The sequence below is a fragment of the Trichosurus vulpecula genome, chromosome 5 (genome assembly GCF_011100635.1).
Source record: "Trichosurus vulpecula isolate mTriVul1 chromosome 5, mTriVul1.pri, whole genome shotgun sequence".
NCBI classification, from domain to species: Eukaryota; Metazoa; Chordata; class Mammalia; order Diprotodontia; family Phalangeridae; genus Trichosurus; species Trichosurus vulpecula.
The window spans coordinates 41,161,027-41,404,819 of record NC_050577.1 but is presented as its reverse complement, the minus strand read 5'-3'; the positions used below and the strand labels follow the sequence as shown (position 1 = coordinate 41,404,819).

General features: G+C 39.4%; 2 protein-coding genes across 4 annotated transcripts; both read right to left on the bottom strand.

The window, feature by feature from the left end:
- Positions 1–9,456: 9,456 nt before the first annotated feature.
- On the bottom strand, positions 9,457–132,498 carry DNAJC13 (DnaJ heat shock protein family (Hsp40) member C13). Of its 2 annotated transcripts, XM_036758915.1 has the most exons (58): positions 132,307–132,498; positions 129,527–129,570; positions 119,470–119,550; positions 107,405–107,480; positions 105,214–105,363; positions 104,803–104,844; positions 103,089–103,289; positions 101,471–101,677; positions 101,283–101,378; positions 99,705–99,796; positions 96,124–96,290; positions 95,846–95,925; positions 95,595–95,764; positions 95,159–95,258; positions 94,213–94,320; positions 92,975–93,130; positions 91,730–91,786; positions 88,452–88,573; positions 86,778–86,853; positions 86,456–86,551; positions 84,895–85,038; positions 82,953–82,967; positions 82,247–82,329; positions 80,648–80,801; positions 79,449–79,552; positions 79,202–79,361; positions 77,654–77,716; positions 76,006–76,107; positions 74,073–74,177; positions 70,065–70,267; positions 69,069–69,153; positions 67,223–67,377; positions 66,963–67,008; positions 62,737–62,891; positions 60,305–60,506; positions 59,054–59,169; positions 54,751–54,829; positions 52,754–52,889; positions 49,688–49,872; positions 48,832–48,906; positions 47,993–48,112; positions 42,731–42,910; positions 40,932–41,099; positions 38,626–38,739; positions 37,895–38,011; positions 36,770–36,947; positions 34,605–34,696; positions 31,943–32,042; positions 31,628–31,702; positions 31,337–31,449; positions 29,981–30,150; positions 29,758–29,800; positions 28,938–29,111; positions 23,850–24,029; positions 23,445–23,585; positions 18,030–18,173; positions 17,066–17,165; positions 9,457–10,339 (listed from the first exon to the last, which is right to left on the bottom strand). In XM_036758915.1, exons 3-58 carry the CDS (start codon positions 119,535–119,537, stop codon positions 10,242–10,244), a joined length of 6,738 nt encoding a protein of 2,245 aa, XP_036614810.1. In that variant the 5' UTR covers positions 119,538–119,550; positions 129,527–129,570; positions 132,307–132,498; the 3' UTR covers positions 9,457–10,241. The 2 variants fall into 2 exon arrangements, with proteins under 2 accessions (XP_036614810.1, XP_036614811.1); XM_036758916.1 differs by lacking the exon at positions 82,953–82,967.
- A 49,605-nt stretch (positions 132,499–182,103) lies between these two features.
- ACP3 (acid phosphatase 3) lies at positions 182,104–235,540 on the bottom strand. Of its 2 annotated transcripts, XM_036761081.1 has the most exons (11): positions 235,369–235,540; positions 217,912–218,007; positions 215,407–215,493; positions 210,452–210,604; positions 204,381–204,482; positions 202,303–202,395; positions 199,687–199,819; positions 196,707–196,789; positions 195,272–195,375; positions 188,516–188,685; positions 182,104–183,941 (listed from the first exon to the last, which is right to left on the bottom strand). In XM_036761081.1, exons 1-11 carry the CDS (start codon positions 235,477–235,479, stop codon positions 183,826–183,828), a joined length of 1,248 nt encoding a protein of 415 aa, XP_036616976.1. In that variant the 5' UTR covers positions 235,480–235,540; the 3' UTR covers positions 182,104–183,825. The 2 variants fall into 2 exon arrangements, with proteins under 2 accessions (XP_036616976.1, XP_036616977.1); XM_036761082.1 differs by lacking the exon at positions 188,516–188,685.
- Positions 235,541–243,793: the final 8,253 nt, after the last annotated feature.

The following is a 243,793-nucleotide window of genomic DNA, read 5'->3' as shown; positions in this document are numbered from 1 at the left end:
CTACATATTAGACTTTTAAATGAGATGTTCTGTAGGTGTTATTTTGATTTTTAAAATAAGTTATTTTAATTTTTAAAATTAAATTGCATTTTTCCAATGAACAAATATTTATTTTCTCTCTCTTCCCTTGCATTGAAAGGAAGAAAAAAAACACTCCTAATAAATATGCATAGTCTTATCAAACAAAATCCCATATTGGCCATGTTAAAAAAAATGTATCAGCTCTGTCAAGTGGTGGATATCATTCTTCATCATCAGTCCTTTGGAATCAAGGTGGATCACTGCGCTAATCAGAGTTCAAGTCTTTCAATATTTTTTTTACAATGTTGTTATTGTATAAACTGCTCTCCTGGTTCTGCTCACTTCACTTTGCATCAATTCATACAAGTCTTTCCAAGTTTTACTGAGGCCATTCCCTTCACCATTTCTTACAGGACAACAGAATTCCATCACAATATGCCATAACTTGTTCAACCACTCCTGACTGACACCCTCTTACTTTCCAGTTCTTTAATACTACAAAAGAGATAGTATAAATATTTTTGTACATGTAAGATCTTTTTTTCCCTTTATATCTTTGGGGGGTCTAGGCTCAGTAATGGTATTGCTGGGGGTACAAATTTAGTAACTTTTGGGGTATAATTCCAAATTACTTTCCAGAATGGCTCGATCAATTCACAGTTCCAGTAATAGTGCATTAACTAACGTCCATTTTCCCCAGCTTTACAACATTCGTTATTTTCCTGTTTTGTTAACTTTTCCAATCTGGTATGTGTGAGGTGTAACCACTTTAATTTTCATTTGTCTAGTAAGTAGTGATCTGGAGCATTTTTTTCATATGGCTATTGATTGCTTAGATTTCTTCCTTAAAAAACTGCCTGTTCATATTCTTTGATCCTTTATCAATTGGGGGAATGGTTATTATTCCTAAAGATTTGAATCAGTTCCCTATATATCTTGGAAATGAGACACTTATCAAGGATAATTGCTGTAAAGAGGTTTTTGCCCCCAGGCTACCAGCATCTCTCCGGTGTTTGGCTGAATTGGATTTGTGAAAAAATAAACAAGCCAAAAAAAAAAAAAAACAACCCAACTTCATATAATAAAAATTGTAGGGGGCAGCTAGGTGGGGCAGTGAGTAGAGCACCTGCCCTGGAGTCAGGAAGACCTGATCAAACCCGGCCTCAGACAGACACTTGACACAATTATTAGCTGTGTGACCTTGGGCAAGTCACTTAACCCCAATTGTCCTGCCCCCCCCAAAAAACAAACAAAAAAAACAACTAAAAATTGTGCAGTTTTTCTTCAGCAATCCTCTATCCTTTGTTTGGTTATGAATGCCTGCCTCCCTTATCCATAATTATGAAAGGTAATCTCTATCTTGCTCCTCTAATTTGTTTCTGACCTGACCTTTTTATTTTATATCTAGACCACATGTCCACTTGAAGTTTATCTTGATATACGGTGTGAAGTGTTGGTCTAAACCTAATTTCTACTGGATGGGTGTCTAGTTTTCCTAACAGTTTTTATCAAAGAGTGAGTCCTTACCCTAGTACCTGGGATCTTTGGGTTTATCAACACTAGGCTAAGTTTGTTTGCTTCGGTATATTATGTACCTAATCTGTTCCATTGATTGACCTATTTTTCCAAACCAGTATGAAATAGTTTTGAAAATCATTGGTTTGTAGTAGAGGTTGTCTGCAAGATCTTTCTTACCACTTTTTTTTTTTAATTACTTGAGATTCTTGTTCTTATATTCCTCTAAATGAATTTTTTTTTTCTAACTCTGTGCTTTTTGGTAGTTTGGCATGCCACCAAATAATTAAGTAGTGTCTTTTATATTGAGTCAGTTTGACCATGAGCAATGAATATTTTTCCAGGTATGTGTCTCTTCACCATAGTCTCCCACGCATGGAATGCTTTCCCTCTCTCAATGTTCTTCCCCACCATAGTACACCATAGTACATCTACCAGTCATCTCTCCACTCAAGTACTAGTAACTTAGTATTAAAAAACAACAAACCTCCTTTGACATTTAAAGCCCTTTACATCTTGGCCTTTTCCCACCTTTCCAATCTTCTTACTCATAACTTCCCTCCGTGAACTCTGTGGTTGAGTTATTGTGTTTATGGGGAGCAGCACATAATTCTAGCATCTGGCTCCTGCCTGGACAGCACTGGCTGACCTCCATTACCCATGATGCCTTCCCTCCTCTCTTGCTATCCGTGGTTTCCTTCAAGACCCAGTTCAAGCTCCACTTCCTACAGTAGGCCTTTCCTGGCCCAGTCTGCTATTCCCCTAGGGTACCAGGTCACCTTGCGTCTGCTTTGTGTCTTGAACGTATTTATACAAGGACATGTTGTTCCCATTAGTCTTTAAGATCCCTGAGGATCCTAAAAAGCTTTTGCCCTGGAATCCCTGAATCTCCCCAGTGATTAGCACAGTGTGTAGAAGCATTTTAAAAATGCTGACTGACTCATGCTACTAGTTATTCTGCCATACCAAGATTTATTCCCCCAGTTTAAGGTCTTTGTTACTCTTGGTTTTCCAGCTGATACAGCCCTGATCTTTTTGCTTTCTCCTCCCCTTGGTGACACTGATATGTCCAGGGAAGCTATGAACAAAACTCCTGCATCATTTAGCAACCCCTCTCCACATATTCCCCCTATCCCTTCCCCCCAAAAAAACCCAAACTCATGGTCGCAAACCACGTTCTTTTCCCAGTCGCCGATAATTTACAGAATTTGAGAGTTGTTAAGGGAATTCAGCTGCCATCTAGTCCAAATCATACAAAATAGGGAATCTCTGTTGTCACATCTGTTAAATGGTTGTCTAGCCTCTGCATGAGACCTCCAAGGACACCTCAAATGAGGAATTTTTTTATTTTTTATTTGCATTAAGCTTAGATTAGCCATTTGGCAAATTTCCATCTTGCTTCCAGTTCTGCCCTTTGACAAGAGAAACCCTTCTCCATATGTTGGTTCTTCAAATATCTGGAGACAGCGACCATCTTCTGTTCTCCAGGATGACCATTCCCAGGCCCTTCTACAGATCTCCATATCACATGGACTCAAAGCCCTTCGCTATCTCAGCTATCCTCCTCTGGACAGTCCATCTTATCAATGTCCTTCATTAAATGTGCTGCCCGAAACTCAATTTTGCTTTGTATTCACAAAGTGACATAAAAACATCTTGGATGTTGTCTCACTTTTGCTAGACAGTCCTATTATATCTCCTTATCAACTCATGCTCCCATTCTCCCCAGGAGCTCTGAGGAGGGCAGAGTGCATGGGGCTAGCAACTCCTTATTTCTAGTTTAACACAGCCCAAGAGCACATTCCTTTTTTTTGGCTGTTCCATGAACACTGCTGACTCCTGTTTAATCCTGCCGCCTCTATTTTATAATGGTAAAGCTGATTTTTTTTTTTGTATCCAAGAGGAAGAATTTACATTCACTCTTATAGAATTTCATCTTAAGTCAGTTCAGCCCAAGGCTCAAGAGCCTTTTAGATGCTGACCATGATCCAGTGTATTAGTTATCCTTCCCAGTTTTGGGTCATTTGAAAATTTGCCTGCTTCCTCCTCCATAACTTGGGCTTTGGTTCTCCATAATCTTAAGAACATTTTAAAATTCTGAACCTGAATACCATAAAAGAGCATTTCCAAATACAAAACAGAACATATGCTCACAGACACATTCTACACAAAAATGTGCACCTTCATTTCATGCTGCTTGCTTTTAAATACATACGTGTGCACATGTATATATACATGTATGTGCTTATATGTACACATACACATATATACAAAAATGTATATTTCTATGAGGTATTCTTAAAACTGTCCTGTCTGTACTTTATATTTTCTTCTGGATAGTTAAAAAAAATGTAACAATGGTCCTATTATTTTCATCACTACTGCTAATGCACACTTCCCCTATGACTACTCCCCCACCCCCCACACACACCCCAACTAAAAAATGAAAAGAAAAAAATTCACTCATCTCCCTTGAAGATGGATTGAAGTGGGGAAGAGACTTGAGGCAGGTAAACCCCTCTTAGCAACAATTGCAAAAGTCCAGGCATGAGGTGATGAGGGTGGGGGAGTGTCAGAGAACAGGAGGGAGCATATTAGAGAGATGCTGGGGGGGGGGGTGAAATTGGCAAGGAATGCTGCCGAGGTGAAATCCACAGGCCTTGGCTACAGCCTGGATACTGGGGGGGTGGGAGGGGAGGCCAGGGAGAGATAAAGAGGAGTCCGGGATGATTACTAGGTCTAAAGTCTTTTGCTTTTGGGCTACCCATGTCTCATCACTAGTAGTGTGGGGAAGTTACCTTGGGCTAAAGTTTGGCTTCACTGTCATGTGGCTCCCTTTCCTATTGCCTGTAGGCATGTTAGATTTCTTGATCTTTATTTAGTCTGGTGCAAACTTCAGGATTTTGCAGCAGCAGTTATGTGGGAACCTGATTTTCTGCTTCCCATCCAGGCATTAATTTTCTAAAGAAAAGCCCGAATTTAATAGCAAGGAAATTTGGAATTAAGTTTTTGAGACTTACTCCTTGAATCTCTCATGTGGTTCAGGCAGGAAACAATTCTAGATAATTATTCTGAAAAATAAATGCTTGGGGCTATGGAAAAGTTGATCTCCTTGCCAAAATATTACTATTTGCAAATCTTATGCCAGCTTTATAAAATTTACACTGGTGGTCAGTTGTAAACTTGCCTGGTATCTTTGCTTTGGATTCACAAGATGACAAAAAACTTCTTGGATATTTCCTCATTGCTCCTAGGCAATCCTCTTATCCCTCCCTTATCAATTCACTATCCCACCCTCCACAATGGCTCTTCCAAACCTTTTCATTCCTCCTCAAAGCTCCCATGGCTACCCCTCCTCTGACTCTCTCAGCTGAGAACCTGGCCTCCATTTTACAGAAAAAATTGAGGCCATTGGCTACGAATTCCCTCTTCTCTCCTATTCCTTATCACCTATCACTCAAGTGCCTTCTGTCGCTCCCTCCTCTTTCACTCCTCTCTCACATGGTAAAGTGGCCTTACTCTTTACCACAGATAATCCTTCTACTTGTTCAAAGAGCCTGTTCTCTCATCTCCTCCAACAGATTGCCCACTTTGGCATCCGTACTCTTTCACTTCTCTTTAATTTCTCCCTCTCTACTGGCTCCTTCCCTACTGCCTACAAACATGCCTATGGCTCCCTCATGCTAAAAAAAACCAAAAAACAAAAACCACCCCATACTTGATTTTCCACCCTGCTAATTATCATCCTATTTCTCTTCTCCCTTTGAAGCTACACTCCTAGAAAAAGCTGTTTACAATAGGTGTCTCCACTTTTTCTTACTTTTTAACCTCTTGCAATTTGGCTCCTGACCCTATCATCCCAGTGAAATGGATCTCTCCAAAGTTACCAATGATCTTAGTTGCCAAATCCAGTGAACTTTTCTCAACCCTCATTCTCCTTGACCTCTGCAGATTTTGACATTATCACCTTCTCCTCCTTGATACTCTTTTCTCTCTAAGTTTTCGGGACACCGCTCTCTTCCAGTTTTCCTACCTATCTGAGCATTTCTCCGACTCCCATGCTGGATCTTCATCCAGATCACGTTCTGTAACCACCAGTGTCCCTCAAGGTTCTGTCCTGGGCTGCCTTCTCCCTCTATGCTACTTCACTTAGTGAGCCATGGACTTAGTTACCTTCTCGATGATTTTCTTGGAGTGGGGAAGGTGGGGCAATTGGGGTTAAGTGACTTGCCCAAAGTCACACAGCTAGTTAAGTGTGTCGTGTCTGAGGCCAAATTTGAACTCAGGTCCTCCCTGCTACAGGGCTGGTGCTCTACTCACTGCACATCCGTGCTGATTTTCAAATCTACTTATCCTGCCCCAAAGTGTCTGCTAACTTCCCATCTCACACCTCTAACTGCCTTTCAGACCAGCAGACATAATATACTCAACATGTCCAAAACAGAAATCTTTTTCCCTGACCCCCTCTTTCCTTACCTTTCCTCTTACTGTAGAAGGCAACACCCTCCTCCCTGTCCCTCTAGCTCACAACCTAGGAGTCACCCTGAACTCCTCACTCTCTCTCAGCCCCCATACCCAGGCTGTTGATCTCACCTTTGCAACATCTCTTTAACATGCCCCCTTCTGTCCTTGGCTGATGCCATACACCCCTGGTGCAGGCCCTTATCACCTCATACTTATGACTGCTGCAACAGCTGCTGATGAGTCAGCCTGCCTAAAGTCTCTCCCGACTCCAATCCATTCAGCCTCCAAAGTGATTTTCCTAAAGTTCAGGTTGAATCATCTCACTCCCCTACTCAAAAGTCCAGTGGCTCCCTGTCATCTCTATGATTAAATACAAAATGTTCTGCTTGGCATTCAAAGCCATTCATAACCCAGTCCCTTCTACCTTTCTAGTCTTCTTACACCCTAACCATGTAATAACATGTTACTAACACATACTAACACTCTTCGATCTGGTGACACTGACCCCCTGATAGCTCCAGGAATAAGACACCTCATCTCTTGACTGGGCATTCTTTCTGGCTGCCCCCATCCCTGGAACACTTTTCCTGCTCCACTCCAACTACTGACCTCCTAGGCTTCCTTTAAGTCCTAATTAAAATCTCACCTTCTACAGGAACCCTTTTGCAAGCCCTCTTAATTCCCATGCTTCCCCTCTGCTAATTACTTCCTATTTATCCTGTATATAACTTGCTTTGTGTATACTTGTCTTCCCTGTTAAGACTGGGAACTCATTGAGGGCATGGACTGTCTTTTTCATCTCCAGCTCTCAGCACAGTGTTTGGAACATAGGAGGTGCTAGTTTATTGACTGATTGAAATGACTAACTTCAAGGTCAAAATGTAAATGAGAAAAATAGTCTTAATTTCATTATCTTCATGTGCTCTGCAGCCTAGAAACAAAGTTTGGAGTTTACTTCTGGCAGGCTCAATCCAGTGGCTTTTCAACAATAATACTTTTTGGTTCATACATCCAACCCAAGGTTTCTGACATCAGAATTTGTATTTCCTTGCTCTCATCTAGATTTCTTCAGATTCTTTGCCAGCTCCAAACTAAGAAGACATGCCAACATGCTACAATTTCAACACAGAAAGCCACTTAAGAAGCTGTCAAGGCTTTGGGATTGGCTCTTTAAGGGAAGATGCTCCTCACACCTTGGCTGAATGAGGGTGGCTCAATTCCATTCACTTCCTCCTTTCCTCAGGGTAGTTCCACCCAACCCTAATGAGCATCTCCAGCTAAACTTCTTGGAAACTGGGAGTAGATATACCCTTTTCTATCTTTTACCAGGCTCCCTGCTGACTAACTAGTGAGAGGTGATGCCAACAGTGTTAAGATTCCAATATGCCTCAGGACACCAGGAACAGTTGAGGGATGGGGAAGGAATAAAGCTAGCAGTCTCTACTGGCATTTATACCATGGCAAAGGCCCATGTTCTCACCATATAAAGATTATTTAGGTCTAACATACCCTAAAGTTTTATGTTTAATTGTCGCGGGCATCATGGTGTTCCCAGGGAGTTATGTAGTTCTGGGCTCAGAACTGTAGCTAATACCTCATGTAACTGGAAAAACTTGGCATCTTATCTGCCTTCAAAATTTAAAAGCATTATTCAAATATTAATTGCCTCTTAATCACAATGTACTAGGTACTGAGGATATAAAAATGGGGGCAAAAACCCCTCCCAACTATTGTCTCTGCCCTTAATAAGTTAGCAGTGGGGGAAAAGGCAAGTGGATTATGCTTTCATGCTTATACACTGAAGTATAAGGACATAGGAGATGTCCAGACCGGAAGTATATCACTTTAGAGATCATACAGTTCAAATCCCTCTTTTATAGATGAGGAAAGTGAAGCCCAGACTGGGCCAAGGTCATGCAGGTGGTTAGCAGCAGGACCTACGCTGTGATTCATGTCCCCTTGTTTTCTCAATTCAGTGCTTTTCCCAGCATTCCCCAAGTTTTCCCTAGAAACATGCCTGAGTTTCTCAGACATGGGCTTGTGTTAACAACCATAATTACAGAAAAATCTGCCTCTAAACAAGATTAAACATCTTTATAGTCTCATGGTTGCCAGACATTACATTTGGTGATTTAAAAAAAATGTTACGCTTGACAAGCACCATCCTTTCAATTTCCAATGCTACAACAGTCTTGGTTAAATGTTTTTATTTTTTTTTAAATCAGTCTCGTGATTTCATTGGTCTCAGGAGCTCCTGGAGAGGACTTTCTCTGCCCCTGTAGTTAGTGGAGGCTGCTCAGAGTTGTATGGGGACCTGAGAAGTTAAATAACTTTACCTGGCATAACATGGTTTGCCCTAGAGATAAAACTTGAGTCCAGGAACCTGCCTCAAAGGCCAGCTCTTTGCTACCGTCTTCTTTGGTGATTTCTTTCCACATAGAGCAGTTATTTACATCGTCAGATATCACATGTGACAATATCTTGCCAACTACGGAAAACGTTATGAAAATGGCTGAATGAAATTTAGGTCTCTTGTAGGCAATCCTTTATTCTAAGTTACAATATTTTGTCTTAGTGCATCCACAACTGGCTTTTAATTTAAAAGTAAGGTCTGGTGGAAAACAGGAGAGGGCTGGAGGGAGGAAGGTGGTTTCCTGACTTCAGGAGCCAGCCTTTGGATTAAGTGCCTTCTGACATTAAATCACATTGTCCCTGAAGTGCATCAATGCCCTGTGAACTCTCTGCTAGTTATTCAACTTTCACTAAACAGTTTTCAAAGGGTACTTGGAGACGAGAGCTCCCTGTTCTACGGTAGGTTGTGTCTGGTCTAAAAAACTGGTTTCCATCTGGTACTTGATTACACTGTAGATGTTCCATGTGGACAGAGTTGTTCTTCCAAAATACTGGCAAGACAAAGCATATCTGAATATTGCAGGATAACCACTCGTCAAACTTCAGAAGTCCTTGAATATTGTAATAAAAGACATCAGTTCATATCCTTCAGTGCTTGCAGGTGTTAGATATGGTTGATAAACACAACCTGATGATGGCTCTGAAGTCTGAGTTCAAAAGTTAGGCTGGTAGGTGGCACAGTGGATAGAGTGCTGGGCCTGGAGTCAGGAGGACCTGCGTTCAAATTCAGCTTCATACATTTACTAGCTGTGTGACCCTGGGCAAGTCACTTAACCTTCAGTTTCCTCAACTGTAAAATGGGGATCCTGGAGGAGGAAATGGCCAACCACTCCAGGATCTTTGCCAAAAAAACCTCACTGGGGTCACTAAGAGTCAGACACAACTAACACAAAACAACAACATTAAGTATACCTTTTTACATAGGAAGTGCTAGGTCTGAGGCAAATGTCATATGTTGCCACTATTCCATTTAGGATAGTGCCACTAAAAACCGGTTTGTAAGTACTGGCACTTAAAGGAAAAGATTAAACAAGAACGCATCTGTCTCATCAACAAGGCAGTCAATTCCCTTTATTTTTAAAATTTTATGTACACATCTGAATGATCTGTATAATGTACATTCAATATAGAAAGCTTTCTATGCAGGGTAACATAGGGAACATTTCACAATCCCACCAGGCTCTTACATCACGTGTTGATGGCAGGGCTGGTTTTTGTTTTGCATCTTTTTTCGCATAAGCTCATTCTCGTTCAACAATTTGGTAAAGCCAGGTACACACGAACACGTCTACTGTGAGCTCTCAGGAACATAATGTTAATGATCAAGGACATGAGTGAACTGGTACAGGGACAGAACCTAATGATGCTAGATGAAGAGAAGGACGATCACGTCAGACTCGGTGCAGGAGGAAAGACCCATTTCTGGGGACAAGTGAGTCAGCCCAATTCCTGTAGCCTGCAGCTCAACACCGCAGCTACGAATTAAAAAAAAATATAAAAACTTGGGAAAAAGTTTTGTCTTTTTGATTCACAGTCTTGTAAACAGATACAAAGGAACGAAATGTGCTTTTGTACAACAAGAGAAAAAATATTCTTGTGTACCCATTTAGGTTGATCCACAGAGTGCTTTCTTTATGTTACAACGTGATACAATTAGAATCACTGACTTTTCTCCTAAATAAAAATATATTTATAGAAAAAGGAATAACACTGTCATGAAACAAGCAGAAAGGCAGTTAGGAGTTTGCTTCAATGTATCAGATGGAGGAATGTGGTTCTCATCACCAGCCTTTCTGCATTTATTGTAATTCATGAATAGTTCAAGTCTCTTAGCCAAGATCGCCCGCTTCATGGTCTACTGGAGGTGGCATGCTAGATAATACTGTTGCTGATGCCCCTGCAGTAAGGTAGCCAGCAACTCCAGGTCCTGGTTAAAAGAAGAAGACGACATCAATTTTCTAAACATTTTTTACAAGACAGTTTTTAAGTGTAATGAACTTCTTGGTTAAGTGTTCTATTATGAAAAATCGAAGGTTTATTAGAAGTCTGAATAATTTGTCTGATTATTTAGCTTTAAAAAAAGACAACTCCTGAACTTTTTATAATGCCTACCTAAACAATTATGCAGTCAGTAACTTCTGTGTGTTACTGCTATTAGAACAGCAAACACAGTAAAACTAAAAATTCATTATCCCAAATGTGTGATAGTTAAGGAATGGAAATAAGATAGAAATAACCCCAACCCTACCCCCTTTACTGGAAGCCAGGTTTCTGAAAACACTGGGCAAGGAGAGAGGAACAAATGTCAAATGGAAACAATGAGAAGTGAAAATATTAACCAGATTTCTAATGAAAATATTTTCATAACCAATCCTTCAACATTATCAAAATCAGTGGGAAAAGGTATTGCATGAATAACTGAAAATGAACAATGCCCCAAATAGGGCTTATAATCACTAAGAAAATGGGGATGGAAGCCACTTTGACTTTGAAAATTATGATTCTATGGTGACATTCCTGAGTGAAGGGGAAAAAATTTTAAGAATAACCAGGCATTTATGCAATAGTGCCATGAGTCAAGCACAAATTCCCATTGGGATGTAGGGGTGGAGCAATGGAGAATTGGGAAAATTCCTTCAGGGTCTGAAAAGCACCATCAGAAATGTCAGGGCTTCTTTGACTCTAAACTATTAGGTGTAACACAGAAGGATGGTGAAACAAACACTTAGCAAAGTTTCTCTTTTTATAAAATATAAAATGGTCCCATTCTTCCTTAACTGTAGATGTGTATTCCATTCCAGAAGCACAGTAAAACACACCAGTAAATGCTGTACATGAGATCCTATGGTGACCATTCAGCAGTACTTTTGAGCTAAAACTGTAGGACACAACAGCAAAGAGCTGAGGAGCATTCAGAGGGTGAGGACCAGAAATGCAGTGGAAGCAACATGCACTTAGCAAAATGGTATCTACCTGCTTGAGAGAGCTACACAGAGGTTAGCAAGCTGCTGGCAGAGCAGATCTAAAGCCCACTTCTGAGGTGAAGGGGACTGCTGCCAGTGAGAAGGGAAGGAGAGACACCTGAAGGGAAAAAAGAGAGATAAGAAGCAAGGGCAGTGCAGACGCGGAGCAGTCTGATGAAGGCTTAGGATCAAGGCAGGTCAAGGAAAGGCTGGAAGGATGACCTCAGAGAGTAAGTGATGTGTCCTGGGTGGACACTGCCCCCACAGCTGGGACTGTTCAAGTCCGTGTGAGGCCAGAGGGAACCCAGGGCCCAGAACACTTAGGGAAAGGAAGTGAGCAGGGGCCAATACACTCACCACTATTACAGGCTTGTAAAGAAGCTTAAAAGGCTACTAAGGAGGCACAATAGCTATAAAAAACGGAATGTACACTGACTTTCCTGGCCTTGTCCTCTGCCTTCCACAGACTGCTCACAGAAACTAACAAGTCAATGAACCATATCTGACAATGGGAGTCTCAAGGCAAAGACACTACATTTTAAAGCAATTTACTGCATCCAGACCAGTAATCACTGAAGCTCAGATGGCAGGTAGACTACTTCAGAATTTAGGATTTCAGCATGTAAAATGTTAGCGCTATCTCGGAGGCTGTCACCCGAAGAGATATCACAAACCCCAAATCCACTGTAGTGCCATTATGTATTTACATGAGACTGTACACTGCTAAGTTTCCTACCATTGGACCAATGTGTTGGGGCTACATCAGGTGATAATTTGGGGACTTTAATGAACTAGGCATTAAAGCATAACAGCTTAAGCCCAGAAGAGCTCTCTAAGGTTTATTCAATGACTAGGTTCTAGTCTTCCATTCTCTCTTCATACTTAAGCTGTCTCAAAATAAAACTAGTGACATGTGTTTATTTGTAAGTGCCTTTGTGCTAGGACCTCAGAGAGGCTGGAGATACAGGTACAAAGGTAAGCCAGTCTCTCCTGTGAGGATTTTAGAGATTCACAAGGGGACAGTCAAGATGTCAAGGTTCCAATCTTCCCTGGAAGACAGAAGCTGTAACATGAACAGATCACTTACCCTCTGTAAAAGCTCGACTCTAAAATGCCTGTCTCACAAGGTTTTTGGAATAAAGAGATTTGTCAACATTCTATAAATGGAACAGGCAGCGTCAACTAAGGAGGCACAGAACATACAGGTTGTGCTGAGGAGACCTGGCATCCCCTAATGCCTTCAAAAAAATTGTATCTCGTGTGTAATTTTAAAAATTGTTAATTTAAAGTAAAATTGAGTTAATATAAAATATTACATTTTAGTTTCCTTGATGACTAAAAATACTATCTTTATAATTGAAGTTTTAATATATGTTCCTCTTAAGAAAATGAAATTCTCTGGATGCATGCCCAAATGAAATGTGCTGTGCATGGCTATGGAAGGAGCACAGGCTGTCAGAACCAAGGACTGCATATTTAGAGTTAAGAATTATTTTGGGTTAAGAATCCAAACTGGGGTTTAGGTCAATTGTCACAGGAAATCTTCGTAGGAAAAAAGTAAAAGTGCTGGCTTGGAGCTCATCTTAAAAAATACTGTTCAAAGAAGAGCAGAGAAAGTACTCTGTGAATCCAATATATGAAGGCCATTTAGTTATCACAAAGTGGCCAAAGAGAAGGGGCTGGTCTGAAGAAAGGTTGCTCCTCTCACTGCTCAAGGAAGATGCTTCCTCACTTGCCCTGGTGCCTCTCATTCAAAACAATGATCCATAACCTTGGTGCTGGATTGCCTGTGAGCCTTTTTGTTGTTACATGGCCTCAATTTGTTGGCTTGTTCAGCGTGTTTTCTACTTGGATGGTTCAGCTTCCCCACTGCTCTTACCCCACTGAACATGTATACACTGCACACTGCACACATGACACTCTGGAGATCTGTCAGATCAGTCATCTTCCAGGTGAGGACCAAAATTCTTACTCTCTCCTTCCTCAACTTTCCTACAGCTCTTTTCCCCTCTTAATTTTCAATGCTCAGGTGCTTAGAGACATTCATTTATACAACTTTTAACCAAGTTCTTCTTATTAAGCACCCACTTTGTGCACAGCACTGTGATTCACATCCCAGGACAAAAAAAAAAAAAAAAAAGGGCTGCTGAATCATGGAGCAGAATTAAAGCTTTTAGGCTAATTTCCAACAAGAATTTTGGGCACAGCAAAGCTGATTTGTTGGGGGTGGGGAAGGGCACGGCCATTGGAAGCAGTTACTTCTTGTCAGTCTGGTTCCAGTTCTCTACAATGAGTGACTTTGTACAGGTGCTTTTTCCAGCCTTATCCATACAAAAATCACTCTTTTCAAGGAATTAGGAAGTGGAAGAGAGCCAAACCTTTACTGTTATCCTGACACCAAGTAGCACCCTTTCAAATGTTTCTCCCACCACCAAAACAAAACCCAATAAAGTTCTTAAAATACCCAAAGAAGACAACTTCGAAATCTCTGGGAGACAAGAGGAAAGGGCAGGGAAGAGCCTTCCTGCCTTTCAGGGCCAAGCTTCTCTAGGTCCTAAGCTAACTAACTGCCCCCACTCACTTCCTGATGTCTCACTCCACTGAAAAGGCTCTCCCAGTTTACCAAGGATTCCTCAGCAGGTTAGCGTGATGACCTTTTCTCAGTCATCATCCTCCTTGAGGGCAAAGATTTGTGGTTTGTCCTCAGAGCCTAGCACAGAGATGTTTACTTGATGCTTAAAATTAGTTTAATCGTGAATATTACACTTTCCCATTTGGCTTACTCCCTTGTAACACTTCAGATACAGAGTGCTTAGGTATAGAAACTCAATTTCATCTCTAGGTTCAAAATAATTTCAAATAATTGTTTCAAGTTAACAAAATCTTATGTCAACAAGTATACATGTTCAGTGGGGTAACAGCAATGGGGAAGCTGAACCATCCAAGTAGAAAACACACTGAACAAGCCAACAAATTGAGGCCATGTAACAACAAAAAGGCTCACGGTAATTCTCGGCTACTTTGGATAGGAGCAGACCTGCTACCCAGTTTATGTTTCACACTTGAAGTTTCCATCCCATTGAAAGGACACCCCTGACAGGATCTCATTCCTGAGTGATGGAGCTGAGTGCAAAGAACAGCCCACAGCCTCAGTTAATCCACCATTCTAGCAAGCTACCTACCTACTGACAGACCTACAGGCCGTATGGGATGGAGTTACCTTTGACTTGACAAGGATTTGACTTGACAGACACAAGGGCACCCGTACCTGTTTTGATTACTACCAATAAAAATATTCAGCTGCATACTGATCTCAGTATGAGGAGCTATGGAGAAGAGAGAAACCCCTGATCAGCAGCAACCAAAAGGGCCATGAAAGCAACATGTAAGTGAGACTGAGGGGCTGGGAAATTGCCTGAGAAACAACTCTCTTTTGGCTTCTACCAGTGGCATGTCTCAGATCCCCACCTCAGCTCTTCACCACCCCAACACTCTGTCCCTTAGGATTTCTCTCTGTATTTCTGCCTGACATGCTAACCATACCGGACCTACTATGAAAAGACATAGAAACTACCATCAGTGGCTTGGAATGTGTGTGTGTGGTCTTTATTCCTAGTATCTGGCAAGTGTGGGAAGAGTGAAAAGTCCTTGAACCCTGTATAGGGAGGAGAAAAATACCCTCAGTATCCTAAAGCAGAATTCTGTATTCTCCCAAAGAAATGTTATTGTCACATGTGGACATTAGGTTCTGTTGTATAAGTTTAAACTGGTTTTTCAATGCAGTCCTGGGAAATCTTACAGAAAAATGCTTTCCAGGTTCCAAATAACTGACACACACTTCAAGGAACAGAACTAATTCACTATTTGTTGAGCTTAGTGGTTGGGAGATCCTCTGTGGATAATCTTTGAAAGAACATGAAGAGTCCATGTAAAAGATAAAGAGGCATGGGTGGATTGCAATCTGAGAAGAATGCTGAAATATATGAACTCATTGTGCTCGAGACTGTACTGGGGACCTGGTGATGTGTGAGTGTGTGTGTGTATTAACAAAAGTGATAGTTTCTACTCCCGAGGAACACAGCAAAAACTTATAGTTAGCAAATATTACTCTTTTAACTTCTAGACAACAAAACAGTGTTTCCTGTGCTTTTCCACACAGAATGAAGTAGATCTCCCTACCTCTGCTGTCACACTGGAATATTTGTTTATAAAATGTGATTACTACTAAGCTGCCACGTGGAGCCCAAAGACTCAAACATGTTAAAAATAACTGTTCTTGGATGGTTTATACTTTATAAAAGTTTAAAATAGACACAAACTGATTTGGTGGCTTTAAATCTATATGTTATAGGTACTTCTGCTTTGAGGGGAAAAGAAAGGAAACTCAAACTATGAGTGAAGAGGCATGTCTTCTATCTACCAGATAAGCTTCATTAGGGCAAAAGAAACACATTTAATTTTTCCATTTCAGCACCTCCCAGTTCTCTATAAATAACAGATACTTAGCACATTTGTTAAAAAGAATAATAGGCTGATACTCAAAGCACCCTGTACAAGCATCCCGGATATATTTCCACTCATACTTTGCACTAAACAGAAATGTATTAGAGTGTTAATGGTGAAGGAAAAAAGCAGCAAATTCAACAAAATGAAAAATTAGAATCATGCAACATTTTTCTGAAAGCAGTTATGCTTATTTGCTGAATCACTCTCTTTGCTATGGTTTCTAAATCCGTAGTACTGTAAGTCAGACAACAGCTAAAGCTTACTTGGAAAATACCATGGTAACAAACCAATAGTGCATGCAACACTCAGTTTTCAGTCTTTTCTTGAGGACTGGCTAATTCAGCTATACCAGCTTTTGCATTTGAATGCCATGTGTAAAAGGACCCATTTTCATATGATGCCAAACAATTCCATGTAAATTGTCAAAAAATAAGCTGCAGTTTCAATTTTCATTTCCATATAAGGAGAACCTTTGTCTCAATAATTACACTCTGCACACATGGTGTTCATGCAATGGAAAGAAGAGCCTATTTTTCCATAAACATCTCCCTAAAGCCCAGCGAATTCCTAATTCCACCTTCTACTCCTCAAATACTACAAACAGGATGTCACCAGTGACTACAGTAACATCTTCAATGAACCTTTAACTTGTACTCATATTAATATGATTCTCCTTTTGGGTAGCCAGGCACTTCTCAGGAGGGGTCTAATCCCCAACTGGCCCCTGGGAATTTAAAGCTGCTATTTTTTCATTTGTTTTTTAAATATCAACAGGTCTGGATCTTGAGCCCACATTCTCAATAACAAAGATCTTCACATATATTACTTCTTTGTGCCACTTTCTAAGAAGTTCAGGAAAAACAGATATTATCACTTTGAAAGTGGTGTGTATAAAAAGGCCACTTTGTAAATGGATCCAAATTGACCAGAGTATATATTCTACTAAATAAAGCACATGTTATTTTTCCCCATGTACTTTAATATTGTCATGTTCTGACAAAAACAAAGGAAAAGAAACCCTAAGCTTTAGCAGCTACGTGACAGCATCCTAGCCTACGATGAAAGGGTGCTACTAGGCAGACCAGAACTGTCCTAAAACACCATTTTATAAATATTTTCAAGACCTGATTCAGTTGAAGCAGCATGGCTTTTTTACTGTAGAAATAAAGCCCAAAATTGCTGACCTGTGAGGTATCCAGCTGTTTGTGTCTCAGAAATGAACAAGTCATGTTTCTGATCTTTGAAGGCACTCCAGACGGAGGAGCGAGACAGGATTTCATTTACCTACAGAAATGCAATGGGTATTTGTCACTTTATTTTCATTAAAATTGCCTCAAAGAAAACTCTAATTAGTCCATTTAAATCCATATAATTTTGATGGAGAAAAGCTATGAGACCATGGTGTACAAAGGACTCTGAAGAATCTGTAAGTTCAACACATCTCTTGCAGGAAGAGTTCAATTACTGAAGCTACTTGAAATCAGTTAGATCGTTAGAACTTACGGCACAAGAAAAAAGTAAACAAAAATTGAAATGTGTCCTTGATTATTACCAACAGAAATACCAGAAGATGAGTCCTCTTGTCTTTAAAGAAACTATGTGATTGTCGAACCACACAATATATTATGATTAAGTAGCAACAAGTCATAATTTTTCTATTGCAATCTTATAATAAAAGGCAGTGTGGCATCCTGGCCAGAGAATAGGCCTATTAAGTCAGGAAGCCCTGGACCCAGCTCCCACTTCAGACATAAACGAGCTGTGTGCCTCTGGACAAGTAACTTTAACCCCTCGGCGCCCCAGGCACTTTTCTAAAATGTCCCCGAAGGTTCTGATGCTCATTAGGAGAGGAACTTCCTCACCTGGAGCTCTCCACACAGAACAAATCACAAGTCCAAACAAAAAATAAATGACATAAATTCATAGTGGGCTGCTATGGTCAAAGACTCACTGTATTTACCTAGAGATAACAAACCCCACCAATCCTCCACAGATATCCTTTAATTTGGCCCGAGTTTCCAGGTAGTTAGGAAGTTCATGCACTAATCCATTCATATCCTCTTCTCTGGCCTCACTTGTAATGGCTCACTAAAGAGTCTCTGGTCTGTCTGGAGCATTGGACCAGGCCACAGTCACTCACACACTCACTTGTTCTCCGTACTGCAGGCTTCGGGTCATCGACTTCAGGGCTTTAACAATCTGAGCCTTTGTGGCTGCTGGACTTTCCAAATTTTCAAGGCCAATACCTTCTAGCAACTTCAACAGATATGGAACCAAGTCTGCTTTCAGGGCCTGTGAGTATCAGATACATTTACTTTTAAAAAAGGATCTAACGAAAGTTAAACCATGAAATCAAGAGGATTTTCACTTGGTGCTAAGGCCTGAGCTGGAACCACCTGCTGGGCTGTTATAGCACTGCTACCCATTGTTGTGATAGTGTTATCAAGATAAGAGAATTACAAAGTAGCTGTATGATTCTATTGTAATGAGAAATGTTTAGGAATGCATTTTACTTTCCAAAGTTATCCAAACAACCACCTGTTTGTTTACGCTTTCTATCATTAAAGTGTGGTATCACAGCTGGTTTTCATTGCCTCTTCCTAATCACAAAGCAAAGATTAAACTCCAGATTACTCAATAAGACATTAAAATTCTCCTTGGTGATCATAATGCAGTGAATATGTGTGGAGGGTTAGGGGAAAGGGGGGCAAGAAAAAAAATCTTGGTTTTAAAAGAAGAGTGACCTTAAAAATTAACACCTCATGTAGTTGTAGATTAACAAGACTTTTTTTGGGTCCTCCAAAATCCTGTTCAGGAGATGGGGTGAGTGATAAAAAACATACCATATAACTTGGTTTCTCTTTGAAAAATAATATCAACGAAAAGATAGGAACAGAATAACCAGAATCACTTCTCGAGAACATAACCATTCAATTTTCTAAGGGTAAACTTTGGATGGAATTAGTGAGATCTATACTTTAAATGCTCTAAGGTTACAACAGAATTTCGGTAGACTTAAGATATTAATTCATTTTGTAAAATAACATCAAAAAGAAAAAAGGCAGCATGATATAATGGTAAAGTCATGAAAATCTGCATTCCAGTCCTGCCTTGGACACATAAACAACTGCATGACCATGGACAAGTTTAGAGTTGCCAGGGGTAACAAGAGATTAAGTTACATAGAGAAGAAACGCAAATCTATTTAGGTGGGAAGAGTTCTACCTGAGAACAAAAGCAAAACATTAAGTAGAGTGTTTGATAAAATCTGAAACTTATGTTACTTCTAGAAGGACTGATGTTTTGACAGCATCTTCTGGGGAACCTAGAAAGCAGTCTGGCAGAAATTAGATGCAACCCAACGTTTATACCATAAACTATGTTCAAACTGATTATGCAACCTGAATATAAAAGGTCACATCATTAAAAAAAAAATTAAACGAGAATTCAATCAAGATAAAGATTGAACAATTTTGGTTATACAAAATTAAAAAGCTTTTGCATAACGGAGACAGCTTGGTTCAAGTTCTATCTCTGACACATACTACCTCTCTGTACTCTACACATTTAAGTCTTCAGAGTGTAGAGAAGATGCCAATTTCCGTGGGTGGAGGGAGTTTCCTCATCTGAAAATTTCCTATATTAGCAAGATCACAGGTCCAGTTTTTATATCTACCCTCATTAAACTTTAAACTTAAATGTGTCCTTCAGCTCACTAATAAAAGTTCTCAATTTTATATCTTGCATGAATAAAATCAATAAAGACACAATCAGAAAAGGATCTGTTCAGTGGGGGAAAAATATCTGCATCAAATATCACCAAGTGAAGTCTGATATCTAAAGTACCCAAGATACTGACACCAAAAGATAACACCAAGTGTTCTCCAGTAGATAAGTGGTAAAGGGATATGAAGACATCATTTGCAAAAGAGCTACAAATTGTAAATGATGAAGTGAACAGGTTCCAGATGACGAAAAGCAAAAGAAATGCGTATTAAAACAACTTTTGGGCCGTTTTAACCTTCATCTCAGGCAGACTGAGAGATGACACAAAGTCTTCAAAGCTGGAGGGGTTCTAGAAAAACAGGAACACTAAGGCATTATTGGTAGAGCTGTGACCTTGTCCAATTGTTCTGGATACCAAGAAGATCAGCTGTTGGTGGCCTCTGCTTCTGTGCTAAGGTTCAAACCCTAAGGAAGTCAAAGACAGACCAATACACTGGGGAACTACTGAAAGCTGCTCTTTGGAGTAGCTAAGAACCGGAAACAAAGGGGGTGACCCTTAACAGGGAACGAAAAAAAAACAAAAACTGTGATATGAATAATGGAATACTACTGTGCAGTAAGAAATATGAAAACAGAGAAACTTGGAATCAAGGGTAACGATCCAAGAGAACAGATATGACAACATAAATGAGAAAAAAAATTTGAAAAAAATTATTAGGAAACTGAAATGTAAGTAATTAAAAAACCAATGAGGTTCCCCAAGAAAAAATAATGAAAAGAAAAATAATGAAACCCCTCCCTGTTCATAGCCGAGACCTGGGGGACTAAACAGGGAGAAGTATTATCTCTGTGGTTCCTATGCTAACGGGATAGTTTTGCTTTCTTTTATGCAATGATGGATGTGGACAAAAAACACTAACTCCAAAGGAGGATCTGAGGCTAGAGGCACCATCCCCCATACCCCAGGACTAGAGGTGATTACAAAAACTAAGCTTCTACAAATTAAAAAAAAAATGCACAGGCAAAGGAGAAAGAATTCAACCATTGAGAGTTACTATGAGAATAGAGACAACCAGGGTTCGTTTTCAGAGAAGCAAAGAAACCCTCTTTTACCTCAAAGAGTAATGTCAAATGGTCACACACCCCCTCCAAAATTCATAGAACTTAAAGACTTTAAAGATCAAATGAGAGGAAAAATTAAGAGAACGATCCAAGAAAAACAAAACTATGAAAAGAAAGTCAACCAATTAGAAAAGGAGATCCAGAATCTTAACTCCTTGGAAATCAGAATTGGGCAAAGGGAAGCCAGCGAAGTCATAAAAGATCTAGAAATAATAAAATATAACTAGTGAAAAAATAGAAGAGAATGTGAAACATCTCATAAGAAAAACAATTATCTGGAGAACAGATCAAGAAGAGAAAGCATAAGAATAATCGGATTACCTGAAAGCTATGATTAAAAAATGAATCTTGATATAATAATTCAAGAAATAATTAAAGAAAATTGTCCTGAAGTATTAGATCAAGAGGGGAAAGTAGAAATAGAAAAAAATCCACTGATCATTACCTGAAAGAGACCTTATAAGGAAAGCCCACATGAATATTGTTGTCAAATCCTGAAACCCTCAGCTCAAGGATAAAATATGAGAAACAAGAAAAAGAATTTAAATATGATGGTGCCACAATTAGAATCACGCAAGACCTAGCAGCAGCAACACTAAAACACTCAGGTCCTTGAAAACTAAATAACAAAGAACGAAAGAACTAGGGTTCTGGCCAAAAATATCATACCCAGCAAAGCTAAGCATAATCCTCAATGGAAAAAAAAAAAAAGGACATTTAATGGTCAGACTTTCAGGATTTTATTGAAAAAAAAAAACCACTAAACTTAATAGAAGATTTGACATAGAAGAGTCAAAAGAAATATAAGGTACATACCAAAGACTAATTACAAAGGATTCAATAAGGACAGACTGTTTTACCTTTTATGTATGTAAAATGGAAAACATATCTAAGATTAGTATTAATAACTGGGTAGTTCATAAGAAAGATCGGGGTAGACCTGAATATATGACTTTAAAAAGTAAAACCTTTTAGGAACACTTAAAAGAGTAATTATCATATACAAATGAGGTGTGAGAGGAAGAACTGACACAGAGGAATTAGATGTGAGAGGAGGGCTATTAGTTCTGGAAACTTCCTTTCATTGGGAATGGGTTCAAGAGGGAACAATACATGTATATCTAGTAGAGCATAAAAGTCTTCTAAATTCAGAAAGAAATAAAACTCTAAGGGGATAGGAAGGGGGAGAGGATAAGGAAGGGATCTCTGGAGGGGAGGATAAGGTTAAAGTGGGGTATAGAAGGATGTTTAGATTCATGGGAATGGGAGGATAAGGGAAGGATCCTGGGGTGGGGGGGTGGGGTTAAGTAATGGGAGGGCAAGGTAGCAGGTAGAAGTAAAGTTGAGGAGTCAGGAGAGAGAGGAAATATAGAGATATGCACAAACATAAAAACAAAGATCAGGAGTAGAATTTGTTGGGTTAAGTATATGTCTATATATGTATGAATGGCGGGGGGTTGGACAAAGTAAAAAGTGCACAGCAGAGAACAAAAAAAAACTTACAAGGAAGCAAAGATGGACAGCTCTCAACACAATACATATTTATTGTTCTATATTTTGAATCCTCTCTTACATTCTGCTGTGCACATGACATGTTTTTCCCCCCTTTTCTTACTTTGTATTTAAGTTTCAATATTTTAAGTTTATAATGTTTTTTTCTTTTCTTAGTATGTATTTAAGTTTTAGTATTTAAGTCTCAAATTAAAAAAAAAGGAAGTAGGGGATTAGAGAGTGGAGAGAGGAAGACCATTTCCTCTTCCATCCCAGAGGCAAAATTCAAAATGACAAAGTTATGTCTCTTGCCTCTTCCACCTGGTCTGGTTGCATTTTTTTCCCTTGGTGTTCATGCCCCAGGGGCTGGATTCATCCCAGGCTTGCCTGGCCACGTGTTCCCTTCAGAAGAACTTCCTATCACCTAATAGACAATCTCATTCCCTAGTAGAGATTATTTCTGCAAGGCATAAAAAGTATTTTGAGAACTAATCAAGAGTGTGCAGGCTTCTGAGAACCAACTGCTATATTTCCAGTGTAAGTATTTACACCTCAGAAATTGGTAAATGCTACAAAACAGATCTTAATTTACTGTTTTATGCATTGTCTAGGCTTAAGAAAATGATTAAGCATTAATTGTATTTGCAAATTAAAAATCAATCAATCAATAAACATTAAGTGCCTACTCTATGCCAGGCACTGTGCTAAACACATAAACATACATTTTTTTTTTAAACTGGTTGTTAAACATTTATTAGCATACCTTTGGGACCAATTTACATTAATGTGTAAAAGACCAAGATGGTAATTCTAAATGTTTACTAAGAAGCATTTTTATAATAATTACTTCACTAAAAATTCTGGTGGAATTTAAGACAACATGACCAATAAAATAAAAAATTGCAGGAGGCTACTACTACCTAGTCAAGCTAACCATGGCTGGGGTTCTGCCCCTAGGATTAATCTCTTCCTTATGTTCATACTACTTTTCTTTACTTCTCATTTTCTTAATTTGTGAACTTCTTAAAACCTCCAATTTTTTCCCCCATAGTGGCTACCCTACAGTGATGAATTTCCAGTGATTAAGAATGGGACAAGAGCAACCTTTTATCAAGTGTTTTTAAGATGGAGATTGACTACACCTATAAGCAGATTAGAGGAATTACTCTACCAAGTGAGAACTGGTAGTAACTCTAATTTTGCAATACAAATAGAACTGTTTACCTGGGCTACTAAATCGCTTTGCTCCCTTTGAAACATCCGATTAATTGCTTCACAGGCTAGACCAACTGTGTCTGATCGCCTTTTCATTCCATTCATCAGTGGACCAATGGTGTCTAGAGATGCCATTGCACGAACACACAACTATATACGCAAGAAGAAAAGTTGCACCGTTATTAAGCCCTGCTTCTGAATAAAGTAATACACTATCAAAGTAAACTTGACCATCTACATTTTACAATTTATTTATATGGAGGAAAATTTAAATCAACTGTATTAAATGTGAGCTTTCTATAATTGGTTAAAATATGTTAATGTTATCAGAATAGATCAAATTTGAGAAGAGATTTGAAATGACTGAATTCTATTGTTTTTTATTACAACTGACTCTTCCATAAAGAAAAATACCTCATTATCAGAGAGTGAATGTATGACTCGAATAGCGCTCTTTGGAATCGCATTGTTCTTGTGGTTCATGGCTTGGATGACTTTAGGCAGATGACCCAGTGGTGGAACTTGATCTGCTAGCTGGGGTTGTGCACTGAAAAGACATACTGCTGCTGTTGTTAAAGTTTCCAGGGTTTCTCCCTTTGGGGGGGAAAAAAAAGCAAAATCTCAAACATACAAAAATAGGGTAGTTAATTATTTTGCATTTACAACTAAGGATCCTTGAGTGTTAAGCACTAAAATTAGAAAGTCATTTCATAAAACGAAGACATGTTTTTTCCATTTCTTTGACTTTCAATATTTAAAAGAAAATAAATCCCACTTTTATTTAAATAGCCATTTGCTTGAGTAGAACACCATCAGTAATGTTTACTTTTTAAAAATATAAATTTTCAAAAGTTTTAGAAGGAATCGCCAAGTATTTTAGTGATTCTCATGTCAGGAGACACTGACAGCCTAGAAAAAGCTAACATACCAGTGTGCTATTTTCATTTTAAAAATTATGTGTGTATGTGTATATATGTTACACACATATAAATTTCAATCAGCAAAAATCTATCTTCTCCCTCCCCAACTCTTGTTCCCCTAATTACAAACAAAAGAAAAAACAAAACCTCTGTTAAAAACATGTACAATTAAATAATAAGACAGTTTCTGCACTGGCTATATCCAAAGAAAGTCTCACTGTTGACCCTGAGTCCATCATCTCTATCAGGAGGTATCCATCATTAGTTCTCTGGAATCCTGGTTGGAATTATAATGCTGTTATTCAGCTGTTTTGGTTGTCTCTGACTCTTTGTGACCCCATTTAGGGTTTTCTTGGTAAAGGTTTTTGAGTACTTTGCTATTATTTCCTTTTCTAGCTCATTTTAGAGATGAGGAAACTGAGGTCAACAGGGTGAAGTGACTTGCCCAGGGTCACACAGCTAATAAGTATCTGAGGTCAGATTTGAATTCATCATTGAGTCTTTCTGATTCCAAGCCCAGTGCTCTATCCATTGTCTTTATCATATTATTGTCATCGTATAAACTAGGTTCTGCTTCTTTCACTTTGCATCACTTTGTATAAGTCTTCCCATGGTTGTATGAAATAACCCCTTCATCAATTGTCATAGCACAATGCTATTCCATCACATTTTTATATCATAGCTTGTTCAACCATTCACCAACTTATAAGCATCCTCTTAAATTTCTATTCTTTGCCACATCAAAGAAAGGCTACAAATATTTTTGTACATCCTTGGTAAGTTTTCCTAAGGATTAATCTCTCCCATAATCTACATTCTCTCTAATTTCCCTTTGTCCCTTCTCTTTCCCTGTTGAAATACATTTCCTTACACAACTATGCATGTTCTTCCCTCTTCTGACAAAGTAGATGAATGAGTTTTATGTCAGCTATTACCCCTATACTTTCTTCCTTGTGTGTATAAACATCTCCTTGTATGCTTTGACTGTGAGATAATTTTCCCTAACCTTCTTTCACCTGTGTTCCTCCATCCCCCAATCTCCCCATTATATATTCCTTTTCCTCTTGCTTTCCATTCTTTCCTTAGGATCATCAAGTCACAACCAGAACATTTCCTGGCCTTGTCTCATTAGAGTCCCTCTATGATCCCTACTGATAGGGTTCAGAGGGGCTATATGTATCATCTCCCCATATCTGAATGTAAGTAGCTTTTCTTCTTTAGTGCTTTAGCATTGTTCATTCATGTTACATTTTTATATTTCTCTTCACTTGTGCTTAAATGTCAATGTTGTCAGCTCTAGTCTTTTCATACTAGAATGCTTAGAAATCCTCTATTTCATTAAATGTGTATTTTTTTCCTCCTGCATAATTTACTCAGTTTTGCTGGGTAAATTGTTTCTGGCTGAAGGTGTCTTTTGTCTTACGTAATACGTTATTCCAAGCTCTCTGCTCCTTCAAAGTGGTGGCTGATCAATCATGAGTAATCCTGACTGTGGTTCCTTGTTACTTGAATTCTTTTGTGGCTTCTTGATGTATTTTTTTCTTTTACCTTGATGCACTCTCTAGCTTTTGGCTAAAATCCTCCTGGGAGTTTTCTTTTTAACAGTTCTTTTAGGAGGTGACCCATGGATCCTTTCTACTTCCACTTTCTCCTCGGGTTCTAAGAGATGTGGACAGTTTAAAAAAAAACTTGAAATATGAAATTTGGGAAATATGCAATCTACCTTCAGAGAGGTGATGGCTTTTTTTTGTGCTGTATTTTCAGAACTGGTTTTGGAGGGGTCTGTAAGTTTTTGGTGCTTTCAAGATGCTGTTATCCTGGTAGAGGTATGATTACTGCTCTCCTGGTCTTTACTTAGAAAGGGTCTCTGATCCCCTGCAGCAGTAAGTACTAGTACTCTTCTTGGCTCTGGCACTATGACCAGGTCCCCTGCTCTCCTGAGGCCACGAGTACTACTGTTCCTTTTTGCTTTGGAACTGGGAGTACGGCTCCTGGTCCCTTGTGACTGGCCACAAGTGCTCATCTCTGCCCAGGAACTATGACCCAGAAATGAGTATGGGTAGTAGAGTTGCTAACTAGCACCAGTACTGGGTCCCCCATAATCTCTTTCTGACCAGCTGTCTGACACCCCCCTTTACCACCTCTGGGCTGAGAGCTCTCAAAGCTGCTGCTGCTACCTCGAGGACCCACCATCTACGCCAGCGTCAAACACCTCTCCTGCTGACCTCCTAAGTTGTCTTGGGCTGGAAATATGTCTCACCTTGACCTTTCGTTGGCTCTGCTATACCAAAGTTTTGTTTGAGGCTTTATTTTAAAGTTGTTTGGAAGGGAATGTTGCGAGAGTTCAGCTGGGTGGCTGTGTCTCCTTGGCCATCTCAGCTCGTCTTCTATTTTTTTCTTTAGTCTTTTGACCATTTTAATATTTCTTGTTGTTCCTGGAGTCACTGGTTTCTATTCAGTCAGTTCTAATTTTCAGAGAATGTATTACTTGGATCAGGTGCTATAACTCTTCAATTTCTTTAACAGATCTCATCTCCCCACCCCAAGCACTCTTATTTCATTTATAAAAGCATTCTTAACTCTTGCTTCATCTCTTCCAGGAACTGTAACCAAATCATGTTCTCGCTTCATTTTACTTTGAAGATTTTCTAGGTGAGGTTGTTCTCTTCTTCAGGGTTTGTATCTTGAACATTCCAGTCACCACCATAGCTTTTTAGGATGGGTTTTTCGTTTTTTTAATTTGTTCATTCTTCCAGTCTACTTCCTGACTTTGGCCTTGATGTGAGGGCTGGGCTCTGTGTACTTCTGGAGGAAAGGTCTGGACTGGTCTTGTCACTGCTTTCTTGGTTTACTGAGTTTTCTTCCAGGATCTCAGGGAGAACTCAAGCTGGGGACCTGCATGTTATCTGTGCTCCTTAAGTAGTCAGATTAGTACAAATTCTGAGCAGCAGTCAATGCTGCTGGGCTCAGTTACTGGCAGCCAGCTAGGAAGTTCTATTCAGAGTGACAAGACTGTAGGCTTCTCTTTGGTCTGGGATTCCTGCCCTGGTTATGCTTTTGCAGACTTCAGACTAGGCTAGAAGCTAGAACTGAGACCCTGCTATGCCTTTAGCATTAGAGTCCCATCACTGCTGTTTGTTTCTGTACTTGCTCCTTCTAGTCTAGGGACTGCTCCCTAACTAAGAATTTCACCCTGGGTGTAGATCCCTTCCACAATCATCCCTGAATCACAGACAACAGAGCTGCCCATTGGCACCTGTTCCTGCACCCTGCAGGGCCTCATTAAGATGCTGGCATCTCTTCTTTTCCTGAGAGCCAAGGGGCTGTGTGTTGAGCTCCTCCTGATCAGACCCATCCTCAATATCCAGACTCCTCTGATCCCCTATGCTGACCCCTAGCTCGAAAAGGGACTCCCTGTGACTTTGTCTCGGACTTCCTCATTTCTCAGGATTTGGTCTGGTACCTGTTCTAGATCTTCATTATGCACCATCCCACCACCCTTGGCCATGTGTTACTTTCAATTTTTATTGCAAGACTTATTTGTTGTAGGCAGTAAATTTGTAATGTCAAGAAAAAGAATTCTATTACACTTGGCTTATATTTTTTTGAAAAGAGCACTATGTACTTCTGATATGTATTAAAATAATGATGCGCATTAATACATAACCAGAAGGAAAAGTGGCAGACCAAAGAAAATGTAACCCTGCTCTCCTATATTATTTTAAGTGCTTAATGAATATTTGCTGTTTGAACAAATGCTAATATAAATTACAATGTGGGCAATAATAGCCCAACAAGGAATAAATGTAGGAATTCAAAAAGGAAAATCTTATAGGTAAATTTAGAAGAACACTTCATTGTAATGCTGATTTTTCAGAAAAAAATATTAACTAGCCCATGAATCTTAACTCACATGTACATCTGTCAGTGATAACTCTAAAAGTTCAAATAAACGAAGTTTTACATAGTACTTAAACCAGATGTATGTGAGCGTGCACACACTCGAGTGAGGGGATTGGGATGGGTGTTTAGAAGGGGGGTAGCTCAAGGGTCACTTTGGTATAACACTTCCACCAGTATAAGGGTCTTTTTTCAAAAGAGCAACTTCTAAGGGGTAGGATTTGCTATCCTTGTCAAATGCTCTTTATCCGTTTACCAACTCAACCTACTTCTTTCTTCCACATACAAAAATACCAGATACATGAAGTTTCTATTGTAAACCTGAATGATGTGCTTCTGCCTGATGCCAGCTCTTCTCCAGATTGCTGAATCATCATAGAGAAATCAAAACTTTCTTGGAGCTCTTACATTATGAATGAATGCTTTCAAAATGGACACACCCAGCTACTTCAGAAATGATGCCAATTATTGACATCTGCTTTTAAGTAAGCCGATAGTAGAAACATACTGAATGTTAATGCTGTTTTCTTGTCCTGAAACAAAGGTCATCCTAGAGTGTGTAAATTCTGAAGCACATGAGCATGAAGATTTCATTTTCACAAATAAAGTTAGATTTTTTTCACCCTTCTCCAGCTGGCATTCCTATTTAAATATTTTGCATATTTGAAAAATCATTGCTTACATGAGGACTGTTCTTCTCCAGTAATTCAGTTAATTTTTCTAATAGTGCAATAAGAAATTCCCTTGGTTTCCTAAGAACCCAAGCTGGTTGTGCAATAAAGATCCTCAAGAAGACTCCTCCAACAGCTAGTTCCCCGTTTGCTTCACCATACACAACAGCAAAGTCTTCAGGCAACTATAAAATGGGAAAGCAAATCAAGGTCAAAATCACAAATGACTGAGAAGCTAATTGTGAAGAGAGAATGAAATTGGAGTCTGCTAATAAAGAAATGCACATGATTGTGTAACTATATGCCTCTATATCTTTGGACCTGTCAGAACAGTGACATTTTAATTAATGTAATGCAATCTTAATGTTAAGAGAAAGTTAAAAACTGACAGTTTTGATGTATTAGTATTCTACCGTGGTATATACGTACATACACTATGTAGATATAAATATATATACACATATACATAGACAGAGATAGAGATATAGATATACTAATATAAACTACTGTCTCCTGACCTAGTGGGGCAAGAATACAGTTTTTCTACTCCTTTAATAATGAGCTAACCTGAAGAAACTTGAGTCACCAAACACTTAAAAAGACTAAATCAGCACACAGAGGCAGCACAGATTCAAACTCTCAGTATAAGGACTGTTTCATAAGTGTGTCACTTGTTTGAAGTTAGCCAACCCAGGTGACCTCTTGTAGCCTGTTTCTTCATCCACAAAACAGGGATAATAAAATATGTACTACAACTAGGCCATAACACTGGAATGTGAATCAAATGAGAACACACACTCTAACAATAAAGCTGTTAATATTTCTTGTTACCTTCCAGTTTATTTCAGGGTTGTCTTTCTGATTTTTAAAGTGCCTTGAGGGGAAAAAAAAAGGAATAAAAAATCAAACTTCATCTTGAAAATGATACACACATTAGCTTCTTCCAGCTCAAATGTAAAGAATCAATGAAGAGATAAGAGAGGTAAATGTTTGCCCCTTCCCTGCCACAAACATTTATTTAAGGGGATAGCTATTACCATAAATCTTTACATACTCTAACATCATTTCTCGAACTGTTGTGGACACTTTATCTCTGGAGTTGTCATTCCAAATTAACTCTGGATTTTCATGAGTTCCTTCAAAAATGTGAACAGCAGCTTCAGGACTATCTCTCATGGCATCCATGAATACGCCTGGTAGAAATTTCATTAATGTAATTCTAACCTGCAAAGAAAGTCAAGAAAAATGCACTAGAAACAAATGAATTGTAGAACAAAATAGTTTTCTAATAATAGAAAAATTCTGATACTTATACCATGATGATAACTAATTTAACATTAACATAAAGTAAGGGTCACAGAATGGGAGAAAAAACACCAATCAAATTGTATGAAGATATCACCTTGAACACGAAGGTCATAGAAAGGAATGAATGACTTTTTAATCTCCACTTAATTTTAAACAATACTTTATTTAAAAAAAAGTTTATGTGGGTTTTTTGGAGGGGTGGGGCTTCTGCAAATTTAACTAGCAGATCACATTGAAAAAGTATTACTTACTATCACAGCCAGTTTCATAAATGCATAACCATTCAAACTGAGCCATAATTTCAAAAACTGAGTCGTTTCATTACTCTTTTTAAGGTTCATGTTATTGCCAAACCAATGAGAACAAGTTACACCTTCTGAACCAGACCTTCTTCTCCCTGCTCCCCTACCCCAATCAGATATAGCTGCATAAAACTATGCTACTTTGGACAAATTATATAATGGGAGAACTAGGAAGCTAAGTCTATTCTAAGTTGTATTAAGTGGATCACATTATCAGGGAGGGTTGTATATAATTATGAGTTCAAGTTTATGGCCCCAATTTTGAACACTGCAATTAGGACCTACAATTTAACCCCTGATTATCAATAATGCTGTCAGTTTAGTGGCTGCAATGTCTATAGTTGTATAGAGGAGGAGTTCTAACAACTACTTTCCTTCATGGTTGTTGCCAGATGTTAGTGTTGAAATTTTTTCCATTTTTTTTCCTGAAGGGCTTCAAAGCAATATTAAATATTTGTTTTTGATTTTTACTTCAGTGGAAATGGGAGGACAGTGTGCAACCATATTTCAAAGACCACCCTTTCCTATATTTAGACATATATGAAACCATCTTTAGTTTGGGGAAGCATTTTGAGTGAAATGCAAGTTCCTCTAATTATAATTTGCTTAAAACCACTACTTAGAACAAATAGATCATTTCAGGTTTGATTTGTCATGGTTCTCTTATCAAGTTGTTTTCACATCCCTTCCCACTTTTATTGGCTTTAGGAAAAATTACATGATTATAAAATTAGTCTATCTTCCTTCCAGATTTAACTCTTCAGGCATTTAACAAGATTTGGGGCATTTACGGAGCTTACCTTTGGCCCTATCAATTTATCTGCTGTCATTTTAGCAAAGAGCTCGGCTGTCTGGGCTCGGACTTGTGGGTGGGTTGAATTGCAGAACATGTCCAGCAAATAAATTAGAGCTCCTGTTGAGGAAAAACAAGTCCAACTATCAGAATTAGCCACCTCTCTATGTCAACAAGGGGCAGCTTCTGCCCCTCACTTATGATAAGCCATAAGTGTGCATGCACATTATTCAAAGGGGCTGAAAACAAACTTTTCCATGAGAGCAAAGAATAATAAGGAACTGAATGATTTTACTACCTTTGGCCATTGCCTCTTTGATTATTTTTGTACTTGATGTCAACGCATAGAGAGTTTCAAGAACAAGCTGGCGGCCTGAAGAGAAGAAGCAAGAAAGCCTAATTAAATGAATGCAGAGTCAGTCATTATAATACCCTGGGAATGCCTAGAACTAAGTGACCAGCAGATCTCTGAGAGTTTATCTAAGGTTCACTGGAAGGCCAGGGATAAAGAACTTTTCAAATAACTTGCAACATGCTTTCCCCACTATTGGTACAAATAAATGAAAACTGGCTATACTTTGATTTTAAAAATCTACTAAATGGCTATACGCACTTGATGGCAGCGAATGCAGAAGGGCCAGTAAATTGGACAACACTACTGATTCTGCAATGTTGTTGACACATTCTTGATTAGATGTCACTATGTTCACAACCTGAAAATTAATGAAAGACTTAAGTAAGTTATGAAAAAATTATAAAGAACTACAGTTTTCAACAGAACACTTTAATATGCCAGACACTTTGGTCTGGGGAAGAAAATTTGGGGCTGAAATAAGGTCAAGTAAATGTAGTAATAAAACAGGGAAAGGGGAGCTTATGTAACAAGTATTTAACTTTTAGAGAAGATTTTCGTTTATTCATTAGAAGTAACAAAGTCACAATATTTAATATACCACCAAATACGTATTTGTAGTGTATACCAAAACAGAGTACATTTTGTTTCTAAATCATAATTAGGAGTTGGTAAAGATGAAAATGTCCTCCAAATACACTGATATATCTGAAATAACTTGTTGCTAGTATGCTAACAGTACTAAAACTGCTGCATTTTAAGGCACAAAACAAAGAATCAATATCACCTTGGTATGTGATGCTGAGCTATAATAAACTTTACCTAATGAAAAAGAAAATATTGCTAGGTGCTTGTCCTTTACAGCCTGAAACAAAAAACGATGTAGTTCAAACAATCAGACTCATAAGAGCATTGACTCAGGTTCAAATCCTGATGTGCTTGCTACAAAGGCAACCCAGGAAAGGTCACAAAGCCTCTGAGGGCCTGTTTCGTCTTCTGAAAATGATGGGTTGGGCCTACATGGCCTCTTCTGCAGCACCAGCTACAAAGTTGATGCTGTATCAAGGATCTTGTATTTAGGAGCTTAAGATCTAAGTAAGGGAAACATTACATCTTAGGACTAAGATTCTAGCAGAACTGGAAGAAGGGACCTCAGCAGCCAGAATCCAAACCCTTAATTTCCCTCTCTTCCCCTAGTTTTCCTCATCTTCATTTAAAAGAATATATATTTTGTACTTGAACATGAAATGGTGCATTTCTACACCCAGAGAACAAAGAAATCACTAATCTTCATTTCATACTGCTAGCTTTTAGGGAAGAAAAAAAGATGTAAATACTTTTAAAAGAAAGGAGAAAAATTTGCAAAACAAAGTCAAAACAAATCAACTCAGTGACCAAAGAAATCTAACAATGAGAGTCTCTTCCTGCCTTTGATGGCCATCACCTGTCTACTCTACCAGAAGGTGGGTAAGAGGCTTCACCTGAACTTCTTTGAATTGCCCAGAGAGCCCAAGTCTTCCCAAGCTATTTTCCTTTCTGACACTGCTGTCCTGGTAAAAACTGCTCTCCAGCTTGTCCACACTGCAAACATCGCAGGATTCTCTGAGGTCACCCCTTGGTAGTCTCTTATGGTACAGTAATAGCTTCTGACCTGCAAGTGCCCCTTTGATTCCCGACACTGTCCAACTACCCCCGAGGGCCCCAGGATCCTGTCCGTTCCCGCCCAGCCCTTCCTCCCTATCCATGATTTTGCCCTGCTGAGTTTGTGGTATTTCCACACTAAAGTGAGTGAGTGAGTGAGAGAGAGAGAGAGAGAGAGAGAGAGAGAGAGAGAGAGAGAGAGAGAGAGAGAGAGAGAGAGAGAGAGAGAGCGCGTGCGTGCGTGCGTGTGTGTGTGTGTGTACCTCTCCTTAATCCATCCATTTCAGGTAAAGGTGGGGCTTATGGGATACTCATTTCCCATACCTTCATCAATTGTGGTTTTCTCTTTCTCTCATCACAATTATGAGAAAGAGCTGCCAAGGCCCTCACACTCAGTCCTCCTCAGGGCACCCCCAGCTTTTGCTGCCTGGCTCAATGCAAAACTGTGCAGGCCACCACATCTCGAGAGGCAAATCTGTACTGGAGCCCCTTTTCTGAAGCCCTCTCCTGTTGTCCTAGGGCTTCTGGGTGGCCTCTGGGAAAAGTCATTTGTCATTTCTCATTGAATTTCTGGATCGTTATTCGGCCTGGTGAGAACTCTGGGTTTTCCTGGAATAGGTACCTAGGAACTAGGTTGTCTGCCTCCTGTCCAGGCAGCCATCTTGTTTGCTTTTCCCAAACCCCTCATTTTAAAGGTAAGGACACTAAGAGACTATAGACTTTAAGGGACAGCTAGGTCTGGAGGCAGGAAAAGTGGAGTTAAAATCTGGCCCCAGACATTTCTAGCTGTATGATCCTAGGCAAGTCATTTCACCCTGTTTGCCTCAATTCCTCATCTGTTAAATGAGCTGGAGAGGAAATGGCAAACCACTCCAGTATCTTTACAAGAAAACCTCAAATGTGGTCACGAAGACCCAGACATGACTGAAATGACTGAACGACAATACTAAGGCCCAGAGAAGTTAAATGATGTTCCCAAGATCACACAGATAGCCAAATGAAAGGGGCAAAATATGAATGCATGTCTTGACTTCAAAGGTAGTGATTTTGCCACTCAATCACGTAATATCTTCTGGAATAAAGCAGGAAAATACAGGGTATTTATTTTTTTAAAACAACCACAACCACCTTTTTATAGGACCCTACTGTTTTGGTATGAACTTAAGTTTTCAACTGAAATACTACTCTGTAAGTTAAAAGAAAAATGATGGCAGATGGATACTTGGGTAAAGAACTGTCTGTGAAGCAAACCCCATACAGCCTTAACTGGGAAAGATGTTACCTCTAAAGCCAACTGCTGCACTTGGCCAGCTCCATGAACACGGAGAAGAGAAAATATCAATTTAAAATGACCAACACATTCACACTCTGAACCTGTAAAAATAAGAATAACATTTTGATTCATACCTGAAAGCATTCCCTGAATTTAAAACTGCTTTTTAAAAAGCACACTACTGTTTCCTACAATTTTAAATTTCTTAAATACTATCTTAACTGTGATACAAACTAAGTAAAACATCCTTCTGGCCATTAAACTTAAGAGAAAAATTTAATCTATTGGTGGCCATTGGTTTTCTGAGCTTTTGTGTCTCTCTTCCATCTTATTTAGAAACAAAGTGGCTGTCTCTGCCAAATAAACCTTGATTCACATCGGCTCTGTCATAGGACATTCCTTCAAACACCACCTCTGGCACTTAGGCCACAGTGGCCATGAGCAACCCATTGAGGATCTCTGGGTCTGAATTTCTCGAGGCAAAATGAGGGAGCTGGATCACACTGGTCTTTTAAGTCCCTTTTAGCTCTTAATCTATGATTTCGCTCAAATTTAGTTCAAAATTTAAGGTGTGGGTTTTAGTTCTTCCACTATTATTAAATGACCTTTCTTCTTGGCAGTCCTAAGAGACTTCCATTTGAATTTGAATTAAACTCCAGTGTTTTGAGAGGTTCAGACATTACTTTGGATATCAGTAATCTTTAGAACGTATGTAGGAAAGCTATCATAATATCTAATGTGCAGCAACAAAAGCTATACAGAGTAAGCATTCAATAACCCTTTGAATAACTAAGTAGCAATATGTTTCATATCCTATGAAACCACTATCATAAGTTACATATAGCAGGCCATGAGTTTACTAAGTTTACAACCTAATGATTCCTTTCTGTTTTGCCACACAATTGCCAATTGTGGAACTTATACGTTCTGACGTTTAAGAACACTCATCTTATACCTCTGGTTTTCATTTTTCTTATCTGTAAAGGGCCCTCTTGAAAACTCTGTGCCAGGCTTTAAGACTATTTAATACAGCTATTTTTAAATGACAAGGCTATGATCTGGACCTGTGATTTCACTGGTGTGGTCTTCTTGTCTCATTCACCCCCTCTGCAGTTACTGGTTCTGATCAATGCCTATGGAATCTTCCAAACATATGCCCATGTCATTCTTTCATTCAAACCTTTAGTAGTTCTCCAAAAATGACTACTCTGGCCCTCATGGCCCTTGGATCTAGTTCCAGTTTACCTCATCAGAGTTATTACAAGCGATTTCTTTTTCTGACTCTCAAATTCTAGCCAAGCTGTCCCCTTCCTGCCCTCTAGTTCATGCTTATACCTGGAATGGACTACTTGTACTAACCCCTACCCTTCTATGTTTGTGGGTGTGCATAAACTTTGGTGATGTTGAACTGAATCTGTATAATTTAAGTCTTTAGATATGATACTGGGTACTAAATCAATCTCAGGGCAGGGAGAAAAAAATTTTAAAAGCCATTTACTTTACTGGTTGTACCACTGTAGGGCAGGTGTTAGCAAGCTATGGCCCACATGCCAAATCTAGCCCATCTATCCTTTTTTTAACGTTACAAAATGTAAAAAACATTCTTAGCTCATGAGCTGTACACAGACAGCGGGCCATGTTCAGCTCCCAGTTTGCCAACCCTGTTCTGCAGTAACGAATCTACTCTTAAAGCTCTATATGGAATGAAAATCTACTTCTTTTTAGGGCTTTCAACCCAAGATCACTTATTCAACAAATACCCCTAGTACCTATTCTGTGTACGACACTATCGGGGATATAAAAATGAATAAGGTAGCTTCTGTCCTTAACTCACAAACTGTAAGTAATTTAAAGTATTATTGCCTTTAGTAGCTATTTTATCTGATATAACATTTTATGTTCTCAATTTGATTTGTTGTAACCACTTTAGTTCATTTTATTGCTCCTTGCAATGCAGCAGAAATTTCAGAATGACTCAGATTTCCTCCCCCCACCCCAACTCTCAAGGAGATCTACACTAGCTCACAGCCCACAATACACATATAACTAAAACATGAGGTAAATGCCTCCATTTTCTTTTTATACTGTGGTAAACCTATAGTGGTCCATATAGTCAGAGACTGTCTTTTCAGAGTTATAGAAGCATTTATTAATTACTAAATACATCTACACACCTGGGTTATGTTTTATAACATTTCTCAAAGCCTCCAAAGCCATTTCAACTCTTGGCAGCCGATCTCCATGTTGCTCTGACTCCACTTTTGCAGTATGTGTGATAGCCATGAAAGTGTGGAGGTACTGGGCTTGGGAGCCTATATAATCCAAAAGACTTGCAGCAAATGCTTTTGGAAGCTAAATAAAAAAAAATGAAACATTAAAAAATTAGGAATACTTTACATTAAAATTCAAAAGTGTATAATATTTCAGAGCGGGGAAAATGGTTATTACCATTTAGATGTTTTCCATAATTTATATACATGGTATATAAATGGTATACTGGAAAATTGTTTTTTTTTTTCTAATGACATGTATAACAAAACCTCAATTCTTGACCACACTCCACCAAACAAGAGAGTATGTTTACAAGTATGGAGGAAAAAAAAAATTTTCTTAGGTGTCTTCAGAAATTAGGGACCTAAATGGTAACTCTATATTCATTCAGCCACTCCTACAACCTTGCCCATCACATTTGAGGAAACCTCTTCTTCAATTGGCCTTACAAACTGCTAATTTATGAAAAAAGAAAATCACTAGTGGGTAACTGGCCTGCTGGCTAGGAAGACACCAGATCAGACAAGCTGTGTAAGCCAAGGTATGATCTAAGGGCTGCACAAATACCAGGATCACTGTAAGCCATCAGCTCCACTTGCACTCCCAAATGGAGCCATTTGGTGAGGCTATATTTACATATGTGTATACACTACATCAAGCTACTATACACAAAACACAGGAAAGAATATTATCCTCTCTGTGGGCTTTACCTAGCTTTCTCACTATCATGCAGACTAGAGAATTCAGGAAACAAATAAATATGCACACACATATGTATATGTGTGTGTTCATATATACATGTGTATTTGTATGTATGTATGTCCAGTCTCTGTTATCCTATCTCCCTACCCCCTTCTCTCACAACATGTTAGTGCTATAGGAATAGGAATGAGAGCAAGATCTATGGCAACGTACTGTTATTTTACTGTTCAGATTATTTCTGCTTATTCAAACAAACTGATTCCATAATAATGAACATTATGGCATTGAACAGAATTCAAATGTAGTTCTTCTTACAGAAAACTTACCTCTAGTTGGAAAGTAGGGATTTCATTGTATACCCTGACAAAAATTTCTCCCACAATAAGTTCTTTGGCATGATCACTGTAGACAAATTCTGATCCATAAGTTTTATCACAATCACCCTTTGAAAAGTAAAATGCTTTTAGTTATGATCACACTTACACATTCCACATGTTCTATGTTTTCAGTCTGTTGAATGAAATCAGTTCAATCAGTTGAAATAAGAACCCTTAATAACTTCTTTAAAAGGTGCTTTGATCCTACAATAATAACTTGCAATACACTGGGACTGTCTGGAGGCTCAAAATGCTCATGCTAGCCATTAGTGGAGATGATACTGATGAAATGAGAAATCCTTGAAGTAATAGTTTTCCCAATGGAGGAGAGCATGGCATTTAGTTTTCAGCACCAAGAAATAACTTTGGTTTGCTGGGAAAGGGCATTGAAAATTGTACATATGAACTGACTGATCATGGAGTATAATAAATCTAAGTAGCATTAAAAAGTAAAATAAACTTTGGTTACTATTAAGAGGAAAATTCTCCTTATGCCAAATAGTAGCAAGATTCTATCTCTATGTTCCCTTCGGAAAGTCTAATTGGAGTTAAGGTAATCAATTGTACCAGAATTGAAGGAATCACTGAAGGAGCTGATTTATAACATTAACAATAGGTCATTATGGATTCTTCCTTCCAAAATGGACACTTTACCAATGATTTTTTAAAAGATAACATACTTTTTTAATCATGCTTTCCTGCTGAGATTCCAGAAATTCAAGTAGTTCTGCTCTTGTTGAATTATTCCAAATTAAATAGGGACTCTCTGTGTTGCTATTAAGCATCTTCAGAATCTATGAAACAAAAACAATTCACTTTTTAATATAGTTTTTAAAGAACCAGACATACCTCCCCATTTATTACAGAACTGAGGTCTCAAAATCCTCTAGGATAATAAAACCATAGATTCAGGCCAATCAAAGCCAAGGTTTGATTTAATGCTAAAAAATGTCTAATTTGAAGAAGTATGCAAGTAGAAAATTATAGATTCTGATGTTTGGCTCCTATTATGTACACTCATCTTATTTGGACATGCCATCTAATCCTACCATCTGACCCTAAGAGAAAATAAACAGTTCCACTTGTCCATCACTTTAGAAATATGGATTACTGCATATAACAACTATTTTAGAAATATACCTCATCTCTTGAATTAAACCCAGAGAAATGAAGGCAAGTATCGCCATTTACATAAAGGTGTTTAAAAAGTTGTTAAATAGGGGCAGCTAGGTGGCGCAGTGAGTAGAGCACTGGCCCTGAAGTCAGGAGGACCTGAGTTCAAATCCGACCTCAGACACTTGACACACTTACTGTGTGACCTTGGGCAAGTCACTTAACCCCAATTGCCCTGCCTTCCCCCCTCAAAAACAAACAAAAAAAGGTTTAAAAAGTTCTTAAATAGCAATCTGAATATGAATACTTTCTACTATAATATTACTGGTGACATACTAATTTGTAACCTCAAAACTGGTCTGGGAGTTAGGTGCTATTGTTAGTTTTATTTTAGAGGTGAGAAGACAGACCCAGAAAGGTGACATGACCCACCTAGGATCACAGAGCCAATGAGTATCTGAGCGAGATCCAAACAGTATTCTATCCAGGACAGCACACTGCCTCTCTTTAAGGAAGGCACAGGGGTATCACTGATGCCACAAAAATGGAGGAAAAGCAAATGGAAGCTACAAACTGCCTACTTTACATTTTGTCCAACCAGCATTAAAAAAGTCACTTTAGATAAGGAGAAACATCTGAAAGTAAACATCCTCATTGTTTAAGTTTTTTTTTTAAGTTAAATAACACAAAGTATTTTTTCAAGAACTAGATTCAGAGCCAGGAAGGCCTGGGTTCACATCTTGCCATAATGTCTGTATCTCTTAAGTTCCCAGTGCCCTCAGACAGTTCTTGAAGTTACAGAGAAGATGCTGCCCTGCGCTGGTAGGACTCCTCATCCCCAAGCTGCCTAGCTGGGTGAAATCAAACATCAGGTCCCTACCCCTAGCCTATGTACCCTTACAATCAAATTTGGTACACTTACTTTTTAAAGAAAGCTGATAGATTAATCAGAGTCTGAGAAATGGAAGAAACTTCAGAGGCCATTTATTTTAATCCAAAAGTGAAAAGCATCCCCAAAGAGATTAAGTGATTTGCCCAACATAATATGGTAATAATTCAAGTTTACCTTCATAAATTTGCATTCTAATGCAACTGGCAAAATAGTTTCCTTTTAAAGTACTAGGTGCCAATTGTTTACAATAGAAAAATAACTATTTTGCTCTAATAATATTTTATTACAATTATCTATAGCTGTAGTGGATCCAAATTTTTCTATGAAAAGTACTTTAAAGGTTTACAAATATTTCCTTACATTTAACTGTGAGATGGCTAGGACACATTTTATCCCTGTTTTATAGAAGAGCCAACTGAAGCAAAGTGAGATTAAGTGGTCTGCCAAAAATGATTTAGTAATTAACTGAGAGCTAGGAAAGAAATTCCTCAAGTCTCCTGAGTTTAAGAGTATCAGTACAAACAAAACATAACTCTTTCTACTATACTACTAGGACTAGGGTCCATCTTTTTTGATTCTTGTGCTTTTTCTACTATATTACAGTATAGGATTTTTGTGGGGGGAGGGGTAGATAAGGAACACCTTTCTCTTTCTCTTCCTTTCCCCCAACACACTTTTACCACACACATGCCTTATGACTTTTAACTGGGTAAGGCAAGGGAACAGCTTACAGCTATGAAATATTACAGTCCTAGCCCCAACAGGGAATGGATGCACTCCTGGCTTCTTCAGCACCATGGTATAGTCAATTGAGATCAACAGCCAACAAAAATATCTACCTTGTTACTCTTCCATGTTTCCTAAAGCCAATCAGTATAGTTCTGTATCTTAAATGATCTGGTTCATACCCAGACTAACTCTAAAATTATTTTAATAGCACTATAAGATACTGGATTCATGAATAATCCAAGACTTACATACCTCAGCAGGGCCAATCACAGCAAGTTTTCTAGCAACATATGGCGTCAGTAAACCAGTCAAACTTTTCCTTATCGTTGGATTTTCTGGAGTAGATTGTTCATCAGGCAAATACCCACCAAGGCGGCTGAGAGCAAGGAGGCTTAGCTTGGCAAGACTGTTGGCTACTTCCTGTTGTGAAAAGAGAGCTTACATATTTACACGCACACTCATACCGTACACCAATAGAGAATGGGTGCACACATGTGCATGGCACTTGCATGTACATGGGGACGTATGGCATAATGGAGGGAAAGACAGCCTGGAAACAGAAGACTTGGGCTCAAGTCCTCAGTTAGAAACAACTGAGCAATCAAAGACTATGAAGCTGTGTACACTAAAGCTTAAGCACTGCGCTTAAGTGAAACTTCTGCTTTCACGCGAGCTCTTTGCTTTTCCTTCCTCGGCTATTCAATTTTCCATGACCAAAGAAGATTAGAAGTAACAAACCAGATGCTGGGATATAGGGCTGCCTACAAATATCGTGAAAGCAATGGGAAGAAAGACAAAAGTGAAACCAACAAGGAAGACATCTAAAATACAAATACAAACTAAGAGCTCAGCATCCCAGGAAGGGAAATAGCTCCACATCTGTCAATAGGTCTTGAAAAGTATCACTGTGTTATTACATCACAGGTACAGTGGTTTATCTTTAAAACAATGATCCCAAATCAAGAAAATATACTTTTGATTCAAGATGAAGCAGACTGCCCACTTCTAGTTACAGAGGTGACAGGCTCAGAGTGGAAACTGAGACCTTTGTTTAGACGTGGCTAGTCTAGTGGGGATTTGTTTTGCTTTATTTGTGTTTGTAACAGCGGTTTTATTTTTCTTGCTTTCTCAATGCGGGAGGTGGGGTGGGAAGAACGAGGAGGATAGAAGGTGGACCTGAAAAGTAAAATTACTAAAACATCAAAAATCTCAAAAGATTCTACAATTATGAGGGATACAAATATAGTTTCTTATGCAAATTTAGCATCCTTTCACAAGGAGGGGATGGAGGAGGGATGGTCTAATAGTAGCTTGTCTGAAAAAAGTCTAGGGGTTTAAGAAGACTATGAGTTCAGTGCCAATACACAGGGATACAAGGCATCCAAAAATGTTAATTCAATCTAGGGATGCATTAAGGGAGGTACAGCTCACAAGCATAAGGAGATGATGGTACCTCTGTATTCTGCTCTCATCAGGACACATCAATTTAAAAGCATTTATTAGCTGAGAACACTTGTAGGAACTGAGGCACAGTGAAGTGAACAGAACCAGGAGGAGTCACATCATAAAAAAAAATACTACAAAGTCAGACAATTTTGAAAGACCTAAGATCATTGATTAGCCCACAGACCAACAATAAATCCAGATGACTAAAGGTGAAACATATCTACCTCCAGCTAAAGGGCTCAAGATGCAGAATGAGACAGACACTTTGGGACATGGTCAATGTGGGAATCTGTTTTCATTTACTATGCATATTTGTTATAAGGGTTTTGCTTTTCCTTTTTTTAAAATGGGGAAATGGGGAGAGAAAAACTGATTTTTATTCATTAAAGAAATTATAAGAAAATAAAGAACTATTGAATATAAAAAGTGCCTAAAGTCTTCCTAAAATGTATTCCATCAAAATTTTTTAAAAAGTTTTTGGTTCTCAAAAGAGGAACTGCTCAGAAAACATGGCTATCTAAAATGAATGCTCCTATAAGGTTTCCAGAGTTCTACTGTAGTGATTAGGGTACAAATTCAATATTCCAATTAGCATGATAAATTACCTGCTGATTTGTCTCTTCATTTTTCTGAATGCCGCTCTCTTCTAGAGTGTAATCATAATTAAACAGATATCCAAGTAAATGCCACAAAATTCCCGCCTGAAATAAGTGGGTCTGTAGCCAGAAATCCACTGCGAATGAACTGACACATTCTACTCCAAGAGATGCCACTCGTGGGATACACTGAAAGATCAAGAGCAAAGAAATTAATAATGAGAAAGTTGAAATTTCTAGGAACCAGCTGGTTTCTTAGAGTTGATTGTTTCCCACTTTAATTCTGATTTGAATTCTATTCCCATTGATGCCTGACACAGAGGTGACTAGAGGAACAAAGGCAAGTTCCCATGTTAGTATCATCAAAGACTCAGCAACTTCCATAGGGAGAGTGGCTTTAGCAAGATAGCTTTCCTCTTAATCACCTGTGCGCTTATGCTTTAAAGCCAAGAGTCACACTTAAACTGGTACAAAGGCTGCCTTAAGAGATATGAGGTTTTACTGGGTTAAAACCTACACACAAGTGCTCCACACAACATGAGAGAGCAACTGAATCCAACTCATGTTCAGCTTAAGTCTCTAAGTTCTGGGCATAAAAATTTTATCTTCTTTGTAGACTAGACACAGGTTACAAATTGGGATATACAAACACCACCAGTTACAGAGATTACAGACAAATATCCTGACTATAGTAGAAACCAAGTTCCACTACACCCAGATCCCAGCCTATGACCTAGCTTTAAACATCACGTTCACAGAAACAATTCCTTAAAAAAAAAATTGACTTTTGAGCATTGTTTTCTTTTTAAAATTTGAGTTACAAATTCTTTTCCTCCCTCCCACCCCCTCCTACTACTACTACTGAGAAGGCAAAGCAATATATCAATTATAAATGTGAAATCATGCAAAATATATTTCCATATTAGCCATTTTTAAAAGAAAATAGAGAAAATTATAATTGAATTCAGAATTTATCAGTTCTCTATTTTCATTATGAGCCCTTTGGAATTGTCTTGGATTATTGTATTGATCAGAGTAGCCAAATTTTTCACAGTTGGTCATCATTATAATATTACTGCTACTATGCACAACGATCTGGTTCTTCTTGCTTCACTTTGCATCAGTTCACATAGGTCTTGCCATATTTGTCTGAAACCACCCACCTCATCATTTCTCAGAGCACAATAGTATTCCAACATAATCATATGCCACAACTTGTTCAGCCGTTTCCCTACTGATGAGCTTCCCCTCTATTGCTAATTCTTTTTGCCACCACAAAAAAAGAGTTGTTATAAATATTTTTCTAATATAAATATATTTATAAATATAATATAAATAATATAATATAAATATATTTTTCCTAAATAGATTTTTCTCTTTGATCTCTTTAGGGTACAGAACTAATAGTGATATTCCTGGGTCCAAGGATATGCACAATTTTATAGCCCTTTGCGAACAGTTCCAAATTGTTCTCTAGAATGGTTTGGAAAGTTCACAACTCCACCACTACTTCATTAGCGTACCTATTTTCCCCCCACCCCCTCCAGCATTTGTCATTTTCAATAAGTGCGAAATGGTACCACAGAATCATTTTAATTTACACTTCTCTAATCAATAGTGATTTAAAGCATTTTTTAATGACTATAGATAGCTTTGATTTCTTCTTCTGAAAACTGGCTGTTCATATTCTTTGATTGTTTATCAACTGGGGAATGGCTCTTATTTTTAGGAATTTGACTCAGTTCTACACTCAGTATATATTTCAGAAATGAGGCCCTTATCACAGAAACTTGTAAACATTTTTAGTATTACTTCATTTGTCTATGGTACCTTTTAGCAAAATGTGGTTTTCCTAACCTTTTTTCCTAATCTTTTAATTAGGTCTATTTTTGCTTTTGCTCTATGTGGGATCAAGAGTGCTACCCCTGCTTTTCTTACACTAGTTTAAGCATAGTAGATTCTGCTTCAGCCTTTTATTTTAAATGTGTATGCCTTTCTGTTTCAAGTGTGTCTCTTGTAAAAAATACATTGTCAGATTCTGGTTTCTAATACATTACATGATCCAGGTCCATTTCATGGGTGAGCTCATCCCATTCACATTCATGATTACTGTGTATTTCCCTCGATCCCATTTTCTTGTTTCATCCTTCCTTTCTTTTTTATCCTATCCCTCCTCAAAAGTCTATTTTGCTTCTAACTACTGCCGTCTTAATCTGTCCTCTTTTATTATTACCTCCCCACCTTGTCTTATTCCTTTCCCCTTCTATTTCCCTATTGACTAAGCCATATTTCTATATATAGTTATCCCTTCCACATCGTGGGAGGTTAGAGGAATGGGGTCCCTGCAATCTGGAAAATCCACATAAAACTTTTTAGCCTTTCCTTCATACTGGAGAAAAAGTCTGACTTTTTTCTTTTATGGGGTGTTTACAGTACCTTATTATGAAATTTGCAGTAAGTATTTGGTAACAGGCTATATGTAGGTCGATGTAAAGATTGTGTGTGTGTGTGTGTGTGTGTGTGTGTGGCATTTCTGAGTTTCTAAACTGTGTTTTCTGCTGGCCTTTGTCTGTCATCCGTGGCTTTCTAAAAACTCCTAAAAATTCCCATTTAATTTCTTATGCCAATTCGCGATACATCAAAACCACGATGTGGAAGGGAAAACTGTACAAACAAGTGTGTATAGATAGTCTTCCCTTTTTCAGCCAATTCCATTAAGTGAGGTTCAAGCACTACCTACCCCACCCTGGCCCCCTGCCATTTCCCCCTCCATTGTAAAAGCTCTTCCCTGTATGTATCTTTTATGTGAGAAAATTTTCCTCATTCTACTTTTCCCTTCCCCTTTCTCCCAGTGTATCCCTCTTTCTGGAGCCTTCATTTTTCTGGAGATCACTCCAACATAAGAGACTCATACCCATGCCTTCTGTCTTTTAATTGCCCAAATAACGATAAAGTTCAGTACTTGCCCTGGAGTTAGGAGGACCTGAGTTCAAAAGCCTCAGCTCCTTACTTGCTATGTGACCCAGGACAAGAGACTTAACCCCAACTGCCTCACCCTCCTCTCCACAAATTGAATAGAGTCCTTAGGAGTTATATGTATTATCTTCCCATGTAGGAATGTAAACAACTTAATTTTATTGAATCCCCTATGATTACTCTTTCATGTTTACCTTTTTATGCTTCTCTTGAGTCTTCAGTTGGAATGTCAAATTTTCTCTTCAGCTCTGGTCTTTTCACCAGGAATTCTTTGAAGTCCTCTAATCCATTAAACATCCATTTCCCCCTCCCAAAAAAATTATACTCAGTTTTGCTGGATAGGTTATTCTTGGTGCTAATCTTAGGTCCTTTATCTCCCAGAACATCAGATTGCAAGCCCTCCACTTTAACATGGAAGCTACTAAATCTTGTGAGATCCTGACTGTGGCTACACAGCATTTGGATTGTTCCTTCCTGGCTGCCTGAAGTATTTTGTCTTTGACTCACAAACTCTGGAATTTATCTATAATATTTCTGCTGAACAGTCAATTCTTTCAATTTTTATTTTAACCTCTGAATCTAAGATACCAAGGCAATTTTCCCTACAATTTCCTAAAATGTGATGTCTCTTTGATCAATAATTCTTAAATTATCTCTCATTGATCTATTTTCCAGGTCATTTGTTTTTCTACTGAGATACTTCACATTTTCTTCCATCTTTTTTCATTCTTTTAACTTTGTTTTATTGTTTCTTGATGTCTCATGGAGTAATTAGCTTCCAGGTGTCCAGTTCTAATTTTTATGTAATTATTTTCATTAGTGAGATGTTGTATCTTTTTTTTTATTTGGACAATAATGATTTTTAAAGAATTCTTCTCTTCAGTAGATTTTTGTGCCTCTTTTACCAATCTGTTTAATTCTCTTTCATAATTTTCTTATAGCTCTCTCATTTCTTTTCCCAATTATCTCTTTCTTTAACTCTTCCAGGAATTCATGCTGGGCTTGGGTCCAATTAGCAAAAATGCTTCAAGGCTTTTTTGGTACCTATTTTCACACTGTTGTCTTCTTCTGAGTTTATGTCGTGGTCTTACCAGCCACTGTCGTAATTTTTTTTATGGTCAAATTCCTTCTTTGTTGTTGTTTGCTCATTTTTCCAGCCTATATCTTGACTTTGAATTTTATGTTAAAGTTCTGCTCACCTGGGGGTGGGGAGGACTTGTCCTATGCTTTAGGCTTTTTCATGCTGTTTTTAGAATTAGTACTAGGGTAAAGGGGTATCCTGCAAGCTTTTGGTACTTCCAAGGTGCTATGATCCTGGGAGAGATATGGCCTCTGCTCTCTTGCTCTATACTCTGGTCCTTACTCAGGAAGGGCCGTGGTCCCCTGCAGCCACAAGTACTAGTGGCTCTCTTTGCCCTGGAATGGCAACTAAAGCCCCTGCTCCCTTGTGACCGACCCCAGCACTCCTCTCTGCCTTAGAACTGTGACCCAAAACTGTAAATGGGCAACAGAGTTGCCAATCACCACTAGCGGCACCCAGTGCCAGCAAAGGGTCCCCTGTAATTTCTTTCTTACCAACTGTCCAACCTCCTTACTATTTCTGAGCCATGAGCTCCCAAAGCTGTTGCTGCTACCATGTGTGGGCTCCAGATAGGCCTTCCAGACTTCTCCTGACCCAACCTTTTGTTGGCTCTTCCACTCCAAAACTTAATTTGAGGCAAGCTGTTTGGAGGGGAATGTTGAACAAGTTCAGCTGGGTGGCTGCGTCAATCTGCCATTTTGGCTCTGACCACTGAGTTAATTTTTTAAATTATTTTATTTCCTTGTCAATTCTCACAAACAAACAATAGATCAAATATTCATCAGGCAATTCTATTTCTAAAAATCAAGAAAAAGTTTATTATTTTAGGCATAAGCAGAATCTGACAAAAACAGCCAACTGACAAACATCTTGTACTATCAGTGTAACCTATTGACCAATACTCCCTTGCTGCTTGGAACATTCCAATCTCAGACACAATCCTGATGAATCTTCCCGGTTTCTATTACAATCCCCCCTCTTAGGCTTTGGGAGGCTAAGAATTACTATTTGCATGAGCTGAGTAACTTTAGAGATTGTATATACCTTTGTGCGCTAGCATTGAAAGGGAACCTAGTGATCATTTCTAAGGTTCACTGGAGAAAATTTCCCACTTATTAAAGCAACAAAAAACAACCAAAAACTTGTGGAAGTACCTATTCAAACATCACTCCAAAGTAATTAAGTAATTAAGAAGTATATTAAGACAAGCTCACCTTGCCATAATACAGCACTCGACAGAGATCCTTGATGATGCCAGGCATCTCAGTGATCTTCTCTCGACACTCTTCAAACTGAGCTGCCACACTGTAACATTTACATATATGCCCACATACCTGAAAGCAGAAACACAAGAAAAGATCTGGTCCTGTATATAGTCATTTAAAGAAAAAAAAAAGATAATAAAATTAGTTCAGAATACTAGTTAATGCTTTGAAGTATGCATCAGTACCTAGTACGTAGAAAAACCTTGCTAGGTTGCCTGATTCAGATATTTGTTTTTTTTAAAATTAGAGTATTTAGTTCAGGCTATCAGTATAGCACAAATCTTAAAAGTCTCATGGCTGTATTTTGTTAGTGTTCATTTATAAATATTTTAATTTTATTTCTACAAAGTCATGTCAACTGATGTCATCTGTATACATCTGATAAACTTTCATCCTTCTGTTCTTTTTTATCCATGGGAGGAAAGGATGGGCTAAGGAACGAATTATGATTTGAATATTTAACTGCAATCCACCTATACAGAGCATTCAGCTACACAGATAGTACTAAAATACTTCATGCTTTAAGATGTTATAATAAATCATTTTAAGTGCTCTACAATGTTAATTACCTATTAATATCTTCCCTTACCATGACTTGAACTCATTTTTGTATTTATAACCTTAAGGTGCTTTCCTCACACTACCCTTTAACTATAAGCATTATCCACATTTTATAGATGAGGAAATGGGCTTAGAGCTCAGGTCTTCTAACTTCCAGTACTAGGCTCTTTCTCCTAACCCACATGAATGAATAATGAATAGACTGCAACAAATTTCTTCGAGCCTACCTGCACAGACATATCAGTTGGCTTACTAGAACGATTCAAGACTGCCACACAACGACTGAATGCTTCTTGTAACACCTATAAAGAAATGAATTAACAGTTAAAAATCTGATTCAGGTTGGGAGTCCAAAGTTTTCCAAACAAAACTGTATAAAAGAACTTGTCATGCTAAAATCCATTAGCTTATATTTTGGTTTCCTAAGTCAATACCAAACTAGTGTTTTCCCTCCTTAATGAACCATTTAGCATTTTCTATTCAAGGAAAGAGGCAAAAAAAAAAAAAAATTCACAAGATCACAATCCATGAAGACAAATTGACCAAAAAGGGAACTTAACACATGCTATCCTTTTCATAGCAATTATTTAAGCTGGATAATGATTTTGTTCTGGATATTAATTATTAGCTGAATTTCCCTCTCACCACAAATCCATATATATTTCTCAAAAGATCCAAAATAAGCCACATAGATGACTTATTAGACCCAATGCAAACTGGTTCTCTCATACTTGATTAGCTTTCAAAACTTCAGAAGATCAGTAAGTGCTGACTGACTTGCTGCTGCTAAAGAAATTTCACCAAGAGACTTTGAATAGTTTCTTTTGAGCAACTTTAACATTTTTTTAAATGGATTAAAAACAATAGAACAAGATTCACCAATTTTAGACCCCAGCTGCTCCAACACAGTATGCAAAAACATTATAGCTGAGTGGCATTATGTCCAGAACTCAGGGTCAAGTATAAAGAAAAATAAATTAAAAATTAAGAGGCCTACAGTATTTATATTTCATGGCTTTTTTGTAGAAAAACAAATGCAATCATAGTCAGGATCTGTTTTTCAGATAAGCACAAAGTCATTACCTCTATTCCATTCTCTCTTCTTAATTCTTCTGCATTGAGTGCAGAACAATTGACAGTATGGAAAGCCAGCTCGGTTGCAGCAGGTAGCAGCGGTGATTCTTTTGAGAAAAGGAGATCATCTGAAGTTTCCATTGTGATAGTCCTAATTAACATGGGATACCCTGCATATTTGTAAGGCTGTAAATCTGAAATAACCCAAAGTCAAAAAGAGATTTTTATTGGGGATTTAAAATGGTTTGGCATCCATGAATACTTATAGATGTCTAAAAGAACAGTTCTTTAAACATTTAACAATTTTAAACTAAAATAAAATTTGTTTAGTTTTCCTTTTCTCCCCTACACTGATTTTATAGCTATTTCATCTATCAGTCTACGCAAAGGTACTAATACTAGAAAAATGATCAGGTTTTCTAGCAGAATTTAGAATCTAGCAGCTTTGATCTTATGAGTTTATCAAATTGTTACTTCTTTAACCCATATGCATTTCTTCTTATGCACAGCTGAACGTTAAATTAATGAACAAGGTACCCATTCCCTTACAATAATACTAATTTCTTAAAAAAAAATTTGGGATGTACCTGAAAAAAATTACTTAGGACGACTGCAGAAAAAAATACTGCATTCTTTTTTTTTTTTTGGCAAGGTTCAAGCAAACCAGTGTATTGTTTTGTTTATCCTGAATTTTCATTTTAAAAATTAACAAAATATTCTTTTAAAGTTCTAGATGCAAAATTTCTCCAGTAAGAATACAAGCAGGATGCAAAAAAAACCAAACAAACCCAGAATACATTGTTAATTGTCTACAATGTATGCATATACAACTCTAGTGAAGTTCACTGTTTGCATGTGCTAAAATCTCACTAATTCTCTAAATGTGGTCAGTCAATTAAATAGAACATAACTGTTTATCCCAATCCCAGAATGTTCTACTATAAAACTTCAACTTAGATATACTATGAGAAAAGAGCCTTGTCCTAGTATCCAAGTTATTGATTTAGGTTCTGTTTAGTCACAGAATGACAAAATGACAGAATTGAGAGCTGAAAAAAGATTTTAGACGCGACCTGGTCCAGCCAGCATCCAGAGAAGAGTCCCTTCTACACTAGCACCAAGAGGTTTGCAGACTTTGCTTGAAGTCCTCCAATGAGAGAGAGAATAGTCTTTTCCAATATGACCCTTCTACTTTGAACTGTTAGGAAATTTAAGGACATATTTTTCTTACAGTTAGCCTAAACATGCTTTTCTGCAAACCCCATTCACTGCTCCTGTGTTCTAGAACTGAACACCATATTCCAGATGTGGTTTGATCAGAGCAAAAAACCCAGCTGCATTCTCCCCTTCCCTTTTCTGGACAAGCCTCCCACAATAGCAGGGCTTCTGGCAACCATAACATAACAGCTGACTTGTTCAAGGCTTGCAGTCCAATTATCCCCCACATCATTCTACCCTGCTGTGCCTGGGAAATTAATTTCTTGGATCCAAGCATAGAATTTTATGCTCACAACTATCAAACATTATCTCCTTCGATCAAATTCATTGTTCTTGTCTGTGAAAAGCTTGAGGACCTCATCCTTCACCGTGTGCACTCATTAGCTGTCCCTACAAGCTTTGTTTCACTGGCAAATGGGTAGAGAAGAGTATATGGGCCTTCACCAGAACTACTGATAAAAACACAGACTACCAAAGGGCCAAAAACAGATCATAGAGACAACATGCTGCAGACCTCCACATCATCTAGGGGTTCTTTAATCTAGAGTCTGTGGACTTTTTTCTTTGTTTTTTTTTTTTTAAATCTCGTAGATACCAGTATTTCAATAAAACTGGTCTCCCTTAAAATCCCATGCATTTTATTTTATGCATAAAAATATGATGTCTATAGGTTTCATCAGACACTGCCAAAGGGTCCAAGGAATACAAAAAAGTTAGAACACTGCTCTAAGCTACCACCCCTCCTTAAGACCAGTTACTAATCTATTAACTCTACTATCGGCTAGCTTAACTAGTTCCACATTACCCACAAGCAAAACATGACATACTTGGTTAAATTGAACACAGGTACCCACCCTCCAACAAACACACCAATGTTCCAAATTTTCTCTCAAACTTTGGGGGGGTAGACTAATTCTGCTAGTTCTTAAAGTCTTTTCACTTGGCCAACTATTCGAATCTGCTGCCATCAAAACTCATTTCTGAAAACAATGTAAAAATAAAACCAGCAACTTGGACACATGAATGAGAGATGATGCTTTATAAGTTTAACTCAGTTTCCCAAGTTCTCCTTTTCCTATCTTGAAGTCCAAGCTTACACATCAACTCAGGTTAGCCTAATAATATTAACTTATCAAAAATCACTAAAGTGAAAATAATTTCTAAACAAATTCTTGCAAAAGTAAATATCCCTATAAAAGTAATTTTATAATTAAAAATGATGGATTATATTGCAGTGATGTAAAAATGAGCCATGCAGAAATAAGCATTTTAATGTTAAAAAAAAACAAACTGTCTTCGGATGTCTAAACATTACCTTCTGTATATAAAATGTTCAACTATACTTAGACTTTGAACCCTCTTTCAAACATCAAGAAGCATGTCCCACCTTATGCTTATATCTAATGTTCCCAAGTCTTTTAGAATTTGCACACTCTAGCTAACCTTCAAGAACTTTAATCATTCTCTCAGTAACTATTCTGCTAAAGATTCCACCACTCTCCTTCCAAAAAGGATTTTCTATACCTTAGAAAATATCAACTAATCCAAACAGCTCAAATTTATGTAGCTCTTTAAGGTCTGCAAACTGTTCCCCTCAAGACTCCCCTTATGATAGGTGGGAAAGGGATCATCCTTATTTTAGAGATAAAGAAATTGCATTTCTGAGAATTCAGTGATTTGCCCACAATTATGGTTCTTAAATGTTTGAGAAAGGACTTAAATACTGGTGTCCGACTCGTAGGTCAGGACTCATTCCATTAGGCTGTGTTGTCTCTTTTGATAACACAGTTAGTCAAGGAAGAAAATTCAGAAGAAAGTTAAATTTGGGAATAAAAGAAACTGACTTGACACACTCACCTTCTTTATGCCGATTGAAGAGGATGCTCTGTGCTTTCAGAATTAAAATTATATTTTCTGGATCTGGACCATCAATTACTTTGGATGATTTTGTACATAAGAATTCATATGCTTTATTTACTTTTTCAAACATATCCTGTAAGGAAACAAAGATAAACAGCAAGCCTGTTTAACAATAGTGGGAAAATGAGAGTCATTAAACAAAATAGTCTGTGGAAAAATAACCAACTAATGTCATCTTCACTTCATTTGTTATAGGAAATTACTAAAAATAAACACAGAATATTTTATAACATAAAAGTTATTTTCTACGAATACCGTTTTTTTTGGTTGTTGTTCATTCCTTTTTCAGTCAAGTCTTACTCTTTGCGACCCAATTTGGGGTTTTCTTGGCAAAGATACTGGAGTGGTTTGCCATTTCCTTCTCCACCTTATTTTACAGATGAAGAAACTGAGGTAAACAGGGTTAAGTGACTTGCCTATGGTCACACTGCTAGCTGAACTCAGGAAGATGAGTCTTCCTGACTTCAGGCCCAGCATTCTGTACTGCATCACCTAGCTTCCTATGAACACTGGTAAAATAATATAATAAAACTGCCTTTTAACTCTAATTACTTAACTCTTCAGCAATAAAGTATTCTGTATTGTTATCAAGAAAATTTGAAATTTTGTAGAAATGTGTTGATTTAATTTTAATATATTTCAAGTATAATACAATTATATCTATTACACAAATAAGCATAAACTCCTCAAGCAAGATTTTTATGTTTATGACATATGTACACAGAAAAGCACCATGGCACAGCCAATAGGACAGCTGGCCTCCAAGTCAGGAAGACACAGGCACAAGTCACTTAAGCTCTCATTGGCCAAGGAAACCACTAGGCCATAAACTGCAGAGCAGTAGCTAATCTGTATTGGTGGAGAGTGTCTCCTCGAGTTCCCTATACCAAGTCACAGGGATGTCCAAAAAGGAAAGAAAATATCTAATGCTATATATACTCCCTGCCCCCACCCCACCCCCGTCTCAATGTGTATTTGTTGCATTGGATATGTGTCATATATATGTTTATAACCACTGCTCAAAAACAAAGTTAAAAACATCTACGCCACTAGCACTAGGTATTACAACTAAAAGGTAAAGGCATGTGGGGGAGTATATGCAGAAATGAATGTGATGTAAACACATAAGACAGAAATTTAAAAACAAAATTAAACTTTGTAAATCATTTTCATTAAAGATCTGGGCTAGGGTGATAGCGATATGAAAAGAAAGAAATATGAAAGCTTACAAGATGAGAATCAACAGGATTTGTCAAATGACTGGAAGTTTGATGGAGGAGGGCTCATGAGTGGATCAATGAAGCAATACTTTGGTTCTTTTTTTTAAGCAGGCTGCTCTCATCTACGTTTTATAAAAACATTGAGAAAACCAAAGGTTATCTCCAGATGGCACTGATTTTATCTGAAAGATACCTTTTCACTGATCCTTTATTAAACTGAGGGCTTATTAATGGAAGTGGAGGCTGACACTGATAGAAAGAAAGGGAAAAGAATCCATAGATTATTAGTCTCAAATGATGGATGGATTCAATAAGCATTTATTAAGCACCTACTATGTGCCAGGCACTGTACTATGTGCTTTACCATTATTATCTCATGCAATACAACCACTCTGAGATGTAGGTACTATTATTATCCCCGTTTTACAGATGAGAGAATAAAGCAAGCAGGGGGTTCAAGTGACTAAGCTGGAGTCACACAGGCAATCAGTGTCTGAAGTCACATTTGAACTCAGTTCTTCCTGACTCCAGGTCCCAAGCTCTGTGCACTGTGGCGCCCCCTAGCGGCTCCTAGCAGTTGCACATGAAGAAGGAGAATAAGACTGACATGCATAAGCTACAAAATTACAAGTTCATCTACATGTTTGGTGAAGCTAAAACAAGTGTCGAATGACTGAATCTGGAAACAGCCAGCCTTGCTTCCGGGGTACCTACCCTCCCTTCGGGATTCTTGTCAGGGTGGTATTTCTGGGCCAGTCTGAAGTAGGCTTTCCTGATCTTGCTCTCTTCATGCCTGTAACATGGTGTTTTACAAATGTATCAATATACAAGAACACAATAAGTCACCAACTCTTCTGGCAAAGGATATTTGATGGAAATGTTTCTTGTTATCATTTCTACAAAGCTACAAATTTGGTCATTCAGATTTAAAGTTTTGCCTTTGACAGTTAGTATCTTCAGCACACAATACTGAGCTTCTACTAAGCACTTCACAAATGCTTTCATTCATTCGCCAAACACTGACATTGACGTGGCTAAGTGAAAATTACCAGCTTCACTACAAATTACAAGCTTCTTACAAAGGAATTGTGAGTGTTACACACACACACACACACACACACACACACACACACACACCCTTTGCAATTCTGAGAACGGAAGAGAGTAAAAATATTTTTAAAAATGGGAGGAGGGAATTTAAAAACAAGGACCAACGCCTTAACGCTAAGATACAATATACTTTCCATTAATAAGATCAAAAAGCACAATTTACTGGTTATTAAATTACAAACTTACAGAACAATATTACACAAGTAACTATGCTAGCTGCCTGAGTACAAAGCACTGGGGACCCAGAAGAAGGAGTTTGTCTAATAAGGGACAGGGCCTGTTAACCATCAGATACTTTGCAAATAAGAATGGAATAAATGAGAAGGAGAAAAGGTTTGTGAACAATCTGATGATGAGAAAATTGCTTTTGGCCACAAAGCTTTCTGCAAGATTCCCCCTTGATCTTAGTCTTAGAAGGGTGTGGCATGACGCAGGGCAAGAGAGAAGGGAAGAGTTTCTTCCAAGGATCAGGCCCAGCGGGGCATCGGTATGAAAAAGAGCAAAAGAACAGAAAACAGTTCTGATTTGGCTGAAACAGAAAATATGTTCTAAAAAAATGCATGAAAAAGCTAGAAAAGTAGATGTGGACAAGATTCACTTTATTTGGTAGGAGAAATCAATTAAATGATCGCTCAATTGATGTTTACTAAGTGGCTACTACTATGTGCCACTGTGCTAAAAGCTGAGGACTCAGAAAGAGGCAGAAGACTGTTGTTACCTTAACGACCTTACAAATTAACAAGGGTTACAATATGCAAACAAATACATACAGAACAAACTATACATAGGATAAAAAGGAAACAGCAGAGAGAAGGCACTAAAACCAAGAGGGGTTAGGGTAAGGCTTTCTGTAGCTGGGACTTAAGGAAAGTCAGGGAGGTCTGTAGGCAGAGCAGAGAAGGAAGAACATTCCAGGCATGGAGGAGAGCTAGAGAAAATGTTCAGAGCTAAGAGATGGAGGGTTTTGTTGGTGGAACAGCCAGAAGGCCGGTGTCACTGGAGTGAAGAGTACTTGTGTATGTCGAGGAGTAAGATGTAGGAAGACTGGAAAGGTGGGAGGGGAGTAGGTTGTAAAAGAGCCTGGACATGAGGAACTGGATGATGGGGTTTGGAAGATGACCAATAGGAGTTCAGAATCATGGGGACGTGAAAAGAATGACCAGGTGTGAGGAGGTTCATCACTGACTGCGGGGTGAGGGTGCCCCTCTTCCCAAAAGAGACTGGAGAAAGGGCTGAAAGGCATCCAGTCAGATGCATGGCCCTGTTCCACTATTTCTCTTCCCTCTGAAACGTGGAGTTGAGGCAGGAAAAGGATGCAGCAGATCAAGGTTGAAGCTGCACAGTAGGAGAAGGTGTTGGGGAGATATAAGAAGACTGAAAAGGTGGGGGGAGGGGTGTGTGTGTGTGTGTGTGTGTGTGTGTGTGTGTGTGTGTAGGTTATGCTAAATGGTACATTATATATAATACGGGAAGTGACAGGGAGTCACTGGATTTTGCTGAATGGAGTGGGGGTAGGGAAGAAGGGGTCAGGCAGGGTTGGATGTAAAAGGGTCAGATCTGAACCACAGAAACCTAAGGAGACCAACCAGCAGGCTACTGAAGTAGTCTAGGCATGAGGTGATGAGGGCATACTTTAGGGTGCTGGCTGTGTCAAAGGAGAGCAGGGGATGTATACCTAAGTTGTATGTCTGGGTGGCTGGGAGGATGGTGGCACCCTCGATGGCGATAAAGAACTTAGGAAGATGGCATGGTTTGGGGGTTAAGAAAATGAGTTCAGCTGTGGACATGTTGAGTTTAAGATATTTATGGGACAAATAGTTTCAAATGTCAAGCAAGTAGTTGGAGAAGTCTGGAGGTTCGGAGAAATGTTAGGACTGGATAAGTAGATCTGAAAATCATCAGCACAGAGATAATTTAATCTATGTGAGCTTATGAGATCACCAAATGGTAGAGAGAGAAGAGAGCCTAGGACATAGACCTAGTGTGACCTGAGCAAAGATCCAGCCACGGACACTGAGAAGAAGTGGTAAAACAAGTAGGAGAATTACCAGGATAGAGCAGTGTCATAGAAAGCTAGAGAAGAGGGTCTTTAAGGGTGTCAAAGGCTGCAAAGAGGTGCAGGAGAATGAGGACTGAGAAATGGCCATTAGATCTGCTAACTAAGAGATCTTTGTTAACTTTGAAAAGTTTAGTTGAATGATTAGATCAAAGGCCAGACTCCATAGTTAGAAGAGGAAAGGAAATAGAAGCAGTTCCAGTAAATGGCCTTCTCAAGAAGTTTAGCTACAAAAGGGAGAAGAGATATGGAATGACAACAAGCAGGGATGGACGGATCAAGTGAAGGTTTCTGTGGATGAAGGAGACATGGGCATGTCTGTAGGTCATAGAGAAGCAGCCAATAGACAGGGAGAGATTAAAGATTCAGTCAGAGAGGGTGATAGAGAGGCAATGTGTTGGAGAAGACAAGATGCAACAGGATCACTCAGGAAGGCAGAGGGGCTTGACGTGGAAGAGAAGGGCCATCTGTTCACATGAGATGGGCCCAAGGAGGAAAGAGTGGTCTGGGTGATGTGAAATGAGTAGAAAGAAGACAGCTGTCAGCAAACAACCTTAAAGTTTTTCAGTGATATATGAGGCAAGGGAATAGTTGAACAGGGCCATGCATCTGACTGGATGCCTTCCAGCCCTTTCTCCAGTCTCTTTTGGAAAGAGGTGAGAAGGTTGGGGGCAGGGGGAAGGGAGGGGTAGGAAGAAGCTAAGTAAAAATTAAAGAGGAAATGTAGCCAGTGTATTAAGACAGTGGATTGGAGCAGTTAGGTGACATAGTGCAAAGAGCACTGGAATCAGAAGGACCTGAGTTCAAATCCAGCCTCAGACATGTGACACTTACTAGCTGTGTGACCCTGGGCAAGTCACTCAACCTTGATTGCCTCAAGGAAAAACAAGACAGCAAATTAGAGAAGTGTAAAAGAACTGCTTTGCCATGTTGACGGTGCAGTTGAGATTACATAACAAATTTTTAGAGGACACTAAAATGACCCAGTCAGCACAGATTAAGAAACTGGAAGGACAGTATGTCTGAAAGACTACTAATATGTACGCTAAAGTCCCCTAGTATGAGGGCAGAGTTGGGAAGGGGTGAAAGACTATGGGCCAGGTACTAAACTCACTGAGAAAAGAAGGGGAGTATCAGGGAAGTCAGTGGATAACTGACCACAATTTGACAAGGTGGTAAATATGGACTGAATGAACTTCCAAAGGTGAATGCTTACTGAGTGGATGGTGGAGGGAAGAGTCAGATGGTATCAGCATCGATAGTGTGACTATCATTAGAAATGAATGTTAAAGGAAGCCACTTTGGAAAGAAGGAGGGTGGTTTAGTAAATTTGGGACATGTTCAGCCTGAGCTATGAGCAGTAGAGCATTCTGAAACCTTGAAAGCTGTATTGGGAGTCACTTACACAGGTTGTAACAGAAGATAAAGGAGTAGATCAGAGTTTCCCAAAATAAAGGCCAGATCACATGCACTACTAACATTCTTAAGAACTAATCTATCATAAACTCTTCTAGAACTTAGGCATGTTGCTACTAAATCTCACATTTACAAACTTCAATATAAAAATCTTCATCTCTATAAACATAAAATTCAAATAAATCCTAATGGTAATAAGGAATGTTAAGGTTATATAAACATTTCTGGCAAGAAATCAAGTGTGAAATCATGTTAATAACTTCAGATGTAGAGCTATCTCTAGGTGGTAAAACCACATCAACTAAAACAAAAATAATCTGTTGGTTTTTATATAAATGAGGGTATTTTTGATATGGTTTTACTTTTCAGAAATTATTTACAAAAAATCAGTGCTAAGTGATCTATTAATGACTACAATATTAATTATTAACTTACTGCCCCTGTCCATTAGGGAGGTTAAGCACTTCATAAGCATCATCTATTGACATTATAGGTGGTTTTTTCTCTACTTCCTTCTTCCAGGCATCAAGGGTATCTTTCAGAAGCTTCACCTTGGAAATAAAAAGTTCCATTTTCAAGCTATTGAAATGTGGATGAAATTGTATGCTTTAAAATTATATATAATAATTTATATATACATATACATCAATTGTATACTTTAAAATTTAAAAAAAATTTTAATTTGCATATCTAGTTTGCTCAATTAGAGAATCATAATTGACTAGTCAAATTATATATTCAGCATCAAACAGTAAAAGGGAGGGGGAGAGGGGAGAGACAATGGTCCATCTGTTATGAATTGTACTCCTTCAGTTTAAAGGAATGTTAGATTTCATCCCCCAAAAGGAAAAATACCATTATATAGCTGAAGCTCTTAAAATTAAGGAATTTTTTAAAATGTGGTGGTTTTTTTCAGTCTTTATAAATGTAGGCCAAAGACATTGGTATTAATCATTGTTGCTTTCATATCATTATACTGATGTTCAACTAAGTGCAATATTTTAGCGTCCAAATTGATTTTTTTAATTGCTTGTAAGATGCCATATGATATTATTCATGGCTCCAAATGCAAATATATTCACCTAACAGGATTTGAAATATTTGACTAAATCAATAATCAGTGTGAATATCCAAGGAATCCTATAAAAATATAATTATACAGATGACTACTATACAGATGACACTAGCAATGTAGCTCAGGGTCCAATAAAACACTGAGATTGGTCACACTCATAAATTAGGTGAGAACAGCTCCAGCTCAAGGACTGGGCCTAAACCAACCAAGCTATGTACATCCTGCAGGACGCTAGGAGCAGGTCAGCACGGTCCCTGAAGCCTGGCTCAGTCTAAGCAGCACTCAGAGCCATCGCTTGTCCAGCCTACGCGGTTAAGAGAGCCTCCTTAAGGTCAAGACCACTTTAGCTCTCTACCCAAGGGCCCACCCAATTGTTACAGTGGCTGTTTACCGGCATCATGCATGAAATTATGTCTATATTTTGATTGTCAATATTGTTATTGTCAAGATAACAAATGATACCAAAGGATATAAAGACTCATTTAAAGTGGACCTTGGGACAACTATATTAACATAAAAAAATTAAACAGTGCTAAATTTTAAGGAGGAAAGACTTTCACACAACTGACTGAACAAAGGTCATGATGTGAGGAGACATAAAATTGACTTACTGGATCTTTAATTGGCCAGTCTGGAAATCGGAGTGTATCACAAAGATGTTTGAGGTAATAAATATTACAAAAGAGTTCATTCTCTAACTGTGGATAGTTGATAACAGGAATAGGACAATACTGATAAAGTGCTCTTGTGTTACTCTGAAGGCGTGGAGTAAAGTCAGCAAGATGAGCAGCAATCTTCTCAATCATGAGACGCCTGTAAGTTAGATTATTTTTAGACATGAACACATATGACAACTACCATTAAATACACAGATCGTTAAACCAAACACACCGTCAATCTAAAACATGATTACAAATGCCCACAACTTAATACTTGGACCATACTAAGCTGTGTCAACTCCCAAGATGCCCTTAAATAGAGATAAATACAGTTATCCATTCCGCATAGCAGGGTTTAGGAGCATGGCACCCCCACAATCTGGAAAATTCACATGAAATTTTTTGGCACTCCCTTCATACCAGAGAAGAAGTCTGAATTGTTTTGGTCATAAGCTCTGTGTTGTCTGTGGCTTCCGCAAAACTCTCAAAAATTCCCATTTAATGGGTTCATGATTTAGAAGTAAAAGCTGATACTATTAAGTAATTTGGGAAAGCAAGGAATAGTTTACTTATCAGATTTATGGAAAAGTAAAGAATTCATGACCCAATAAGAGATAAAGAGCATTACAAAACACAAAATGGATAATTTTGATTATGTCAAATTGAAATGTTTTTGTACAAAAAAAGCCAATACAACAAAGATTAGGAGGGAAGCAGAAAATTGGGAGAAAATCTTTGCAACTAGTATCTCTGATAAAGGCCTCATCTCTAAAATATACAGGGAACTGAGCCAAATATATAGGAATACAAGCCATTCCCCAATTGAGAAATGGTCAAAGGATATGAACAGGCAGTTTTCAGAGGAAGAAATTAAAGCTATCTATAGGCACATGAAAAAATGTTCTGGATCACTACTGATTAGAGAAATGCAAATCAAAACAACTCTTAGATACCACATCTCTCCTGTCAGATTGGCTAAAATAACAAAACAGGAAAATGATAAATGCTGGAAAGGATGTGGGGAAATTGGAACATTGTTGCATTGCTGGTGGAGTTGTGAGCTGATCCAGCCATTTTGGAGAGCAGTTTGGAACTATGCCCAAAGGGCTATAGAAATGTTCATACCCTTTGACCCAGCAATACCACTTCTAGGGTTGTATCCCAAAGAAATCACACAAGATGGAAAGGGACCCATATGTACAAAAATATTTATAGTGGCTCTCTTTGCGGTAGCCAAGAATTGGAAATCAAAGGGATGCCCATCAATGGGGGAATGGCTGAACAAGTTGTGGTATATGAAGGTGATGGAATACTATTGTGCCATAAGAAATGGGGATGATGCAGACTTCGTAACAACCTGGAAAAACCTACACGACATAATGCTGAGTGAGCGGAGCAGAGCCAGGAGAACCTTGTACACAACCACAGATATATGGATTCCGTGAGGACCAACCCTGACATACTTCACTCTTCTCAGCAACCTAAGGTGCAAGGACAACTCCAGGGGACTCACGATGAAGAATGCTATCTTCATCCAGAGAACGAACTATGAAGTTTGAATACAGATTGAGGTGCACTACATGCTCGCTTTTTTTGCTTCTCTTTTGTTTTTGTTTTTGGGGTTTTTTTTTTTGTTGTTTTTTTTTTTTGGTTCTGTTTCTTCTTTCTCATGAGTCATTCCATTGGTCATAATTCTTCTCCACAACTTGACTAGTGTATAAATTAATTCAATGCGAAGTTATACATGGTAGTTACATGAGATTCCAGGCCGTCTTGGGGAGGGGGGGGGGAGGGAGGGGAGAAAATCTGGAACTCAAAACTATGTAGAACCGTGTGTGGTAAACTAAAAATAAATAAATAAACTAAAAAAAAATTCCCATTTAATTTCTTATGCTGACAAACAACATATCAAAATTGAGATGAGGGAAGTCATGATGTAGAAGGGATAACTACTTTAATTTGTGTGTCTATGTATCAATGAAGGATGTTACAAAAAAAGCACAATTTTGATAGGCCTCTACATAGGAAGTTGAAGTTAATAACTTTGTAGTACCCTAGCTAAAATTCCCCCATAATCTATTTCTTTAGGATCTATGAGACATGTGTATGTGTCTGTGTCTGCCTAAAGGCTGCATTAAGTTACCAGTAAATTCACCTGACAGTAGTAATAATACTGGGTCCTGCCAAACACAGTATCTGGCACACAGCAGAGTCTAAATAAGTGCTTGCTGACTGAGTTTCGACTATTATGGTGATTCTGATCATGTAATCAGTAGAAATAAACATATTTTATATGGAAAAAAAAATAAAGTAGGCACCGAGCAGAGTCATAAATTTATGAACCAACACATGAACAGAAAGCAAATAACCAAATGGCAAATTACCTCATCTCACTGCTCCAGATAGCTTCTGGAGTGTCAAATTCTCCTAGAAAAATCTCAGAAAATTTTTCTGGTTCATAATTTTCTAAGTAGCATACCATTGCCTCAGGGAGAATATGCCCCAGTATACTTCTTTGGACAATATCTTGCCCTTTTGTCTAGGAAAAAAAGAAAAGATTCAGTTACATAAAGAAATGAATTTGCCCTGAAATCTTTAAACTTAAAAACTCAAAATGAGTATAAGTTGAAGAACTTTAAGGGTTGCAAACATTTGAGGCATATTATTATATCTCCTTTGACCTCACAATGACCCTTTGAGGTAGCTATTATCTCTCCTTTACAGATGAGTAAACGGAGCCTCCTCAAAACCAAACCATGGGGCTTGGTTACATAACCAGTAAGTGTCTGAGCAGAACCTGAGCATAGCTCTTCCTTGTTCCCCTCCCGAGGCTCTAGCGATTCTTTCCTGCGCTGTCTCTTTTGAGTATACCATTTGGCTAGAAACGGTTGCCTTTTGAATTTTGGATTTACTTAGAACCATGGAAAACCCTGCAATGATAATGTGCTTCTTAGTAAACATTTAAGGAAAGTAACAGATGCAGTCCCAACAGGCCTCCCTGTGAGCTCAGCAGTCCTAGAGAGCCCCCAGGGGGCTGGCTGGATCTTCCAGAGTTTGCCCTCACTCTCTCTCAAACCAACAAGCCTCTAAAAAGCAAGACTGTTGGAGCCTAGGAAGTATAGCCAGTTTTCAGCAAATAGTAGTGTTAGTATGAAGCTCTAGGTGTATCATAAGTGAAATCATACTCCTGTTTTCTATTGATGAAAAGGCCAAAGTTCATATCCTGCTATTCTGATACCTAAGGGCATGAGAGCAATGATGATGAACCTCAACCATCCATCAGGTCACTGAGCTTCAAAACAGGGACACCTGACAGCCCTAAACAGCATAAATTCATCCTATTTACAATAGGAAAGGGACCTCAAAACAACTTTCTTGCCTTCATATTAACAATCAGAAAACTGAATAGGAAGCATTTTCTTACAGTTTTCCATTTATGGACATTTTTTAAAAATGCACGCAAAGAGAAAAAAGGTACAAGGAAGTTGCTTATGATTTCCAACTGAATACAAACCTTATCACTGACTATTCATGAGGCAATGTTCTAATAAAATCTACAAAATTCAATGTTTGTTAGACTTCCAGATGAAAAATCACTTGCCCCCCTTCTAAAGAATTACTACTTTGGTTAAGTGTAGGTTACATCCCAAGAGCTACACAATAAATGAGAAAACATTTATGAATGCAATTTTTGGCTAATTCCTAAACACACAAATCCCAAATTCTTGTGTTTGTGTTCCAGTGTACACATATTTTTAAAAAAAGGAGAAAAGCTGGGGGCGGGGAGGGGCGGCAGGGAGGAGACACAGAAGGCCAGGGACCCCCACCGACCGTAATCACTACACAATGATTGATGGATTCAGTAGTGTGGGACCTTTTTTCCAAGAGGGCTCCTGTCAAGACTACCCAAGGTGAGGCAGTTGGGACTGTCCCTTCTGGTTCTACTGAGATTGTCTTACAACTTGACATTCGTCCAAGGAAACCAGACTGACACTCAAATGCAGTCTTTACTGGGCAACACATACTATGCATTGATGATTCTTTCCTGATAGCCCCATAGTGATGACACTGTTTTAAACTGCCAAGGTTTAGGACTTCAATGACAGTGATCCTATCAATAGTGAAGAGATTTTATGTTGAGAGCAGCTGGGTGATGGGACTAAAGAACAGGTTTAAGATGTTAAACATATCCATGGAGGGCCGTGGTCTTTGCCAGTCTAGAGGCTGGTACAGTAACTGCTCTTCTGTAGTTTGTGAAGTCTAATTTGGTGTCTTAAACTGAGTGGCCTCCAGGCATTTGCCAGGCTGGTTGTGAGGTATGTAGGAAAACTGAAGTGAGGATGAAAGGGAAAATACGTAGAATCATTTGCGTAGAGAAGGGAGGATTGCAACTCAGCATCTGCAGGGCGTACTTTTTTCAATTATGATTTATCAGGTTATCTCTTGCAAGCCAGGTGCTGGGAAGATAAAGTCAAGGAAGTTACAAGATCCTATCCTTAAGGAACCTATATTTTATGCAGGGCAACATGTATGCAAATAAACACAAAATACATACAAAGGGATATGTGATATAATGGATCATGTGATTCAGTCAAATCACGGAGAATAAACAGTTTAAAGGAAAAAAATAAGGACGATGAAGGTCGGAGGGACTAATGAATTTCTCTTAGCAGTAAGAAATTTTAAAGTTTCTTTCACATAATAGATAAAATTAGCCAGACTCCTAGGGAGATGTGAAATGGCAAGGAAGGAAGGAAAATGAAGAAAAATAAACTTACTGGGATTATGGAAGGTAAATTTTGTAGTCTCAATTTTTTTAACTAATATAGTTCTGATAAGACTGAAACAGGTTCAGAACCTGAGGCCTCAAGGCCACATGTGGCCCTTTAGGTCCTGGAGTGCAGCCCTCTGACTGAATCCAAACTTCACAGAACAAATCCCTTTAATCAAAAAGGCTTTGTTCTGTAAAATTTGGACTCGGTCAAAAGGCCACACTCAAGGCCCTAGAAGGCCACATGTGGCCTTGAGGCCACAGGTTCCCCACCCCTGGTCTAAAACATTAATCTACCCTTTCCATAAATATTTTAGCTGTATTTTGGATTAAGCTGCATACTCTTTACCAGAACACATCTTTATGTCTCATATTGAGGGGGACAGGAAAGGGATAAGCATTTATTAAATGCCTACTATGTGACAGGTGCTGTGCTAAATGCTTTACTAATATTGCACTTGAAATTTATATCTAAATAATTCTAGAAATAGCCACTAGTACTTCTGTTATTGTTTTGCATTCTTCCAGATTCTATTTGAGATTAAGAGTAAAAATAGTTTAAGAAATACTTAAGATTTCATTGAAAAATAAACTTATCCAGCATAGCCAAGAAATACAGAATGAAATATATGAATCTGGTCAATGAGACATTTGGGTAAATGAAGCTTTGCCATTTTTAAGCAATTAAAACACAATAAAATATATTTAATACTCAAAATAAGCTAAACATTTTAATTCTAATAATAACTCATAATTCATTAAGATCTTAAGAATGCCTTTAGATGTGTGGAAACAAACATAAATAAAAATTTTTAGTCAATATAAAGCAGCATCAACTTATTTTTTGTTGATGTTGTTGTGCATCCAACGAGTGGGAGGTAGAAAGGAGCTAAATTCAAACCCAAATCAGCTGTGTGACTTCGGTGGCTCACATTTTCTCCAGGAGTCACATCTGTTGATCTCTCTCACTGGAGAAGGACAAGACTCATGCTGTCCACCTCACAGGCTTGCTGGAAAGGAAGCACTTTGCAAACCTTAAACCACAAAGGACAAACCAGTGGCCTTTAACTTTCTCTTTCTTGGTATTAGAGCATGATCAATCAGGTTTGCAAAATTCAGAGAATTTCCAGCTAGAATGTGACTGGAAATCTTGGATTTTAACCTATTTTTGTGTCACAGACCACATCCCCCCATCCCCAGCAGCCCCTAACAGTCTGGGTAAAATCTATAGACCCTCTCAGAAAAAGATTCTAAAATGTTATAAAGTAAAATACCCACATTGCAAAAGAAATCAATTATGCTGAAATACAGTTATGGAAACATTTAAAAATCAAGGTCACTGACCCTAGGTTAAGAACCCCTAGATTAAATGATCTCTAAGGCCTTTCTAGCTTGAAAGTGCTAGAATTCACATACTTCTAAGAAAAATGAAAACAACGTATGGATGATTGAGAATTGGTAGATATCTATATGGACCTTCTAGTAGAACTCTGGCATTAACTCTGGCATCATTACCAGTACAACAATAGCTTCTTTAATTATATTAAAGATAGCTGGAATCTTGATAAGCCCTAATGGGATCTGTAAAAAATACGCAGATTTTTAAAAACAACTTAATTTTGTACAAGAAGTACAGATTTTATCCTCAGAGATGTTAAACTGCACCAATTTTCATTTGCGACTTCAGCATTAAATTACTATACTAAATAAAGCAACAAAGCAACACTTCATAGAGAAACACAGGGAGATATAAACCCCAAAGAAAGTCAATACTGCCCTTTCTCAACACTACTCAATGTAAAGTTTTATATCTTGAAAATAACTAAAAATCTTACTTACCTCTTCAGATTTGAAGGCCTGTTTGGTATGTGTGTACTTTAAAAACCTAGGAAGCAAAAAACAAATCACCTGTTAGATCTAAAAATTAATGTACAATTTGGCAATTTTAGCTTTTAAAGGAGATTTGTTTTTTGGATATGTGGAAAATGAACAAAGTTAACAGGAAAGCAATCAGTCTACCTATTCTAAAAATGAGTTTGAAAGAAAAGGACAGAGATACTGTTTAGATAACATGTTTAGATAAATGTGCATCTTTGTACCTTGCAATAGGAAGGACATTGGATCCTGTATACATCATGATAAAGAAAAACGCTCCGCTAAGATAAAGACGAGGTAACTGTGGATTATCTTGCATGATGTGGTAGAGTAAAATGGCCACCTTCTCAACAAGGATAGGATCAAAAGTCATCAGCAGCTAAGAGACAGAGTTGTTTTAGTCAGAATTATTTTAGTTGTCAGGTTTATTTTTAAAAGCTTAAGAAACCCGCATAATCAAAAATGAATGTTGATGCAATGGTAATAGTTTATTTGTGAGAGATCATTAGAAACAAGCTAAGCTTTGGCTGTTCTATCTCTTTGCTAGCTCTCCACTTGACTGAAAGTTCTGTTGTGTTGCTTACACATAGCAACTAAAGCATCCCTGAAATAACGCTTAGAACAATCCCAAACACAACACCTGCAATCATTTTCACACCTGTGGGTACAATGGCTCATTGCACATGGGATTTCCTAATGAGAAAAGACTGGCAGGCTGACAAAAAGCAAGAGGAAATGGGCCTGGGCACCAGGCTCCCTCAATATGGTCTTAACCAGTGTGGCTCATGTTAGTGAACAACAGCCCAATTTGGCAGAGCAGCTCCTCATCTCCTATTATAAGAGGTCCTGCTAAGAGCTCTGAAAATAAGACCATAAACTTTAAGGCACCTTTTGAATACAGGACATCCCTGAAAACTCTGACCTTTAATACTTTAAAGTGTTAATATTTTAAGTTATTCTACTTTTTAAAAGAGTAGTAAATACAAAGCAGGACTTGGAACCAGCATGATTGGAGTCCAAAATGTACCTAAGACTCTTATAAGCTTTCTGACCTCGGGAAAGTCACTTAATCTAATATTAGATAATAACAGAACATACTTCACAAGGATGTTGTGAGAATCATATGAAATAATGTATGTCAAAGTGCTTTGTAAACCTTAAAGCCCTTACAGAAAAACTGAGCTATTACTGAATAAATAAAATGTTCATTGATTTTTATCTCTGACTATATCATAAATAAAAACAAGTATTTGTCAAGTTGATTGTTAGAAATAAAATTTACTGATGATGCATTTCTGAATTTTTTTTCTCCCAATACTTCTTACCAAACTACCATTAACAAAATGCTACCAGGCTAACCAAAAAGCACTAGCCCCATATAATGGTGAAATAGCAATAACATGAAAGGCAAAACGTTAACAGAGGTAACACTTGTATCACATTGGTATGTTATTCTCCCCATGTAAAGATGCTTATTTCCACTGCTAGGTGGCAGAATGTACCAAAAATACCCAACCTCTGCCCTACACATAATCATAACTACGGAAGACAGGAAGGACATAAATGCTCATGTTAATTTTTTAAATAGTTAATTTACCTAGAATGCTGATTATACATAAGCATATACAGTTAATACCAAAAGAATTTAAACTAGATAATTAAATTAATAACCAAGTTGTAAAGTTAGTCAGAATCTTCTCAAATGTCAATGAAAGACAAATGTTATCCAGGATTTGGGCTGTCTCCATACTGATTAATGCAATAAAATGAAAAGACTAAAAAGTACACCTTTAAATATCCTGGTGGGGGCGGGGGGGAAGCTCAATAGTTTTTACTTTGAAAACACAAACAACACCCACCTCCTGACAGAGAGGAGACCCAACTTTCAGAATGATAACATTTTTGGACATGACCAATGCAGGACATTATTTTGCTTGGCTATGCATTAAAGACAGGGTTTTTTCTTTTTTTCAATTTGGGGCGGCAGGAGAAGAGAGGGGAGAGGCAGAAAGAGAAAATAAGTGCTTTTTAATTAAGAAAAAAAATAACAAAAAGAAACAAGCAACTTACCTGAATAATATGGGGAAGGCAAGTATTATCTGACAACAATCGTTTTACTCTGGGCAAAGGCCTTATAATGGCATTATCTTGATCCCTAAAAAATGTTTAAGTTAATATTTAATTCACTAAATAAAAGTGTTATTTACACAGCCTACATCACTACTAGGCAGAAAGCAGGTTACCTTACTTTTTTTTTTTTTTAATGAAGACTAAGCTTTCATACAGGGAACATGATTAGGTATTTTGATTTAATCTATCTGGCTACTTAATGGAACTTCACTTCCTTCCATAAGATTTCCTTGTAAAACAATAACCTAGAAGAGCCAAAGACTCTTATTTATTAAACTTGGTGCTGTCCAATAAACTTCAATGGTTTTTTCCAACTGCTGTATCAGGTCCTAATGCCAAATTTAGACCTTAACAACCCTAGACATTTATTATTTCACTATTTTCAAATATTAATTTTAAAATATAATCTGGAAAAAAAATTAACAAGGACCTCAGATCTTACCAAAGGTGTTGGAAGTATGTGTCAACATTTCCTATCAAAAAAGTCTAAATTGCTAGAAGAGACATATTATGTTCACTAATCTAGTAGGATAATATCTGAGCCAACATGTACTTGCTATGTCAATGGTGGTCAATCTTGACAAGGGGCAGGAGCAAGAAAAATTTATCTATGTCAAAGGGCTCTGACATTGCTTTAAAGTTTAAAAGAATTCTTATAGATTAAAACGTTTTTACTCTATTGCTAGTATGTTAAAGTATATTGTGTCTGTAGCTGTAACTTCAACTTCTGCCTCTGAAAGGATATTATTACTTTAGGTTATATCATTCATTCAATTTGTAGATTACCAAGCTATGATGAACTGAATATGGCTCTGGAATCACACTATTGATAATGTCATTAGCCTCTGTTACATGGGGAAACATGCACAAAAATGGTAAAGCATGACAAGAGGGTCACTGACTCAAATGTGGAAATATTATTGTATTATATTTTACCTGCTTGGAAAATATCCGCACATTGTGATCAGCATGTTGAGTATAAGTGTAGCAAGGTCAGTTTCATTCAGTACAGCCTGTCCAGTGGCTAATACACACCATTTAAGCTGGGGTATAACTTGTAGTGGTCGCCACCCATCCATGCCCTGAGCCCAACATCGGGTTTTTGGATTCAACAGTCCCTTGGTCCACAATTCTTGCATCTAAATGGACAGTATTTTATTTTATTTTTTTCCAATTACATGTAAAGACAATTTCATTTTTTATATAAAATTTTAAGTTCCAAATGTCCTCCCTCAACTCATCCTTCCCTAAGACAGGAAGCAATTTGATGTAGGTTATTTATGTTCTTGCACCTAAATGAAGAAATGTTTTGTTCATTACAAATAGGAAATTAAAGCTAAATTAAAATCTCTTTGCTGGCAATTAATTTGGTTGTTATCTCACACTGACTATGACCTACAAATATTTAAGTGTTTACCACTTTGGCAAATACGCTCTTCTGCTCAGATGCAAAATGATTCTCCTTGTTAAGACATCTGGACTTTTAAAAACAGCTGGATTCAACTTGTTCATTTAGGAACACTGGAGTCCATGTTGTCATTCCTTCCTCCTCCTAGTTGCCATCAAAACTCTCCTGGTCATAATCCCCTCACTTCACCCTTGTATTACTCTGGGCTACCTGATTCTAGGCTATCACTTCTCCAATTCCATTCTCAATCAGTCTCCTAAATCTTTTTCATCATGTCACTCCCCTGAAAAAAAAAAAAAAGACAAAAAACACAAACAAAAAAAACCCCAAAAACCAAAAACAAACAACATACACACAAAAAAGCCCACTCTTTAATGATCCCTAATTTCTTACTTATAAAAATCTTGTTTATATACAATTTCTGTCTGGATTTTAAGGTTTTTAATAATTTAACTCCAAAGAAGAGGTTCCTATTGTTGAGTTCATAGGTGCCTAAGGGGGTCTGTGAACTTGGATGGGGGGAAAAAATTACAGCTTTATTTTCATTAAACCAACTGAAATTCAGCATTCTGCTGAACTGTGAATGCAAGCAACAAAAACATTATTGTGAGAAGGGGGTCCACAGGCTTCATACAACAACCAAAGTGATCCAGGCTTCAAAAAAGAAAAATGTTTACAACTTCTGTGCTACAGTGTGGAGCCAACCTAACTTCCTAAAGATTGCATCCTAGGATGACCTTGAGTCTGGCTTTTAAAGCTCTTCATGTCCAGATCCCAGTACTTCTCTCTGATCTTTCCATGAGGCACTCCCACCCCCCAGCCTTTGCTCTTGAACTTGTCCCCTTCCTTTCAATCTCCCAGTATTTCACACCTCCTTCATAATGCAGCTGGAGTACAACTTCCTACACAGATATCTTCTTCCTCCTCCCAACTGCTACTGTCCTATAGTTCCCTAAGTACTTTGTATTTTATTTGTATTTATCCTCTAAGCATGTCTTCCATGGTATAATGTAGCTCCATCTTAAATTCAACATGTCCAAAATGGATTATCTTTCCCCCTAAACCCTTCCCTCCCTCCTATCTTCCCCATTCCTGTAGAGGGCAACACCCTCCTCCCAGGTCCTCAGACTCACAGCTTAGGAGTCATCTTAGACTCTCTTTCTCCCTTACCACCATATCCAAGCTGTTGCCAAGGCCTTTTGATTTCCCCTCTGCAGAAACTCTCCAATATGGTCCCTTCCCTCCTCTGACACTGTGACTCCTCTAGTGCAGGCCATCCTCTCATGTCTGGACTGCTGCCACAGCTGCCCTGAGTCTTTCCCCACTCCAATCCCTCCCTCGTTCAGCCACCAAAGGAATTTACTAAAGTACAGGTCTGATCATGTCACCTAAACTCCAGTGGCTTCCTATCACCTCCAATTCACATAGAGAATGCTGTTTGATCCTCCAAGCCCTTTAAAACTGAGCTCCCTGCAACCTTCCTAGTCTCCTTCTACCTTAACTCCCCACCATGTACTCTTCAATCCAGTTAAGTGAATAAAGTCAGGGAGGTCGTCCGACTTCCCCAAGTCCACAGCGATAATTAGGAGCAGACCCCATGACCACTTATCACTGGTGTGAACTTGGGCAAGTCACTTAACTTCAATGGGCCTCAGTTACCTAAGCTGTAAAATAAGGGGGTTGGAATAAATGGCTTCTCAAGTCTCTGTTCCTCCGCACCCTCTCCTTAACATCCTGGCCAGTGGTTTTAAACAAGTTGCTTCTGTCCCTCATTTTTTCGCTTTTTCTCTGAAATCCTGTAACACATAGTTCCTACCACATTATACAGCCCCTTGCACAATTTACCTACTGTTTCACATGCCTCTTGGTGGCTGCCCAAATAGCCTAGATAAAATCCTTGAGGAGACCCACTCATATATACCTTCTGCATGTTACCTTCAGTAACTCTCACGGCATGTAACTGACAAGTGGAGCTAGAAAAGTCAGCAAATGCATTCAAATTTCCAATTTAAATTGTAAATGTCAGCCTTCAAACAGAAGCACTAAAAAGAAAATTTAATTGAATAGATTTCTTATCTATAAGGGTAAAGTATATGAAGTGAAAGTGGGATTCTATTAATATTAAAATGAACTGTTTTTAGAGATAATTCTTTATCCTAAGACAACTAGAACCACCTTACAAGGTCCCAAAGAGTAATGAATAGGTAAGACTGGGGTATGGTTCTATATAGTGAAAAGTGTGGATACACTTGTCTGCATCCCATAGTTAAATAAAGGATTTTTAGACTACAATATTGATTTTACTCTATATTTATTTCACAAAGAAATTTTTTTGAAAGCATGTAAATTTCCCAATATTTCCTGATACTAGGTAAATTCAGTTCCTTTCACAAGTTCTCTGAAGTCCTTATACATTTTAATCTACTTCATATATCCCATTATGATTTCTTACCTATTCTAATCGATACTCTAATTTGGACACCAATGAAGCTTTCTGACTCTAAGACTTTAAATGTTAAGTAGCTAGATGAGGAAGCACCTAATTTTAAAATATTAAGGTCACAAATGAGGATAGAAAAAAGATTCTTTGACTGTTATGTTGCACATGCCACACTCTGCTGCAGCCCACATTCTCCAGGTGCAAAGGCAGAAAATGAAGATGTCTATGAAGAAGCTGCTGACAGTTTTTCAGAACACTACTCCTGGTAAAGGGACGGATCACATTCTATGGCTGGAACAGCTTGGAGACAAGATCATCCTGGAAGGCAGCCTCTTTGTTATTCTCTCTTTACCACCTTATGCTAGGCGATCCCTGAGGGCCCCTTTGTCCAAGGCTCCTTTACCTCTTCCCTGTCCCCTTGGTAATCCTAATTTGGGCTGTCAATCAAGGTGGGATTGAGGGGTGGGTAGTGGGTGTCAGGGAGACTCGCATTCAATATTTTACAGTGAGCCTCAATGATACCATTTATATGGTAACCAAACACATATAAAGAACCCAGGAAGTAAAAGGAGCCTTGGCAAGAAGAGAAAAGGAACAAGATTACATAAATGGAAAAAGTCTATGCCCCAATGGGACATTATCTCTGGTCCTGTTCCGAAGTTGTGAAGATTATATTTATTTGAAGAAATTTCAGGAGAAAAGGAACTACTTGTCTGAACCTGGTTCTAACACACAGTGGCCCTGACCACCAAATCTGCAGGAACTTTTCAGTGCATTCCCAAGCACTAAGGCAATTAGATATTAAAACATTATTTTTTAAAAATCACAATTACAATGCAAATATTGTGAAAATGCATTCATTAAATTACACCATTTTCTCATCAATGAGTGGTTGTTTAGAATTTGAAGTTTGAGGACTTGGGTTTTTGCTTTGTATGGACAAAGACCTGGAGCATCCCTACCATGAAGCATCATTAGAAATGCTGCCATGGCCCCAACCTGAAGGTGGGGTGGGGGGGAAGAGCAGCATCCTCTGGGCCACAGCACATTAAAGAATAATTAAAAAAAAAAAAAAAGAAATGCTGCCATTACACACCTCATGAAACCCATATGGGCCACTCCTTTCTTTGTCTGCATTGCCAAAATACCATTCCTTCTCACTCTCTCTCTTCATATCAGGTGCAGCCTCAATCACATTGCTCTGAAATTTAGAGTTAGGGATTGTATTAGCAAGGCAAAATTACCATTACAAGAATTCACAGAATAAAATGTAAATCATAGCATTTTTAAAAACAGGAAAAATGGTGAAATCAACTGTGATATCAACACAGCATTCCATCTCAATTTAAAGTTCATTTCATACAGGCCTTTTCAGGATTTAAGTTGCTTTCAGTTTTATGAGTCTGAAACTTTAGATTATTATTTTGAGAACTTAACACTAGATGCTAAAAGAAAGAAAAATCTGGACATCATATGTCTTTATAACTCTTAGTTTCCTGATCTTACAGGTAATATGTGAAACTAAATGAAAGGTAGCAGTACTGTTTCAAGTGAATTCTTTTCTCTCTCAAGAAATCAAAGAGCTTGTAGCAAAGATTATTGCTTAAAGAGATATGGTCTTGAACCAGTGTTTAAAGTTGTCTCTGGCTAGGAGCCCAGTAGTTTAATATTTTAAGACAGCAATTCACTATATGTGAAAGGTTTGGATGTTGTAGTTTCTTTACTACCTTGTCAACAAATCAACACCTGTAGGTTTAAAGTTGCAGATTACAACTCATCTGTGATAGTTCATCCCATGTGAATCTTCAGAATTCTGCAAGTACTGGACGATTCGTCTGTTATCCCTTGGGCCACAGGATTAGTCTACATTCCCTTCTTCACTGACATCCCTTACATAATTTCTCACACATTGCTCACCACCGCTCATATACTGCAGTTTACTGGCAACTACCATGTAACTCTTTGTTGCTCTTTTGGTAATCTGAAACTTTATTTCCTACAGTGTGTTGTTCCAAAGTTCACAACACCAGACCATCACTACCCACTATCATTTGGACCACCATCTCCACTTAAGATGCTGGTGGAGACTGGCAACCCCCAGACCACTAGCCCTTCCAGCCCAGCTCCTGCAGGAGAGCAACCCTTGTGGAACATGTGCCTTCAGGTGCTCCAAGTCCTGACCACACCCCCCCCCAGCCCCACCCTTAGTGGCCTAAGTAGCTGAAGACCCCGGAAAAGAAGGTTTTCACCCAAAGCATTAACACTTTCAAATGGTTCAACATCAGATACAGATTTAGTTTTGTTAATGGAAATGACACTGAAGAAGATGCATGATCACATGAGTTGTTGCTGTACCCTAAAGAAAACTGGGCCTTTGCAGATGACTTGTAGCTGAAACCTTCTCTATTGTCTTCTCCTGTCCCTTCTGCTTAACACAAGGTTTTGCATGTACCAAGGACTTAATAAACGCTTTCTCATTCATTTGTATTGAAGACACAGTTCTTCTTCAGAGATTATTAAAAGCAATCTACCATTTCCCAAGCACAATCTACCCTCTCTCTCCTCCTCACATTCGTTAATGTGTACAACTCACTGCCTATCTTCTGTGCATTTCCCAAAAATATTTAGATACTGATATATTAACGCAATGCCCTGGTCAGTCATGGATGTCAATCTGGACAATGGGCATTTATTATTGGTTTTAGTTTTTCCTCTGTGGTTTGCTGAGCTAATCCCTTTTGATAAATATGAATCACAACAAGAAGGCCCCATAATAACATCAGCAAAATGTCACCTGCCAAAGGGAATTCATCTTCCCCTTTAGACTTTCTGTAAGATATAAACCATAACAGCAGAAAACAGTAACAGAATGAAAGACTGTACCACGATGCCTTCACAATTACTAGAGAAAACTAATAAATTCGGGTGCTAATACATTTTTGTTGTCATTAAAAGTCGTCATTGGTCCTTGATGTTTTTTTTAAAGCATATTTATACTTCAACAATAAGCCAGAGAATTCCCAGCATACCTGCAATGGTACTGTGGCCCTGTTTGTGTGCAAATGGGCGAGGGTGAGCAAATCCACAAGGATTCTGATTCCATTGGAATCCATAAGCTCCTTAACATTTTTCTGGGAAAGAATATACATTTGACAAAAATATTTTTTAAACATAAAGCATTATAAAATCAATTATTTAAGAGATCTATCTCTATAACATCAAGTGTTCTTTCCCAATCTCAGCGTTTGTAGCTGGAAGGGAAGTTGGAGATAATCTAATCCATTCTTTCATTTCAGTAAAGTTGCAGAAACAGGATTTGAACCCTGGTCAGACTCTAAATCCAACATCACTTTGGTGCAGAAAAACTAAAGACCTACAATTTCAATTATTGTTCTCAATATCACGTAAAACATAAGAATTTATATACAGCATACATACACACATGAAAACAACCTATCTTTCACAGAAATCAGTTTAGATGATTTCATGTTCAAAAATGACAGTGCATTTAAAATTGACACACAACGGAACTATTTCAAAATTTTGAAAAATTAAAATTACACATAGATCAATTTTTAAGGGAGGGATAAAAGGGGGGAGAAGGGGACAAAGGTGGGTAGATAGCAAGGGAGAAACAGAAGGGGGGACTGGAGAGAGGGAAAGAATTTCATTTCTATTTAACCTCTTCTTTTCCAACCAGTATGTAGGCCCCTAACAATAGCGGTTATTGAAAACACAAGACAGGAAAATAAGAGCTCTATTTTGCTGTTGTTCAGTTGTGTCCGACTCGTTGTGACCTCATTTTGGGGTTTTCTTGTCAAAGATACTGCAGTGGTTTGACATTTCCTTCCACAGCTCATTTTACAGATAAGGAAACTGAGGCAAACAGGGTTAGGTCTTGTGCAGAGTCACACCGCTATTAAGTGTCTGAGGTTGGATTTGAAAGTGAGTCTTCCTGACTCTAAGCCCAGCACTCTGTGCACTATGGTGCCCCCTAGCAGCTCATAAAAGCTCTCTATTTGGGTTTGAAAATATTTCTCAGGTTAGGCTAGTTCTCAAATAAATGTTTCTAAATTCACTGGTAACACAGAGCATCTGTAAAGCTTGTAAGCAATTTTAGGAAATTAGCCCAGTAGGGGTTATTATTAAAATCAATTCAAGGCATTTAGATAAGTAAAAACAACAGTCACTTAACCCTTATTGTTCATGACTAAATAACTGGAAAGATTTAATTCTGTATCTAATCTATGGACACACAGAAAAAGAAATACTTATATCAATGCCGACTTTGGCATTCTGCTACAGTAAGTTCATTGTGGGCAACAACAAAAACTTCTATTTGTCAACCAACTATTTTAACTGTTAAATGTGATTTCCTTGAACGCTTTCTAAAGGAAAAACAGAACTCTTTATAGAGCTAAATCAATCATTTCTAATAATTCTTCAGTGTGAATATTTATACAAATGAAATATCTTTGATCAAAAGGATTTTATGGTTTTGTCTGGGACAAAAGAGAGGGAAAATGCTATTTCAAAGACTTCAGAGCTGGAGGGAAACTTAGAAGTTAATCATTCCAACCTTTAAGACACTGATCAAATAATTGGTAATTTATATACTCAAGGAATAAATACATGCATAGTTGTAAGTGAAAGTATTTTTTTAAAAAGAGGCCCTACCTTATTAAGTATCAGCTTGTTAAGGAAAAGGATCAGCCTATCTCGTTCAAGTCGATCAGTGCACTATTGAAACAAGAGAGAATCTAATCAAAATTTAATAGAAAAGCAGATATCAATGAACAATAGAAAAAATTAACTTCTAAGCAAACAAGAACAAACAAGACAATAAAGTTACTTCTTTTAGGGATCCTGAAACTGGAAACCAACAGAAACCACACACAAACACTTTCTATGTGTAGGTAAGAGAAACATGAAGTTAACTCCCTTAAACTGTCTAAAATTTTCACATACCTCTTCTCATTTACTTAACAAGACATTTTTCAATTACCGAAAGAATTATTTTTAACAGCCATTTTCTCTTTTTGTGCCTTAACTTTTAAAAGCTATCTTAGAAGTAGAATACTTCAGAATTTTGCCAAGTAACTACAAGCCTCTTTTGGAGAACAAGTCAAAAGTCAGAAAACAATACAGAAAATCAGGTCCACACAAGTGTTACAGAGCTGATTCTACAGTGACCATTAAGATAGAGTAGTACCACCATGTACAAAGCACTGGCTAGAAGCCCTGAAGGTGAGTTCTGGCTTCCCCATTTATGATCCCTCATATGCATTAAAAAAAATAATTGTAGCTATCATCCCTATTTCATGGGTCACAAGGATCAAATGGGATAAGTTATGGAAAAGTACTCAGAAAACTTTGAGACACTATAGAGTTAAACACTGGCAAAAGTTGTGTTTTAAAAGCTATTCAAGAAATTCCCTCAAATAATTTTTATTCAATGATAGAGGAGCAAATAGCAGCAAATGCAAGATGAATTTGCTCTGACAAGAAACATATCCTGAAATGTAACAATCCAGAAGACACAAATCTTAAAATACATCATTTGCAAACACCCAATCTCCTTAATAACTTTAGGTACAAATGCTACTAAAGAGAGTATATAAACACAGATGTCAGAAGACAAAAATCAAAAAGATTTACCACTAATTTTGATCTCACCACCACCTTTAATCATTACACAGCAAATTTTTGACAAAAAGGAAAATCTGACTAATCTTTCTTTTCACATGATTCTGACAGAGGCAGAGTCTTGGAGTGAAGACTTTGGAATCAGGAAGATGAGGATACACATGCCACCTCTTACACTTACTGGTTTTGTGACCATGGGTAGGTAACAACCTCTCTGAGTCCCTGTTTCCTCAGCTGGAAAATGAGGGGTTGGACTGGGTGGCCCTTAAAGGCTCTTCTAGTTCTAAATCTCCCACTCCAAATTTATCTGGCTTTTGAAAACCTACAATTTAGGGCTGGAAAAGGAGAATCCTAAAGCTAACAAAAACCAGGAATTCAAGAAAAATGACATCGTTTTATACTAACCCGTTACTTTCCCCTCTACCTGACCTAAAAAAAGAGCCTCCTAACATTACAAAATACTCCAGAGGATCTAAGGCAGAGGAGGACAAAATGAAGGAAATTGCAATGCAGAAACCTAAACCCAAACCCCTGATCGACGCCTTACAACAAAGTGCACTTTAACAGTAACATTCTTACCCTCTCTAACATTCCAACAATATATCTGGTGTCCCCAAACGGTCCTATTTCCTCATGACATCTGCCATAAACAATAGCCAGTGCTTGCAAACATAAACACTTCATGTTCACTTTCGGAGTGAGCAGGAAACGATGATAGAGCTCATTGAAAAACTCATACCTGAAATACCAAAATAAAGCTCACAATAAAAATAAGCATGAAAATGTAAAGCAGAAATAAACAAAAATGATATCAGGAGTAGCTTACGATCGTCTGATTGATCCGCTTCCTTCACTTTCATCCTCCTCTAACAGTAATCTCAGGTAATAGTCTCCTATTTTTATTTCCTCTGCTAGGCAATCATACTTGACCTTTTCGAATAAAAACAAAGTATATGATTTCAGTTGTAATTAAGGAACTCAAGTGACAGCTGACTCTCAGAAAGTGCTAAAAAACTGCTTCTTATAATTCTAACTCTCTTTTGAGTGACAATCTCAAGAGAAACATTTAGGGACTCTTCAAAAATACACCTAACAAGGCTTACTATTTCGAATTTATAGGCATAATTGACAGGAACTAAAAAATTTCAAAGTGTGAAACTTGTTTTTAAAATAGTTCTTTGTGTCACACAGTGAAGAAGGCTCAATAGAAACTTAACCTATCACACTGCTTCAATGAAGGTCTTGGAAAAAATTTAAGTTAAAAGAAACTTTCCCTGCCCTTTAAAGGTATTTTATGGAATTCTGGATTAAAACCACTACTTAATGAGGAAGACAAAATACAATAAATAGGATCACAGTTTAAAAAAAAAACTATGAAAAATGCATTAGTTTTAATTTGAATTCAATTGCTTCAGCATACCCAAATAATAGTAAACATCATGAGTGTACCCTGAAGCCTTCCCTAGGATAAGAGCCTGGGAACTCAACAGCATGTGCACATTTAATGACATCAAATACAATCACCTCTACTAACTTCTTTCCTGTTCTCCATACTAATAGCTGAAGAGAACATTACTGCCAGAAATCATCTGTAATTTGTAACCAAATACAAGTTACCATGAAAACTTAAACAAGCCATGGGAAAGAGAGAGAAGAGTTACAGCATGCTTCAGAAAAGATGACTCAATAGTGAGGAAACAAAAGATAAAGAAGAAAAAAAAAGAGCAACTAATTATTAATATGGCAAAAGATGTGGAGGTATATTTAAGTTCTTACTTTCCCACAGCCTCATTCTTATTCTAAATTCTTTAGCTATTCAAATATAAGACCTGCTTCAAGTAAACACAGGAAACAGCATTTTGGGCTAAAGAAAAAAAAAAGAATTTCCTCTACAAGACAACGATTTGCAAATATTCCATTAAGGAGGGTGGGTGTAAAGTACATAGGTAAACAAGCCACTACATAACTTCAAAGTACATTACATTATTTTTGTACAATTAAAAGCCCCAAGGAATAAAAGTTTACCTCAAATTCATGATGGTTCCACGAGATCACATTAGCACTACCAAGTTCTCTGTCTATATTAAATGCTCTCATCTCAGATTCAAGACAGTCTCTCAGTTCTTCTCGTGTTTTGAAGTTCCAAATTAAATTTGACCTGGCATGGTCTTGAAGAAACCTGCAAAACAAAATACCATATTTTAAAGAAGTTGTTAAATAATGAATATTTATAAGCATCACAATAAAATGAAACCTTTACTGCAACCAGTAAGGCAATGTCAAACACTGATCCATACTGGTGTAAAAATTAAAGAAAAATTCTGTGAAACCTAGGTTAAGTTTAAAACAATTAAAGTGAAATTATTAATATTATATTTTATCAATTTATAAAGCATTTTCACAAAGCTAATAGAGCCTACAGAAAGTCTAACTGCCAGAAATAAGACTTCAGGTTGGTAACCAGAAATCCTGGCCTGGGAACTATATGAAAGACAGGCGCTGCCAGAGGGGATATGGAACTGTTGTTCTATTAGGGTGACTTCAGACCCTAACCGGGTCCAGGGATTTTCAGAAAACCCCCTATCCAGGGCTAGAACCAGTTAACTGGAGGCTGACAGAGGTAAGTACCTGAAAAAGGTATGGACAGCATTGCCATCAATACACAGTCTCATGGGAAGGCTGGTACTCATTCCAAGAAGGCCCAAAGCCCAAGCTGGTTTTAGGGCCCCCCCCCCAAATTTTGAAACAAAAGATGACCCGCTCTCCCCAGAAAAGCTCTCTGCTGTGGCCCTGGGTCAGAGCTGAGCACTTTCAAGCACTCAACTCCTGAGAAGATCTTACGAGTAACAACAGAAGACAGCACAAGGAAGGTGGAACAACACAAACCTAACCACAAGGAAAGGTAACCAATCTCTCAACAATAAATTGTACCAATTTTCCAACCACTGCTCAGAGAATGAAAAGCATTTAGGTACTCTCAGCAGTAGAAAGGTACTTTAGGAACTTCTAATAGGTAAGATACAACCAGACAGTACAGTGCCAAAGTCTCTGTGGAGGAAGGGAGAAGCTGAGTTCTTTACTAGGCTACAATAAAGCTCCTGGACTTCAGGGAGCATATTTCACTTATCTATTTAGGCACAGCCTTCCACCTCCCTCACCCGCTAATGCTTAGCACACGGTCTTGCACACAGAAAGCAGTTAATAAACTTGTTTTTCTAAAACTCTTCTCTCCTCCCTCCATCCTCAACAATATGGGTAATAATTAGTACAGATTAGAAGTTAGTTAACTTGGGTTCTAGACTCAGTCTGGCACTATTTGCCAACCACACCAACTTCATTGTCTCCACTTCACAAAAGAAGAAAACAACTTGTCATTTCCCTACTTCATGAAGAGAGGAAGAAGTTTTATAGTGCTAACTCCTGAGGAAAAATGCTGACCTTATCACAAATCTTAGTGCTTATGAAAGTTTGAATAATTGCTCAAATTCCTAGTTTAAAAAGCACTTTCATTTGTTTTTTTAAAAAACACATCTACAAAACAGCAAAAATATATACAGAAAAAGCAGTTATAACATATCAACTATGCTGGTTTAATATACACTGAAAAAATAATCTGAAATTTACCTATAGTAGAAAAGATCCCAGTTGGCTTCGATTTTTATTCTCTGTCTTCTTTTTCTAAGTATTACTGGCTTTTGATTTAGATTCTGGAAGAAAAGGAAATTAAAAAAAAAATTAAATCAGCCAAATCTGGTGCTATATCATGAGCTAAATTCTCCCATACAGATGGACACACAAATCTACACTTTACCTCAGCACTCAGAAAAGTGGTCATTAAGTAGTTAGTAAATTTTTAAAAGAACTTAATTTGAGAAAATTAAACATGTAAAAATGAGACTTTTACCTACAAACAAGTATTGTTAATAAGAAACCTTATAACATGAATGCTTGACACTGTGCCAATACATTTTTCAACACAGAAATAGTAAATTTTTTTTAAAAAATGGACTAATATCGCTAAAACCCCAAAACTTCCAAGTTTTATGAAGTTGCTACTAATGAAATTTGCATTAGTTTATAGTAGTAAATTATGCACAAATGTTGGCAAACAGTTAATAGGAAAAATTACAAACTTGAAAACAAAAGGCTGCTTAATTCTTTCAGGAGCCAAGAAGAATTGAAAAATACAGGACCAAGGGATAAATAACTTGGTTCAGACACATCTGAAGTGAGACTCTACAACACACTAAGACAAAGAATACCAAAACAAGACTCCACATGCCAGGCAGCTAAAAACAACTGACATAAATTGCAGGAACTTAAAACTCACCATACTGTTTCTGTCCTGAATGTGTTCAGTAGAAAGAAAAAAAAAAGAATATTTTTAAAAGAAATAAGAGAGCAAGCTAAGATAAGATGAGAATAACATCTACTATACAAATTTTTTCATAAGAATACCATTATGAATTAATTTTAACAGAAAGAACAAGCTCAATTATTGTTAAAGTAAAACTTAATCAAAGTAGTTTAAAGAATTATGTGATATCACTTTATTCTAGGCTAGATCACATGAAAATAGTTTCAAGATCTGTTTTGCTTCTACACGAGATAGACCAACATACTTTGTAGGAAGGGAGAAATGCTGTAGTCAAAATTTCGAAATCCATTATTTCCTATATGATAACCTAAAAAGTTAGCCCTTGTTTTTAGCCTACATTAAATAACAGATCAAAAAAAACAAACCCTAAAAAATGAAAATAAATAACAGATCTATACCAAGACAACATGAAACTAACAACAGAACTAATATGAAACTAACAAGCAGCTAAATAACTTTAGTATATTACGATTTAGAGGTTGGTCACTCATATTAAACTTTTACCAACTTTAGCTCTAATAAGGTTTCATTTTTTGTTAGCCCAAGTTGAAAAATTCCCGTTTCATTACACTATCCCTGGGTTTGTGTTTACTTTCCTAAATTTTCACAAATTTGAGTAAACTGCAAAATAAGAAATTTCTCCACATGCAGAGATGCTATAAAATGTCTTATGTCAAAACAGAGAAAGTCATCATTATCATCATCATCATTATCATCTTGATCAAAAGAAAAAGCAGAAAGCAGTATGGATCAAAGAATAAAAAACAAAAAAGAAATAGAGGAAGTGACAGAGTATAAATGGGAGCCTTGGAAAATGGCAAAACAAGCATTTATTGAGTAATAGTTAACATATAGTGTCTACTATGTGCCAGGCACTGTGCTAAGTGCTTTATAATCCTCTCATTTGATCTTCACAACCACCCTGGGAGGTGGGTGATATTATTATCCCTATTTTACAGATAAGGAAACTGAGGCAGGGGACTGGTGAAGTGAGCTGCCCAGGGTTCCATGACCTGGAAGTGTTGGAAGCTGGATAGGTCTATTTACACTTCTCAGGAAGAGGGACTGGGCCTGTCATTTCCTGGGTATAGGCAACTCCCAGGTGAAGAAACTCATTCTATTAAGCCCCTCACTGTCACTTCTGGTCTTAGAGACCTGGCTGGAGTCCTGAGTGGTGGGGGACTGGCCAAAGGTCATGCAGCCTTCAGGGATCAGATGCAAGCCTGGAACTCAATTAGTTATATTAGAAAAGACTGAAGATGCTAGATTTAAAATCTATAAATAAACCAAGATTAGCTTTAGTTTATAATTGTAAGAGCCATTGTCATCAGGGATATTGACAACACAATTTATATACATCAGTACCACTAGGACTCTCCTGGTAGAACAAAAATGGCCAAAAGAGCACAGCTAATCTACAAACAACAACCTGTCTCTACAAAAACGAGGCTGACTTTAGAGATATGGGCTAAAATCTGGAACTAATGGAAAGATTGGCTCTCTGATCCTGATACTACAGAAAATACAATTATCTAATGCAATTTCAGAGTTTAACTTAGTTATAAAGTGAGGTAGCAACATAGAAATAGTGCCTTTTTTCTTTATATGAGTTTGTATAAAATCTCATGGCCAATGTGAGATTACTTAGGGGACAGACCGTATGTGTTATCTTTTTACGATGTAAAATTTACTCCTAAATCAGGATCTGAGTTGAAAGAAAAGCAAGAAGAAAAATTTTGCAATGGACTGACCAAATGAAATTCTATTTTAAGTCATAGCTGTTTGCCAGTCAAAAATCTGAAATATTTGACTAGCATCTCAGATGACAAATAAAGTAGACCAAGATCTCACTGAGAAGCCAGAAAGGATAAGGGCAGACTTTTTTTTTTTTTACCTCTTTTTGAGCAATGCCCATTCTATCCCTCCAATGCATCAATACAAGATCCACTTTTTCTTTGGCAAATTTTTCAACTTCTTTAGCAGCTTTTCCAGCCAGTCTTTGCCACTCCGGAACTTTATTAAATTTGCCGTACTGGTCCTGAGGAATCATGAAATCCACTACTTTAATATATGCACAAAGATAATGACTTACAACCAGAGAAGTACTTTTAATATAAATGTTCAATATAGGACGACTGCTTTCATTGAAGAAAAAACATTTTTAAAACAGTTCTACTATGGCAAACAGGGCTATTTCTTCAAAAGAACTCAAAACAGGTAATGGTCATCTAGGTCAGTCACCTCTTGGTTCCTTGCTAGTAAAAAAATTTTGACCATACAACCTTAATATATGTATGCTATATATTATTTGCAATATGTACATACTACTGAATTAATGATTATATATTTTGATAAAAAAAATTAAAATTAAAAATAAGATAAAAATGAAGAAATATTTGACTATAGATTTGATAGGAACCACTGAAGTTTAATGAGAAGAGTGACCTAGTCAGACTTGCTCTTTAGGAAAATCACTCTGGTAATCATATGAAAGATAGATCAGAGAAGGAGGAGACTGGAGGCCAGGGAGACCAATTGGGAGGTTACTATAATAGAAAGGTGCTGAGAACCTGACCCAGGGTGGTGGCTGTGTAAGTAGAGAGAAGGGAATTATCTATGACAGATGCTGTGGAGATAGGAATGCCAAATCTGGCAGCTAACTGTACATATGGGGTAAGGAAGAGTGAGGAGTTAGGGACCCTACATGATTGAATACAGCAGTTTGGAAAAGGGGTTAATTTGTGAGGGAAAGATAAGGTATTGAGACCTATATCTGTCACATCAATCCAGGGCTGCTAATCCAATGCCATTCACTGACTCAGCCAAGACAAAAGGGAGGAAAGCAGGGCCCTTAATCACCAGTAGCTCCAAGTGTAGCCATGAGGAGATCGTGGGAGCAAGGGCAAGGGGCTAGGGTTTCTTAATGATACCTGTATGACAGATGCTGTTAAGTGCCAGGAAGGATGAGTGGTTGTGTGATATAAGTCTAATTATTGGCTGCCTCAGGAAAAAATGCATTTTCCCACTCTCTGACTGACTACATGCCCTTTAAGGCTGGTCAAGTCTAAGCTTCCACTTTGGAGACCACTGATCTAGCTGAAGTGCCTTCTAGCTCAACATTTCCAAGAGTAATAGTCTATCTACTGCCTCCTTTCCAGAATTTACTTAGCCACCACTACATAAAAGGTATGCTGGCTTATGGAAATTGCAACAGGCATAAAACATGACTCCCACGCCAAGGTCCTTACCTTGTATAATGGCAAATATAAAGATATCTCTACTTTTTGCTGTTACTGTGAGGGCTCCATCTAATTACTGAAAAGTAAATTACATGTAGTTTCTAATCTTTTTCTATAAACTTCAACATCACAAATTTATAGCTGTAATTCTACATTACAGAGGTTTAAGCTAAAACTCATTTCTGAGTTAGTGACTTCTTTGTGCTCTGTACTTACAGTTGCTATTTTCACATTATCTCTAATATGCATCCGGTCAGCATCCTTCTCAGGAACTGGGTCAGTGCTGTCCAGGTATGCCAGCAAACCTGGAGGCTAGAGGCACAAAACAAAACCATCTAGTTTCAAAAGAATGGTATGAAACCAAAAGACAGAATGAAATACACTAATGAAATAAGATACTAAAGACAGAAGTTATTTTTGTTTTAAGTATTATAATATTCTATTAGTAAGACATATGTATATACTTAATATGTGAACTGTTTTTCATTAAAATTTTTACAACCTACATGGATCTTTTTAGTGTCTCAATCTGACTTACCAAAATACGTTTCAACAAATTTGTAGCGGTTGCATTTTCAGCTGTCCAGAGGCCCACTAAATGTCTACTTAGCTGTCTGAAAAAAGCAGACGTTGAAAAAGGTTTGCTGCTTTATCTCAGCTAGAACAGAAAGGAATTTTTAAGAACAAGATATCATGTAATTATAAGAAATATGGCTACAATTTTAAAAGTCATTAGACTGCTGTTAATACAGCCCCAAAAAGTTTATCGTTCTAAAGTTGCCCCACCTTTAAGATAGTAATTAAAATATTACTACAATCTTCACTAAACTAAAATGATTAATTGATAAAGTTAAGGTAAATGATTGAATAGCCTAAAACCCTTTCTGTATGAGGGGGACAATGTATTTACTCCTGGAAGAACAAAGCACAAGCAAAAGATTTGCAAATGAATGTAGTTCTGTCACTAATACTTAGTTGTAGATAATGAATGACAGTAAAATAGTTTATCCGTAAGCTCAAATTTGAAAGCTGCTATATAATAACAACAAATGCATTTAAGACTATTCCCCAATTTTCACTAACATCAATGGCTGGACAGTTTTCCAGTATTAAGGTTGATCCTAGTGGATGCAAATAATTAATTATAGCCTAATGCTTAAGCCAACAAACTTTTAATATAGACTTTTACTACAACTTTTACTTAAGAATATCTTTTTATGAAGAATATTTGCCTTTACTATAGCAGATAACAGAAATACCTCTCAGCATTGTCCTCTTTCATGCACAGTAGAAGTTAACTTCAATGATATTTGAGGGTGGACACAAATTATTTTAGAAGTCAAAACTAGCTAATTAGTGGAACTGTGTCAGGAAGAGAACATTATACCTCAAGGAGAGGGAGCTACATTTGTGCTAATAGGAATGGGAAAGGATCAAAGGAAAATCAATCGAGCATCATACACTAAATATGAATCATCGACCTAGGCTTTTACTCACAGTGATATGCTAAAAACCTATCAAAATTTTAAGCACTTTCATGATGCCTGTGAGACTGTCTGGTTTGGGGATGGACATTAAGGGCCAAAGAAACTAGAAAGGGTCTACAGAAAAGGGACAAACAACCATTAAGAAGCTAGATCATTGAATAAACATATTAAACACTTGTGTGTCAAGCAGTGCGTTAGTTGCTGGAAGGGACAGAAAGTTTAGAGAAGCACAAAGCTTAAAGCAGATGGAGATTCAATGCATTGGTTTTCAAGTATCCAAATGACTCTTATAAGGAAAAAGGCGGCTTAATCAGCAAAATAATTGATTAAAATAGGTTATAACATCTACCTAACTGGCAATATTTAAAACAGGAAAGGCCAAGGGTCACTGGCTTACACAGACCACCAAGAAAATGAAAATTTCCTAGACCTAGATAGCTTCTCTAGATAATGGAAGCTTTTTCGAAGACTGCTTTCCATGTCTCTAGTCCTATTACAGTCTCTGTGACTGACAATAGGCAACTGAAACACATATTAAAAAGATTACTTCCTACCAAAAACATCCATGTGGCTGAGACACAGATCTTTTTGGTCCAATGTTCCCAGAAAGAAGGAGATAGGCGAAAAACTAAGAAGGAAATATTTGTAATTGCTTAATTTTTTAAAATTCATGACTGACTTAAGTGTATGCCTCTGACTGTCACAGCAAATTTAATGAAACTTACCTATTCGTAAGCATCCTCTGATCTGAGCTTATTGTAAACATTGCAGTATGTAAGTGTCGAGGTAAGGCACCTTCACTAAGTGCAAGTTCTTGCATTTTGGTAGCAATTTCTTTATCACCTTCCTTCAGAAACAGGAAAAGATGAACAAAAGTCTTTATTAATTTATTTTAACACTCAATTTTTTTTTACAACCTTAAGTAAATTAGGCACTATGACTTACACAGCAATACATGAACACAATGAGCACTTTCTAATCGTCTAAACAAAAAGGCAAGCAATGGCATAAATTAAAAATATTTTCTATTTTTCTCTGGCATATTGTTACTTTAGAAGTGTATTTTCACATTTATTTTTACCCCTACCCTTGCCCCCAGGCCACTGTTACCTCACTTCCTACCAGTCTCCACACCACTAGATTTCAAATACAAACATTTTCTAGTAATGAATTTCTTCAAACAGTTTCAAAGGAAGGTTTGAAACAGAACAACTTGAAGTTTCATTTTGTTTCCTTGCCAGATCTTAAGCGCTATCCATTGGGAATGCTATTTATTTTCATATAACCACAATGCTTGATTCAGTAAAACAAGCATTTAGTAAGTGCTTATTATGTGTCAGGCACCATGGCATCTCCTAAGGGGAAAATATGCATACAAATAAATACAAAATTAAAACAAAGTAATTTGGAAGGAGAGGGACACTCTCAACTGGGGGAGTCAGGAAAGGCCTCATGTCAGAGATAACACCAGCGCTGAGCTTTGAAGAAACTAGGGAACCCAAGAAGTGACAGTGTGGCAAGAGTGTTTCTGGCACACAGACCATGCAAAGGCAGGGAGTCAAAAAAAAATGGCATGCCCCATGCACTAGACAACAAACAGTCCAGTGGGGCACACACTGGGGATGATGGCACACATCTGGAGAGAGAGCTTGAAACCAGACTGGGAAGAGCTTTATGGGATCTTAGACACAAGAGATACACCAAAGCTTTCTGGGCAGGTGAGTGATAGGGCCATTCATCCATAGGTTTTAGTAGCATGAACTTGACAGCTCTGCAGAAGCTGGACTGGAAAAAGAGGAGGCTATAAGAAGGGAGGTAAAATGAGGCAGCTGATACAATAGTTAGGGCAAGAGGTCATGAGGACCTGAACTCGGTGACAGTCAAATGAGTGGAGAGGACAGAGAGAAGAAAGATGTGAATGAGTCAACAAGCTTGGCAGTGTGACTGGAGGTGGGGATAAAGAAAAGGTGAGGATTACTCAGTGATTAAAAGGACGGAAGGATCCTTGACAGGCATGGGAAAGTTAGAAGGAGACTCTGTTTTTGTTTCAAGTATTCTTTCTTTTGGAGGGGAAATGAGTTGTTCTGGACATTATGAGTTTGAGGTAATTATGGACTATCTAGGTGTAGACCCCCAAGAGATAACTAGTGATTTAGCACTGGAGCTAAGGGGAGAGATGAGGTCTGGATGCATAGACTAGAATGTCATCTGCATAGTGAGGACAGTCTATAGGAATTGAGATTTCCAAGAGCGTAAAGAGAGAACAGAAGTGAGCCCAGGAGAAAGTTGTTGGGTATACCCATGCAAAGGCTGTGCATGAATGGTAATCCAAGCAAAAGAGACAAGGAGTTGCCTGGACAGATGAGGGGAAAAATCAGTAGGTAACAGTATAAACACCACCACCACCAAAATCCAGGGAGCATAATCTGGAAGAAAGGAATGTTCAACAGTATCAAACATTGTAAGGAGGTGAAGAAGAATTAAGAATGAAAAAAAAATCCATTCAAATCCACCTGGAGGAAGTCTTCACCATGCTTGAGGTAGACACCCTGCTAACTCACCAATAGGTCTGAGGCTTGTTGGATACCCTCAACCTGTACAGTTTACTGGAGTGTGGCCACTGCACATGCTACAGCTTCTTGGAGCCAGAGGTGAGAGTTGAGTGCTAGCTAGATACCAAAGGCAGATGAGCAGCCCTGAAAAAGGCTCGTCAAGCTTTCACACCAGAGGTGCTAAACCTCCCTGAACACCCCATATACCCCTAACAATCCTTAACAATCACTGCCAATAAAAACTAGGGAATGACAGGCCCTGAGAAATCATGAAGGCTTCATCCCTAGGCCCTTCAAACAGGCTGATGAACCAGCAGCGCAGGTGCCTTACAAGGATTTCTAGTCGGATGTGTTGCCTTGAAGACTACTGAGGACCGTTCTTAGTCAGATTCTGTCACTTACTCCAAGGAACGCAGGTGATAAGTGGGAGAACTTGAACCCCAGCTCAGCTCTTGATTCCACGTCCATTTTTCATCATACCTGACTGCTTGGTATAGAGATTCTCTACTACATTTTCTAGAGACAGGTGAAGAACTTTTTGAAATTTAAATATGCTGTAGAATCCAGGTAGATTTGAGATGCTCCCTCTACTGGATGGTCTGCCCAATGGGGGATAGGAACCATGTTCTTCTACTAACAGGTGGCATTTACATAATATTGTGTGTGTGTAAAATTCAGTTCATCCTGTGTGGTAGGTGCTGTTATTATCCTCATTTTATGGATGAGGAAACAGTGGCTGAGAGAGGCTAAGTGACTTGGCTACTATCACAGAGATATTAAGTGCCTGAGACAGGATTTGAACTCAAGGCTTCCTGACTTGAAGTCTCATACTTCATCTGATATACCACCTAGCTATCTTCTAGTTTTTATCTTCCACAGGTCCCAGCAGTGTCTCTTAAGTATATTTACTGAATGAATTGAGCCTACTTACTAGGAAACTTGAAATAACCATTCCTGAAAAGGAAATAACCAATAAAGGACATTCTCTAATAATCTATATTTTTCCTTTACCTGGTCTTCACAAATACAAAATTTAAGAGTGATTTTAACATAGAACCTTTTGTTTGAGGGAGCAAAAGGAAAGAAGGAATATTGTCTCTATAGAAAGATCTACCTTTTAAAGTGCCTGAATATTAATGGGATACTCAAGGAAAACCACAAAGACATGAGTGGCATCAGAGCTTTCCTTTTATGTCCATTTTAATAAAAATAATGTTGAAAGAGCAAAAAAGTTAATTCACTTTTTCTGCCCTTCACTCCAATGACACTGAATTCCTCTTTTGCTTTGTTGCAACTACCAAAAGAATATCCAAAGCAGAGAGCTAAAAGACTTTTTTTTACAATGTTTTTCTATCACAGGAGAAAATATATTCAGTTTCCATGACCATACTAATCCAAATAAGAAAACTCTTTGATTTGTTTAAACTTAGGAACTCCAATTTTAGTCTCACCTCTATTATTGCCTTCATAACTAAACCAGCTCCTTTTATAATTGCCATGGAAGGGTGCTTTAAAAGAGGAGAAAAAGAGTCAATTATCAATCACAGCTTTTCATCAACTATAATCAACATCTGGTTAAAAAGATAAGATGACATACAGTTACATGTTAATGAATAATTTAAATAAAATAAAATCTATTGTTGATACATCGTACTTTGACAAACTATTTTATAAAAAATTACATTAGAGCTAAATATTAATGAAGAGCCCATATTAAAAGGACAACAGAATTACGGAGTATGTGTAACATGGTAGCATTCATGCAAAGGGATAATATACAGGGCAAAGGAATGAAACTAACTTTCAGGAATAAATGCTTGACTTGATGTAAGGTCATCATTCCTGAGACACGTTTCACCGTAAAAAGTCTGAAAGGACTACTGGGAAGAGAAAATGAAGCAAGAAATTCTGGTCCTGGCACAGCTGTTGACTGAAAGGGCCATGGAGAGATTCAAGGGGAAGTATAAATGACTACAACATATCACCAATAGTGATTTGTATGGGAAAAGTAGCATAAAAACCAGCAAGGTTTTATGTCACTGGAAGAATAGGAGCAAGCAAGGGACGACAAGTGGATAGCCACAGATGCCGTATCGGAAACTACATGACAAATGACCAAGAACCTCGCAGGTGGAAAAGACTGAATTATTTTACTGATGAAAACACTGCACGTATAAAGTACAACATAAAGTAGAAATTAATTTTTAACACTATTCAAAGTGGGAATGAAGTGTGAAATAGCAAAACAACCATCAGGAGTGGATTAGCATGGGGCAGCTAGGTGGCGCAGTGAGTACAGCACTAGCCCTGGAGTCAGGAGGACCTGGATTCAAATCTGGCCTCAGACATCTGACACACTTACTAGCGGTGTGACCTTGGGCAAGTGTCCTAACCCCAATTGCCCTGCCTTCCCCCCTCCAAAAAACAAACACAAACACACAAACACACACACACACACACACACACACACACACACACACAAAGAGTAGATTAGCAGTGACCTCACATCATTATAGAAATGCCTGCTAATTTTATTTATATCTCCAAACCAAAGGAACGGTTTTACAACATAGAAACTGTGAAGAAAGATGTCACAATCTTCCCTTGTAACACTGGAAAATATCAAATCATACTGCTACCCCCAAAAAGTGCTTTTCTAAGACTGTCATGAAATAAAAAAAAAGCCAAGATCTCACCTGAAAAAGTTTAAAGAGGGTTCTTCCATTGGATGCAACCATCTCCAAAAGCATATCAAATTGTTGCCCTTCAGTCGTCTCGCTATATGGAGCACAGAGGGCAAAGGTAAGAAAGTCCAAAAGTGAACTAATAACTAGGGCACCAGTCCCATGATCCTGAAAAACAAAGTTATTCATTGTTTTGTGAACTTCTCAAAGATGCACTCAAGTTGTTTAAAGAAAATTCCTGACATTTAACTAACATGAAAGAATGTTTAATTTTCTGATTTCATGGTCAATATGAAGAGTCATTTTGCAACACATAAAATAAAATGCAAGAAGTCTACAGATATTGCAGAAGAATTAATACCAATTTCAAAAAACTAAAGCTCTTTGGACCTGAATGGACAATCAGACCTACTCAAGCAATTAAAAAAATTAAATGAATCAGCATCACTTGCAACAATTAGTTATTTGTACATTTTTTCCCTTCAATAGAATTTAAAATTGTTATTACTGAAGAGCTAAATCACTAATTAACTCAATTCCTAAATGCTGGAAGTTTTATTTTATGATGGCTACTAGAAGAAAAGATTTGTATTTCTAGAAATTTAAAGTAAACGTGAAAACCTTTCAAAACTATCTTCTGCAGATGAGACTGCAATGTTATAAATAATCTCCCTCCCCGAACTGTACAATCGCCTTACATTACCTTGTGTTACACTTCTGTGTGTATATTACATCTCTACCATCTCCCCTCTGCTCATCTCTCTCCCCAGCAAAATGTAAGAGGGTACTATCTTTTTGTTCTTCTTGTCTTCCAATTCCTAGCATAGGCCTGGAGATAGAGCAGGCACCTGACTGCTTGCTGAACTAAACTCAAACATATCCACAGAGGCTGAACTATGATAACAGGTTTAATAGATGAGCACATCAGCCAACTGTAGACACTGCACTTAGAAGAAAGGAGACTTAGGTTTGAGTTCTGCCTTAGGTGTTTACTTGTGAGGCCCTGAGCAAGTCATTTAATCTCTCAGCCTCAATTTCCTCTTTTGCAAAACAGAAGAAATAGCATTCCCCTTACAAAGCTGTGAGAAGCAAAGGAAAACCAATGCCAAGTGCTCTGCATGCCATAAAGAGCTAGACAGATGGGGCGGAGGGGGGGGGGGGGGGGGGAGAGAAACGGACATCAATCCATTTTTACACAACCTTTCAAAAGCATAATTCTTCCTATTTATAATAACTAGATCATTACTTACCACATGGGAATTAAATTTTTCTAATAAGTTTTCCAGAAACTTCTTTGAAGAAAGAAGAGATGCTTTGTTCAACTGCTCTTGCCTCAAGTCATAGTCATCATGCATAGGCTAAAATGGTTAAAAAAATCATTTAGAAGCAGACTCATTTGCCATCAACTTACAATTTACTCATAAAAATGTTCTTCTTGAAACCCATGAAAGAAATGTCCTAAAAATGATAGTTCACATATAAAAAGAAAAAAAAGCAGAAGATAATCTAGAATTGTTCTGACTTCGTAGGTTAATTACTATACATGACAGGGGCTAGTACTTTGTTTTTTTTTGAGAGGGGAAGGCAGGGCAGTTGGGGTTAAGTGACTTGCCCAAGGTCACACAGCTAGTAAACGTGTCAAGTGTCTGAGGCCGGATTTGAACTCGGGTCTTCCTGACTCCAGGGCCGGTACTCTAGTCACTGAGCCACCTAGCTGCCAGGGGCTAGTATTTCTAAAAGTCACTTTATTCTAATGAGGAAAACTACATTCACAGTCAAGTGCAAAGAACAGTTCACATTTACATCAACGGTCATTTACAATCTATTTAACAATTTCCTCACATCGATACAGAATTTATGAAATGCTAAAATTAGCAGCAAACTTTCATTCAGGATAAATACATTAACTGTTTGGATTTTCAAAACCAAATCTCTGTTGAACTACCCAACATCTCTACAAAAAGTTTTTGACCACAGTCTTCCTAGCTGAAATCTCATCCTTTTTCATGAATAAATTCAAGATTATACAACAGTAATTAATTCTTGTGTTTGTAAAGAAACACTTTGCATATGAAATATTCTTAAACTCTGCTTCCTTTACACAAAAGTCAACTTTAATTAGTTATGAGTGAAAGATTTTCAACTAACCCAGACCAGCAACTTTAAGAAAAGTTCAAAAGAATAAAACAGACTTACACACATGAGGGCACAAAGCATATCAATAGATGCATGTGTTACGCCATCATGGCTCCTCTTGAGAGCTTTTACCACCTTCACTCCAAGTCGCTCCCGAAATCTTTTGAAATAAAAGCCACAGGTGTCCCAAATTACCACCACCTAGTATTTTATCCTTTTCATTCCTAAAATGAATAACAGTGCCACCTCTAGACTTCTGCAGTATCATTTCAAGACTACAAAACCTCACATTTCTACCGCCTAAAGGTCATTTACCACATGTAACTAATGTGTTAAATATAGGACATCTTGAGTCAGGAACATTTTTCATTTTGAAATAATTATTTTTAATAACTAGAAACTTTTGCCACAGGAGAAGGAAGCTGCTCCATTTCAGCTCAACTTGCCTTACATATTATTCTAATTTCATATAATAGGTGCAGGAGAGGCTACTCACTTGGGAAGCTGGGTAAAGGCCAGGAAGCCAGCCTTGGAAGCCACAAGCCTCCTCACAGCTTGGAATTGGCTCTCAAGCTCAGCATTCGATGCAGCCACATCGCCCTCCTGTGACAGTAATGCTGTGATGGCATTGTTGATGAGCTTCTCTTTGTTTTCTGAGAAGAGACCCTAGAAGAGAAAATACAGGTTTAATTGTTTTCCCCCGACACCCACAGTTCTCTGTCAAGAATTCATGGTATTTACTCTTACATCCTGTGTTACTGCATGCAGAACTCCACTGTAGGAGATATTAGCATTGAACCTGAATACAGCATCGGCAAAGTTGCCATCTGCAAAAAGATGGGGAAAAGGGAAGGAAAAAAAGAATTAAATAGGTTTCCACTCTGCTTAGTGGGACATTTAGAAAACAGAAAAATTATATATACACACACACACACACATATATATATATATATATGTATATATATATATATGTATATATGTATGTATATGCAGTAGAATGCAATAAGATTTGAAACTGCACTTACTTGGAGGCGTAGCTAAGAACCTGAGGTGAAGGCTTTCTACTTCCTCATCCACAGGCATGCTGAGCAATCCCCATCGCTGACCTTTATGTGTGGATGTCATTTTTACACAAACATCTCGATTACCAGAGGCTCTTACTCCATCCAACAAACTAGCTAACAAGGAATCTCTGAGCAGAAAAAAGAAGGAGGTGGGGGGAGAGGGATTCAAAATACCATACCCCCACAAAAAAGTAATTTCACTCTTAATAAGTACTCATCCTCTTTGACTTCCAGGACATCCTCCCTACTTCCTAGACAGAATTCCACCACACTCTCTTACCTTTCTATAATTAACCCTTTCTCCACTTCTTTCCTAGCTCCTTGTACTCATCCTGACTCTTTAGAATGAGAGAAATTCTACTCTTCAACCTACCCTTTCTACATATTCTCCCTTGGCAATTTCATTAGTTCCCATGGTTTCAACTATCGCTTCCTTGCAAAATCTCTTTCTAGCCCTTTCTCCTGAACTCTACAGTCACACCTCCAACTGGAAAAAAGACAATTTCATTTGGCTGTCAAAGAAATAAGCATTTAAGAACCTATTATGTGCCAAAACAAAAACTAAATGAAATACAAAGACCTTGGCGGAGGGGGAAAGTCACCAAGCAGCTGGGTCAGGAGAGATCTCTTTCAGAAGAAAGCTCTTGAGCCAAATGTGAAGAAAATCAGAAGCTACAAGAGGCAGAATATGGAGGTACAGCCCAGGCATGGAAGCCACCTAGTGCAAAGGCACTGAGAGTATGAAATGTACCATAGCATAAGAAACAAGGCCTGCTTGGCTGAACTGTAGAGCGAATAATGTGTAAGAAGATGGAATGGTAAAATGAGATCAGGTTGTGACGAGCTATAAATATCCAGTGGTATACATAAAGCTATTGACTTTGGCAAAAAAGACTTCCCTTCAAGAGAGAGTGAAGGAAGAGATGGGGTATATCAAGAAATTATGAGATTAAAAGGAGTAGTGTCTTGGCAAAGACACTAGGCCTAGATTTCCTTAGTAAAGTATGAGGCAAAGTCTTTAGCTAAGAAGGTGAGAGAAGAGGGTTCTGTGGAAGACTTGAGGAGGAAAAAGTTTTAGAAGTTACTATGGTGAGTGGGATGGAAAATCAACTAGGGAAGACTAAACGGATTGGCTTGCTATGGTGAAGGTCCTCTTTGGATCTGATAAGAAATCTGCAGTAGGTCCAAACAGCTTGGTTGCATGATTTCGGCCAACTCTTTCCCACTGGCACAGACTCAATATGTCGAAGACTGAGTTCATCATTCCTCTCAGATCTATTCCTTACAATTTGACTACAACATCATTATCCCTACCTCCTATATCCAAAACGTCATTGTTATCCTTAGATATGAGAAATAAGGGGAAAGGGAAAATTTATGAAACTTTTCATTTCATCACTTGTATCCATTTTTTTTCTCTCTTCTCATTACTACTACTTTAGTATAGACTCTCATTATCACCAGTCTGAACTATATCTTCTTGCCTCCACTTTTTCCTCAATATATACTTCACATTACTACCAGGTTTATCTCTATACACAGATCTGATTATATTTCTCCTTGACACATAAGCCCTCCATGTGTGGTTTATGTCTTTTAAATAAAATGCAAATTCTGATTTACTATTACTGTTTCCCTTGAAAAGCTGGGTCCAACCTACCTTTCTAGTGTCATACTCTATTTTCAGTCAAACTAGACTATTCAGTTTGTCCTACACACATCCTAAGACTTTAGCATGTCCTCTCTGTTCTTTTTTTTTTTTGGAGGGGGGGAAGGCAGGGCAACTGGGGTCAAGTGACTTGCCCAAGGTCACATGGCTAGTGTGTCAAGTGTCTGAGGTCATATTTGAACTCAGGTCCTCCTGACTCCAGGGCCGATGCTTTACTCACTGAGCCACCTAGCTGCCCCCATCTCCTCTCTTTTTAGTCTCATACTTCCCTACATTTAGAATGCCTTTCTTCCTTCTCTGTGGTACTCCCACCCATCTTTTAAAGTCACCTCCAAAAAGTCTTTTTTGATTCCCCAGCTGCCAGTGACTTTTCTCCCATCAGCCCTCACATAGCACTCTTTTTATTCATTTGTCATGCATTATGCTTATTTTTGTAAATTTTCTGACCACTTAGTATATTGTAAGCTCCACATCTGCTAAAGTACATAAGAAATGTTAAGGATCGAGGGAGATAGTGTTTTTGAATTTTAAAGTGGCTTTAGGTTAGTGGAAATGTGAACTTAGAAATTCTCACAGGCTTTTTAGTTATTGAACTCCACCCAGAGTATACTGCTACTGCTATTTGTTTACTCTCCTTTAATTTAAAGGGAATGTCAATTATAGCATGACAGTTCCAGGTAGATTTACCTTATCTTTAAATGGCTAGCTCTAAGAGAGGGGATCTTGGATTAATACCATCTGGACTAAAGAATTAAGGGAAGTCAGTAAGACTGCAGTCGTTTTTAAAAATTCAGTACTTTCCCAATTCCTTAGCTGCGGCCCATTTAAGCAATGCCAAGAGTGCCAATCACACCAACATATTGGTACATTCAAAAGATTTGGTTACGGAGAATTCTATCACGATGTGATAGATACAAGTTAGATACAAGTGAGAGTAAACCTAAAACGGAGCAAAGAAAAGTGGGGGTAACTAGACAGTACCTCCTCTAGTCAACTCTTAAACTACTAAAGATGGTAAAAATGCTAAGAAACATTTAATATTGAATAGGAAGATTATATTGGTACATCATCATAAACACTTTTAAAGGACAATCTGTAGCCTGATAAGAGATGTATATTTTTTAAACAGAACAAGCAATATGAACAGGTCAACACAAAATAGCTGTAGAAACTATAACAGAGGTAAGACTAAAGCTGTCATTATAAAGAACAGAAAAAGAAATATGATTATGTAAAGATCAAGCAAGTTGAAAGTGAGGGAAAATTTAAAGGAGAAATGTCTTCAAAAGCAAATATGGATCTGCTTCACTGTTTCATTTACATAATTTATGTCCATAACTTTTACTGAGTATTTGAAGGAAATGTGTCCATCATTAGTAAGCTATGGATGCCCACAGCACTCATCTACTGTAACAGTATGTATTTCTTATGGAGATGTTACAGCTAGGTCACAAATGTGAGTCTGAATAAAGAAAATTCAATTAGTGCTTAACAGGTTTATGCCATAACAATGACAAAAGAATTCACATGGCATTTTTATGTTTGCAAAGTGCTTTGTCACTCATCTTACTTGATATACAAAACAACTGTGGTAGGTAGGTGCTATCATTATGTCTACATTACAGATGAGGAAACTAAGTGATTAGCCCAGAGTCACATAGGTAGCAAGTGTCTGGAGCAGGATTTGAATTCAAGCCTTCCTGACTCCAAAGTCAGTATTCTATCCACTATGCAACCTAGCTGCCATTCAACAGGTTAGCTTAGAAAAATTTCATTTATAACAAAGACTGGTATTAAGGATGACCACCTGTAATTTATGCCAATGAATTAACATTAGAAGTACTTTCTAATCTTGAAACAATTTTACAAATACCTCTCTGTTGAAGAATATTTCCGTATTTGCCCCTTTATAAATTCAATGGTAAAAAGCTGCGGATTTTCAAAGTCACAAACCAGTGCAAATACCTAATTTGATAAAAAACAAAAACATTTTAAAAATTTAATGTTGAGAGGAGTCTTCAGAAAACTTAACTAGCCTGCAAATACAAAAGACAATATCACTTCCAAGCACTTTAAGTCTACATTATAAATGTATGTGCATCTCAGCATGTAAAAAATAACAAATGTGTTTTTGCACAAAGCCAATGTAACCAAGATTAGGAGGGAAGCAGAAAACTGGGAAGAATTTTTATAACCAGTCTCTCTGATAAAGGGCCTCATTTCTAAAATATATAGAGAACTGAGTTAAATTTATAAGAATACAAGTCATTCCCCAATTGATAGTCAAAGGATATGAACAGGCAGTTTTCAGAGGAAGAAATTAAAGTATCTATAGTCATATGAAAAAATGCTCTAAATCACTATTGATTAGAGAAATGCAACTCAAGATAAATCTTAGGTACTACATCACACCTACCAGATTCGCTAATATGACAAAACAGGAAAATTATAAATGCTAGAGAAGGTGTGGGAAAATTGGAGCACTGATGCATTGTTGGTGGAGTGGTGTACTGATCCAACCATTCTGGAGAGCAATTTGGAACTATGCCCAAAGGGCTATAAAAATGTGCATGCCCTTTGATCCAGCAATACCACTTCTAGGGCTGTATCCCAAAGAGATCATAAAAAACGGGAAAAGGACCCACATGTACAAAACTATTTATAGCAGCTCTTTTTGTGGTGGCCAAGAATTGGAAACTGAGGGGATGCCTATCAACTGGGGAATGGCTGAACAAAGTTGTGGTATATAAATGTAATGAAATACCATTGTGCTATAGGAAATATGAGCAGGTGGACTTCAGAAAAACCTGGAAAGACTTATATGAACTGATGCTGAGTGAAGTGAGCAGAACCAGGAGAACATTGTACATAGTAAGTCACAGTGTGTGATAACTGACTTTCTCAGCTCTTCTTAGCAATGCAAGGTTCTAAGACAACTCGAAAAGGCTCATGATGGAAAATGCCATCCACATCCAGAGAAAGAACTATGGAGTCTGAATGCAGATCGAAGCATACCATTTGCTTTCTCTTTTTTGTTTTGTTTCTTCTTTCTCATGGTTCATTTCATTGGTTATAATTCTTCTTTATAACATGACTAATGTGAAAATATGTTTACTATGAATGTATATGTAGAGCCTATCTATATAAGATTGCATGTCGTCTTGGAGAGGGGGAGGGAAGGGGAGAAAATTTAAAACTCAAAAGCTTGTGGAACTGAATGCTGTAAACTAAATATAAATAAATATTTCTGAAATGACAAATGCTTGTGAGCCAATGAAAATGTTTTATATCTGTTCATTTAAAAGTTCTGCATTTAAAAAAATTATTTTTCTGAAATGCTTAAGTTCTAAATATGAATTTCTAATCTATAACCCACAAGGAAAAACAAAGGAAAGAATGATTCTATGCTTTGCCCAGAGATCTTATATGAATGGGTAATGTTGCTACTGACCTCTCCTAAAGGCTTCAATGTTGTAATATTGTAGGTTGCTGGATCACGTTCTACCAGACAAGTTTCTGTAAGAGCTAATACTCTCTTTACGGGTTCCTTTAAGTAAAACACACGTTGAAAAGTTAGTCAAATGAGAAAGTTAGAAGAGATGAAAATGAAGAAATATTTATATTCATTGCAGATCTTACCGAATGTCTAGGAGATATTTTCTGAACAACAAACTCTGCTAATGATGTTATGGATTCATCACCACTATATTTTCCAAAGCGAAGGTTTAAATATTGCTCAAATCCTAAGGGGTCTTTCCTGGTCCGCAGGGAAATGCCTATATAGTTGCCAGCATGGTCTATTGCACTCTTGATGATTTCTTCCCTTTGTTCAGATGCAAACAGATGCTACAATTTTTTAATGTTGAAAAAGTCAGATTTCCAACTTGTTTTTACAAAAGCATTTATATGCATTTAAACCAGCAAAAGAAAAGCAGTTCAGAAAAGAAGCATTTCAAATAAAAGCAGGAATGTCTTGTGATAAGTTATTGCAATGTACAAGCATTCCAGCTGGATTTTTTTAAACCAAAGGATTTTCTGAATATAATTAAAAACATAAATGTTTTATATTTTCTAAACCTATATAGCATCTGCTTTGCTTTTTCCCTGACCAAACCCCACTTTTTCCCACAGCTTTCATTTGAGCAATTTTTTTTAATTAGATATTTAGTGAATATCATTAAGTGATAAGGAAACTATTAAAAGGACAGGAATGTAGAATTTCTATGAGCTGAGCTAAATTCCTTGAAGATCAAGAGTTTAAAAAAAGCCAGCAGTAAGAAATGTGTATTCTCTAGGCAATTCTCAACCCTGATGTGTAAACTACACACTGGGCTTCATTTCTGCTATTAATTTGGTTCATAAGCTTGGACAAGTCACAACTTTGAAAGGCTTTGTTTCATCTATAAAATGAATGGACTTCGTACTTTAGAAATGCAAAAACATGTGTATAATACTGTATAACATAGACCCAAATTTTACAAAAAGGTACTGTAAACATACCATAAAAGAAAAGAAATTCAGACTTCTTCTCTGGTACAAAGGGAGGGTCAAAAAATTTTACATGGATTTTCCAAATCACAGGAGCACCATGCCCCTAACCCTTGTGATGTGGAAGGGATAACTAACTGTATATTAAAATCACACAGGTGTGATAAGTTTAGCAGTTATTATCTATTTGTAAACCAGTCACATCAAAGCAGCCTTTAAGTAGTCTACTATAATTTGCAAAAGGCTCAGAAATTCCAGGATTGAAAAGTGAATATGACTACCAATGATCTTCAGATTTGTGAGGTCTCAAACACCAGAGCTCAAAAATCTAGAAGATGCAGATGAAGCTAAAGGGGAAGAAAATCTTTTTGAAAAAAGTTAACTTCATTTCATCTATTTCCTAACTCTCAAATCAATAAAAATAGAAGTTGTTGAGTGTAGTGGACAGAGAACCCATCCTGGAGTCAGGAAGACCTAGGTTCAAGCCCTGTTCCTGCCATACACTGGCTGTATATGTCTGGGTGAGACACTTGGCTCTTCAGGAGCTTGCAGAGCAGGTGGTAACCTGCACTGGTAGAAGGAGCTCCCTCATTCAGAATTTTCTTATACTAATGAAATCACATTCAGTCCCTATGCCATCAAAAGTATAAATTAAGGAATTAAAGATCTGAAGTTAATATAAAATAATGACCAACTGCTGCAACAATATCTGCGTGTAAATATAGATACTCCCCTCCCCAACTATGAAATTCTCTTTACGAATACTTACCAATCTACTAAATCCTCCATAAAGTATACAAAACCCCCCCGGGTAATCAGCAAGGTCGGCAAAACCTTCAATATTTCTGTAGTCATAAGAACAAAGGACTCTGTTGGTTGCAGGATTAATTTGGTCAAAACCTCCAGGAGTTACTTCTAAAATGACAGGTTTTCTTGTATCACTCCAGTGATGCTTAAAACAATGATACCTCTACAAAGGGAAGGAAGACTGACTTAAGATTTTAGCTTGCCACAAAATAAAGTTATAGCTCCAATTTATAATTTATTACTAAAGTTGTCTTTCAAGTTTGTTCATATTTGACAATATTAATTCTAGCTGAAAATAACTCATCCTCTTCTATACAATAAAAATACGATTTACAATATAAAAAAGAATGATCCTAGAATAACACGATACCAAAAAGCTTAATCAGGAACATTTAAACTTTTTAATGATATTTCTGGAAGCCTTCAAATGAAAAACTAAATCTAGCTAATCACTGGCTAACATTTCAAGTACACTACAGTATACAATTCAAACAACTAATTCAGAACATTAATAGTATATATTTTAAGGTAGCACAAAGAAAAAAATGGTAGCCCAATAAAAGATTGTTTCAATTAGAACATTATTCCCAATAATCTTAAAGAATTTTCTTGAAGAATGTTTATGATGATAAAAAATCAAATTCCCATTCACAAAGTCCTTTTATAGTTTGGTAACCTCAAACACACTAGAAAGTATTTATTAAAATGCTAAAACACACAATTCAGTATCTAGTAGTCAAATGACCTATTTACTCTCAAGAAGCCATATTAACTGTAGTTTTTATGGTAGCTACTATACAGGCACAAAATATTTACTTACATAAAACACTGCCTAAAACAAGCACCTTCAACTGTTCTATTTCAGTTGTTCTCATTAGGGAATACAGCAATGATTAAAAAAACCAAAACAGATCAGTGGTCACCCAAATTCACAAAAAAGTTCCTTCAGGCAACAGGACAACTACTTGGCTATCAGTAATTAGTGGGTCTCTGGAAAAGCAGAGACAGATTCAACCAAGAAAGTTAGGGTGGCAAGAATAACATAACAGGGCAAAAGCAGGCCACTGCTGCAGCAACTTGTCTTTTGCAAGGTGCCAAGAAAGCTTAAAAAAAATTACCATATGATACCAGACTAAAAGGGCAGATTTTTCTAACTTGAAATGTTCCTGAAGAACTAGTGGAGTCTTCTGGGACAGCTGGGAAGACTTAGCTTGATTCTGAGGTTGTTAAAGTTTAAATATTTCTAAAGGTCAGACTTCAGGTTCAAAGCTACTGGCAAATGGTTTACTGGTCATTTGATAATGTGTAGCTTTTAAACCAAGGCTTCCCACATGGCCATATCTATTAGCATTTTTAGTACTGTCCTCTTGAATGGAAAACCTTGTTAAGAAGCAGACAAAAGTTGACAAAAACTACTTTCATTTGAACTTCTCTGATGAACTAACTACATTATGTATCATTACATGAATGAGTTGACTAACTAATTTCCATCATGTTATATTTTCACATAACAAGTTTCTGGAGGTAGGAGAGAAAGAACACTATAATAGCTGTCAAGCCACACCATAAAATCTACATGTAAATTTTTCTTTATGATTATGTTAATGTGTCACAGGGCTATAGTGCACCAAGATAAGAAATTAAATTCTTTCATTTTAGACAGATGAAATACTTGCCCTTCCTGTGATTTTTCCTTCTGAAAAGTCAGTCCTAAATCTCTGGAAAGAAAAAAAGTTATGAAAATGTGGCAAAATTTATAAAGTAGATTTCTCATTCAACACCCTCCACCTTAATTAAGCAAAAGCTGGACACACAGTCAAAATAAAATATTTTGTCCAAGAACGCTTTCAAGATCACATAATTGAAATTACACAAAGTACATAAAACTTCAATGTAGAGTTATATTAATCACATTACTTGAGCATGTACACTCAATGTACTTATGTAATCATGTATGAATCATTTTTCAGCCCTCTGACTACAAAAAAGCAAAAATATCAAATCATAAAATAATCCTGTTATTACTTATATAAAGAAATAAGGAAAACTTAGAAATAGTTACTGTACCGATAAACATAGTTTCTTACCAGTGCTTCTGTTAGAAGTTCTGTCCTGTGCTCTGTAGAAAACTTTAACGTCTCCGATTTTTTCCCACTTCCCTTTCGAAAAGTGAGGTTGAATTCTGTTCCCTGTCCCTTTCCAACAGGACTAATGCTACAAATATCTCCATAAGGCCACTGATGTAAAAAAAAACAAAACAAAACAAAAAACAATTCATTCGACATTGTCATAACAAAATGAGATTCAACAGTTCAATAGCTCATTGTGGCTAGAACCTTTTGATACATGCTGATTTCAATAAGCAGTTTCTCTGCTATGTATTAATGCTTTGGATGATTGAGTCCTATCGTCTTATGATTCCTTAGGAAGCAAAGTTAGTGTGAATCTCTGTTATTTAAACAAGGGACTGGAGAGACTTCCTGGACATCAGGAAAGACATGGATTCAAATACTTACTGTGTGACATTGGAAAAGCCTGTGGTCCTTTTGTCCTATAATATTGTAAGCAGCATTTCAAGACTAAGATCAGGCACTGACCTACTGGGCTCGAAGTGCCTGACCTTTGTGAAATCAGAGCAACAGTTCACCCAAACTTACGGCTTTTCTGTGACTGTATGTTTTTGGGGGAGGAGGGGCCCTGACGTTAAAGGAGCCTTGAAGAAAGCTATGCTGCAGCATGTGGTGGGGAAGGTGAGCAGTGTGGTACAACAGGCAGAGCACCTGTTCAGGCCTTCCTGACGCACCTTCTCTCTTATACATACACAGGTGTCTGCATGTTGTCTCCTCATTAAGAATGGGAGCTCCTTGAGGGCAGGGACCATGCTTTTGGCTTTCTTTTCATCCCCAGGGCTTAGCACAGAATCTGACACATGGTAAGCTTTTGATAAATGCCCAACTGACTAAAATACACGGAAGTGTCTGAGAAGTTAAAGGCTACCACATATATGCCAAACAAGCACTTAGCACAGTTTTAAAGCCTTAGGAAATTTAGTACAATAGCAAACTAACAATGAAATGCAGGGGAACAAAGGACAAAAAGTTTCTCTATCACTCATGCTGGAGTCAATTCATAATTTTGTAAATATTAAATAGAATTAAATAAAAGTGACAAAAATATACAAATAGCATAGTAAAAAATCAGCATGTATTGAATTGAATGAATTGAACTAAGAACTGTAACCTAATCACTTATGACTCCCAAAATGCAAAACTAAAAAGTCCATTTGTCAAATAAGAAAGAGAAGGTAAATTGCAACCATCTTTTCAAATATTTTTATATTTTAATCTTTTGATTAGTCGGTACTTACAACTGCAGTCACTATTCCCAACAAACATTCCATATAAATTACCCAAGAGATGACTACACATATGCCCTTTATACATAGGTTGGGGAGAAAAAAAATCCATGTTAAATGTTAACTCCATGCCAAATCAACAATCTCTAGTTCTTAAGACTCAAGTCTATGGACTTCTATTGTGTTTTAGGCGCAGGGTACAGCAGATTTCCTTCAAAGATACCTTTCATACCCATCCTGTTCCAACACATTTATATCGAAATCAATCTATCTCATTCAGTTCCTTCTATGTGGCAGGCAGGCACTAGGACAGGCTCTAGGGACACAAACAGCTACACACTCCCTGCTCTCAAGCGGCTTACATTCTATGTATCTGTACAAAACCAGACTGGAATAAACATGAGGTAATTCCAGGAGAGAGGGCACTAACATCTGGAAACAAACAGGAAAAGTCTAACAGAGAAGCCAGGCCTGAGCTGAGATTAAGGGGCCCTCAGAGGCTTGGGAGAGGCAGGAGAACATTTCAGGCAGGGGGAGAATTTGTTCAAAGTCCTGGAGACAGGAGATAAAATGTCACGTGTGAAGAACGGCCAATATGTCCGTGTGACTACGTTATATAAAAAGTGTGTGTTTCTTCACAAAAACCTCATACTTACTATAAATATCATTTTACAGAGAGCACACTAAGGCTAAATGACTTGCCCAAGGCCAACTCTTCTGTCTCCAAGACTAGGACCCCCAGCCCACAACTGTTTTAGTTCCTCCATAAAATATTCATGCCCCTCCAGATGCATGCCACTCCAACCTACTTTTCTGACTATTGGTCCCATCTATTCATGTGTAGAGAGCACAGCAGATATGTGGAGATGCTGTCCAATATTCTAAGCTCAAGTTGAATTATAAACAAACAACCTGACACTTACCTGATTTGTAACTTCTAGGGTATTGGGATTATATGTAGTGATTGCATGGGTTCCAATTGAAAAGACTCGTTTGTACCTAAAACAAAGAAAAAGTTTAATTTTTGTTTTTCCAATTCAATTAATCTACACAAATTAACAGTGTGATTAATACTAAAATTAAAAAAACTTTAAAATTTGTTTACTAATGCTATCACTTAATACTTTCCTTTTATGTTTTATAATATACAAACACATTTTTTTTTTTGCTTTTTGGCAGAGCAATTGGGGTTAAGTGACTTGCCCAAGGTCACAAAGCTAGTACATGTGTCAAGTGTCTGAGGCCCGATTTGAACTCAGGTCCTCCTGACTCCAGGGCCAGTACTCTACTCACTGTGCCACCTAGCTGCCCCAAGCTATTAACTTTAATGAAGAGAAAAGTATAGTAAGACATTTGAACAACTCTGTATAGGTGGCACAGGGTGAATGGACAGTCTCTGGATCTCAAATGATTCTTTCTTAGAAAAGTTGATCAAAGATGGAACACAGCACAAAATCTTTCAAATTATGCTTTAAGAAAAAGTAAGGTGGAATGCAAAGAAGCACAATTGCTTTTTATCTTTAAAAGGCATAACTTTAGTAAATAATGAACATTATTGGAAGCATCTACATATTGTATTACTGTGCTTTTTTTTTTAAGTTCAAGAATTGAGCTGGAATTCACAAAAGAGAAAAAAAATCTTCAACACAGAGGTTGGATCCTTGTTGGAGGATTTATGGAAGGATACATAAGAGAGAAGGCATGGATGGGCTACAATCTCATAAGCAGCCAAAACAATGGGTTTATGCTTCTACTAAAGTAATTCTTCCTCAATTCTGACCTCTTTAAAATAGAGAACCCTTCCTAAAGAGGCAGTATGGGAGAAAGAACACTAGACTTGAAGGTGAAACATGGGGTGAAATCAGAGCTTGGACACTTTTCCATTTCCACACGATTAGTTACAATATCTCTGAACCTCAGTATCCTTGTTTGTCAAATAGAAGGGCTAGTAATACTTTATATACTATTTACTTCAAGAGGTGGTTTCAGAAAAGTGCTTTGTAAATCTTAAAAATATGGCATATAAAACCAATGGAACCATAATTAGAAGAAAAGTAGAAAACTGGGGAAAATTTTTTACAGCAAATTTCTCTGATAAAGGTCTCATTTCTCAAATATATAGAAAATGATGCTAAAGTTATAAAGAATATTTTTATAATGTCATCTCATGTCTTTGCAAAGGAAGCTTGCCTATCAATCAATAAAGATGAGTTCCTCTGGAAAAAGACTCTAAAAGATTGTTTCTCTATTAAAGAGAATATATTGTTTTATTATCTAAAGTTTTTCTATGTATGACCTGGATCACTGCTATAAACACAAACGTTTTATAGGTTTAAGGTGTGTGTGTATGTGTGTGTGAACATGTACACATACATATATATTTGATATCATAAGTAAAATTTCAATGCTGGTAGTGGTAAATTACTTTAAAATTTCTAGTTACTAAAACAAAGCTGAATAAAACTCAATTTAAAAAGACTTCTAATGTAAAAATAGCTTTCGAAAGGCTATAAAGAAAATGTTGTATACAATGTAAAGAAGAATTCTAGCCATGTAGCCTGGATTCTTTGCTGAACTATTAGGTTTCTATTTCCATACTACAGCATCCCAACACAAGAATAACCAAACTATCAATTGTATATGTATGCAAATTACTACAGAAAGATAGCAAAAGAACTTCTAGTCACCACCTTATTAAAACTTCATTAACTTTTTCCTTAAGAATAATCCAAGTTTTTCTATGCCTAAAGAGCTATAAAAATGTGCATATCCTTTGACCCAGCAATACCACTGCTAGGGCTGTATCCCAAAGAAATCATAAAAATGGGGAAATAACCCATATGTACAAAAATATTTATTGCAGCTCTTTTTGTGGTGGCTAACAGCTGGAAATTGAGGGGATGCCCATCAATTGGGGAATGGCTGAACAAGTTGTGGTATATGAATGTTATGGACTACTGTTGTGCTATAAGAAATGATGAGCAGGCAGACTTCGGAAAAACCTGGAAGGACATATATGAACTGATGCTAAGTGAAGTGAGCAGAATCAGGAGAACACTGTACACAGTAAGATCCAGTGTTCGAGGACTGATCTTGATAAGACTTCTCAGCAATGCAAGGACCTAAAACTTTTCCAAAGGACTCAGGATGGAAAATGCTATCCACATCCTGAGAAAGAACTATAGAGTTGGCATGTAGAGTGAAGCAGACTCTCTTCTCTTTTGTTTCCTTTCTCATGGTTTCTCCCATTCATTATAATTCTTCTGTGTAACATGACTAATGTGAAAATGTGTTTCAAAGGAATGTACATGTAGAGACCATATCAGATTGCATGCCATCTTGGGAAGGGGAGGGGGAGAAATTTTAAAACTTATGGAAATGAATGTTGAAAACTGAAAAGAAATTAAATATTAAAAAAAGAAAGAGCTGGCAGATGTGAAAAAAAAAAAAACCAATCCAAGTTTCTGAAACAAATACAGATATCTTTACTGACTTATCATCATTTAATTGTTGTTAGAAGTGTTTTAATCTTTTATCATTCTGGAAACAGTAAAGCATTTTATTTCAAACTTAGGTAGAGGCTAAATAATATGCCATATACTACTGTCATTAGGTATATACACTAGTGTGAATGTAAAGAGATGCTAAGGGAAAATGAGACCCACTCCTAGCTCACCATCCTTACTCTGGCAATGTGCTTCCTATTTATGCAATCCTCTTTTCTTCAAGAGTCAGCATAACTTGATCTTACTTTCTGTGAGGCAAAAAGGTCCATATGGCTCAACTGCAGTATATGGGAGGAGGAATCATGTCCAATGGGGATGGAAAGAGGTTAGGGTCAGGTTGTGAAGAGCTTTAAAAGCTAAACTAAAGTGGCAATAGGAAGCCACTGAAGTTTACTGAAAAGTGACATGGTCATATTTGCATTTAAGGAAAATCAGTCTGGAAGCAGTGGTGAAGGATGGACAAAAAAGGGAGGGAGAAGTGAGGCAGCAAGACCAATTAGGAGGCTATTTTATTAATCTAGACCAGATTTAAAAAGAGCCTGAGCTAAGGTAGTATCTGTGTGAGTAAAACAAAAAGGTGACATAGACAATGCTAAGTAAAATTCAATACAGCCTCAAAAATAATAAAAAAATAGATGCTTATCTGCATTAGTAGACAGACTTTCTTCATTGAGGATTTGTGCACCAAAGAAAACACAGGGCTGGTCCTATAAAAACCTTGGAAAATGTAGCTTGAGTTGAGGTAAAAAGCCAGACTAGAATGAATTGAGAAATAAGAGAAGAGAAAACAGAAGCAAAGAGTGTGGTTTTTTCCCCTAGGAATTTGTCTAATAAAGTACTGAGAGAAATAGGATAGTAGAGTCAAACGTCATCCACCGGCATCCAAAAAAGCTTGATTCATAATTTTTCTATTTCTTCAAAGTAACATTGAGTTGAATAAGCAATAATTTAATTTAAATAAAAAAATGAATGTCTCAGAATCTCCTGCTGGTTAAAATGGTAGAGTGAAATTATGTAATATAGGAATAAAGTTTTTAGCGGTACTTATTGGTTTCCTTTTTCCTTCACATGGACAAGATGTTGCAATTTTTCGGTACCTTCAAGCTTAAAAATCCACACCTTATCTCAAGCACACGTAAGAGGTTGTTTTACAAATACCTTAACTAAGATATCTATGTAGCATGAAAGCAACATCAGAAGGAAAGAGTAGCATATCTGTGTTGGGGGGAAATACGGCTCAAGAAACAGCCTTTTCCCCCTAGGAATGAGTCCTTCCTTCTCTGGGCTGCTTCCTCTCTCTAACTGTTCCACAGAGTTATGAAAATAGTTAAGAAAGCAGTCATTAAATATATTTCATCAACCGTACTTGAATTAAATAGGGATTTAGAGCCAGTGTGGAGCCATACAAATAAATTATTTCAACTAAAATACTTCCGCAATTACGTTAGCTAAGAGTTAGTAAACTAGTTTGAAATGACATATTGGCAAACTTTGTGCATAGCATTACTGTAATGCACAAAGTAAACAGTCATTCAACTGCATTAATTATTAGGCTATTTTTATTATTTTTAAACCTCTTAGAGGAAAGGAGTCTAGGCCTCAGGCAACTCACATCAGAAGCTCTATGGAAAAAATAGTGGATTGAAAGTGACAGCCTATCTCCCATTTGATAAAAATTGCTGGGAAAATTGGAAAGCAGTCTAGCAGAAATTAGGCTTAAACCAACATTTTATGCCATATTCTACAAATAAACTCCAAATAGATGTGACCTTAAAGACCATACAATTGAAAAATGGGAAGGGAAGCAGATCATGTATGTCTCCCTTGCAGCTATGGGCAGAAGACATGTTCTTAACCAAACAAGGGGTAGAAGCAATCGCAAAAGCAAAAAAATAGATAACTTGAATTATGTGAAATTGAAAAGCTTCAGCGAAACCAAAATTAACATGGCTAAGATAAGGGAAGCAAGTGAATGTGGGGGAAAAATATCTTTTTATCAAACTTCTCAGATAAGGGTTTGGTATGCCAGATGTAATAGAGTAACAGATAACTCAGACCAAAAGCTATTTTCCACTAGGTAAGAGATCAAAGGTGATGAAAAAATAGTTTAAAAAAAAAAAAGAACTACAAACTATTAACAATATGAAAGAAGGCTCCAAATCACTGATAAGAGAAATGTACATAAAAAATCCCTAGGGTTTCACCTGACACCCAGCCAACTGGTAAGAGATGACAAAATATGTAAATAATTAATGTTGGAAGGGTTGAGGGAAGATAGGTGCACTAATTAGTGTATTGTTAGTTGAACCATAAATCAGGAAAATCATTTTGGAAAGCAATTTAGAATTATACAAATAAAAGTGACCAAAATGTCCATACCTGTTGACCCAGATTCCACTACTAGACTTATACTCTAAGGAGGTCATGTTAAATCAGAAGAAAAGCCCCCATATATACACCAAAATATTTAGAGCAGGAGTTTTTGTGGTAGCAAAGGATTAGAAACAAGGTAGATGCCTAACTGAGGTGGGAAAATGGCCAAACAAATTGTGATACATGAATGTAACTGAATATTACTGAGTAAGAAATGACAAATGATGAATTAAACCATGGGAAAAGATTTACATATTCTGATGTAGAGTGAAGTAAGCAGAGCTAAGGAAACAATATGTGTAATGACGACAGCAATAAAAATAACTACCACAAAACAATCAAAAGTAAATATGCCAAAGTACAATTTAACAAACATTTATTAAGTGCTACCTGTGTGCCAGGAACACTGGAGATCCAAAGAGGGGGAAAAAAAAAAACAAATAGCACCTGCTTCCAAAGAACCTACAGACTAATTGGGGCTACAACATGCAAACAACTACATAGAAGCATCTATGCTGGATACAGATTCAAGATAAACTGGAGATAATCTGCAGAGAGAAGGCTAGTGCCTTCTTTAAAGAGCATCAGGAAAGGCTTTCTTTGCAAAAGATGGTAGTTTAGCTGGGACTTGAAGGAAGTAAGAAGGCAGAGAAGATAGAGAGAATTCCAGGCACAGAGAATAGAAAGTAAAAATGGTCAGTCAAGGAGGCCAGTGTGTCATTGGATAGCAGAAGACTTGGAGGGAAGTAAAGTCAAGAAGACTGGAAAGGTAGGAAGAGGCCAGGTTACGAAAAGTTTTAAAAGCCAAACAGAGAATTCTATATTTGGTCATAGAGGTAATAGGGAGCCATTGGAGTTTATCAAATAGAGGGCAGGAAAGAGGGGAGACAAAGTCCTATGCTTTAGAGAAATCAATTTGACATCTGACTGAAAGATGGCTTGGGGTGGGGATAAAGTGGAGTCAGGGAGACAAACACTACAACAGTGAAGGCCTGAGGTATCCAGGGCCTGCACCACTGCCCTGGAACAAAGGACAGAAGAGGAATATTTAAGAAGTTATACAGGTAGAGTCAATAGGACTTGACAACTCCTTATAACAGGAGGTTAAGGTGGGTTAGATAGAACCAAGAATCATCAGCACAGAGATAATTAAATTTATGGAGTTGATGAGATCAACAAATAAAATAATATAAAAGGAAAAGAGAAGAAAAGCAGACAGTTAGATGGTACAATGGATCGAGTACTAGATTCTGGAGTAAGGAAGACCTGAGTTCAAGCCTGACCCTGGGCAAGATGCTTAACCTATTTGTCTCAGTTTCCTTAACCGTAAAATGGAAATAATAATAGCACGACTTTTCAGGGTTGTTATGAGGATTACCAGAAATAAAGTTTGTAAAGCCTTTAGCACAGTACTTGGCACATAGTAGATGCTATATAAGTGAAGAGGAGGTAGAGGAGAAGACAACTTAACCCCACTCCTTTGCACAGGTGAGAGGTCCCTGGGTGTGGTACAAAGCATTTTTTCCTGACTTTTTCCATGTATTGACCTATGTTGACAATTTTTTTTCCTCTTTTTTACTTTCTTTTTTCTTTGAAAAATGTTATTCATTACATCACATGGTTCTCTGGAAGGGGGAGGAGAAAGGACACTAGAAGAAATCCTGGTGATTTAAAAAAAATAGGGTAATAAAAATTTATTTAGAAAAGAACATGAAATATACTTGCATTTATACTAAAGTCTAGGTAGCAAAATCTCTCTTCCCCAAAAGGGACTAAAGATTAACCCTAATACCTGGGATAGACAATTCTATGTTAAAATGCATTTGCAAAAATCTTTAAATTTGGGGGCAACTAGGTGGCACAGTGGATACAGCACAGGCCCTGGAGTCAGGAGGCCCTGAGTTCAAATCTGGCCTCAGACACTTGACACACTTACTAGCTGTGTGACCTTGGGCAAGTCACTTAACCCCAGATGCCTCAAGTCTCCACTCCTCACCCTAAATCTTTAAATGGAATACTGGAACCCAAAAAGCAGAACCAGACTTGAAGGGTATTGGAGGGGTTGTTAAAAGTAAATCTCTAAATTGGAGACAATCCAAAGGGCATTTGGAACTATGCTATGTGATGATGGAAAACCTGGGCGATCAGATGATAACCAGGCACAGCATTAGGAACTGAGGGCAGAATGGAAGAGAAATCATGGTGGGTTAGAACAGCAAAAAATCAGAGTAAAAAACAGGACTAGAAACAAAGCCAGAGAAACAGTAGTTTAGTCTGTGACAGGTACTTGCTGAGATAGCAGTGGGCCAGCAGCCACCTGAGGCACAAACAGAGTTACTTATTCACACTCCATTGCTCTTCCTCCCCTCCCCCCACCCCCGCACCCTTTCTCATTCTCTGTGAGCCATCATAAGCAACACTAGGCCACAGTGAATTGGGCAAGCGACGTTGACAAAAGGCAAGTGACAAGGTAAAAAGTGAGCCTCAAAGTCAGCAAGACTGGGGCTCAAGGCCTGCCTCAGACACGTACTAACTGTGAGGCCCTAGGCAGATTATGTGGCCTCTCAGGGATCTAAGCAACTCTCCAAAGTACAGAAAAGGTTTGCACCTGCACACCATGAGAGGTGTCCTCCCCAATGAGCTCCCTGTCAATGAAATCACAAGCCCCATCCCTAGTCCTAATCTATTAATTACAAATATACACCCAGTTTATGAAGAAGGGAAACTCTATTGTCTTAATTCGCTCACCAAGTTTCACTAGTATATTTAGATATATGTATGTGTGCATACATGTATATGTTTGTGTATATATACATATATGTGTATATATATATGTACATATATATATATATATATATATAGAGAGAGAGAGAGAGAAAGGGAGGCAGAGTCTATAGAGACTGTTCATCTATCATTTTTATTATTAGACTGAAGAGAGATATGAAATAATACATGTGAAGGGCTTTGCAAACCTTAACACTATAGAAATGTATAACAGTAGTACTAATAGTACTAGTAACAGTAAGACTATGCTAGGATATACTTTTAAAGATTAAACAGCTGAAATATGGGGAAAAACAGTACTACAATATTAGGTATACAATCCAATAAAATGAAAAGAGAATGAAAAATATATATGTATATATAACTGTATATAGGTATATATAACTTTATAGAGGTACACATACATTTATATGTATATAGGTTTGTGTCTAACACGGCCCTTTATTCAAATGCCAATATCTCATTCCTAAATTCTTCAGTATTTTTTAAATTTAATATATCAAATTATTTAGATGTCCAATGAAAGCACAAGTCTGACTAAAATACAAAAAAATGTTCAATAGGTATTTTTTTAATTTACAAATTCTTTAAAAAAGATAAAAAGCTAGTTTGCTCTCAGACACAAAGGAAGCTTTCCAGGGTGAACCTGCTCTTCTGCTTTGCCTGGAACATCTGGATCTACCCTTCCTGTCTCAAAGGACTGTGGCAGAGCAGGAAATTACACTTCAGGTAAGGAAAGAAAACTTGTTTTTCTTTATCTAAGTCCTACTCTCCCCACAAAATCCCCAACGTGCCCCAGATAGTGAAACTGAAAATTTAACTGTAACCTCATTTTTTCAAGTGTAAAACTGACAGTCTAAAGATGGCTTCACCAGCAAAGGCAGGGCTAACAGTCTGTAGTTGAGAGTAGTCTCATTCTATACTTATTGTCTGTCTGGCTGCTGGAGAAAAAAAAGAGTGATTATGGAAAGGTTTTTTAATTATTGCTATTTGCAAGTAGTAGCATAAAATTAAGAATAATTATGGCTTCTTATAACCAAAAAGGACCTGTACATCTTTGCTGATATTTATCCCTAACACTGCTCTGAAACTTTAAGACAGTGAACATTTATCTGAAGGCTTAAAAATAATTACAAAGGAATATACTATATTGACACCTCACATTATGATTCAATTTTAATTTACTCCCTTTTTTAAAACTAACATTAAGTTTTAATTTTTTAGGTGGTGCAATAGATAGAAGGCTAGACTTTGAGTCAGAAGTCTGAATCTAGCCACAGATGCTTCAGGAGTTGTGTACCCTGGGCAAGTCATTTCACCTGTCTCAGTTTCTTAATCTATAAAATGGGGATAGTAACCACACCTAACTTTCAGGGTTGTTGTGAGGGTCAAATGAGATAAAATGTGTAAAGGGCTTTGCAAACCCTAAAGCTATATAAATGGGTAATAAGAGCAGCAGTGGCAGCAGTAAGACTATGCTAGGACATACTTGATTAGTGATCAAACAGCTGAATTGTGAAATAAAATTAGTACAACAGTATTAGGCATACAACCCAATAAAATGCTAAATGAACAGTTTCTAGACAGTTAGGATTGTGTAGATAAGGTGAATATCAGAGAGGCAGCCTATAGCCTCAAGGCACCAATAACAGAAGGAGCTGTGGTCAGAACAGGACAGTCAGCTAGCTCCAGAGACATCTACAATGACTTCAGATCAAGCCCTGCTCTTAAGACCACACCAGAAAAGAGCAAAAAGTACAGACCTGAAGTACATAAGCATTACTCAAAAGTGACTCTACTGCAGACATTACTTTTTGAGTAGGGAGCTCAAAGACAAGACAAGAAAAGCCAGCTAGCCTTTCACAATGCATTCAGGTGTCTTACAGGATACTTTCTACTTGGAGAAAATGCACTTTTGATACAACAGTACTTGCAGAATCAGACCTTTAAACTCTGGGCTGGGAGGCCCAGTTTTGCTTCATCTATACATTTTTTTCTTTTTTAATAGTTTATACAGCTGTACATATAGACAATACACATGCCTGTACACATGCTTACTATATAAGTTCACACACATCACTAAATCTTCTCCAAGTAAATCTTTTTTTGCAAGACAGTTACCATACTTGGGTTCCAAATTTTAGATACTCTACACATGAAGTGTCTAAAATTCTCAGAGGATCAGGGCTATTAAAAAAAAGTAGAAAAAAAAGTAACTGCAGCATGTAAGGTTTAGTCTTGCCTATCAATGCAGCATACTACATGCAGTACAAAACATCGGCATACTACCACAAATTAAATGTTGTAGCCTTCTCCTCAAGATAACGGAAGTGTTCAGTTATTTAAATATCACTCAACTTTTGTTAAGAGGTCATTTTTTTTTTAAAGAAAAATTGAGATAATTGGTTCTAATTACAGGCAAAAAATCAGTTTAAAAAAATTAGCCAGTTTTACTATGCAGATAAAAATAGGAGTTCAATAAAACTAATCAGTAAAAAGAATTCAAAATAAAGGTTTCAAAAAGGTAACAAAGGGATCCTTAGAACTAGCAGTTTGTTTTTGAGAAGTACATCCCACAAAAACAAATGGCTTCTCCAGAGCACCCATCAAGCTGTCCTTGCCAAGGGCCAGGGGTGCCCCAAGAACTCTCACTCCTTCCCTGACTTGCTTACAATTTTCTTATTTCCTCCTTTCCATTATTCTCCATCAGGTATTACCCAGAAACTCTCACCTCAACTTCTTGCTGCTTCTTGTCCCCAATACAAACCATCAGCGGAAGTAGCAAGAGATGATGGGAGAAGACATTCGGGAAGCTACTGCTTCCCCTACTCTACCACTTCCCCTTGTCCTACGTCCAAACTCACCTTGCAGTACCTCTAGCCTCCATATTCTCTCTTCAGCCTCATTCCAGAACTCCTACACCTACTCCAGCTCCCTCACTTTCAGTTCTAATTTGCTCTGTAAGATCCAAGTAAAAAAAAGGGGGGGAGGGTAATGAGAAAGGGCATAGCAAGAGACATTTCCCCTGTGGTAGTAGAAAGGGTATTCCTGGGACCCCAGGAAGAAAAAGAAGAGGGAAACAAGGAACTAGTTGAGAACTAATAAACATCTCTAAGATTTACAGCAGGAAGAAGTCCCACTCTGACAGCTTTATTCCCCAAATCCCTGTCATATTCCCCTTGATCTATTTTAGAGTTCTTGGTACCACCACCCAAAGCTCTTTTCCCAGGCTGTACCCAACCAGAGTCCTTTCCCAAAATTAGAAAAGTCAGTAACAGTGGTTTGAAACTAGATTCCCTGCTCCTACTACCAGGTGAGGTATGAAGGGGAGGAATTTCTCTTCCTACTGGAGGGGCATTTGTCCTTGGAATCTCAAAGTAGAACTCAGAATACATGTTCTCACAAAGAACACCATTAAACATGGGGTTAAGACATCCAGGATCATAGTGTGGGTACATTAAAGGATTAAACAGGCCAAGTCAGAAATGGAACAGAAATTAAAAGACAAATAGAATAGGATCTAAAGTTTCATCACATAGACCAGACGTGTCAAACCTGCGGCCAATGGGCTGCTACAGCCAAACTCTCTAGTGTAGCCCACACCAGATTAAAATACAATTTGGAAATATTTAACAAAATAAATAAAAATACAATAAAACACAGATAATGTTGTTATGTGGTTTTCTAAGACAATAAGTGGCTTATAGGAATCCTTGTTTACAGTTCAGAGGTCCCCATTTCTATTTTTGTTTGCTCACAAATTCTTTTTGGTAGTCTCTAAAGGGACGTATACCACCTTGCGCTCGGGTCAATTTATTTATAAGACTTTAACTACTATATAATATATACAAAAGCTCAACAAATCAGAACGCAACATGAGAGAATCTTGAGCGCAGAGAAAAAGTGTCTACGTGCAATAATGCCCAGTGCAAAATAAGTGATGGAGTGAGTTAGATAAGAATGTGATTGCAAGGATTAACTGCGTTAAAGCAAAGTGCAGCGCTTCTACGTAAGCAATCAGAAAGTGGTCCTTTTTTCAAACATCAACTTCTCTTTAAATAGTGCTTTTCTTCAGTTCTTCCAAAAAGGTTAATAAGACGTGGGCAGCAAGATAAATAGAATTATATGTATTAAGGTAAAGAGAAGCATCACCCAAAATTTAGTCATGATATTTTCAGTAGATCAGGACTGAAAAATGAAAACACCTCACTTATTGCTTCTGAGAACATTAGAGAGCATATGACTACTCTGAATTACACAGTATATGCTAAAAAGGCAAGTAAAGCAGTAGAAAACAGAAGGTAAAATAAGCAGGAAATACTTACTTCCCTCTCCATGAATGTTTTGTTGTATAGAAACAGGCCAGATCTTTATTTTCCCTAATAATATTCATTTTGTACTGAGACCTGAAAGATACATTCAAACACAAGATTTAGTAAACTTTCTACTAATTTTTATAACAAATGTAGAACTTCATTTACAAATTAAAAAAAAAACAAATACTTTCTATCAGAAATTTTTATAAAGTCTTCAATTCAGTGGCAATATCACCATTAAACCAAATACATTCCAATGGGAAAAAAATTTCCCCAGGAGACTAAGAAAAAAACTTAAAGTACTATAGGATAGCAACAGAGTTATGCTTCCTACAAGCTGTACGACATACCTAAATCTCCTTACATCTCAGACAATTCTGACTACCCCCATTTCCCTCTCCTTTTTGTCTAGATATAGAGAACATTGGATAGAGTCACACTGAAAACAGACATTCTGCCAGGAGGTATTATCAAGCTGGACTGGAATTTCCTTAAATTCTAGTGTCAAGTTAGCTTCTAACTCTATGGTTTGAATTTATATCCGTACTTCACTCAGAAACATAGTAAACTGATCATCAAGCTTAAAAAAAATACCCTCTTTCCTTTAGGTACTCAAAAGTGATTATTCTTAAACTATCTCTTTAATTATTTCTCTATCAGTCATATCAACGAAGAAAGACAGAAATTCCACGGGCATCTACAATTGAAATTCAGTGTCCTATGAAGAACTCTCCAATCGTTTCAGATTTCTATTACCAGAGTAGTGTGAACCCAGAAGTACAAAGGAAGAAAGGAAAAAACTTCTAGGGCTATTCTAGATCCCTGAGCACTTCAAAGGCATTAAAAGAGCGGCAGAGCTAGGACATCCATGCAATTTCTTCTCTATGGACTTTTGCTAGAAACTTTTTATCTCATAATGCCTAGCAGAGGAAAACAAGTAAGACTCAAGGTCAAATTTTTCTAGTACTCTAAAAAATGGAGATAAGAAACATTTCAAGATACTACCTTTATATTCTTTTAATACAGGGAAATAAAGGACCCTAAAGACATTCTAAACAAGAAAAACCTTGAAACAGACTAGGTTTTCGGGACAAAGATGTAGGAAGGACATTTCTGAAGCATGGGTTTTTTAATAGAATTGACAGATTTCCTTATGGCTTTATAATGTATGTTTAGATCTTCATTAAAGTACTAACACTTTTAAATTTAAACATTTAGCACCTAAAATATGCAAGGCACTATGCTAGGCATCATGTTACTGAAACTTTTAAATACACTGAGTTTTGGTAAAGGATAAAGCAATTTTAAGTGGCTTACTGCTTACACCAATAAACTTAAACAAGGACCTGAATCTCAAACATCATCCTTGTATGCAAATTATTTAGAGAAGATAATTTACTTTAAAGTAAATACACCATTGACCAAACTTTATTAGGTTGTAACTCCACAAAAGTTTTCTAAATGGCAACAAAAACTCTATTCCTTTATTAGACTGCAAGCTTTTTGAGGGCAGGAAATGTCTCATCTTTGAAATTCCCACATGTACTGCCCACTATAGCCAAGGACTGTTAGATGAATCTTCTCATATGTATACAATGATAACAAATAATGAGCAAAGCAATCAATCTGAACCTTTTCTCTCTAAAGGAATTTGATTTACGTTTCTGAGGAACCAGAGAATTTAACAATTTGGGAGACACACACATAGTTATGGAGTTATACTTATGCTAGAGTATATATACTAGAATATACCACCATACTCTAGAGTACACTCTAGAAAATGCTTTAAATAAGTTTTTTTTTTCCCACTCCAAATTTAAATTAGAAAAAAAAATCTCTTCTAAAAGCAGTATCTAAATTCTAAAATGACGTTTGAGCCAATAAATTCATAGTTAATTATGAGGAGAAATAAGTGACTTAAGTAGAAAATATCTGAATATATAAACTGAAATCAATTCAGGCAAGGGAATATGAAGATACTGGCAGACCCCAATTTAAAAACAAGCTGAGTTCCAAAAATTCATTTGTAAGCTAGTTCCCTCATTGACACAATGTTATAAGCTGACTCATAAACTCTTATTTAACCCACGATGTGGCTGAACTGGTCTATACTGATGGTATTATATCTGCCCATCTTTTCTATGGGGAAATGAGTCCTGAGTATGGAACACAGGTGCCACAGCTTTCCTATAAAAGATTTCCCAATCTCTCTTCCCCACCAAACTGCAACCTTGCGGTGATAGTAAAGATTCTTTTCTTCCCTATTTTGGTGGTTAGAAGAGATTCCTTCCAAACCTTCTTTTTGAGTGGGGCTAATGGAAATGAGTTGCCCCCACTGCAATGGCAAGAAGCCAGGGACTCCATTAAGGGCCTCTGGGAACCAGATGGGAAGAGATGGACTTAAGACAATGATTTCATATTCCCATGGGGTTGGGAGTTAAGTTACAGCTTCTAGGCATTGATGCATCATCCTTGTATGCAAACTAAAAAAGATAATTTACTTTTTAGTAACCATAAGCCAATTTTTGTAAGGATTTTAATTCGACAAAAGTTTTTTAAAAAGGCAAATGAAACTTTATTCCTTTAGAGACTACAAGCTGTTTGAGGGCAGGAAATGTCTCTCATCTCTGCAACTCCCACAAGAATGTCCACTGATTAGAGGGAAGGAGAAAAGGCCAACAGTACTGGGAAGTTATAGCAATTAGAGGCAGAGATTTTAATGCAGGGAGTTTAAGGTGAAGAGTGGCAGAATAAGTTGAGACAATGAGTAGGGAGCTTCTTCTGAAAGTAGGAGTTAAGCAGGATTAAAGGAAGATGAGAAAACAAAGAAGTTAGGGCAGGGTGAACAGATCAGTAGCATCTTTAGGGAGTAAAGAGGGCTGGTGACAAATTCACGGGAAGAAAATACTCAATAGCAGTGGAGAGGGAAACAAAGTTCCTGCCACCCTGCTGGCATGTCCTTATATGGCATGTCTTCACACAGGGTAGCCTTTTCTATATAAAAGACCTGGGGGCTTGGGGAGACAGGGGCAGGGTGGCACTTCTGTATTATTACAAAAATCCACAGAGCATATATGTAAGCTGAACGCTGGACTGTTTGTATGCCATGAGCTCCCCTTACCTTTAAAATGGTGATAAGGATTTACAGAATTTGTGAATTAAGATATTATGGTTGTCTCAGCTAAAGCCCTACCTTCTGCAAGAAGCCATTCCCAATGTCCCCTTAATGCTCCTGCCCTCCCTCAGAGGTGGTCTCCAATTTGCCCAGTCCATAGCTTGTTTATCCAGAGAAGTTTGCAGGTTGTCTGCCCCCATGAGACTGGGAACTCCTTGAGAGCAGCGGCTGTTTTGTCTCTGTTTGTATTCCCAGCTCTCAGCACAGTGCCTGGCACATAGTAGGTACTTAATAAATACTTGTTGACTTGACTTATGCCAAACTGGTTGAAGATTACATTGTAACACTGAATCTTCAATATAGTTTGGGTAAGAAAGGTATAAATAGAATACACAGGTAGAATTCTAACAAGTATAGAATTTACTTTTGTTTCTAGTCATCTGAATCTAGCTACATACACCTCAAATCTGCAGGGTCATCATTAATCATTAGGTGATATGAGCAAGCAGTCAAGGAATAGCATAAACTGTATCAGAGCAAAGGGAATGATAAAGAAGGCAAAAAACAAAGACTGTCAGAAAAGTATCAATTTGCTAAAATACTTTTATCAGTTTCAAAGAGAATTAAAAAGAAAAATTGTACTGTGACTCCTAGACTATACTCCATGGGAGCAGGTACTACGCCAGTCTTTTAAGTCCCTCCCCCACTCCACCTCCAGGTTTGTACCTAAGTGCTTAACTGGTTTAATATGACAAAAATTTAAATGTGAATAGATCCCCAAATTAGTGGGTTTTATGGTAGTTAGTTTAATACCACGACTTTTTTTTTTTCATTTGGTCCAGACCTGTGATTTCATCTGTCTAGGAAACTTCCAGCATAGAAACTCTTTACTGAGTCAGATCAAATGCTCATTTATAATTTAACCTCCTCAGGAGTTGCCTGGACACCTAGAGGAACTGATTTGTCCACTGTTTACATAGCTATGATTCTACTAAAGAAAGACTTAAAGCCTGGTCCCAGGTCTTCCTGATTCCAAGGCAGTCTTCTGTTGGTTATGTCCTGTTGCCTTTCAAGATGAATTCAGGAACAGAAAATGCCAATCCTTAGCCCACTGACTGGCTTAGCTTTTGGTGGTGGGGGAAAGATTTCAGCTTTAAAAAAACAAATGACCATAACTGGATTAGGATTACAGTTTGTTTTTAAATATCACTGTGCTTTAAAATATTATAAGGGATAGATTCATGAAATGTTTCTTTATAAAATTTTACCTAATGTAGTACAGGTATAACAAATGCAGGTTTCAAGATTCTAATTAATTAAAAAACAGCACAAGTCAATGTTTTTACTCTAAAAGGCACATTTAAAATTTTCCATTTGATTTTCTTCTATTTTTCAGGAGGATATATTACAAACACCTGGAGGTGACTATTATAAGTACCGAATATTTCAAGTATTGTTATCACTAGCCACTATGTGGAACTGTGGATTAATTTAGCTGCTTTTAAAGACCATTTCTATTTATCAACAAAACAAATAGATGAAAAGGCTGGAATGTTCTATACCAAGTTTTAACCCAAGGTAAAGCACTAAAATTTTTGTTTTGTCTTTTAAATGCACTTACAATATTAAGTGCCCCAAATATTAATGGCGTATTAATGGCAAAAGATACATCAAAATGTTTTTCATTGAGCAAGACTATTTCAATATGTGAATGTGATTTCAATAAGAATGTGATTTCTTTTTAGTCCCTTCAGCCTTCAAGAGGTACTGCAGCCTAAAAACTGGACACCCTATAGCCTCTCCAAAATTAACGAATTAAGCTGGTCCACAGGTAGATTATCATAGTTCATACTGGCCCTACACACACACACACACACACACACACACACACACACACACACACACACGCGTGCGCGCGCACACACCCCCACACCCCCACTTTAGGATAACTATACAATCCAGTGAAGTCAAGAATGAAAAAAAAAGACCACACACCAATATAAGCAAAACAGATTAAATGGACCACTTGTTGTTATTCATTTTTCACTTTGTCAAAATATATTCAAATACTCTACCTATTTATGCTAAGCAGAACTCCAAACTACTTTTCTTAAAAGTCACTTCATATCATGACAGTTTTTTGCTTTGAAAACAGCATTAACTCCTTAAGGTTGTCACCTTGCATTGATATATAGTACCATGACTTACAAAACTGAGTAAAAAAAAAAAAAAGGCAGGCAAAATAAGGCAGAATCTAGAAGAGGCTGCCCCACCTCCTAGGTAGTCTCACATAACATTCCTATCCATAACAAGGCATGAAGAGCTGAAGAACCAAACAGAAGACAAAAGAAAGAGAAAATCCTTTGAACATACCTGTAAACTCAGAGGTTACAAGTCCAAAGACCTGATAAGTCATATACCTAGAGCTGTGGTCCCACATAGTAAGTGATATTTTAATGTCCAGAAAGACAGGCAGCCAGGAGGACTAACATACACTAGATATGGCTTGGGACTAATAATGTAGCACACTTAAAAATCTCAATTTCATCTTCTAATTATTATAGCATAATTAAATACAACTCAGCAAAATTGCTTTCCCTCTGACTTCTCTTTTTATGAAGTAGTGACACACCCTTTCAACCATTCTTATGTAAAGTTACAACTATAGCATTTTATTCTTTTATTCTCCAGCCCGTGATTTAAATGCCATTCAACTCAATAAGCATATCAAATGCAAATTACATGCAGAGTACTGTGCTAGAGAGAGCACAGGAAGATAATTTACCAAGTCAATTTTGGGATCTAAATTTTTGTCATTTGGTTTACTAAACATTTGTATGGGCTGTCTCATTCACAGATCTGCTCAGTGTACAACCTAGCTTCCTTCCATTTATCACTAATTAATTCAGGATTAAATGCAGTGTTACTGACTTACAAAGCTTTCACAGTTGTGGTCACATAAGCATTTAAAAAGGATACATGACTATTTGGTGGGAAGAAGCTTACAACAAGGAAAACCTCATTCACAATCTTAAAAAAAAATCTCATTAGGTCATTAGGACCAACATTTCCCCAAACAGTGCCAATTTACTCTTGATGCTTTCCATTTAACTTTAGTTTTCAAGATTTCAAACAAGAGGTAATCATTACATGAGCCTGATTTAATCTCCCAGATTCAAATTACCTAATTTAACGTATACTCCCCTTATTCTACTTCTGTCGTGGCTTCTAAAATTGTCCAGGTTATACTGAAATATCCAGGTAAAAGAAAGAGGCAGCTTTAATCAAGACTACTTGTCTTTTTTTTACGCTTATATTCTTCATGAGGAAGTGATTTTCATAATAATTAGGAGTCAAGTACCTTGTGACTCCTACACTGAGATAACAGTAATCTAGTGGAAAATGATAGCATCTTTTTTTAAACCATGATTCTTTTAAAAGATCTAAAATTTCACTTTATCTTCATTAACCACTTCTGAGTATTCAATCACAACTAAATTTCTGTACTTTTCCTCCTCCAAAACACAGGCACACATATACACAACATAAATGAGCTAACTCTAAACGAAAAAAAAAAAAAACCACTTATATTTAGGTTCTCTCCATCTTTTGCTACAATTACATTTTAAAAATATTTTTCGCTGAAATTACATTCCCAAATGTTTTATTAGGAAAGAAACCTTATATTTCGAAGAACCAGAAGACCAAATTATGAAAAATCAACTACATTTAAAAGATTACACTGTCATAAAAGCTCAAGAGGTTTTGAAAATCTTTAAAAAGTTCAAATTAGGGGCAGCTAGGTGGCAAAGTGAGTAGAGCACTCACCCTGGAGTCAAGAGGACCTGAGTTCAAATACGGCCTCAGACACTTGACACGCTTACTAGCTGTGTGACCTTGAGCAAGTCACTTAACCCTAATTGCCCTGCCTTCCCCCTCCCAAAAAAAAAGTTCAAATTAGCTTTGTTCATTAGGAACAAAAATGAAATTCTTTTTCTCAATAAATATAACAAAAATGTTAAGTGGTTAGCAGCATAGTCAATTTTTATACAGGTTAAAAATACAAATTAGGCTGTTTGCACTGTCTAGGTGAAATGCTGCCATGAGAACTTTAAGCCACTGCTTTCTTTTTAACTTTTTAACTTGTAATCTTTAACTATAAAAAGAAGATGCTTCTAAAGATATTGAAGTGGCTGTCCAGAACCACTTTTAAATCTTACAATTTAATTTAGCATTCATACCTTCCCAAACGTTACCCTACAATGCAGGAAACTAAAACCATCATAAGAACAAACCAACAAGACCAAAGCTCTTCTTTAAAAGAATGGATTTATGACCTCATAAGTCTTTAACCATTAACAGTATGAGCACATTATTAGTTATCCTCTGAATACTGCATCTGATCATTCAGTTTTTCCATGAAAGTAAGAACTATGCATTCTATACAAGCTACATAACACCACCTGCCACATAGGCTGCTTTTGTTGACAGGATGACAGTTGCATTGTACTCTGCTCTGGCTATACCTGGAATGTTGAGTTCAGCACTCAGTGCCACATTTAAGGACATTGATAACAGGAGGGCATGCAGAACCATGAAAGGTTTTTGAATCCAATACATAGATTAATTAAAAGACTGGGGATATTTAGACTAGTAAAGATTTAGGAGGGCATGATACTGTTTTCCAAATATCTGAATGGCTCTCATGTTAAATCAAGAAGCATTTATTTAGCACTTACTGTGTGCCAGGCACCGTACCAAGCAGTGGAGGATAGAAAGGCAAAAACAGTTCCTACTCTCAAGAAGTTGACAGTCTAATGGGAGAGAGACAACATGCAAACAATTATGCACAAAGGGCAGCCAGGCGGCACAATGGATAAAGTGCTGGTCCTGGAATCAGAAAAACTCATCTTCCTGAGATCAAATCTGGCCTCAGATACTTACTAGCCCTGTGGTCCCAAGGCAAGCCACTTTATCCTGTTTGCCTTAGTTTCCTCATCTGTAAAATGAGCTGGAAAAGGAAATGGCAAACCACTCCAACATCTTTGCCAAGGAAAACCCCAAATGGAGTCACAAAGATTTGGACACAACAGAAATGTACAAACAAGATATATACATGATTAAGTGGAGATCATCTTGGAGAAAAGGCTCTAGCATTAAAAAGGATTGGGAAAGACTTCTTGCAGAAGGTGAGATTTTAGCAGAGACATGTAGAAAGCCATGGAAGCCAGGAGGCAGAGATGAGGACGGAGAGATTGGAAATCTTGGTTTAGGGGACAGCTACTAAAAATGCCCAGAGTCAGGATGTGGAGTATTTTGTACTGGGAACAAGGAGGTCAGTATGACTGGATGTCACAGTATCTGGTGACAAGCCAAGTGTAAGAAATGTGAAAATATGAATTAGACTATTTGGCCCTCAAGGCAGAATCAGGAGAAATGGTGAAAAATGCTCACAAATAAATTTAGACCTGATAGCAAGAAAAGCTCCATAGCAATTAGCATGATCCCAAAGTAGAAAGAACAGGATGCCTTACCAAGTGTCACAGGCTCCCCCTCTTTCAAGGTCTTTATTTAAATAGTCCTTTCAGATGTGAATTGAACTAGGTGCCTACAGAGGTCCCTTACAACTCTAAAATTCAGTGAATCTGTAATAAGGTCTTAAAATTATATCACCGGCTGCTGTTCTGGTCTCCCTTCAGTTGCTTTTATTTTTGAAAGAATGAAATAAATGTAAGCAGATAGCAAAAAAGTTAGCAATCTCCTAAAATTTTAGCTAATATCTATACTATAACTACCCACCAAGCTGCAGCACATTACCTTTGTGAAGTGCTTGCCTATAGTTTCTGCTTAGACTTTAAGGAAAAATCTTTTTATAGTTTTCAAAACACAATAAATCATCAAATTGTGGTATCTACAGAATTTGAGATCTCCTTTTTACTAATCTTATTTTAAATGGAAATTTGTGGCCATGCATCAGAAATGTTAAAGTGACTCCAGCACAATGGAAATAAAGCCAAGAATGAAGACAGAAAATCTGTGTTCAAGTGTTGCCTGTGACACGCATAGCTCTCAGTACTCTAAGCAAACATGCACTTGTAGGAGCTTCCTTACACACCAGCTGCCTATACTAATGAGATCAAGGTCCAGGAAGTAATCAGGTACCAATTCCTGATGAATTTCATAATTAGCAAAGTTTGGTTTCATTGAGTCTTTACTTTCCAACAACTACCCATCACTTCATGGTGCTAATATTTATGAACTTTGAAAGTGCCTTCAACACTCATCTCTCATGAATTTGAAGTCAATATGCTTAAGGTATTCTATAAAATAAGAGGTCCTAACCATATATAAACATTCAATTTGTACGTCACTGAAGCTTTCTCAAAAAATGTCTTTATATTTGTCATTTTATCTTCAGAACATAACAGGTTTGATACAAGCACACTGTGTACCAGATTAGCATGCCCTTTAACCTTTTATATACAAACTACAAGTTTACTTTCAAGAATCTAAAAAGATTAGCCTTACTTATGAGAAGAGAGAGAGAGGAGGAAGAGAAGGGAAAAAGGAGAGGAAAGAGGTAGGGAGAGGCAGGAAGAAAGAGAGGGAGAGGAAGATAGATGGACTTAGGACACTTTGTTCCAACCGGCAAAATGTATTTTCTGGAGCCCTACTTTAACCTATCACTGTTCTTTTGGCTAACTCGTAATACAAGGAATGAAATGTCACAAGGTTATCAGGTAACAAAGTTTTACTTTGAGCATCTCTAAACATTGTTCCTTTTACAATTAAAAAGTTTAAATTGTTACTGTTTCCCCTTTCCATACTTTAAGATAGCAACAAAATATAAGCTTTTAGTCTGACTTTCTGATACACACTCTTAAAGGGAAATTCAACCTTTTCAAGTAAGTCTGCAGTTAAAAAACCCCAAGGGGAGAAAAAAAGGCCTACCTGTTAGAGAATGACAAGCATCCAAAAGAGACCTTGTATCATGCCTAGAAATTAAACAAACAAATAAGCACTCCTTAGGAAGAACAATAGAACAGAAGGCCAAGGATAAAGATTTGTTTTTGCTGCTTCAAATGATAAGACAAAAATTGAAAGAAAAAACAAACTGCCCTAAAAATAAAATATATTAACAATCTTAAACTTATAGATTGAAACAGAGTTAAAACAATTATTTCAAAATGCTTTGGGGGCTTAGTTTTGCCTTCCCCAACTCTTCCTGACCAATCACAGTCATGGCACACATACGAAGAAAAACAGTCTCTAACACACCCAGGGCCCAAACCAACAGGGTTTTTTAGTTTCAAGTCAATACTGTACTACTAGCGTATGCTAGTATGTATGGACTTTGTTGTCTCAAGTACACAGACTGCTGAAAGCATTTAAGGGCATATTTAAGTTAGTACCCCTAGCAAAATATCATGTTACAAAGTATACTCTCCATTTTAAAAACAGGTAACTGTAATTAAGTCAAAGTGGGCCACAACTATGTTAAACAGCCCTTAAAAGATTCTCACTGTAATTTAAATCATAACATCAGTTTTAGAGATGGAAGAGGCTTTACAAATCATTTAGTTCAATACTCAAGAATATGGAAGATGAGTCTCGAAGAGGTTGTGACTTATGGGAGTTCACTCAACTGGTCATCAGCACAACTGAGTTTCAAACCTAGGTCCTAGGACTACAAATTCAGTCTCAAAATAAGATCCTTTTGGCCACTTTCAACCATTACAAACAACACTTGGGGTAAAATATAACGAGCAGGTACAAACTTTTTGCTGTTGCTTGTCTCCACTAGCTGCCCACCTTAGCTTACAGAATTTCAATGTATAAAGGATATCTAGACCAGGTTCATTTTACAGATTAGAAAATCAAGGTCCAGGGTAACTTACTAAAGGTCACACAAGGCAATAAGGTGGAGAAGTCAGAATTCAAACCCAGGTCTTTCTAATCAAAATCCAGTGTACTTTACACTACACCAAGATATCTTCCAATTGATTCTTACTACTTTTTAGTACCTCAGAAAGTACTGAAGGTTTGCACACAGGTATTTGCCTTCAGGAGGGCAGGGATAATATGTGCAGACCTAAATCAACAATTCAACCACTTTTAGCAACTGGAGTAGGGTGGGGGATACTGGTTGCAAAGGAAGGAGAAAAGCCCCAAGTGCTTTAGTTTTTAACAACTTTGAATTTAAATTATCCATACAACTCTTCAGGAGTCAATTGTACTATCCCATTTGAGAAGCTGAGGAATTAAGCTTACCTTCAACCTGAAAAACTGACTCAACTTTATGTTTTCGGGGTTTTTTAGGCTCACAAAATGATTATTCTTTAAAAGAAATAACATGAAAGCAGTTTTCACTATCAGAGGCTGTTAACTTGAAGCAATTTTCACAATTTCAAAGCTTGTATGATTAAGCATTACTCTTACTCTGCTCATGGGAAGTATTTGCCTTTTTACCCTCATTGAATAAGGAAGGCACTAATTTCCAGGAACTGGACCAGATTGTCTCCGAATATACTGTTGCCTTCCTCTCCATCACTATATCTCTGTCATCCTTCTACTCTCCTTTCCCTCTCTTCATTACCCTTTATTTCCTGTTTTCCACTTAAAGTTAAAAAATGCTCAATTTCCAACATTAAACCCGAACTTGAGGTATTTATTGGCAATTTGCTATACTTATCTACCTTCCATGATGACTGTAAAAGCATATTCAGCTTAGATTATGTTTTGATTCCTGTTTTGCTATTCTAAATCTTTTGAAAGCACAAAGATAGTTTATGTATGCTGAACATGAGAGTCAAACAAGGAATTGATTTTCAGCGGATAAACTGCTAAAAAAGTAATGATGGGAACTTGTCCTATGAGGCTTTATTACTCCAATTACGCTGCTTTCTATTTATGAACATGATTCACATTTTTATGATTTGTACCTAAAACCAGCTTTCTGAAACAAGAATACCAACTTGCAAATTTGTCGAATCAAAAAAGGGAGAAGGCACAAAAAAAGATGAAAATACAAAATCTGAAACTCCTAAAGAAACGCTTGAAAATCTTTACTGGTTTTTACAATGTAAATATGCTGCATTAATTTCCCCAAAGGTCTTTAGCACGGAGAGCAGATACTGAGGAACGGTTGTCTAGGGGAAGCTGGAGAGAGGATTAAAGCAAAGACCACCAAAACCCTTAAGCATGAACTGGGTAGGGACTGAGAAAGAACTGTCTCCAGGCAGTGGGACACAGGATTACAATGAAAACCACTAAACTTTTTTTAAACAACCTCGGTCAAAGCCTGTCCAGACATTATCACTTTTTTTTTAAAGACTGAAATCGAAAACTCATAAAGGATACAGGATACCCCTAGGGGCTCGGTGGTCCTACCCTAGAGCAAGCAGGAGAAGGGGATACGAAGTGAAAAGATAATTTCCCACTGCAGCTCTAGTAACAGGGCAAGAATCATCTTCCACAGTTGCTTCGGTCAGAATCTCATCTTCCTTCTCCCACCCAAAGCCTCGGATAGTGAAAGTGCAAAACTTCACCCCCTTCTCGGCCGAAGCCGCGGCAGCCTGCCCGCTGCAGGAGCCCGACGGAGGCTGCCAGCGCCGGGAGACGCTCGGGAGCGGGGTCCAGCCGGGGGACGCCCCGCGCGGACCTCCCGGGCGAAGGGCGAGGCCGCGCCCTCGGGGCCCCGCCGCCGGACGGCAGGGAAGGAGCGGCTTTACCTGGGCAAGGCACCGGAGAGGCGCTCCTCGCTCCGAGCTCTTCGATTGCCCGGCCGGGCGCCTCCTGCTGCCGCCGCCGCCGCTCCCGCTGCCGCGCCCAGAGGGTGGCTGAGGCGCCCGCTTAGCTCCCCGGCCCAGCCTGGCCCAGCCCCCTCGCCACTTCCTGCTCCCAGCCGCCGGGAGACTGCTGCGGCCGCCGCGCTCTCCGCCCCCTCCGCCTCCTTCTCCCGCTGCCTCTCAGAGGCTCGCTCTGGAGGCCGCCATCTTCGCTTCGGCTACGGGCGACCGCGCTCAGCGCGCCTGCGTGGCCACCGCCCGAGGCTGTCACGAGACCGGATCAGCTGATTTCTACACTACCCGCCCTCCCCCGCCTCCCGGGTTCAGCCCCTCGGGCCAACCCTCGATCTGAGCCGAGGCGCCCCAATCCCGCCCCCTACACGCCTTCTCCCACCCATTTCTCCGCCCCGTCCAGGCCCGGAACCCACCCATAACCAACAGCTTGTCAGCCCCGCCTGAGAGAGCGCATGCGTGGGGGCTGAGGCGGGGGCGGGGCAGAGGAGAAGGAAGGGAAGGGAGAAGAGTCCAAGCAGCACGAGGGGCGACTCGCCGCGTCTCCGAGGGCGCATGCGTAGAGCCGAGTAGTGGGCGGGGCAGAAGACGGAAAAGGGAAAGGGCCGAGTCAGTCCGGGTAGCACGAGGCCCGCTGAGAGCGCGTGCGTGGAGTTTAGGCAGGGGCGGGACAGAACAGACAGAGGAGTCAGAGTCCGAGCAGCACGTGGGATGACACACCCCTGCCTTCCCCGAACTGGGAGGGGGACTTACAGAAAGAAACGCTGGGCAAATGTTCGGTGTTTGACTGGGTGCCTCACACCGGGCCTCCTCGGCCACCCTAGCCAGGCAGAAACAGAAATAAATTAAGCATGAGGCCCTCTCCTAGTTCAGGGCCAAAGGGCGCAGGGAAGGCCTCAGACCACGGGATCTCACCACGCTTGGAACTGGGGTTAGTGTCAAATCTGGAGCAAGTTTTGGGGGCAGGAATGCTTTGAGAGAGTGACAGGGTCATAGATGCTGTTGAACCCCAAAGTTTGGTTGAAGGAGGCAAACAAGCTAGGTGACAGAAAAATCCATGTTGTTTATTATTTTCCCTTAAAGCATAGCTAAGCTAGCTTACTTGTACGTGCAAGGAGTCAGAGCACAAGCTCTGGCTGTCTGAACAAAGAAATGAGAAAACTTATATTCATCACTTTTATGATCCCCATGTATGTTTAACCATGATACAAGAAGAGGATTTTCCTCAATGGAATAGATTTGTAAATACAATAAGCTTGTTGACAAGGGTGGGTTGAAACTACAACCCAGCCTTCCGTGTTTCATTAACATTCCATAACATAGTATATCCCCTTAGAATATTAAGCGAGGTAGTCTCTCGGGATTAGGGTCTCATCTAGAATGTTCTTAGGTCAGCCGGATCTGGCCTCGTTGACAGAGAAAAGATACTCTCTGAGCAAACTTTAGAGAACAAAGAAGCCTTGGTCCAGGTTCTTCTTCCAGCAGATCGTTAATTCAGGCCCTGGTCCTTGATTGAAATTACAAAAATGATATAAAATGGTATAAAAAGTTCCACAATCCAGAGTTGGAAGCGAACTTAGAGCCCATCCAGTACAACTTCCTCATCTTACAGGAGAGGAAACTGAGGCTGAAGTGATTTGCCAAAATCACCATCTAAAGCAGGATTTGAACTCCGGTCCTTTCTAACTCCAAGCCTAGTGGTCTAGCCTCTTTTTTAGCTTAAGGAATAGGTGTAAAATTCAGGGCTGCTTCTGGAGAAATTTGAGAAAGGTCAACCCTGCTTGATTTACTATGGGATAAAAAATATTAATACAGCTGTTAGAAGACTGCTTGGGTAAGGACCCCAGATTTTCTTCCCACTTTACAGTGAATACAAGTCGTAAGCCATTAGGTCCAGTGGTTAGGGTAGTTCATGAAAATCTAGAAGTTTCCGATGAGCAGGCTTTAACACTCAAAGAAGAATGGATGATAAGATTTAGAAGTTGGAAGGATTTTAATAAATAGCAGAACTGGTATTGGAACTCAGGTCCTCAGATTTCTAGTCTAGGGCTGGTTTTTGTATATTGACTAAGATATTTTCCTTCCTGTTTGACTACACTGTCATACATTTGACATGACCCAGTACTGTTTAGTCAATTTTTTTAAAAGCTCTGGCCATGGATATCACATACTCAAAACAAGAAAAATGAAACTTACAGCATAAATTTTGTAAAAATCAGGTGAATTTTTTTTTTTTTTGCATTTCAGATTTTGGACTTTTTGTAAGCAGTAATCTGATTTGTATTATCAGCCTGATGATTTATGCAAAATGCTTTTTAAACTGAAGCTATATAAATTTGAATTATCATTACAGTTATTTATGTACATAAAATCATAGAGCTGAAACTAGAAGAAGCCTGGGGATAATCTAGTCCAACTCTTTTATTTTAATAGATAAGGAATCTGAGTCTGAGGGAAGTTGAGAGGTTTGCCCCAGGGTTGTTCAGGTAGAATTTGAATCCAAGTCTTCTCTTCCCTGCAACCCCCTCATTTTACAGATGAAGAACTGAGACCCAGAGAGGTTAAGCAACTTGCTAAAGGTTACACCGGTAGTTAGTTACTGGCAAGACTTGAACCCAGGTCCTCTACTTCCCAAGTCAGCATTCTTTCTCTTGTACTGCAATAGGTGAGTCAAAGGAATGAAAAACTGTGATGGGTCATTCTGACTTCAGATCCAGTTGTCTTTCCAGTACACCACACTCTCTCCCCATGTCTTGTTTTTTCTTTACAAAACTGTCATAATTCCCAGTTATTAAACATAATAGGTGCTTAATTAATTTTAATTGAAATGGAACGTATGGCATACTCTCAGGATAACATGAAGGAAGCAATATCATAGTGAATTAGAACAATTTTGATGTTAAAGTAAATACTTTGGAAGAATGCGTGCTTCCTTAGGGAAAGACTTCTTTATTTCATTTAATTCTATCACCTCTTGCAGTTCCTTGCACATAGTAGATGATCAATAAATACTGTTGAATTGGGTCAGATTCAGTTAAGATCAAAGCTAGCCTTTCACATTGCTGGTTCTGGATTTCAAGGAGTCAGAGAGGAAAGCACCTTAAATTGAAGTTCTTAACTCTTACCAAAGCTACACTTCCTCCTCTGCTCAATATCACCTGAGATTTCTCCCATCAAACCTGATCTGACCCTTGGGAATTTTCCCTTCCCTCAAAGGGGGTGCCTGCTCTAACCATCTCTCCCAGTGAATGTCAGTCCTTCCTAAAGAGTGAAGCCTATGTCAGTTTCTTTGACTTCTATGAGTTATCATATCCTGCTGTAGATTTCAGGGCTTATTTAGAATAGTTCTTTATGAAATAGAGCCTGAGAATCTCAGACTCCCTACAGAGAATTTATAGATGTACAGCCAGGTACAAGGGAAGCAATGCTTTATTTGGAGTCGAAGAGTCCTGGCTGTCCTCTCTTGAGCTCAGTTTCTTTACCTGTAAAACGAAGGGGATAGACTAGATCTAATAGCCCTTTCAGGTCTAACACTGATTCTATTACTGAAACAAGGGCCATGTAGAATGAGTAGAATGATTGTTCAGTCGTTTCTGACTTTTCATGACCCCATTTGGGTTTTTTTGGCTCATTTTGCAGATGAGAAAACTGAGGCAAACAGAATTAAGTGACTTGCCCAGGGTCATACAGCTAGTTTCTGAGGTAGGATTTGAACTGAGGTCCTCCTCACTGCAGGCCTGGCATTCTATCCACTACACCGCCTAGCTGCCCATAAGAAATAACTGCGTTGATGAGATGACAGAGCTATTGAAACATATAAAAGTGATGAAAATAACTTGCATATTCTTCCTCCTCAATGTTTGCAAAATTTGAAGTCTACGTAGATTGTTTCTGATACTGTGACTTCGGTCTTTTGGCACTGTTCAGAACATGGTCAAAACATGGGACTTAGATTTTAATTTTGCTGGAGGGTATTCAGATAAAAATACTAAAGAAACAGTATTATAGATTGTTCTCCTTTGCCTTGCGTGATCCCTACAAATTCTTTGGTGTCTATTTTTGCTTGTTTCATCCAGAAAAAAAAATCTTGGTCTGGTTTGTCCTTGAACCAGCCCTTCTTCCCCTGCACCATATGCAGCCTGTGAGGAAACAGCAGTTCCTAGAGGAGGGAGGACCCCGGGGAGAGGAGAAGGAGGAAGGGGGAAGGAAGCTGAAGAAACATTAGTTATGCAAATACGATACTCTTACTGCTGAACTGAGCTCTTGGGAGGCCCTGTGCCAGCACCCCTTCCTGCATTACTGTAACTTCCTGCTGGCTCCTATGTAAACTTGCAGCAAGTTTCGTCTCCTCTTTAGGTCTTCATTTCTTCATCTATAAAATGGGAGGAGTTGAACAAAAGAATATTTAATGTTTCTCTGAGTTTATTTTTGTGGAGAGCAAAGGGATCTCCTAGAGTCACAGAATCTAAGTGAGAAGTGACCTCTGAGACTATATAGTCCTATGCATATGAACAGGAATCCCTTCAACAACAGGCCAACAAAGTAGTCTTCCAGCCTGTGCTCGACTGCCTCCACTGATGCAGAACCCTGCAGTTGCTGATAGATATAGCTTGTTTAATTTTTGGCCATAATTGTTAGGAACTTCCCCCTATCTCCTGAGTCTGCCCCTGCAATTTCCAGATGGCTCCTAATCCTGCCTTCTGCAGCCACGCAGGAAAAGTCTCATCTCTTTTCCACATGATGGCCCTTCAAATACCTGAAAACAGTTGTCATGTCCCCTAAATCTTTTTTTTTTTTCCTGCAGACTAAACATTCTCAATTACCTCAACCCAAACTCATATGGCATCTTCTTTAGGCCACTCACTGTCCTGGTCATCCTCCTCTCAGTGCAGTCCCTTTTGTTAGCTTCCTTCCTAAAATGTGGTGCCCAGAAATGAATGTTGTGGTTAAGAGGTGGTCTGAGCTGGAGACACTACTTCAAGACTATTCCTGTTTGATCATTCTGCATCCTAAGATGGCATCAGGGTCACCTGAAGATTTGACCAACATCATCTATGCCTTCATTTACTTATTGATTTTTTTAAATAGTTGAAAAGACTAGGGCCAAGGACAGACACTGGGACACCCTACAAGAGATCTCCCTCCAAATGAATGTTGCTTAATTCTCCTTGGGGTAAAGTCATTCAGACAGTTCCAGATAGCTAACTGTACAGTCATCTAGCCCACATCTGTCCATCTTGACAACCAGGAAATCATGAGATTTGCCATATGCCTTTCTGAAATCCAGCTATGTATGATATCTCCCTGATCTTTTGATCAAGTAACTGTTAAAAAGGCAACATGTTGTGAGAAATGATTATTAATAACCAGTATCTTGAGATTCAGAGCTCCCCCGCTTCTTTCAAAGTCCTGACTTTCTTTTTCTTTTTTTTCCTTTGAGGCCATGGGGGTTAAGTGACTTGCCCAGGGTCACACAGCTAGTAAGTGTCAAGTTTCTGAGGCCAGATTTGAGCACACATCCTCCTGCTTCCAGGGCCAGTGATGTATCCACTGTGCCACCTAGCTGCCCCAAGTCCAGTTTTTCTTGAAGGACATTACTGATAATGAGATTTCTACTCCATCCTGATCCTGGTCGGACCCCACCAAAAACCTAGCAAGGAATTTAATCTAGGGTGGGGAAGACCATTGTGTTCTGCTCAGGCTTGGGTGGGGTATACATTCTTTGAATTGATAGTCTAAAGCTATTCGAGGTCTGATATAGAGATGCTTTCCCTATCCAAGAGATACTCAGCCCTTCATTTTAATACAGCCCACCTCCAATCATATTAGCCAATTAGATTTGATTGCTGTGTGGTGGACCACCTACTGTTTTGAAGGGTATATAAACTGTGAGTCTGCCAAATGACCATTTTATTAATAACCTGCTGACCTTATTAATAAAATGATTAAATTGCCCCCAAACTATGTCTCTTGAACCTTTTGAAACATCCCAATATTTAGTTTTCATTATCTCTTTTTGGTGAACCCAGATTGGCTCTTGGTGATCATTTATTTATAACTAACTGCTCACAAATTTTCATTTTAATAACCCCTTTTAAAAGTTCATTAGCAAACAAATTTAAGATTACCAGTCTATCATCCAAAGACTCTGCCCTGTTCTCTTTTTTAGAACATCAGAAGACAACAACAAATCTATAAAATTTGGAATTCTTCAAAAGGCCACATTAAGGATCTAGAAAGCCCCCTGTGGCCTTAAGGCGGCAGGTTCCCCCTCCCCCACCCATATTCCTTCCCTCAAATTACACCTGAAATGTCAGCCAACTAGTACAGTTGGGACAGATTTTCTCCAAAATCTTTTACAATCCTGAATCCTATGATCCTCGATCAGCTCCTTGCTTTCATAGAGATTACAAATTAGGAGATTGTAGTTTTTATTTATGTAGCATTTACAAAGCCTTTGATTCCTTATGATAATCCCATGAGTTAGGTTGGGAAAGTATTCTTATTTTCATAGTTTTCTTGGTCTCTTGATTTCTTTGATATAGATAGGGAAGGCCCAATGAGGAAATCCCCCCACCCCATCAATACATTTGTAGCCATAGATAGTTGCCTAGGGCAAGGAGAGGTTAAGTAATTTGCCTCCTGTGGCCAGAGGTAGAACCTGAACCCAGGTCCTCCTGACCCCAAGACTGGCTCTCTACTATGTAACACAGCTCTTCCTATTTTATTGGGAAGCAAACAGGTTCATTTTTCTACAATTCAGGAATGTAGGGAATCCAGAGACTCTATCCTGGGGCCAAGAGTGGGAGGAAGTGTGAAAACTCATGACTAAACAAAGATCCTTTGTGTCCTTTTCGATTATTATTAGTTTTCTTAAATCTCAACAGTGAAATTTTGCAAATATGCCTTTCTTTGTTACTTTAGGTGAGGATTTTTAAATCCTAATGTTGAATCTTGTTAATTTAAAATACTTTGTCTTGTCAGATTCTAGATATTGCCAGAATAAGATGGAATTTCTCTGCATATAATGTCTAGAATTTGCAGACAACCAGGATTTCCAGTCTGCTACTAAATTATTAAGATTGCATATGAGTACTTCTGTCCACAGCAGCAATTCTTGAGTCTAAAATCCTTTAAGTGTGTCTGAAAACTAGAAATATGTCATTGGTTATTTTTCAACTGATCCTCAACTACAGACTCAATCTTTAAAAACGATTGATGTGGTTGGATGATAGGATCATGGATTTAGAGCTGGAAGAGATCTTGTTTCTTTTAGACAAGCTATATCTTTCTGTGTTTCTCCGTGACCACAAGAGCTACAGTGACAAAAATAACAGGTATTTATGCTATCTCTCACAACAAAAAGAGCAGGGTTGCCAAAATATTTATCCCTGAGGCTTACATTCATGCCATAACTCTGTGTACCAAGGGTCATTTCATCTCAGAGCTCTAAGTACCTCATGACCAGAAAGGTATCATCATTCTACCTGTCATCATAAAACCAGCTATAGCACAGCATTTAAGATATATTTTCATCTGCAAATCAAAATTACACATTTCAACTGATTGGTTATTTTCTCCACTAAGGCAGACTGCAATTCATTCAGACCTTGTTAGATAGTTTTCAAGAATTATAGGGCCTCAAAAAATTTCTCACCTGGCAGTCAGAACTCTATGAACCTTTCAGATGCCTCTTAATTGGGCTGGTCCCCTGACAACAAAGAGATGTCACCAAACTTAAGAGTATGATTGAAGATATTACCATACTTTTAAGATTTAATGAATTGAAAATTGATCAAGCACAAGGCCTATTCTTAGGCCTGGAGTATAGAGGTGAGTGAATAATCTCTTCTCAAGGTTCATGGAGGAACCTCAGAGAACATTTAGTCTACTCCTCTCGTTTTACAGGCCCAGGGAGGTTAAGTGACTTACCTGAAGTCACAAGAAGGAATGGATCCCAAGCCCAGTCTCACACTGCTTCCCTGGAGAAGAAACAATGAATGCGTGCTGTGACTTACTCTTTGTTAGAGTCATTGAAACTCAGTATCTGCTGAATCTGCATATTGATCTTACGTCCGTCTAGTTACTTTGTTATTTTTTTTAAATAACTAACACGTTTTATTTTGATATAACAGACACTTCCAACAAATGGGAGAATTTCTCTACAAATAACATTCCGTGACAACAATTAAGGCAAAGCCCCTAATAATATGATGAGCACCCGTATCACATACCACCTCTACTGTCAGTAGTTATTGTTAAGGAGGTGGCACCCTTTAACTTGGTTAACACGAGATCAGCATCGTTCGTTGCACTTGACGGCTTCTCTCCATGTCTCTGGATGTGGGCTTTCTCTTCTAGTTGTTGCAGGTCTTCTTCAGCCTCTGCCTTTTTTTCACCCTGCATCACATGATCCACAGCTTCCTATCTTTTCACTGGGGGTCGCTAAACAAATGGAACTCCCTTAGACCAGTGAAATTCTGCCAGCCAACAAGCTTTTATTAAGCGCTTCAAGTACAAATACAAGCACGGGCCATCTCTGCCCTTAGGGAACTTACATTCTAATGGGAAGGATGGCACATAAAAGGAAGCTGAAAAGGAGGCAGGACAAGAAAAGACACAGGAGGGCAATCTGGTCAAAATGGAGAAGTGGCTTGCTTGGGTGCCCTCCTTAAACCAATGGTGTGGGAGGAGCCCTCCACTCTCCAATCAGAGGGACACTGGGTTCTTCTGAGATGCGAATTCTAGGGCTGAATAGATCTTCCAAGATGAGGACTTTTGAATATTAGATGAGTGTAGCCTGGTGGGAAATGAAGGAATATTCTGCACTCGGAGAGGATATGTGGCTAAAATCTTATATAATTTTAACTACTTAGGAAGAAAACTATCAAAAACTGCCCAGCTTTTTTTCCCCTTTTGCAGTAAAAGCAATTGCAGTCACTTCCTTGGTTCACAGGGAAACAAATCTAATAGAGGGAGTCATATTTCAAGCCCAATTAAGACGGGAAATTACTGGTTCTTAAGGCCGTGTCGTGAATTTCTTTCAATATCATGCTAGAATCAGAAGAACTGGATTCAGGTAACTGCTTTTCAGCTTACTAGCTGGGTAGCCTTGGGCAAGTTATTGCTCCTCTCTGGGTCTCAGTTTCCCCATCTGTAAAGTAAGAGGCAGATTAGATGCTTGCTGAGGTCTCTTCCCACTCTAATGAGTATTAAGAAACAAAGGATAATTAATAGGAAATTAGAAATGCTCTGAAGCCATTGCCATATCCAACATTTATAGACAAACAGACGTTACTGGCTTAGTGTAGTAACTTCACTAACTTTTTTTATTATGGAACTCTGAGGACTAGTAATGCATGCTTGCTGTCCAACCTTTATTGAGACCAGATTGTTATGTTTAGACACAGAGTCAATTTTATCTTTTACCCACCAGTAGAATGTAAGGGACATTTAAGGTCAGGGACAGTTTTTCTATTGCCTTTCCATCCAAGATTTTATAATGTCTGCTTTGTATGTTTCTTGTATACAGTTAGCTAGAAGAATATTAGTGTTTAAAAGACAGGCCTTTCTTTCCAGAAGAAGTTTGGGGTCGTGTGCAATTTCCCAAAGGCAATCCAGACTACTTTTCTCCTGTTCAGTTTTTTGGCCGAGCTCATTGCCTGTTTGTAATGGCTTTTATCTAGACAAAATATATGAGTTGAATGCCTGGTGAAGTTGTCTGTTGTGTCATAGTCTGGACACTAATCCTCATCCACTTGGGTTTTCCTGTGTGGAGCATAGAGCCAAACATTTCTTTAAAGCCTAGCTCTTTTGAGTGATCATGGATCTCTTTGAAGAGGCTCTGCAGTATTTCCAGGCTCGGTCCAGTCAGCACGCTGCCATCAACAAAAAGGAGCATCTGGAGGGACTCCTCATCCTTAGGGAGGGACACCTACCACTGGGGGCTGGGCTCCATAGAATGTTGGACTCAGATCGTGACTTTGGGCAAGTCACTCAACTTCTGCTTGCCTCAGTTTCCTTAACTGTAAAATGAGGATAGGAATAGCACCTGCCTCCTAGGGTTGGTTTGAGGATCAAATGAGATTTGTCAAGCACTTAGCTCAGTGCCTGGCTAGGTGCTTAATAAATATTTACAGTGTGCTTTGCACATATTATTTCATCTGACTCCTACGACAAACCTGTGGGGTGTGTGCTATTATAATCTCCATTTTACAGATGAGGAAATTGAGGATGAGAGAAATTAAATGACTGGGCCACAGTAACACAGTTACTGCCCAGTAAGTGTCTGAGTCAGGATTCAAACTCAGGTGTTCCTGATTGGGAGACCATCATTCTATGTACTGTGCCACTTAGTGGCCTCAGCTCTTTTATAACCCCCGTTTTTGTATAGTAGATTTTAAATTCTACGGCAGCGGGCTTGGGTAGTAGGATGATTTCCATTCACACAAACAAATATCTGTTAGATGCCTGTTAATTGCAGCATGTTGTAACAGAAAGATCACTGTCCTCCAAATCCGTGGCCAAAGTTTGAATTCTGGCTTGTCACCCAACTCCCTAAATAAACTTGGGTAAATCACTTCATGGCCCCAACCCTCTGGCTCCTTATCAGTGAAATGAGGCTGGACTAGGCCTCTGAGGCCCCTTCCAACTGTAGATCTGGGGTCCAATGCTCCTTGCCATTCAGTCCTGCTATGTTCAAAGTGCTTCACTCCATAAGGAATTAGTGCTTATTGAATCCCTATTTGCCCGGTGTTGAGAGCAGTGCAACACAAAGGACCTCCTAGTGTGGGAGGTCCCTCAACAATATAGTTTGTGACCCATCTTTGACTTAGTAGATACATTTTGGGGAGTTATCTGAGACACACGGTGGTTACATGCGCTAGGGTCATGTAGATAATTGGTGTCAGAAGCAGGATTTGAACCTGGGTCTTCTTGATTTTGAGCCCAACACTCAACTCTCAAAACCTCACTAAGAATATAAAATAAATAATTTGCCACAAATATAAATAATCATAGTAATTATTAATAATAACATGACTATATATTTGGATAGTATTGTTCCAGTGTTAATCTTATTGGAGAGATAAAGGAGAAAACAAACATTTATTAAATGCCAGTTAAGTGCCAAGTGCTTCAAAAATATTATCTCATTTGATCCTTTCAACAATCCTGGAAAATATGTGCTATTACTATCCCTATTTTACAGTTAAGGAAACTGAGGCAGACGGAAGACGAGTGACTTGCCCAGGATCCTCCAGGAAGTAAGGTTGGATTTAAACTCAGGTCTTCCTGACTCTAGGCCCAGTGCTCTATTCTCAGTGCCACTGCATTGCCCCAGTAAGGCTAGCTAATGTAAGGTAGCACATTAGATAACAGTGTTGGATCTGGAAAGTCCAGATCCTAACAAAGACACTTACAGTGTTACCCTGAGCCAGTCACTTTGTGTTTAGCTCTCTGAGCCTCAGTTTCCTCATCTGTAAAATGAGGATAATAATAGCCCCTTACAGGGTTGTTAACTCAAGTAAAATGCTTTGCAAACCTTAAAGGGCTCTATACATGTGAGGTATTATTATTATTTTGAAGTATGATCAGATGTTGCCCCTGTGTTCTTCAGATGACTCTCAGTGGGCATTCTACTTCCCTGAACATGTCAGGAGGTGTAATAGATGCTGGTCAGAGATAAAAGCTTTGCTTCCCATTTGCTGACAGTTCATCAATGTCTCATCTCCACACTAACCATTACGCAGCCATCCACGGATGTCCCTGGGTTGACACTGTCCCCAGGAGGCCCCAATGTCCTTCTTTAGTAGCCACCTCATCCGCCCTGCTTTGTCCAACTTTCCTCCTCCTTGTGGCCCGGAGCATCCTAACTATTTCCTGACTTAGCGAGAAACTATGTAAGACGATTAATACAAGATGTTACAGGAGCTGGGGCTGCTGACTCAGCACCAGGCTGGTGGATAATAGTTGTTTGATGGAAGTCCTGAATCCTTTTGGGCTCCACCAGCAAATCAAAAGCAAGATGTTGTTTACTGATAAAAAACAAAAATAGGATAAAATAAGGTATTCCTTTGCTGAAGATTCTGCTTCTGGGGAATCCACTGAGCATGTTCTGTCTAAGTTGCCTTAACCTCCTGTTTCTGGCATCAGGTGGTCTTCAGCTAGAAGCCCTGAAACTCTAGCCAGCTTTGCTTTTTTTTTTTCTTAGCAGTTGGTGGTCCTCACCTGCTCCCACCTCAGCACTTCCCCATGGCTCTCTGGTGCTCCTGTGCCTACATGGCCTTTCTAATTTTGTGTAGGACTGGAAGGATAATGTTCACACTGTGTAAGATTAGTGCCAGTGGGAGGAGTGTCCTGGTGTAACAGCAGAGCTAAGATTAGGTAAGAGAAAGGCTGTTTTCCTCCAAGAGCAGGAAACTACCTTCTCCTTCTATAGTCTCTCACAACTTTCCCTTATGATGATTCTCTGCTCCTGGAAAACCCTGTTTTTCACAGCTGAATGCAGGCTTGCTTGGTGATGATAGAGCCTAGGACCCTTAGACAGAGGTTCCCTCTTCACCTTTTTTTTTTTCTTTTTCTGTCCTTACTACTGACAGAATTCATCATTTCCAGGAAGTCATTCAATTCTTTGTGCTCCAGATTCCTCATCTGATCCTCAGGGATAAACCTTGCCCTTTAAGGAAATGAGAGAGAGCATAACTGTCAGTTTCTTTTGACACTGTTGGTGGTGTGATTGTTGAGAGCCACGGGGATCAAGTCTGTTCAAAAGAAATTCAAACCATGTGGATTATTAGAACAAAGGTGAGAATCTCTAGTTGGATCACTTTGTCTTTTCACTAAAAGGGTTTGAGGTGCTCCCAGGGTATGGGACAATATCCTCTTTTCCAAAGGAAGTTCCCAAGGCTGCTGTTGTTTGAACTGTACTTCGTAGGCTCATAGTTAGCTTGTCTAAACTGAGGGAATATGAAAGGGCTTCCTTGTTCACTTCTTTTCCCCAGCTTATGCCAGATGGAGCCATCATTTTGATTTCCTGTCTGCCTTCTGTTTAAGCCTCTGCAATCCTTCCTCCATCACTCCTGGGGCCATCTTTGTCATTGCTACCTCCCTTTTGTCTTCTCTACTGACTTTTCATTTATCTTTTTAGAATTACTTGATTCCCTCATTTGCTATTAACAGGACCATTTCAAACTCTTCTGAAGCAAAGAAAACCAAGGTATGATGGGTATGATGTCTCTACCATGAACAAAATTCTGTTCACTCTTTGACCATGCTTCTGCTCCCAGGAGCCGCTGTGTATCCTTCTTCTTGCCTTAGTCTTCTTCCCACCTTCTGTTACTACCCACAAATCCACAGTGACAAAGATTCAGTCAGTCAGCCAGCAATTATTGAGCCCCGATCGTGCCAGGCATTGTGCAAAGCATTGAGGATACAAAGTGGGGGGTGGGCCAATGTGCGAATAACTTGGCAAATACAAGATGTACACAGAGTAGATGGAGGGTAACGTGAGAGAGGAAAGCACCAGCAGCTGGTGGGCCTGGGAAATGTCTTTTGCAGAAACCGGGACATAAGCCAAGTCTCAAAGGAAGCTGGGGAAATGAAGAGGGGGATGGGAGAGGGTAGAACTTACTGGTATGAGGCCTCGCCAGTCCACAGCCAGAGAAGGTGGAGATGGAGTGTTGTGTTTGATGGACTATCAGGTCATTGTAGTTGAATCCTAGAGGGTGTGGAGGGAAGGATAGTGTAATAAGCCTAGAAATGTAGGAAGGGGACAGGTTATGAAGAGTTTTAAATGAGAAGCAAAAGACTTTCTATTTGATACTGGGTAATAGGGAGCTTTTGGAGCTCCCTGAACAGTAAGTGACAGGAACAGAACTATGCTTTAGAGAAATTGCCCTGGCAGCTGATTAGGTTGGAGTGATAGGCACACGTCTACCCAGATGGCTTCTGGGGTCATCTGAATAGAGCAGGTGCACACCCGCTTGCCATCTTCCCTTCTCCAGGGATCTTTGGGGCAGCACCCAGTGTGTGAAAAGAATAACCCAGGACTTTGTCCATGGTGGCAATGGCCCACTAATGTGTTGGCTCTTCACTTTTTACTGGGCATTTTCAAAGAAGTGACAGTTAAGAGTAAAATCAATCAAAACCTCTTTTGTACTTTTCTTAACTATTCAGACAAGTTTATAATTTTCATCCTAAACTTGTCAGGGTAGAAGTCCGAGTTAATTAGTTAATTTTTGTTCTGCATAGAAATCTTGTGATACATAGAAATCTTTATGATGGCAGAAAATAATTGGATTTCTATAAATAATTTGACACTATCATTTGAATCAATATAGTTCGCAAGATGATTGAACTCGTCTCTCACTAAGGATGTTTGAACAAGCAGAAGCTTGTTTCTCCCATCTTAGAGGGTCTTCCATATTTTTGGGATGAGGGACAAAGGACATGGAGCTCTTTATTCCATTTTTTCCAGTTATTCTTCACTCTACAAGAAGCTGACTTACTTTATGCTTGGCTATTAGGAATAGTTCTGGGAGCTGCTCTTGGTTGAAAGAGTCCATATGTATAACCTGAGGCAGAAGCTTTTTTTTAAAGGGTCATGATTTTATTAGAGTCTACACTGATGCCTTCCTTTTGTGTGGAAGTGATTCTGACTTCTTAAAGGCCATGCCCCTAGGAGTGCAAACTACAGATTACAAAATCTCAGCACTGGAACTTGACATCAGAAGTCATCTTATCCAATTATGCCTGAACAAGAACGCTCTCTACAACATTCTTAGTAAATAAGTGGTCACCCAGCTATGTCTCAAAGGCCTCTTATGAGTGGGGATCCACTATTTTCCAAGCATTAAGCTCTACTCTGGGATAGATCTTAGGAAGTCTGTCCTTACAAAGTGCCTGAACTTGCCTCTTTGTAACTTTCACCCAAGGTTCCTAGCTTGGCCCTGTGGTGTCATTGCCTGGAAAGCTAATCTCTCTTTTATATGACAGCTCTTTGAATGTTTTGAAGATAGATAGAATGCTGATACCCTCTACCCCCTTCTCCAGGTTAAACATCCCCATTTCCTTCAACTGATTCTTATAAGGCATGTGGTTTTCAAACTTTTTGGTCTTGGGACCCCTTTATACTCTAAAAAGTTGTTGAAGGCCTCCCAAAGAACTTTTGTTCATATGGGTTATGTCAATTGATATTTATCATATCAGAAATTAAAACATAGCAGTACTATTACTAAAACAGTTATGATCTCACGGACCTCCTGAAAGGGTTTCTGGAATCCACAGCCATCTCCAGAGCACGCTTTGGGAACCCCCGTAGTAAGGCATTATTTTAAGGGCTGTGGCCAGTCTGGCCATCCTCCACTGGATGCTTGCCATCTGAGCGTGGTTTTTTCATGGCACAAAGTACCCAGAGCTCACCTAGTGTTCCTGAGGTGGGCTGACCAGGGCAGTGTTCAGTAGACCTGTCTTCTGCCCTGTCTCTGCAGGACACCACTCTGGAATGGCTTTAGTAATGAGCCTAATGATGGACTATGTGTCTGCCATCCAAGGACCAGCCCAACTGACTTCAAAGATACCATTCACCAGATTGACAACCGGGTGATGAACAAAGTTATAAGGGCTCTCATTCTGAGTCAGTGGATTGAGTACTTACACTAATGAAAGCAGAGGTCCTGGAAACACTGAAGTGTAAGTTAAGTAAGTAACTGTGAAGGTTTCCTTTAGACAGGTAATCCTATCCATGGTGATTCAGTCACAGAAAGTGACCTTTTGGGACCTGAGTGTCCTATCCCATTTTCAGTCTGTTTCAATCATTTCTTGTTTAATACAAATCAGAGGCAGCTAGATGGTGTGGTGGATGGAGTCCTGAAGATTTGCTAAAATCATTGCTTCAGATACTAGCTTTGTGATTCTGGGCAAATCATTTGACTTCTGTTTGCCTCCGTTTCCTCATCTGGAAAAAGATGACTCATCTTCCTGAGTTCAAAGCTGGCCTCAGACACTTACCAACTGTGTGACCCTGAGCAAGTCACTTAACCCTGTTTTGCCTCAGTTCCTTATCTATGAAATGAGCTGGAGAAGGAAATGGCAAACTACTCCAGTATCTTTGTGAAGAAAACCCCAGAGATGAAGAGTTGGACACGACTGAAAAATAACCAAATAGCAACTTTGAAACCTTAAAACACTATATCAGCTGGAAAAAAGATGGGTTTGGAATCCGGGAATGGAAGTTTAAATCCCAGCTCTGTTACTTATCACTGTGACCTGGGAAAGTCACATAAACTCTCCGGGCTTAAGTTCTCTTATTTGTCAAAGGACAGGAGGAGGGTTTACAGACACACACACACACACACACACACACACACACACACATGTAATTATTATTAAGGGAAATTGTTCTGTGAAGTTTGGATTCAGTCAAAGAGCCACACTTGAGGACCTAGAGGGACACATGTGGCCTCAAGGCCACAAGTTCCCCACCCCTGGAGAGGATCACTGAGGTCCCTTTCAGCCCTAAAGCTATGATCTCAGTTCCCTAGACTCATAGACCTTGTTTCCCTTTTACTCCTGGTCACTCTATTTTTTTCTCCTAGGTAGGGCAGGTTTTTTTTTTTTCCCCTCCACTTATGTCCCTTCAAAAAATAATCCTTTGGGAGCAAGGTGACACAAGTGATGGCCACTATCATGACTAAGTTCTGGAGCTGGCCATCCCACAGCTACTAAGCTAAATTAACTTTCCAATGAAATCCTCTGTTGGCATGGTTTTTAAAACTGTGGGCCTGAAGTCAAGAAGACATAGGTATAAAATCCATCTCTGAGGCTTCCTTGTTGTGTGACCCTGGGTAAGTCAATTACCTTCTCTGGGTCTCAGCTCCCTTGAACTTCACCTAGTAAGTGATAAGTGAATTACTAAGTGAAATTGTGGATCTTTTATATATGGAGACAGCTGTCCTGATCTTTTAATTGTTCCCTTTTTTCTTTTACTCTGGACATAGCCACCTCGTGATCACCTGTTAGACAGATACGGTAGAGAAAATTCTTCTGTAATGCACTTCTGGCAAGGCTGGACTCCAAGACCCTGGAAATTGCATTTTTTCTAAGAATTAAAATAAGGACTTATCGTGGGACCATGACTGGAGGGCTGAGTCTTCAGTTACTTTAGGAGTTCAGGCCCTTTCTGGAGAGGAACCAGATGGGAATTGGAGAGAGAGCACCATAGGAGTAGAGTGGCAGAAGGACGTTTCTTCTCATGAGACTGACTCTGAGATGGGGAGGGCTGTAGCCTTTCTCCTTCCCTGGTTCCCAGTGGTTTTTTAGGACAGTTTAGCCAAGAGTGACTGAATCATGGCCTCTCTGAGAAAGCACTGAAACAATGGGGAATTTTCCCCACTCTCCTTTATTTTCTTTTATTGTCCCAGTAATTGTCCAACAAAGTCAATTACTGAATATCTTTGCTACTTAAAACCTTCGCTTACTAGTTACTTACATTAATGTTAGCTAGATGAAGATAAGACAATTTAAATTGCATGCAGAATTTTAGTTTTTGGAGAGGGAGGGAATATCTGTGTATATTTGATTAGCTAATTTCAACTGGCAGAGAATTCACCCTCCCTTCTTGGCAATCAGTGGGTAGCCTGGAGTCTCAAACTACTTTATGAAATCTATTTGTGATTTGTATTTTAAGGGTTTTTTTTTTTAAGCTTTGAGGAGAAAGGAAATCAATTTTAGACTAAAATCCTCAGAAGCTAATCTCATGATCTCCAAGTACCTTTGGGTTTGATAGAGACCCTCAAGACAAAGTCACATAGATATATAAAAAAAGTCATTCCTTGAGCCAGCCACAGTGACCTTTGCTGGTCAACACTAACATCAAGAGGGAAACTAGATTACATGATTTTTTCAAGTCCCTCCAACTGAAAGGGTCTTGTGAATCGCCACAAAATCTTATGGTAGAGACTTAGTTTGCGGCAGCTAGGTGGCGCTATAGTGCATACAGGGCTGAGCCTAGAGTCAGGAAGACTCATTTTCCTGAATTCAAATCTGGCCTCAGACACTTATTAGCTGTGTGACCTTGGGCAAGTCACTTAACTTTGTTTGCCTCAGTTCCTCATCTATGAGTGAGCTGGAGAAGGAAATGGCAAACCACTCCAGGATCTTTGCCAAGAAAACCCTAAATGGGGTCACAAAGAGTCAAACACAAATCAAACGACCCAACAATATAGGTGCAGAAAGGACATACATTTTCAGAGATGCCCAATGCATGAATTTGTTTTGCTTGACTGTACTTGTTACAAGGGAGGGATTTTATTTTTTATGGGGAAAGACGCAGGGGATGCAGATGAAGGGGTAGTAACAGTGTTGCAAAAAAAGAAAGATTAAGCAGCTAAACATTCAAAAATATACAGCAAAGAGCAGAAGAAAGTTCAGAAGGGTCCACAGACAAGCAGGGCAGTGTCATCCCTATTGTATTATATATAATACATATTCCTCTCCCCCAAAAAGAGAACCACAGTTTCATTTGCATTCCTCATCCAACCCCATTTCATAGATGAAGAAATTGAGACCCAAAGAGATGAAGTATCTTGCCCAATGTCACCCACGAAAAAAGTGGAAGAAGGAGAAAGATTCAAAGGCAGGTGCTGGAACTCCAAGGTTTTCTCAGTGGCAGTTCTTTGTATATAGAAATATTCATGTTTGTTGATGTTAGTCAAGTCCATAGTAATAAAAAAAATCTAACAACTTGCCTAAAACAATTTCCAAGTAGAAGAGGAGATAGTCCACAAGAGAAATTGGCATCTGGTGCAGAAATTTGACAATTCCTCATGGACATCTGTTATTAAATTCCAATTAACTCATGACTATAAACTGGATTAAAGTCATCTAATAGAAGATGAGGCATGGTTCTTCAGTTTTTTTTAGGATGGGCCTCTGCTTTCTGTACACTCAGGTAACAGATTTCTATCGCCTTGTTTCATCTCCCTTTAGACCACTCCCACAGCTTTGGGGGAACTAAGACAATTTGCTAGATATTAATAACTCTATCAGACTTTTTTGTGACCAAATCTGGTGAAGGACTAGCTCTTCCAGTGCAGACTGGCACTTGCTGTGCCACTTAGAGTCTTATAGAGTTGCCCAGAGCACCCAAAGGTTAAGTGACCTGTCCAAGGTCACACAGCCTTCTAAAATAATAACTAACATTTATTATTAATAAACAATAATTTATTATTTGTGTCTCACAATAACCCTGCTACATAGGTAATAATAATTAGCTTTTATATATCATTTAAGGTTTACAAAACTATACATGTTATCTTATTTGATAACAGATATTACAGATATTCTTTTCTCCCTTTTATAGAAAAGGAAACTAAGAGCTTCTTATCATAGGACCGTAAATCCTGGGCTAGAAGGTACCCTAGAGGTCATCTCACCAAGCCTCCTCCATTTTATAGATGAAGAAAGTGAAACCTAGGAACATAAAGTGATATGTCCAAGCTTACACAGGTGGAAAGTCTTAGATGTTTGATTTAAAGTCAGGTGCTCTAACTCCAAGGCCTTGGATCTTTCCAGATGCTGTCCCTACAGAACATTTCCTTATTTCCACTTCACAATTCTTTTGGGAGTAGTTACTACAGGTATTGGGGCAGTTAGATGCTGCAGTGGTCAGGGCACTGGACCTAGAGTCAGGAAGATCTGAGTTCAAATCCTGCCTCAGATATTTAGCATCTAAGGGACCCTAGGCAAGTCACTTAACCCTGTTTGCCTCAGTTTCTTCATCTGTAAAATGGGCTGGAAGAGGAAAAGGCAAATCACTCCAGTATCTTTGCTAAGAAATCACTAAATGGGGTCACAGCGAGACAGGCACAAATGAACACACACATACTACATGTATTATTATTCCCTGTTTCACAGAAGAGGAAACTGATGAGCTCAGAGATGTCCAAGTACTTAGCCGTGATCATTGACAGTGGGATCATAGCATCATAAATTGAAAACTGCAGAGAAGTTTAGAGACTTTTGAGTCCAACATGCTCAGCCTAGGCCCTCCTGAGACCTATATGCCAAGCTGCCAGGCTTTCTTTAAGACAGCTGGAGTGTCACCATCCATCTGGAGCCATTACTGATCCCCACTCCACTCCCACGGCTAGTGGCCCTCTTTTCCAAAATTGTTGTTGTGCAGTCCTTTCCATCACATTCAATTCTATGTGACCCTGTTTCAGGTTTTCTTGGCAAACACACTGTAGTGCTTTGCTGTTTCCTTCTCCACCTCATCCAAGCTCTTCCATATCATAATCATTCCCTTGGAGTGTTGGGGTCTTAGGGTTATGCATTTGTTCTCCCAGGAACCATTTAGGATAGAGAGTTGCCCAGAGCACCCAAAGGTTTTCTTCTTTTCTTCATCAGACTAAATACCCTGACTCCTTCAGTCTTTCATGATAAATTTAACTCTCCAGTGCCTAATTTCTTTGCAACTCTCCTCTTTACTTTCTCCATCTGAATATTTTTCTGGTCCCTCTTACTATGTGGAAAGAAAATTTGGACACATTACTCAAAAGGGGCTGTGTTTGATGCTTTGTGCATGTCAGTAGAATCCTTGAAAACACATATCTCATTACTGCTGTCCATTCGTACATGATACCTTAATTGCCCAAGGATGGCCAGATTCTGCCTTGAGATCCCTTCCTGATTTTTACATCCGTGTTTCTGGGCTCTCCTTACCCTCTTTTATTCCCTCCTTACTTCACTACGCATACAACTCATTATAACACTTCCACTTAAGCATCTCATTAGCCACTCTTTCTTTTAAGCGTCTCATTATACACTCTTTGTATACATCCCCAAGCCTCTTAATCCTACCTCTCGTTAGATACCTTCAGACTGGAGCTTCTTACAGATTCCCTGAGAGCAGGAATGTTGCATCATATCCAATGTTTAATGCTGCGGATTCAAAATGACTTTACCTTGTCGTATTGATGGATATGTCAAGAAAAGTGCAGGGAGAAGAGGAACCAAAATATGAACAAGGGCTCTTCATCAGCATCAGCAAAGGGAGAGGGACCCATTTGCTTTTGTTTCCATAGGACCATAAGGGTGCAGATTGGGTTATCATTTAGTATTTGACTATTTTTTAAAACCATATCTGTGATTTTATTGGTGCAGTAAATTCTCATAAAAATGCTGTCTCCACTAATGTTGATCAGTGAATATTCTGCAATTAAGAGGCTCTGAAGCACTGAGAGGCTCAGCGATTTGCCCTGAGAGTATGCACCAAAGGTGCATCCAGTTCATCTTGATTCTGACTTTTACTCTATCCATGAGTAAAGACAGCCCAATCGTATAATTTAACACAAAACCCAACAAACTTGTATTCAATTTGACTATATATGTGGATCAAAGTAACTGCCTTAAAGGGCACTTATCTTGCCCTTGTTTCCTTTCCTTAGTTGGTGCCACTTCTTTTTCCTTTTTTTGTGTGTGGCACTTTCCTTTCAGAAGCCTTACAGTCTTATAGATTCTAAGACCTGGAAGCCTCTCTACCTAAACAAAGACACAGAAGGACTTAAACGTAATTAGCTCAGTTCTCTCCTCACCTGGAGCAAGTTCACCCGATGGAATGGCTAGCACAGGCGTACTCCTGGGGGGAGTCAAATCAGTGCTTCCCTCAACCACACAACTCAAGTGCTAAATGATATTTCTCTGTTCACGCATGCCATGAGCCATGGACCTTGAAAAAGGATGTTAGCCAGCATGGGGCAAATGGGAGTAGAACAAAAATAACCACCATGACATTCTCAGAAGACTGTTTGCTAGACTATTCAGACCAAAAACCAAACCCAAAACTAAAAGATGAGGCCTGCTCCATTTTGGTTGAAGCATTTGAGGTTAAGTGACTTGCCCAGGGTCACACAGCTATTAAGTGTCAAGTGTTTGAGATCAGATTTGAACTCAAAGTCCTCCTGACTCCAAAGCTGGTGCTCTATCCAGTGTGCCCACCCAGCTGCCCCTCATATCACCAATACTGTGCAATGATCAACTGTGAATCATTTAGCTGTTCTCAGCAATACAATGATCCAAGACAATTCCAAAGAGTGGAGAATACTATCCACTTCCAGAAAAAGAACTGATGGAGTCTGAATGCAGATCAAAATATACTGTTTTCATTTTCTTTATTTTTTTTCATATTTTTTTTCCCTTTTGGCCTGTGTCTTCTTTCATAACCTAATATGGAAATATGTTTTGCATGATTACACATGTATAACCTATAAACTGCTTAGCATCTCAGGAAGGAGAAAATTTGGAACTCAAAATAAAAAAAAGAATATTAAAAATTGTCTTTATAAGTAATTGGGAAAAATAAAATATTATTAAAAATAAAGAAATAAAATACGTAGTTTTTGGGTAGGGGCACTAACATCTGAAGGAATCAGGAAAGCCATCTTGACTGGAGGAGAGAGGGTTCCAAGAGTTGAAAGTGAGCTGAGAGAGCAGATAGGAAAATATCCAAGGTTGCCTCCAGATCCCTAGAGGTGAAGCTATATGCAGGGACTGTATTTTCCAACTACAAAATGAGACATATGGGATGACAAAACCTAATCCTTTTGCAAAGCTTTGGTAAAAATGTGCTGTCTTTTCTTGAAATCAGGCTTGTCCCAGAGAAACCTGTCAGATCAGCACTTCATCCATCTGTCTACCCATTCATTCATTGCACAAATATTTATTGACAGTCCCTATGAACATGGTGCTCTTCTAGAAACTAGCAGTAGGAATCAGGCCCTTGGCTTTCCATACTATTTTCAGACTGTGCTATTCTGTGCTAAGTAGAGTCCATTTCAGTTCACAGTATCGGAATCTTGTGAGTCATGTCACCATCTAATGTGATGGAAAGAATGCTGGGTCTGAAGTCAGAGAGCCTGGGTTCAAATGCTGACTGCCACTTTGTGGCCTTGGGCAAATAACTTTTGGCTCTCAGATTCCCCATCTATAAAACAAGGAAGTTCTCCATGATTATCCTTTCCAATTGCACTATCCTGGTCTGACATGTATCTAAACAAGAGTCCCCTACAAGGCATCAGTAAGTCATCTAGCTTGTATAGAGTGCTTTAAGATTTGCACAGAGTTGGGCTGGTTTTTTTTTTTTTTTGAGACAATTGGGGTTAAGTGACTGCCCAAGGTCACAGAGCTAGTAAGAGTCTGAAGCTGGGTTTGAATGCAGATCTTCCTGACTCCAGGCATCGCACTCTAACCACTGCACCACCTAGCTACCCATAAAATGAGGCAGGGGAGAGTTATTTCCCACATACGAAAGAAATGCTTAATACAGATTGTCTCAAGAGCTTCAGTGACAGAAAGTCTATCAAGCAGAACTTAATGTTATAAGTACTGTTACACCTTATTACTGGGTAGCCAGGGGGTCCAGTGGATATAGTGCTGGCCCTGGAACCAGGAAGATTATCTTCCCAAGTTCAAATGTGGTTTCAGACAGTTACAGGCTATGTGATGCTGGGCAAGTCATTTAACCCTGCTTGCCTCCCTTTCCTCATCTGTAAAATGAGCTGGAGAGGGAAATGGCAAACCACTCCAGTATCTTTGCTGAGAAAACCCCAAAAGGGGTCACAAAGATGACCGAAAGACATTTGAGCAGCAACAGTGCTCTGCTGGGAGGCTGAGACTTAAAAATCAGAAAATGAAACTGTTTTCAGGACTGCTGAGGAGACGTATTTCCTCTTGTCTCTCCACTGTCCAAACAACTTCAGGTTCAGGTTTTCCGGCAAGCCAGGCTAGGGCTTTCCCTACTATCTTGCCAGGAGTCTTCTCCTCCACAGTAAAAACTCCCCTAGCCATTGCTCAGCTCTGATCAAGGAACCCAATATCTCCAGACCTTTCTGATTTGGAAGGCTCACTCCAAGGTGAGACATCTCCATCTTGGTATTGCTATTCTGTCACCTATGATCAGGCAAAAATCCCCTCAAAATCATAAAGCTGAAGAGGTGGCCCGAGGCATGGGCCCAAGCTCACTATGCAGACCCCCAGCTCTAGCTGTCACGTTGGAGAAGTTAATAATATGTGAGTTACATGATGCCACCTGGAAGGTTGATGGAAGAAAGAGTCACAGATGACATTATTCCTTTTTCAAAGATCCATTGAATCCACATGGAATATGTGACTGGTTCAGTGGCTAATAAAGGGGTTGTTTAGTCACCCCCAAAGTGCTTAAGAACTGAATCACACGTGGTAAGCTAGAAGCAGCACCTAGGCAGTTCATCATCCCCAGAAAGCCCACATGTTGAGCTAGCACACAATTGGCTAGAAGCAGGCAGGACGGCTCTGTGCATGCCCTGTTAAAACTCCATGTATATCATCAACAGAAATACGAAATGAGGAGTGAAACCTTTTGTAAAGAAAGCCTTTTGTAAAGAAATAACAAACACTGAATAAGATGCTTTTGGTCTGCTGATTTTTCTTCCTATATTTCATAGCCACAGATCTAGAGTGGAAGGGGTCTCGGGGTCACCTAGTCTAACCCTCTCATCCTGCAGATGATGAAACCAAGGCGAGGTTAAGGTCATTTGCCCAAGGTTACAGAGAGTAAGTGTGTCGGGTAGAATTTGAACTCAGGAACTCTGACTGTAGGCATAGTGTTCTTTCCATTGTATAACATTGCTTCTCTACTTTAAAAATACTTGTTTGTGTGTGTATATGTATATATATGTATGTATATATATATACATGCGTATACACATATATTCAGTGTATATATACTTCTAGGTATTCTGATTTCGCTCTGCATGGCTTTTCTGTGTTTTTACATTGTCACAGTCAAGTAACATTTAATTAGCATTGATTTTATTAATGCACTACAGTTCAGTCATTCTGTTTTTTGGACATACAGGCTGTTTCTGGTTTTTGCTATCACACATAGCTCATCTCTTAATCATTTTTTACAGATCTTTTTTTTCTTTTTATGATTATATGACTTGGACAGTTCGCTTCACAGACCTCAGTTTGGGAGAATGTCCTAGCAATGGAAGCATCAAATCAAAAAATATGATCACCTTTCTAAGGATGGATGATTTTTAAAAGATACTAAGTTTTGAATTGAACTCGAATCTTGAGTATTGGAGGCAGCTAGGTAGCTCAGTGGATAGAGTGCCAGGCCTGGAGTCAGGAAGACCTAAGTTCGAATCCGGCCTCAGACACTTACTAGCTCTGTGACTCTGGGCAAGTCACTTAACCCCATTTGCCTCAGTTACCTGATCTGTAAAATGATCTAGAGAAGGAAGTGGCAAACCACTCTAGTATCTTTGTCAAGAAAACTCCATGGACAGCACTGGTGTGCCATAGGATGGGGTCGTGAAGAGTCAGACATAACTGAACAACAATCTTGAGTGTGGAGATGATGCCAAATATGCCTTCTGTTTTCCTCACAAGATAAACTTAAACACGTGCTACTTATTTTGCATGAGAGGCTGGGTTACCAAATGGACCTCTAGAGAGCCGGCCTCAGAGCCTGGAAGATCTGAATTTGAGTCCCGTCTCTGTCACATGCTGGAGACAGTTCTTTATGGCTAGAACCTGTGACTTGCATTGGCAGAGAGAGTTTCCTAAACAGGGCATTCCTGGCCCATACCATTGAAGTCACAGGTCGGGTCGCCTCTTTTAGTTCGGATCAAAAGACATCATCTAAAAGCAAGCAAGCAAATGTGGCCAGTAGATGGCAGTCTCTACCTAGGAACTGTGGATGAATGTGGTTTGTCTCACCTAGCAACTGAACTCACCAAGAGGAAAGCAGGCCCCTTCCCTTATTGTCTGAAAATGTTTCGATCGCTCTAGTGCCTCGATAAGAATGATTTACCTTCTGATTTGCCTAAATCATTCCCCGGTGGTAAACAAAGCTCAGGGGCACTGAAGCAATACAGATAACTGGTAAGCATCCTCAAAGCTGGAAGTCATTCATGGTGCTGAACAGTTTAGGATGAAGGGACCCACCAGGCCTTGATGGCTGAGGATTATTGCAAGCAGCATGACCCTCCTGATTGAAATCAGTGTTAGCGAGCTTCCTGGGGGAAAATGTAAAGTTAGACTAGAATTGGAAAAGCAGGCAGAAGCTTGGCTGCTTATCCCAAGTCTGCCTGAGCTAACTAACCCTGCAGAGGCCCCGGCAATACAAAGACTTCCTCTAGGCAGGCTTTCCTTGGTGTCCTTGAGACATTTTTTTTAAAATCACTGACAGAAGATGCTTATGATGCAAGTGTGAAGGATTAAGGGTAGGCTTATTAGGAAAGGCTTCAGTCATTTGGTAAGTACCTCAAAGGGAGAGTCAGAGAGTTTGAAACTCATAGCCAGGCAAAGGGAAGCAATTAGCAGCATCAAATTTTGGAGCTGGAAGGGAGCATAGATGTCATGGGCATCTGGGTCAACCCGCATACCTAATGGCCAAACCCCTTCTCTGAAGTCCCCCTATTGGACTGCAAACTTGTTTAGGTAGTGACTGAGTTGTTTTTCATCTTTTGCATTTCTAGCTAAGCGCCTTGCTATGGAGTAGGTATTTAGGTTAAAAAAATCAGCCACAGAAAGGTGGTGAGATTGGGGAGGGGGTGATTCAGGGGTTTCAGTATACTGAAAGCTCGATAGTAGGTAACAGCTTGATGTGGGAATAAAAAAAGTTCATGTGATATTGGGTTGTATTACAGACCTTCTGCCCCCTCTATTATTGACCCAATTCCAATGCAGTGCTTAAAAACTACAGAATATGTGTGATCATTTAGAAACATGTATTGGCCACTATTTTGTTTCATGATTGGCACATGCTGATACTGATCTATGATTTCCTAGGGATAAGAAACTCCCAAGTAAGGAAAATCCTCTGTCAATGAAGGTTAGCATCTTCTCTGCAGTTTATGTAGTTTTATATAGTTGTCATTGAGAGGGATAGTGATTTATCCAGTGCTATGTAGGCAGTATGTGTCAGAGGTGGTATTTGAGCCTAGGCCTTCCTGGTTCTCTATTCACTATGCCACCCTGCTTCCATGGATGGCAGAACCATCAACAAATTGAAAGTTTATTCTTAAAATGAATAATAATGACAGTAATAGCTAGAATTTTTAAGATTTGCAAAGCTCTTCATATTGTTTGTCTCATTTCATCCTCACAGCGACCTCCGGAGCTTACCTTTATTATCCCGATTTTACAAATGGTTAGGTATCAAATCCCACCTTCTTTTTCTTTTTTTGGCCACAGCAACTTTTGCTGAGCATCTACTAAGATGAAGAAGAGGTATAATCTGTTTCAGTGGAAGGAGCATTCACACACACACACACACACACACACACACACACACACACACACATACACACAGGTTAAATCATGGGACTGAAGTAAATTTCTGTACTCCACAGTCTTGGACACATTGCATATGCCCAGTAGGTGGAACTGTGCCCAGTATTTTAGTGGTGGCAGACTACGGGGTGAAGTGTACCTAGAAGCTGTAATGTATTGTTCAGTGGGGGTTTCTGGCCCAAAGGCATGCCCAACATCCCTTTCTAGCCTTCCATTCAGTGGGAAGGCCCAAGAGACCTGCTGCTGCTCTGGATGGGGCTCCTCCAGAATGACTGGTGGATTGGTTCCAGAGTATTCTCAGAGATTATCCTCTTCTCAGAAGAGAGACTTGATAGGCTTTAGGAAGAACTCATCCGTGTAAGGATTCAAATTTTGCCTCTGATGCATGTCACCTGTGTGGCTGTGTACATGAAATTTCCCTGGGCCTCTCCTGCTATTCCTTAAAATGCAGTGGGTTGACTAGATGGCCCTTGGGGGTTCTTCCATCCCTGCAATTATGGCCCTCTGTGCCTTCTTAGAATCCCTGGCAGCTCTCCAAACCCTCAGAGGCCTCTCAAATGGTAACTACCTCTAAATTAAAATACGTTGGGCACAGCAGCTTAGCACTATGCCTGGCACATAGTAAGCCTTTATTAAATGTTTACTGACTGATAAATCAATTGATTGAAGGCAAACACAGGCAGGGTTATACTAGAAAATTTTGCAGTTGATACAGGTAGCACAAACCCTACCTGGGTCAAGAAAGGTAAGTTGTATTTGATGGAGAGAGGTAGGAAGGCAGATTTGGGGGAAGAGTTGTAGGAGAAGCTCATTATACATCCTATCTAGGTGCTAATATTTTGTTTTTATGCTACTGAGGGATTGTAAATATTGCCAATGCTCACTAAATGTGATGCCCTGGAGGAAAGCTCCATATGCCTCATGCTAGTTATGGCTCTAGCTACAAGGCCCCTAAGGGCCATTCTAGTGCTGATGTGAATGCTCCTGGGTGTATCTTTAGTGACTCTTTGGATCAACTTCTGACTCTGGGCACATGAGTTCAGGGGGTATTCATGCCAGGCTGCAAGAGATGCCAAGTTGGCAAATGTCTTAGACCTGCATTTAAGTGAAAAGTAATCAGGAAAGCGCTACTTTAGGGTGCAGTACATGAACTTGTTTTTCAATTTGTTCATCTTTAAGATGGAGACACCCATGACATTCTACTGCACAGGCTGTCTTGAGAAGTCACACAATCATGATGATGAAGCATTCTGAAAAGATAAAATTCTATATGCTTACTGAATTATAAATGAAAAGGTGCTTTTGGAGTTCCTTGGGGGAAAAAAGGCATTACATACACTTGAAAGTTTTGTTCTCAAGTCTGTCTTTTAATATTTAAACTTGTTTTCATTTCAGAGAAAGAATAGAAGAATTGCAATTGTTTGGATATTATTCTGACCAAGTTAGGCTTAATTCAAAATTATACTTTACAAAAGCTATTTGAGCCCCCAAAACATTATGCATCTTTTTTGTTCATATGAAATTGTCATTTTCCTTAAAAGAATCAAATAATCTTAATGTTGAACTTACATTTTAATTTTGTTGTGTCCAGACCTGTGATTACACTAGTGTTAAGGATCTATTGGTGAGGAACTTCCCTTACCAAACCTATCTGAAATTTGAGGTCCACTCACAGAGGAGAGGATACTGGTCAAGGAGTTTGGAAGCCCTGTGTTCAGATCCTGCCTGAGACATTTGTTGGCTGTGTGACCCAGGGCAGGTCACTTAATTTCAGCTAGCCTCAGTTCCCTCATCTATAAAATGAGTAATTATGTCACAGGGTTGTAATGAGGATCAAACGAGATAAGATTTGTAAAACACTTTGTAAACAGCGCTATATAAATGTTATTCTTGACTTGGAGAGTTGCCTGGGCCTCCAAGAGCCGAGGGCTTCCAGTGCTTAACATAGTGCCTGGCACATAGTAGGCACTTAATAAATGTTTACTGACTGATTTAGTAAGAGGGTGAGTGATCGGCACAAGGTCCCATAGCTGGTATATGTCAGAGGAGGGCTTTGGACTTGGGTGGTCTTAATTCTTTTATGTCACATTGCCTCTCTACTGGGCTTAATATTATAATTAATTTATATTATATATGTATAATTATATATTGTATATATAATTAATTTAATTATAATTAATATTGGCGTTCTAATTTTGAATAAAGACATTCTAAACTCATCTCCACTAATTACCATGCTTATGCTTCATTAGGAGCGCGGAGGTGACCTTGGGCTCTGCGAGGCTGTGGCTGGGTCTTAGGATCAGAGATTGAGAACTACAAGACAGCAGAAGGGTCATTAAGTTTAAACCTCTCATTTTACAGATGGGGACACTGGGGTCCAGGGGGTTGAAGTGAATTGCCTAAGATTGCACAGAAGTTAGTAGCAGAGATCTGGTTTGAACCCAGCTTTTCTGGCTCAAATCTAGCATTCTTTCCACTATGCCTTTGAGCATGTGCCCACAAACTAGGACTGTAGGTGTAAGGATTGTTTGAGAACCAACTTTGCTCTTTTCAGAGAGGTTCATTATCAGGTTGGCCTTGTGGTGATGAATGTTTATCCCGAGCTTCTGCAAAGTTATAGAGAGGCTATGATCTGCTTCTGGGGAGGGGCATGGCCCTCAAGGGTAGTGTTCCAGTAACATTACAGATTCTTTTAGTACTGATGTTTCTAAGCACGTTACTTTAGGCTTAGCTATTTTTAATGTTAATATTTACTATCTAAGTATTCATATCTGAATAAAATAATAGCTTGCTTCCCCCATTCTAGCTCAGGGAGCATGCAATACAACTATTAGGCCACACTGAGGAGAAGGACCTCGGTTACGTTCATTCCATTTTTAGAGAAGCCACCAAATCCCTGTCAGACCATAATTTGGGATTACATTCTTATTTGTATGGCACTCGAGGATAGTTGAAAAAAATTGGCTTTCAAGTGTCCTGGAAAGTTTGGGAAGAATGGGCCCTCCCTTGCCCCCATTTCCGTTCATGTTCCCTTTTGAGGTTGCTCAGCTAGATTTGGATCCATGTTTGCCAGGCAAAGTATAACCTTTATTACCAATACAGAAACCTCTAGACAGCATGGAGGTACTGTGGTGTAGTGGATAAATCAGTGGACTTGGGAAGGGAAGTCCAACTATCTGGGACACAATGGCTCTCTCTCCCTGGGCACGTCACTCAACCCCTCTCTCCTCTTCAGTTTCCTCATCTATAAAATGGGGAAAATACTGTGGTGGTTGTGCGAATCAAGTGAGATAAGATGTGTCTGGCGGGGGTTCGGTCATGTCTAGATCCACCCACCTGGAAGACTCTGGGAACCTGTTCCTGTGAAATGAGGGCATGGAAACTTGCTGGGTATTTTGTGCTGACCTACCAGGCGGTTGGGAGCAGCCTTTTCCTCCGGCCATGTGGCCAGAACGGTTGTTTATCTTTGAAATTGCCTGAATCCCATGAGAGTTTTTCTTGCATTCACGTCAGAGGGTATAGGACTCTTCATTCGAAAGAGATGACACCATGGGGTAAGAAGAGAGGATGAGGGCTTCCTCTCCCCCTCCTTAGACTTGGTGGCCCTTTTCATTTATGCTTTTGCATTATATGAAAAGGGAATGGAGTGTCACACCAGGAAGCTTGAGTCATGGGGATCTAGGAGTCCAGGAATCCAGGCCTGATGTTTCAACCAGCCTGGCATCAGAGCTCTGACAGGGCATTAGTCCAGCAAGGTCTTGGACTTGAACTTGGTGGGACTGTGTAGGAACTGAGCTAAATTGTGGGACTAATCTCTCTTCCCTCCTCAAAGACCAGCGTAGTGTAGAGGAGAGGATTATGACATAAGTTGTCGAGGGAAAAGTTTCTATGTTTGTTCTTGCTGTATTTTGTATATGTCCCTTTCTAAATACTAATTCTACGTCAAGTAGTTAAAAGGAATTGAAGTGGTAGTCACTGGGTCCCTAAAATGAAGGGAACACAGGGGCGGGGGGTGGAACAGATAGCACAGGAGCGAGATCTCCCCAACATCGATCAATCAAAACATTTATTAAGCAATTAGTATGTGCTCAGCACTGTGCCAGGTGCTAGGTGCTTAATAGATAATAGGAGTGAGACAGTCTCTGTCTTGAGGACCTTATATTCTAAGACAAGCTAAGGGAGGGTACAAGTTAATAGGTAAACAAAGACAGGACATACACAAGATAAAAAATGATGTGGGCAGTGGGGTAATGGCAGCACTAATGGTTGGGAGAGTCAAGAATAACCTCTTGAAGCAGGTGGTACTTGAGTTGAGTAAGGGTGAAAGACAATAGTTGGGATAATTCAACCAACAGATCAAATCTCTTGAGACCAGAAGATGGTTGATGAGAAGCCCAAAACTTGATAGCATGAATTAGAAATCCAGGGATTTGGACAAAGCTGGAAATTACAAGTATAGTAGCGCCAATTCTAGTGTTTGCATAATGTGAAGTAATGAATCAGAAATTTCCTTTGATTTTATCAAAAAGTATGTGTACATAAATGCCCATCTAATTCTTTGCCAGTGTTCAGTCACACAGGGATGTGACAATTTGGTTTTCTCTCTTTTGTAGATACTGTCTTCCATGCTGAATCCAGTATCTGCAGAAGGTCTTTTGACACCAAGATTGAATTGAGTCATACGTAAATTCTGTTCATCTATAAGTCATTATAAACATATATTCAAATTAAATGATACAGACAAATCATGCCAATTATCTAGGTAATTCAGATAGTCCCCCTGCCAAATCTGCTATTGAGGACCAAAGGACAGTTTGACCTGTATTACTGATGCTTATTTTTAGACCCCAGATATTGCTCAATTCACTACTTTCCCTAAGTATCCATCATTACAAAGTTGGTATTGTCTGATTCCACAGCATTACCAGTATAGCAGTGCCAGGATAGGGATAGAAAGACACACCTCTATGAGAGTTGTAGGCAGGAAAAGCTGTCCTCCATTGCCTCTGTGAGAGAATGGCTCCTTGAGTAGCAAAGTCAGGCAAGTTATAGTTTTGCTGGGTGGTACCTCTGAAGACCTCGTGATTCCAGGCTGACTTCCTGGACCGCTCTTGACTTCATCTTTGGGTCAGGTCACTCTTTGCCATCCTTAGAAATTCTGGTTCTTACTTGACCTGGCCTTTGGTTTACTCCTTCTTTTGGACTATTGGATCATAGGCCCCCTTTCTTTAGGAGGTCTTGTTCTTGCACTCACTCTTTACCATGGTGTCCCTTGCAGGCATCTGACAATAATGTTTCATGTTTTTCCAAACACCTTTCCCTCCTTTCTCTGGCTCACACAAGGACCCAGGTTATACATTACCATGAACGTTGACCAACAAAGAGTTATAGAAGACCTCAAAGCTGCAAGAGCAATTAGAGAAAACCTCTGAAGAACAGAAAGCATTCAGGGGGCAGGAGGGGGGACAGTGCTAGGCAGTGGTATTTGTATTTGGTAGGAAATAAATAACTGGTTTCCAAATGGCTGGAGTTAATTACTTCGCCATTATTCAGCACATACTTCGTACATTAATTCCCACGGTGTTTACTGAGAGGGTAGAGGATCTCACAGGATTTCTGGCCCAATTCTGGTTGTTCTTGAATCTCTACTCTTAGATATTCAACACATCCCCTAGGACAGGGGTTTTTGGCCTTTTTTTGCTTAATTTTTAATATTTTAGTTTTTCTAATTACATGTAAAAACCATTTTTAAACTTCATTTTTTACAATTTTGAGTTCTGAATTCCCTCCTCACTAGAAGGCAAGCAATTTGATAAAGGTTATATATGTGCAATTGTTTTTATTTTTTAAAAACTTTTATAAACTATATTTCAGCATAACTGATTTCCTTTGTAATCCTATCTGCTTTATTTAAAAACACTCTGAGAAGAGGTCCATAAATTCCTTCAGACAGCCATGGGCATCTATGACATAAGAAAATATTAAGAACCCCTGCCCTAAGCCAAGGAGACTTCATTGCTTCTTAATAAGTGGCGCAGGCTCAATACTGGACATTTTATTTTATTTTTTTTAATATTTATTTTTATTTTTAGTTTACAACAGACGGTTCTACATAATTTTGAGTTCCAGATTTTCTCTCCTCCCTCCCCCCTCCCTCCCCAAGATGGCATGGAATCTCATATAACTACCACGAATAACTTCGCATTGAATTAATTTATACACTAGTCAAGTTGTAGAGAAGAATTATGACCAATGGAATGAGTCATGAGAAAGAAGAAACAGAACCAAAACAAACAAACAAAAAAAACAACCCAAAAACAAAAACAAAAGAGAAGAGAAAAAGGCGAGCATGAAGTGTGCCTCAATCTGCATTCAAACTTCATAGTTCTTTCTCTGGATGTAGATAGCATTCTCCATCGTGAGTCCTTTGGAGTTGTACCTGCACCTTGTGTTGGTGAGAAGAGCGAAGTCTGTCAGGGTTGGTCCTCACGGAATCCATATATCTGTGGTTGTGTACAGTGTTCTCTTGGCTCTGCTCCACTCACTCAGCATTATGTTGTGTAGGTTTTTCCAGGTTGTTATGAAGTCCGTATCATCCCCATTTCTTATGGCACAATAGTATTCCATTACCTTCATATACTATAGCTTGTTCAGCCATTCCCCAATTGATGGGTATCCCTTTGATTTCCAATTCTTGGCTACCACAAAAAGAGCTGCTATAAATCTCCTTGTACATATGGGTCCTTTCCCCGCTTGTGTGATTTCTTTGGGATACAACCCTAGAAGTGGTATTGCTGGGTCAAAGGGTATGAACATTCCTGTGGCCCTTTGGGCATAGTAATCCTGGACATTTTATAATGCCCTCTATTGGACAGCATAGACAGGTTCTCTCTGAGCAGAAGGAAACTTTTGACATGTGGTTTATGTCTGAGATTATAAACAATGAATTCACTAGCTCCAGTAGGGGCAAGACTGGTCAGATGTGTTATTTCCTTTCAAACCTTAAGTCAAGATTTTGCATGCAACAGCCCATGAATCAAGCTTTGGAGGTGTTGACTGTGTCCACTAAAGATGAATAAGTTAGGATAGATGTGGTTTATATTGTAATATGTGTGGATTGTGTCCCACCTTCAGTCAGTCAGAGTTGTGATGGGCCTTCCAACATTCTTTGGGTTCAGCCTTGGCACAACAGAAAGAGTCTCTTCAGTTAGAGGGAACGGGTTCAGACCATGTCTGCCCATGAACCAGCTTGTATGCCACCATGAATAAGGTTCCTAGGTTGACTAGTTCCCATAGCTTCCCCCATAGCCCACTTGCTCCAGATCTTGACGTCAAGCTATAAAGCTTCCAGTTATTATGGGCCTCATACATATATAGTAAACTCAGGGGTTCTGTGAATTCTCTCTTGTTTGGGTAGGCAGTGGACCATAGAGAGAAATCCAATGCTTCCCCCTAGAAGACCAAAAAAAAAATCAATGGATTGCCTATTTTGAACCAGGGAGAGATTCTGGAGGACAAGCCCTTGCAAATAGGGAAACTTTGCAAAATGCTCAGGCTAAATAGAATTTTCCCTCTCTTCAAGGTAGAGTTGGACTTTGGTTACATAACCCCACCATCGCTTGAGACTCAAGAAAGCTCACAGATTTTCTGCTAGATTTGCTGAAAACATGATATAGAGCAGATGTAATCAACAGGCAGCCACAGCCGTCTGTTAGACTCCAACACACAGTTCCCTACTCATTCATTACTAGGACTATTGGAATGTCTGCAACATGACTGAGTCAGGGAAGTTGTCCATGTGGGTCATATGATTGTGCAACTAACCTACTTCTGGGAACATTATTTCTTATTGGCCAGATCTACTCATTGACCAGGTCAGAGATGAAGGCTCCAAAAAAATTCTCGAGAAAGCACTAAAAAGGATGAGCTGGTCTGGTGTTCCATTTCCCTTTCCTAGCCTTGGTAGCATTTGTTTTCTTAATGGAAGAACAGGAAACTTTTATTCTGCCATTACTATAGAGCCCTGAATGTTGTCACCATTTGGATCCTTTTCTCTCCTCCCTTGTCTTATAATTTTGATAACCTAACATAACAGGCCAGTTGACAGTAGTGGTAATATTCATCAAATTAAGCTTTTCAAGGTGGGATCCACATATAGAAAGATGAAAGGTTGATTTTCTGATAGATTGAACAGGGAATATTTTATGGGGAAGGTAGTAATTGAGTTAGAAGAGACAGGTTAGTGTAGTGGAAAAAACATTGACTTTGGCATTAGAGGACCTGTGTTCAAATCCTGGCAAGATAGCATGTTGTGAGTGAGAAAGAGAAAAGGATGGTTTGGCTGGATCTCAGAGTTTGGGAGGAAGAGTGATGTCCAATGATATTGGCAAGGTAGGTTGGGGCCAAGTTGTGTAGGTCTTTAAAAGCTAAACAGAATGGTTTGTATTTTATTCCAGAGGCAAGAGGAAGCCCCTGGAGTTGGTTGATTATTCTGGCATTAAAGACATATTGGAAGAGGAGGGAATGCACATGGGAAGATCTTTCTGGAGGCTATAATAATATTCTAGTGGAAGATAAGGGCTTGTATTGGTGGGGTAGAAGTAGGAATAGTAGAGAGGAGAAGGAAAGTGAGAGTTGTTGGAAACCTAGAATCCATAGCAGTTGGTAACCAATTAAATCTGAGAAGTGAGGAAGCAGGAAGGATCCAAGATTAAACCCAAGATTTTGAATATAGGAGTCTATGTTAATGGTGACATTGAAGACCAGAAATTATATGGGGAGTAACAGATTTAAGGGGAAAGATAACGAACTTCATTTTAGGTATGTGGGGTTTGTAGTACTGATGGAACATACTGGTGCACACACTGTGTAGGTAGGTGCAGATATAGATCTAGGGTTCAGAACAAAGGTCAGGAATGGAGACCGAGTATTGCAGATCTAGTAGTTTCTTGCCCTTCTATTTCTGCCTTATCCTTTGTAATATTTAGGCCACCAAACCAATTGACATGATACTTCATGGTGTTGTGGAGGGGACCTTGGGTTCTCCAAGACTCTGCTAGTGGAACCTAAGTTCAATCATATAGAAAGGCTTTGAGAAAGGGCCTGGTAAAAGACAGTCCATTTTTTGAAGACTAGTCTAGCTAAATACAGAGGTGCTCATCATTAATAGGCTGGCCATTTGATGATGCATTTTATAGGCATGGAAATCCATAAAATAAAGAAAAATATGGACAGGTATAGATGGGTTGGCATCTCTTTTACTGGAGGGAACATTTGTATTGATAAGATCACAGATTGATTGATGTGTTTGAATATCTGACTAAAAAAGTTACTAACATTTTTCTTTTAGCTTATTTCTCTGGAAAACTAATTAATTGAAATGAGATAGTATATAAAACTGGGCCTCAATTTAATTTGGAGATATGAATTCTCCATTCAGCCTGAACTCATTTAGCCTGATTAATTTCACTGCCATGTGCTTTGGTTTCTGGAACAAACTAAAATTGATTCTTATGCTTTTTCTCTGATGTACTCTTAATTCCAAGGCCTTCAGTATCATTCACAGAGAAATATTATGGCAGTGACTATACAACATGATGTTTGGTGAAGGGAGATTTGGGAATGCTCATTAATCTAGTTAACCAAATTGGATAATTCAGTAAAAAAAAAACAACTAAAACAAAAAAAAAAACCCTGCCAGTAACGTGACCACATGTTGCCAAGTCTCCATTTCACTTTAAAAAGCACCTGAGATCACATCTTGTGATGTTATGGCAGAGTTTGATTTTGCTTTAGTATTGAGGTACTGTAGGACCTTTCTGCATTGACCTATAAGCAGTAAGAGCCATCTTAGCAAGCCAGGATTTTGGTTATATTTGATTCAGTCATGGCCAAATAGACATGGCCCATGTTTGCTTGAAGGACAAAAATAGCTGGACACTGTGTTGAAACCATCAGTATAAAATGGCAGCTCTATGTGCAGTGACTCTATTCCTGACATATCCTTTTCCTAATTCTGCTTCCTCTTGAAAGTTATTTTCCTTTTGAAGCATTTGCAAAAAATAGGTGCCACCTACGTGGCTAGGTGGCTTAGTGGATAGAGCACTGGATTTGGAGTCAGGAAGACTCAAGTTTAAATCTGGCCTCAGATACTTAACTAGCTGTGTGACCTTGGGCAAGTCACTTAACCTCTGTCTCCCTTAGTTTCCTCATCTGTAAAATGGAGATAATAAAGCACTTACCTTTTAAGGTTATTTTGAGAATAAAATAAGATAACATTGGATGTTATAAGTAAACAGTTGTGGAGAGGTGGAATGGGTGTCCTAGTACAAGGCTGTGGCATAGCCTTTGTACCAGAAATTAAAAGACTCTTATAAAAAAAGCAGGATGGACTTGACAGTGCTGTCCAAAGCTCAGTTATATACATTCTCCTGTTGTATTTTTGTGTTTTTTATGGCTTTTTTGACTATTATAGATGGCATCATCATATTTGTCCCAGTCACCATCAGAAAGCATCACGGAGCCTTGTGGAAAGAGCATGGGCTCCTGAATTGGGGACCTTGGTTCGAATTCTGCCTCCAATACTTTGTGTGACCTGTTCCTTCTTTGTGACCTTGGGGCCCATCTGTTCCCCTTTCTGGGTATTAGTTTCCTCATCTACTAAAAAGAAAATGAGGAGGTGGGACTAGATGACCTTTGAAACTCTTTCCATCTCCTGACCCATGAATCGATGCAATGAGGATATTGGCTATCATCACAAAAACCATGACTGCCATTACCACTGTGTGTGCTAGACCCCACTCTCAATTCTCCCAGGGCCCAGCAAATGTAAACCATGTAAGCAATCAGGGCCTCCAGGTGAGACTGCGACTAGCCTAGGATAGTACTAAGGCTCGCCCAGGGCAGTACTAGCCCAGAGAGAGTTATAGAGAGTATTCCCACTAAGGCATGGGCTGGACAAGATGACTTCTGAGGTTCCTTCCAATGACTATTATTTTGTCCTGGTGTTGTTTCCTCCTTTTCCTCATGACATAGAATTAGAAAAGACCCCAGAAACCATCTGGTCATTTTACAGATCAGGAAATGAAGCCCAGGGAGAGATAGGATATGAACCCACGTCCTACTGACTCAAGAGTACTCAATATTAAATCTATATTTTAATTGACTAGGTGGCACAATGGCTAGGACACTGGCCCTGGAATTAGAATGACCTGAGTTCAAATCCAACCTTAGACACTTACTAGCTCTGTAACCCTAAGTTACTCTTAATCTATGTCTGCCTCAATTTCCTTATATGTAAAATGGGGATAATAATAACATCAACCTCCCAGGGTTTTTGTGAGGATAAAATGAGATAATGTTTGTAAAGTGTCTTGCAAACCTTAAAGTTCTATATAAATGCTAGCTAACTATTACTTTTTGCAAAGAGTTAACTTTCTAGGAATTACCTGTATAAAAAACCCTAATAACATAAAAGTTCAACAGTAGTGTCTTCTTGCAGCATAGATTCATTGAAATCCAGTGCTTCACGCAGTGTCAGTTGAGAGTTCTGCCATGTGTCAGCACTAGGGGATGCCCTAACTGGATCGGTCATACTTATCTGGGGGTAGACTTCGGAGGCCATTCAGAGCTTTCGGAGAACATTCACAGCTTCATTCTCTTGCTGCTGGATCTGCAGACCCCATTCTAATCTCTCTGAATTCATGTGTTTCCAAAGCCCTTATTTGTTTAGCTCATCAGCAATACCCCTGGTTGGCCCCTTTCTTAGTGCTTCCCTTCCTGTGTTCCTGCCCTCTCCTGTTACCGAGAGATCTCCTACTGAACTTGGTGAGCATCCCAAGCTCCATGTGCCTTAGTACTTTTTTCATGCAGGTTCCTATTTTCTCTGCTTCTCATATTGATTCCATTGCTAAAAATGTTTTATTTTTCAATCAACAAGCAACTATTTTCTTTCCTTCTCATCTCCCCTCCCCATCCCTATTAGAAAAAAAAAAAGAAAAACAAAAACGAAACCCTTGGAACAAATGTTCATAGTCTAGAAAAGCAAATTTTGCTACTGTCCATGTCAAAAAATATAGCTATCCCAATGTGCGCCCTTAGTTCCTCATCTCTCCATCAGGAGGTGAGTTGCACGTTCAATCATGCAGCTGATTATTGCATCGCATTGCATTGCAGCCATCATTAGACATTGCATTGATCAGGATTCTTAAGTCTTTCCAAACTATTATCATAGCTTTGTTATTACAACAATTACAAAGTTGTCTTACAGTGTCGTTATTATATAAATTGTTCTTCTCGTTCTATTCAGCTCACTCTGCAACATTTCATTTAATTATTCCCAGGTTTTTTTGAAATTATCCCCATTTTCATTTCTTATGGAATATTAGTATCATATTACATTAATATAACATGATTCGTTCAGCTACTTCCCACTTGATAGGCACCTCCTTCATTTCCATTTTTTTTTTTTGCCTCCACAAAAGAGTTGCTATAAATATTTTTGTCCATGTGGGTCTTTTTCCTCTTTGGGGAATAGGCCTAGCAGTGCTTGCGAACTCTTGACACACCCTGCCTCACCCACCAGCTGGCCACAGTGGCAGATGAGGCCAGGCCTGGACATTCAGCATTAGTCTGGAAGAGGAAGGCAGGTTTGTGGTCATTGTAGCAGCTGCCTCACAAGCAGGCACAGGGCTGTTGTCACCAGGGCCTCAGGGCATAGTAGTAGGAATGAATCAGCAGAAATGCGACACCACTTTTGGGGACTTCACTTTCCTTAGTAGATGTGGTCCTAGAAGCCTTGTGTACATTTGCTTTTTGTAAAGGTGTCTGGGGTTGTTTAAAAGTTTCTAATGTGAAAACAAATTCTCATAAGCTAATTAATATAATTAATTGTAATGCAATTAATGTAAAACTACTTTTGCTGTAAATCAAACTTTACCTATACTGGATATCTTTTAAGGTGGGATATGCTTATTTTGGTTAAAAAAAAAAGAAAAGAAATATATGGTTTGCTTTTCCTATTTTCAGATGAAATTAAGCTGTGAGGAGTAATACTAAGAGCAGTTATATGTCTCAGTGGATAGAGCGCTGGGCCTGGAGTCAGGGAGAATCATCTTCCTGAGTTCAAATCCAGCCTCAGACACTTAGTAGCTGTGTGACCCTGGGCAAGTCACTTTACCCCATTTGCCTCAGTTTCCTCAATTGTAAAAGGAGCTGGAGAAGGAAATGGCAAACCATTGCAGTATCTTTGCCAAGAAAACCCCCAGTGGGGTCATGGAGAGTCAGACATGGCTGGACAACACAAATCAATTTTCAGAATGGCATAAAACTGGCAGGGGTAGATAATACATTGAATGGCAGAATCAACATCCAAGACGATCTTGACTAGGACTCAGGATCGATATTGCTAGGACCAGACTTGAACTGTAATAACAAATGGAAGACCTTCACTTTTGGAAATCAGTGAGGAGTGAGGTGTTGGATGCAGAGGAATCATTGGTTGCTTGTGAACCCTAGAAACTCTGCAAACATGCCTGGTGTAGAGCGAAAACTAATGATTTTTGTACCTGGGGCAAGTAGAAGGAAGGAGCACGGAGATGCCTGGAAATACATGGCGAGAGGAAGCCCACTCTGGGATGAGAGAAAGTGTCCATCATGCTTCTGAAGGGGGCAGAATCTTATCTTGGGAGTGGCCTTCACGCCATTACCGTTGTTTCCATTGGGGATGGGACTGTCATGGAGGAAGTATACTCTGGGCCAAAGCTGCTGACACCACCACTTCTAAGAGCAAGATGTTCAAGAAGGGAGCACCTGCCAGAATGATGCTGTGAAGGCTGTGGAGCAGAGATCTGGCTAGTTACAGTTCTGCCTTGGCATCATGGGCAGTTGGCACTTATTTTATAAAGAGTGGCCACCTGCCCTCCTGGTTACAATGAAGGTAATTAGACTCTACAGTATCAAGAAGGACTTGGAGACTTACAATGACAGAGGAATTTCTAACAACAAGCTCAATAACCCTTGCTACCACCTAAACTCAACGTCATAGCTCTATGTGTGAAAGGCTTTGGGTTGTTAACGTCTTTCTTCATTAAATCAGACTGCATTGCTTTTTGGCATTAGATCCATTCTCACATTTAATTGCTAATAACTCTGACACCTTTCATTGACTTCATGTGGGAAAATCTCTCTTCATACATTTTAAATGATATATAATTAATTTTAGCATCATATTTGTGATTACAGTTGACCTTTAATTTATAGGTCTCATTGTTTTTCTCAAATCAAGTAATTTCAGTTCAACATTCTCCATCAATATTTGGTGGCCGAAAGAAATTCTCAATCAAAGTCACATTTTTAATAAGCTCTCTAGATTTCATTTCTTGGCCAAATTAAACTGCTATCGTTTTTACAGTAGTCATCATTTCAAGGTGAAGTATACAAAGATGCTAGGGAATAGAAAAAATAACCCTTCACAGCAGGCAGAGTGCTAATGAAAAGTACCATCTTTCTCTTGGTTGTTTCCTCAATTTCCTATGTGGTAACATAGTGTATTGTAAGGAATATATGTAAGTGAGATGGTGCAGTGGGTAGAGCACCAAGCCGGAGTCAGGAAGACTGTTTGCCTCAGTTTCTTCATCTGTAAAATGGACCAGAGAAGGAAATGGCAAACCATTCCACTGTCATTGCCAAAAAAAACCCAAAACCCAAATGGGGTCATGAGGAGTTGGACACAACTGAAATGATTGAACAACGACAAAGAGAATATGGGCCTTGGAATTAGCATAGGCCTAGGTTGGAATTTTACCTTTGAGACTTATTTGCTAGTTGTATGACCATGGGAAAGTCACTTAACCTCTGTAAAATGGGGATAATAATAGCATTTACCTCACGGGGCTGTTGAGAGGATCAGATGACCTAATAATTATAAAGTACTTAGCACAGCTTTGGATGCTGAAAGCTCATCTAAGTGATTTTCCAGGGGTTTTGTGAGAGGAGACATGGATATCATGCACTTGCGGATTTTCAAGAGAGAGAGAGACAGAGACAGAGACAGAGACAGAAACAGAGACAGAGACAGAGAGATTGATTGATTTCCTCTATGTCTTGGCTTGCTTTTGTGCCTAGCAAAGAAACTTCCTATTTTCTGGTGCTCTAGGTTTGGGTTTGCAATGATGCCAGATTTGTAGACTAACACTTAAAACAGGGGTTTATGCAGTCATAACATAGGAAAGGTATTCACCCAGGATACAGGATTGGTTCAGATATCTCTAACCAAAAGTGTGGCCTCTCAGCAGGATGGGCTAGGTGTAGTGACTCCCATGGTAGATGGACAGTCATCAGATGCGAGGGGGCCACTGAACTGATTCCTCATGGGCTGGCCTTTTATGCCTTAGGAAGCTGTGTCAATGAACCTTAGACCCTTGCACCAATCAAGTCTTAGAGATAGCTTTTATGCCTTTTAAAGGAAAAAAAGGTAAAGCTATCCTGGCCCACACAACAGATATTATTTCTATCCCTAGGAGGTGAGCCAAAGCTTAATGTGTGTAGTGGGGTGAGGGAAGTGTTACCTAACTAAGCCAATGAGCAAGCAGCATCTACAGGCAACATGAGTGAGCCCAAGGTTCTGCAGCTGTTCGAGTCACGAGTGAGATCTGTAGCTGTGGGAACCATATGAGTGACTCCAACCACCTCTTGCACTTGCTGAACATTCAGAAGTTTACATTAAACACATGAATTGGTGCTCTGTCTGTCTATCTGTCTATCTATCTGTCTGTCTATCTGTCTATCTATCTATCTATTTTTTTCATCCCATAGAGAGAGCCAATGAGAGTAAGGTTCTAAGCCTAAGAGATTAACAATTAAATCAAATTCTTAGACTAGATAAGAGCCCAGGAAGTAAGGGGGTGAACAAAGCACTCAAGGGACAGAGTCCTTCCTGCCCAGTGAGTGGCACCTGGTGCTGGTCACATCATTCCCTCCCCAGGACAGGAGATCACAATTCCTGAGGGGAGTTTCACACTTGAAGATGACGAAGGTGGCACCGTTATAGGTCATGAGGAGTCCACAGTCTACGCTCCTCACATGAATGGCTAAGGTGGCAGGAAGGTGAAAGCCGTGGGAGTCAGAGGTTGATGAATTGGGAAGGCAAAATGTTTGAGGGGATTGTTCAGTCGTTTCAGTCGTGTCCGACTCTTCAGGACCCCATTTTCGGGTTTTCTTGGCAGAGATGCTGGAGGGGTTTGCCATTTCCTTCTCCAGCTCATTGTACAGTTGAGGAAGCTGAGGCAAACAGGGTGAAGTGACTTATTCAGGGTCACATATCAACACATTTATTAATGTCCCTAAGCATGCGAAAGAACAGTGTAGGGGAAGACCGTGAAACAGGCATTGTACTCCTAGAGAAGCGAAGAATACCATGGAGGCTGATAGATTACAGTAACAAGGATCTGTAGTTGGTTATATAAATGAATGAGTTAATCGCACGGGAGGAGAGATTGCATAGGGCTACAATGCTTTTCACCTGTAAAAAGGGATAAAGACACAGGCAGCTAGGTGGCACAGTGGGTACAGCACGGGGCTTAGAGTCAGAAGGCCCTGAGTTCAAATCCAGCCTCAGACACTTGCTAGTTGTGTGACTCTGGGCAAGTCACTTAACTTCTGTCTGCCGCAGTTATCTGTAAAGTGGGGATGATAACAGTATGGAATGAGATAATGTTTGTAAACTCTGAAAGTGCTATATAAGTGCTAGTTATTAATAGTATATTTAGTAACTATAACAGGGTTTTTGCCTCAGATGTGGTCGTGTGTGGGTGTAAACTGCTTTGTCAGCCGTAAAGCTCTATGTACACCCACTAGGATTCTAAATGATGAACTTCTTAGCTATGAAGTTAAGATAAGCCACGTAGTGCTTCTGTGCACACATGTGCATCACATGCATCATGCCATAGAGCGGTGTGCAGAAGGCAGTGCCCCAGTGGTGTGGAGACTAGACAACGGCATTTCTGGTGTCCCAAGAAATGGTTACTTTGGTGATCACAGTCCTGTTTGCCTCAGTTCTGGAGCCACAGGTGCAAGTGGTGCTCCAAGAAGCTGTAGCATGCACAGTGTCCTCACCCTGGTGAAACTGTCTCAGCAGATGGGCTGAACCAGGTTGAGGATAACTGATAGGCCTGAAACCTGTCAGAGACCTAGGGGGATATCTACCCTAAGCCCATGAAGACTTTCCCCTGCCAGAGTGGGCGGATGACTTGTTATAGTGGCCATGAAGGCGCCAGAGGCAGGCACTGCGGAGCACTTAGAGCTTGGTCAGACATGAAGGCCATTGCCAGTGATCTGGAATTTGATGACTCTGGAAGAGAGAGTGAGGCTGGGGGCTTTGCACAACTCTGCCTCACTTACATCCAACTCAATTACAAGTCAAGATATCACCGGTGATACCATTGGTCCTCCTCAAAAGTGAAAGATGGGCAATAACAAAGACAAAATGGTCTGGAGAAGGAAAGGACAAACCACTTCAGTATCTTTGCCAAGAAAACCCCAGATGGGGTCACAAAGAGTTGGACGTGACTGAAAAAATGACTGAACAAAACAACAACAGTCAAGGAATGCCAAGAACCTGTGGGGAGTGTGTGTGTGTGTGTGGGGGGGGGGTGGGAGAGCTAGTGTTAGACAGGCTGAGTATTTCTTGAGGCCACCCCACTCTACCATTGCCCAGGAGTGGGAGGAGGGTTAGTTTTTGTTTTGAAACAACATTGCCTGATCTCTGCCCATATGAAGATAATAATCAACGATGGCATTTGTTTTTAAATGTAATTAGTAGGAATGGAGGAAACAAACATATCTGGTGTGGGCATGGGTGTGGTCTAAGTTATAATCTAAAAGGTTAACCAGCATATTGCTCTTGGATGCTGTTTGTGAAAGGAGGTCAGATCAATAATACAAAACTGGAAGCAGGGTTAGAGGGCTAAGAGTTGTTAAGGAAACTCCATGGAGGGAGGGAGCAGTCCAAGGCAGCAGGAAATGACCTAGGCTCTGGCTAAGATAGGGTCTCTTTAGGGTGGCACAATTTGAACCCTCTCCTTGCTCAGGTGCATGTGTGCCACATTGGACCCAGACACCCTGACTTGGTGTAGCACCAAAAGCATCTCTATGTGGTATCAAATTATTTTTCAAATGAATTGTATACAAAGAAGATTTGACTCATATAGTTGAGGTTAATTTAGGAGAAAGGCTTAGTGTAGTCACCAAGGGACACTGTGGGTATTGTCTTGCCCTATTCAACAGTGTAGTATGGGTCAGGTACTGTATATCAAATATTATGTCAAACTGCTAAAGTATCACCCATCCCCAGAAGGAACTCTGGGTTAGCTGTCAAACGCTCAGATTGAGAGAGCTGACTGTCCTCCGTAAGCTTTGTCCCTTTTTTACTGGCTAATGTTTATCTCTTTAGTCTAAGGCAGTGGTGTTAAACTCAAATAGAAAGGGGTGGGGGGCAGCTAAACCAAACATAGGGATCCCTGCAGGTGAATATTAATTTAGAAAACCATACATTAACATTATCTATGTTCTATTGTATTTTTATTTTATTAAGCATTTTTTATATTTTAATCTGGTTCCAGTGGCACTCTGATATATTGTAGGCCATATGCAGGAAGGTCAAGTGTTTGATATCTCTGGTCTAAGGGTTGGGTCAGATTACTTAAATTATTAGCCCAGCCCCTATCTTCCTGGCTCTTCCTATTAATTATGTTGCTGTGTGCTTCATTAATTCATTATATAGCATATTATATAAAACTTTAATTAGAATTTTAGGGCTGAATAAATTAGGCAACAGTTATATGCTCAATACAAGTTAACTCCTTAAATGATCCACTTGAGACCAGGAAGCTATCACTCTTAAAGAACTATTGCATGATTATGGATTATAAACAGATGAGAATTGGATTACTAATCACAAGCTAAGGTCCTTATGCAGAGAGGCCCCAGAATCTGAACCCAGGGAAAGGAGAGAAAAGAGAGAGAAGAGAGGAGAAAAAGAAAGGAGTCATATGTCAGAATGGCATAAACTAAGTTTCAAGTTAAAAGTGACAGGCATTACAGTTGGTATTGATGGATAAGGCCATTTGAGGAGAGTTATAGATTGCAGAGAGCTGGAGAAGTTACCCAGTCGATCAGCTAGCCTGGCTGAGAAGTTCATGATCAACTCAGGGTGAGTCAATCACAGTGTGGGTCACCATGCCTGAGCAGTCGAAGAATCTGTTCAATATAGAAGCTACATTCATCAGGGAACCTTTAAGGACAGTTCCTAAGACAGAAGGAAGAGATCAAAGTTTATCCTTCCAGAGTTGTGAGTTATTCTGAGTACATAGGTTTTTCTTACCCTGGTGCCTCCTTGACAGGTTTCTTCTATAAGTGTATATCCACTTTCCCCTATAGATATCGAGTGCATTTGTGGGATTGTGAACCCAGGTCACAAGAGTGTGTGTATTTGTGAGAGTCAGAACTTCTTTGTCTTATTGTTAAGTAAATGGCTATTTTAAGATCTAAAAGTGTCATTATTGTGAACTGTAGGTTGTATAAATAGAAACACATGGCTGGGAGCTCAAAAGCTAGTTCAGTGACTAAGGAGAGTATTTCCTCTTAATAGGGTTACTCCTAGACCCTAAAATAATTTGAGTGTAACACTGGGGTGGTGATCTTACTCTAGAAACCTAGGCTTGTCAGTGTGAAAATAACTAGCCCAGAGAATAAGTATGTGTCCACAAACACGCACAGATATGAGGTGTTACAGAGTATATAGTTACCCCATACACTTGGCATTACACAGCATTTGCAGGCAGATTTTTATCTGGCATTGCCCTCTCATCCTACCTACCACAGTCTTCAGTTGCTGCTTCTACAAATCTGAAACTCCACTCAGTTGTAGCGTATGCATCCAAGTTTCCAGGTGTCAGTCAAAAAGCTTTTAGGTTAATGCCAAAGTGGCTGCAGCCCAACGGTCACAAATTTGGCATCCACAGTAGAGAATGAATTGGTCATCATTCTGCCCTTGTCTTTCACCCTTAACACTTCATTCACCCTGTCTCTCAGCCTGATGAAATCATGGCTGTGGGGCCTGTTCCCTCCTCATCCCACATCGTAGCCTCCTTCAGTATGATTGGGCAGTGCTAGTCCTCTGGAAAAGTAAAGCAAGGAGGAGACTGGTGGCCAACAGAGTTGTTCAAGTTGTTCAAGACTGCAGTAGTGCAAGGAAACATATCTGTCACTCAGCAAAAAACACACACATGTAATGAAAGAAACGTACCATTTTATTTCTTCAATTCTGTAAACTGAAAGTGGCATTTTACATGTGACAGAACATTTATTTAACAATTTGGTTCTTTGCAAAGAGCAAACTGTGTCTCAAAGACACTTTGATTCTGTGGCACAAATGGTTTATTTATTTGGAGAGGCAGCGAGACAGTGCAGTGGACCCTATGGGACTTGGGGTCAGGAAGACCTTCCTCTGATACTTACTAGGTATGCGACCCCAGAAAAACCCCATAACCTCCCTGTGTCTCAGTTTCATCACCAGTAAAATGGGGACAATTGCGCCTCTCTCCCAAGGTGGTTGTGAAAGTCAGATGAGACATCGGATGTGTGCTAAATACATTCCAGCTGTTTTTGTTACTTGGAAACTTCCCTAAACACAAGCAGATCTGGGGCTAGGAAAGAAAGGCAAAGAATACAGAAAGCTTGGAGAGAGGAGGGAATTGTTTTATTTGACAACTTTTATTTGTTATGAGGAGTTTCTTTTTCTTTTTCTTTCCAGTGGAGGGGAGAAATGAGAGGGAGAAAAAATCCATGACAATAAAAAAAAAACCTAATGTTTTTTAAAAGAGAGGAAGGAAACAAGCATTTATTAAGCCATTATGTGCCAGCCACTGTACTGAGCTTTAAAAATGTGATCCCATTTGATCCTCAAGACAAATCTGAGAGGTAGGTGTTCTTATTATCCTCATTTTGTAGTTGAAAAAAGTGAGGCAGAGTGACCTGGCCTGTCCAGGGTCACATAAGTGGTAAACAAACATCTGAAGCTAAATTCAAATTCAGGCCTATTCCAACTTTTGAACCAGTGCTGTAAGAGGAGAGAAGAGGGAAGGTGCTGGCAAAAAAGGGAAGAAAAGTGGGCTGTGCTAAAGCCTGACTTTTGTGCAGCATGATTAGGTGCCGTAAAATTCTCTCCTAGGACAGGTGAAATGTCCTGATGCCCCTGGGGAGACAAATGGCTCTTTCCCATCAGTAACCATGCAGGTCTTGAATCTCACCACCTTGGAGCAACTGTCTAATGTTCTCACTTGGTTCTTTTTCTCCTAGAGGGTACCTAACATTTCTGCTTTAGGCCATCTAGCCTCTTATGAAAGCTCCCTGCCTCCCCCTTGACACTCTGGTTTCTAATCTTATTCAGTCACCTGTCTGGACTGCTTGCTGAAGTTCTGAGGATTGGATTCTAAGTAGTATTTATTATGATGTCAAAGATAGAGATGCCTAATATCCTAAGAACCTTATATCATCTTGGCCACATCTGAAAAAAGTCACTTTTACGAGTGCAGCCAATTTAGATAATCTCAGAGAGATCTCAGAGATCTTGAAGCCACGTGAGGAGTTTGTGTTCTGACAAATGTTACAGGATACATTTGTGCTCTCTGATTTATTGTTATGGATCATTTGTCACCAATGGTTTTTCATTCTGCCATGAAGCTTAAAAAATAATTATAGTATTTGTCAACATAGTAGCTCCCAGGAAATGACTGGGGGCAGACCTAATTTTCATCTTTGGGAGGCTAAATTGGATTTTGGGGGAGGGATTTCTTTTATCACTGAAATGAGAGACTTGAGAAAAACAGGTCACCCCTCCCACACCCCCAGTATCTAAGAATGATAATGCTTTAAGGTTTGCAAAGCATTCCACAACCTTATCTTATTTGATTCTCATTATCTGATTATCATTATCCCCATTATTTCCATCTTAAGCAAGGGAAGAAACTGAAACAGGTTAAGTGATTTGCCCAACGTCACCCAGCTGGAAAGTATCTGAGGCTGGATTGGAGGTCTTTCTGGTTCCAGGTCTAGGGTTCTATCCACTGGGCCACACAGCTGCTCCAAGTTCCAGAGTCACCACTAACTAGCTGTGTGGCCTTAGGCAAGTCACTTAACTGACCTCCACTATAAAGTGGAGAGGTTGTATCTCAGAGGTCCCTTTCAAATCTGAATATGAGTCTATGAACCCATTGCCTTTAGGGTTTTCTTTTCTTTTTTTTTTCTTTTCCAGTGGTTGGGAAGAGATGGGAGGGAGAAAAAAAAAGTTTGACAAGTGAAAAAAAAATTAATAAAATAGAGAAAGAGACAGGGAGAGAGAGGAAGGAAACAAGCATTTATTTAAGTGCCTACTATGTAGAAGGCTCTGTGTCTTAACACTTTATACATTTGATCCTCACAACAACCTTGTGAGGTAAGTGCAGTTATTACACTCATTTTATGGTTGAGGCAGATAGATGTTAAGTGGTCTGCTCAGTCACACAGCTAAGTAAGTGTCTGAGGCTGGGCAATGCATGTCTCATGGACTTGGGATGTTTTTTTGGTTAATTTGAATGGAGATTTTCCTGATTTCAGGTACAGTACTCCAGCTGTCTTCTTTCCTTTTGCACTAACCAAGTATGGACTTTTTTTTTTTTTTGGTGGACTGGGGGAGCTTCCAGGAAGGTGCTTCTTTGAACAATGCAGACCAGCACCTTTGCTTCTTATTATCATCTTAGAGAAATGCCTAGGGAACTGAGGGGTTGGCTACCAGCCAGTAGGTTTCAGAGGCAGAAACTGAACTCAGGTATTCCAGACTTCACGCCCAGCACTCTCTTAACTATCTCATTGTCTCTCATGAAAAATAAAGACATAAAGATTTTGACTACCATCCTTGAGCTAAGAAGGATATTGTATCTAAATGGCCTAATATCTACTACAGAAAAATTATTAGCTAATTCATGCATTGATTCCATTCATATTTCAAAGCTAATCTTTTATTAATATGAAATCACAGGATCATAAAATTTAGAGCTGGGAGGGACCTCGGTGGTCATTGTGTCCAACCCCCTCATTTTAAAGATGAAGAAATTGAAGCCCTGAGATGTGTCACCAACAAAATAATGGCTGGGCCTGGGTATGTAGTAGGAAATGCAAGATATGAAATTTGCAGAAGTTGAAATATACTTCCATTTAGTCATGGTTATCCTTAATCCTTGCTATGGCATTTCCTCTTATTAAAGCCAGATAAAAACAAAATAGCCTTGCAAATGGAATCATGATCCATGAATTTTCTAGTTGCTTTATCATTGCAGACATTTCCAAATCTTAATTCTACTTGCTCTTTTCTAACATCCTATTGGATGGAACTAGAGCTAAAAAGGTTAATGTTATAAGTTAAGGAATTTGAATACCTTCCTCTTGCGGTTTTGAACACATCCTAGATAGAAGTATGTTGCTACAACTCAAACTACATTTTCCATTTCTATATCCTAGCTATATCTTATTTTTTTTTTTTACAAAAAGATCATCTACAACTTCCTATTGGTTTTTATTTCTTGAAAACCATCCTTTATGACATCAGTCTTCCATCTTTCCTCTTTATCTAGCTTCCTTTAACCTTACTCTTTGTCTGACCATAAATTTCTTCACTCTTTTTGAGAAAGAGGTGATCTAAAGTTGGTTTCCTTTTACTCCCTATACTGACCACTTCAATCTCTTCGTGAGAGATGGCATAATAAGTTTCCTGTATGAGACACAACAATCCTTTGTCAGGGAGCCACCTCTCTACCTAGCCAGATAAAATTGTCAGTCTCAATTCATGGCTCTGAGGTGGCCAATGAATCCTAAGTATGCATGCCTTTAGCTGTCAATCTGGTGGTTGTTACTGAACTGCTGTGATTTCATTCCAAGCTCTAAACAAAATGGAACAGATTAGCTTAGGCAGAAGTATCCCCTTGAGCTGAATGCCATTTCTTTGAGGGTTGCATCACAAACAGGTATGTCATACCAGGAATCTTGTATAGCTCCTCTGTTCTCGCTTTGACCATCCTTTTAAATAGACTGATAGGGGTTCCTCTTTCTGCAGGGTCCGTAATGGAAGAGGATAAACAGCAACACCACCAAAACACCAGATGATAGGCAAAAGGCAATCAGTGCTATCCTCAGAGCTTGGAAAAAGAGAAAAAGGTACATGAGCAGTTTTTATTAAGAAGATCCAAGAGCTGTACAACAGTGTTGGTTTTCTGCCCTCCCTTTAAATGTCAGGTACTTTGAAATTAATAGTCAGCCTTGAAATGGACAATGACCTGAGTCCTAGGCATGAAAGAAATCATGAAGGGCCAACCATGAAGCAGTCAGGCAGTAGGCCTAAAAGAAATGGAGTTCATTCTTTCTCTTCTTTCCATCTCTTTGGGTTGGGTGGGATATTTCAGGAGTCAGTTTTCATTTTTATGAGAATTTGTATTCTGGAGAAACTCTTAAATCATCCCTATTATATAAAAGTAAGCAATTCCAGACAAACTGTATTTTATTTCTAATCTGTTCTCTCATTTCCACCTAGTCCATGGAGAGCTGGGTATTCAAGAAATAGAAATTAAGTAAGGGAACTTCTTTCTTAACTGCTAATTAAATTTTTTTGCATGTAAACCTCTGAAAATAAAGGAAAACACACTCACATATAACCATTTATTCCTTTCCTAAATAAACATTTTTATGGAGATTGAAGGTAAACTTATTTGTTTTATGAAGTGTTAGATTCATAGATCTGTCAAGTCTGGGGAGCACACTGGATCTGAAATCAAAAGACCTGGGCCAGAGTCCTGTTTCTGCTTTGGTGACCTTAGACAGAGAAGGTGGGTCTTAAGTGCAGAATGAGGGGTTTGGTCTAGATCAGGAGTGGGGAACCTGTAGCTTCAAGGCCACATGTAGCCTTTTAGGTCTATCCTCAAGTACAGCCACTTTGTTCTGTGAATTTTAGATTCAGTCAAAGGGCCACACTTGAGGACACAGAGGGCCATATGTGGCCTCAAGGCTGCAGGTTCCCCACCCCTGGTCACTCTAGATGGTCTTTAAGGTCTCTTCCAGATCTAATCCACAAGCCTCCATCCTACTACTCTGGCTTATCATTAGGCCTTGGTTATCTCAACTGTGAAATAAGGAAGGTGGACTCTAAAAAGATGATCCCTAAAGTTTTTTTTCAGTTCTACATCTTATGGTCCTAGAGAAAACCCAATCCTTTCATAGTACGGTCAAGGAAACTCAGCCCAAGAATGAAGAGATGATTCTTCTGTGGTCTCAGAGTGAGTCAGTGATAGAACTAGAACCAGAAGCAGGTTCCCTTTCGACTAGTCCAGTGTTTCGGCCATTAGACTGTGCTGCTTCTTAGATACTATCATAAGGTGGACAGCAGAATTATGGGAGATGAAAACCGGAGGATAATTGGCAATGAAAGATGCAATTTGGCTTAATAAAAATTTTGAAGGCTGTACAGAATTGGGACTGGGGTGGGGAACGGTAACAACTTTTAAAATCTGTTTTGTGGCTGATTTATAATTTTTTTTTGCATTTTGTTTCATCAGATATGTTTTTATAGTTATCAAATGGAGTAATATAGGTAGTAGTAAGATAAGACAGATATTGCCATCACCATTAACACTCCAACTAAAGATTCAAGTTATAACGAGAGAAAAATTAGAATACTATGCACAGTCAATTTTGTGGCTTATCAGTAGTCTATGTTCCCCACTATTGTCCCGTTAAGTTCCAGGTTTATGCATGAGAACTTCAGGGTGAGGCACTACGTGAGCATTTGCCTTATGTGTACGTCCAATGGGACATGAGCTTGGACAGACTTTGGGAGACGGTGGAGGATAGAAGGGCCAGTCCTGCTATGGTCCATGGGGTCACAAGAGCTGGACACAACTGAATGAATGAATAACAACATGTCCAATGGCCCTATAATTTTAAAAAGTGGTAAGCAAAAAAATCTATTCACAACCAGTAGATCCTTAAATTTGGAATAATTTGGGGACAAGAAAGAGGATAATGGGGAACCCTATCAGAATTGGTGAAAATTTTGAATTACAGACTATTTGTAAAGAAATCAAGCTTTATTGTTGTCAAATATTATAGCAAGAAAATAGGCTTGCACAGTTCATTAGTAGAGAGCCTGCTTTAATGAAAAGATAAGAACAGTTTGTAATAAACATACTCATCTAAAATACTATTAACTTCCACTTAGATGCCAGTTAGGTTAAGTAGATATCATGGTATTTTGAAAATGCTTCAAAATAATCTGTCCTTGAGTAGTCTACATTTCCTTTCCAGTATACTATGCATTTGCCTGCAAGTCTCTTCCCCTGTCCATTTCCTTTTTTTTTTTTTTTGGATTAGATGATGCTGAAGTCAACTTAAACTCAGACCCTGTCAGCATGATCACAAATTATTAGTGAAATCCAAATTAAGTGCTTTTTCCTGGTAAAATGGATCTTTTAAAACCCTTATAACATTATTTATTTTCCTTCCAGTAAGATCTGGGCCCTCTGGAATCTGTACTGAAGGACTTTAAAACTATTTAAAGAAATACATACTCCTGCATGCACAACACTTTGAAAAGTCCAGTTTTAAAGTCACTTTTTGAATTTCCTAATACTGGAGTCTCCCTTTTCCCCTCCTCCTATTTCCTATATAACTCATTGAGAGACTGGGAAAAATTAGGTGTGTCACTGAAAAGTAGGATCTAGACCTAAGGCTGATAACAGCATCATTTTAATTAATCATTGTCATATTTGTTGTTTATCTGGTAAGAGAGGGCTGAAGAGGTGTCATTTGGAAGGTGCTGTCCACTTCTCTCCACATTAAGCCATCTTAATTTGGAGAAACTCTACTTGTGACTTTAGTATCCAGGTGGAACCATCCCTTAGAATTTTCTCCCTTTTGCCTTCAGCAGTTTTGTCTGCAGAATGATAGCCTTTAGGCATTTTTGCATCATTCCCATGTCAAATCCACCTCAGCTTTCATTCTCTGACTCCTGTGGGAAGACATTCACTCAATGGAACATCGGTTTCTGTAGTGACTTCTTAGGTGCAGAAATCTGCCCATGGCAGCCATCTTGTTGTTTCCCACCTGGCTGATCTCCTAAACTTCATCGAGTTTTCCAGCAATTCATCCTTCTGTAAGATCACATCTACTCTGAAACTTATACCTCCTCAGTTCCCTGTGTCTTCTCCCTCCCTCTGATTGGAAAGGGTATGGGGGAGTGGATATCAGAAAACTCTTCCCAGATTCTCCACTTAAGGAGGGGGCTTAGGATAGCCATCTCATCATTTCCAACCTGGCTGCTCTCTTAGACTTCATCCTGCCCCTACTTGGTTTTTGAATTGAGAGATACATGCATGGAGTTTGGCTCCTGGGGTCTAGATTTCACAGCATCCTGAGAATTCACTGTCTATACTCCAAGTTTTTATTTTGCATATCCTTGGAAAGTTCTTATCTTTCCTGACTTTCTCAAGTTCACCAAACATGACGGTGCCTTCTCTCCCAAACCTCTTTCAGTTTTTACATCCCTCAGGTTGGTGGCTTCTAGAAAAAATACTTATTTACATCTCTCATCTCTTTTGTGCATATTTCCTGTGCCAGCATACAGGTTTCCACTTTCCTCACCTGACATCTCCTCTATCTGTCCATCTATCCCTATCCATCCATCTAATCTCTTTATCTACTCATCTAACCAATGTATCTATCTATCTGCACATATTACATGCACACAATGTACTCTCACAGATTGTTTTCACTTCTCAGGATCAACAAGAAGAGAGGTTTTTCATTGGTTTTCAGGAATCAGATAGATCAAGGAAATTTTTATTTTTTCCTATTCTGCTAATCAGGATTAAAAAACGCCCCAACAACCCACAAACCCATAACCAAATTCAAAACAAGACACAACCTGCTTCCCAGGATAGGACAATTCAAGTGAAGATTTAGTTCCATCTCCCAGTCTTACTTGTCAGTATCTTAGTCAGCCCCATCCTTGCCTTTATGCTGCTCTTATCTACTGACCTCATATGAGGATTGCCCCCATCTGACTCATTTACTTTATCAGCTCTTCCTCTCCGTAGCTATCATCTTGGCATCTTCTGTTAGGAAGGTGGGAACTCCTGGGAGTTGGGCTAGTACAGCCTGTTGCTGTCAGCTTCTGCTTATTAGAAGTCTGTTCCCTCAATGGCATATGATCACTCATCCCCCTAGGACCCCTGAGAATTGAAGATAGTGTGTTTGCATCTAAAACATATTCTTCTACCTGGTGTTTAAAGGGCTGTCCACACTTAGTGCTGTTAATCTGAATTCAAGGTATTCTCAGGAAGTTTGAAGACTGGTGAGGCCAATCTAGTACACGGATGGCTTAGATGAGCCCCATGAAACTTGGAAAACTTGTAACATTCTCTCCAGTTTTATCCCCGATTAGATTTAGAAGCTGCCTGATAGACATTACATCACCCTTGTATACAAGCTGAGGAAAGTTTGTTGTGAGTGAAGGTAGTAGTAATAGAAGGAAAGGTCTAGCCTTCATAAGAATGGGAATTCCCTGAAACACATCACCAAAATCCATTTTCCCCTGGCCACTGAGAGTGATGGCTAAGGCATGACCCCAGAGCTGTGCTGTGAATGATTCCTAGGCCTTCTTGATGTTGCTTCTTGAGTAGGAATTAACTTCCTTGATATGTTTTATTAACTTCCTTAGTACCTTGGTCTTCACTAAGGCTGAAACATTCCTTTGACCAGTCTTCTGTCATTATAGGAGAGACCAGCTCAACAAACTGCTTCAGTGGACAGCTGGACGTGCAGCCTGGCAGGGTGAGGGGATAAGGATCCTGCTTTGTGTCATTCCGATAGTACATTTCAACGTTGTATTGCCTGGTTTGTGGGACATAAGAGAGAGCCATTTTAGTTCCTGTATAGCTCAAGTGCCTCTAAATTCCTCCCTAGGTGGACTACAACACAGGAAGTAAAAGATTAGGGTATCTGAAGATGCTTTGCCTACCTTGGGGTTGAGGGAATGGGAGAAATCTGTGTTGTGGCCGTGATGGGAAGGGCAGACCCAGGGAGAAAAGTGTTGTAGGGAATGGGTGGAAGATGTTGGCCATTAATGGAATGGGGAGGAATTAGGGATATTTCAATGGAGGGGGAGAGGGTCAGGAAGGAGTGATTTTTGAAGCGTTGTCACAATAGGAGGGGAATCAGATCAGGGTTTTGGAAGTGGCTGAATGTCAGGGTAGAGTGGGCAAGGGGCTGGCCTTTCCCTATCCGTCAGTCTCATATTTTACTCATTCCTTTTGTGACTGCTTCTTCAAAGTTCTTGTCAATCCATAAGACTCAATGTAGACATCAGTCTCTTGCATGTTTGCATCTGGGTTGGAGTATGGTCATTGGCATATATGAACTAGAACAAGACACTTAACTTTTGTGGGCTTCAATTTCTTCACGTGTCAAATGAGGAGGATTGACTTGATCATTATGGTCCTTTCTAGCTCTAAATGTATGAGCCTATGACCCAATCACCATGTTTTTGTCCTTCCCCCCCAAATGTTTCTCCCTTTCCCTTCCTCCTCTGTTCCCTGGTTTTCTCTCTCTCCCTTAGGTGTCTTTTTTTACTCTATCTGTTGATTACATAGAACTTCACTTCTGAGTTCTGGAAAGCTATATTAGTTTTAGCTGGAGATAGGGTGACCTTCCTTTCCTCTCCCCTTTCCTTCTCTCTGGATCAAGGCATCCTGTGATAGGTCATCACTTACTTTGAACCTGATGCTTCTCTCTAGGCCTGGGAGGCATTAACCTTTATTCTAAAAGTTTGTTCCGTAATCAAATATGATAAAGCTTTGATCATGAGAAATGCTGAGCTGTGGGCACAAACACATATATATGTATATATGTATGTTTATAAATAGAGGAACAGAGACAGCAGATTCCTCATCCCAGAGTGACCAGAACAGGTTGGCCTGGGGGATAATTTAGAACAGCAGGACCAGCAGAGAGCAATAGCGATCTGGTACCAGCCTGACATGAATTCAGGATTGATATACTTCTATATCAGGAGCTGGTAAGGACAGCAAGCTGCTAGAGAACCAAATGAGGACATTTTCCCATTCCTTTCCTTTTCCATTTTCCTGTTCTGACTAGTTGTCATTCTAGGCTTTGAAAAGCCAGATACATTTTGTGAAGGAAGGGGAATAATGAGTTGCTTTGAAAGTGAAAGCCAAGCCCCTGAAGCAGACTGAGTTGCTAGGGAAGCTCCATCTACAGGAACATAGGGGGAACAGGGGCTTGGCTCAATAAGCTCGTGGGAGATTGCTGGCCTAGCTTGCCTATCTCCCTAGCAGCACCTGCTGTCTACCTCTCTTTAAAAATATGTTATATATTTGTTACAGATGTCTGTTTAATATACACACATATATGTAAATACATAATACATATAAATAATATGTAAACACTATGCTAATAGGGTCACAGCTGAGAGTCGGAAGGGACCTTAGAGGCCTTCTAGTCATTTTACGGATGAGGAAACTGAGGCCCCAAAGAGTTGAGTCATGCCCAAAGTCATGCATGGAACAGCAGCGAAGCTAGGATTTGAACCTAAGACCCTGGCTCTAATTCAGAACTTTTTCCATCATAGTATATTGCTTTTGTCCCTTCCTCGTAAATCTGAAGTAGAAGAGTTTAGCTTTTTTTGCTGATTTTTCTTTAATCAGAAACAAACATAACCGAAAATAAGGTTCTTCCCATGTTTGTGGTCCTTGGTTAATATTTTCCTTCCAGTCATTGCTTTTTAGTAGAAAAATAATCCCCATCCCTAGTTTTATTCAGAGTATTAGAAGGGGGAAGGGAGGCTGCATGTCCCAAGAGGGCGGTAGTGAGGAGCAGAATGGGAATGAAGCCAAGACCGAGTCCTAACTGGCCAGAGTGAACAGAAGGGCTTCTCGCAGTTTCACTCCTCATCTAAACCTGACATGAGGTTATGGTACAGGTCTGACTGCCCACACCACCAGGAGTCCAAAGAGTTAGCTGAGGCCCGGAGAGGGGAAGAGAGCTGTCCAAGGTCCCATGAGTGGTAAATGGAAAAGCAGGGGTTTGAAACCAAGTCCTCTCCTGAAAAAAATCCAATGTTCCTTCCAGTGCGTGAGTGTGTAAAGGGCTGAGCAGCTAGAAATATCCATGCTGATGTAATTCAATTCAATATTTGTTAATCACCTACTGTGTGAGATGTGCTCTAGTATCATTGTTGTCAGGAATCTCTGGGAATTTCATAGGCTCATAGAGATGGAAGGGACCTCAGTGATTATAACTAATAACATCTAACATTTATAGAGCGCCTACTATGCGCCAGACTTTGTGCTCAGTGCTTTACAATTATCATCTCACTCGATCTCCTTACGACAGCCCTGGGAGGTAGATGCTGTTATTATGCCCATAATGGCTAACATTTACATAGCACTTACTATGCGCCAAGCATTGTGATAAGTGCTTTAAAATATTAAACCTTTCAATTCTCACAACATCCCGGGGAAGTAGGTGCTATTATTATCCCCAGTTTGCAGATGAGGAAACTGAGGCAAATAGAGGTTAAGGGACTTGCCCAAGGTCACATAGCTAGCAAATGTCTGAGGTCAGATCTTCTGATTCCAGGCTCAGTGCTTTATTTACTGTGCTACCTAGCTGGAGGATCAGACTAGTTTGAAGAAAAGAGAATTGGCTTGTGCCCATTAATGTTTTTTAACAATTAAAAAAACAAAATAAAACCCTCATAACAAGTATGGATAATCCAGCAAAACAAATTCCCACATTGGCCATTTTAAAAAATGTATGTTGTGTCTTGCATTTTAAGTGTATTATCTCTGTGGCAGGAGGTGGGTGGTATGTTATATCTTCAGTCCAACCCTTTCGTTTTATCTATGGAAAAACTGTGGTCTAAAGAGGTTATATGACTTGCACAAGACCATACACATCTTTTGAACTGAGAGACAGTGCTCTTTTTCCTCGTGGCACATTGCTCCCTTTCTATCAGACTCTTGTCTCTCATGCAGATATATTTTTCTTTTAGGATGTCCAGGGGTATCAAAGAAGATGCTTGTCAACTGGGAAGTGGCTGAACAAATTGTAGAAAATGAATATAATGGAATATTACTCTGGTTTAAGAAACACCAAATATTATGAATACAAAGAAGCATAGAAAGCCTTCCATGAACTGATGCAGAGTAAAGTCAGCAGAGCCAAGGAAGTAATATACACAGTGACTACAACAATGTAAATGGAAAACAACAATAGAACCGAAAATGAATGTTGTAGAATTACAAAGAAAAAGCACGGGCCCTAAAGAAGAGGTAGGAGAAGACACCTCCCCTCACTCATTTGCAGAGGTGAAGGTCCTCCAGTGTGTAGCAGTGTATTTGCAGACTTTTTGATTGTATTGATTGGTTTTGCTGGGTTTTTTTCTCTTCTTCTTAATTTTTCTTTTAAAATATTCTTTGTTATGTAAGATAACTCTCTAGGTGGGGAGGAGGAAGGATACTGGGAGACATGTAGGTGATATTAAAAAAAACATTTCAATAGAAATTTATTTTTAAAAAGATTTTGAGGGCCAGCTCTGTGTACTAAGTGATGTACCAGTTTTGTAGCGAAATGTATTTGCCTAGGGTTGCCATTGGCTTTATGACCTTATCACATGACTTCTCTGTCAGATGAGGCATCTGGACAACAAAGGTTCTAACATTCTTTGATGGTGTATTATGCCTATTTATTTCTCATCTCCCCCTCTCTCCTAGCTAGAACAGTTACCCATAGTAATTGAGTAATTAATATTGGTTAACTGATTTCTTGAAACTGGTGGGTACCATCATTCCTGGATTATGACTGTCTGGGCTTCCTGCTTGAAGAGGGGCAGGGAGAGATCAAGGCAGGAGATGAACTTCTTCACTGGCCACCAGTTCCTCTTCACCCCACTGGAAGATACATAGTCAGAAGCATGTAGCTATGGCAGTACCATAAGAATGCTCTGGAGCAAGGTGCTTCTGACTGCCCAGATACTTTTGAGGGTGACAATGCAGATGTGTGGCACAAATGGTCTAACTTCCTTCTCTATGAAGTGGGTTGGTTCTCCTTCTCTTTGTTGTCTTCTTGCAAACCCATCTGTGATCCTTGGCTCTCAGGAGAGACAAGACCCCTCACTGCATGCCTGAATGTGTACTTAGCACTGCCCCTTTTCTTCCATGCTGGAAGCCTAGTAGCCTCCTCCAGTGAAAGACAGCTCTTGGAATGATCTTGTTGTAGCTAGTGGGTTCAAGGTAAAGTTGGCAAAGCCCGAGAATGGCATTATAGCATCTCAAAACCACCTGATCTAACACCACTGCACTGATACATGTTTGACAGTCACCTAGCCAATGATTTGAGGACTTCCAGTGAGGGCAAACCAGCCATCTCCTACAGTAATACATTTCACTCTTGGACAGCTCTGGTAAGAACGGTGTCCTTGTATTAAGAAAAAAATCTGCTTCTCTCCACCCCTTGCTCCTAGTTCTGCCCTCCAGAGTATGCAGAACAAACTGAATCCTTCCACATGGCAATCCTTAAAATGTTTGATATGTTTGGTCTCCAGATCCTTTTATGATCCCCAGTCTTCAAATGCATCATGGCTGCATTAGCATCCTATTTTTTTCTTCTACAATCTGTACTCAGCCTGGTTGTTAATATGTTTCCTAGATTCCTAGAGCTGAACACAATACTGACACCTAGTCGCAATGGGTCTGATTGTGGTATAGGGTGACAATGGAGGGTCAGACTGGTTTGAGGAAAAGAGAATTGGTTTGTCCCTATTAATTTTTTTTGAGCAATTAAAAAAGCCCCCAAATAACCCCCCATATATGCATAGTTCAGTAAATTAAACTCCCACATTGGCCATTTTAAAAAAAATATATGTAGCATCTAGCATTATCTCTCTGGCATGAGGTAGGTGGTATGTCAGTACTCTGGATGGGGAATTTGTCATTTCATTGATCAGAGTTCTAAAGCCTTTCAAAGTTGTCTTTCTCTACGCTGCTGTCTTCGTATTGGTTGTTTTCCTAGTTCTTCACACTTACTTCATTCTGCCTTTCTTCCTGGTTTCCTCTGAAACTTCATTTTGTCATTCTTATGGCACAATAACATTCCATTCCATTCCAGTATTCCATACCACAATTTGTGCAGCCATTCCCCAATAGGAGGGCAGTCCTTTAGTTTCCTGTTTTTGGATACTACACAAAGAGTTGCTGAAAATATTTTGGTACATGGAGGTCTTTTTCTTCTTTCTTTGATCCCTTTAAGGTATAAGCCCAGTAGTGTCATAACTGAGTCAAAGAGTGTGTAGGAACAGTATAGAAAACTTTTTGGACACAGTTCCAAATTGCTTTCCAGAATGATTGGACCAATTCACAACTCCATCAACAGTGTATCAATATGCCTGTTTTCCTTCAGCTCTTCCATCTCTTATTATTTTCCTGTTTTGTCAACTTTGCCAGTCTGATGAATACATGATAGAACCTCAGAGTTGCTTTAATTTGCATTTCTCTAATTATTAGTGATTTGGAACATTTTTTCATGTGGTTGTTGACAGCTCGGATTTCTTCTTTTGAAAACTTCCTCTTCGTTTCCTTTTGGCCATTTATTTATTTGGGAATGGCTCTTAGTGTTATGAATTTGAATCAATTCCTTATATATCTTTGATATGAAATCTCTATCAGAAAAGTTTTCTACAGACTCCCTACCCCCCAATCCTGTTAGAGGTTTCCTTTCTAATTTTATCTGCATTAGATTTGTTTGTGCAAACACTTCTAAATTTTCTTTAATAAAAACTGTTCATTCTATCTTCTGTGATCCTTTCTATTGCTTCCCTAGTCATGATCTCTTTTCACATTTTCTAGTTTTCCCAGCAAGTAGGGAAGGAAAGAGTGAGCCCATCAGGTTTATAAGGTTTCTTCCAGCCCCAACATTATATCCATCTTTGATTATCTTCTTTGTTCCCACACTCCTTCTTTCCCAGTGGCTAACAGAATTAACTCTTGATTTTATAAATCGCTACATAGGAGTGCTTTAAGAATCATGGCTGGTGGAAAGTCATGGTTTCATATGGACTCCTCTTTTTGTATTATGCTGTATGTATGGAAATACTCTGGGTTTGGGGTTTTTTTGCATTTAAGTTCAGAACAAAAATGAAAGTTTTTTAAAAGTTGTAATGGATGGATTAACATACTATGTTTTTCTTCTTCTACAACTTTAGGTTACCATTGATTTTGATTTTGGAAAGTTTTTATATATTTTTTTTCCAATTACATGTAAAAACAATTCTTAACATTCAGTTTTTTTAAATTTTGAGTTCCAAATTCCCTCCTTCCTTCCTCCCTCCCCACCCCCCGAAAAGGCAAGCAATTTGATATAATAGTGATTTTGATTTTGCAAAGGATTCAGAAATACTCACCCATTTTCAAGGTATAGTTCCATTATGTGGCAGGCAGCATAAGGAGGGAATTTTCCATTAAAAACATCGAGTCCTATCTGCAGGGCACCAATAGTAGTGTCATGCTGAAAGAAAGAAAAGACACTTTCCAGGCTTACCTGTGGTTTACCCTTTTCGATTAGCTTAATGACTAATAATAAAGTTTTTGGGGACCCATGGATGTGACACAACTACAGGGTAATAACATTTTTGAATGGTCTTGTGCCACCTGAGGCACGAATTTGGAGATAAAATTTCTTGAGAAACTTGGGGATAAAATTCCATAAGAATTAGAGAGGGTTACTTATATAATTATTGAAGTAGAGGAAAGTATATTTCAGAGTGCTTAGAAATTATTAGTTTGTTTTCATGTACTTCTGGGATTTAGAACAATATCCCATTCATTTTTTTAATGAACAAATGTAGAAAAGGGTAGGTAAGTGACCTATTAAAGATCACACAAAACTAGAAATAGATTGCATATTAAAACCCCAAAGACCTAGCTTTATATTCCCGTGTTCACTGCCCTGTGGTAGACTGATATCACCCCTTCCCTTACTTCCTTTTGGTTCATTGATTCCATTGGTATGGGGAACTCTGAGTGTGGAGTCTCCCTCTACTGTTACAAATCTGGTAACTCATCTATATCGTATGATCTTAGAGAATTGCCGGGGTCATTTGAGAAGTTAAGTGACTTTCTCATGATCACACGGTATAAGAGATGGGATTTAAACCTAGGTCTTCCTTCTCTAGCCCCCATGCCCTTCTTCCCAATCCGAGGAAATGATTTTGTAGTTACTTTTCTCCTTACACATTGTTTCCCTCTAACAGGAATGTGAGGCGCCATTTTTGCCTTTCTGTCCTCAGGGCCTAGTCAAGTCAAGTTGATAAGCATTTTTAAGTGCCTACTACTATGCGGCAGATACCGCAGGTTACAAAAGAAGGCACAAGTCCCTGCTCTGCAGTAGCTCATCATCTAAAAGGGGAGACAACATGCAAACGACGATGTACAAACAAGACATATATAGGATAAACTGGAGGCAGTCAATGGAGGAAAGCACTAGCATTAAGGGGAATTGGGAAAGACTTCTTGTAGAGGAGGTGGGATTTTTGCTAAGACTTGAAGGGAGTCAGCAGAGTGCTTGACACACAGTAGGCGATTAATAAATGTATGTTGAAATGTTGAGCGAAATGAATGAATATCCCAGGCTGTCTTTCACTTATAAACTAAAACTCGTAAAGTGTTTACAGAGATTAAACTGTTTCAGTCCCATCAGGGACATCCCTATAGTTGGGCATCTGTACAGTCCACACCTTTGGACTCCACTTGCTATGGAAAACTTTCTATTTAGGAGATAAAGTTGTCTTCTTTTGGATCTTACTTCTGCCTCAACTCAGAGAAAACCAACATACTTACCGCAGAATAGATGACGAGTTTTTTCTCATTAGATTTGTTGGCTACATTCTCGAAATGATCGACAATGTCTTTCACCAGAACACCTTAAGAAAGAATTACAAAATGGTGGGGATGAATCAAACATCTGGTTAGAGCTAAATGCCCAGTTCACAATTAGGTTATTGTGTGACGGCTCCAGCGGGGGAGGCGGAGAGTTGTTTTAACACCCAAAGTAGGAGACCGCTGAATTTAAGAGATGCTGTAAGCAGCTTTTAGGATCATCTGGGACTGTTTTTGATGCCATTTTTTCTGAAGTGAAGGCTTACAAAATGGGATGCCGGATGCCTGTCTGCCTCTCCATACTTTATCCCTTTTTTCCATGCTTGCATATATTCATATTCTAATAAGCTGCTTTGGGATTCAGATGTAATGTCGACTTTTCAGATGACTTTCAGGATTTAATTACGTCTGGTTATTGTAATTCTTTCTATTCTCATGGTCCTTAATGGTGTGGTAGAAAGAAGAGGGAAGAGATCTCAGGTTGGAGTCTGATGCTCTGACTACCTCACCATAGATCCTTGGGTAAGGCTCGGCTTCTCATGGCTATAGTTTTCTCTTTGGAAAAAGGAAGACTTTGGACTAATTGACCTCTAAGGTCCTTTTTGGGTCTTCAGTTTAGTGATTCTAATACACAGGGGTGTGCTGGAGCCACTCCTACCTGCCTTGTGAGAGCTGATTGTTAAATTTTCACTGTGATCATTTATACCATAGATATGAGCAATACTATAAATTAGGACTTGACTTATTATTTTGTTGATTAACTAGACTTAATCAAGTGAAGGAGAAAATGTTAATAATGTAGGTTTCAACTTAAAAGTGTATCATGGCACTTTTTTTTTTTTTGAGAGCCAGTGGCTAACCACTGCAAACATGCTGTCTACCAGGTAAGCCAGATGGCACCATGGATAGAGCACTGGGCCTCGGAATCAGATACTTCCTAGTTGTGAGATCCTGGGCAAGTCACTTAACCTCTGTTTGCCTCAGTTTTCTTACTTGTAAAATGGGGATAGCAACAGCACCTGACCTCACAGGGTTGTTGTGATGATCAGATGACAAAATATTTGTAAAGTGCTTTGTAGCCCAGGGTCTGGCATATAGTAGGTGCTTAATAAATGTTTATTCCTTCCTTCCCCTCCCTGACATCCGTCCATTAAGGTGAACAAGGTGGTCTGGCTCCTGTGTGAGAAGTCATAGTCCTCTTGGTCCTTTTCTCACCTGTGTCCCTGTGAAGAACTCTGTGTGTTGTCACTGCAACTCCTGTTTTCAGGATCCGGCTTTTTGGAGGGACATGCACAGACACAAAAGGGAAGCTACTCAGGCCATCACACACACTAGAAACACTGACATGCCCTGCTGTGAAGAGCTCTCCCCCGACTTCCCTGGTTCTCCCTCTGTCTGAGACAGTGAACTCTAGAGCCTCAGTGAGAGAGCCAGGGCTCCTGTTTATGGGCATGTGCTGCTCACAGCCACCTCCAAATGAGAGAGAGAGGCAGGGGCTGAGCTCATTAGCAACGCGGGCAGCAGCTGCTGCCTGCCTGCTCCTGAAGGCCACTTGCTCCTGCTCTGGAGTGGGCTAAGCAGGCACTGTTTGGTGGAGTCAGTGAATGCAGTGGTGTGGAACAGCCTTGATCCTTGCATTCTCTTCCGTTTCCTAATAGAGTAATGAGTGTATCTGCTGGGCTGCTTTATGCCCTGAGGTTATAGCTATGTGGCAGAAATATAGGACATAACAATGCTAATTGACCTTGAAGGCTGCCAAGTGCCCTTTGCACATTATTCCACTGACTCTTATCACAACCCTATGAGGTGACCCACACAAATATTACTGGCCCCCTTTTCACAGACGAGGATGACTGTCAACTGCTCTCATTTACCCAAATCTAAAACTCCTGAGCTTCTCATTGGGATTGGTCCAGGCAAACTCCCATTAATGTCAGGTTCTTTCCCAGAGCTTCTAGAGCAGCAGGCCACTTGACTCATTTTTCCCTGGAAATGTGCAAAAACTAAAGGTCATTCCATAAACAACCAAGTTAATATTTACAAGCGCTCTGGCTTAGCCAGGATAGGCACTAAATTCACTGTTCAGAATTCTGAGGTGATTGCCATTTACAAGAGCATGACTAGGCTATGTCAATTAAAGCCCTATGTAATCTGACATACATGTGGATACACATGTATACGTATGTTGTTGAGTCACTTTTTTCAGTGTCTGACTCTTTGTGACCCAATTTGGAGTTTTCTGGGCAAAGATACTGGTTTTCCATTTCCTTCTCCAGCTCATTTTACAGATGAGGAAACTGAGGCAAACAGGGTGAAATGACTTGCCCAGAGTCACACAGCTAGTAAGTGTCTAAGGATAGAGTTGAGGTCAGGTCCTCCTTACTCTAAATGAGACCTGCGCAACTTGGCAGCCAAAGGCCAAAATTAAAATGGGCTAAACTTTGGGCCGCAGATAGGTTTTTAGCGGCTCACTTTCTAAGTAAAGGTAAAATTAATGATTACACTGTTTTGCAAATAAACCATAGTTGAAAAAAAGGGAAATTTCAATTAATATCAATTAATTACACTTATTACTTAAGATTTTTATTTTTCATGAAATCGCTTCTCTCAGACTACAGACAGATAGATGAAGGTTGGTTGCTGCAGGTCATGTGACCAACAGGAGCGAGTGCTTGGTGGCAACCCACCCACCAAATTACAGGATGGGCATAGTAATGACTAGCAGAAGGCAGTTTAAGCAGGGTGAGGACAAAGCACTCATTATATCTTTACTTTCTTTTACATCCTCTACATTTTTCATGGGCTGCCTGAAATCCTTTGGCAGGCTGAAGTGGACTGTGTGCAGGCCTACTCTAGACCCAGTGCTCTATCCCCTGCGCCACCTATCTGCCCTTGTATATGTACACACACAAGTGTGTCTGTCTGTGTTTTAGCAGCATACCTCCCAGAAGTCGAGTTTTTTCTTTCTGCTTATATACTGCAAAGGTTGACAAGAGAGATAACTTGGACAGCTCCTCCAACTTTGCTATTGTGTCTGTGGTGGCCCAGGGGGGTAGAGTAAAATTGTGAATTCTCTGCAATAAAGGAGAAAACAGAAAATGAATAGTTCTTTTTTTTTTCCCTTCTGACTGGCCTGCTTATTTGTTGTCAATCTATTTTCCCTAATCATCTCAGAAATGCTACTGTGTTCAGACCTCACTGGTCTTGGTGTACAAAATATAAGAAGTGAGCTCCTTCTAGGAACAGCTCACATTCTGATAAGCAGCTGTAAAAATCACCCAAGGAGACCCACACTGAGGTTGACTTCTCTCCTCCTTTGTGTGTGGCCAGGGCTTTTGACTTAAAATTCTCAGTGGCAAATGGGAATTTACAATACAATGAAGTCGGGAATATTAGGATAAGAATCGACCCAACCTGGAGGAGGTTTAGGAACCTCCCTCTTCAGTTAAGAGGAAAGGCAAATGCATTGGCAGAGAAATTCCAACAGAAGAAAATGAATTAAATGACTTAAAAACAATGCAAAACACCTTTGTGGCCTGAAAGGTGAGAAAGTAAAGGGATGATGCTCTGAAGCCTTTGGCAATATGTCTTTTAAAGTTTTCTTAAAATGAGGCTGACTGGCTGCCAAGGGAAAAAGCTTCAACTTCCAAAGTAAAGCAGGTAGAGATCCCATGCTAGGATTACCCTCTAGTAAGAGAAGACCTCCAATTCCCCAAGAAGCAAAAGCACAATTGAATTGCTAAAAGTGGAGATCAAGGCCCAGTGAAAAGCAAAGACCAGAAAAGCAGTGCAAAAGAGACCGGGGAAAGAGAGCCAGGCTAAGTCCCCATGTGGCTGAATGGCCCCAGGAAAATGGAAATTAACAAGAAGATCTCAGTGGGGGGCCAAGGGAGTATAAGGAAATGAGCAGAAAATGAGAGTCTTAAACTTTTCCATGGAAGAATCTTTTACAGAAGTAAGTGGTCGGATATATTTGGTGAAGGAGATGGTAACGATAAGGAGAAATAGAAACATGACACACATCTGAGCCAAGCAACTCTATCCAAGGAAGACAAACTGTCATTTGTCACTAGGGCACGGCTCTATACTCCCAGATCGCAGGATCTAGATCTGGGAGGGACTTCAGTCAGTCAATCAATCAGGAAACATTTATGAAGTGCTAGACACTATATGCTAAGCACTGGGGATATACAAAGAGGCAAAAGGCAGTCCCTCCCATTGAGGAGACAATATGCAAACAATATACACAAAGCAAGCTATATGTGAGATAAGTTAGAAATAATTAACAGAGGGAAGGCACTGGAATTAGATCATCTAGGACAACCTCATTTTACAGATGAGAAGACTGAGGCCCAGAGAGGCAGCAGTGCTGGAATCTGAACCCAGACCCTCTGACATCAAACGCAGGGACCATTCTTATAACCCCATCCTGACTAGCGATATTCTATGCTTGTGATAATTTCAAATGAGAAGCAAAAATGAATAGTGGAAGGCAACATTTACCCACAAGACATCTCAAAGATGTTTTCCAATTATAAGGAATGTAGGCAGTCCTCCAACTACAGCTTACCCAACATACCTCTCCTCAGACTGTACTCCCTAGGGTAGGGGTGGGGAACCTCCCTTTTGGCCCGAATTTGAGGACCTAGACGTTCCCCACCCTTGCCCTAGGGCCTTACCTTAGTTCTGTAGAATCACCAGTTTCCTTTAAAGCTTCAAATCTACTACACATATGTAGAAGCCTTTCCCTCTAGAGGCCAGTGACCTTTCACCAAAATTACCTTGAATATATTTTATATACATTTATATGTGTGTAGGTTATTTCTCCCAATAGATTGGAAGCTCCTTGAGGGTAGGACCTTTTATTTTTATCTTTACATCTCTAGTACTTAGCATGTGGCCAGACAAATAGGAGGAGTAAATCAATAAATGCTCCCTGATTGTCTCATTCATTGAATGAACTTGGTGGAAAACAGGCACTCATCATATTATCCCCCTCTCCTGGCTGGGAGGTAGAACACAGTGACTCAGAAATGATACACAAGAAGGCTGACAGAAATACCTCACCAACTGAAGAGAACATCATCTCAAAAAATCAGTAACAACGAGTATTTGACCTTCATAGGAAAATGTTTGGAGAAGCTCTCGCTGATAAGTCAATGCTGATACATGTGGCCTACATTTTCTTGCTTCCTTCTATCTATAAAATTCAAGTCATTTGTAGAAAGTAGAAAGGCATTTCTTTTTTAATTAAAACACATACCAAAGCCCAGTATTCTCGAGTAAGTGAAAAATCACCGAATGGCAGAAGATGGACAAAAAGCAATTTTGCCTGCCATCTTCTAGAGGGTAAGAATATTAATAACAAGAGAGAAAAAGGAAGATGGGAGGATTTTCAATAATAATAGGAGTCCTAACTTATGTTCTACTGTTAAAGGAAGTAAGAGCAATGCATGTAGAAAGGAAAAGAATAGAGGCTATGTTATACAAGTCTAAATATGCATATTTCAAAGCATCAGATTGTAGGAGGTTAGTCTTTTTTTTGTTGTTGTTGTACCTCACAAAATAAAGGATCATAGATTTTAGTCCAGATTCCGCTAAGGTCCTTGCTTTGGAGTCCTGAAAGCTTTGGTAAAGTATTTATAAAATCCTGAAAAACATACAAATCGACACAAAGAAAAATGACGGTGAATTAGTTATTTGTCAGGAAAGCACATTGGGTGATATTGACTATGATGACTTTAATAAGATGAGCCTACAGAATTGTGCAGACAAGATTCATTTTTGTAACCTGGCAGGTATAGGGGCAGCCTGCTGTAGTGGACAGAATGGTGGTCTTGGAGTCAGGAAGACCTGGGTTCAGATCCTGCATCAGATATTTATTAGTGATCTGGTCTTGGGTCAAGTCATTTCATCTTGATGTCATGGAACTGTGGGCTTTAGGAGGATAAGGGATCTTAGATATCTTCTAGTCTGGCTGCCTCATTTTGTAGATCAAACCGAGACCCAGAGAGGTTGTAACTTGTCTAAGGTTGCACAGCTAGTTAGTAAAATACTGATATTTATATAGTGCTTTGAGGTTTGTGAAGGTCTTTATAGATACATACAATCTCATCTGATCCTCACAACTACCCTGCAAGGTGGGTGCTATTATTATCTGCACTTTATAGATGAGGAAACTGAGGCCTGAGGAGGTTAAGTGACTTGCCCAGAGTCACTCAGTTATTACGAATGAGAGACTGGAATCAAACCAGGTCTTCTGACTCTAGGTCAAATGGTCTATCTCCTAAGCAACACTGCCTCCAAAGTAACTAAGCCAGCGTTTGAACCAACTTCATTTGATCCCCAATTGCATGATCTTTCCACTGTACTATGAGGCACTGCAGACAACCAGCTAGGAGTTCTCTACTGTCACAGAGGAGGGAGAATTACCTGCACGGATGATGGCACAGTTTCTTCAGCTGTTCTGGGATTCTTAAAGTATAAATGCAAACATGCATCTGGGGGAAGGCTGGCTCTCCCTCCTTGGCCTATGTTACTGTCAGGTTTGATGCGGTGCTATAGGGACTAGGTGATTTGTATAACATGGGAGGACATACCCTAAATTATCCTTAGTCCCAAGTGAGAAAATCATTCTAGACTCCAGACTGCCCAAAGGACAAGGAAGTAGTTTGGATTCACTATCCAAGGGTACAACTTTTCTTATGGAAAATTAGCATTCTAACACTGAGGGAGGGGAACAGAGTTGTGGCTCTCCTCGTCTCAGGGGAGAGCAGAATCAACTATGGATTCTGAGGACAGTGAATGTAGGCAGAAGGGCAGCCACTGTGAGAGCTTGGGAAGGGGGTAGTTCGGTGGTGGGAGCCTCAGCTCATGACAAACAGTCTTGAGCTAAACCTGGAAAAGTAGCATGGTGGGAATAGGAGGAAAACATGAATGTGTATTTTGTATCTTGTAAGGTTTCCAAATATAACTTGGAGAGAAGCTGGAATAAGTGTGATCGCATAATCCTGTGACTGGAATATAGAATCTTTATCCAAGTAGTTGGCTTGTGGAACTCTCCCCACAACCTGATCACAGGATATAGGATTCATAAAATGGAAAGATAATAATGAGTTTTGCTTTATGTACAAAGGTACATACACCCACCCATGGTCTCAGTAAGGCTTATATCTTGGATTGTATTTTCTAGATATGTTTACATGGAATCATGTGCATACCTTAATAATAACATGAGATGGACATTTAGAGATCACCTTAAAGTTTTCAAAGCACTTTAAGGGAATTGCCTCCTTTGCAAACCACTCCAGTATCTTTGCGAAGAAAACCCCAAATAGGGTCATGAAGAGTTGGACACAACTGAAACAACAACAACTCACTGGCTCTAAGTAGGTCCATTTTTTAAGAGGGCAGATTAGATTTGGGGGGTATAGTCTGTGGTTGTGGCATGGTATCAAGCTAGCTGGACAAATAGTGATGGAAATTGTGACTCTGACCTCATCAGTTGTTTTAAGTCCCAAATATTCATAGTCAAACCCAAGGGGTGGGGTTGAGGAGGGCCCTATCCTATCCCCAGCCTGAGCCCATTATATACAACATATAGAATAGTAAAACCAAATTCTTTTTTTTTTTAACCTTATATGGAGACACCAAGTTTTGATATTCCTTTGACATCAAAGTTTCTTCCTGAAGCTTTTCAAGTCGAGGGCATTTTATATTATTAGGAAGGTACAGCAACTGAAAGAAGAGGAACCAAAAGAAATCCATTAGACAGAAATATCGGGACAAATTCCATTTCTAATCTATAAAGTTACATAGAAATACTAGAAAAGAAAAGGTATAGTCACATTTCAAACTTCAGGTAGGGAAACTGACATGAAGAAAAAACCCTAACATTTAATTGAATTGAACCTTTGAAATTAGATTTTTTTTTTTAAAAGGATCAATGTATGTGAGAGTCTTAAACAGAGAGATGGGGAGAGAATAAGGCCGGACAATATCTCATTCTTCTCAGGAAGAGATGAAAGGCCTGTGATGAAATACTTTTTCACTTCCTATTTCTTTAACTGAAATGTGACCTAAATAATTTTATCCCCTTTTCTCTCATTTCCAACACAGATTCTATGTATAGCCAGTCTCTCCCACTCCCATATTTCACATAGGTCAGAAATTCACATAGGTAGCATTTTAACCACTGGTATAGGGCAGCTAGGTGGCATCATAGTACATACAGTGCCAGGCCTGGAGTCAGGAAGACTCATTTTCTTGAATTCAAACCCAGCCTTAGATACTTACTCAGACCCTGGGTTAGTCACTTAACCCTGTTTGCCTCAATTCCTCATCTGTAAAATGAGCTGTAGAAGGAAATGGCATGCCACTCTTGTATCTGTGCCAAGAAAACCCCAAATGGGGTCGCAAAGAGTTGGATGTGACTAAAAAATGACTGAACAATACACTCATCTGGGTTCAAATCCTGCCTCCAACATTCACCCTCATGTGGCTTTGGGCAAGTCACTCAGCATCAACTAGACCTCATTCTCCTCATCTGCAAAATGCAGGGGGTGGTCCAGATGACCTGTAAGGTCCCCCTTCCTGCTCTAGATCTAGGAGCCTGTGATCAGGAACCTTAAAAGAGGTCAACCAGTTGGTCTTCTTCTCTTCATCCTTCCCTGGCTAATTATGGTGGAATGACTAAGCCATGGTGATAGATGAAAAGCACTGTGTGGAGAGTAATTGTTAGATGCTTCCCAGCTAATGGTATCTATGTGCTCTATGTCAACCTCGAGCTGTTTTCTGTCTGTTTCTTGTACATGTGCTGAAGCCAGAGCTGCAGTGAGTTCAGAGGAATGAAACATTACTTTCTGCAGTGTGGCAGCTCTGCAGTCACACGTGAATGCTTCTCTCAGGGGATTTTGGGACTGGATATTTCTTAATAAAGACAGAGGAAATCTGAAGATGTCTATTCTCTTAATAACAAAAGCTTTCTCTACCATGATTTGCCATAAAAGCTTGGTGGCCAACAAAAGAGAATCATTTACAGGTTTACAGCTCATTTGTACTCTGGTCGATTCTGTTATCACCTGTTTTGAAGGTTGCCTGTGTTGAGGATTCTCCGTATGGAAGTGTTCACCTGTAGTCCCGATTGCCTTCTATTGCCTGGTTCCATAATTGCAGGCATTCTAAAACATTAGCAATGAGATCAGAGAATCATAGAATTTCACAGTTGGGAGAGACTTCTAGGTCAGTCTGTTCAGACTGGGATGGAGGCTGGAACTGAGACCCTGCTTCACTCCCAGGGTCAGAGCTGCTGGCTTCTGGATTTGGTCCTTGTCCAATACACAGCTAATGGCTCCCAGCTGCTCCTTTTCACCCCTTCCCTAGGTCAGATCAACTTCTCAATCTGAATCTGTGACCTGGAATGAGGTAATGAGCAACAGAGCTGCCCATTGGCCCCTGTTCTCTTCACTGAACAAAGGCACCTCCTTGTGGGTTTGGGACTTCTTGTCCTGGTGCACAGTGGTGGACACATCCTCATTCAGAACCAGCACTGGAAGTCTCTCCATACTGTGCTCCTGGCTAGACCCTGTTCCCAGTGTCCAAAGGCCTCACTGCCTGTCTCCCTATGATGACCTGGACTGGCAGTGATTTTTTCCCTTGGATTTCCCAATCAGGACTTGGTGTGGGCATTTTTGAGGTCTCTGTGGAGTTCTAGTGGAGAGCTCAGCTGTCCTCCTTCAGGCTTCTCCCCCACATTGGCTGATCTGTCTGGTGTCATTTAATAAGAACACTCCACCTGCATAATCTCTTCCCACAGTTCCTGAAATTCTAACATTTAGACCATCAGTTGGGTTAGAAACTTCTGTCCCCTCCCCTCTTACCTCTCTCCAAATACTCTTAGAAAGGCTAAGGGAATATCAGCTGTTCACAACCAAGTGTGAATTAGTTGAACCCAATTACTTTCTTCCTCAATATCTACTGAGAACCTCAAACTCAAACTATGGGAATTCTGGTGGGAGATTAGGGAAGAAGGGAGAAGTGATTCTGAAGCATAGGATCACCAGAAGAGGCTAGACTGAAGCAGAGGAGATTTGGGCAGCTGGAGTTAGTAAACACTGAGTAAAGGGAAAATATGGAAGAGAAGACTAGGAGGGAGGAAGAAGAGGCCAAGTAAAGAGTACATAATTTGGCCCCCAACAAAATTTGCCAGCTTTCCTATGTTGTCTAGGGTTAGCTTTATCTGGAAATTTATATCTGTAGCAACAATGTTGCTAGCAGCTGTTGTGGGGGGGTGAAAGACCAATAATACCAGCACACAGAAGGGCTGCTAGCACAAGTTCTTTGATCTGCTTTTCTAAGGAAAGCAACTTTAAGGGGTTAACAATCTCACTTTAATTAAACATACATATACTATTCACTTAGTTCAAGAGGAAAGCCAGCACCCTAAACTTCAGAGAGAAATTACAAGCATACATTACATAAACAGAGCAAACACACAGAAATCAACAGACAGGCTTCTATCTGTCTGACCAGGGAATTACATGGTTACCAGAGAGAGAGATACCAACATCTGGGACATCTGGGTTTTCAAAGTGAGGTGGGGGGGGGGGTTGGAGGTGAAGGGGTGCGGGAGGCGGCTCCAACAGCTACCCAAAGTCTCTCTGGCCAAATCACCAATACTCTTCCGATGATTGTGCCCCCAAAGGCAAAACACCAACCTCAGAGCTCTTATACCTGGTTCAGGGCCCTGAGGGCTCAGAGTCTACTTAGCAAAAAGGTGTGGGGCCTGAAGCCTCATACCTAGTTAGTGAAAGGGTGTGGGCCTGCCTCTAATCAGGCCTCCCTTTGTTGGCCCCACCTAAGGCCTATTCAATGGGTGGGAAAGATCTTTAACTTAGAGATTGGCCTTACAATATATTGAAACATCCTCTGCATGTAGAGACTGAGTCAAAAACATAACCTTGGAATTTCCACAGATCAGAAGTCACATGGGACCATTTTCTTTTCATTGAAGTTTCCATTTTCCTAGTTTCTGCTCCTCACCTCTTATATGAAATTGGTTAGCACGCTTTGTTGATATCACTTCTGCAGAATCACAGCTGCCCAGTGTTGGAAGAGACCTCAGAAACCAAACCTGGCCCTGAGCAAGAATCCACACTATAGTGTCTGTGACAGGTGGCCATCCAGCTTTGGCTTGAAAACCATCCATGAGGAGGAACCCATCACTTCTTGAAGTAGTCAATTCTGCTTTGGGCTGGTTCTGATTGTTAGGAAATCATTTCTTAAATTAAGCCTAAATCGACCTCTTTGCAAATACTTCCCTTTGCTCCTAGTTCTGCCCTCCAGGGCAATTCCTCTTCCACATAACAGCCCTTCATTACAACCGCCCTGAGTCTTCTCTGTGCTAAAGACCCTCAGTCTTTTCCTCATAGTCCCTTTTACTACTCTGGTTAATCTCCCTCTAGACAGTCTCCATATTATGAAGGTCCTTCTTTTGACAGGTTGTGTCTAGAACTGGCTATGTGTGGTCAGACTAGGGTAGAGAGCCTAGTGGAACTATCACTTTCTTTTAGGATAATATGCTCTTCTTACATCTATCATCTCCTAAAGATCCTCATTACCACTTACTTTGACTGTTACAATAGCTTCTGAATAGGACTTCCACCTTGACTCTCTCCCTCTCCTCTCCTTCCTTTATACCACTGTCAGATTAATCATATTCCTACATAGATATGAGGATATGATGCCTCTGCTCAGAGACTTTCGATGATTCCCTATTGGCCATTAAATAAAGTTCACACTTTTTGCCCAGCCTTTAGGGACCTTAATAATTGGCAGTATTCAGCTCTCTATACTTACATAACCCATGTGTCATTACCAAGACTCTGAGCTCCTATGGACTAGGTTCAATCTTAGGGATTTCTGTCTAAAAATCTCCTTAGCTCTCACCCAGTGTTTCTCCTGGGAATTGTCGGGATTTGTCTAATGTCTAACTGACCACATAAAAAAAATGGGACCTCAACTCCAGTGCAGCCATTCAGGCTAAGAAGACATTAAACACAGGTCAGGATTTAGTTAAGTCCACAAAACAATGCCGGAGACTTAAACATAAGCCATTAAACGTTAGGGACACCTCTCCTTCCCCCTCTGATGAATTCATGCCTTCCCTAAAGATCAATATGGGGCTCCAGACTTATGGTGTTATTCTAAATGAGGTGCCCTGCAAGGAGCAAGGACTTGGGGTTGTTAGAAAGTTGTCAGCTATCCTCATATTGAGCCCTGCCTTTCCTAGGGTCTTATATAGTCACTCCAGAGTTACAGGAAGACCCAGTAGGGCCATTAGACAGTCACATCCCTATTCTGGGGAGTACTCTTTACAATATACATTACTCACAGTACCACAGTAAGGTCCAGGCTTGCTCTTCTTACTTATGGCTCTTGGCTTTGTTGCTCCTTGGTTTCAGCTTTCTTAACCCTTGGTTTGAATTAGGTCTTTGCCATGTCCAGGAATTCCTCTGCCCGGTCCAGGAACTTCTTCAGCTGGTTCAGAAAATCCTTTCATTTTGTTGCTGCCAATACACTGCTGTTGGGCTGTGTACCTGCAGCTCCCACTGGCCCAAGGACTCTTCTCCATTCTACTGCTGCCTCCAGCTGCGGCCCTGCTCAAGACTGAATTATTCCTGAGAGGGGAGTCCGTGTCTGTGTGCAGCTCCTTTCTCTGCATTGTCCAGCCTTTTCCACTTTCTAGCCCTCCAGCCCTGGACAGTGCATGGGGCCCCTTTTTAAAAGCCAAGCCCAACGACGCAGTTCACATACTAGTCATGAACTTCATGACCGAGGTGGTGGGAGTGGAGCAACAGGCACCAAGAACAGAGGAAATCCACCTCATGTCCAAGAGCTGACCCCATTCCAGAAATGTCATATTTTGTCCAGGAGAAAGTAGAGGGAGGAGGAGCTCCTCTTGGGACAGACCTGGTAACATTTTCTCTACTCATCTCGTACTACTCCCTATCACGTGGCAGCTAAGTGGCGCCATAGTGCATAGACTCATCTTCATGAGTTCAAATCTGGCCTCAGACACTTCCTAGATGTTTGACCCTGGGCAGGTCACTTAACCCTGTTTGCCTCAATTTCTTCATCTATAAAATGGCAAACCACTCCAATATCTTTGCCAAGAAAACCCCAAATGGGGTCCTGAAGAGTTGAACACAACTGAACAATACCACCTCCCTATCATTCACTTTATGCTCTCTGATCCACTGCTTGCTGAGCTCTGCACGCAATCTACCCTTTCCAACCTTCAGTCCTCTACATAGGATGTCCTCTTACCCTCTTCACCTACTGAATTGATATTCAGCCTTGGAAGCCCAGTTCAGATGCTAACTCCTTCATTGATTCTCCCTGCAAGTCACGATCTTTCTCTCCTCTAACCTCACATACCACTTTGTGCATACTCTCTGATCTAGCCCTTATCAGATATTATTCTGCATACACTAGACTGTAAACTGCATGAAGGCAGGGATTATGGCATAAATAAAATTCATTTCTTCTTTAGCATGCAGCACAGGTCCAAACACAGTAAGCACTCAGTCAGTTTTCTTCTGAATTTTTAAAATGACTTAAAATTAACGAGTCGTTTGTCCTGGCTCCTTCAGATTTCTCTGTAATCCCCAGCTGATAGATACTTCCAGCTCTCCAGTCATACCGACCTGATCTTGAGAAGTTGGTACTGTATGAACTGGAATCGGCTGCCAGAGGATTTTAGGGTTCCAAATACTCGAGCCCTCTGGTGGAAACAAGGCAGCCAGATTTGTCATGGCACTCATCAGGGTCCGGTCAACATCTGTGCTTCGGACATAAACCTAAAAGAGAGAAGAAACAAACCAAAATGATCCCTGTCCTTAGAACCAGTCATCGGTACAAGGTCTTTTCTCAACTGCCCCTATGACATGTAGTACCCAAGAAAGAACAAAGTAGAGACCAATTTATGGGAACTGTGGGTTTTCTAAGGAACTAACAGGGCCTTAGGAGAAAGGCCAGACATGCCCACACAGGAAGTTTACACAAGGGTGGGACATCCTCAATTATGGGAATCATTTTGCTCTTTTACAAAAACAGGTAATAATACAAAAGTGCCTCACTTCATGACAGTCTTATTTATAAAAATGTGAATTTGTAGATAAATTAAGGAGTGATAGCTTGCATTACAAAAGACCCTCCCCATGGGAAGTTTTAATTAGTTTTTTTTCCTCTTTCTTTCTAGTCTCTTTACACTTTATTGTTTGCCATCCTTTCTACACTGCAGCTCAAAAGGACTCCTTTAAGTTCCTGAATATAACTTTCCCTTGTCCTGTCTTCTGGGCATAGCACTGGCTGACCCAGGTGCTCAGGATGCTGTGCCCCTCCCTTTACTTGCTGGCTTCCCCAACTCCCTTCAAGACTTAGCTCAAGTCTCATTTTCTGCAGGAGGCCTTTCTGGGGCCCCAACTAGCTGCTGGGGCCTTTCCCATTGACATGACCTCCCATCTGTTCTGTCTCTGTTTTGTATGGACCTGGTGTCATTTTCATGTTGTCTCCCTATTAGAATGCATGTTCCTCAAGGGCTAGGGATGTCTTCCCCATTCTTTATATTCCTAGGCCTTAGCACAGTGCCTGGAAGACACACAGCAAACCCATAATCAATGTTCAATGACTAAATGAATATTTGATCTTGACTTTAATTTAAGCAGTGGAGGGAACTCTTTCCACTGAGGAAGTTAGTCAGTCAACAAGTATTTGTGAAGCACCTATTATGTGCCAGGCATTGTTCTAGGCACTGGGGATACAAAGGCAGTGAAGAAAACAATCCTCACTTTTTTTTTTGTAAATTTTTTTATTTTAAACTTAAATACAAAATAAGAAAGGAAAAAAGAAACAAATTTAAATACAAAATAAGAAAAGAAAAAATAAACATTACCATGTACACAGCCTAACATAAAAGAGGATTCAAAATATAAAGCAATAAATTTCCATTTCAAGAAAGTCTATATAATAAATGCTACACACTGTGTTTAGAGCTATACATCTTTACTTCCTTGTAGATTTTATTTTGTTCTCTGCTGTGCACTTTTCACTTTGTTCTGTTTTTCCCCCTTCCTCCCCACCTCCCCTAAGAAGGCTACAATTAAGCATGGAGATACATACATACACATTTATATAAACATATTTATATATACACACACATATGTAGATATGTATATACACACATATATACATACGTACACATATGAACATACTTATACACAGATATCTATAATTATACACATATATACACATACACATTCATATGCATCTATGTAAGACCATTCTACAGGGTGTTCCTAAAGTCTGGGCACGTAGGAAAAATGCATATTTTCAGGAAATGAATGCAATTTTCAACATTTTATTTAATTGGAATATTAACAAATAACATCTTCAATATGATTTCTATCATTTGTGATGCAAAGGTTGATGTGCTTTGCAAGATTCATGTGAACTCAATGCAATAACTCCACATTGCTGTCAATTTTCCTATGCGTCCAGACTTTAGGGACACCCTGTATACTTGTATGTGCTCTGTTTGTCTGAAGGTGGATAACATTTCCCCTCATAAGTCAAAGTCTTTCCATATTTTTCTAAATCTACCAACTCATCATTTCTTACACCACAGCAATATTCTAACCTTATACTGTCTAGTTACTTTAAATAGTCTAAAACAATATTGATTAATATGGCTGACATATAGTGTAGTTTCCCTCTTTTGATTAAATGTATTTTAGCTTTAACTTTGTCTGAGATCATGATTAGTACCCCTGCGTTTTTCCCTAATATATACTTCTGATCTTTATTTTATGTTTATGAATATCTCTTATTTCCTATCCCTCCTGACTCCTCTACTTTACTTCTACCTTGCTCTCCTATTACTTAACCTACCCCACTCCAAGGACCCCTCCCTTATCCTCTTCCCTGCCCCCTTTCCCTTTGCCCTTTTGTTTCTAACTGAATTTAGAAGACTCTTATAGACTTCCAAATATATATGTTGTTCCCTCTTTATGCCATTACCATTAATCTAGACACCCTTCTATCCCTACCCTCATCTCATTCCCTCACCCTCTTATTTCTTTATAAATGTAGAAGACTTTTATTCCCTTCTAAATGTATAATATTGTTCTCTCTTTAACCCAGATCTGATGTGTTAGGTTTTCCCTCTAAAAATCCCATCCCTTCCTTATCCCCTTAGCCTTTTATTTCTTTCTAAATTTAGAAGAATTTAGATATGTATGTATTATTCCCTCTGTAAGCCATTCCTGATGAGAGTAGGATTCCAGAACCAGCCCTCCTCCTCCTCCATCTAATTCCTCTGTGTCAGTTCTTCCTCTCACACCTCATTTGTATACTCTTTTTACCTTTTCCTAAATAGCTTTACTTTTTAGAATCACATCCTACTTAGCTATACTCTAATCTTTCTTTTGAACTACCCAATTACTAATTACATTCCTAGATACAGTTAACATTTCTTCATATAAAAAGTAAACTGTCTGTCCTTATTGAGTCCCTTGTAATTAGTCTTTGATGTTTACCTTATATTTCTGTTGAATCTTGTATGTCAAATTTTCAGCTATTTTTTCAATAAAATTCTGAAAGTCTGGCAGTTCATTGAAGATCCTTTTTTTTTTCCATTCAGGATTATGCTTAGTTTTGCTGGGTATGATATTTTTGGCTGGAACCCCAGTTCTTTTGTTTTTCAATATATAGTGTTCCAAGACCTTCAGTCTTTTAGTGTCACCACTGCTAGATCTTGTGTGATTCTAACTGTGGCTCTGCCATATTTGAATTGTTTCTTCCTGTTTATCATAATATTTTCTCCTTGACCTGGAGGTTTTGGAATTTAGATATGATATTTATGTACACTTTCCTCATAGGATCTCTTTCAGGTGGTGATTGGTACATTTTGTCTATTTCTACTTTCTCCTCTTGTTCTAACACTTCAGGATGATTTTCTTTAATTATTTCTTGTATTATTGTATTAAGATTCTTTTTTCACTTGTAGCTTTCAGGTAGTCCAATTATTCTTATGTTTTCTCTTTCTGATTTCTCCTCCAGATCAGTTGCTTTTCTCATGAGATGTTGCACTTTCTTTTCTATTTTTAATTCTTTATATTTTGTTTTATTATTTCTTGGCCTCAAATAGCTTTGCTGGCTTTCCCTTAACCAATTCTAATTTTCAAGGAGTTGTTTTCTCTCTTAGAATTCCGGATCTCCTTTTCTAGTTGGTTAACTTTCTTTTCATAATCTTGTTTTTCTTGGATTGTTCTTTTTTAAAAAAATTCCTCAATCTCTCTGATCTTGTTTTTAAAGTCCTTTTAAAGTTCTTCCAGGAATTCTTTTTGGGCAGGTGACCATTTGACATTACTCTTTGGAGTAGCAGAGACTTTTTTTGCTTCACTATCCTCTTCTGAAGGTGAACCTCGGTCTTCTCTATTTCCATGGTAACTTTTTATGGTTGGGTTTTTTCTCCTTTGCCTGCTTATTTATTTATCTTTTTAAATTTATAGTAACTTGTTGTAATCACCTCTAGTTCTGAAGTATGTGGGATGGTGTCTCTGGCCTCACATCCTTCAATTCTCCCCTCTGGCCTGGAACCGAAACCAAGAACTCTGCTCTCCTGTAAGTGTCCTTGCCCCACTGCTTCTGCACTGCTTGTTCCTTCTTGCCCAGGGCTGTGTCTTGGCAGCACAGCTGGGCCTGGCATTCCTTATCGGCAGAGGCTTCTTCAGAATTCCCCTGCTCAGACACCTGACTACCCACACTCTCCAGGAGGTGAAAATTCCTGTGGCTGGGCTGAGGCTACCTCCCAACCCAGCTAGCCCCAGGGATTGCCTTGCTGTTTCAGTGGAACTAGCCTGGCCGTGTTTAACACTTCACAGGGACCAAACCTGGGATTTTTCTGGTTACTGTTCTCAGCTCTTGTTTGCTCTTACCCGCTCCAACCGTCAGCCCTGAGGTGCTATTTTGTCCTGTTTGTGGGGGAAATCTAGAGAGCTTGAAATTTTCTGACCTATTCCACCATCTTCTCAGAATCTCCTCCAACAATCCTTACTTTTAAGGACTTTAAAGTAGGATTTATTTTTTTAAAAATGTAGTTTACAGATACATTTTTTTTTCTTGAATGATCTTACTGAGTAAAGAGTGACTTCACAATCATTATTGATACACGGTCACTATTGAACAGAATGGCTCAGTGAAGAAAGAGGGAAATGACTCTAAAAATAGTACTTTTAGCAGTATAAATAATAGATCTTGTAATTTGCTTCTGAGCTCCTGTAAAGGAGGACAGGTGGTGAAGTGGATGGAGCACTGGGCTTGGAGTCAGGAAGACTCATCTTTCTGAGTTCAAATCTGGCCTTGGACACTTAACCCTGTTTGCCTCAGTTTCCTCATCTGTCAAATGAGCTGGAGAAGGAAACAGCAAACTACTCCAGGATCTCTTCCAAGAAAACCCCAAATAGGGCTACAGACACAACTGAAATGACTAAAACGACAACAAAAAGAAGACAAGCACTTTTCCATACATAATGTTTAACTCAGTTTTTACCTTGGACGGTGGAATTTTTCCCTCTCCCTTCCCTCTCGTTGTCCCACTTGCCTTATTCCGGTGGTACGTAGAATTCAAGAAGTTGGAATATCTTTTCTTTAGATATGTCCCAAGCTCATAGTGCTGCTCCATTCCAAGCTGTGGGAACAAAAGGTCAAAGGTCAAGGTAAAGGGTGTGGATGCACCATCCAGCTTTTTATAAATGGTGGCAGTTCTGGTGCAGTCTAGTACCAGAGACTTCAGCAACAATAAGCAAAGAAGAAACTTGAGCTGTGACTCCGAGTCAGTCACTCAACAAGCATTTATTAAGCACCTACTATGTGCCAAATACTGGGCTAAACACTGAGGATGCAAGAAAAGTCCTCAAAGAACTCCCATTTTAATGGGAAAAAAATTGAATATTCATCATATGTGCAGAATAAATGGGAGGGAATCTCAGAGGGAAGGTACTAGCAGTAGTAAGCTTCCTGTAGAAGTTGGCAATGAATTTGAGTCTTAAAGGCAGCCAGGGAAAGCAGGCGGTAGGGGTAACGGGGAGAGGATTCCAGACACTTCAAAGGCATGGAGCCATGACATGGAGCACTCCACTCAAGCAACAGCACACAGGCCAGAGCTGCTACGGGATTAAAGCAGAGGGGAGGAAGGTGTGAGAAGACTGGTAGAAGACTAGGAAGTGAAGGGCTTTCAATGCCAAAGAGAGAATGGGACATTTGATTGTGAAGGTGATAGGGAGCCACTTGGATTTTTTGAGTAGGGTGAAGGGTAACAGGGTCAGATTTGTGCTTTAGGAAAATGTTTGGCAGCTGAATGAAGGAGGGATTGAATACGAGGCAGGGAGGCCAACCAACAGGCTGTCTCAGTAGCCTAGGCTTGAGATAATGACAGCCTACCTGGGGGTGGTGGTGGAAATGGAGATACTGTGAAGACAGAAAGGACAAGATTTGGAAACCGATTGCAGAAATGATGAGTCAGGATTACATAGAAGTGTAAAGCCTCTCGTGGTACTTCACTGGTATCTAAAACAGCCCCTTGGACATGACAGGCCATCCGTCAGAATTTGCTCATTTGGTTTATTTCATCCACACCCTTCATTTGTACAGAATGATGCAAGAGGAAGTTGGATGATATGTAAATAAAGCATTGCAAATGGATTTTAAAGCAGAGAAGGACTGTACTGAGGGCTGGATGATCCTGGTAGTTACCCAATATAGGCCCAGAACCAGAGGGGATATTGTTATTCATCTCCACCCCTACCCTCACCTGTCAGCTCCCTAACATGAGAAATTGGAAAGTAAACTGCTCCATAATTGGGAGTTAGTGAAAAGGGAAGTGTATGTTTCTGTATATATATTTATGTTAGGATCACCTGGTGATTTGGAAAGCTGGGGGAAGCAGGAATTCTAAGGTACTATCTAATCAGTTGTGGAAAGGTGCTGGATCTGGAGTTGGGAGATCTGGGTTCAAATCTAGGCTGTGGTACTTACTTACTGTGTGACCCAAGGATACAGTCAAGTCACCTAAACTCTCTGAGCCTGGGGTCATACTATTGCCCCTACCAACTAGTCATGGACTTGTTTTGAAAGAAGCAATAGAGATAAATGTTAGTTGTTGTTATGCCACTCCAAGGCTGCTTCTTTTTATCATTGTGACTTTTTATCTTAAGCTGCAGAACCGGTCGGGCAACCCCTTCTCTTGTGAAGATTTGGTCTTGGGCTGGTCCTAGACCACAGCAGAGTAACTCACGGGACACACTCCCCTCTTATGCTATCTAGAGGGCTATTCCAATAAGGGGGGTCAGGAACATGGAGTCTCTGGGGAGATAAAAGCACTAACGAGTGAAGATGAAGTTCTCTAACCTGATTCAAATTAAAAGGAAGAGATGCTATAGTTTAGAAGAATGAACCATGTAAGAGATGATACTAATGGGAACAAAGAATATGAAAGTCCCTTCCTTAAATTACCTCATTCTAGAAGCTCCATAGGATTATTCTCACATCAAAGCTGAGGCTCAGAGAATCTCAGCTACATCGCAGGGTCATAAACTGAGAGCTGGAAAGGACCAAGGGGTCCAGTCCCCTCACTGTACAGATAAGGAAACTGAGGCCATGAAGCCGGGACCTCGGGCCCTTGAGTCCAATTACCTCATTTGACATTTGGGGAAAATAGAGGCCCAAGGTAGGTAAATGACTTGCCCAAGATCACACAGACAGTAAGCACTGGAATCAGGACTTGAAACCGCGTCCTTTGATTCCACAGCCAGTGTTCTTTGCACTGTAGGAAGTTAGCACTGAGTATAAGAACGTGTATTTCCAGCCCAATGGACTCATCTCATAAATTAGAAGACTAGCATTTAATTCTTTGGAATCTAATAACTGGTCATGGACATTACTGCGCTGTTTTGTACATTTTTTAAAAAAATCTTTAATAACTGACATATTGTTGATATATAATCTTCCAATCTTAATATACCCATGGGGAGAAAAAGTAAATCAAAGCAATTAATGAACATTTCTTCTTGCACTTCATTGATTATACTTATCTGAAAAGCTAACCAACCCGGCTGAGTTGTCCAAATCCCTGAGGCCAAGCAGATTCTTGATAGGGATCGTTAGGAAAGGTTTCAATGGGACTCCGGTCTCCATGCCGAAACAGCTGGAAAAACAAGTGGGGAATAAATGGTATTCATTTCACTCGGTCCATCTCATTTACTCATCTCGATATGTTTCCTTGTAAATCCAGTACTCCCTTGTCTTCTTGGCAGTTCTTCAGGTAACATAGAAACCAGACTAAATAGCACAAATTATATTTATGGATAGATAACTAGGGCTGAAGTTTACAATCACAGACTCTCAGATTTGGTAAGTATCTCAACTCCTAACATCCAAGAATCCCATCTGCTTGAAGGTCTCCAGCAAGGAAGAAGCCATTCCTCTTGGGGCAGCCCACTCAACTTTTGGACAGCTCTAACTTTTAGCAAGTTTTTCTTCACATCAAGAAGTTCTCTGCCTCTCTGCAACCTCTGCTCATTGGTCCTAGCCCTTACTCTTTTATGTCCCAGACCCCCTTTATCTTTCTTTGGACTTAGCACAGTGACTGTGTAGTCATACACAGTCATAGTATGTGTTTATAAGCATAGCTGTTCTTTGTTCTTTAGTTCTCAAAGAGGACCATGACATCAGGGAGATGATGCCATGACTTGCAAGTGAATTGGATTTAAGTGAGGGAGGGCAGTGCAAAGTCACCAGCCTCACTTTCTCCTCCTGAGCCATCTGGGTCCAGTGGCCAGATATAGATCAGGATGACTTGAGATGGCCCAGGATGCAGTGGGGCTTGACTTTATTTTATTTTATAATTTTTATTTAATATTTTAGTTTTCAACATTGATTTCCACAAGATTTTGCGTTACAAATTTTCTCCCCATTTCTACCCTCCCCCCCATTCCAAGATGGTATATATTCCGATTGCCTCATTCTCCAGTCAGCCCTCCCTTCTTTTACCCCACTCCCCCCCCATTCCCTTTCCCCTTACTTTCTTGTAGGGAAGGATAGATTTCTATGCCCCATTCCCTATATATCTTCTTTCCCAGTTGTATGCAAAAAACCCAACTTTTTTTTAAAGCATCTGCTTTTAAAGCTTTGAGCTCCAAATTCTCTCCCCTCTTCCCTTCCCACCCACCCTCCCCAGGAAGGCAAGCACTTCAACATGGATCACACATGTATCATTATGTAAAACACTTCCACAATGTGCATGTTGTGAAAGGCTAACTATATTTCCTTCCATTCTATCCTGTCCCCCATTATTCAATTTTCTTCCTTGACCCTGTCCCTTTTCAAAAGTATTTGCTTTTGATTACCTCCTCCCCCTATCTGCCCTCCCTTCTATCATCCCCCCTTTTTATTCCCTTCCCTTTACTTTTCTGTGGAGTAAGATACCCAATTGAGTGTGTATGTTATTACCCTCCTCAAGTTGAAGTCGATGAGAGTAAGATTCGCTCATTCCTCCTCACCTGCCCCCTCTTCCCTTCCAACAGAACTACATTTTCTTGCCACTTTTATGTGAGATAATTTACCCCATTCTATCTCTTCTTTTCTCCTTCTCTCGATATGTTCCTCTCTCACTCCTTAAATTTATTTCATTTTTTTAGATATCATCCCTTCATATTCAACTCATCCTGTGCCCTCTGTCTATATTCCCTTCAACTCCCCTAATACTGAGAAAGGTCTCATGAATTATACACATCATCTTTCCATGTAGGAATGTAAACATAACAGTTCAACTTTAGTAAGTCCCTTATGCATTCTCTTTCTTGTTTACCTTTTCATGCTTCTCTTGATTCTTGTATTTGAAAGTCAAATTTTCTATTCAGCTCTGGTCTTTTTATTGAGAAAGCTTGAAAGTCCTCTATTTTATTGAAAATCCATATTTTGCCTTGGAGCATGATACTCACTTTTGCTGGGTAGGTGATTCTTGGTTTTAATCCTAGCTCTTTTGACCTCTGGAATATCATATTCCCAGCCCTTTGATCCCTTAATGTAGAAGTTGCTAGATCTCATGTTATTCTGATTGTATTTCCACAATATTCAAATTGTTTCTTTCTGGCTGCTTGCATTATTTTCTCCTTGACCTGGAACCTCTGGAATTTGGCGACAATATTCCTAGGAGTTTTCTTTTTGGGATCTTTTTCAAGAGGCAATCAGTGGATTCTTTCGATTTCTATCTTACCCTCTGGTAGTTTTCCTTGATACTTTCTTGAAAGATGATATCTAGGCTCTTTTTATGATCATGGCTTTCAGGTAGTCCAATAATTTTTAAATTCTCTCTCCTGGATCTGTTCTCCAGGTCAGTGGTTTTTCCAATGAGATATTTCACATTGTCTTCCACTTTTTCATTCCTTTGGTTCTGTTTTATAATATCTTGATTTCTCATAAAGTCACTAGCTTCCACTTGCTCCAATCTAATTTTTAAGGTGGTATTTTCTTCAGTGGTCTTTTGGACCTACTTTTCCATTTGGGTCATTCTGCCATTCAAGGCTTTTTCTCCTCATTGGCTTTTTGGAGCTGTTTTGACATTTGGGTTAGTCTGTTCTTTAAGGTGTTATTTTCTTCAGTATTTTTTTGGGTCTCCTTTAGCAAGTCATTGACTTGTTTTTCATGGTTTTCCTGCATCACTCTCATTTCTCATCCCAATTTTTCCTCTACTTCTCTTACTTGCTTTTCCAAATCCTTTTTGAACTCTTCCTTGGCCTGAGCCCAATTCATATTTTTCTTGGAGGCTTTTGATGTAGGCTTTCTGATTTTGTTGACTTCTTCCGGATATATGTTTAGATATTCTTTGTCACCAAAAAAGGAATCTAGAATTTGAGTCTGAGTCTGAATCTGAGTCCATTTTCGCTGCCTGGCCATATTCCCAGCCAACTACTTGACCCTTGAGCTTTTTGTCAGTGTATGACTGCTTGTCGAGAGTACTTTGTCCCAAGCTTTAGGGTCCAAGCACTGCTGTTTTCAGAGCTACTTCTACTCCACCGTCACCCCAAGCTCTGTCACCAAAGCTCTCCTCCTCCCCCAAGAACTGCCAACCAGGACCACAATACAGATCCAAGCAGGGCACAGCAAGAGAATCTACCTTTGTGCCCACAAAGCTCCTTGCATTCCTACTCTGATATGCTGCTAGAATCCTCCCACCATGTGAGCCAGGGACTCAGGAAGCAGCTGTTGCTGTAGCTCTGGAAGCAGCCTCAGGAGTTTCCTGCCGCTGCCACCACCACTGCTGCACCACCTCTGCCACCCGTACGGCTGGTGATCAGACCGCTCTGAACTCGACTCCATAGTTTCCCTCTAACCTGCTCTTTGGCGTTTGTGCGTTGAGAAGTCTGGCAACTGCCACAGCTCACTGATTCATGGCCCCAAGGCCTGTTCTGGCTGGCTGACTCCAGATCTGGCCTGTCCTGGCATGGCCCATGCTGTGCTCCGCTCAGCTCCCAGCTCCGTGTGATAGACCCTTCCTGGTGACCATCCAGGCTGTCCTGGGCTGGAGACCTGTTTCTCTCTGCTATTTCATGGATTCCGCAGCTCTAGAATTTGTTCAGAGCCCTTTTTTGCAGGTATTTGGATGGATTTGGGGGAGAGCTTAAGCAAGTCCCTGCTTTCCAGCTGCCATCTTGGCTCCGCCCCTTCTTGACTTTATTTCAAAATAAATAACTGTAGTTTCAATTTCCTTGGTTCTCCAAAATCTTCTACAGTTTCTATAACACATACTACATGTGTCACATGAATTCTCTGGTTTCCTTGAGTAGTCTAAGGTTTTATTACAAGAAATTAAAAAAAAACACACACACAGCACAGCATAATAGATGGAAGGGGCAAGGAGTGGGGGTGGAGAGACAGGAAGATCAGGGATCAAGACTTTCCTCTGATCAAGACTGTTGTCAAGTCACTTAATTTCTCAGTTCTCCAGGCAATTTTAAAGTTTCAGGTCAGCTCTGGTTCAGAAATGGTGGTGGAGTTCATTATTCTGATGAAATCACAGGTTTGGACCTCCCCCTTAGAAAATGGATAACTACTACCCATAAAGCAGTCATTGCTCTTGTGGGCCTCTGTGGAACACTCCATTGGCTCAGCCAGAGACATGTTGCCTGAATGGATGTTTTTCTCCTTAAGTGAAAACAAAGAAACAGATGGTTTCTATCTCAGAGGTGAAGAGAGTTTGGGTCTACCCATTCCTTCCTTCTTGTGTTTATTCATTCATTCAACAAAAATCCATGGTCTCTGAAATGGACTAGGACTGAAGTTAAACTGTCATATGATCCTGGCCCCTAAAGGTATAGAACCTTCAGGGGGCAGGTCTTCTTCAGATTTGTAGCACTATTCAGGGGCTATGGCTTTCCTAGAAAGACTCACCATTGCTGATTAATTAAAGAGATTTTTATCACTTTGTTACAACCTAAAATTATAGGAAATTGTTGATTTATCTAGAATATATTTATATACTTTGTGCTGATTTGAATAGCATTGAATTTTAGATATCATTTGCATTCTGGGTTCATTTTGCATAGACACTCACCTTAGAGAACCATTGAAAATGAAATGTTACGTTTTCACATTTGCTAACTTGCAATATCTGTTCATAGGTAATGGACCTTGTTATCATTAATATGCTGTTTCCAGGTTCACTGCCTTTTAAGATGCATTACAATGTACCTGGTACTATTAGGCCTAGTAGCTGAATGGTTGGTTTCTTCCAGAGATGGAGCCTTAGGCATATTTATCATGTCAGAAAATTCTTTATGATAATAAAAAGATTAGTTTGCATTGGTGTAGTCCTCTGCATAACCTATTGAGAATGGATGACGTGCTAATAAGTTTTTATCCATATCTCAGAGGATCCTGCTTCAAACCTGAATCCCCTAAATGTTTCTCATTGCATAATGTGGGAGTTACTGCCAATCAATGAAGGTCTTTTTCACCCTTTATAAAACTGCAAAGGGCCAGTTAGCCCCCAGCAAGTCAGGTCCTAAGGTTGGCAGAAGTTACAATAACAGGTTGGTTCTTCTCTGCCAAGACTAGGCTTCACTGGAATGTTCCAGGTTTCAATGGAGTTTCCCTGCCAAAGTCTTTATAATTAGAAAACAATGAAGAAGCCACATCCTGTGTTTAAGTGCACAATAGCCTGGAAGAAAAGAGAAAGATTTAGTTCTTGTTCAGTCATTCCATCATGACCCCATGGACATTGTCCCTGGGGTTTTCTTGGCAAAGATGCTGGAGTGGTTTGTCATTTCCTTCTCCAGTGTGTCCCCCAGGAACCGAGGCATATAGAACTGGCTTGCCCAGGGTCATACAGCCAGTAAGTGTCTGAGGCCAGATTTGAACTCAGAGCTTTCTGACTCCAGGCCTGGTGCTCGATCCATAACAATGGACCTGTTCTCAGTTGGTCTGAAAACTGGTGGACTGCCAGCTTGATATGTCAGCCATTGTGACATGACAGGTGAAAAAGCTGATGGAGACTTTCTGGGGGCACAGGGGTGGTTAGGTGGTAGGAAGGAGTCTGGATCTATGATTTCATTTGATGTTTGGTGTGACAAATTCCTAGAATGGAAATTCCCTTCACCAATGTAGACCAACTCTACTAATCTCAGAGTGTGGACAAGGTCACCTAGAGGATAAGTGTGGCTACTCAGCTGGGATGTAGCAGAGGCAGGATTTGAAACCAGGTCTTCCTGGCTCCAAGGCCATCCCTCTGCGTCTCAGGCCATACTGCCTCCCACACTCACTGCTGCATTAGCGTGGGAGAACAGATGTAGGTCTAGAAGGAATGGTAGAGAACACCAAGCTCAATTCCTTCAGTTTATAAAGACACTGGGCACAGACAGGTTAAGAGACGTGTCCAGAGTGATACATGTCATAAGCATCTGAGGCAAGATTTGAGGTCTTCCTGACTTCAAGCCCAGCACTTGATTCTCTCAGCCCTGACTCTCACATTCACTTTTATGTTAGAAAAGACCCAATCTTCAGTATTTGAGCCCTGGCCAGATCCCATCTGGGATAGTATGTTCAGTTCTGGGTGTTGCCTTTTATAAGGACATTGAAAAGCTGGACCTTGTTCAGAGCAGGGTAACAAGGATGCTGAGGGGCCCCAGAATCATGGAGCATCAAAGGAACAGGGAGCATTTAGATGAGAGAAGACTGAGGTCATCACAATATGGTAACGCCTCCAAGTGTTCAAGGGCCCTCGCGGAGAAGAGGGATTGGACTTGTGCCATTTGGCCCCATCAAGTGAACCAGGGTTAGAGGGAGGTGGAGTTCAGCTCCTTTGGTTCTCCAAAACTTTGATGGGTCTGTGGTCTCGCCAACATAGGCACTGACGACTAATGCAGGTCACAGTCGGAGCATCAGTGGCAGAGAGCTGGAGGGGATTTGAGATGTCATCCAGCCCAACTCCCTCAGTTTACAGATGGGGAAACTGAGGCCCAGGTAAATTAAGGAACTTGCCCAGGGTCTCATTGCCAGTATGTGTCAGAGGAAGTATTTTAGGCTTCTTAACTTGGAAATTTGTTTAGGGTTGTTGTAAACCCTGGGAAAAAGGAACATGAAATACTGTATTTAGTTCCTTTCCCTGGTTCTCCCCTCCCCCACCTTGCCCCAACTATCTCTGATGCTATCCGATGAGAGACAGATGCTTGTCCCCATGGGAATATGTTGTGTCAGATTCTTCCCATGTGCTAGTTACATCGAGAGGCAGTATGGCATAATGGCAACAGGGCTGGTCTTAGAAACCCGGGTTCAAATCTCAATTCCGACAATTACTGTGACTAGGGGCGAGTCAGTGAACACCTCTGAGCCTCAATCTTCTCATCTGTAAAATGGGAACAAGTCCTTGTCACATCTATTCCACAGGCGTGTTTTGAGGAAAGCATTTTGGAATACTTAAGGGATTATCTTAATGAAAATTATCACTGTTCTGCACATAAGTCAGGCATTTTGGGAAGCTGTATTAACCATTCTGAGACCACTGGTGTAAGCTCGTGGTGACTGCAGGACCGTAATGACCGCTAAAAGTCAGGGCGGAATGCTGCTCCCAGCTAACACTATTGGGGGAGAAACCAATGTTTGTGGAGTGTATTTCGATTGTCATGTACAGTCCCATCGTGTACGCCACAAAGGCTCACAAATGAGGCCCAGAGACTTGCTACGGTAAAGGGTGAGGGAGGATATACACTCGAGCAGTAGATGACAGGAGGGGACAATTAACTGAAGTCTATGCTGGCGAAAGGAAGCTTTTTATTTAGAGCAGAATGCCAGATGCCCGATGCATTATCAAGGTGGACTGTTTTCTCCAACTGCCGTGTTAACTGGGAGTGTGGGTAGAAGTCCACTTGACAAGCGTGCCAAACATCTGCACTTATGAAATCATACAAAACGACAGGACGGTGGCTGAGCTCAATATGAGAGGAAGAACAGCAGATTCTGAGTCAGAAGACTGTGGATTTGGGTCTGAGGCTAGCTTCACCGCTCATTAGCTATATGACTGTGGGTGAGGTCATCAGTTAGTCAGTCAACAAGCATTTACTGAGTGTTTGCTATGTGCCAGGCACTGTGTTAAGCACTAGGTCATTTCTTAGAATCACAGAATCAAAAGAGCTGGACAGGACATAAGAGGCCATCTAGCCCAACCCATCCCTGTCTAGGAATCCCTCACACCACATCCTTGACACTTAAGTCTTCACTGAGCTCTGTCAGCGCTTAGCACAGTGCCTGGCACACAGTAGCTGCTTAATAAATAATTGTTGACTTGATTTTGGGGCATCTCTAATGGCTAGGTTAGGCAGCTACGTGGTGCAGAGGATATACTGCCTAGCCTGAAGTCAGAAAGATTCATCTTCCTGAATATAATACCTGTGTGACCCTGGCAAGTCACTTCACCCTGTTTAACCTCAGTTTCCTCATCTGTAAAATGAGCTGGAGACGGAGATGGCAAACCACTACAATATCGTTGCCAAGAAAACTCCAAATGGGGTCAGGAAGAGTCGGATACGACTGAAATAACTGGACAACCACCACCGCCACAATAAATTGCTAGCAAGTTTGTCTTTATAGAGAGCTTAAAATCATCTTGCTACCGCTTCACTCACCGATATTACTTTTGTTTTATGGGGTCAAACACAACAGATCTAAGCCTTCTTCCACATGACAGTTCTGGAGCTATTTTTGTCCCTCCTCTACAGCTTTTCTACTCCAGGGCTAAGTGTCCTGCAGCTGACCCTCATCTGGGATCTTTTCCAACTCGCTCCATAGTCTCAATATCATCCTCTGAAAAGGGTCATCTTGGCAGTGTCTTGCCTAAAAGTGGCACTCAGGATGGAGCATGGTCTTCCCAACGCGCTCTGCATAGTGGCTAGTAGTCTTACTGCATCAGTATTAATATAGCCTAGCTGCACATTACCTTTTTCATGACTGCTTTGTAGCAGGATTAGCTTATGTGGAGCATTCTGCCCACTAACTCGGCTAGATCTTTTCCCATGAACCATCTTCTTTCTCAGGCCCTTTGGTGGTGTTGTGGATAGAGTTTTGGCTTGCAGTCGGGAGGCCCCAAGTCCACCTTCTACCCTGGACACTTACTAGCTGGGTCATCCTGGGCAAGTCATTTAACCTCTGTCTGCCTGTGTCTTCACCTGCCATTGTACATACTTTCAGATTTTTTCAATATTTTGCCACTTTTTTCTCTTTTTTTAAAAAATTTAATTTAATTTGTTATATGGATGGCTTCCAAGAGGGAAGAGGAGAGGGATACTAGAAGAAATTCTGATGATGTAAAAAAAAGATATCAATAAAATTATTTTTAAAAAATTTAAAAAATCAGCTGGCTTACAGGATGATTGTGGTGGTGTGGATGAGGTGTTGTATTAGAGCATTTCGTGAACTTCAAAGCGCTATGTTAATGCTAGTTATTATTAGTATCATTATTTTAGCCAGACTTCCTCAGACCAGTGCTTCTACAGCTGATTAGTGAGACAGAAGTATAGAACTCTAAATTTATCCCTGTTAAATTTCCTCTGATTAGACTTAGCCCATCCTGCCCTATCTTTCCCAATTCTGTCACCCAGCACATTCTGAAAAGCCCTCTTGGCATCTGACAAACAGGACATCTCTGCAGGCATCGGCATCCTTGGTGACAGGGCCGGCCAAGGATGGATTCTCTGCGGAGTTCCATCAGAATCACCCTCCAGGTCACATGGATTCATCCTCTCTCTGGTCACAGTTTCCTCATCAGTAAAATGGAGATATTTACATCACTGACCTCATAGGCTTGTTGTGAGGAAAGTTACTGGAAAGGGACAAAGGACGTTTTTGTCTGTGATGCATCACTTTGAGTGACTATCAGCGTGGAAATGCCCTTCCATCGTGTGGACCAGCAAGAGAGCGGCTTGGGGCTCTAAGCTAGTCAGGGTCACACACAGCCAGCCCTCTAATCACTGCACCATGTAGCCCCTGCTTGGCCTCACAGAATCACAGCCTGAGGATCGGCCTGGGAGGAAGTCTCCTCCAGCCTCCTTATTTTATAGATAAGGAAAATAATGCTGGGCAAAGTGAAGTGACTTGATCTAGGTCACAAGTGTTACTGTTATTATGAATGAAGTGATTAGGATTTTCACCATTCTTATTTGGAAGCTCTGTTCCCATGGCTGCCCCAGAAAGTGGCAAGGGCAGGGAAGGAGGCCTGAAATATCTGTGCTAGTTTCTCCTCTGTAAAATAAAACTCGTGTCTGTTTATTTTCTGAGCATTATGCGAAATTTACATCTCAGTAGATAATGCAGTTAGATAGAAATCACTGGGCTGGAATGAACCTTTCGAGGTTACCAAGGGGACTTAGTAAATGATGGCTACAGGGCCCTAAATGATCCCTTCCTGACCTGGATGAGTGAACATGTGTCCTTCCCAAAACACTATTATGGATGACTGAGGCGTGGGACACACTGTGCTGTGTTCCTAGTTAGTTAAGACCTAATACTTGCATTGATGTAGATGGTTGAATGTCTCCTTTAATCCCAGGGCATTTCCTACAAGATTTTCCTGGATCCAGCTCTGACTCCCTGACATTCTACTAATAAAAAGTTGGCTGCCACGTGTGAGAAAAGAGGTTAGAAGGGAAAATTTTTAATAGAATAGCCTACATTAACTGTAGTATATGAGCACAATGTAATATTACTGGGCAGTAAGAAACTATGACTATGAGGATTCCGGAGAAACATGGGAAAACTTGTATGAACAGATGTGGGAGTGAAGGAGGCCCAACCAAAAGAACATTATAATGGCCACATAAGCGTAAACAAAAAAGATCCCTGTAAGGAAGAGGAACTCTGAGTAACTAAAAAAATAAAGAAAGCCAATAACAGTTCCAGAAAAAGGAGAGCAAAATGTATCCCCACCTTCAAGGCAGAAGCAAGATGTATAGATTATCAGACATTGTCACTGTATCAGATTTTTTGCTTAATAGTTTTTCTTTGTCAAGAAGGTAGGATACCATTTCAAAGGAGAGGCCTGGGAGAGAAGGGGATATTTCCAGAAATGACTGACCTAAAAACCAAAAGCATCATTAAAACTTACTTTTAAAATGTAAATAAACATAAAAAAGCTCATATTATTTCTTAGTCATTTAGAGAGTTGTGGTCCCTCTAGGCTAAACCATCACTTTTAGAGTGCTGTCAGTTCATTTGGGGAAGATTCAATGAAGACTCCTTCCTCTTTTCTGCGCTAGAAAAAACTCAATACCTTAGATGAGGAGTAGGTTCCCAAGATGGATGGAAACATGTGTATAAGGAAAAATCCTGGTTTTATAATATAAAGAAGTTCCTGGGAGAGATTACAGGTATTTTCAGCTTAAAGAGCCAGGCAGCTAAGGTGGGCTAAATTCCTGCCATGGAATTCTGGAGAATCCACCTCTCCCTCTCATTAGAAAGGCAATGAGGTATCATAAAAAAAGAGTATTAGTTTGGGAAACAGAAGCCTTAGCTGGATCATTTGAGTAAGTTGAATTACCTTGAGAAGCCCCTATTTCCCTACCTGTAAAGTGGGGACAGGAATAGTTACTCCACTTGTCTTCCAGGGCTGTTGCACAGGTCAGGTGAGGTAACGTATGCTGAGTGCTTTGTCTATAGTCAGTAAATATTTGTTCAGTTGTTTCAGTTGTGACCAACTCTCCATGGTCCCATTTTGAGGTTTTCTTGGCAAAAATAGTTGGAGTGGTTTGCCATTTCCTTCTTCAGTTCATTTTATAGATGAGGAATGGAGGCAAACAGGAATAAGTGACTTGTCCTGGGTCATGCAGCTAATAAGTGTCTGAGGCTGGATTTGAATTCAAGAAGATGAGTCTTCCTGATTCCAGGTGCAACACTCTATCCACTGCACCACCTAGCTACCCCAATAAATATTTAAGGGCCTACTATGTGCCAGGCACTGTGCTAAGCAATTTGTGAACAGCAAAGAATTATCTAGATATAAATTATAAAGCAATATACAGATGTAAGGCTTTATACAGATGTAATGAGTGGGCATAGATGATACACCCTATAATTTGGTGAGCTAGAAGGATTTTTAAGGGCAGCTCTTCAACATACTCTGCCATTTTTAGAAAGTATTTAATGAACACAAACCAAGCCATCCCCATGAACTGGGAGCCAGTGGCTTTGTAAAGGTTTATAGGCTCACAGCTGTAAAATTGGAATGGCACTCAGAGCCTATATAGTTCAGGCCCCTCATTTTACAGATAAGGAAACTGAGGTCACATAGGTAATAAGTAGAAGTAGGATTTAAAAGAAGAGGTCGGATTTTCTCCTGACTCCAAATTCAGTATCTTGTCATCAGTCGTACAACTGAATGAAAGTGCCTGCAAGATTCCATTTGTAGCAGGACTGGAGTCACAAGGCTCTGTTTTCCATGCTGTTCCCACCCCAGTTGCAGAGCCAGCTGTCAGGCATCACTTATGCATATCCCCACGTAGAAGCTTTTAAGTCAACATCATTCTGAATTGGGCCAACTTTCTCCAGGCCCATGGCTTTCCTTTCTATCTCCTTCTCTCATCTCACAGGCACAGCTATTTTTATCCTTATTTATATGCTGATTTTTTACCTTTCACCACCTTCCCTCAACCCTACTTTTCATTTTGAACTAGTAAGTAAGCTCCTGGACTCCCATTCCAGTCAAGCCACCTTATTATTATTGACTTCCTGGTCTGGCATTCACATGGGTCCATAAAACTTAAGATATCCTGGGCTTCCTGGAAAGAACACTCTTCTTGACACCAAACTACATACACCCCCAAGTAAAATGCTAATACAAATCTTCACAAACAGAACTTCAAACAAGTTAGTCTTGTTTAGAAGGGAGGGCATTAACATCTAAGTTGTTACTTCTTTCTCCCGCTTAGAATATAAGTTCTTTCAGAGAAAGGAATGATTCTTTTTCATCTTTACACTCTAGCACCTGACATAGTGTCTGCTGGTAGTAACTGCAGCAATAGCTAACATCTATATCGTGCTTGCTATGTGCCAGGCACTGTGCTCAGCATTTTGCAATTGTTTAATTTGATCCTCACAGCAACGCTGCAGGGTTGGTGATATCCCATTTTAAGGATGAGGAAACTGAAGCAAACTGGCATTAAATGATTTGCCCAGGTCCACACAACTTCTAAGTTTCTGAGGTCAACTTTGAATCGGGTCTCCCCGCCTCCAGGCTTGGTGCTTTATCCACTGCACCACTTTGCTGCCCCAGTGGTACATAGTAGGGACTTATTTAATTAATTTGAATAGCAAAATAGTTTTTTTTTTGCCTACGGCTTAGCTAGAAATGAAATAGCTACATAACTGGTGCTCAACTTCAGAGGCCCAGAGCCTAAAGAAATTACATTGGACACAGAAGAAATCAGATTCAGAGTAAGGTAGGCAGTTTTACTAAAACTGGAGAAAAATTGGAGGCCTTAAGAAGTTTAAAATCCTATGTATAAATTAGATTGAAGAAGACAGAACGGATTTCAGCAAAGACAATAAAAGGCACAAACCAAAGGATTTAGCACAGCGCCTGGCACGTAGTCAGTACTATGTGAATGTTAGTTATTGTGATTATTGGTTATGATTACACAGGATTAGAGAATCATTGATCTGTAGCTGGAAGAGACCTCTTACCCTCCACATGTGACAGATGAGGCCAGACGCTCCATGGCTTGCCAAAAATAACCTGGGTAGTTGATCATTCTATGATGGCAGAAATCAGTTAGGATAACTTGTCTTCTGCCCCAAATAGGGCTGAGTGTGGCTGACATGGATAATGATGAAGTTGAATTCTGAGTGCATATTTTACAAGTGTAATAATAATTAGCATTTATATAGTGCTTTAGAGGTATGTAAAGCACTTTTCATAAGTCATCTCACCCAATCCTCACAACAACCTTGGAAGTACTATTATTTGTTTTGTTTTAGAGATATGGAAACTGAGGCACCAAAGGTTTTTTTGCCTAAGATTAAAGAGCTAGAAAGTGCCTGAGGCAGTATTTAAACTCAGTCTTCTTGACTTCAAGTCTATTAATACCTCCCTGAATGAAGCATCTCAGTACCAAAGAATATAGGTTACTCAGCTCTGGGTTACTGTCCTCTAGTTCAGGAATAACAACACATACCCCAAGAGTCAGGGGACTCCTGGTCCCACATAACCCAGATGCAATGTCTCTGGGTCCTGGGGATTCTTGCAATAAACCTTGCCTAAAATTTCAAATGTGAGGCAAAGGCCCTGATCAGCCTTATGGTGGTATGAAAGAATCGCTTGATTAGCCTAAAGTAGTGTTGATTCCTCAGTAATAATCCCTTACTTTATTCTTGATACCTCCCTTTAAACTGCACCTGTGTTATAATTCAGTTTATTATCAAAGCAACCAAGAATAATTGGTGACAATCTGCAGAGAAAGCTCTCATTTTTATTCCTAATTGTTCAGTAGTTGTTCCAGTTAACCATTTTAGAAACAGTCTTGGGTTCTTTCTTGTCAGCTAATAAAATATGGAGAAATGAAGTGGATCAGAGCAAGACTGGACTACTCTTAGGGACCATCCTCAAGGGGGAGTTTTTGGTTTGGGGGTTGTTTGTTTCTTGGAACAGGGAGACAATGGTGGGTATCCACTACCTCTGGAAACTGCTTCTTGGCTTGGCATCATTGGGGTTTGCCCAACTACTTTATGTAAGTTTATTAACCCTGGTCAAGAGGTTTTGTGGATTTGTTAGATCCTGATGTATTATACTCAAAGAGTGACTTAAATGGAAACTCTGCACTAACAAGATTGAAGAACTGAATAAATTATAAAATCTTAAGAGTTGCAATGGACCTTGGAAGTTATCTGGTCTAACTTATACCTAACGTATACATCTTAGCTCATCAGCTTGATTTGTTATCTTAGAACCACAGTGGGATAATATGGAATTCTTTACATGTGCCTACGATCTCTGAAGGATGTAAACTCCTCAAGAACAAGGGCAGTTTAATTTCTGTCTTAGTATCTCAGCTCCTAGCACAGTGCCTGACACACAGTAGGCAGTTAGTAAATGCTTGCTAAGGGTGTGACTGATTGGCCTCCCACTTAGTCCTTTGAAGGAAAGTATTTTAAAGAGAATGTGAAGACTGGTAACAATACAAAATCAGGTCTGAAAAGACTTCTCTGTTCTTCCTACCAAGAGTAGGTACCACCAAAGAAGTGGCATAGACTTATTTTTCTTGGCTCGTCTCCATTTTCATTCTTTGGAAACTGTAGCGTTCCATGACTTGTAGTCATACAATACTACAGAAAAAATTTGGTATTGAAAAGGTGGCATCATTAAGAGAAGTTTGCAATTTCCCCAAAACAATCCAGGACATTCTCCTCCCATTCAATTCCAGACCTGGCTCATTCTCTATTTTCAGTGTCTAAGATATTTTTATACCTCTCTTTGTATCTATCCATGTGTATAAGTAATATAGGCTGTCCATCCATCTAGCTGCATATCACAGTCTGTGCACCGGCTTTCTTCATTTACTTGGTTTTTCTTGTGTTAGATCAAGCTCCGCTGAATCATTATGAATCTCATCCAAGTGTTTCATCAGTGTTTCAGGGTGTGATGGATCTACAGTCAGCACTATGTCATATCTAAACAGGGGCATCTTTTTGTTAGCATAGTCAAAAACTGAGAAGAGAAATCTACTGTCCCTCATCCAGTGATTTTGCATAGATATTTATCCAAATTGAAAATTACCCAAAGGTTAATGAAGTGGCATGGCATGGGCATAAGCAGGCTGCAAAACATTATAGAAAACGAATTTCTAAGGAGAAGTGGAGCAATAAAAGGAAGATATCATTTAAAAAGACTGGAAAAGAAGAGAGGTTGTTCATATGGCAAGAGCGAGAAAAATCTGTCTTTGTGTTCCAACAGTAGTATCCTTGCCAGGTCAAGCCAACTCACAAGAGTTCCTCCCTCCCCCAAGCATGTTGGATGGGCCTCCTGTGGTAAACTTATGTAAGGTAACTACTAAAAATCATCCAGGATGTGCAAGCATGCATAGATATTGATCATCCTCATTGGAGGGAATATATTAATTGAGGAAATCAGCCATCCATTTGAATATCTGTGTAACATTTATATCATTTAAATTTTTTGAAAACATGTATCCACATGGATCAGTGGGGAAAAGTGCCTTAACGTAAGTTAAAAATAAGGGGGAAAATCAGTCTGGGATGAGAAATTTACTACAAATATTCACGAACTGGAGAATCCACATTCAGTTAACTAAGAGTTGACTGTAACTGTCTCAGAGAAGTAGCAGATTCCATGCCGTTGGTGATGTGAGTACTGTGAAATCTTAACAAATACAGCCCTCCTTGTAACAAAACCTTTTTTAAACATGCCATACAAATGCCAACCTGAGGATGTACTATAATTAAAGAACGCAAAGGCTTTAAATAAAAAGTCCAACTTGCATATGTCACACCCCTGAAAAGGTGGTCAGCATCAGACAGGTTACAGATTGGAAGCCTGGAAATTGCTTTTCCATAGAAAAATCTTATGTTTGAGCACTTGAACTTTGGCCTCTGTCCACATTGTTAACTCATGGCCTAGTGGAGGCTTACTGGAATAGGAAGCAAGATTTACATAAATGATCATTGTACCAAAACATGCCCTCTGTGACTGGCTATATCACAGTTGAGAAGGAACTGAACCATGGATCTACTGAGGTGAGAAAATGGGAGCTTTGTTGAAAGTAAAATGAAATCTTTGACCTCTTTTAAATGAGAAAACTCTTTTAAAAGGAGCATTTACAGACAGAAAGAAGTCATTAAAAGACTGTCATGTATTAATCCATGTAACAGAGAGAGAGACCAGGTGAAGGAAAAAAGTGATGGGAGAAGAGAGAAAAGAAGAGGAGGTACGAGGGAGAAAAGTGGAGAGGAGGGAGGGAGTGATGAGGGAGAAGAGAAGAAAGAAGATCGAAAAGGGAGAGAGAGGAGAAAATCAGAAAGAAATCCGTAAAGCCTGAGGAGTTAGAGGGATAGCCAGAGAAGTTCCTTCCAGCTGTGTTCTGTTGCCTCTGTGAGAAGGGAGAGAAGAGAAACAAGAAAGGAGAAGAGAGGAAGAGAAGAAAGGATAGGAATGGAGAGAGAAGAGAAAAAAGAAAAAGGGGAGGAGAGAGGGAGAGAAAAGGAGAAGAGAAAGCATAAGGAGAAAAAAGTGATTAGGATAGGCAGGGAAGAGAAAGGGAGGAAGAAAGGAGAGGAGAAACTGTATTAGGATCCATATGTAAAGGAAGATTTCACCTGTACCGGTCACTCTTCCTTTCCCTTCTCCATTTAAACCTCTATACCTGCTTAAGTAATATACATTCTCTACGTTTTCATTCCACGACTCCTTTTCTTTATATTTTCACATGCATCAGGAACGAAAATAAGTGACTTATTCCAAAGGCAAAGGCATCCTAAAGTTTTGAATGGCATCCTTGAACCACTGAATTTCACTTTCAAGGTTTGATAGTGAATTCCAAATGGGTCTTTGTTTACGGATCGCCCTCAGCTACCTGAGCGGGCCTGGCCCCTCAATTCGGCCAGCCGGGGCTTTGAACAGAGTGGCCCCAACCTCTACCCTAAAGTTAGGTGGCTGCTTTCCCGCCTCCCCACCAGGATGCTTCCTAGACCCAATCACTGTAATCAAAGGTGACCCGCCAGGAGGCCCCTGGGTTTGATGCAAAGGGGAGGTGGGGCACAAAGAGGGGGCAAAATTGGGGGGAGGGGAGTGGAAGAAACCTTTCTGTTTGCGGGTGTGTCGGGACTTGTTCTGGCGTTTATGCAGAAAAACTTGCGAAACTTGCTTATTGACTTTGGCGGTAAATTGGCATTGCAGCGTGGGCAGCTGGGGCGTCACAGGGAGAGATGAAACCTGACACCGCGGCCCACCTGCCCTCCCTCCCGTGGGGAACAAAGGTGGAAGATAAAGCAATGGGGAGGTAAGACTACTCACTACTAAGGCGAACTTTAGCTCCTTGGCTGCTGCGACTTGGCTGGGCCAGAGAAGAAGCAAAGACGCGAAGGCAAACAGGGAAGAGGAGGATCCCAGGCCGGACATCCTCATCCTGGAAAGCACCTGTGAGCACAGCGGCTTCCAGCGAGCACCAAGCCGCCTTCGCTGGGGAGCTGTTTAATGAAAGGCTGCCGAGGGGCGGGGCCAGGGTCATGGATATTAAACAGGGGGAGGAGCTGGGGTCCCGCCTGCCTTGCTTTGAGTTCTTTCCATTTCTTATCCTTGAATTCAGTTGGAGCCGGCTAATCTTGAATTGGAATGGCATCTCCCCCTCGCCCCTCCATTCTCCCAAGAAATTCTTGAGTTAGTCTTTGGCCAGTGGATCCTAAGCATTTTGGAATTTGTAAGAGGCACAATTTCATAGAATCCCCAATTTCTGAGTTGGACAAGACAATGAATCAGTCAGTCAGTCAGTCAGTCAGTCAGTCAATCGACATTTATTCTGCGTTTACTCAACCCGTAGGGGCGATGAGGACACGATTTTTAGCGGTTTAATTTCAAAAGAGAAAGTCACATCCAACACTCACTTGACAAGTTTTAATCAAGTTCTAGTCTAGATCCCTGCCCCCAAGAGGCTTTTCTACTACCGATCAGTCAATCAGTAAACTTTTTAAAGAGCCTATCTTGCCCCGGGCACTGTGCTAAACACTGGGTATTAAAAAAAAAAAGGCAAAAGATGGTTCCTCTCCTCTCAAAGAGCTCACAATCTAATCCTGGAGGAGACTGCAAACAAACAAATAGGCACAAATGAGCTATGAACAGTATAAATTGGAAAAAAAAAATTAAGGGAGGGGATGCACTGGAATTAAGAGGGGCTTGGAAAGACTTCCTTTAGAAGGAGAAAATCGACAAGTATGATTAAGGATACTCAAAATGTGTCCAAAATAAATAGATGGTACTTTTTTTTTTTTTTTAGTGAGAGGGCACAGAAGATGAGGATGGAGCAGATTTAGGAAAAGCTTCCCATAGAAGATGGAGCTTGAGCAGAATCCTGAAGGAAAGGAGGGACTCTTAGAGGGAGTGGTGAGGAGGAGTGCATTCTGGGCTGAAGGGACAGCCAGTTCGAGGGCATAGTGATCATGGCATGGGGGGTGATGTGGGAGAGGATTAGCAAGGAGGACAGTTTGGCTGGAGCAGCTGGGTTAGGAAGGGCTCTAAATGCTAACTAGAGAAGCTGTTTGATCCTAGCATCAATAGGGAACCATTGGAGTTTATTGAGAAAGCACATGGCCTCTCTTTCTTTCTGGAGCTGTAACTAGCCCAGCGTGAACAGGGCTTGCTTGCTTGGCCCTGGAGTGCCAACATGGGCAGGGACCTCAGCACTCATCTAGTTGAACCCTCTTATTTTATAGAATTAAACCCAATATTATATAGCTGACCCAGTGTTCAACCTCAATGTTGCCACTCCGGATCCATTTCTCATTCCATTGTATTGTTCTGTCTTAGAAAATCAAATCCTCTACTGGATTATAAATTCTTCACTGGTAAATATCATGTATTACACTGTTTTTATTTTCCACAGTTCCCAGAACAATACTTTGAATATAGCAGGAACTCAGCTAGCTAATTGTTGAATGAACAATTGAATGATGACAGAAGTCATCCAGTTTACCAAGAGGCATGAAGGTGTGGTGACAAGAGTACCATATCAGGAAGTAGAGGTTATTGTTGCTGAATCCTATCAGTCATGTCCAAATTTTTGTGACCCCATGTGAGGTTTTCTTGTCAGAGATACTGGAGTGGTTGCAAATCTCAGGCTACTATGCAATAAACAGGTCTATAGTCTTGATAGGCTAGCCCAGGGGCTGGGAAACTTCAGCCCTCTAGATCCTCAAGTGGGGCTCTTTCCCTGAATCCAAACTTCACAGAGTAAGTCCCCTTGGACTCAATCAAAAGGCTGCACCCAAGGACCTAGAAGGCCACATGTAGTCCCAAGGCTACAGGTTCCCCACCCTTGGGCTAGTACCTTCCTCCTAGTTCCTGCCTGCATGATGGACTCTCATGGGACCACTTTACCTGCTTAACCTAGGCAGGCACACTGGGGAACAGGTTGTCTTTGCCCCAATACAACTGCTCCTTTAGTACCCCCTACTTCCTCCTCAAATAATTTACTGCAGGTGTTGGGATTCCTATTTAGGGATCTGTTTATTGATTTATTTTAAAATAGAAATAAATTTCAGTTACTTTGATTTTAAGAGTTTTGTGATATCTCTAGTCCAGAAGTTCTCAACTGTTTCTGTATCATGGACTCCTTTGGCAGTCTGGTGAAATCTACAAATCCCTTCTTAGGATTCTATTTTTAAATGCACAAAATACATAGGATTACAAAGGAAAGTAAGTATATTAACATAGTTATCAGAATTGTTTTAAAAAATAAGATCACAGAACCCAGGTTAATAACTGGTTTTGGAGATAGCTGGGGACATCCTCTCAACTGCAAAAAAAAAACCAAAAAACAAAAAAACAGATTGGGAGCCATTTTCCTTCAATGAAAGAAAAGTTTTTTGGAGAGACTGAAACTGCCAAAGGTTTACCCTATCAAGTTATCAATTCTCACACTCTGGGTATGTCAGGTTTCCCTTCCCTAGCCATGATCTCATAAGAGAGAGGCTTTGAAAGGGGAGAATCCAGAATAATGAAACTTGACCCTTGAGTTATTGTAATTATTTTAAGAAACTAAAACATACTTCATTAGCCTGAAAAGTGGGGATGTTAGCAGAAATTTTTATGCAAATCTTCCTGGAGGTAAGGCTGTGTGAAGACAGAAGCTTTGATTCCAAGCTTTGATGCTTGAGTAAGCAGTTAGAGATGAAGAGTCGCCTGTTGGCCTGCTCATTGTGTGATGATGGGACACCGTGGAATGTGATGTTTGCTGTAAGTGTTGCCTCTCTCTGGCTGTGTAGAAGGGGAGGGAAGAATTACTCCATGTGATAACAAGTGTTAAACAGAATTGTGACTTTCCACCTCCCCTTCTCACTGTCTCCTGGCTCTCCGTATTTATATGAGTCTCTCACTCTACCCCACCCCACCCCCACTTCATGTAAGGAGAAAGAAATCAAGAATCGAGATTGTCAAAGAAAAAAAAAGAAATTATTAGGTGGAGTTGAGGACAATGGATGGTCCATAAATCCGTTCACCTATCTCAGCTCTCTGTTACCAGGGGTAATACGAACATGGACAAAGTGGTCATGAAATTCTTCTTATGATAATGAAAACCCTATATAATATGAAGCTCATTTTGAAAGATACTCAGGATAGTTTGAGGATGAAGAATGAAAAAGCATTTATTAAGTACTTACTATGTGCTCTAAGTGCTGGGAATACAAATATAAAAGTCAGTTCTCAAGAAGCTTCCCTTCCAGTGGGAGAAAGGGTTGGGAAAGCATGAAGAGGGGAACAGTAGCCAGGTCAGGGTGTTTTGTTCCCTGAAATTCACAGAGATAGAGTGGGCCATAAAGAACTTAACCGATACTCCCTTTCCCAGAAGTGATGGTAGCGTGATTTGATTATGGCTGATCCAAGAGAAAGAGAAGTAGGACAAGGTAATGCTTCAAGAACCAAGAAGACTTGGGTTCAAGTCTCACTTCTGTGTGACCCCAGACTTCTCCAAAACAATAAATTGTAGTAGGTCTAATCTCCCAGATCTAACCCTGTGCCTGTTAAACAATAGCCACATTAGCCATCCTGCCCATGTGGGAAGAAGAAATGCCATTGGTTAACAGAACATGTTCATACTAACTCAGGCCCCAGATAGTCTGACCTTTGCTTGAGTTTAAAAATACTAGTTTAGGGAATTGGCCTGATCTGCTACTCCATAGTACAAATGTACCAGAAGGTACAAGAGCTAAGAAAGATTCTGTGAACCTTAAGTTAAACATTAGCATTTTTTTTTTGCATGGCTTAACACAAGCTTTATCATTCAAAGAGTAAGTTAGCAGATAAAGGTTCACTGAGTGTGAATCCTATTTGTTTACAGATAGGAGCTTTTGTATAACTGTAATTCCTACTGTCCCAGTTTTGACCTTGAACAATTAAAAAGGAATGCAGAATCCTGAAGCCACTCTTAGATTTAGCACTTCGTAGTTGCTTGGCTTGACATGAAACGAGGTATAGGCCAAAATGTGTATATTCTAAAAAATGTTTGAGATAGCTTGGAAATTTTTTTTACTAACCTCAGGGGCATTTACCAGGCCTAGTAATGATATACTTGACAGCATATCATTCAAGATCGAGGATGTGAAAAAAAAAGCCCACTGTGGCTCATATTTTCTAATCTTATTTAAAGGTGAAGAAAGGTATCTTTCCTGCCATGAAAAGGCCTGGGTTCAAACCTTCCTCTCACACATACTGGCTGTGTCACCCTAGGAAAGTTACTTAACCTCTCAGTGCCCCAGAAGACTCTCTAGAGACCCTAGACAGCCATTCTCAAACTTTTTACTTTCTGGACTCCTTTACAATCTTAAAAATTATTGAGGACTCCAAAGAGATTAACCTTTTTTTTTTTCTATTCAAGGTGAAGGGAGTGAGTCTTGGACCTTCCTTTGTGAATCTGTGTTTGTTCTAGCTGCTCCTAGAGTAGGGGTTCTTAACTTGGGGGCTGGGGAACTTTAATATTTTGATAACTGCATTTCAATAGACTTGATCTCCTTTGTCATCCTATGCATTGAATTTCCTGCTTTAAGAAACATTATTCTGAGAAGGGCTCCAGAGGCTTCACCAGACATTGCCAAAGAGGGTCTGCGGTACTTGGAAAAAACACATCCAAAAAAAGTCTGTCTTCTTGTGCATATCTAGTTCTTAACCTTCTTGTCAGGAGGTAGGTCCTAGTCTTCATCATCAGTCAGTCCTCTGGAACTATGGGTATGGGGAGAAGTGAACCTCTCCTTCATGTGAACTGATCAAAAGAGGGTGCTATCTCATTTGATTCTCTCAGTAGCTCAGCGAGGTAGGTAATGCAGGCTTCATCATTAACATTACCACTTTACAGATGATGAAATTGGTGCAAGATGTTAAGTGACTTGGCCAGAGTTGCACAGCTAGCGAGGCAGATGCTGTCCATCTAGTGATCTTTCCACACTGTCTGTCATCACAAAGGTAGCTAATTTCAGCAAACTCAAAGGCACCCAGCTAGCAAGTGGCAGAACCAGGACTAGAACTCGGGTCTCCCGACTGCAAAGTCATTGCTCTCTCCAGCACATGTCAAGGTAGAAGCCAACCACTTACACATAATAGAGAAATATGCTTCTGGTATCTCCTAATGATTATATACATGAAGACAAGAAGCATCTGTGTGGGAGCTGCCTCCATGAAAGTAGATCCCAACCTGTCTCTGACTGAGTAGGTGAGTCCTAGAGGCTTATAGAAGTTAAAATAATTGTCCCGTGGTCATCCAGATAGAAAGGAGAAGAGACAGGATTGAAGATTGGTCTTAGCTCTGACAATATTGCCTCTAACCATTTCATATTACCATAATATGTGAGATGGGCAAGGTGATATATGCCTGTAATCCCTGCTTTTGAAGTCTGAGGCTGGTGAGTGACTTAAGCTCATAAGTTCTAAGCTGCAGGTGGCTGGCATGAATGGATGTTCACACTAAGTGCTGCACCAATATGGCAAACCCTTGGAAGGGGAGTAGGGTGCATCAGGTTGCCTAAGGAGGGGTGAACCAGCCCAAGTCAGAAAGGGAGTAGGTCGAAACTCCTGTGCCAGTCACTAGTGGAATTAGCTGTCAGAGTGAGACAGGGAGACCCAGTTCCCCTTCACCCCGCAAAAAACATCAGAAGAGTCAGTCAAATACTTCTAATTCTTGGAACATATTAGTGAAGGGACAAAAAGCTTTGCATACGTCTTTAAATTGGCTTCTACTATTTAGCTGGACATGATTAATATGGGTAAAATTGGTTTGGTCATATATCAGCTTGACTGGTGGAGTGATATTACTCTTGTCTGGTGAATTAAAAAATGGCCTTGTAGATCTCCTGCCCATTGGCTTAGTTGCCAGGCTCTGCAAAAGTTAATAATCTTGTAACCTCTGGGTCTTTTCCACTGAACTATCTCTTTAAGTTTTTTTATTTCATTAAAAAAATTTTTTTTGAGAAGGGAAGGCAAGGCAATTGGGGTTAAATGACTTGCCCAAGGTCACACAGCTAGTAAGTGTGTCAAGTGTCTGAGCTCAGATTTGAACTCAGGTCCTCCAGACTCCAGTGCTCTACTCACTGCACCACCTAGTTGCCCCAGTCTTTTAAATTTTTATTGCCAGAAGGACCTGGCCTTTAGCATAGCCCCAACAGTAGGAAGATATGAGGTTCAGCCATCCTGAGAGGAGCCAGTAAGATGAGGCTACTGAACATTAGGTTAGTTGGCTTCTCCTTTACCATAAATGTACAGAACTTATTTGGAAGATGTGTGAGTAGAGGGCAGAACTTGGGAGATGGTGATTCATTCCAGGGGTTTGGGGAAAAAGGGGTCCCATCAAAATGACCTTGAGCTGGATGAAATGCCCTCAGGAACTTTAGCCTCCCCGGATTAACTTTTCATCTAGCATTTCTAAACACTTTCCAAATAACATCACATGACTGACCTCATCAAGCCCATATAAGTGCCTGAGGAAATAACACTGGGAGATTGTGGCTTTCCCCCTGTTTGTATGTTAAGGAAATGGAAGAGTAATGGGTATAACTCAGATTTTCAATTACCATTTTGGTATGCAAACTACCTTGTCCTTACTGAACATTTCCTCCTGAATTTCTTTGATGCCGTTTTGATTTGGTCTTATTCAAATTTCAGGGAACTTAATGGGGTGACACCCCACAGAGCCATTGCAAGCAGTAGCACTTCCTGCTGAGCTGGCTGGACCACTCATCTCTCTGGAAGGATTTAGGGTGTAGCTATTCACAGGTGATCTATTCATACACCAAAAACAAATTGGAAATAGATTGTTCGGGTCCGAAAGGACATTTCCTCCTTTCTTAAGGACAATTATGTTTTTCTTTTCTTTTTTCCCTATGTTAACTGTATTGCTGTATTTTATTTTTATATCACCTTCGTTCTTGAATATATCGATATCGATCTCTTGCTCCCTTCCCCTACCCAGTGAGCAATCATTTGGAACAAAAGATAAAAAAAAGAAAGAAAAAAAGCAGTTTGGTAAAACAAAGGTATATATCTACCAAATCCGGCAGAATATATAGTTTCATGTCCCTAAACCATCACCTCCACAAAGAAAGGAATGAGATGCATTTTTGATCTTTTATTTGGGGCCAAGCTGGGTCATTACAATTATATAACATTTGGATTCATTACATGATGGTTTCTGCTTTTATAGTTGTAGTCATTTTGGATACTCCTCATCAGTTCATATATCTTCTCATTCATCTCTAAATTCTTTGTATTCATCGCTTCTTACAGCACAATAACATTCCATTACATTCATGTACCATAATTTGTTTGACCACTGCCTGATTTGCCAGTTCTGTTTTCTATGGAAATGTCTAAGTGAGGGCTAGTGGAATCCCTAGGCACCAATGGCTACTAAGTGTATATCCCAAGGAGGATCTACCTAATCTGAATTCATGCTCCGTTGGCTTGGTAACCATCCATTCTACCCAGCTTTGCTTGTTCTTAGGGCCTCTTGGCATTGTAGGGTAGTTCTCTTACCTTGAATATGGCTGATGCTAAATTTCTGTGATCGTCTTTGTGGTTACTACTCTGTTAGCATCCTCTTTGCAGATGTCTGGTTTGATTCAGGTGTCAGTTTCTAAGTTTTAAGTGGATGGCTAACAGGAAAATCATCAACATTGTTGCTGCTAGACATGCACAATAAAGTCAGGAATGTGAAACAGGGACAGAGCCTGTTGGCTGTGATGAATTGCTCCTTTTCGTTCTTGCTTCTAGGCTTATTTGCGTGGCATTCCAGCCCAGTCCTTGTATAGCTTCTGTGGCTTTTGTTGGGTAGAGTCTCTGAAATGGTTTTTGGGGACAATGGCTATTAACTATTAGGGATTAACAGGCATTAAGAGGAATCTTGTAACTCTAAATCAGTCATAAGGACTGTGACTCAGAACTAGGAGAAAGCTGATCAAAAGAATAACTTAATTTTAGCCTATGTATTTCTGCTAACTTTTGTTGGTTGCCTGATTGGGTAATGCTGCTCAAAGCCCTAAGCTGTTCATCAAAACAGCTTTAGCTCTCTTGCCAGGGAGAGGCTTACACTATACCTCAGTAGGTACTAACAAAGAGTAGGCCCTAAAAAGCTGAATAAATGAATTCCGAGAATAGTAGTGGAGAGCAGCTCAGTGACCCTGGGAGCAGTGGAGATTCCCAGCAGAGGACATAATGGCTGGTGGAGAGTGGAGATATGAGATCA

Bases quoted from the DNA above. Each gene is read 5' to 3' on its own strand.
- ACP3 (XM_036761081.1), bottom strand. From the start codon at position 235,479: ATGAGGATGTCCGGCCTGGGATCCTCCTCTTCCCTGTTTGCCTTCGCG. The intron at 204,483-210,451 runs GTCGGTATGACT...CTCTTCTTTCAG, and splicing joins TACCAACTTCTCAAGATCAG to TTGCTGTACCTTCCTAATAA. The intron at 202,396-204,380 runs GTTAAAAAAAAA...TATGTTTTTCAG, and splicing joins ACTTGGTGTCTCCATATAAG to GATTTTATAAATACTTTACC.
- DNAJC13 (XM_036758915.1), bottom strand. From the start codon at position 119,537: ATGAATATTATTAGGGAAAATAAAGATCTGGCCTGTTTCTATACAACA. The intron at 54,830-59,053 runs GTAAGTTAATAA...ACCATGTTACAG, and splicing joins CTCCCTAATGGACAGGGGCA to GCATGAAGAGAGCAAGATCA. The intron at 10,340-17,065 runs GTCAGCAATTTT...TCTTTTAACCAG, and splicing joins AACAGCTGGATACCTCACAG to GACCTGGAGTTGCTGGCTAC.